The sequence below is a fragment of the Mus musculus genome, chromosome 15, assembly GCF_000001635.26.
Source record: "Mus musculus strain C57BL/6J chromosome 15, GRCm38.p6 C57BL/6J".
In the NCBI taxonomy this organism is placed as follows: Eukaryota; Metazoa; Chordata; class Mammalia; order Rodentia; family Muridae; genus Mus; species Mus musculus.
The window spans coordinates 46,219,418-46,434,291 of NC_000081.6; the positions used below are offsets into that span (position 1 = coordinate 46,219,418).

At 36.0% G+C, this 214,874-nt stretch overlaps 2 long non-coding RNA genes across 2 annotated transcripts; one reads left to right on the forward strand and one right to left on the reverse strand.

Moving 5' to 3' along the window:
• Window positions 1-7,481: 7,481 nt before the first annotated feature.
• Window positions 7,482-105,101, reverse strand: Gm41317. Its single transcript, XR_875331.3, has 3 exons — window positions 104,859-105,101; window positions 89,154-89,386; window positions 7,482-7,699 (listed from the first exon to the last, which is right to left on the reverse strand). It is a non-coding gene; the product is annotated as a predicted gene, 41317 (long non-coding RNA).
• Window positions 105,102-105,167: 66 nt separating this feature from the next.
• Window positions 105,168-154,482, forward strand: 1700022A22Rik (RIKEN cDNA 1700022A22 gene). The gene is made up of 4 exons (NR_045509.1): window positions 105,168-105,702; window positions 119,107-119,201; window positions 134,488-134,589; window positions 154,360-154,482. It is a non-coding gene; the product is annotated as an RIKEN cDNA 1700022A22 gene (long non-coding RNA).
• The last annotated feature ends 60,392 nt before the right edge of the window (window positions 154,483-214,874 follow it).

Consider the following 214,874-nt stretch of genomic DNA (forward strand, 5'->3'; position numbering starts at 1 on the left):
TTTCTATTCCTGCACAAACATTATGACCAAGAAACAAGTTGGGGAGGAAAGGGTTTGTTCAGTTTACACTTCCATACTGCTCCATACTGTTCATCACCAGGGAAGTCAGGACTGGAACTCAAGCTGATCAGGAAGCAGGAGCTGATGCAGAGGCCATGGAGGGATGTTCACTACTGGCTTGCCTCCCCTGGCTTGCTCAGCCTGCTCTCTTATAGAACCAAGACGACCAGCCCAGAGATGGTCCCACCCACAAGGGTCCTTTCCCCCTTGATCACTAATTGAGAAAATGCCTTACAGTTGGATCTCATGGAGGCATTTCCCCAACTGAAGCTCCTTTCTCTGTGATAACACCAGCTGTGTCAAGTTGACACACAAAACCAGCCAGTACAGATGTCAACATAGCTTCAATGACTATTGTGGCAATATTGTGCTGGGAGAAGATCTGTATATGTGAGAGAGGAAAATATAAGAAAAACCTGTTCTTGTTGTTGTTGTTGTTGTTGTTGTTGTTGGTGTTGTTGTTGTTGTTTTACTTTTAATTTGGTTGAGGCTAAAAACTGTCTAAAAATAAAAATAAAATGGTTAAATATGTAAAATTGAAATTGTGCTTTTAGTTTGTTGTTTCCCAAGGTATGAAACCAATATAGAAGACAGTAACTATTTTCATAATAAATCAAAACCAAATTTCAATAAAAACCATTATTTAGGTATGGGATAGTCCATTTATCTCAGCCTAAAATATATTAGAATACCTGTAGAGAGCTTTTGGGTCATATTCTAGGTATTTGGCAGGAATTCGATGTTAGACTAGGACAAGAAGTAGGCTCAGGCAGGAATTTGACACTGGTCTAAGACTCTAAGAAGGCTCAAGATGAATAGAGTTAAGGAATGTACTCTTTGTATTTTGATGGGTCTTGTTAAGACTCTAAATACAGTAACCGAGGGACCTTTGCCTATGCTTTGTTTGTTCCTTAACTACTCTTTTTATGCCTATTATTTATGTGGTTATTGAAGATCAGCCTTAGTCTGCGGTGATCTGATGGAATGCATGGAATAATTTCAATATTTTTGTATCTGTTGAGGCCTTTTTTGTGACCAATTATATGGTCAGTTTTGGAGAAGGTGCCATGAGGTGCTGAGAAGAATTATATCCTGTTGTTTTAGGATAAATGTTCTGTAGATATCTATTAAATCCATTTTTTTTAATTAGGTATTTTCCTCATTTACATTTTCAATGCTATCCCAAAGGTCCCCCATACCCACACCCCCAATCCCCTACCCACCCACTCCCCCTTTTTGGCCCTGGCGTTCCCCTGTACTGGGGCATATAAAGTTTGCAAGTCCAATTAACTTCTGTTATTTTCACTGTGCCTCTGTTTAGTTTCTGTTTCCAGGATCTGTCCATTGATGACAGTTGGGTGTTGAAGTCTCCCACTATTATTGTGTGAGGTACAATGTGTGCTTTGAGCTTTATTATAGTTTCTTTAATGAATGTGGATGCCCTTGCATTTGGAGCATAGATATTCAGAATTGAGAGTGCATCTTGGCAGATGTTGCCTTTGAGGATTATGAAGTGTCCCTCCTTGTCTTTTTTGATAACTTTGGGGTGGAAGTAACTGCAGCTTGTTTCTTCGGACCATTTGCTTGGAAAATTGTTTCTATCTTTTTACTCTGTGTTACTTTCTGTCTTTTTCCCTGAGGTGGGTTTCCTCTAAGCAGCAAAAAGTTGGTTCCTGTTTATGTAGCCAGTCTGTTAGTCTATGTCTTTTTATTTGGGAACTGAATCTTTTGATATTAAGAGATATTAATGAAAAGTAATTTTTGCTTCCTGTTATTTTGGTTGTTTGAGTTGGGATACTGTTCTTGCAGCTGTCTTTTTTTAGGTTTGTTGAAGGATTACTTTCTTGCTTTTTCTAGGGCATAATTTCTGTCCTTGTGTTGGTGTTTTCCCTTTATTATCCTTTGAAGGGCTGGATTCATGGAGAGATGTTGTGTAAATTTTGCTTTTTCATGGAATTCTTTGGTTTCTCCATCAAAGGCAATTGAGAGTTTTGCTGGATATAGTAGCCTGGGCTGGCATTTGTGTTCTCTTAGGGTCTGTATAACATCTGTCCAGGATCTTCTGGCTTTCATAGTGTGGGGTAATTCTAATAGGTGTGCCTTTATATATTACTTGACCTTTCTCCTTTACTGCTTTAATATTCTATCTTCATTTAGTGCATTTATTGTTCTGATTATTATGTGTTGGGTTCAATTTCTTTTCTGGTCCAGTTTATTTGGAGCCTTGTAGACTTCTTGAATGTTCATGATCATCTCTTTAGGTTAAAGAAGTTTTCTTCTATAATTTTATTGAAGATATTACTGGCCCTTTAAGATGAAAATGTTCATTCTCATCTATAACCATTATCCTTATGTTTGGTCTTCTCATTGTGTCCTGGATTTCCTGTATGCTTTGGGTTAGGACCTTTTCGCATTTTGCATTTTCTTTGATTGTCCTCTCCATGTTTTCTATGAAATCTTCTGCACCTGAGATTCTCTCTTCCATCTCTTTTATTCTGTTGTTCATGCTCTTATCTATGGTTCCCTAGGGTTTCTATCTCCAGAGATGTCTTTCTTTGGGTTTTCTTCATTGTTTCTACTTCCCTTTTTAGATCTTGGATGGTTTTGTTCAATTCCATCACCGGTTTGGTTGTGTTTTCCTATAATTCTTTAAGGGATTTTTGTGTTTCCTCGTTAAGGACTTCTACCTGTTTAGCAGTGTTCTCCTGTATTTCTTTGAGTTATTAATGCCCTCTTTGAAATCCTCTACCAGCATCATGAGATATGATTTTAAATCCAAATCTTGCTTTTTGGGTGTGTTGGGGTATCCAGGACTCGCTGTGGTGGGTGTACCGAGTTCTGATTATGCTGAGTGGTCTTGGTTTCTGTTAGTAAGATTCTTACAATTTCCTTTCGCCATCTCATAATCTCTGATGTTAGATGTTCTAGCTGTCTCTGGCTAGAGTTTGTTCCTTCTGTGATTCTGTTAACCTCTGTCAGCACTCCTGGGAGTCCAACTCTCTCCTGAGTCCCAGTGGTCAGAGCACTCTCTGCAGGCAAGCTCTCCTCTTGTAGGGAAGGTGCACAGAAGTCTGGATCTCAGATCCACCTCCTCAGTCCTGGGATCAGAGCCCTCCCTGGAGGCTGACTCTCCTCTGGTATGGAAGGTGCCCAGGGGTCTGGGTCTCATCTCTGCCTCCTGGCTGAGGATGAAGACTTGAAGAGACCCTGTCCAAGAAGCTCTGTTGTTTCTGTCACTCAAATATATATATATATATATTTGAAACTGTATTATTTTTATAACAAATATACATTCTTATTTATGTAAGTATTAGCTTTCAAGACTTCCTCAAGTGCTTTTGTTCCTTGTAGACTGTATCACAGGTAATGCAGTTTGATCTCACTAGTATTTCTTTCACATTATTAAAAATAATCTAAGAATGTTTTAATTAGTTGGCAAATATCAATTCCTAATAATCCTGGTTGGTGAGACTATCTTCAAGTATATTTGACTCAGGAGTATTATCATCGTTGATATTATATTAGCAACTTAATTTATTTAGAAATATTAGAAAGCAACCATTTAAAGGGTGAGAGGACACTCTTTAACTGAAAAGTACATTAAGGATTATTTTTACAGAAAAAAAAAATGGGATGTAGAAACAGTAATAAAATTAATGTTACCTAACCGTAGCTAAAATTTCTTAATAAAGAAATTAATTTAATCTAAAACTTTTTAGCTAAATCATTACACCAAATCACATTTCATTGAAGAATAGTTGTTGTGTTAGATGAACATTATCACTGTCAAATATAAGAAAATGAACACAGGAGAATATTTCATGCTTTTAATATGTTTCTCTTATTTAACAAGAAGAATAAGTAATGATGAAAATTGCCTTCAAGATTTCAAACCAAAGCACCATCTTTTGTCATACTTTTTTTTTCTACATCAATTCAAATTACATAAAGAGAACAAACTGAAAATTTACTAATCTTCTATGCCACTACATCCATGAGAGTGTTTTTATGGTCTAGAATATAATTGTAAGAAGGGTTATTTTTGTATCTGGAAGATACAAAATGATTTGAATAAACACAAGTGCACAATAACAAATAGATAATTAACAACGTAAAATAAACACATAAAATAATACAGCATATTTCTCCTAGAGATTCCTTTATAGTTTAATTCCTTTATGGTTATTCAAATGTTTGCAATTCCAAACTAAATATAAGGTTGTTACTAAAAATTTTGAAGAAGCTTATCCATTACCATAAACAATTTAAATGCTTAACATAAGCAGGAAAATTTTTTAATATTCTATCCACCTCAGATGACAGTAGAAAATGAACCCATGCATATGACTGAGATATTATGTTTGATAAAAGTTACACAACTTTACATCAGACATAATGAACAGCAATTCTGGTCTATATTTGATCATCACATAATATATTATGTAATTAGAAGGCAATTCCAAAATGAATTTAAAACAAAAACCAAAAATGTTTAAAACTTAAGTATAATGTTCACAATTAAATTACACAAGCAAAATAAGAACATTAAAGTAAAATCTATCCTGATCAATAATGCGGTTATCTGATTTTGACAAAAATGCACACTAACCAAAAATTAAAGGGCCCCAAGGCCTGACACTATTAATGAGGCTATGGAGCACTCACAAAAATGGACTTAGAATGACCATATTCTAGAAGACCCAACAAGCAGCTGAAAGAGTCAGATGCAGACATTTGCATCCAACTCCTGTCCATTGATTAGTGGACAGAAGCAGCTGACCACTGTTGTTGAATTAGGGAAGGCTGAAAGAAGCTGAGGAGGTGGGCGACCCTGTAGGAGGGCCCGCAGTCTCAATTAATATGGAACCCCAAGATCTCTCAAACACTGGAGCACCAAATAGACAGAATACAACAGCAGATATGAGGTCCCCAACACACATACAGCAGAGGACTGCAGGGTCTGTGTTCAGTCAGAAATGATGTACCTAAACCTCAGGAGACTGGAGGTTCCAGGGAATTTAGAGTTCAGGTGGGTGAGGGTGTGTGGACATGAAGACAGTAGGGTGGGTAAGAGGTATGGAATGTGGAGCAGTAGGCGGGTGGATGGAGGGAATAAAATGTGGAGTGTAAAATAAATAATAAATAACTAAATTAATTAATTAATTAAACACACATGCACACACACAAAGTCATTAGCAATTAAAAACTGAGTAGCCATACATTAGCATATGTATCTAGTAAATGCATGCATTTGCCAAGGCAGTTAGTAAAAGGAAGTATTTATGTAGAATTCATAAAAACAGAAGAGAGGTAGCAGGAGACAGGCTCATGTCATAAAAACTAAGAAGTCACTTCTCAAACCAAAATTGGAAGCAGAGGAAAAAAAAAAAAAAAAAAAAAAAAGAGATCCTGAGAGGCTTTTGGAAACCTCAAATTTACCCTTAGTGAAACACCACTCCCACAATATCATTCCTACTCATCCTTCTTAAACATTTCCATCTACTTGGGATCAAGTATTCAAATGCCCAATATTCTTGACAAATATCTCATTGTAAACAACATTGTTGGTTCAGATGGAAGCACACTTGAAATTTTTCAAAAAAATTAAAATAGAAAAAATAAAACTTAGAGTAGAAAACATTTTATTGAAAAAGGAAAGAAAAGAAAATATTTTATTATACAAGCAATCTATATCAATATAGAGCAAAACATCTTAAGATTAAAATATGCTAAATATTCACTAAATGTTTCATTTTAATGTCTATTAAGTTGTTTCTTCTCTCAAGGTCCATTGACGAAGTGTGAGGAAAATTCCTTTTATTTTTTAATTTTTTAAATCTGGAATATATTACAACCTTATTACAGTTATGCCTCCCTCCACTTTTCTCAGTTCCACTGCTCCCAGCTCTATCCCAAAATTCCACCCCTTCTCAGTTTACCTTCAGGAAAGAGTGGGCCAACTGAGTTATCATATGGACCTGACATAACAGTAAAATAAGACTAGGCACAAATCCTCATTTAAAAGTTAGATGAGGAAAACCGGTAGGAAGAAAGGGATCTCAAAAGCATACAAAAATCATGCACAAACACATTATCTCTGTGAGGAGTCCCTTAAGGATACCAAGTTGACAAACATAATATTTATGCAGATGAACTAACTGAGACAAAAACTGGCTTCATGAGTATTTCTTTAGGCAATGGGACCTTTTATGTGTCCTGATTAATTAATTCTGTGGGATGAGTTCTCATGGTGTCCATTGCTGCAGATGGACCTCTGTCGGGTCCTCGATCCACAGGAAAACTCAGAGTTCCAGTTACAGGCAAGCAAGGAGTTGGTGCAAACAGACAGGGACACAAAGAAAGTGTGTATCTGAATGTAATTTCTCAAATTGAGCATCGGATTTACTCACTGTGAGGAGATACTTGCTAAGGGATCTTAACCTGTATAAGAGGAAAGAAATTCACTGGAGCATAAGCAAGATGAAAATAAACATATTTGCATTTCCCCCTCTCATCGATACTGTTGATGTCATGTGACCAGCTCTCTTATGATCCTTCTGTTGTAACTTCCTTCCCAGACTGTACAATAATCTGACATTGTGAACTAAAATAAAATAAGTCTAATCTCCTTGTAGTGATTTTTTTCACAGTGTCTTATCACAGAAACAGAAATGAAAATACATATACACATCATTTACATGTAAGTTAACATTGAAATGTCAGCAGGTCATGGCTTTGATTGGAAACCCCTTTTCTCAGTCAATTGTGATAAAGGACCTAAGGAGCCTAGCATTGTACCAATGTAGCAGACAGCATTTAAATTATGTTTAATAAGCTAAACCTTCTAACATTTATATTCTTGTAAAATTCTCATTCCTTGGGTAGAGGATTAGCTATAATAATTAAAATAAATCCAAACAACTTAAAGCTAAAAAATAAATATTTTCAAATACGAATTGTCCTTGTGACTTGAACACTAGAACTCATATGATGATTGATAATGTTATCTTTCTTAATTCTCAACATATAAATCATCTGTTGCTATTAATAAAGTTAGATCTTGCATGAGATGTTAGTCTCCTCACTTTTAGGCTCCACTCTCCGAAATTCACACACCCAGCTTTAGAGGTAACACGTCACTTTTAGCTATACCAGGAAGAAGGCTTTGCTCTTTGTACTGCAGTATTCTTTTCATTTTCTTTCAGAATATTTTTCCATTTTGGCCCTTCCTGGTTAATTTAGTATGTTGGCTTTCATTTACAGTTTTCCATTGCTGCAGTAAAGATATTCAGAAAAAAGGATATAAATCTATACTCTTATAGACTCCCAGAAGTGGGAAACATAGTTACAACAATTAAAATACAATGCAGCTTGTTGAAAGAGTCCTTTGATTTTAATGAAGGCAAAGGAAAATGGTGCAACAAATTTTACAATGAAATGCATTTACATCTAACAAAGGGTTTTTGGCTTCAGTATCTTCTGACATGCTCATCGGGTATTTCTCCTGATGACATTATGACAGTGTTTTACAGGACAGTTCTTTTATATCAAGTCATGAGGTTTTATCTTCACTGTTATTACTTGCCTGGTGTCTTTCATTGTGGATGAGATTCATTCAGTAGAAGAATATATAAGCACACTTAAATATGGAAAAATAAGAGGAAAGGAAAAGACAATTATGTAGGTGTCACATGAAGTTTTCTCTATGCCATTAGAAAGATCAGTATATGAAACTATACAGACTTAAATTACGAATGGCTTTATTTGCTCTCAAATCAATTGGGATTTTCTTTGATATTATTATTACATATACATATTTGTGTGCACAATTATATATAAATCTCACCCACTGGCTTAATTTTTGTTATTGACATGTGTATGGTATTACAGGTGAATATTCTTTACTTAAAAATCCATAAGAGAGTTCATTCTTGGAAGAGACTAATTCCCCTTTTCTCCATAGTACTCAATAGCCTGTGTTTCTTTTTCTAGAAATAGGAACACTTGAATTATTTTCCCATCTACTATGAATTGATATTCCATTGTTCCAATATTGTTTATTAAGCCATTTGTAGGAAATACTTCCAAAGCATACTTCCTGTTATTCCCAGTGCTACAATCTTTCTACCTACTCTTCCATGATGTTCTTGAGCCATGGGTTAAAGATCTGTGATACGGTGATGAGATGAGAACTACACACAAGCTGAGGGAATATGTGGCTTGGGCTGAGTCCAGAACACTTCCTTCTCTAACTATACCTAGTCCTGGAAGCTTTTAGCCTTCATACTGCTAATCTTTGAAGCTGACTGATTCAGTCTGGCTTGTTTTATCTCTGACTAAATTGTTCTGTCTGGCTTCATAGTAACTTTTACAATATATTCTAATCTTCTCTTTCACTGGTTCATATTATAATTACCGGTGTTTGGAATATTCTCTTTGTAAACTGTTCAACTGTCCCTTTGAAACTGCCATACACAAACACCACATACCACACACCACAAATCACACCACTCATTATTTCTTTATCTTTCTTATCTCTTAAATAGCTTCTTTTCCTCTTCTGTAATCCTTTGAGTTGGATATATCCTATGCCTGACTCATTACGTCAAATGCTTCTTTGTTTCATGTCTTTGATTACCCGTCAATTAGATGTCACTTTCAAACATGGATGCTTCCTTATACAAACCAGTCTTACATGCTTGCATGCACATGCATACTCAAATAAGTCTCATGTGACAGCTACAAATTCAGTCTTAGTGATGTGGTGACAGTACCAGGAGATATAAAATGATACACATTTAATAAAAATTCACCATGATGTGCAGACCATTTTATTCATCTTTTGGAAATGTAGAAACATTTTAGCTGTTACAATCTTAAATAATTTTCAACCATTTACCTTTCTTGGTTACATAAATCTTCTTGTGCTAAAGTGGTTGGTTAGGATTAGAGACTTATCCTATGACTAACAATCAAAGCAAAAAAAATGACAAGAATGAAGTGACCCTATGTTTTCTGAGGTCTTTGATCCAATTGGACTTGAGTTTTGTGTAAGGTGTGCAGACATCCAGTTAGACTACCACCATTTTTGAAGGTGTTTTTATTTTTTCCATTATATAGTTTTTATGTCTTTGCCAAACATCAAGTGTCCATAAAGTATGAGATTTACTTCTGTTTTTTTAAATACTATTTCATTTAACAACCTGTCTGTTTTTATTACAATGCCATGCAGTTTTAATTAAAGTTGCTCTGTAGTCTAGCTTGATCACAAGAATGATGATACCTCAAGAAGTCCTTTTATTGTACACAGTTGGGTTAGAAGTCCTGGGAGTTTTTTGCGTTTGCTTTTGATTTTTGTTGTCATTGTTTTGGTTTTTTGTTTGTTTGTTTGTTTGTTTTGTGGTTTTTTTTTGTATATGAATTTGGAAGTTGTTCTTTCATATATATATATATATATATATATATATATATATATATATATATATATATATATATTGTTCTTTGTGAGATAGACATATTTACTATGTTAATCCTATCAATACATTAGCGCATTGGAGACTTTCCCATCTTTTTATATATTCTTCAATATTTTTCTTCAGAGACTTGAAGTTCTTGCCATACAGATCTTTTACTTTCTTGATTAGAGTTACTCTAAGACATTTTTATATTATTTGTGGTTGTTGTAAATGGTGTTGTCCCCTTAATTTTAGGGTTCCTTATTTTTTAGTTAATGTTGTAACCAGCCACTGTGCTGAAGATGTTGATCAGCTTAAGGGTCCGCATTTAGAGTTTTTTTGTGTCACTAATGTATATTATCACATCTTTTTTAATATTGATACTTTGCCTGGGAGAAAGAACAAAAATCCCTGGTACATGGGAGGCACTGAGTACCCTATGTAGTTGACCTTAGCTGAGTTAGTGAAGATTCCTATCAGTGGAGAATACAGAAACTGAAGTGGCTACCTCCTATAGCCAGGTGGAACTTGCAGTGGAGAGGGGGAGCATAAACACCCCCTCAAAACCGTCAACTCAATATGTGTCCTTGCCTACAAGATGCATAGACATAAAGATGAGGCAGATATTGAAGGAAGAGCCAAACAATGAGACCCATCCCATATGACATAATGATCTCAGCTATGCTAGCAGACAGAAACTTAGCATAACTGTCTCCAGAGAGGCTTCATCCAGCAGCATAACCAAATATCAGGGAATGTTATGGGGTGGGCGACAGAAGTTCGTCAACTGGAGGGGGTCAAATACATCACAAGAAGACTTTTAGATTCAATGAACCTGAACCCATGATGGCTCACAGAGATTGAACTTCTAACCAAAGAGCATGCAAGGGATGAGCCTACACCCCAAACAAGCATATGTGTAGTTTGGCCTTCGTGCGAATCCCCTAGAAATTGAAGAGGGGGCCTCTGACACCACCTATTTGGACCTCAGTGGGAGAGGTTGTACTTATACCTGCTAGAAATAAATGGCTCAGGATTTCTTAGGACCAAGGTGGAGCTTTCCCTTCCCTAAGGAGAAGGGAAAGGTATAATGGGGGATGGATTTGTAAGAGTTTGACTAAGAGGATAGGAGTGAGAGGGACTGTGATGGGAATGTAAATTAAAAATAAATTGTTGAAAAAAGTGATTTAGGTGAATCCTAAATATTTAAACCAGTATGTTAAATGGAAAGCAAGAAATTAATAGTCTGATTCATTATAAAACCTTTTTTTTTCAGCTTTGATAAATTTTACAGTACAAGTTAGCAATCTCGTTGGACTGATCAGGGCAATTTTTTGACAAGAAGAAAGTAATTTGCATTTTAAATATTTTAACTATGTCCCCAAATTCTTTATATATGGATGTTTCTCAATAAATATGCAATATTTTAATCTAGGCCTATACTTCCTATTTTATATTCACAGTGACAATAAGAAAGTATAAAGATTACTTTATGTAAACAAATGCTATTGAAAACAATTGACTCAAATGAAGCACAGATGAAGCTGGTGTATGTAGAAAGCACAAATGTTAATTTTGCAAACAGTAGAGTATAGATATCTGAGTTTCTAGGAAGTTGAAAATGGAAATTTGAAATTTTAATAGAGGGTTTATTAAAACTTGGCTTGAAGATGCTAAAGCATCAAAACATTTATAAACTGCATACATTTTTTAACTTTATAGCAACAATTGTTACATTTCTGATTTGCTGTGATGCCACAATTATAATTTCATCCTTTATATGTGCAAAACAATATTTAAAATGCAAATTTCAGAGTCAGAAATTTAAGCAATGTCATTAGTTTTGTAAGAAATGACCTTTAAAATCCTAGAACTCCAATGGGCAATGAAAAAGGGAGGGTAGGATTCATCTGTTTCTCCTTTGTAAAATGTGAATGCTAAGTGATCCTGTAACATTTAGTTGTGGCCAATTTGTAGGCAGTGTGTTTCTGATATTACATTGAGTTGAAATCAATTCAGTAATGATTATGCAAATTATGACAGTCATTTTAGCAATAAGATTACAGCCACAATCCATAAATTAACAGAATGATATTACTCAATTTCGTACCCCATTTTCACTACTGAGCTCTCGGTTTTGTAATCTGGATTATAAGAGAAGCAGGGTGTAGACTGCTTCACGTTTCTCAGAACCCTGGCTCGTCATTCTGTTAAAATCAACAAAAACTGTGTGTTACAAGGTTACTATAACAGTCATTACATTCAGCTCATTATCAAACTCTGAAAACAGGGAATGATTAGGCAATCTCATTTCAGTCCAATAGATTTGCCTGCCAACCTTTATGATCATATCCTCTGATAGGTTTCAGCAACATTTTGTACATTATGGTAAATAAGTATTTTCCTTTTCTTGCTTAAATTGATCCTTATTTAAATGTTTTGAATGCTATAATAAATGAAATAATTTCTCAATAATTTCTTGTTATTCACATTTTCTACAAACACAACTGCTGTGTTTACTCATTTTGTAGTATGCAACTGTGATAATTATATATGTTAGACTTCTACTAAAATGATATTGTGTTTTTAATTATTTGGAATATATTAATGAATGTAGTCAATTATATATGTTTAAATTTCAGTTACCATGAATATAATACAATATCATTAGAAATCATTTCATTGGTTTTGATTATTTTATGTTCTTTTATTTGCCTAGCTTTTGGTTCTATCCTAGGTCTCTGAGATCTCCAGTCTCCAGATCCTGATCATCCAGGCAGTGTAAAGTATAGGTTCTCTCTTGGCATAGGCCTCATTTGAGATCAGTCATTGGCTGATCACTCCTACAATTTCAGTACCATCACTAACCAAGTATATTTTTCAGGCAAAAAAAATTGTAGCTAGAAGTCCAACACTGAAAGCCTTTCGTGGTTATAGACAATAGTTTATTCAGGATCCTCAACGGAAGAATGACTAAAGAAAATATGTTTTTTCCCCCAATGGAGGAGCCAGAGAAAGAGCTGAAAGAGCTTGCAACTCCATAGGAGGAATGACGATATGAACCAACCAGTACCCCCAGAGCCCCCTGGGACAAAACCACAAACCAAAGTGTACACATGGAGGGACCATGGCTCTAGCTGCATATATCGCAGAGGATGGCCTTGTTGAACATCAATGGGAGGAGAGGCCCTTGGTCCTGAGAAGATTCAATGCCCCAGTGCAGGGGAATGTCAGGACCGGGAAGCAGAGTGGGTGGGTTGGTGAGCAGGGGTGAAGGGGGATGGGATAGGGGGTTTTTGAGGGGAAAACAGGAAAGGGAATAACATTTGAAATGTGAATAAGGAAAATACCTAATAAACAAAAAGAAAAAAGAAAATATGGTTTTAGCTCCTTTGTCAAAGATCAAGTGACAATAGGTGTGTTGGATCATTTCTGGGTCTTCAATGCCATTTCATTAATCTTCCCGCCTGTCTTTGTACCAATACCATAGAGTTTTTAATCACTATTGTTCTGTAATACAGCTTGAGGTCAGGGATGGTGATTATTCCAGAAGTTCTTTTCGTGTTGAGAATAGTTTGCGGTATCCTGGGTTTTTGGTTATTCCATATGAATTTGCAAATTCCTCTTTCTAACTCTATGAAGAATTGAGTGGAAATTTCTTTTTTCTTTTCTTTTTCCATTTTTATTAGGTATTTAGCTCATTTACATTTCCAATGCTATACCAAAAGTCCCCAATACCCACCCACCCCTACTCCCCTACCCACCCACTCCCCCTTTTTGGCCCTGGCGTTCCCCTGTACTGGGGCATATAAAGTTTGCATGTCCAATGGGCCTCTCTTTCCAGTGATGGCCGACTAGGCCATCTTTTGATACATATGCAGCTAGAGTCAAGAGCTCCGGGGTACTGGTTAGTTCATAATGTTGTTCCACCTATAGGGTTGCAGATCCCTTTAGCTCCTTGGGTACTTTCTCTAGCTCCTCCATTGGGAGCCCTGTGATCCATCCATTAGCTGACTGTGAGCATCCACTTCTGTGTTTGCTAGGCCCCGGCATAGTCTCACAAGAGACAGCTACATCTGGGTCCTTTCGATAAAATCTTGCTAGTATATGCAATGGTGTCAGCGTTTGGATGCTGATTATGGGGTGGATCCCTGGGGATTGAATTGAATCTGTGGATTGTTTTCTGCAACATGGCCATTTTTTTCCTATATTACTTCTGCCAATCCATGAGCGTGGAAGATCTTACATCTTATGAGATCTTCTATTTCTTTCTTCAGAGACTTGAAGATCTTGTTATAGATCTTTCACTTGCTTGGTTAGAGTCACAACAAGGTATTTTATATTACTTGTGACTATTGTGAAATTTGTCACTTCCCTAGTTTATTTTTTCAGCCTGTTTATCCTTTGAATAGAGGAAGACTAATGATTTGTTTAATTTTATATTGACTAGGAGTACTTCAGTGGAATTTTTCATGTCACATAAATATACTATCATATCATGTGCATATAGTAATATTTTGACTACTCCCTTTCCAGTTTGTATCCCTTTGACCTCCTTTTGTTGTCTAATTGCTCTGGATAGGAATTTGAGTAATATACTGAATAGGTAGGGAAAGAATGGGCAGCCTTGTCTAGTCCCTGGTTTTAGTGGTATTGCTTTAAGCTTCTCTACACTTAGTTTGATATTGACTACTGGTGTGCTGTGCACTGCATTTACTCCATTTGGTTATAATTACCGATTTTACAATAATTTTCAATTAGATTAACTGGCAACCTTTTTTTGCAAAGACCAACCAGTATGTCTAGCTTTGTTTCCTGAAGACTGTCAATTATTATCAGTAAATTTGAAACCTCCATTAGTCCTCACCCAAGGTCATGGTGAACTTGGGAACATACAGATATCAAATGGTAGGCGTAACCACTGAAAATGAAAGATGATACTCAAATGGCTAGCACTTTACCTCTACATCAAGTACACTCTTTCAAGATGCATACTAGGATTGAATTTTAATTACTCTGTATGTCAATTAGATCAACTACAGCATAATTGAGGATTTGTTTCTAATTTATCCATTTGTAATATCCTAGATTGCTTGTCATTTGCAGGAGGGGGTTATTTTCTTAACATAATCATTTCAAGAGACATCTTGGCCTTAGAATGTGTTTTTGAAATAAAAACACCCAAGGCAAGACAAGGTCGTACAACATGATATACTAAATCAATACCTACCAACTGGAAAGAAAATATGTTTTTACGTATGGATTACAGGAAATGCTCTACAGCAAAGGATAAAACAGAAATGCAACTACAAACTGGGTTTTCATAAAACATCTTTCACAAGTGCAATAAATAAGATAATCAATCATAGTTTTCCAAATGCATTAAAGGCACATGTTAAAAAGAAGAAAAACAACACTATACCAATATAGAAAATCAGGGAAATGTACATTTTCTCCCAGAACTTTAAGGGTGGTAAAGTCTTTTAAATTGTGCTTCAAAGCAAATAAACAAAATAGTGGATTAGATAACTATGGCAGAAAAAAAAAGTTAATAAAAATAAAAACAAGTACTGTGAAATCAAAACATTTTTTTTTTTTACAAATTTGTGTCTCCTCCCCAACTGAAAGGACTATATTTTTCTCTTAATAGTTCTACAAAGGACTTTGAAAGGAATATTTAAGACTTCTGAGTAAAACAAATACCCAGAAGGCCAAGGGGATACATAAATATAGAATTAATAAAATTACTGGAATTAATACATATCCTTTATATTACTGAATGTTAGTTCTCTCAAGTACCCAACAAGAAGAAGGAATGTAGCTGTTTGGATTAGAAAGCAGGATCCTTCTTTTTGTTGTCTCAAAAAATATACCTTTTATTGAAAATACTCTCTGCCATGGGGTAAAAAAATAAGGAATGGATATTTCAAGCATAGCATCTAAGAAATAAGAATGTATATATACTTCAATTTTTCCAATAATTTATTTTTTATTCTCTTTATATCCCTACCACAGCCCACTTCCTTCCTCTATTTCCAGTCCCACCCTTACAAATCCCTCCCTCTTTGCATACTCCCCTTCTCCTGAAAGAAAGAGGAGCCCTTCTTAAGTATCAACCCATCCTGGGACATCTAGTCCCAGCAGAGCTATGTACATCCTGTTCCACTCAGGCCTAGCTAGGTATTCCAGGTAAGGGAACAGAATCCAATGTCAGGGAATAGAGGCTGATACAGCCCCTTATACACTTGTTAGCGGACCCATATGAAGACCGAACTACACATTTTCTATAAATATATGTACTTTATTATCTATTGAAATAGATATTAAGGTAAAGCTAGTCAGAAAAAAGTCACTTCATAGTAATCTACATAACAATACATTAAAAGGATATTATGATTCTAAATGTATGTTCACTAAACATGAATATACTTTGTATCATAAAAACAAAACAATAATTGTAGGTGATATCAATACCCTGATATTACCATTAAACAGGTTATCCGGATAAAAACTAAAGGGACAAACTTTGGAATTAAATGACAGTAAATAAAATAACTTTATTTAGGCTTTGAAAAGGAAGCAAAGAGTTGATAATTATTTGATCACGGTATTTACATTACTTTTTGAGAAAATAAATGTATATTAAAATGTTTCTTTGGGAAACATTAGTTTCAGTAATTTATCAAAGCTGCTTATTTAGGCTTCTGGGATCACTGTTTGTTCTACTTAACAAAGTGGTCAATGCTTAGATAAGGGATATTAGAAACACATTAGTAATTAAAGAAACAGTCAACTTTTATCTACTAAAAGAGAAAATAACACTATGGTAAAATTATGTGGCACTGCATGAGAGCTCATAATTGATATTAGTATGGGTATAGAAACTTGTAGATTAATATTATGTATATGTTAATTGAAATAATGTTGTCTGTATTTGTTTATATAGAGGTTTCTATTGACCAAGAATAATTTATTTAAAAAATAAATTAAAATTTTTAGAAAACAACCATTTTCTACAAGTATTCTCCATGTTTTGGTAGGAACTGCTTGCCCTTTGATTGATATTCAATTGATTTTGATTTGTGATTATAATTTAGACATGTGTAATTTTAAATCACAAGTAATGTGCTGCTATCTCCCAGAGTTTTTCATGCATTGCTAGAGAAGAATAAAACTATGTACTTGAAAACTATTGAAAATATGGTTTAATCTATGTTGAAGTGTTCTGTGTAAAAAAAAAGTTTGCCAAAATAAATATAAAAATGTGTATCTTGTTTTAATTAAAATATACACTTACCATTGGCTGCATATTTCTTGTTTAGAAAGTTAATATATTCTTTGAATTGTGTTGGCTTTATTCTTTTAAACACAAATCTACCTCACAAATGTAACAAGTTTTGTCTTACTCATACTGCCTTCAACTTTTCTTGTATAATATAAAATTATCCAATTTCATTCCACTTCCTAGCTTTTCAATAAGGATCACACTTTTTATACATATTTGAAAAGCACTTATTTAGATGGTGAAACACTGCAAGTCTAAACATTGTTAGGTTTTCCATTTGACTACATTAAGCAGAAAATTTCTAATGTATTTTCATAAGAAATTAAATTTCCCATTAGACTTGAAAATATTTAACCCTGTATCGTTCATGCATTAAATAATAGTAGTTGGGAAACCAATGAAGGAAGATTGCACACTCATTATCACTTCAAATCCAGGATGTGATACAGAAAAATACCATAACTGACATAAAACCTACGTCATTATTTGAGATGCATTTAAACTTTGTGTCAGAAAATCCTTTGTATTTTAACAATAAACCTTTAAAATTCTCTGAGTATATCTTTCTTGCATATTTTCTCTGAAAAATTAACTCCTACATGATATACTTTTGTAGGTTTGTTCAGAAGGTCAGTCCATTTCATAAAAGAAATAGCCTATTATCTTGCTCTAATGTCGTTATCTATTTTATATCCAATTCTATTCTTATTGAGTGACTAATAATATAATTTTGTATTTAATATATTTATTATTGATTAAATTAGTTTAATTGTTATATAGATTACTAGGGTTATATATTTGAGAGCTCTACTATTTATGTATTTAAAAATTCTGTTTAATTTACCTTTTCATAATAAATGTATCTAGATTACATTTTCATTAAATGCTAACAATCTAAGGTTTACATTTTATTTATCATTAACATTTAAGTATATCTGAATATTTGCATTTTGGTGATAGCACTAAAGATGAGTAATACGAAATACATATTAACCTAACATATTTCTTATTCTACAAAAAGACTCAAAGCCTCTTATTTAATCTCACCAAATTGTAATTTTAATTTTTTTGACTTGAATTCAATTCAAATTTTGTTGTAGTACACATAATAGCATTCTTCTTTAATATTTAAATAGCTATTTATTTTGATTAATTTTTATGACTTTGATTGACTATATCAACTTTGATTGATATATACATTTTATACATGTACACTTAAAATGATAAGATAATGACTTTGATTTCTGATTATATTTAATTGGCTAAGACTGGAAATTCTTTTTTTTTTTTTAAGACATTTTACTATTTTGTTTATGTGTATGTTCGTGTCCAAATAGGTGCCACCAGAGGCCAGAACCAAGGGTTTTGACCTCCAGGCTGCTGTGAGCCCCCTGACGTGGTTCTAGGACCCAAACTCAGGCACTTTTAAACCACCGAGTCATCACTCCAGGCCCTCGAGGCTGCTGTGATGAACATGGCCCCCAACAACACTCCAATCTTTTTTTTTTTCATTTTTTCTTTTTTATTAGGTATTTTCCTCATTTACATTTCCCATGCTATCCCAAAAGTCCCCCATACCCTCCCCCCCACTCCCCTAACCACCCATTCCCAATTTTTGGCCCTGGTGTTCCCCTGTACTGGGGCATATAAAGTTTGCAAGTCCAATGGGCCTCTCTTTCCAGTGACGGCCAACTAGGCCATCTTTTGATACATATGCAGCTAGAGTCAAGAGCTCACTCCAATCTGTTGAGTGAGGTGCTAGTTTTCAACAGCTGTGAAAAATGCTTGAGGAAACAACTTAAAAGGAGGAAAGATTTCTTCGACTCGTGGACTCAGAGATGACAGTTCAGGAGGCTGGCTCCATTGTTTCTGGGCCTTCAATGAGGCAAGCATCAATCAGCATTGAAGGGTATAATGGGACAGCCACTGTCCTTGCTGCACCTATAGGTCCTTTGTTGAGTGAAGGATAAACAGTGAGCTTCTTCATAAAACACCCGTGTCTCCAGGAACAGAAATTCATTTTTAATTAATCATTTTAATCATATACATTTCAAATGATATTCCCTTCACAACCCCCCCCATCCCATTTCACCTCTTCCCCCTCCTTTGCCTCTATGAGGATGCCCCTCCACCCACTTACCCACTCCCACCTCATAGCTCTAGCATTCAGCTATGCTGGGGCAACAAGCCTACAGGACCAAGGAACTCCCCTCCCATTTATCCTCTTGTACATATGTATCTGGAGCCATAGATCAATCTATATATACACGCTTTGGTTTATGGTTTACTCCCTGGGAGCTCTAGGTGATCCAGTTAGTTGATATTGTTCTTCTATGTGCTTGCAGTCCTCTTTAATTCCTTTAGTCCTTGCCCTAGCTCTTCTATTGGAGTCCCTGAGCTCAGTCCTATGGTTGTCACTGAGTATCTGCATATGTATGGGTCAGGTGCTGGTAGAACCTATCAGGAAACAGTCATTCCAGGATCCTGTTAGCAAGCACTTCTTGGTATCAGCAATAGTGCTGGGGGTTTGATGTCTGCAAATAGGATGGATCCCTCGTTAGGACGGGTCTCTAGATGGCCTTTCCTTCAGTATTTGTTCCATTTTTGGCCCCTGTCTTTACTTTGGACAGGAAAATTTCTTGGTCAAATATTTTGAGATGCATGGATGGCCTCATTCCTCGACTGGGGATTGGGGGGCATGCCTAGCTACTGGAGGTGCACTCTACAGGTTCTATCTCCCCTTTGTTGGGTATTTCAGCTAAAGTCATCACCTCTCGTTCCTGGGAGCCTCTTGCTTTCCTAGCATCTGCGATTTTCTAATGGCTACCCCAAGACCCCAATCCGTCACTACTACATATTTCTATTCAATTTCCTGAACCTCTGTGCTTCTTTCCTGTCCCTTCCAAAACCTGATCCGGCTCTTCTTTTTCCCTCCTCCTCCTCTTTCCCTCCCAGATCACTCCCTACCTATAATTATTTTTGCCCCTTCTATGTAGGATTGAGGTATTTAGACTCCAGAGAACCAAATAACCCTATTAAAAATGGGGTACAGAGCTAAACAAAGAATTCTCAACTGAGGAATCATGAATAGCTGAGAAGAACTTAAAGAAATGTTTAACATCCTTAGTCATCAGGTAAATGCCAATCAAGATGACCCTGAGATTCCACCCCACACTAATCAGAATGGTTATGATCTTAGGTGACAGTAGATGCTGGTGAAGATGTGGAGAAAGAGGAACATCCCTCTATTGCTGGTGAGACTGCAAGCTACTAAAACCACTTCGGGAAATAATCTGGCAGTTCCTCAGAAAATTGTAATTAGGTCTACCTAAAGACCCAGCTATACCACTCTTGTATATATCCCCCAAAGATGCTCCAACATATAATTCAGACACATGTTCCACTATGTTTAGAGCACCATTATTTATAATAGGCAGAAGCTGAAAAGAACATAGATACCCTTCATTGAAGTAATGGATACAGAAAATAAATAAATATGGTTCCTTTACACAATGGAGTACTACTCAGTTATTAAAATCAATGACATTCATGAAATTTGCAGGCAAATGGATGGAACTAGAAATTATCATCCTGAGTGATTTAACCAAGACAAAAAGAACACATGTTGTATGTACTCACTAATAAGTGGATATTAGCCCAAAAGCTCAGAATACTTGTGATAAAACCCACAAACCATATGGAGCTTAAGAAGAATAGTAATTCTTAACATGAGCTTTGATTTGGTATAAATTTAAAGCTATATAAATAGTTTATAATACATCATAATTCAGATTTTTAAAGTGTTAAATGACATGATTGATTTTATACAATAAGCACTGAACATTAAAACTGTAGAGAAATTGATGCTAATTCGTTTAGAATAGCTCAGCTACAAAGAGCCATATTTTAAGAACCATATTCCAAATGTAACTGACAGTCATAGTAACAATAGAAACAATTGTATGAAATATTATATAAAATAATTGTATAAAATAGTCTTTTAACTTTGATATTTTATTGCTAAATATATTCATATTTATCAATATGGTCATTTTAATTATTTCATGTTTTACTTTTTATTAAATTTTCCTGATGTCTCTAAATTACACATGCCTATATTCAAGTCTTAATATTCTATTTCTTTCATTTCTTCACTGGTAAAATGAGAGGTTAGATGCTCACTTTCTTGAATTAAAAACTAGTTTTTTAATATATCAAATAGTGAATACAATTTTAAAATAACAGATAACACACCCTATTGTTGTTAATCCCAGAGAATTGAAAAGGGCAGGTAAACCAATATTTCAGCAATATCAACCAGTGTACCGTTTCTGTAGTTGTGTGGTCAAGGAATTCTGAGCTGAATTATCTGAATACTAAATATACCTTATAATATGAATTTAGTGTTTTTGGAAAATAATGTGCTATTCGGAGGAAATAAAGACAAAGCTATATGCTTCTCACATGCTGAGAATATACTCAATGCCTAATAAAAATATTTTTAAACATTTTCTAGAGTATCATTGCTAAATATTTAGAATTTCTGGTTGATAATATATTCATTTTACATATCAGACTTCAAGGAAACAAACCCTTATCTTCTGTTAATTTGTTGCCTCAGAAGGTAGAAAATCATATAGAATGGGATCCATATATAGCCCAATGATTAGCCATATGTCTAGATTAAAGAGTTGATTTAGGGAACAATGCTCCCCTTGGCTTTTGTTTGTGCATATTTTACATGGGAATTATTTTCCCTGGTAGATGAGAAATGCATTGAAAAATTGATAGAGTAAAAAGGAGTTAAATGCAGATGACAAAATCAAAGTGAGAAGGAGGTTTTCAAGTGAATAGAAAAATTTTATTGACAAGATCTAAATCTGAGAGAACATATGCTTATCTTCTAATCTTCTATTGAATGGAGGAAACTAAATGTTTAACTTTATGGTGTTTTCAGACTCTTGAGTTTACAACCAATAATTAAGATGCTGGCAATTATTGTATATAATTTTTATTTTTTAAGTGCATAATATCTGGTCTGTGTATGGCCAGCCAAGTGAGACAGTGATAGTTTAGTGATAACTACTTATTTGTATTATTCCTAATCATAAAATGAGTTTAAGTTCAGTAAATATCAGAAAATTTTGCAAAGGAACATTTAATTGCCAGTGTTATATTTTGAAGCTATATTCCTTATTCTCACATTTCATATAGTAACAATTCTTCGAATATAGTTAAGATCTATATTTTCTGAACTTAATCCTCTGCACCACTCATGTTTAAATACTGTGTCTCTTACTATGTGTGGCTAACAACTTTATGTTGTATTTTTAAATAAACTGTTCATATATTACAACTATCACATCTTTACAAACATAAAAAATTCAAACATCTCAAAATGAAAATATAGGTATTTTTATAAATAATGTGTATCATATCTTCAGTTATGACATTAAATACTATGTGCCGTTTATAATTTGTTCTTGTCATTGGAAATTAGGTTCATTGCAATTTTAGTGAAACGAGAGTGTAACTTTGTAATTATCAGAGAACTTACACAATTCGTGTATAATCATTTATAAAATTAAATTTTAATAAAATCATTCTAAATGGTATACATCTTTTACTGAAGATATTCCACAGTGCTTGAGTCTCCTTCATGTATGAACGTTGCTTTAAAAACATGAAGAACTATGTAATTACAATGTATTTTTTCTGTTTATTTAAAGATTCAATAACCTTTAAAATGGCAGTTCTCCACAAATGTCTTTGCTGAGTTAAAAAAACATGCTCTCAAAATGCCAGCAGAAGCTTCTATATAAATTGACAAGGTTTTAATTTAAAATGTCATGTATATGCAAAGAAACAAAAATGACCAAAACATTTTATAAGAATAAGAAATTAAAAAGAACACATATGTAAAACATTTTCTGTGATTCCATTGCAGCTATGAAATTACTGTTTATGGGTAGAGTTAAATTCACGAAATGGTGGGCTTCTATTAATTTTCCAAATAAATCCTTACAATTACAATTGGGTAATTTTTAGCTATGATGCCTTGTCATTTCAAGTGCGAGATTTATATATTATATATTATAATTATATATTTTATTATTTATATTATAAATTATATTTTATAAATATGTATGTTTGTAGTTATGTCTACTCCTATTGAATGTAATAACAATTATTTAAATAAGGGACCATGAATTTGAAGGAGAGTGGGTGTGGAGTATAATAGTGTTGAAGGAGGGAGAGGAAACATGTTTTAATTATTTTCCAAACTCAGAAATAATATAAAAATATACGTACAAAAATTCTTAAAGGAAAAAATGTTAGAATATTTTCATTTATTCTGTAATTGAAATTCATTCATAGAAAACATGAAAAGTAGACAATACTATATAAAATACATTAAAACATCTTCATTTTAAGAAAATACTACATAAAAATATAGAAAAGTAAGCCTCAGAATGAGTTTCTGCTAAATGTACGCCATATCTGCCAAAACATTTTTTCTGGAGGTTAAAAATAAAAATTTTTCTCTAATGGTGGCCATCATATACTGTGAAGAGAAATTTCTTTGATCAGTGGTGAGACTCATGCTGATCTGTAAGTATTAGGATGACATTAGAATGTATTTATGAATTATAGTAACAACATGGTAACAGTAAGCACTCCTCCAACATCTATGACTTCATTAGTTCTGCGTAGTAGGCCAGATTTCTAACATCAAGCATAATTTTTCCCCTACTAAGATAGTCTTAAGTTCAATTAGAGAACTTCTGGTTACCACAAAGTTACATAGAAGTAACATTGTGTGTGTGTGTGTGTGTGTGTGTGTGTGTGTGTGTGTGTGTGTGTGAAGCATACTTTTTAAAGATTGTTTAGTTCTGAAATCACATTTGATGCCTTCAATAATGATAAATTTTTAATTATCAATTTGTTCTACTTCCAGTAATTCCTCTCTTAAATGGTAATCTAAGAATGAAAATGTAGCTTTAAAAAACTTGAATACAGATTTTCATCTTCGTAATTTTTTATTAGATATTTTTTTCATTTACATTTCGAATGCTATCCTGAAAGTCCTCTATACCCTCCCTCTGCCCTGCTCCCCAACCCACTTACTCCCTCTTCCTGGCCCTGGCATTCCCCTCTACTGGGGCATATAATCTTCGCAAGACCAAGGGCCTCTCCTCCCAATGATGGCCAGCTAGGCCATCTTCTGCCACATATGCACCTAGAGACATGGGCTCTGGGGGTACTGGTTAGTTAATTTTGTTGTTCCTCCCATAGGGTTGCAGACACCTTCAGCTCCTTGGGTACTTTCTCTAGCTCCTCTATTGGAGGCCAGGTGTTCCACCCAATAGATGATTATGAATATCCACTTCTATATTTGTCAGGCACTAACATAGGCTCACAATTATAATTGGTGCAAAAAATTCTCACTAATAATTATGACTAACTATAAAAGTCTATTCTGTCTATAAAGTGGAATACAACATGTAGCAAGTAATTTAATATATGCACATTGGGCAGTGCAAAGGAAATAAATATTCTACAACAAGAAACATCTTGATATCATGTAGGATAAGTCAAATATGAACACAGTCAGACTTCAGGTGAATATTTTCTTAGGTATGTGCATGGATCTGAGGCAACTCCAAATGAGCAGGAAGAATCTTATTGGGATGATAAAAATCTAAAATTAAATTGTAGTAATTATTCCACATTTATGTGAATTTCCAAACCTCACTGAATGTTATTACCTAAGCAAGTAAAGTTTATGTGATACAAAATGTATGTCAGGAAAAGCCATGTAAAATTCATAATTTTCATTTTACATAGAAGAATTTCACTCTTTTTATATGGTGAGGCCATGAGACTTGGGCATACTAGGAAATGATCTGCCAAGGACATATGTCAACAGTCTTATAACTAAAATAATTCTGTACTCATATATACATATGCAGTGTTATCCACATATATGTATATGCACACATAAAATTAAGTTAACTATTATGTTAATTTTTAAAGAAAGAGTCACAGGGGTAAATGTCACTTTTATTTCCTCAGGTACAGTGAAGATATGAGTTATACCCAAGCTGTGCAAAACATACAACTTGGGCTGAACCCAGAGCATTTCTCTCTCTGTTCTAACTACCCCTAGGCATAGGCCTGGAAACTTCATACAATCTAATCTTCCTAGCTGACTGATTCACTCTGGCATCTTTTTGCTTCTGCCTGAATTTCTCTGCTTGCCTCCATATTAACTTTGGCAATATGTTCTAAACTTCTGACTGCTCTGTCTTCACTTGTATATAGCTTGTTCTCTATGAAAACTGTTTCTGTAAAACAGCCATACATACACACTACACTACACAAAACACATACTTTTCTCTCTCTCCTGCTTTTAAGTAGCCTCTCTTTCTTGGGCTGCTCTTGTGCAAGTTGAATATATCCTATTTCTGACATATTCTGTCAAATCATTCTGATTCATTACTTTGTATACCCCTCAATTAGATGTCACATTTAAACATTGCTGCTTCCTTCTATAATCTAAGCTTGCCTTTATTGTTAGGGATTAAATGTCTGTACTAAAAACATGTCTGTATTTCAACCATATTATACTGTAACCCAGGGAATGTCTGCATTATGGACAGATCATATAGAGTGAGAAGGTCTTCGGATGTAATCACTTGCCAGAGCAGCCATGTTGCTAGATTAAAACCCCTATGCACACAGAATATTAAGATTATGCTTACATGTGTTTTTGAGTTTTTTTTTTTTTAGTTTGGCAAATATTTATAATGGAAAAAAAACTATTTTGTAAAATATTTTAAAACCTGGTTGAACTAGGGAAAGGCTGGAAGAAGCTGAGGAGGTGGGTGACCCTATAGGAAGAACAGCACCCTCAAAAAACCCGGACCCTCTAGATCTCTGAGACACTGAGCCACCAACCAGGCAGCATACACTAGCTGGTATGAGGCTCTGACCCATATACATAACTCTTGAGAAACTTGGAGCCCCAGTGAATGGGGAGGTCTTGTGGAGTGTGGGAGTGTGGGGGTGTGGGGAAACCCTCTTGGAGACAGGAGAGGAGGATGGGACTGGACTGTAAAAAAAGATTAAAGTTAATAAAACAAATTTTAAAAAACATACACAAATGATTGGATGAAAATTCATCAAGCTTTTAGTACATTGTTCTGCCTATGCTTTTCAAGTAGAATAGAATTTAATGGGTAGGTATATTTTAGTTTTTCCTACACAATGTAAATGATGAAAATGTGAAACTACATAAAATCTGCAATTTATTGGAGCCATATGTTCTGCAATATAGTAATTTATTCATGAAATTAAAAAGTTAATATTTGACAACACATTGTCAATGAGGGCAACCACTATATATATTTTTTTCAGGGAGATTGAATGTGAAAATTTTGATATTAATGATATGTTAAAATTTCTAGTTCCATTACAGATTAATTAACACTGTGTATTCAAAATGATCATGTTATAAGCTGATGGTGATCACTAATTGAAACAGAATGGAGCATGTATGTGTTACAATCCTGATCCATTCTTTTATTATCTATGTAGCATGCAACACTTTGGTATTAAAGGAAAAAAATTCTGCCTTAGAAGAGAGGTCCTTCTTAAAATAGGATGGTATTTGTCACTGTGAATCAAAGTAATTCTTAGTTCACATCTGTGATGGTTTGTATATGCTTGGCCCAGGGAATGATACTAGTAAGAGGTGTGGCCAGTTTGGAGTAGGTGTATCAAAGTTGGTATGGACTTTGAGAATCTTATCCTAGATGTCCGGATATCAGTATTCTGCTAGCAGTCTTCAGATGAAGAGGTTAATCTCTCAGTTCCTTCTACACCATGCCTGCCAGCATGCTGCCACGCTCCTGCCTTGATGATAATGGACTAAACATCTGAACCTGTAAGCCAGCTCCTCAAAGACAGCCTATGAGAAGCTATTGGTAAAGCCTCGTTGCAGCAGAAGATCCAAGTGTTTTGGAGATGCCAGTACCATGGCATGATCACCAAATACAGCAGCATCAGTGAAGTGGATCAACCTGAACTTAGAGTGCTAAAGAGGGCAGAGCTAGAGACGTGACAGAAGCCCTTTGGAGGATACCAGAAGATCATGTGTGGGATCCCAGACATTGAAACAAGAAATTTTAATATTGAAATTACTTTGGAGACCCCAAGATTTTCAAGATGCCAGAGCCATAGGATATCTGCTGAGAAATGCTGGCAATAAGGAGTGAAACCACTCCAGGAATAAAGAGTTTGTTGCAGTTAACAAAGATGAAAAGGAAGTTCTGAAGATTGCTTTGACATCAAATATGGAGATGCAGAGTTTTCCCAGCTGGTTTCTTGTCTTGATTTAGAGATTAAAGTTAAGTGATTGGATGGCTCTCAGAGGAGATTTTGAACATTTGACTTTTAACATTGTTGATAATACTGTAGGCTATGGTAATTTTGGATGTTGGAGTAAATGTACTTTTTTATTATACTCTGGATAGATATGGCTCTCATGGACTCATGTGTTTGAATAAGCCTACATGAGACAGGTAGTAGGATGTAATGGTTTGTATATTCTTGTCCCACCAGTGGGACTTTTAGGAGGTGTGGCCCTGTTGAAATAGGTGTGTTCCTGGTTTTTGTGGACCTTAAGACCCTCATCCTAGCTGTCTGGAAGCCACAAGCCTTCAGATGACGATGGAGAGAGAATTCTCAGCAACTCCTGTATCATGCCTGCCTGGATGCTGATTCCTGCATTGATGATAATGGACTGAACCTCTGAACCTATAAGCCAGACCCTAATTAAATGCTGTCCTTGTAAGAGTTGCCTTGTTCATGGTATCAGTTCACAGCAGTAAAATCCTAACTAAGACAACATCTTTTATATTCTTATAAAATTAACAAATACTAAGAAGTTGACATCACAAAGGAAGTGTTTGTTATAAGATCTTTAGAATTTGCAGAACAAAAGATGTAGAGAGTGTCTGGAATGAATTGGAGGATGGGACTATCATAATATATCAAAATATATTGTACTGAAAAAATTCTTTTAATAACACAAAATTATATAACAAAACAATGAGAGACAAGAAAATTAGTAGGGATCCAATACAAAGTATTTGGAAATAACTGATTCAAAGTCTCAAGAATAAAAATTAAACTTACAGATTAAATATATGTAGCAAAGTTTAAGAAAAGTAGAAATTCTGTGATTTTTGTTTCATTTTTGAAAGTGTGTCTGTTTCAGGCTGTATATAAGAAACATTTCTTCATTGTATGAGAATATTAATAGTAGGAATAATAATACCAGAAAGGTAAGAGCAATGAAATCTAAGCTTTAACTAACTTTGTGTATTAATATTTAACTGGTTTTTAATATAAAACCATTAATCTATTTAATATATTTGAGAATGACTGAAAGGCAGAGATCAATCATCAATCTTGTTGTCTGAGATTAATCCCGCAATCTTTTATATTGTGAATTGAGTCAAATCAGTTTTGGTTTGGAGATGTATTAACTTTAGAAAACAAGTATAAAAGTTTCTTTAAAGCTTTGGCAGCCTTGTGGTGATCAGTAGTCATTGTTAAAGTAAATAACTGAGAGCAATAATTTAAAAGGAGAGGAATTTTTCTTTTGCTGCCTGGTTTCAGAGATGTCAGTCCATTTTCAGAGAGACTTATAAATTTGAGCCCTAATTGAAGCAGAAAATATGGCACCAGAATATTTTGAAGGGGAATTTCTCCACTTAAACTTAGTCTAGATGTAAGTAGAGTGAGAAAAGTTGGGACTCAGAGCAGTATTGTACTCCTAGCACACACTCAAGGACCCACATGAACAGTTTAAGCTCACTTTCTGTATTCTCAATACTCACAAAAATATATCAATCTGTTAACTAAGTCAAGATCTGTACTATCCAATTACTACTGTATTGTGGGAAATACCAGCTGGGAAACAAATTTTAAAGACAACAGTCTTCAGGGGATGATTCATATCCAAAGGACAAGTACATACTTACTATAAAACCACTAGAATTCTTTGTTATAACACCTAGACTGAACTTTTACAACAACACATGAACACAATCACTTCTTTTTGTATTATCCCTTTGTAGGTAGAGACAAACAAAAACAAGTAGGAACACCTTTATTAAACAATATGTAATAAATATTTTTCCAATTTACTCAAAATTCAAATTTCAAAGATTTAAAATATAATCACGAATGAAAAGACAATAAGTTAAATATATCATCTCATCTTAGGTTTCTATATAAGGTAACACACTTTCATATGATTAAAAATTTGTTCATTGTTTTAATATATTTGTGTCATTTTGTTAAGTATTTGGAAGACATCTATTGGGAAAGCAAAATGACTTAGTGAGTAAATATGTATGCCATGAAATCTCATTTTCTGATTTCATTCTCTAGAGCACACAAGGAGTAAGGACTGTCCTGCTGAGTTTATTACCGTTAAAAAGGAACTATAGATACATGCTTGCACATGAACACATGCATACATGCCCATAACCAAGTACACAGAAACACACACATACAAACTAAATAAATAAGTAAATAAGTAAGAAAGAAACAAAGAAAGGAAGAAAAATTTACTGTGTTATCCAATTTGTCCTTGAAATAAATTGCTGAGTAGAAATAAAATTATATTTTAGCTGCCTCTCTGGAAACTGAGAGGGAAACATAAACTTATCATTATGAAATGAGAAAAGTATGAGAGCTGGGATTTACTGAGAACTTGAGGACAGTTGAAGATCACTCTGAATCAAAAATTTAGAAAATAATTAGATGACACTTATGGAATCCTTTCTCCAACAGAATGCACAAGAGAAATCTAAGACCAAAACCTAAGGTCATGTCAATAGAAAATGGACATATTAAATGAAAAACATGGAATATTGTCATTGAACTATAAAACAAAGGACTGAAATGTGTGGAGTAGATTTAATTCTTATAGTGCCACTGTATTTACCCACGGACTAGTAGATTACTGATGGGTCATAGATGGTTATAAAAATAACCACAACACTCATTTTAAATCAAATATACATATTTTTTCCAGGCCCGATTTCTGATAATTAGATAAAACCTGGCTTTCTTCTGAAACTTTTGTAGGCAGTTCCCCTATGCTAAAGGAGCTAGTTATAACCAAAAGAAGGGAAAATAAATAAAACTTTTTAGTGCATAATAGCACATCAACATGTATGATGGAGTTCAGGTTTTTTGAGTACTACAAGTACCTGTTACACTTTTCAAACTCTTGTAAGAAATTTTAATCCAGCAACCCGGATCTTCTGGCAAGGGATTACATCGAAAGACCTAGGTCTGTGTGATTCAGTTGCAATGAAGATATTGCACAAATGATTATTCTTTGTGGCTGGAATACACACATATCCTAGTACACACCTTGAATCATAAACAATGTAGGTATGACTAGCTTGTAGAAGGAAGTAGCCATGTTCCAAGAGGTGATTTCTAATTGAGTGGCAGACAAAGTGATAAATCAGAGAATGATTTGACAGACTGAACCACAGCTAGTATATGACCAACACTTATCAGAATGATGCAGAAAAGACAATAAGACAGAAGTACTGAAAAAAGAGAGGGAATAGAGATCAGTTTGTTGAGTACAGGTAAGTTGAGTTCAGGCAATGCAGTGGAGTTCAATTTAGGAAAGTTCAGTTCTATGCAGAGTAATGGAGTTCAGAAGAAGGGCAGTTTTCTTTTTCTTTTCTTTCTTTCTTTCTTTCTTTCTTTCTTTCTTTCTTTCTTTCTTTCTTTTTTTTTTTTTCTGGGACAGGTTTACAGAGAGAGTTTGCAGGTAAAGACCTAATGAGTTAGAAAGTAAGAATGAACCAAAAGATTAGAACACATGGCCAGAGTTAGTTTGAACCCAAGCAGAACAGTTTGATGAGGAGACAAGAGAAGCTTGTTTGAATCAGTTAGCTGGAAAAGAGTTTCAGCAAGAATAGTTGAAGTGAACCAGCCATGAAGAGTTCAGAAATAACTAGAAAGGGTGAACTTATTCAGCAGTATGGGTATTTAGGGGGGCAATATCCACACTCAATCAGGCACAGGCTTGGTGGCAGCTTCTGCTCCAGTTGTTGGGAGATACTCATGAAGAATAAGCTGCCTATCTACTTTATATGTCCAGGGTGCCTAAGTCTAGTCCATGCTTTCTCATTGATTGGTGGTTCAGTCTTTAGGAACCCTCAAATGTACATGTTAGTTGACTCTGCTAGTCTTCCTATAGATTTCCTGTCCTCTATGTGTCCTTCAGTCCCACTGAGGATTTACTTTCTCTATTCACTGATTCCCCTATATCTGATCCCCCAACTCCTCTTTTCTCCTTATCTCCTTTCCCACGCAGTTCTCTTCCTCCACTCACCTACAGTATGTATTTTATTTCCTGTTCTGAGAATAAATCAACTATCCTTCATTAGGCCTTCTTTGTTATTTGGTTTCTTTGGGTCTCTGAATTACAGTGTAGTTATCCTGTAATATCAACTCATCAGTGAGTTCATACCAAGCATGCCCTTTGCAGTCTGGGTTACCTCACTCAGGATGATATTTTCTTGTTCTGTTCATTTGCCTGCATAATGCATGATGTAATTGCTTTTAGTACCTGAGTAGTATTCCATTGTGTAAATGAACTACAGTTTCTTTATCCATTCTTCAGTTGAGGGACACTTAAGCAATTTACAGTTTCAATGCTATTCCCATCAAAATCCACCTCTCTAATTTTTATTAACATTTCCTGATATAACTAGTAATTAATTCACCCATAAGATATGTTTAGAGTTCCTCAAATATTTAAAAAACCTGCAATGAGAAGGAAAGAAAAATGGTCATTGGGCTCATTTATGCAAGACAAGAATAACTGTCTTCATTTCAGTTTGTATATGCCCAGATGCTCATTTTAGAATATAATACTGAGTTAAAAAGGCAGTATTATTATTCCTGACTTAATAAAGTATGCTGCCTACTACAGCAGGAAATAAAATTAACACATACATATACTATGTTGTTATCATCAATTTAAATGTAATTTTATTATCTTTCTCGTTGTTTTTCAAGTTCACTATCATATAAGTTTATTCTATTTCTATATTTTAATCATTAATGTCTAAGACTATAATTTATCATGTGGCTGTAACAATTTTAGTGCTGGGCTGGAGAGTTGGATCAATGCCTAAGAACATTTGTTGCTCTTGTAAAGGATAATGGCTCTGATCCCAACACCCACATGGTGATTCATAATGATCTAAAACTCTAGTTCCAGAAGATATGACGCCCACTTCTGACCTCCAAGAGCACAAGCCATGTACTACTGCAAATGTATATGTGAAAGTAATCGCTCACATACATAGAATTTAAAAATAGAAGAATGTGAATTTATTTTGTATCTCAATCTTTTTCTTTTTATAAACATTATAGGAAGGAAATTAGTTTAATAAGTTTAAACCTCAACAATTCTTTTGGTGTCATTTGAGTGTGTTTTAATGAATACTTGAAATATCTTTTATCATCTTAGTATTATAAAACATTTTCTAGTTTAAAATTATGGGTAAAACAAATCATGTGGTTTACAAAGAGCTGCCTTGAAAATGTGCATGTGTATATTGAAAAATAAAGGTAAACCAATAAATAGCTTAAACAGGTGATTTACTGCAAAATATGAATTTAAAGGTTATATCATTAGTTTTATATTATTTTAAGGTTAAATGCATTACCATATTCCATGTGAAAATAGAAATATATTTTGAATGAGAAGGTATATATTCCTAATCTCAGAACTGTGAAGGCAGAGGAAAGACAGTCACATCACTATCTCTATCTCAACCTGGGCTCACAGTGAGATATTTAGAAAAAAACAAAGATAAATTCAGATACTGTGCTGTGAGCTAACAATTCTAATATTCAGAAGAATAAGTAATCCAAGGTCAGTCTTAGCTGTCTAATAAACTTGAGTTTATTTCATTTACACATATTAATACTTTTCTTATATAGAAACTAAAGCAGGTATACTGAAAATAGCCTCTACAGTATTTTGAAAATTTCAAGAATAAATGTGTTTTGCTAAAATCTATAAAATTAATAATTTGTAAAATATTAAATCACTATTTCATATAATACCACCTAACATTTACCATCATGTTTATCTGTTATATTCCCATAATAATTTTAAATTTTCTAAATACTGAAAAAGAGATTTATGAAGATATGCATGCAGTAGTTGAAGTGGCAGAGACAAATGCCCATATTGTCACCCTAATTTTTAGTGATATCAGCTCTAGCCAAGCTGCTATTCCTGACTTCAATGCACAGAATATTTTTATTCCAGCAAGCAGTGAGAGTATGAGTTCCTTAAGGGCAGTCACAAATCAATGTTTTAGCCATACAGTTTTGATGACTCATAAGCTACATCTTCAAAGGATACCTTTGTTCCCGCTTTCTCTTTCTTTTATAAATCAGATTATAGTAAAAGCAGCCTTGGATTGAATTATAATCTAACAAAATGAAATCAGGAGACGTAATGGTTCCAGAAAGGTATATTAAATCTCTTCTCGCAATATGGTTTCTAGGGAGATTTTTGGAATATTGAATGTTTATAGCTGAAAGTGGGAAGAGCCATCAACAGTTGACTGTGATGGAATTTTTGCTTTTATTTAGCAAGAGGCTTATAATATATTTCTAAGCTAGAGGATATTCCCACTTTTAAAAGCCCAAATGAATGCTTTTATTTTATCATGACTCATGATATGCATTATCCTATTTATTTGTGCCCTTCATTCTGCTGTTTAGTAAAACTTGTAACTACACAAGAACACTTTGAAGCTCTTTATTTTAATGACACAGTTAATGCGTTTTTTTTCTGTTAATTTAATATAGCGATTTTAATGCCTTTATGGGCTCTCCAATATCCTAATTAGTGACAGAACTAGATATGATATGTTTTCGGTAACAAGTAAGAACATTAAATAGATAACTATCATACTAGTCTTTTTTCTTTCTCTTTTTTTAATTAGATATTTTCTTTATTTACATTTCAAATGTTATCCCCTTTCCTAGTTTCCTCTCCAAAAAATCCCCTATCCCTTCTCTCCTCGCTCTGCTCCCCAACCTACCCACTCCCACTTCCTGGCCTTGGCATTCCCCTGTACTGGGGCACAGAACCTTCACAAGACCAAAGACCTCTCCTCCCATTGATATACTCATCTTAAACATGAACCCAGATCAATTCCAAATCAGAGCAGGAAAAACAGGAGACAGTATTGCCCCAAACAGCTTTTTGATAAACTCAAAGCAGAAGTGGAAGGCATGATCTCAGAACCAGCTCTGGAGTTGTAGTCATTGTAGTGCATCCTTGAAGCATTTAACATGTGAAACACTGCCATGCAGACATTAAAGAATACTTAAAGATAGTTGTTTTTCTAATTTCAACTATGTTATAGAATCTTATTTTCCTTTTAATAAGCTTATAACTGTGTGATGGTGAAAATGGAAAACTACAAGTGAAATTTCAAAAGCTTCAGAATTCCTATCTATCTCTATAGCAGTTTAGAGAAATGAATAGAGATCAGGACTATGGAAGTGTTTGTTTGAACTACTACATTAATCTTGCCCTTAAAAAAAAACATATGTACTAATTACAATGCAAATATTTCATAGAAAATAAAAAATCAATTATGAAAACTCATTAAAATTAAATTAAAAGAACTCTTTCATGACATTTCTCTACTGTAGTTAGAAATTTCCCATTGTGAACTAGAATCACTATGTAATAATTAATATAGTTTTGACTTCAGTGAGACAGACAGATGAATATAACAGTAGATTAGTTTACTAGGTACATATTAAGTAGCAGGTGACAAGAGAAGTCTGAAATTCACTGTGTTCCATACCTGGCAGCTTAGAAAATTTTTAATGTAATTTCCCAAATGACTAGTATTTTAGCACAGTGTCTGCATTTAGTCAAGTAGAAATTAATTATTAAAAGTACTAATTTTCTGTAAGAGAACAATGTTTTGGCAGAAATAAATTATAAACTCTAAATGTTATTTTGAAGTAGACAATTTGATAAAGGAATAATATAAGAAATTGTCTTTAATGGTTCTACTCAATTACTGATGCCGTTTCTCAGTCAGCTCTGATATTACTGTTAGTACCACTCTAAGAAAAGCCAGTGTCCTCTGAATATCTTGGTGTCCCAATGGGCTCCTGGAATAATTCCCTTTAGCTGTTCATTCCTCAATTTTAGCCTCCTCTATGCTGTACCCCTGCAGTTAATAAACAATTCACATTATTTGAACATGTATTTACACTTAAAGCAGGAAAAATAGCAACTGCCTATTCTTCCCTTCCTAAATTGTAATATCTAATTAGTTTGCAACTCCACCATAGGGAAGTCACAAATCAAATAGGGCAAAGATGAATAAAACATTTTTTCTTAGTGACAGTGAGAACTGGTGAAAGAAATTGTTTTCCATAAAACAACTTCAGAGTTACAGTTACTTAAGCCAAGTACTAGTCACTATTCAATGACAAAAGGTTCTGATGTATTGCATGTAAAACTGGGAAGTTGGAGGGCTAATCTTTGAACCCTAATTTAATACTCACCATCACTGGAGGTTAGCTGAAATAAATTTAAAGTTTATACTTTAATGCTATGTAATTTAAAGGCTGTTAATATGTTGTAGTTATTTTAATAATTTTAGAATTCTCTTTGACATTATGTGAAAAACATTAAAATTTAAGAAAAATAATGGTAATAGCAGAATTGAACTGTTAAAATCAAAGTCCCTCATTTAAATTCTAAAAATAAGGACAAATTTTCATGAATTAACATGTTATAGAAATTATTAAAATAATGTAACCTTTTACACAGTAATTGCGTTTGAAATTTAGTCATGAAAGACAAAGTAGTCACCCTTTTAAAATGTTTGTACAAGCTGGAAAGAACCCAGATGCCCCTCAACAGAGGAATGGATACAGAAAATGTGGTACATTTACACAATGGAGTACTACACAGCTATTAAAAAGAATGAATTTATGAAATTCCCAGGCAAATGGATGGACCTGGAGGGTATCATCCTGAGGGAGGTAACCCAATCACAAAAGAACTCACACAATATGTACTCACTGATAAGTGGATATTGGCCCACAAACTTAGAATACCCAAGATATAAGATACAATTTGCAAAACACATGAAACTGAAGAAGAACGAAGACCAAAGTGTGGGCACTTTGTCCCTTCTTAGAATTGGGAACAAAGCACCCATGGAAGGAGTTACAGAGACAAAGTTTGGAGCTGAGACGAAAGGATGGACCATCTAGACACTACCATATCTGGGGATCCATCCCATAATCAGCTTCCAAACGCTGACACCATTGCATACACTAATACGATTTTGCTGAAAGGACCCAGATATAGCTGTCTCTTGTGAGACTATGCAGGGGCCTAGCAAACACAGAAGTGAATGCTCACAGTCAGCTATTGGATGGATCACAGGGCCCCCAATGGAGGAACTAGAGAAAGTACCCAAGGAGCTAAAGGGATCTGCAGTCCTATAGGTAGAACAACATTATGAACTAACCAGTACCTCCTGAAGCTGGTGACTCTAGCTGCATATGTATCAGAAGATGGCTGTATTGGCTAGTTTTGTGTCAACTTGACACAGCTGGAGTTATCACAGAGAAAGGAGCTTCAGTTGAGGAAATGCCTCCATGAGATCCAACTGTAAGGCATTTTCTCAATTAGTGATCAAGGGGGCAAGGCCCCTTGTGGGTGGGACCATCTCTGGGCTGGTTGTCTTGGGTTCTATAAGAGAGCAGGCTGAGCAAGCCAGGGGAGGCAAGCCAGTAAAGAACATCCCTCCATGGCCTCTGCATCAGCTCCTGCTTTCTGACCTGCTTGAGTTCCAGTCCTGCATCCTTTGGTGATCAACAGCAGTATGGAAATGTAAGCCGAATAAACCCTTTCTTCCCCAACTTGCTTCTTGGTCATGATGTTTGTGCAGGAATAGAAACCCTGACTAAGACAAATTGGTACCAGCAGAGTGGGGTATTCCTGTGACAACCTGACCATGTTTTGGGGAGGACTGTGGAAGGACTTTGGAACTTAGGCTTGAAGATCCATCCATTGTTAAGAGCTCTGTTGGAGGTTGTGCAGGAGCTTGGAAGATAATGTTGAGAACACTGTAGAAGATGGAGGTCTGGTTTGTGAAATTTCAGAGGGAAAATTAAAGACTCTTTTCAGGGCCATTGCTGTTTTGATTGTGAAGATTCTGTAGTTCTGGTTAGCTGGGGCTGAAGAATCAGCTGTGATTAACAAGATACCAGAACTACTAAAGCAAAAACTTTGCATTACTGGGACTATTGATGCTGGTTAGCTGGAGCTAAGAAATTAGCGGTGATTAAGAAGAGACCAGCATCATTGAGGTGACATCTTCTGGGAAGTGTTTTCTGAAAGCACAAAGAGGCTGTGTTCCAGAGATAGCCAAGGTTGCACTCCTGCTGCAGCGGGACTTGGTAATATGTAAGGGTCACCCAGGTGGTACTGGTTTTGAAGGCATGAAGGAGTTGAGCAGAGCAGCTGAGGCTTGGCACTGTGAGAGGCCATGGAAGGCCATTGGTGAAAGTGCAGCCTCAGTTGCAATTGATGGCCCAGGACTGAAGGGGTCATGCAGTGTTTTGGAGATGCCAGTACCATGAGATGACCACCAAGAGCAGCAGCAGCAGTGGAGTAGAGGCATCTGGAGCCTAGAGGATGACGCGTGTGCTACAAAGGGCATGGCTGGAAAAGTGACCCAAGCCCTTGGAGGAGCCCAGAAGATCGTGAGTTGGATCCCAGACATTGAACGGTTGGAGATTGATTTTTGCTTTTGATTGTGACTGTGCCCTGATATTTTCCCTCTTGAAGGAAGAAACTGTTTTAGTGATGCCCACAGTTAAGAGACTTTTATTTTAAAAAGACTTTGGATTTTTAAAAGAGATGGATATTTTAAAGAGATTGAAATTTTAAGAATATGTAAAGACTGTGGGACATTTAAAGTTATTTAGACCTTGGGGATGAATAAGAATGTAAGGGTTGAGGCTTACTAGTGATGTGTTTGTGTGTCAAGTTGACAAGGGGTCAGTTGTATTGGCTAGTTTTGTGTCAACTTGACACAGCTGGAGTTATCACAGAGAAAGGAGCTTCAGTTGAGGAAATGCCTCCATGAGATCCAACTGTAAGGCATTTTCTCAATTAGTGATCAAGGGGGCAAGGCCCCTTGTGGGTGGGACCATCTCTGGGCTGGTTGTCTTGGGTTCTATAAGAGAGCAGGCTGAGCAAGCCAGTAAAGAACATCCCTCCATGGCCTCTGCATCAGCTCCTGCTTTCTGACCTGCTTGAGTTCCAGTCCTGCATCCTTTGGTGATCAACAGCAGTATGGAAATGTAAGCCGAATAAACCCTTTCTTCCCCAACTTGCTTCTTGGTCATGATGTTTGTGCAGGAATAGAAACCCTGACTAAGACAATGGCCTAGTCAGCCATCAGTGGAAAGAGAGGCCCATTGGTTGTGCAAACTTATTATGCCTCAGTACAGGGGAACGCCAGGGCCAAGAAGTGGGAGTGGGTGGGTGGGGGAGTGGGTGGGGGAGGGTGTGGGGGACTTTTGGGATAGCATTGGAAATGTAAATGAAATAAATACCTAATAAAAATGTTTATACCAGCTATTGTTTGTATTTGCCTACGCTATATTTCAGAGTAGTGACATTGGGCTAGTGAACCTTCTGAGAAAGAATGTCTGGGGTTGACTTCTAGCCTAACTGATGGTAGGCCAGTGTTCTACCTGAAAAATTGCTCAATCTCTGACTTTAATCAGACCATTCATCATTTGTTTGCTTCCTTCAGTGTCATATTAAAGCAGTTAAATTTTATTTGGAAAAGAAGTCCAAACCAATTGGAAGGTAGAAAGAAGGAAGCAAGGAAGACAGTAAATTGACGCTACAAAGGATAAATCATGAGCAATAGAATGTTTAGGCCATCTTTGGCTAGAAACACTGTCAGTAAATTATGAAGATGAGGGTGTGGATGATGATGATGAAAAAGAATAAAATAATACTAATCATAGCAGTAGTAATAGCAGTAGTAGTAACAATAATAGTAATGAATCCAGTTGTGATGGGATAGACCTGTAATCACATCACTTGGAAAACAAAGGAAGACAGAACTCTGTCCTTAAAACCACCGTGGTCTACAAAACAAGTTTCAATCTAATCAGGGAAACCTAGGGTGATCCTACCTCAAAAACAAAACCAGAAAAGAAGAAATAAACAATAATCCTTTTTCCCAAGTGGAAAAGAAAGTAAGACAATCTAGGTGTTTGAAGGAAGCAAGCTCTCTGGAATAAGTTCACAATCTGTAAAATAAAAAAACAAATATTTACTAGGCACATGAATTTGCATATACTTAACATTATCTGCATTATTGTCTACACCTGTGATATGGGGATAACAGAAAACTAATAGGAACGTTTGAGGATTAATATGTAAGAAACCTCAGGTAAATTTCCTGAATACCTTGTTTCTTTGTGTTTTTCCTATTTAATACTGGCAAAACAAGAACATATCTAAGAAGACAGAAATTGTGCTGTAACAGTGATAGTGCAATCTAAACTAGAAATAATAATTTCCCTGATAGCTAAATATGTGAAATGAAGTGCAAGGTATAAATCTGGATGTGTTTAAAATATAGAGCCATTAGCATCTCTTGAAAATATGTACATCAAAACAAAAATAATGTACAAAAAACATTATACAAAAACAACAGCAATGAAAAATAAAAACATAAGAAATATAGAAAGATCATTTTGTAACGCAGGACTTAATCTGAGTAACTGTAGCAGGTGTACAGGGGAGCTCTTGTCTCAACATGAAAGAAGGAGCAAAATTGACACCCCAACTCTGTCCTCTGTCTGCCACATACATAATGTGACATACACATTCATGTGCACATGCACACACTAATAATAAATTACACTACAACATTAAAATTAAAGCATCTTAAGGTTTATTTTCTTCTACTAGCCTTATGGTAAGATTTGACTTGTAATAATCATATAGATTATCATACTATCATTTGAACACCATGATAAAGAAGAGTACATTACTTTGGCATCATGTTTCAGGCTTTAACTTGCACAGCACTGACAGTCCATCTGTAGTAAGTAGAAAGGTGCTGGGCAACTGATGATTATCTTAAACTGTTGCTTACAGGTCCAGTGCCAAACACAAAATGGCACTGTTGGAACACATCCTATGAATGAAGTCTCAGGCAGTATATTCCATATGAGAAATTGGTTTTGTATTTTAGAATTAAATTTTACATGATGAATCTGAACTATAAAAACAGACTGCATGGATTATCTGGGGTATTGATCCCTACATTAGTAAAGCTATGAAGCATAGAGTGTGGAAGAGACATAGATACATTAGTTCTTCTATGTGTTATATCTACTTTTATTTGTATTTAATAGTTAGTTACATACATTACATTATCGAAATAGCATCTCTAGAGAGATGAATTTCTGAGACTCTTCAGGACTTCTTCAATAAAATTATCTTATAATAGATTGTTTTCCACAGAAATTAAACTTCAGAAAACATGAAATGTTAAAAATGCACTTTTAAGTTGTCAAAAATTGAACAGCTGAGTTTGAAAAGCTCATCTTTACCCATTAAGCCAATTTTCTTAGCAAAATATAGTACTTTAACAAATGGCATGATAAATTGCTCCAGTAACAACTCGTTATTTTATTTAAGGAAGGGTAATAGACCATCACAGTCGGCTTCCTTCACTCAACATAAGGAAACCGAAGAGGATGTGTTAGTTAAAACTATTTTTACTCCATGGATATCTCTCCCAGTTCCAAATATTCATTTCTCCCTTTGTGCATATTGTACTAATTAACACAAGATATTCCTCTATTTTTCTCTTTATACAGACTTCCAGTTTATATATAATTTCTTGAGTGACCACTCAATGCTCTTTATAATGTTTTTTCCTCTCCATAAGCCAGAAGAGAAAGAAAAATGATTTGATCATAAAATGGAGCTAGCATTATGATTTTCACCCCTAGTACATCTGACAGATTCCAGATTACCTTGGACAAGAGCTAACTGGGTTAGTTTGAAATCTTAATACATGTCCAGCATTATCACAATCCAAGTTTGTTATTGTACTACTGACTTAATGTTTATAACTTTCTAGAACATTGCCTAGGGAGAGCCTTAACAGAAATAGAAAATGCTGGCTCTATAAGACAGTAAAAATAGGTTTTTCATTATAATCACTACAAAAGTACATTTTCTCTACCTCATGACAATGTCACAGAGGCGCAGCATGGAATTTGTGGCCATTCTAAATTAATTTGAAGGTGATATTGTTTTCTCTGGACTCATTTTAATACCAACATTTTTTACTACAAGGACATGCATTTGGCTAATATTTATAGCAAGTCTTCTAAATACTACCGAATGGAAAATGTGAAGTTCTATTACAAGATAGCCTCTCCTAAATAACATGTTCAATATGTTTCATTAAGAAATGGGTGAGCCAATATAAGCAAAAAGTGAATGGGATATCAGGTTATCATGTTATAAATGCTTTTATATTGAAAAAGTAATGGAGAAAATGTGGGACATTTACATACAGGGGATACTTCTACCCCATGAGGAAAGCAAGAATTGGTCATACACATATTCAGAGTTCAACGGAGTTAAACTTATGAATATGATTTTCTTGTGTCGTATACTTTTGATATGGAAGAGTATGGAAGAGTTCGAGGAAGCCATATTTAATAAGAAAGTCACAAAGAAAGATAGGAAATAGAATTGTTATCACCAACTCAGTCAGTGCAGATGGCAAACATCAATGCACACGCAAGTAGAATAATAATCCAATGAGATGGTAATCATTTGGAGGACTATGATAGTTTTCTATTACTTTACACCAAAGAAAATATGCATAGATATGGACGTCACAGAATGTTTTATGGTTCTATTCCTGCACAAAGCAACATGACCAAGAAGCAAGTTGGGCAGGAAAGGGTTTATTCAGCTTATATTTCTACATTGCTCTTCATTATCAAAGGAAGTCAGAACAGGAACTCAAACAGGGAAACTTGGAGGCAGGAGTGGATGCAGAAGCCATGGAAGAATATGCTCTTTACTCGCTTGCTCCCCTGGCTTGCTCAGCTTTCTTTCTTTCTTTTTTTCCATGTGCATAAATTTATTTTAAACTCTATTGTGTCACATTATACAAGCAATTAAACATGGCTTCATGTTGGTGAGTCTTTTTTTTTTAGGTATTTTCCTCATTTACATTTCCCAATGCTATCCCAAAAATCCCCCATACACACCCCCCCCCACTCCTCTACCCACCCACTCCCCCTTTTTGGCCCTGGCGTTCCCCTGTACTGGGGCATATAAAGTTTGCAAGTCCAATGGGCCTCTCTTTCCAGTTATGGCCAACTAGGCCATCTTTTGATACATATGCAGCCAGAGACAAGAGTACTAGCCCAGGGATGGCATCACCCACAATGGGTTAGGCCCTCCCTCTGCCTTTGATCACTAATTGAGAAAATGCCTTAGAGCTGTATCTCATGGAGTCATTTCCTCAGGGAGGCTCCTTTCTCTGTGATAACTCCAGCTTGTGTCAAGTTGACACACAAAACTGGACAGTACAACTGACCCCTTGTCAACTTCATACACAAACACATCCCTATTAAGACTCAATCCTTTTTTTATTAATCCCCAAGATCTAAATAACTTTAAAAGTCCCACAGTCTTTACACATTCTTAAATATTAAAATGTTGACGTATTTTTAAAGATGTATAAAGTAATGTTGAAGTATTTTTAAAGATGTATAATGTGATTTCTGCAGATTAAGCAGAGCCAGTATCTCCTTTGTACACTTATTTATTGAAAATACCAGTGACGGTGGTATTTAAAATTTGGGTACTTAATGATTTACAAAGGTTGTTTCAGTTTGGTTTTGAGGTAATAAAATAATTTTTACTTTAACTCATATTTTTTTTAAAACTAGCTTTTATTTAAAGATGGAAGCTAAGCAATGAAAACATTACTATTTTTTTTTTTTACATTAAGTGGTACCAATAAAGTATTTTGTTACCAAAAGCTAAAATAAATAAATAAATAAATAAATTAAATACCTTTAAAATATTCAATCTCTTTTGAAACTCAGTCTTTTTACACTTCAAAGTCTCTTCACTGTGGGCTCCACTAAAATACTTTCTTTAGTTCAAGAGGGGAAAATATCAGGGTTCAGTCACTATCAAAAGACAAATCAACTCTGTCAATGTCTGGGATCCACTCACAATCTTCTGGGCTCCTCAAGGGTTTGGGTAAATTATCCAGTTCTGCCGTTTGTAGCACACAATTAATCTTTTAGTTTCCAGATGCCTGTACTCCACTGCAGCTGCTGATGTTGGTAGTCATCTTATGGTACTGGCATCTCCAAAACTGTCTTCAGCTGCAACTAGGCTTCACCAATAGCCTAGAATAGGCTCTTTTCATGGTGACATGCCTCACCTCTTTTGCATTACCCCTTCAGTCCTGGGACATCAATTGCAGTTGAGGTCACAACTTCACCAATGGCCTTCCATGGCCTCTTACAGTGCTGAACTTCAGATGTTCTTTCTGAGCCCTTCATGGCTTGAAAATCAGTACATGCAACCTTGGTTATCTCTGAAACAGCTTCTTTGAGCTCTCAGAAAACACTTCCCAGAAGACTTCACCTCAGTGATGCTGGTCTCTTCTTAATTACCATTAATTTCTTAGTCCCAGCTAACCTGCATCAACAGTTCTAGTAATGCATGGGTTTCACTGTAGTAGTTCTAGTATCTTGTTAATCAAAGCTGATTCTTCAGTATTAGATAACCCAAACTAGAGAATCTTAACAGCAAAAAGAGCAAGAGCCCTGATAAAAGCCTAATCTTCCCTCTGAAATTTCACAAGCCAAGCGTCCATCTTCTGCACTCTTGTCAACATTATCCTCAAAGATTCTACAAAACACCCCACAGTACTCTTCACACCCAATGGCTCTTCTACCCCAAATTTTCAAAGCCCTTCAACAGTTCTCCACAAAATATGGTCAGGCTGTCACAGGAATACCTCACTCCTGGAACCAATTCATCTTATTCAGGGTTTCTATTCCCTTGCAACACATCAAGGACAAGAAGCAAGTCGGGGAGGAAACTGTTTATTCAGTTTACACTTCCATATTGCTGTTTATTACCAAAGGAATTAATAATTATAATAATTCCTAAAATTATACTGGTAAATATTAAGCTTTTTTAAAAAATGGTACCATTTCTTAAAAGATAGAATTTGAAGCTTTGTGCATTCTAGCACAGCATTTCAACTTCAACATTGATGACATAGCTTTGGATATACTTTATGATGTGGGATTCTAATAACACTTATTAAAAGAGAATCTATAAAGATAAAAGACAATGAATTGTGAGAAATACCTGCCCATATAAAAGATCATTTATCATGACACAATACTTTTCTTCAACAATCAAGGAAATTCTGTACACAATAAATGCAAATTCAAAATAGTGTGGAGGGTGATATTAGTCAATCATGCAAGCAGAGATAATACCATAAAACCAAGAGGCACATTAACTAGCCTGACATATTTTTTCCATTTCACTTCCAATTCTTGAAGTCCATATAATAATAAAATCTGACTGAACTGGCTGATTTCAGTATTGATTCTTATGAAATATTTTGAAATTTGTGTAACTTATATAATATGTATATAAACTATAATATGTGGTGACATCTTTAATATTACAAATTCATGCATATGTTTTATACATCATAAATTCATTTTTATTACAAAATTAAGAAACATTAACTTGTAATAATATTAATGTAGTCCATATTTATTTAATATTTGCCTTCTATCCTTTTCATATATAAAACTTTTGGTCTGGAAATTATACTGTATTTTTATTTATGAAACCCACCTTATAATTTCATACATATATTTTGTATTTACTTCATTTCCTCCTCTTTTTCATACCTCTAACACCTCTTCGCAACACCATGGATTTCTTCAATCTTTACATAGAAATTTATAAATACAATATTGTTACATATAGACTAATATATAGTATATAATGTATAATGATGTATAATGTATAATTTATAATGTTATATAATGATCTATATTACAAAATATGTAATATGTAAACTGTGAAATGTGATAAGTAATACATGATATATGATATGTAATATATAACCTTCAAGACAAAACACAAAACATAAATATATCATACATTAATTCATCATATAGCATATAATATGTAAAATAATATATAGCATTTAATATGTAACATATGTTATATATAACATTGAATATAAAATGTACAATACAGAATGCAGAGTACAGAACTTATAAAATATAACATATATATAACATATAATATATGACAGATAATATGTGATTCATGACATATGACATACTATATATACATCATATGTATTGTTTTTGGAGCTGAGCTCTTTACTTTGATAACCAGTTATGAAACTCACCTCTGAGGAACTTTGCCTCTCTGGCTTTCAGCATTATTAATTGGCTAAAGCACTTAGTTCAGAGCTAGAACAGTGTGGAATTCTCCTTGTCCCATATTGGCAAATCAAATAGTGTTGACATTTATCAGGCAGGCATACTGCTTATGGTTTCATGAGTGTTGCCTTCCTGTGATATATAGAAGCAAAAATCTCCCTACATATATTCTGTCCTTTGAATATCATAATCCTTTCTTCTTTTTTCCATGATAACTGATAAATCTGCGTGTAAGTGATGATGATACTACACATAAGGAATATTTTCCCAATACTTAGTGTATTTTAAATAATGTCTGAATAGTTGTTTAAAATATTGTCTTTTACATTACAGCTTTTGCAACAAAGACATTCTAATAAATGTTTTGTTGTATTTGATATTCACTCATACTAACTAAGATGCTACATCTTTCTCACTGTAAAATTGTAATACCCTTTTCTTCATTTTAAGAACATAAAAAGATACATTTGTTTCTAAATATGTTCTAAAAATTAATTTCTCTTTAATTTTTTCTTAATGCTATCTTTAAATTTTTTATTTTAATATATAGGGCAGAATAATGTAAATTTTCGATCCAAAGACTTAAATTTTGAAATGCTTACTAAGTTAAACATGATTGTTGTCTGATATTGAATATGTCAGAAATTTTTATTTTATTTTAATTTTCATGATGTCAAATTATTTATATTTAAATATATACATTTGTTTCCTTTCCTTTTCTCCGTTAAATTTGAAAGGCTATCTATTAAAATTGTATTTGTGAATATACATTATACTTTAATATTTGCAGTTGAATTTGAAATTAAAGTTCCTTTAAACTGTGTGATATATTTTTTGCCTGATATGCACCCACAAAGACTGATAAATTAAAGTTTGAATGCTATTACAATAAGTTCCAAAGTGAAGGTTTGGATGATAATCATCACTAAGTCTTTAAATAGTGATCATTGATAATTCCATATTACATTGTGTTATCATAGAAACTAGGGTGTGGGTCCTGCTATGCAAATCTTTCTTAGGATTTCCCATGTTGCTGAATACATGTTACTATGTGATGAGAAAATGTATTCCATTACATCTTTCTGTCATGATCATTGATCTCAACACTGTCAAGAAACAATGACACCAATATCTATGAACAAAGGCATCAGAATCCATGACACAATATAAATCTTTCTTCACCATTAAATAGGTTCTCTCAAGAGTTTGTGAGTTATTAATAACTGACAGGGTATATTGTTTCATCCATAAATTAAAAACACAAGTTCATGGCAAAATATTTTATACAGCTTAATTTTGTGTTGGGATATTTAATATTTACTGTTCATATATTGTATATGCTCATTATATATTTCTATGTGACTATAAAGTTATCTAGAGCTTTAAATATGTGATTAAAGTTATTGCTTTATTTTTAATAAAATAAAACAAATTAATAAAAGTAACATATGAAAAAATAAAACTAAATGTATGACATCCGAATTGAACAAAAGAAACTAATACAAGGAAAAGAGCCCAAGAATAAAAGAGTATAAAACCTACTGTTTTGCATACCCAGGAACCCCCAAAACACTAAACTGAAAGATATACTATATACATAGACAATCTGGTCGCAGACCTGTGCAGGGCATGTGTATGCTTTATGCTTTTATGAGATCATATGTGCTGTATCATGTTGATATAGAGGATTTTACTTTCTTAGTGCCCTTCATCCTTCTGCTTTTAGACTCGTACAGCCTCTTCTTGATAAGAAATTAATAAACTCTGAGAAGAGCATTTTGATGGCAGCATCCTGTAGAGGGCTGAGTGTTTCAATGTTTCTCACTCTTTTCATATTACCTGGCTGTGGATTTCTGCATTTGTTGCCATCTGCTGTATAATGAAGCCTGTCTGATGATGACTAAACAAGGCACTAATTGTCTTTGTACACATTATTGTTTTAATTTTATGATTAAACAGTTATCATTTTAATTAAGAACTTTGTAATATTAAACTTAAATTGGTTTGGGGGTGTTTTGGACTATTTCAGGTTCTTAAAATTTTCAAACAAATTTTATTGTTTATGTTGTTTTATGTATTTTGGGAATAGAACAAAGTTATTCTGTTCTGCCAGAATACGCACACATGTTCTGAGTCAAATATAGGCAATTTACAGTGATTTACATTTAAACAGCACATAAATCTCCTCAGCAAGCTTCTAGTGAAATAGTTGGACAAGGCAGATCCATTAGGTGAATCCACAAAGAAAGAGTAGGAAATAACATGGAACTTTGATATGACATGTGAGATGAAGTTGGTGGCCCATATTATATTTCTCTATGAGAAACTATTTTTGCCTTTTAAGGTAGGTGTTAAATGTTCTCTGCCATTCTACCTTTCCTTCAACCCAATGCTATTTGGACAATACCTTCATATTTGCTGCTGTACAAAACCACACATTGTGTCAACATTCCCACTGATATTAGAAGTGATCAATATTGAGTGATCTCTACTACTAACATTTTGACAGTTCTATTACACATTTCACATGTCTTCAGAGATCCATCACAGCTATAGAGGTACCATGATCTCACTGGGATGTGCCAGTACCAGAGCAATTTAGAAATCAGTTCCAAACAACAAACTAATCTTGGCCCCATCTCTATGTCTTATTGATGTCCTAAGACAAGTCCTGAGAGATCAAACCACTAACTTTAGTGACTGAGTGCCCAGTGATCAGTCATTATAGTATTGTCAGAAATTACAGAAAAAGTCACACCGGCACTATTTATACAATAGTGCCTATAATATATATATATATATATATATATATATATTCTTCCTGCTCACAATCACTTCATTAATAATGTCTATAAATTCTAGTGAGAAAAAATGTTAACCTATGAAATTAAAATTATATCTGCACTTTGATTATACATTACACTTAAATTTATGTTTTCATTTGTACTAATTTTTGCCTGAGAGATTTCGATAATTACATATAGGCTTTCTGTGGGACGTAGAAAGGGGATATTTTGTTTAACATTTGTCCTCAATATTTGTTCAGTCTGCTATGAAGATCACAACAAATAATAGATGAACTTTGACTACGAATGTGGAATCATATGTGTTTATCTCCTTCTGTGGGTTTTGTGAGAATTTTTAAATTAAAATCTTGCATGGTGTTTTAAGTTACTCAATTAAATACTTTGAAAGTCACCTGACTCAAGACTTGGACTAGTTTAACATTATTGTCCCAGAACAGACATACTATGTATGAAATGTTTCTCCAATCAAAATAAATGAATTTTACATTATGAAATAGATTATTTTTCCTTTGCTATTCATATTTTTCATTAACTACATTAATGCTTTTTAAAAAAAAATCAATATTAGTCTTCTCAGCAAAGTTAGTTAGTTGGGTATGTCTATCTTGTTTGTCTTACATGAAGAAGTTTAATTTATGAGACTGAAAGCTGGCTCAGATGATAAATGCCACTTAACAATATTGATGAATTGAATTAAAACACCAGCATACTTGTAAAGGAGGTATGCTGTATACTTATGTGCCTCAGCGATTTATGTAGACAAGTGCATCTCTGGAGCTCACTGGCCAGGTAGTGTAGACAAAAAGATAAATCCCAAGTTCAATTGAATGAATTTGTCTCTAAAACAAAGAAAATATGGACAAATGATGTTTCAGTCCTACTTAAAAGAAGGAACAAAATAATCACAGGAGATAGAGGGTGGGAGGGACTTGGGACGAATTGGGGGTCAGGATCAGGTATGGGAGGAGATGAGGCAGATGGACAGCGGGTCAGGAATATAATCAGTGTTGTTTAGGAATGGGGGATGTGGAACTGAGGCTAGCCATCATAAAGTCTCAGACTCCAGGAAAACATGAGGCTCCCAGGACCCACTGGGACTGACATTAGCTGAAATACCCAACAAAGGGGAGAGAGAATCTGCAAAGACCATGTTTAGAGGTTAGGCATGGCCCAAAGGGGCTACACACCCATTTCTAAAAATTTAACCCGTAATTGCTCCTGTCTAAAGGAAATACAGAGACAAAGAGTGGAGCAGAGACTGAAGGAAAGGTCATGCAGTGACTGCCCCACCTGGGGATCCATCCCATATGCAGACACCAAACTCAGACACTATTGCTGATGCCAAGAAGTACTTGCTGACAAGAACCTGATATAGATGTCTCCTGAGAGACCCTGCCAGAGCCTTACCAATACAGAGGTGGATGCTTGCAGCCAACCATTATACTGAACACAGGGGCCTTAATGGAGGAGTTAGGGGAAGGAATAAAGAAGCTGGAGGAGTTTGCAACCCCATAGGAAGAACAGCAATATCAACCAACCAGAACCCCCCATCCCCCAGAGATTCCAGAGACTAAACCACTAAGCAAAGGGCACACATGGAAGGACTGATGGATCTGGCTGCATATGTAGCAGAGGATGCCCTTGTTGGACATCAATGAGAGAAGTGGCCCTTGGTCCTGAGAAGGCTCAAAGCCCCAGTGTAGGGGATGCCAGCACAGGGAATCAGGACTCGGTGGGTTGGTGAGCATGGGGAAAGGAGATGGGATAGGGGTTTTTCAGAGGGGAAACCAGGAAAGGGAATACAATTTGAAATGAGGTGGGGAGGAGGTATGGGATGTGGAGCAGTAGGAGAGTGGATGGGGGGGGGTGAAGAGAATAGAATATAGAGTGTAAGAAATAAATTAAAAATAAAATACAATTTAAAAATTGAAATGTATATAAAGAAAATATCTTATAAAAAAGAAAAAGACTTCTGATGTAGCTATCTGACCTCTACACATAGAAGAATACACTCATTCTCAAATGTTCACACATATCACAGGTTCATACACTACACCGAGAGATCTGTAATTTATTTTACCTCTTATTTTTCCCTTTAAACAGTATTTAAATAAAATATATGAAACATTATATAAATCTATAATTATTCTTAATTGTCACAATCTATATTCGTGTTTCTACTGGGCATCTAAACAATAATCTGTGGAGTAAGTTAAGTAATGTTCTAATTCCCTAGCATTTATTAGTAGATTCCCATATTTTCAGCATTTAGAAAAACCTTGTTATTTTTTTCTAATTTGCAGAGGGTCGCTTGTCTTATGCATAATTATTTAGGCTGGTAGGAACTGGGAAATTTTCTTCAATTACCATTTTCCTCTCATAAAAATGATGGATGACATGTATTTGCTAATTTGGAACATTCATTTAATTTGTTTATAGAAAATGTGAACAAAGTAAAGAAGGGATTTGTGGTATTTGTCTTCCAGTTGCTATACACATTAGAGCAGGGATGTGTACTCATTGCTGCTAAATAAAAAGTCACATATGTGCTGTTCTTGTTCATGCACACATTAGAGTATTTTCTGAATGTTTAGTGTTGGCAGGTGGAGGGGCCCTTCTCTTCTTCCCATAGCCTGCTATCTTCACAATGTACATTTATTTCTCCTTACACTATTTTTGTGTGTTATTTCCTTACACTATTATTTGTCTTTGCAGTATTAATTATCCCCTAAAAGTGATACAATCTTCCTCTTTTGTGTTCATAATAACTGCATTGCAGTATTGATTTGTCCAGTAGGAATTAGTTCCATTAGAGCACATACAGCCCACTTGACCCCAGCTATGGTGTGTCTCTGTGTTATACCTGGAATAAATTATATATATATATATATATATATATATATATATGTATATATATGTATATATATATATATGCATGTATATATGCTTGTATGCACATATTTATGTGTATATATATGTGTGTGTATGTGTATATGTATACATTTATATGTATATATTTCAGTCATATATATATATATATATATATATATATATATATATATATATATATATATATATAGGTTCATTCCAGGAGACTATTTTTTCACTTTTGCCTCCTAAAATGTTTCAGTATCTTCTACATTAAAGTGTGTTTTTGTTGTTGTTTTGATTGTAGGACAAAGAGAAATATGCAACTGAGAAAACATATACATATTTTCATTTTTTTCCAGATCAAACAGCAGGGATTTCTTATTCATAACTCAAAGCTTCTCTCTTTCACAGATTATGTATTTAATTTTCTTTTTACTTTGCCCAGTAATGAATTTACTGAGTACAAACTGACTTCACATTCAGAAGGTGTTTCCTAAAAGCTGCAGTTGAAAGCAATCATCTGTTATTTTATGTCAGCTTTTCCTCTCTGACTCTCAGAGGATTCTCTGCATCATTAGGATATAATCAGGTTTTGTTTTGAATTAAATATCAACAAAATAACAGAGTCAAAGTGAAATATGGTTTTGTCCCTCGTCTCTAAAAAAGACTTATGGAAATAGTATGTTTCAAGTTATGGTACACCAAAAAAATGAATTTATTGAATATTTTCATATACAACACAGTAATACCCTATTGACTTGCTAGCAATTTCTCTGTTAGTTTTTTTTTTTTCCTATTGCTCAGATAAAAACCACCATAATCAAAAGTATTTTGGGAAGGAAAGAATATGTTAACTTTCACGTTACAATAAATCATCAAATGAATTTAGGACAGAAAATATAGCAGTTCAGAAACTTGGTGACATAAACTGAAGCAGAGAACATAGAGAAATGCTGCCTTCTGCATATTGCTCAGCCTGCTTTCTTATGCATTGCAGGACCCCCTGAGCAGGGTGGTATTACTCAAAATAGGTTCCACCCATCTGTATCTGTCTTCACACAAGAAATAGCAACCACATACTTGTAGAGCATCCAATGTATTCACAGCATTTTTTGCCCAGATTTTTCTAGCTTGTGTCAAGTTGAAAGAAAAAAAAATCACAATATTTATCTCCCTGAGATTAATAAACTTTATATATGTTTTCCCTTAATATCGACGTATTAGCCACAATTTAAGTCTCAGAGAGGACTAGCAACATCAAAATATAATCTATTAATATAAACAAAACTACTTAGAAAAGCATTTAAGAGCATTTAGCAATACAACTAAACAACTTCTCCCACTGGGCATATGATTTACCCAGTCATGTGTTTTAACTCTGTTAATCATAACAAGTATATATTAGCTTCCATGAATCAGTGGATACTGGTAGATAGTGGTTACTTTTTAGTTACTTTGTAGAACATGGTGACAAAGGCAACTTAAGAAGAAAATGTTTGAATAGGCCTTAAGTTTCCAAAGGCTGATTCCATGAACAACATTTTGGGGAAGATGACAGCAAGCAGCCAGTCATGCTGTTGAAACTCTGATTGCGAGTTTAAGTCTTTATCCAGATGCATAGGGCAGTGAGAAATAATTGGGATTGGGCGTTGGAAATTTCAAAGCTTAAATCCAGTGGTTCATCACCTCCAATAAAATTTTACCCCTCAAATCCTTCACAAACAGAATTTTCAATTTGGGACAAATATTCAAATATTTACTTGTATGAGGGCTATTCTTATTCAAATCACCAAAGAGTTGTTAGCTAGTGACATTCCATAGATACCCAACTATTGCAGGGTTTTTGTTTGTTTGTTCGTTTTGTTTTGTTTTGTTTTGTTTTGTTTTTCGTTGCCATTCATTTTCCTACAGATATGTATGTTCCAAAGTTTGTGCATTCCTAAGAAATTGATTATTGCAGCTAATTCTTGTGGGGATTCAAGAACAAAGTCCGGAAGTTTAACTGCTTTGTGAAGGTTGGAATTACCTGACTCACAACCCATAGGAAAGTAGTCCACATCTGGCCAAGGGATTTTAACTTGAGAAAACTATGACTTTTGAGAGCAGCATTAACTATCCATGGAGAGTACTCCCCCTACACTGGGATATTGAACCTTTACAGGACTAAGTGCATCTCCTCCCATTGATGACAAGGCCATCCTTTGCTACATATGCAAAACTACCCACTAAAAAGAAAAACAGTGTATTCCCTTCCAAGAATCCGTGTTTGCATTATATTTTCAGTTAGCTTATAAAGTGGTTTTTGTATAATAATTTCATGGTTCCTTAATTTTAGACAACTATTTCCCATATTCACACATTTCTCTGATGTAATTTCTTTTAAATCATATGTGCATATATAATTTGCATATATATGCAAATAACTTTGAAAATACCACCAAAACTAAAGTAATAGTTGAAGTTCACGAATTGTAAGAAAGTATTTCAGTAAGCTTGTTTTTGTTTTTGTTTGTTTTGTATTGGGTTTTTTGTTTGTTTTGGGTTTTGTTTGTTTGTTTGTTTGTTTGTTTGTTTGAGACAGGGTTTCTCTGTATAGCCCTGGCTGTCCTGGAACTCACTCTGTAGACCAGGCTGGCCCCGAACTCAAAAATCCACTTGCCTCTGCCTCCCAAGTGCTGGGATTAAAGGTGTGTGCCACCAGTGCCTGTTAAGTAAGCTTGTTAAAGTGAACATAAATTTATTTAGCTAATGTGTCCATCTAAAACTTGACGTATTAATTGAAGTTAAATCATAGTTATACCTGATATATTACTAAAGATTTTATTATTAAAGATTCTATTATTAACGATAGTTTAGTAACTATTTATAGATTTTCTTAATTAGTAGTTCTGTAAATATTTTGAATAAGTATAAAACTCTAATTGCATACCTGCTAGTTTCTATCAGCATATATTATATTTCAGACCTGACAACAGTGCTTTGGAGAGATTTATTCAAGACCTTGGAACTCTGATGTAGCTTTCACTGAATGTTTAGAACTGAAAAGTCTATAGTGTAGAATCTTGAAAGATAATAACTAAGAAATTCACACATGTTGGTTTGGCTCGTGACTTTTCAGAAAGAAAGGCAGACTCTATCAGGAAATGTCACATGATAGTTTGACTTGATAATATTTGAGTTTTGGTGAGCTGCGGCTGAGGAATGAGCTATGATTAAAAAGACAACAGTATCACTGAAGTAAAGAGTAGCTATAACTCGAACAACTGAAGCTGGTTATCAGATGCTGCGGAACCAAAAACAATTAATAGAAGATCAGTATTACTGAAATGGAATATTCTGAAAAGGAGTTCTTAGGGTCAGTTCATAGTTGTCAGAGAGGGTCTTAAGGATATATCTCAATTTGACAGCCAAACTCAGACACTATGTAAAATTCCTCACATGTTATTGCTTTGAGGAGCAAGAGACACTGAAGGATTTAGGGGATAAGGAAGAGAAACTGGGGATTTAAATTGTAGAAGAAAAGGAGAAGTCCTTGGTGAAAGTGCAGATTCAGCTGTGGTGAATACTCCAGAATTGGACGGATCGTGGAGATAAGAAGAGGCTTAGCATCATATGACAGGGTTAGAGACACACAGATATCAGAAAGCCCCTAGGGAATGGAAACCTCAACTGCAATGGAGACCTCAGCATATTAGATATGCCTGAGCCACAGCAAAGTCACCAATTTAATTAGTAGTACTGGACTAGTACTAGCCTGAGACCGTGAGAAAAGCCGCATGCATACTGTAGAGAGCAGAGACAGGAAAGTAGAACTACCCAAGCTGTTTTGTACCCAGAAAATCATGTGGTCCAGATGTCATATACTAAATCACTTTAATTTTTGAACTTGGATTTTGTCTTACTTTGATCATGATTGTGTCCTGTTTCTTCCCTCTTGTAGTAAAACACATTTAATTGGATTTTGAGCTGATATGTGTTCACATATGATTAGATTTTTTAAAAAAGAACTTGATGTAGTTGAATGAATAAAGATTGCCTCCTTAGGCTCATGTATTTAAATACTTGTTCCCCTTGTTTATGACACTGTTTGGGAGGGATTTGCTGATATGGTCTATGGTTTGTGTAGATGTGATCCAGAGGATATGATTTGAGAGTGCAGGAGTGCACCTTTTTAAGTATCACTCTCTGCTTCATGACTGTGCAGATATGAGTGCTCAGCTATAACTATAGCATCATACCTGAATACCTACTACCATGCTTCCTGCCATAGTGATTAAGGACTCTAACTCTTGGAAACTATAAGCCACACATAAACATCTTTTTTATAGTAGAAATGTTCCTACGACTCATGGATTTTCAGTTTTTCAAATTTTATTTTTAGGTGTTAAAGCATTTACCATGAAGTTCTTTTGTGCACCCTTTGGGTACCATGGCTTCAGAGGCAAGAAGAGGATAAATGAGATTCCTTCTGACTTCTTATAGGAGTTACAGATGATTTAAAGCTGTCCCCTGGATAATGGAAGAACACCCAATATTTTCAATGACTAACCATGCATCTAGCATTGAGAACTTGGACTTTTAAAGTGTTGATGTTTTCTGTTGTTGCTGTAGTTGTTGTAGTTCTTGTTCTACTTCTAAAGTTGTACTGCATCTTATATTGTGACACTAATATTAATATAGTGTGGGAGACAAGCAGAAAGAGATATGGTTTAAAGCAATCTATTTGTGTATTAAGTCGACAAAGGGTCAGTTGTGTTGTTTAGGGATTTTCTCAAATTGACATAAACACAGAGTCATGTGTGAATAGGTAAACTAGGTGAGAAATATGCTTTCTTCTAGTTGGCCTATTGGTCAGTATTCTTGATCAATGACAGACATGAGATGAACCAGTTGCCTATGGTTGGTACCATCAGGTGTGCCAGTCTTATATATAAAGCAGGCTGCAAAAACCATGAAGAACAAATCAGTAAGCATAAATTATTGAATCCTCTGCTTCAGTTACTGGATCCAAATTCCAGTCTTGCCTTTGAGTTCCTCTATGATTTCCTCTGTGATATGCATTCTTAAAGAAAAATAAATCCTTTACTTCCTATATTTCTTGTGGTCAAGTTGTTTATTGCATCTATAAAAGAGTAAAGCATACATATGCAAACATGAATACAAGCACGTGCATGCATATGTATACACAAACATACATGGACAACACATAAATATACATACAAACTATACATGCATATGTCGAATATCTGATGAGTATTTAACAAACAAATATTATAGTCTACACCCCATGTAAAAATAATTTACAAGCTAATCTGAATTTGTGCATACTACATCATTTCATCTTTTTATTTTGTAAAAGAAAATGCCAAGGTCAATGGCTGGGAAAAAATTTGAACAAATAAAGTATCAATAAGCAGATCATGGAAACATTTCTAAACTTTATGTGGCTATCATTTCAGAAACAAGATATTGCATATCTTTCAAAACCCAGAGTAGGTACAACACTGAAAGCTAACTTTAGTGAGCTCTGGACATAATGATGTGTCAATTATTACAAATATTTGCATCTTAATAAGAGTACAAACAGTAAGAAATGCTGTGTATTTGTTGCCAGACAGGAGTGTAGGAACATCAGTGACATATATCCTAGTTTTTCAGATTAAACTTTTTTATTGCTCTTAGTGAAAATATCAATATGAAATTCTACTCAAATATCCTAAGTGAATGACAAACTAAAATTTTAAATCCTTGGCAATCTGAATAGAATTTAGTGTATCTTCAAAATATTTAAAGGATAAAAATAATAAGAACACACATAAAGCTCTAAATATGTAGATACAAGATCTTCATAAAATAATGGATCTGAGCCTGGCATGGTGGCGCATGCCTGTAATCCCAGCGCCCAGGCGGCAGAGGCAGGCGGATTTCTGAGTTCGAGGCCAGCCTGGTCTACAGAGTGAGTTCCAGGACAGCGAGGGCTATACAGAGAAATCCTGTCTCGAAAAACCAAAAGAAAAAAAAAAAAGATCTGATAAAATGATCCACAATAGTAAAATGGGTCACAATATAAACTTTATTTTATCTTTTCCTTCACAGTGTCCTCAAATAAGAATATATTTTCTTATTATTATTTGATATGTAAGCATAGAGAAACAGTCTACAATATACAGTATAGATAATTCTGAAATAGCATTTGTATATTTGTACTGCTTGATGTTTATAACCACGTTATATTTGTTAAACTATTGTAGGTTTTTCAGTGTTTTTAAAAATCACCAGGAGTGAATTATAATCCAGAAATTATTTATTTAAAATCTTATTTTATTTAAGAAAAACCACTATATTTCACGCATGTTTTTGTGTGCATGTGTATGAATTTGTGTGTATGCATGTGTGTACAGAAGCACATAATTTATGACTAAGAAATTCAGTATTAATTTCAGGTTCTCCCCATATCCAACATGACAATGTCCTATTTTGCATTGGTATCTTTACTTAAATAGAGAACATTAGAGTAAAAGAGTTTGACAAAATGTTGAGACAATAACAGAACAATTCATTTTGAGTTCTATTTTATTTTTATCATATGTCTTTCTGCAAGATCATTGTCTCATTCTTATATACCTTAACATTTTAAATATGCAGTCTTTCATCGACATTTTACATATCAAAGAACAAGTCTACCTACATTGTTAGAGATAAATTTCTAACTTTGATTTTAAGTATCTAAAACTCTGATAAATACACACACTGTACCAAGTCACAAAAGCACATAAACTGATGTGATGTTAAAACTGAAGAGTATGTCTGTTTAAAAGTAAGAGACAGCTTTCTAATGGATCCTAGAACATTCTAGAGAAGGAGAATGGTTACACAGGCCATCTTGCTGTATCATCACTTATGATCTCTGCATATCTATACTTTTCCTGTCCCTTACTATGAACATCTAAGGGATTGTGTTGACTAGTTTGGAATTTTGAGGTCAGTAGTCCTTGCATATTGTCAGGATGTCAGCCCTGGAATAAAGTGCTTTCTCTCCTACCAATGCTTATCTTTTTTTGGGGGGATGGGGGCGAGACAGGGTTTTTCTGTGTGGCTGTCCTGGAACTCACTTTGTATACCAGGCTGGCCTCAAATTCAGAAATCTGCCTGCCTCTGCCTCCCAAGTGCTGGGATTAAAGGCATGTGCCACGGCCGCCTGGTGCTTATCTTTTTAAAATGATATTTTAGGCAGTGAGTATATTAAAAATTAATTTAGAAGAAAACAAAGTGAAAGGGAATGCATAAATGAGGATGACGATGAAGTAGTGAGAAGATAGGAAAAAATTAAGGAAAATATTAATCCATTATACTAAGTATGTAAATGCCTACTGCATTGTAAGATGTTTAAATTCTACATCTACATACAAAACTTAATTACCATCTTTCTAGTAACCAAGAGTAATGTGAGAACATCATAAAGTTTTTTCTTCTAGAATGTAAGTTTTGCAGTGACTTATGAGAAAGGAAAGTGGATACTTTCAAAGAAAGGGATCATAGACATATGTGCTTCTGATTAACTTTTATATCCAGATGCAAAGTAAACAGTTTGGTTCTTTAAAATTATGATCTGTAACAATTAAACTGAAAATTTCTTTTATCAGATAATGCATCAACAGAAAAATATTTTCTTGTTTCTGCTTAAAATGAGGGCACAAAACATTGAATATTTATTATATTTAATAGTTCCCCAATATATTCTTTTAATTTCCTTTGAAAGGCCAGTCAGATAATGTAATACCTGTAAATTTTGAGTGTGTGTGTTCATATCTAACTTTATTCTTTATTATACAAGCTTATATATAGATTTTTAGCCAATTAAGGTATGCTTATGTACTTAAGGACAAATTGAGGTGCAACCTGTATTGTTTAACAGTATCTGACTAGCCTGTCCAGGGTCCTATAGTAGAGAGGCCAATCTCCCTATACAGTTTCTGTGAAGACAGGTAAAGCAGTTACTGCCCTGGCCGGGTCTTTTTGTATTGTCTCAACCATCATGCAGGGAACCATATCAGCTCATACACTGTGTACAGTAGACCAGGACTCTTCAAGGAGCCACAAGAGTTCATGATGTCTCATATTCTGTCCCACTTCTTCCACCAGATTTATCTCCACATCCCCCACAATGACTTGTGAAATGAATGAAATTTTTTTATGAAACTCCAATAGTTTCAACAATTGTAATGTTCTTTGCGTTTTTTGTTTGTTTTTGGTTTTGTTTTTGTTTTTCCAGACAGGGTTTCTCTGTGTAGCCCTGGCTGTCGTAGAACTCACTCTGTAGACCAGGCTGGCCTCAAACTCAGAAATCTGCCTGTCTCTGCCACCCAAGTGCTGGGATTAAAGGCGTGCACCACCACGGCCCAGATCAACAATTATAGTGTTAACGGCAAACAGGATACATGTTGAACTGCTATTTCAGAATTGTCTTTGTTGGTAATCCATTGATTACATAATAAAATCTCTCTGCCTGTATACATATTAATATTTTTGATAGGTTGTTAAAAATAGTATATTAATTGTCTTTTACTTTAATTGAAATAGTTTATAAATACTAACATAAATACTTTGAGTCTATGAAAATAGAGATTTTAACTTTATGAAAATATTAATCCCATAGAATAATTTACTGATTATGTAAACTAACTGATCACAGATTTGACTTCTGTGATTTTGAAAATTCACAGAGCACCAAATAAATTTACAGTCACAAGTAGTATTGCTAAAATAATTGCTAAAATAGGTCATATATGGATAGTGTGTTCTAGCCATTCCTACTACATAAGAGACAAACAAAATAAAAGGAATGATATTAATATACATATATTTAAGGATTGTCACATGTAAGAAATGTAAGTGTCTGTGTATGATGAAGTTTAAATGAAAAAAAGCAATTGGAAGAACTTATTAAAGTGTGATTATCATGAGATTGTGACAACCCGTAATTTATTTTATCCAAGTAGATCCACTACATTCTTTTGACAGATGTCCAACAGTGCCATTATTTCCCCAAATAGGAGTTATCCATTTGGCTGATAATGAAAATTAACACATTATCAGCTGGGGAAGGATCACCACACACATACCCAGAGAAATGCTTTACTGGTTATTTGGTGTTTTTAATCTAGTCAAATCAAGACTGAAATTTGACTACTAGAAATCAACTACTTGCTAACTTGATAGAAAAAATGCATCTCTAAATAGAACACGATTGTTTTTTATCAAATCTCAAAGGCTCAAACATTTTATAAATTAAAAGTACAAGCACTCTATCTCTATAATTTCCCACAGTCTTAACGGATTAGATTTGTGCATAATTCTCTCTCATCTAAGACATTGGGACAGTATTTTCCCGGGTGCCTTTAATATAAAAAACAGATTCATGCACTGTCTCAATTCCATCCATTTGCCTAAGAATTTCATAAATTCATTGGCTTTTTAAAATTAATATATTTTTGCACTCTATATTCCATTTCTTACCCCTGCCCCATCCACCCTCTGACTGCTCCACTGACTGCTCCCTTCTCCCCAACACCCTTATTTCCACTTCAATGCCCCCACCCCCACCCCACCTGACCTCTAATTTCCTCTTGAGGGTTAGGTGCATCATCTCTGAATGAACATAGACCTCAACTCTATGTGTGTTAGGGGCCTCATATCAGCTGGTGTATGTTGTCTGCTTAGTCCAGATCTTGGGGGTCCAGATTAACTGAGACTGCTGCTCCTCCTACAGAATCACCCCTCTCCTCAGCTTCTTTCTGCCTTCCCTAATTCAACAACAGAGGTCAGCTGCTTCTGTCTGCTGGTTGGGTGCAAATATCTGCATCTGACTTTTTCAGCTGCTTGTTGGGTATTTTCAAAAGATAGTCATGATAGCTCCCTTTTTGTCAGTACTCCATAGCCTCATTAATAGTGTGAGGCTTTTGGAACTCCCCTTGAGCTGGATTCAACTTTGGGCCTGTCGCTGTAACATCTTTTCCTTAGGCTCCTCTCTATTTCCATCCCTCATAGAAGCAGGTGGAAGGGGGATAGGATAGGAGGGTTCCAGGAGGTGGGAAAAACCAGGAAAAGGGATAGCACTTGAAATGTAAATAAAGAAAATATCTATCTATCTTCCCCCTGGACCTTGAGAAGGGGGTTTTTGTTGTTTGTTTGTTTGTTTGTTTTAAGACATCCCTTTTATGGCTTAGTGTTACAAGACTCAACATAGTGACCATACATATTAGCCACAGATATAAAGTAGAAAGTAAGCTGTTATGTAGGAGGGTTAGATACCAGTAGAAAGGGGAAAGAATACACATATTAATGGATGGAGAGTGAAGTGAGATTTAAATGGGAGAATAAAACAGGGAAGGGGTGAGATGAGAGGGGCAAGGGAGGTCATATAGGGAGGAGCAGTTAAAACTAAGGACTATTTAAAATCCATTCTTTTGATATATAATTATATAGACTATGTATGCATATTCTAAATAAGTAGAAGGAATCATATAATAGTAAGTAAAGACTAGGTTAAAGAAAAGGATGAAACCCAGAAAAGAAAACAATACAAAGGAATACATCCTGTAGCTCATGCCTGAGCATCTGTGGTATTCGGTAGCACAATGTACATTCCAACGGTTAGGTATCCCATTCCTGTTGTTTAAAGTAAGAAGAACCTCTCTGTTGTGCTGGCTTCATATATGAACTACATTTTTTCTTTGACCAGAATTCTACTTTCTGAGATCTTAAGTATTATGTGTTCTCCATTCTGCTTAGAATTTACCAACTTGATTTTATGCATTTCCTTCTCTGAAATTACAAGGATCTTGGCTCTATCATAGTGTGTGACCTCCTAGACCCACTGAACATAGACCATTCCTTGGCATTCGTGTTCTACTCTCTTGAAAAGCACATTATACAATCAATGACAACATACTTTGCACCCAAAGTTATTACTTCTTTCTTTTGTTAATGCTTCAAATTCTTTTGATGCCCCGTGTTATGATCCTGAGAAAATAGATTTCTTGTTTCCTCTCAATAACAGAGTCCACAAGTGTCTCTTACTTTTGAAAGACATTTCATTCAATGATTTTACAAATTTTCATACTACTATATGAAATCAGAATTGTCTTCCCCAAAATTCAACTCTCCCTCCAACTATCACCAGACTAGGCAGCCTGCCAACTAGTGTACTCCCCTGAAAACACCACAGCCTGCGGTCATTCCAGAAGATGACTGCACGCAGGACAACTTGTAAGAACCCCCTCGAAGTTTCACAGTTGCTGCTGTAATTCTCTATGTGTCATTCTTACTCTCCTTTGGAAAATTGAAGGGAATATTGTTTTCCTTCTTTTTTCTTTTTTCTGTTCACACTGGACATTTTTTCCAAATCTGTTTCTTCCTAAATTTAGTCGTTGATTCGAACTGCATTAAAAGCAGCCAATAATCACAGACATACCCTGAATACTGTGCTACCTTTGAGCGTCCACCATCCAAAGATTGTTTTGTCATCTTTAAGCTTAGCCATTCACAGAGATTTAAGATATGGACAGACAACAGGCGACTTCATCAAATGCAAAAACAAATGTCTTTCACTAATTTTCAATATAAAGTTTATATCAATCAATTCTACATGAGCACACTCATTACTGTTCACTCTTCTACTAGAATTCCCATCTTCTGAAGATATTATAAAAGTCACCTATTAAATAGCATAGAATTCTAGTGAGCTTTTGGTCTGCATCTCAAAACTCTTCTGTTCTGGTTTATGTTCACAATCTAACTCTAAAGTTTAGAAACACCATGATCAAATTTGTTCACAACACCAAAAACAATTCTAGCAACATTTATCTGCATTACTATGTATTTCCATTACTGTCACCAAAATACCTGACTTGCACAATTTTAATAGAATTAATATTTGTTTGGTTCATAATCCAGAAGTGTCATTTCCTTATTCTATGATACTATGGCAGGAATCAGAGAATAAAACATAGATATATGACAAAAATGCATATCTCTGAAACATGTTAAGCTAGTGGCCTAATTATTGGAGGAAGATGCCATTCCTCATGCTCTAACTACGTCCATATACCATTATCTCAATAAAAAATATAAATATAGAGATATATTCACTGGGTCAGAGCTCTAATGATTTGATAATATCTAGTCATCATCAGTTTTGAAATATACATCATCATTGGAAATGAATTTGTAGTATATAAATTTGCTATGTTCTATTTGAATTGTGTATAATTTTATGGGATGATGCAAGCATAAAGGAAGGTGAATTTAACTTTGTGAATGGTCTGCTCTATGCTCAAAGATTTATGTCAAATATTTATAAAGTATTCATTTTCATTTTAGATTAGCCCCTATATGATAACATAAATAGCATATTTTTAGTTTAAAGTCTATATGATAGCACAGGTAACCCAATTATTAGATAACATTGTTATAATATATATTCTAACCACTCTCTACAAAAACTCTCATATCATATTTCATGTACTCTTTCCTCAGATTTAATCTCATCTTGAAATAATGTACTTAAGTAGTGTTTCTTTTTTTTCCAATTTTTATTAGGTATTTAGCTCATTTACATTTCCAATTCTATACCAAAAGTCCCCCATACCCCCCACTCCCCCTTCCAACCCACTCCCCGTTTTTGGTCCTGGCATTCCCCTGTACTGGGGCATATAAAGTTTGCAAGTCCAATGGGCCTCTCTTTGCAGTGATGGCCGACTAGGCCATCTTTTGATACATATGCAGCTAGAGACAAGAGCTTCGGGGTACTGCTTAGTTCATATTGTTGTTCCACCTATAGGGTTGCAGTTCCCTTTAGTTCCTTGGGTAATTTCTCTAGCTCCTCCATTGGGGGCCGTGTGACCCATCCAATAGCTGACTGTGATTATTCACTTCTGTGTTTGTTGGCCCCGGCATAGTCTCACAAGAGACAGCTATATCTGGGTCCTTTCAGCAAAATCTTGCTAGTGTATGCAATGGTTTCAGCGTTTGGAAGCTGATCATGGGAAGGATCTCTGGATATGGCAGTCTCTACATGGTCCATCCTTTCGTCACTCTTCCAAATTTTGTCTCTGTAACTCCTTCCATGGGTGTTTTGTTTCCTATTCTAAGAAGGGGCAAAGTGTCCACACTTTGGTCTTCGTTCTCTTGAGTTTCCTGACTTAATCAGTAGTGCAGTGTTGTTTTCTTTTAGACTACTAATAAAATGCCTGTGGCTTTCTATTTTTACTTATATCTTCTTCTCCAATATGAAGTACAACATCTCTAAGAATTCTGAATTTACTCAAAAAGATATATATTTACTTTGTGTTCTCCTTTTGCTTCTTTGTCTTTCTCACTGTCTAATATTCTGTCTATAGTTGTTTTGCTAAGTTATATTCAGTGCATCTAATTTTTCCTCAAATATTTCCAATAATAAATCAGCTAAACTTCACCTTTTTAACTGTTTTTGTTTGCTATATCATGTGCATACTCCCATACCACGAATGACTGAGGGAACACTAACATGGATCCCTGCTTCTTTCTCCACATGCACCTTAGCTACACACTGTTCTTTAAAATACAGGAACACAGTTATATTATTGCTCTCTGCTATATTTGCATGTAATGTATGGCTAGCATGCCTGTCCATTTGTTCCTTCTCATTCATATTTCTTGACTTTTTTTCTATTTTTACCCACTCAGTTTTTATTCAGTGCAGATTCTGCTTCCAAGTCAATACAAGGTTCACATTTGAGAGCTAACTTTCTTGGAGGAAATCTGGCAGCAGCATCTCTCTAATATGTGGCACAAAAATCTGTTCTAACCACCCTCTACAGAAACTATCATATCATAGTTCACTCACTGTTCCTTTAGATTTAATCTCCTCTATGGAATGTTGAAAAGTGACATGAAATGAAATGCAATAAGTATATAGTGTTTAGTCAGACAGGTCAGATAATTTGTTCTTGAACACATTTCACAAGTAGAAAGGCAATATAAATGTAAGTATTAACTCATTAACACAGAATAAAAATGTTTATAATTTAAGAACTAGGAACTACAGTAATAGGAATCCCAATTGAGAATTTGTATGGATTAATGGAAATTAATTTCTCATAATCAGTCCTCAAATTTTTCAAACCTGGTTATAATTAGCAAACCTTTAACTGACTCCTCCAATGGCTCTTATTACCCATAAATGCTCTTTCTACTTCTGAGTGTTTAGTGTTCTATTTCTGTCTGTCTATCATCTGTAGATCTTTCTGAAATCTGCATACATATATTCATATACTATATATTCAATCACAAATATGTAATGTTTACATTAGAACATTTTTCCAAGGACATTCCTTTTTCTTGTGCTCACTTTTCTTCAATGGTCTGAGAGATTTGCTCTCTCATTCCTTTTCTGTACTAACTTCATATTAACTGTTGTATCATTTTGTCTATCTGCTAGTTATTCTAACAATCACTATCACTAAAGAGAGCTTATTTTTCTTATTTTTTCTTTCATCTTATCTATAACATAAATTCTATATAAACAGGGACTTTGTCTAAGCCATTAAATATAAGACTTACATATTTCCCAAGACATTGGTAGATATGCAAGTTGCATGATTTAATGTAAAATTTGAATATTTAAAGGGTAGATGTATTGGTATGTGTAATGAAGTTAAGAGACAAAAATATTTCCAAATGTAGAGAGCAAATTTATAATAAATATCTGTGTTGCTCAATATTGCTATGGCTGGATGAGAAAAATGACGTAGAAGAGCAGGACTCTCCATGAAAAGTCCTACAGCCTGACATATCTTGTTTAGACCCACATGGTGTAAGAGATAGGGCAATAACTTCCTAAATTCACACATTTTTTTCTTCTACAGTGTCTGACAGCTGGATTTTAGTTGAGGAAGTAGTTCTTCTCAATGTAGATTTTTTTCCTCCTTATATTTACAGAGTTGAGTGAGAATCTAATCTAGGTTTATTGCAGCAAAGGAGCCATAATGACGCCTAGTTGGAGAGTCAGTGCTTTTATTAAACTCAGCCTTTAGGTCTTGCTATACAACTGGGATTCTTTAGTATATTAAGTTAAATTTTATAGCTAATTATATGTTAATTATTTTAGTATGCCAAATGCCCTACAAACTTTGTTGATGGCAGTATTACTTTAATTCACATATCTGTCACTAAAATAACTTGAAAAAATGCTTATTGAATTTTGGCTGTAGTTCAATCTGCTCTTGTCTTTTGAAATTAATATACTTAACACATCTCCATGATTTTCAAACATTTATTATATTCACACTTTGTATGGATTTCATAAGACAAGCATGTGAACATATCCATCAAAATCTTTTTTTTTCTATCTCATTTTTGTCTAATTTTCACTTTCTTCTTTTAGTTTGTACAATACATCAGGTGATGTGATGAGAATTAAGATTTATTATTAATTATAATGTAAAGTAAAGCAGCAAGGATAAGTCAAATATCTTGCCACTGAAAGACCTAGATAAAAATGGCATTTCTAACTAGTAAGATTCAATATTTCACTTTTAAGTATAAATGAAACCTGCTCTTCTTATTTCCCTTCTTCCTATATCTTTGCCTTCTTTATTTTTCTTTTCTAATCTATATGATGTATGATGGGACTTCAAGTTCTTTGTTCTAATTCACTAATTTCGAAAAACTTTATAGATAGCTAAAAATGTAGAACCTTGTTAAATACATAGAGATGAAAATGACTACAGAAATGTCACTATCAGATTGGGAATTTAAGTAAATTCTTAAACATGGAAAATATTAATATTTCATTCAGGAAAAGGGGGCAGATAATAGAGAAGCTGTCAGGGAAATAAAAAGAATAATTACAAATATATGTAAGGCCTAAAGCAGAGTAACTAGCAGTCCCCATGGGTGAAGGTTTGAGTGAGGTTGGAGTGTGTAGTAAGTGGGAGGAATATGGTTGTATTCTACTATATAATCAATTACCTGAGGCTAATTCACCAATTTCTTTTGTCTTGTTTATTTTCAGAGACAGGAGATATCCTCTTTATTTATGAGAAATATCCCAATGAACTATATTAAAATATAATTTTAGTTTAGTATAGCATCCAAATAAATAAACACAGTAGCAGTATAAGACTTCCCTTGTGAAGTATATTCAAAAAACTTTGGAAAAGCTTGGTTGTATTTTTGCTATTCTAAACCAGGCATTATATCTTACTTTCTGTGTACTATGTCTCCACTCATGACATGTTTATTTCTTTTTCTTTAAGTAATTACGTCAAAATAATGTTTCCATGTATAGATTCAGGAAATAATATTGTCTTCCTTTGGCAGGAACATTTCTTAAATGGCAACTATGTTGTAATTTTTTTCTAGTGTGATACACAAAATGTCTACAAGATTCTCCTTACTTCTCTAACCTACTCTAATTTTGTATTAAATCAGAATACAATAGCTCTACTCATTGTGCTGGACCATCCAAACAATTTAGTAAATATATATTATAATCACAAAGTAAAAATCCCTAAATGGTATACTTAAATTAATTTTTAACAGAAATTTATTTTAATATTGGGAAATATTAATATACATTCAACTCTCTTAATAGTTTAGATAGATATATTATTATTACATATATTTATATATATTTCAGAAAAGATAGGACAGGAAGTTAGTTGATTTGCCTTTCAGTTTGAAACAATTTTAGACTTAAAAGGATAAGAATAAGAAAAACAAGGCTTTTCTTAACTATTTGCATTTATAATATTTTGTCAATGCCGCTTTGTTACAAAGTTGAATGATACAGATATGAGTGTGTATATAGGTGAATGTATATAAGAAAATATAACAGTTGATACTATCATATTTCATAAATTTTCCCCCAAAGATAGGTTTTAGTTAGGAAATCATAATGCCTTCCTACTGTTACATGATTCAGTTAATGCATGGCTCAGTTTCTTTCAATCTCACCATGATAGATATGCTTTAAATAGATGGCTCAGATATCACTAACAAATTTTATATTCTTTTTAAGTATTACACGTATAGTCCCTTCATTGGAAGTAATGAATTACTTATACTTCGTAATTCTAGTATCCTCTTATTTAAGAAATATAACAGTACAGAGAGGGCATTCATGAATTCAGGAAGCTGTTTTTTAAAAAATGGTCATGAGTTCTTCCTTTCTTACATGAAGAATGCTGTCAATAAGTCTTCCTGGGAATCTTCACTATTTTATTTTATCTAGAATTTATTTCCATCTTTATAGTTAATTTTCAAGGCTCTGTACCAAAATTGATATCATTTATATTTCTCCACTTCCTGATTTTTTCAATCACATGAGAATCAATCTTCACAACAACCCGAGCCTATAAAACTATAAAAAATATTTCATAATTTTAAGATTTCAATTTGGTTTCTTCCCTCAATTCTTGAGTTTTGTATCATTTGTTACAGATTAATATGTAGCCATAATACTGACATGTGTATGGTATAAGTTGGAAAATCAGATATTAATATTCTAGCTGAAAGAAAAAAACCTCATTTGTAAACTTTAGTTGAATTTACCTTATTCTCATAAAAGAATTTGTACATGATCTTACTATTTATTTGTCTTGTCTTCTCACCCACATTCAGATACTTCAAGAAGCTAATATTTGTTAAAATACTAGAATACAAATTTCTAAGTATCTTTAGTTTGCCTAGCACCTTTACCTTACTTCTTCTTGCTATGTCTCGTAAATATAAACTTTTTGAGTGGAAAATGAGAAAAGTGATATTATGCAACTTCATTGTACAGTGTATGGTTTTGAATTTGACCATTAATAGTAACACTATTACAGATGTTTTAAGATAGCAATTGATAAATTTCTATATATCATGTTAAAAGGGGCATCTTTTACTATTAATGATATTTTCATGAAAGATTATTAGACATTTAATAAGATACCAATGACTCTAATCCTACCTTGTTTTACACATTTTATTAACAGGAAATGAACTGTGACAAAGAATATTCTATCACATTTAATACCACAAGAATTTGTATAATTATTTACTAATAATCTCATGTTCAATAAGTTATAATATCATGTTGCATTTTGATTGTTGATATTGAATTAGTCACATATTTGACAACTACATCTTGGGAAGGTTTGCTTTTCTCTTTCTTTAGTATATGCTCATCCTTCATCAGTTATTTTTACCTAGGGGCACAAATATCCATTTTATGTAAACACACACAAATGCACACATGCATACACGTACGCGCACACACACACACACACACACACACACACACACACACCTCTTCTCAATTTCAATAGTTTCTATATTTTTCTTATTCTTCATATCCAAGTATAAATTTTTTAAAACCTAGAAAACAGCTTCTTTCTAAGTGTGTTTGCTTGTTGGTTTATCACAGACAAATTCCTGGTGCCTGGCTTGCTTCAGCCACTTAAACCAAAACTGATGTAGTGGCTTAGCTGAAGAGTCTTTCCAGAAGCAGAGAAGAGAAAAGTGCTGGTTCTATATCCATCCTATTTTTGTCCTCACTCTTAATGCTGAATCCTACTACCAGTAGTGTGGAGAGACCAGTGAAGAGAAAATGACATCGACGCTAGCACTTAAAACGATATACTATGTCCCACATGATTTTCTCTTCCATTCTGCTGAGAAGAATACATATTAATATCTAGCTGGTAGATGTACCTTATAATTTTTTAAGTTTATTTTGCTTTCAAGTAATATAACTATACAAAAACAGTTGAACATATCAATACTCACCTAAAGATTTATAAACACGACTATTTTACAGCTCTGCTTCCAGCTCAAACTCAATAAGCTGAAGTTGTCAAAAATATTCCTTTTCATCTTTGAGCAAGATTGAGATATCAGGGATGAGAAAGAACATAGATCACCAGGGATTTTTAGATTTAGAAACAGGCATTGGTATGTCAGTCACACAGAACAGATAAAGCCTGTGGCGGTATCTAAGGATTTAGGAGCCATTCTCTTTTGGAGGGCACACATGAAGCTGTTCAAACTCAATGTTTAATAAGAAACACTTTTGCTGCTTCTAACAAGATTCTTCATTGACCAAATTAAAAAGTCGTACTTATAGCAGTACAGATAAGAAAAAAAACATTAAAATAATATTCTAGAACAGCAAAAATTATTCAAAGTTTTTCAAATTTAGCTCTAAATTTAAACTTTCATAGTATATAGTTACTTTAATTATATATAATTGAAGATAATTGTAGATTACATACTTATTAAATCTAAAATTTGAAATCAATACAATATTTTCACTGAACTTAAATTTCTTTAACATATATATTTACACTATATCAAAAATTCTGTATCATGTTTTTCAATGTTTTTATATTTTCAAAGTGTTACTATAAACATTAAAGAGTGTATGTAGAAATATGTAAATGTAGTCCTAATTAGATAAAGTAATATTAAAATGACTGAACTATTGTGTCCTTTTCTGTGCTCAATCATAAAAATATCTTGTGAAGAAAAATAGAACTATTTGACAACATATACTTAAAGAATCCCATAATTAAAATGAGTAGGTCCAGAAATGCTTCAGGTTTTAGATTTTTTTCATATTCATATTTTTCATCTATGTATTCTATAGAAAACATTTTTGATGTGACTTCTAGTCTCCTCTCTTGAAAGAGATTGTAAGCATTATTTTTATTGTACTGCTCTTGAGTCCCCTACTTCAAAGCTATAAGATTTCATATTTTTTGGTGTCTAGGATACAACAAATGATTAAAATTTGAAATATTTTCTATTTCTGATTAATAATGTTAGAATACATTGTCACAAGAAGAAAATGTCTGTCATAATACATTCACATGCATTTTAAGTTTTTAGTTTTAAACTTTGTTCATTTTGAATATTTACAAAATGAAACCTGTCCTTATTGAATTTGCCACCCAACCCCCTCCAGACCCCCCTAGATACCCTCCCATTTCAGATTGACTTCGTCCTTCCCCTTTTAACCCTTTAAGTCCAGTGACAGTTGTCCATTATGCTTGGTTGTATAGAAAATGGCAGACTGTGGGTTGGTGTACATACCAGTGGATACCAAGTAAAAGTCATATCTAGTTCAAATATTGGTGGGTCATATTAAGAGAGAAAATATTCCCTTTGGTACACAAGTCTTAACTTTCTCATGAACCAGTTATATTTTTAAACTACAGAAAGGTGAACTTTTATCAGTTTTATCACTTGTGTTTTCAATATAGCAAAACAAGAATGTCAACAATTTTCTTCATTTGTCAGGTAACACTTTTGTAATGCTGTTTTCCCACTTTCTTCACATAGTTCATTCTATGTTTAGCATTCAGAAATCAATAAGCTCTGAACTGTTAAGGTATTCATGACATTAAACAATGCACCTTAATTAGCTTAGAAAGCAGAGCTAACCCATGTATGCCTCCTTTATCTGACTCATGTCTATCTTTACTGTATCTAACATTTTATAAGCTAAGTTTTTTAGATGCATGCCTCAAAACCTTGACATTTTGTATATTTTATGTCAGCTTTCAAGAATAGCTCTCTGTGCACTATGGCAGTATGTACTTTCTGACTTTACAGAATTGTGACTGTCAGCATCTGTCTGCACATCAGTAACAGGACACTGCTTATATTACAACTGCAATTTTTTATTATACGTTTCTATAACCAAAGGTAAGATTCTTTCTCTAATTGAACATCTTTTTCTAATTTGAATAATACTTGATATTTTTTCATATGAGTTATATAATTGTTGAAAGGGAAGTTTAAAGGCAGGAATTTCTATTGTATATCAAGTTTATCATTATTCCCACTTGCATCCACACCAAACTAGGACTTGTGTTTTCAGGTATCATTTTTCTTTTTTTTTCAATTTTTTATTAGATAATTTCTTCATTTACATTTCAAATGCTATCCCGAAAGTCTCCTCTACCCTCTCCCCACCCTGCTCCCCTACCCTCACACTCCTACTTCTTGGCCCTGGCATTCCCCTATACTGGGGGATATAAAGTTTGAAAGACCAAGGGGCCTTTCGTCCCAGTGATGGCCGACTAGGCCATCTTCTGCTACATATGCAGCTAGAGACACGAGCTCTGGGAGTACTTGTTAGTTCATATTGTTGTTCCACATATACAGTTGCAGACCCCTTCAACTCCTTGGGTGTTCCATCCAATAGATGACTTTGAGCATCCACTTCTGTATTTGCCAGGCACTGGCATAGCCTCACAAGAGACAGCTATATCAGGGTCCTGTCAGCAAAATCTCGCTGGCATATGCAATAGTGTCTGAGTTTGATGGTTGTTTAAGGGATGGATCCCCGGGTGTGGCAGTCTCTGGATGGTCTTTCCTTCAGTCTCAGCTCTGAACTTTGTCTCTGTAACTCCTTCCATGGGTATTTTGTTCTCCATTCTAAGGAGGAACAAAGTATTCACACTTCAGTCTTACCTTTTTCTTGGGTTTCATGTGTTTTTCAAATTGTACCTTGGGTATTCTAAGTTTCTGGGCTAGTATCCACTTATCAGTGAGGACATATCATGTGTGTACTTTTGTGATTGGGTTCCCTCACTCAGGATGATATCTTCCAGATTCATCCATTTGGCTAGGAATTTCATAAATTCATTGTTTTTAATAGCTGAGTAGTACTCCATTGTGTAAATGTATCACATTTCTGTATCCATTTCTCTGTTGAGGGACATCTGTGTTCTTTCCAACTTCTGGTTATTATAAATAAGGCTGCTATGAACATAGTGGAGCATGTGTCCTTATTACAAGTTAAAACATCTTCTGGGTATATGCCCAGGAGAGGTATTGCTGGATCTTCAGGTAGTATTATGTCCAATTTTCTGAGGAACCGCCAGACTGATTTCCAGAGTGGTTGTACCAGCTTGCAATAAATGTATGCACTATTAACAACAACTACCTGTGTCTCAAGGTTCTTGCTATCATGGTCCAGAGTTTCCAGCCAAGCTAAATGAGTTCTACAATGCTAGGCCACTGGAGCAGATGTTTTAGAATATACCCACTTTGCAAGCTGACTAAGCTTTAAGTGATAAATATTCTGTTTCTTTTTTTTAAATGGGTATTTATTTCATTTACAGCTCCAATGCTATCCCAAAAGTCCCCCACATGCTCCCCCACCCAATCCCCTACCCACCCACTCCCACTTCTTGGCCCTGGTGTTCCCCTGTACTGAGGCATATGAAGTTTAGATATAAGATATAATTTGCTAAATGCATGAATCTCAAGAAGCACGAAGACCAAAGTGTGGATACTTTACCCGTTCTTAGGATTGGGAACAAAACACCCATGGAAGGAGTTACAGAGACAAAGTTTGGAGCTGAGATGAAAGGATGGACCCTCTAGAGACTGCCATATCCAGGGATCCATCCGATAATCAGCTTCCAAACGCTGACACCATTGCATACACTAGCAGGATTTTGCTGAAAGGACCCAGATATGGCTGTCTCTTGTGAGACTATGCCGGGGCCTGGCAAACACAGAAGTGGATGCTTACAGTCAGCTATTGGATGGATCACAGGGCCCCCAAAGGAGGAGCTAGAGAAAGTTCCCAAGGAGCTGAAGGGATCTGCAATCCTGTAGGTGGAACAACAATATGTGCTAACCAATACCCCCCGGAGCTTGTGTCTCTATCTGCATATGAATCAGAAGATGGCCTAGTAGGCCATCAGTGGAAAGAGAGGCCCATTGGTCCTGCAAACTTTATATGCCTCAGTACAGGGGAATGCCAGGGCCATATTCTGATTCTTTTTTTTTTTTCCTTTTCCATTTTCTATTAGGTATTTAGCTCATTTACCTTTCCAATGCTATACCAAAAGTCCCCCATACCCACCCACCCCCATTCCCCTACCCACCCACTCCCCCTTTTTGGCCCTGGCGTTCCCCTGTACTGGGGCATATAAAGTTTGCTTGTCCAATGGGCCTCTCTTTCCAGTGATGGCCGACTAGGCCATCTTTTGATACATATGCAGCTAGAGTCAAGAGCTCCGGGGTACTGGTTAGTTCATAATGTTGTTCCACCTATAGGGTTGCAGATCCCTTTAGCTCCTTGGGTACTTTCTCTAGCTCCTCCATTGGGAGCCCTGTGATCCATCCATTAGCTGACTGTGAGCATCCACTTCTGTGTTTGCTAGGCCCCGGCATAGTCTCACAAGAGACAGCTACATCTGGGTCCTTTCGATAAAATCTTGCTAGTGTATGCAATGGTGTCAGCGTTTGGATGCTGATTATGGGGTGGATCCCTGGATATGGCAGTCTCTAGATGGTCCATCCTTTCATCTCAGCTCCACACTTTGTCTCTGTAACTCCTTCCAAGGGTGTTTTGTTCCCACTTCTAAGGAGGGGCATAGTGTCCACACTTCAGTCTTCATTTTTCTTGAGTTTCATGTGTTTAGCAAATTGTATCTTATATCTTGGGTATCCTAAGTTTTGGGCTATATTCTGATTCTTAATTACACTGAGATAACACAATATAAAATATAAATTCCTTAGTTGTTTCTGGAATATCTAGAATTGATTTTTAAATATGAATAGATTTAAAGACACGGAAGATTATTTTTTTAATGTTAAAGATAATCTTAGTGGCTTTGGAGATGCTATGAAAATAATGGTGTACAGAATTTTGCCAGTAGATAGATACTCCTTATTAAATAGTTACAGGAGGTAAGTAATGCATGGCCTTAATTTTAAGCCCACAGAACATTTTCTTTAAATTACTGGTGCTGTCTCCATGCTTTGATGCTTGTGGAAATAATAGTAAAACGAATAAGCTCTAGATTTCAACAATGCTGTTAAAGCTCTGTATTAATGACCTTAAAATACCTCTACCTATTCTATCTACTATTATGAATCTTCAAGATCAAGGCTTTTCAAAAGAAATCTAGAGTATCTTTATGTTTATACTTTAATTGTATACGTATTGAATTCCTAATATGACAGTTCATCTTTAATAAAGGAAAAATTCTGAACAGGATAGAATGGGATTCTGAAAATTAAAATATGTAGTCAATTTTATTTAGATAGTAACTTTTAAAATCATAATGCTCCTGTGTTTTCTTTGCCAATAAAAGCAGCTATTGTTTCCACTTGCCTACATGTTCTCAGAAACTTGTGGTGATACACTTTGAGACAGTTGGCTTGTCACCCATTGATGGCTCTTCTAAGGTCTTCAACACAACTTTCAGTTGTAAATCAAGGGCTACATTCACATCTCCGTAGAATGTGGAAAGTAATATTACCTAGAAGAGATGCTTTACATATATAAGTAGATGACTTTTAATTTTAATTTGTATGTGATAAAAAGAAGAATTTGCAGGAATTTAAAGACAAAACTAGCTACTGAATATTTTTCTCATCTTCTTTTCTACTTAGTAAGCAAAGTCAGTCAAGATTATAAGCCACATTGCTGTTTAGAGCATTTGTTACTCTTAGTTCCCATCAACCAAATGTTGATTTACAAAGATCTGTAACTTCTGTTCTAGGAAATGTGATGACTTTGCTTCTAGTCTCCACAAACCCTACACACAAGCATGGTGACTATACAAATTGAGGCAAATACTCATGAAATAGAAATGTAATTAATTTAAATAAGATCAGGATACCCTCTTCCCTGCCCCTCTGTCTACTTTACCTCCCAGGTCGTCCCTCCCTCCCTCCCTCCCTCCCGACTTGTGATTGCTTTCTTCTCCCTCCCAAAAGGTACTGAGGCAGCTTCCCTTGAGCCCTTCAGCTTGTTGACCTTTTTGAGCTCTGTGGACTGTATCTTGAGTATTCTGTATGTTTTGTTTGTTTGTTGGCTAATATTAACTTATTAGTGAGTACATAGCATGCATGTCCTTTTGTGTCTGAATTACCTCATATATGATGATATTTTCTCATTTCATCCATTTGCCTGCAAAACTCAGGCTGCCCTCATTCTTAATAGCTGAATAGTATTTCATTGTGTGGATGAACCACATTTTCTGTGTCCATTCTTCTGTCATGAGACATCTGGGTTGTTTCTGACTTCTGGCTATCACATAAAAAGGCTGCAATGAACATAATGCAACACATGCCCCTTTGGCATGGCAAGGCATCTTTTGTGTATAGTGGTATTGCTGAATCTTCAGATAGATCTATTTCCAGTTTTCTGAGGAACCTCCAAATAGATTTAGAGAGTGGTTGTACCAGTTTGCAATCCCACCAGCAATGGAGGAGTGTTCCTCTTTTTCCATATCCTTGCAAAAATGTGTTGTCACCTGAGTGTTTGATCTTAACCATTCTGCTTGGTGTAAGGTAGGATCTCAGGATCATTTTGATTTGCATTTCTTTGATCACTAAAGAATTTGAAAATTTCTTTAGGTGCTTCTGAGCCATTGAGATTCCTCAACTGTGAATCCTCACTTTAGATTTATACCTCATTTTGATTGGATTGGATTTTTTCTTTTTTGGGGGGGGGGGGTGTTACTGATTTGTCTTATTGAAATTTGTTTTGCCTTACAGAAGTTTTCTGTTTTCATGAGATCCCATTCATCAATTCTTGATCTTAGTGCCTGAGCCATTGCTTTTTTGTTTAGGAAATTTCCACTCTGTGCCAATGAGTTTGAAACTCTTTCCCACTTTCTCTTCTATTAGATTCAGTGTATCTGGTTTTGTGTTGGGATCCTTGATTCATTTAGGCTTGAACATTGTGCAAGGTGAAAAATATCTATTTTCATTTTTCTACATACAGCTTACCAGTTAGACCAGCACCATTTATTGGAGATATTTTCATTTTTCTATTGTATACTTTTGGCTTCTTTGTCAAGGATCAAGTGCTCATATGTGTATGGTTTTATTTCTTGGTCTTCTATTCTATTCCATTGATCAACATGTTTTTCTCTGTAATAAAATATGTAGTGCTTATCACTATTGCTCTGTAGGTCAGGGATGGTGATTCCCCCAGCTGTTCTTTTATTGTTAAGAATTGTTTTCACTATTCTGGGTGTTTTGCCTTTCGAGATGAATTTTAGAAATGCTCCTTCCATGTCTTTGAAGAATTGTGTTGGAATTGTGATGGGAATTGCATTGAATTTATAGATTGCCTTTGGTAGAATGGCAATGTCTACTATATTAATTCTGCCAATCCAATTCCAGAGATGGAAGATCTCTGCATATTCTGAGAACTTCTTTGATTTCTTTCTCAAGAGATTTGAAGTTATTGTCGTACAGGTCTTTCACTAGTTTGGTTAGAGTTACCCCAAGATATTTTATATTATTTGTGGCTATTGTGAAGGGAGTTGTTTCCTTAATTTCTTTCTCAGCCTGTTAAGTGCTTGTATAAAAGACTACTGATTTATTTGAGTTAGTTTCTAGCTGGCCACTTTGCTGCAGTTGTTTATCAATTGGAGAAGTTCTATGGTAAAAGTTTTGGGGTCACTTTTGTTATTGTTTTTGTTTTTTTCTTGTTGTTTATTTGTTTGTTTTTTTGGTTTTTAGAGACAGGGGTCACTTTTGTATACTATCATATCATCTGCACATAGTGATATCTTTATTTCTTCCTTGCCAATTGTACCCCCTTGATCTCTTGGCATTCAAGACCCATATCTAAACATAATTAAAGCTATTTATAGCAGACCAACAGCCAATATCAAATTAAATGTAGGCATACTTGAAACAATCCCACTGAAATCGGGGACAGGACAAGGATGCCCACTTTCCCAATATCTATCCAATATAGTACTTGAAGTGCTAGCTAGAACAATAAGAGAACATTTTGAGAGAGAACTTCTGGAGAAAAAGAACGAAGAAATTAGGTTAAAATCATTTTTCAAAGTGTCCCTTTTACATCCTGCGGCTTCAACTAGCAGGCTGGGAGTTAGAGCTTTCATATACTTGGTGACTCCTGGCATTCATTCTGAAATGCAGTCTCTCTAAAATTATACTGGAGCATTCAAGGCATAGTTGACAGTATATAGCTGTTAACTAATATACACTAGTTCAGATGGATCATCCTGCAGAAGAGATAGTGATGCCTATTCTCTAGTATAAAACAAAATATTTTAAAACTTATCATTACTATCTAGGAACATGCTTATCTTAGTTCTCTGACTTGCAAAATAGAGGTTACTTTATTTGCTATTACAAATTTTGTGTCATTTTTTTGAGCACATTCACACATCTCATGCTTACTACTTGAGGCTAAACACTTGAAAAATTCAATTTTGTATCTACTAGTGACACTTGATTTATAAAAGAATTTGCAAAACACAAGAAAGGCAAGAAGAAGAGAGCCCAATGTGTGAATACTTCATTCCTCCCTAGAATAGGGAACAAAGTATCCATGGGAGGAGTTACAGAGACAACGTTTGGAGCTAAGAGGAAAGGATGGACAATCCAGAGACTGCCCCACCCGCGGGGTGGTCCATCCCATAATGAGCAACCAAATGTAGACACTATTGCATATGCCAGCAAGATTATGCTGAAAGGACCCTGATATAGCTGTCTCTTGTGAGGCTATGCCAGTGCCTGGAAAATACAGAAGTGGATGCTCACAGTCATCTATAGGATGGAACACAGGACCCCTAATGGAGGAGCTGGAGAAAGTATCCAAGGAGCTGAAGGGGTCTGCAACCCTATACGTGGAACAACAATATGTATTAATCAGTACCCCCAGAGCTAGTGTCTCTAGCTGCATATGTATCAGAAGATGGCCTAGTCAGCCATCAGTGGAAAGAGGGGCCCATTGGTCTTGCAAACTTTCTATGCCCCAGTACAGGGAAATGTCAGGGCCAAGAAGTGGGAGTTGGTGGGTAGGGGAGCAGGGTGGAGGGAGGGTATAAGGGACTTTTGGGATATCATTTGAAATGTAAATGAAGAAAATATCTAATAATTGGTTTTTTAAGAGCAATTCCTTCCTTTAGTGGAAGCAAGAAAAGCACCTTCATATTTAAAGGACACATTTATTAACTCTCCAGAGCTAGATCAGCTGAAAGATTGATAACATTATATTTCTATAAGGACTCATTACATTGGCCTATTATTTTGAAGTTATATATATTCGGTCTAGGTATCAGGAGGCATAAACTACTATAGAGATAACAGTGTTAATGTTTAGTTTGAGGTTGAAAAATAAAACAGAAATTTCAGAGACCTCTCATCTCAGAGAAATTTCTAGTATTCTAAGGTTTGAACATTTTAAGTTATTAAGTAATAACCATTTTCCCTGGAACAGCAAAAAAAAAAAAAAAGCCAGAAATTTGGTATGTTTGAGAAAACATACACTTTATTTGAGTCTGCTATTTTGGCCCTTTTACTAATTGACATCCTCTATAATCAACCACTTTTTAAAGACCCTCAGAATAAAAGTGTCTGTATATGGTACCATTTACCTCATCGACAGAGATATTCTGAAGTGCCTCAAGATAGTAGAATAGAGAAAGAGAAAGCACAGACATATCTTTCTGTCTGTGAAGTTCAGTTTTGTTTGGCTCCTGCCTCTGAAGCTCACCATTCTGTGTTAGTCATTCTATTATGTTGGTTGAGCATGAAAATCCACCAATGGGGAAAAAAATCTTCAGGTCTTCTCAAGACATTTTCAAGTACCTGTCTCACTTGAGGAAAATGTGTTGCTGTAAATACCCCTGCTGTACATTTTGAAATAAGCAGAAGAGATTGTCAAGGACTTATTTGTACCAGTAACTTCTTGTTTCAAACCTTTCTCCCAGGATTCCATGTTGTGTATCTCACTTCATCCCTGCCTGAGTTGGTAGAAGTGCTGTTCATCTTTCTTCAAGGACTTTCACAAACTGCTCTCTCCTGTTCCTAGCAGAGAGTTCAAGTTTAGCTAAAACAGACCAAAGCAGTTTGCACTAACACCCCAGGTAGAAGGTAGTCAGGTTCAAGGAGACCCTCTCTGAAGAGGTTTATACGGTTCAGTACAGAGTCAACGGGAAGGGTCGCACACTGGGAACAGCCTGTCATCTTTATGACTGCTGAGGAGTTCGGAAGAGGAAGTAGAAGGACAAAAAAAGGCTCTAAAGTTACATGACAGCTTTCATGGTGACTTGTCCTTGATTTCCCATTCTCTTGGCTCCCTGCAAACCTCAGACTGTTTCCTAGAGTCCAGAGAACTTGATTCTGACACATTATGCTAAATTTCATTAGTTTTCTAGAGAGATCTGAAGAGCTACCTGGTCTGTCGATTTCTAGTCTTTCTTTTTTATATTAATATTTGAAATAAGGCGAAAACATTATCTGACTTGTTTTTTAAAAAAAATAATAATAAAGTTCTTTTAGTTTTCATTTACTTTTGCCCAGGATATCTTGTATATATTTTGAAATAGCTTTTCATTTGTAGGGTAAAATATCTACTTCAACTTTCAATGACATTACCTTATACTTACAACTGAGAAATTATTACATTAAAGATAACACATTTTAAAGTTCATATATGTACTGTATATTCTGAAAATTAAATCTTTTAAATGCTTCTTCCATAAGGCTTTCTATGTAAATATTCTATCAAGTTAACTCATTTGGGTTCTGGTTATATATCCTTCACTATTACTGGAAGATTTGTTTATTTATTTATTTATTTACTTATTTATTTATGCTTATGAATAGTGTATCTGTGTGTATACCTGCATGCGAACAAAGGGCATCAGAACTCATTACAGATGTTTGTAAGCTACCATGTAGTTGCTGAGACTTGAACTCAGAACCTCTGGAAGAAAAGGCAGTGCCCGTATCCATTGAGCCATCTTTAATTTAGCTCCCTTCATTACTTTTTAAGGTTTTAAAACATATTTAATGTGTGTGTGCATATTTCCCCCCTCTCTCTGTCTCTCTGTCTCTGTCTCTGTTTCTGTCTCTGTCTCTCTCTCTCTCTCTCTGTGTGTGTGTGTGTGTGTGTGTGTGTGTGTGTGTGTGTGAGTTTAAGTCCATCATATGTGTGTAGGTGATTACAGAGGTTAAAATTATTGACTTCCCACATGCAGAGGTCACAGATATTTGTGAGTTGACTGATAGAGATTCCCAGAAAAAAAAATTGAGTCCTCTGGAAGATTAGCACTAGGTATTAAACACTGAGTTATCTCTTCAGCTCTTCAGTGACACACACACACACACTTATTTAAATATTTCATTGTTGGATTATTCATAGACATATTTGATTTCAAAATATTGATTTTTATTCTGTCCTTGATGATCTACATAATATCTTCTTTTAAGCCCTTATAATGTTGTAAATACAGGTTCCTGGTGCCTGTCAAAATACAGTTTTTTTTTCCTGAGGAATTCATATGTTTCAAAATCATTTTATTATTCATATTTTATTCACTTTGCTTTATGCTCACAGCCCCCTTGCAATCAGCCACCCCCACAATCCTTCTACTACAATCCTTCTACTGTAATCCTTCTACTACCACCTCTTCTCCTGTGAAATTGTAGGGGCCCCATGGTTATTCCTTCACTCTGGCATATCAAGTCTCTGCGGGGTTTAGGCACTTCCTTTCCACTGAATCCGGACAAATCAATCTAGCTAGAAGAACATATCCCACTCACAAGTAACCCCCCAAATCACTTGTTCACAATACACAACAGGACAAAGACACACATCTGCTATACATGTTCAGGAAGGCATATATCACAATATAAAAATTCATAAATATTAAATAAAATGTTGAATAATATATTGAACTTCCTTAATACTAAACACATCCTTATATCCCTTCATATTTACAGTGACTCAGTAGGTTATCTATATTAAACTTGATTTATGAATATGCAAATTAACTTTTTAAAAATTAATTCTTTTTTAAAATACTCTTTAAGGATTACATTAGATATATTTTTAGTGTATCACTTTCCTTCTCTCACCTCCATTCAGATCCTGTTTTTCATCCCTACTGAATTATATTTCATTCTCCTTTTCTTATAAAAAAATGGAATCCAGTTTGTTTTGCCTTACTGCTGTCCTGTGCCTGTCAGCCCTAAAGAGTGATGGAAATACTTAATGTCATGTCATTGAAGAAATACTATTTCCTACGCCCCAAAGCAATTAAAATGTCAATGGATCCTTGGCTAAGAGTGAAATATTGTGCCTACACTCACATTCCATGTTTTGCTTCTGTATGGTTTGAGCTTCAGCTGTTATGGTTTCTGTGAATTCATTTTCCCATCTTCCCAGTTTGTCTGGAAAACATTGTTTCCTTGAAATCATTCATGACCTCTGGTTCATAAGTGCAGCTCATCCTCTGCCTAGAAGTCCAGCCCTTGGAGAAGGGTTCTTTGATTTAGCCATTCTATTTGGTATTGAATATTCTGAAGCTTATTATTCTAAAAACATTGACCAGTTATGAGTTTCTATATTGATTTCCATGGAATTATGGGCTCTAGGAAAAACCTGTTTGATCTTTTTTTGTAAAATTCTTCTCCCACCTGCTAATACCATCCAACCACATTTGGGCACATAATTTATTTAAAGAATTTTAAAATCTAAATTATTCTGAGTTCCTGGAGGAACCATTCACACTTTATTTAATACAAAGTCACATGTATTATTGATACCTAGGAAACATTTTAACATTAAATACTGAAGTTACTATGAAGCTCTGTTGCTCAAATGGTCGGTAGTGTGTCCATGAAACTCTTGTTATCTTTTCAATCAAATGCAGTAATTGACAGTGTACAAATTGGAGGCTGTGAGTTGTCAAACTAGCTATAATTCCATCTGGAGACGTCATAGACTCAATGATCAATTCCATGAAGAGTCATGAATTTTATATATGATGATACAAACAACTTGCAAACATTCTAATAAGAAGCTTCATTGTCTACTAGGATTTACAGGTATGCGTATGTTTTGCTGAATCATTTACAAATACAGATTATGCTATAGGACATATACTGCTGAATTTATAAATCATGATCAGATAATATTGTTTTTTCTTCCCAAAGAGAAATATATATGGTGTAGTACCTAAGTTAGAAGCATTTTCACTTGCTTTTATTAGAGTATTACAAAAGTGTTTAGCATACTTCAAAATCTGTTATAGTAACATACAATAAGAAGTTCATTGGAAGAATTGTCATGTACTTAAATAGGGTTTATAGTTTTGTGTATTAACTCTTAGAACTAATAATTTACATTATATTAGGGGAACCTAATCAAAATAGAAAATGTGCATATTTTGTTTATTAAATAGTTATATGAAAATTATGATTAAAAAATATATTAGAAGGATAGAGATGATCTTCCTTAACCTAGGAGGCATAAAACTACCAACATTATGTTTACTTATTTCCTCAGCTACATAGGATAACATAAATTAAATAAAATATTTTATTCTGAAACTAAATAAAAATATTAATATTAGTGAAAACATGAGCACTCGTGGACATGAAGTTTTATTTTTATTAAAGTCATATTAGTTAAGAAAATTGAGGTTTTTTTTTTTACAAAGTACAGCTATGATTGTTAGAAAAATGGTCATTGATATGTCACATAAATTTTAAAGAAGGTTTGCTGTGGGTCAGTGCTAGTGCTGGATCACTTTTGGCCAGAACTCAGTGGACAGTCCCACGGTCTCCAGAGAACTCACCACCCCACAGACGCCCTAGCATGCCCAGGGTCTTAGGATCACTGGTGAGTAGAAGACAACATTTGTTCTAACAGAACTGGGGGTGCCTGGGGCCAGCTGGAGCACAGACTCAGGCACCCCACTCTACCAGTGGTTCAGGTTCCTTCCAATCAGAGTTGGTCTACCTTGGTTTAGAACTCAGCAGATAGCCTCAGAGGAAGTGCCACTTCCAGGTGATCTAACACTCCCAGGATCCCAGGATCCCAGGATCTCATGATCCCATGATCCAAGGATTCAAGGATCCAAGGATCCAAGGATCCAAGGAACTTGGTCTCACTAGAATCTCAGGGGCCCATAAGAAGCATGACTGCCAAAAACTCTGACACACCCAGAATCTAAGCATTACAGGATGCCAGAATCACAGGATCACAAAGAAAGCTGGACTCTGAGAAGTTCTGACTCAACTGGATTTACAGAAAGGACAGGTTCCAATCTGATAAACCTAGGGCAGGGAGCACTTAAGATAATCAGATAGTGGAAGGAAAGCATAAGAACAGAAGCAACTGAAACCAAGGTTACTTGGCATCATCAGAACCCAAATCTCCCACAATAGCAAGTCCTGGATATACCATCACACTAGAAAAGCAAGATATGGATCTAAAGTCACTTCTCATGATGATGATGTAGGACTATAAGAGTGGAACAACATTATGAACTAACCAGTACCCCAGAGCTCTTGACTCTAGCTGCATATGTATCAAAAGATGACTTAGTTGGCCATCACTGGAAAGAGAGCCCCATTGGACAGGCAAACTTTATATGCCCCAGTACAGGGGAACGCCAGGGCCAAAAAATGGGAATGGGTGGGTAGGGGAGTGGGGGGGGGGTGTGGGGGACTTTTGGGATAGCATTGGAAAGGTAATTGAAGAAAATACGTAATAAAAAAAAAAAGAAAAAAAAAGGACATAAATAACACCCTTAAATAAATACAGGAGAACACATCCAAACAGGTGAAAGAATTGAACAAAACCATCCAAGATCTAAAATTGTGAGTAGAAACAATAAGAAAATCACAAAGGGAGACAACTCTAGACATAGAAAGCCTAGGAAAGAGATCATGAGTCATAGATGCAAGAATCACCAACAGAATACAAGACATAGAAGAGACTCTCAGGTGCAGAAGATACCATAGAAAATATTGACACAACAATCAAAGAAAATGCAAAAAAAAAAAAAAAAATCCTAACGCCAAACATCCAGGAAATCCAGGACACAATGAGAAGGCTAAACCTAAGGATAATATGTATAGACTAGAAGGAATGTAATATGTATAGACTGAACCAGAAATAAATTTCTCCCTGCACATAACAATCAAAACACCGAATGCACAAAACAAAGAAAGAATATTAAAAGCAGTAAGGAAAAAGGGTAAAGAAACAAATAAAGGCAGACCAGTTAGATTTACACCTGACTTCTCCCCAGAGACTATGAAAGTCAAAAGATCCTGGGCAGTTGTCATGCAGACCCTAAGAGAGAACAATGCCAGCCCAGGCTACTCTACCCAGCAAAACACTCAATTACCATAGATGGAAAAACTAAAGCATTCCATAACAAAACCAAATTTACAGAATATCTTTCCACAAATCCAGCCCTTCAAAGGATAATAAAGGAAAAACTCCAACATAAGGAGGGAAACTATGATCTAGAAAAAGCAAGAAAGTAATCTTTCAACAAACCTAAAAGAAGATAGCCACAGGTCTGACATAGTTCTACTGGAAGATCCAGCAATATGACACCTGGGCATATACCCAGAAGATGTAATAAGGACACATGCTCAACCACGCTCATAGCACCTTTATTTATAATAGCAAGAAGGTAGAAAGAACCCACATGTCCCTAAACAGAGGAATTGGTATAGAAAATGTGGTACATTTACACAATGGAGTATTGCACAGCTATTAAAAACAATGAATTCATGAAATTCTTAGACAAACGGATGGATTTGGAGGTATCATCCTAAATGAGGTAACCAAATTACAAAAGAACACACATGATATGCTTTCACTGATAAGTGGATACTAGCTGAAAAGCTCAGAATACCCACGATACAATTTGCAAAACACATGAAATTCTAGAAGAAGGAAGACCAAAGTGTCAATACTTCTATCCTTCTTATACAGGACAACAAAATACCCATGAAAAGTATTCCAGAGGCAAAGTTTGGAGCAGAGACTGAAGGAATGACCATATGGAAACTGCCCCACCTGGGGGTCCATCCCATAAACACCCACCAAACCCAGAAAATCTGGCAGATGCAGACAAGAGCTTACTTACAGGAATCTGATATAGCAGCCCCAACCTGTGGGAAAGTCTAACACGTGCACGTGAAAGAGAATGGGGGACAAGAAACTCAAAGAATGGGCAGCAAGTCCAGGAGCCTGATCAAGCTGACAAATATCTATTTTTCTCAGGTAGGCTATATACTCATAGGAGCAGGAAGAGGGAAGGAGGGGGTTGCTTTGTCTTTGGGTAATGCACCTGTTCCCAGGAACAGGATATTTACTTGGTAAAAAGTTCAGTAGGAAGATCAGAACAGAATGGGGTTTTAGGGATGTATCCACAAGATTTGTAGCTATTTGTTTTCTGCTGATTTCAAGATCTGTGTCTATTTGTACTCAGCTGGACTAGGACTTTCCCACTTTTGCCAGTAAGCACTTAAAATCAGTTAATGTTTAAACAAGTTCACACCCAACATGTCCCCCATTTTCTTAGTATAGAAGGACTGGAGATTTTAGTTTTTGCTAAGGTGGGGATAGAGTCCTGACCCCCAGTGACTACAGAGGATCTTGTAATGGCTCCGGTCCTCCTGGTGTTGTCTAGTGATGTATCAGGGCCATACCCATCCTAATGTCTTTTTCAAGGAGAGGGGATAGTTTGGACATCAACCCCTCTGCAGTCAGGTTTGTCCCTCAGGGAACCCAGAAAGATACTTTAATTTTTGCTTTATAATCACTTGCAGTACTCTGCCTTGCAGCCCAAGCAAGAACTTAGTTCGTCAGTCAGAAGGGATTCTGGGTGGCCCCTCTCTACTTTGTCCTGGGGTTGTAGTCCTCCTTTATTAGGTTGGGTGGAGAAGGGTTTTGGGAACACCCTGGAGGGAATATCAACGTCTCAAATCTCTTGGTCCTCCATTGCTAATTTATGATAATGTACCTGGATAGGTTTTGCTGCCAAATCATCTATCTGAAGTTTCACAAAGTTGGTACGTCTATTAAGGGACCAGGGACCAAAAGAAATAAACAAAACCAATCCAACTATTGGTCCCAAAATGGAAGGAAGTAGGGTTGACAACCATGGAGAGGTTGAAAGCCAATTTTTATACCAGCTCTCCTCCTCCTCCTCCTCCTCCTCCTCCTCCTCCTCCTCCTTCTTCCTCTCTCTCTCTCTCTCTCTCTCTCTCTTCTGTAGTTCTTCTCTGAATTTCCTCATGCTTTCTTTGACCATCCCTGTCTTGTCTACATAAAAGCAGCATTCTTCTTTAAGAGCAGCACACAGCACTCCCTGCTGTCAAAAGAGTAGATCAAATCTTCTGTGATTTTAAGGACAACTTCAGCTAAGGAGGAGAGGGAATCAGAGCAGTTGTAAATGCCTTGTCATAGATGCTGAGTGTCTTTATCAATGGTGACACTGAGTTCTTGATACCTAGACTTGGAGAGAACGTATAAGGAAATTTCATTCCCCACACCCACAGCACCAAAGTCTAGGGTGTCTGAAATGGTGATGGCAGTTAGGGGCTCTCTTCACCGGTGGACTAGTGAAGAGATGAGTCAGCAGACTGGTCCCACAAATGAAAAAAACTCTTCTAAATGATAATAAATCAGTCAAGGGATCAATTGTACAAGAATGCCAAAATCAGAATTGTTTTGCAGAAAATGCACTGGCTGAAAGGCAGGGGATAAGGCCATCAATGGCAAACTCAACAAGTATCATTTGAAGGAACTAAATACTGGTTACTAATATCAGGATCTTTGCCAAAATATTGTGTGAATGTTTTTCTTCCTTTAACAATTAAGACTGCAGACAAGGCATAATAGGTTGCCAAAACCTTACTTGGACTTGAGAGGAGACATACCTATAACAAAGGACATTCCTTTTTGGTGGTAGTTTGGGGCTACTGCCAAATCAACGTGGGGCTTGAACCCCACTGAGCTATCCAGTCTGTTTGTAATTAAAGCAAGTCTTTTGAGAGTTACTTAAGCCTACCCTCTGAAGTACAGCACCGTTTGCCAAGCCAATGGCATGGCTTCCTTTGGTGCCTGTTCAAAGGTGGACATACTCTGCCAGTGACTTAGAACAGTGGTGTTTAAGAATATCTTGGCAAAAAGGACTGGCATTTTCAAAAGCAAGCTGTTTCATAAAGGGGGTTTCAGGCTCTTGGACCCCAACAAGCACTCAGCCATCTCTCCTAAGGCGGCTAATGAAAGAATTGTAAGGCTCGTCCGGTCCCTGCAGCACCTTAAAGAGTACAGTGAAGGAGCCTGATTTTGGGGGCAGCTTTTTCCAGGCAGTTAAGCATGCCTGACTGACCTGAGCCAGGAGGCAGGGGTGGGGGTAGGGGAGCATTTGGGCCTTCAAGGTGTTAGAAGGTGATTCGCCCAAAATATTCCTCATGGTCCATAACTTAATGTCTGATTGTGTGTGGTTTTTAAATTCAAATTCTTTTGCCATCTCTGCAACTTCTGATTTCCATAATAGAAAGTCGCTGCCAGTGAGTGCAACTTGAGCAGGCTATGAAAATTCTTTTGACATAAGCCATCCCTTTGTAGAGGATTCAAGGAATGCCAAAGTAAAGGTGGCAATGGGGCCATAGTTGGGCATTGCCGCTTTAAGATTTTCCAGAATCTTAAAATTTAGCTGTTGATTGTGATAGCAGGGGTGAACAAAGGTTCCTGTCTTAAAGCAGAGAGGCAGCATATGAATTGCCTGGTTAGCGGAAGGAGGACAGGAGATGGATTCTTTAAGAGACTGATCTCCCTCAGACACGAAGCATTGGAGATCTGGCCATTCAGGGGTGGTTCTAAGAATGTCACTAATGAGGGGTCAGGAGTTAAAGGCTGTAACAGGTATTTTTGTTGGTCCAAATTCTTCATAATAACCTTTTAAGCAATGCCAATTCTGTGCTACCTTTTCTCATCAATTGGGGGGACCATGGACAAATATCTCCCACAAAATCTAAATTTTTCTTTAAATCTTTTTTCTTAACCCTAGTTCCTCTCGTCTTGAGGGACGCTTTAAGCCCTGACACAGAAAGTGACTGTTAAGAAAATGCCTGTCCCATATCTCACATTATTTAAGATCTTACCTTAAATACCTTAAGATCTGCAGCACGCTATGAACTCCAAGACTGTCTCATGGCGGGTTGGACTGTGGGGTTATGTAGAACCAAAGCTGCTCACAGGTGCTTCTGTAAATGAGCGGGCAGGCCTATGCTCTAATGATGAGCAGCGTTCTCTCCTCTGTGATACGCTGGGTTCCCTGTTCAGGTGCCAGTTTTTCCCGGCCCACATGACAATCGATCAGGGACTTGAATGGCACCTGTATAGAATGGGGGACAAGAAATGTGAAGAATGAACAGCGAGTCCAGAAGCCTGATCAAGCTGACATATTTTTATTTTTTTCCCTACACAGGTTATAAACTCATAGGAGCAGGAATTAGGTTGGAGGGGGGTCTCTTTGTCTCTGAGTAATGCACCTGTTCCCAGGAACAGGATATTGACTGGGTAAACAGTTCAGCAGGAAGACCAGAACAGAATGAGTTATTAGGCACCCATCCAGAAGATTTATAGCTATTTGCTCTCCTCTGACTTCAAGTGGAGAGAAAATAGACTATTTGTACTCAGCTGGGCTAGGAATTTTCCATAAAGGCGAAGACTTCCTGCCAGCCAGACTTAAGGCAGTTCATGTTCAAACAAGGTCACTTCCAACATATAGCTGTCTCCTGAGAGGCTCTGGCAGTGTCTGACAAATACAGAAGTGGATGTTCACAGCCATACATTAGATGGAGCACATGGTCCCCAGTAAAGGAGCTAGAGATGGTACCCAATGAACTGAAGGGGTTTGCAGCCCCCTATGAGGAACAACAATATGAACTAACCAGTAACCCCAGAGCTCTCTGGGACTAAACCACCAATTCAAGAAAACACATTGAGGGACTCATGGCTCTAGTTGCATATATAGCAGTGGATGGCTTAGTCACTTATCAATGGGAGGAGCGGCCCAGTATAGGTGAATGCCTAGGCCAGGAAGCAAGAGTGGGGGAGTTGGGGAGCAGGATGGGGGAGAGGATAGGGGATTTTTGAAGGGGAAGCTAGGAAAGGGGATAACATTTGAAATGTGAATAAAGAAAATATCTAATAAAAATAAAAAATAAATAAATATCTGTCTCAAAAGAAATAGCCAAAACATTATTTGGAACAGAATTTTGAGACAGAGGTTTGTTTTTCTTTGTATTTGCTTAACTTTTTATTCTCAATTGATTTTAGGATAGTAGAAGAACTTTTTATTCTGAATTGATTTAATACAGTAGAAGAATTATAAAAATAGCAGCATGTTCTTATGTTTGCTTAAGTTCCTATCTTGTAACCATAGGACAATAATCAAAATCAAGCTACAAGCATGATCATTATATCATTATTAATAAAGTTGTATATCCCTTTCAGATTTAAAAAGATAAAAAAAAGAAGTTTTACTGTACAGGCTATATTCAAAATCAGTTTTTATCGCTATTAGCGTAGAAGGTCAGTGTCCCAGTTTGCACACAGAAATATTTTGTTGATTATGGGTTTCAAAGACCTTCAGAAGTGATAACTCTGTTGTTTATATTTCTAGTGATATAGTGTTATGATTTTTTTTTTTTTACCTTTTCTGGGTTTTATCTTAAGGTGATCACATTCTGTCATTCATCTAACTCACATTCTTCTCTAAATAGTTGGTAGAAAATGTTCCACCTCCGCTACAAAGTTCAGTTTTGTCACAGTTTTACAAACAAAACAAAAAAAATCAATCTGTATATTAATTCATAATCCATGTGACTAAACATGCAGCCTAGAAAATGATCCAGTTCACAAAGTGCCTTAACTGATCTCTAGTGGCCTACTAGAAAATCGGAAACTTGCATGTTATAAATTTAATTGTATAGGAAAATAAAAAAAGGATAATATAATCTTGTTTTAAATTACTTTAATTTTAATGATACAATATCAGACATACATATAGATAAACATATACATCTCTGATATGTTTTCATAAAAGTTTATATGATAGACTGATATATATAGATATAGATTAGATAGATAGATATAAAGATATGGACATAGACATAGATTGATATAGATGATATAGATGATAAAGATGATATAGATTATATAGATGATATAGATGATATAGATGATATAGATGGTAAAGGTATAGGTATAGGTATAGGTATAGGTATAGGTATAGGTATAGGTATAGGTATAGGTATAGGTATACCACTGATGACCTAGAGACGAAATGATGTTTCTCTTTTTTTGGGTTGGACATTGTTTTAAATTACAAAATAGTGATGCATTGGTTTCTTAATAAATTATATTTCCTTTGGAAGAAACACGTAGATTAAAAATCAAAAATGTTGGATATCCTGCTGTAGAAATCATTGTATAGTATTTCTATAATCATTCCATAATCATCCATTGTATAAAGGCCTTGGAAGTTGAAGTGGAACTTATTAAAATATATAAGAAAAATGTTAGAGATAAAACTCAGCTATCATTAGTTTATGCTAACAAAGGAGATTCAGTTAAAGAATCATTCTACCATCTCTAATCTAATAAAGCTATAGAACTATGACCTAAATATATACTCTAAATTTAGGAATTAGCTGTTCAAGAACATTGAAGCTTAGTAGATTATTCATTGGAAGTGAAGTGTTGCTTTTTTGTCAAACAAAATATAAATGGTAACATTTAAAATTTCATATTATCTACTTCTGCACAACAAAAATTGTTCTCAACTAGTTAAAAAGAGAATTTTCATATCAACTAACTAGTCCACTTATGGGCCAATAGTCTATAGACTGTAAACCCTTCCACCTGTTCATTGACACACCATTTACAATTGTAAAGGAATGAAAATAACCTCAATGATTATCAGTAGATGAATATATAAAGATGTGGTTCATAATCAGAGGAATTTCATCCAGCCATGAGTATATACTAAATGATGTTTAGAGGAAAACTGATGCAACTACAAATTTTTATGTAAAATATTGTAAGCCATATATAAAAATTACATATACATGTATGCATTTGTATGCATGTGTGTGTATTTCTATACATCATGAAACTAGAAATGAGATCATGAAAGGAGAAATAAGAGGTCTTCATGTAAGCAGAGCAAAAATGAGAGCTAATACATACAAGTAACATAGTGGGAAAATGAGAATAGATTAGTATCATGAAAAACAATCAGCAAAATGACAGAGGTGGTGCAGAGGTTTGGAGATGAGTGTGTAAAGAAAAACAGCTTATATTAAACAACCATTATGAAATTCACCACCTTGCTTGTTGATTAATCATATTGTTCATACTGCTAGAGAGTCATGATATAGATGGATAAATCTTGTGTTTATATTATGTAATATATTTGGACAGAGCTATACATTTATTTTTGTGTGAGGTTAGATGATTACGCTGATTCCAAGAAGAATCTGTATTTAGTAAGTGACCTGAAATACTAATGGCTTGATAACCTGATAAATGAAAAAAGCTGTAAGATTATACCATGGGTCTTTCCAGGTTAGTGTACCCCTACACCTGACAAGACTGTATAATGACTCTAATTGATCCATGAGGATAATAGATGAAGATTTATTCTTCCAAGGTTTGTGGATGTTCAAATTGTCCATATCCTTTCAGATGAGCTAACCATCCTGATATACTTGATACACTAACCATCTTGATAAACTAAAATCTTGCCTTCACAGAATGTCCAGATAGCTTATTTTGTGGTTCCTGGAAATATCTTTCTTGATGGATTTAGTAGTATCTAATCCGAGGAAATGAGACTGATTCCTTCTCTGAATCCTTCTAGGGAAGACAATCTCTTTTAATGTCAGATATTGTTCTATCGAAATGCTTAGGCTGACACAGTGTTATAGCCTTCTGCAGCTATAGGCTCTCCGATATCATTTCTCATTGATCATCACATAAACAAAATTTTTTTCCATTTTTATTAGGTATTTAGCTCATTTACATTTCCAATGCTATACCAAAAGTCCCACATGCCCACCCCCCCACTCCCCTACCCACTCACTCCCCCTTTTTGGCCCTGGCGTTCCCCTGTACTGGGGCATATAAAGTTTGCAAGTCCAATGGGCCTCTCTTTGCAGTGATGGCCGACTAGGCCATCTTTTCATACATATGCAGCTAGAGACACGAGCTCCAGAGAACTGCTTAATTCATATTGTTGTTCCACCTATAGGGTTGCAGTTCCCTTTAGTTCCTTGGGTGCTTTCTCTAGTTCCTCCATTGGGGGGCCCTGTGGTCCATTCAATAGCTGACTGTGAGCATCCACTTCTGTGTTTGCTAGGCCCTGGCATACTCTCACAAGAGACAGCTATATCTGGATCCTTTCAGCAAAATCTTGCTAGTGTATGCAATGGTGTCAGCGTCTCATTGATCATCACATAAACCAAAATCATGGGATGGATCTCTGGATATGGAAATCACTAGATGGTCCATCCTTTCATCACACTTCCAAATTTTGTCTTTGTAACTCCTTCCATGGGCGTTTTGTTTCCTATTCTAAGAAGGGGCAAAGTGTCCACACTTTGGCCTTCATTCTTGAGTTTCATGCATTTAGCAAATTGTATCTTATATCTTGGGTATCCTAAGTTTCTGGGCTTATATCCACTTATCAGTGAGTACATATTGTGAGAGTTCCTTTGTGATTGGGTTACCTCACTCAGGATGATGCCCTCCAGGTCCATCCATTTGGCTAGGAATTTCATAAATTCATTCTTTTTAATAGCTGAGTAGTACTCCATTGTGTAAATGTACATCATTTTCAGTATCCATTCCTCTGTTGAGGGGCATCTGGGTTCTTTCCAGCTTCTGGCTATTATAAATAAGGCTGCTATGAACATAGTGGAGCATGTGTCCTTCTTACCGGTTGGGGCATCTTCTGGATATATGCCAAGAAGAGGTATTGCTGGATCTTCTGGTAGTACTATGTCCAATTTTCTGAGGAACCACCAGACTGATTTCCAGAGTGGTTGTACAAGCTTGCAATCCCACCAACAATGGAGGAGTGTTCCTCTTTCTCCACATCCACGCCAGGATCTGCTGTCACCTGAATTTTTCATCTTAGCCATTTTGACTGGTGTGAGGTGGAATCTCAGGGTTGTTTTGAGTTGCATTTCCCTGATGATTAAGGATGTTGAACATTTTTTCAGGTGTTTCTCTCCCATTCAGTATTCCTCAGGTGAGAAATCTTTGTTCAGTTCTGAGCCCCATTTTTAATGGGGTTATTTGATTTTATGGAGTCTACCTTCTTGAGTTCTTTATATATATTGGATCATAGTCCCCTGTCAGATTTGGGATAGGTAAAGATCCTTTCCCAATCTGTTGGTGGTCTTTTTGTCTTATTGACGGTGTCTTTTGCCTTGCAGAAGCTTTGCAATTTTATGAGGTCCCATTTATCGATTCTTGATCTTACAGGACAAGCCATTGCTGTTCTATTCAGGAAATTTTCCCCTGTACCCATATCTTCGAGGCTTTTCCCTACTTTCTCCTCTATAAGTTTCAGTGTCTCTGGTTTTATGTGGAGTTCCTTAATCCACTTAGATTTGACCTTAGTACAAGGAGATAGTAATGGATCAATTCACAATCTTCTACATGATAACAGCCAGTTGTGCCAGCACCATTTGTTGAAAATGCTGTCTTTTTTTCCACTGGATTGTTCTAGATCCCTTGTCAAATATCAATTGACCATAGGTGTGTGGGTTAATCTCTGGGTCTTCAATTCTGTTCCATTGGTCTACTTGTCTGTCACTATACCAGTACCATGCAGTTTTTATCACAATTGCTTTGTAGTACAGCTTTAGGTTGGGCATGGTGATTCCACCAGAGGTTCTTTTATCCTTGAGAAGAGTTTTTGCTATCCTAGGTTTTTTGTTATTCCAGATGAATCTGCCGATTGCCCGTTCTAATTCGTTGAAGAATTGAGTTGGAATTTTGATGGGGATTGCTTTGAATCTGTAGATTGCTTTTGGCAAGATAGCCATTTTTACTATATTGATCCTGCCTATCTATGAGCATTGGAGATCTTTCCATCTTCTGAGATCTTCTTTAATTTCTTTCTTCAGAGACATGAAGTTCTTGTCATACAGATCTTTCACTTCCTTAGTTAGAGTCACGCCTAGGTATTTTATATTATTTGTGGCTATTGAGAAGGGTGTTGTTTCCCTAATTTCTTTCTCAGCCTGTTTGTCCTGTGTGTAGAGAAAGGCCATTGACTTGTTTGAGTTAATTTTATATCCAGCTACTTCACTGAAGCTGTTTATCAGGCTTAGGAGTTCTCTGGTGGAATTTTTAGGGTCACGTATATATACTATCATATCATCTGCAAAAAGATATTTTCACTTCTTCCTTTCCAATTTGTATCCCCTTGATCTCCTTTTGTTGTCTAATTGCTCTGGCTAGGACTTCAAGTACTATGTTGAATAGGTAGGGAGAGAGTGGACAGCCTAGTCTAGTCCCTGATTTTAGTGGGATTGCTTCAAGCTTCTCCCCGTTTACTTTGAAGCTGGCTACTGGTTTGCTGTAAATTGCTTTTATCATGTTTTGGTATGGGCCTTGAATTCCTGATCTTTCCAAGACTTTTATCATGAATGGGTGTTCGATTTTGTCAAATGCTTTCTCAGCATCTAACGAGATGATCATGTGTTTTTTTTCTTTGAGTTTGTTGATATACTGGATTTTGTTGATGGATTTTTGTATATTGAAACATCCCTGCAACCCTGGGATGAAACCTACTTGGTCAGGATGGATGATTGTTTTGATGCGTTCTTGGATTCGGTTATCAAGAACTTTATTGAGGATTTTTGCATCAATATTTATAAGGGATATTGTTCTGAAGTTCTCTATCTTTTTGGGGTCTTTTTGTGGTTTAGGTATCAGAGTAATTGTGGCTTCATAGAATGAGTTGGGTAGAATACCTTCTGTTTCTATTTTGTGGAATAGTTTGTGAAGAACTGGGATTAGATCAGAACCCAGCACTCCCACCTCGCCCAGTCCGGGGCACCCCAACACAACCAAAAATCTAGACCCGGTTTTAAAAGCATATCTCATGATGATGGTAGAGGACATCAAGAAGGACTTTAATAAGTCACTTAAACAAATACAGGAGGACACTGTTAAACAGGTAGAAGACTTTAAAGAGGAAGCACAAAAATCCCTTAAAGAATTGCAGGAAAACACAACCAAACAGCTGATGGAATTGAATGAAACCATCCAAGACCTAAAAAGGGAAGTAGACACAATAAAGAAAACCCAAAGTGAGGCAACGCTGGAGATAAAAACCCTAGGAAAGAAATCTGGAACCATAGATTCGAGCATCAGCAACAGAATACAAGAGATGGAAGAGAGAATCTCAGGTGCAGAAGATTCCATAGAGAACATCGGCACAACAATCAAAGAAAATGGAAAATTCAAAAAGATCCTAACTCAAAACATCCAGGAAATCCAGGACACAATGAGAAGACCAAACCTACAGATAATAGGAGTAGATGAGAATGAAGATTTTCAACTCAAATTATCAGCAAATATCTTCAACAAAATTATAGAAGAACACTTCCCAAACCTAAAGAAATATTTGCCCATGAACATACAAGAAGCCTACAGAACTCCAATTAGACTGGAACAGAAAAGAAATTCCTCCCGACACATAATAATCAGAACAACAAATGCACTAAATAAAGAGAGAATATTAACAGCAGTAAGGGAAAAAGGTCAAGTAACATATAACAGCAAGCCTATCAGAATTACACCAGATTTTTCACTAGAGATTATGAAAGCCAGAAGATCCGGGACAGATGTTATACAGACACTAAGAGAACACAAATGCCAGCCCAGGCTACTATACCCAGCCAAACTCTCAATTACCATAGATGGAGAAACCAAAGTATTCCACGACAAAACCAAATTCACACATTATCTTTCCATAAATCCAGCCTTTCAAAGGATAATAACAGAAAAAAAAAATACAAGGACGGAAACCACGTCCTAGAAAAAGCAAGAAGTTAATCCCTTAACAAACCTAAAAGAAGACAGCCACAAGAACAGAATGCCAACTTTAACAACAAAAATAATAGGAAGCAAAAATTACTTTTCTTTAATATCTCTTTATATCAATGGATTTAACTCCCCAATAAAAAGACATAGACTAACAGACTGGCTACAAAAACAGAACCCAACATTTTGCTGCTTACAGGAACCTCATCTCAGAGAAAAATATAGACACTACCTCAGAATGAAAGGTTGAAAAATTTTTTTCTAAGCCAATGGTCTGAAGAAACAAGCTGGAGTAGCCATTCTAATATCTAATAAAATAGACTTCCAACCCAAAGTCATCAAAAAAGACAAGGAGGGGCATTTCATACTCATCAAAGGTAAAATCCTCCAAGAAGAACTATCAATTCTGAAGATCTATGCTCCAAATAAAAGGGCAGCCACATTCATTAAAGAAACTTTCGTAAAGCTCAAAGCACACATTGTACCTCACACAATAATAGTGGGAGACTTCAACACACCATTTTCACCAATAGACATATCATGGAAACAGAAACTAAACAGGGACACAGTGAAACTAACAGAAGTTATGAAACAAATGGATCTGACAGATATCTACAGAACATCTTATCCTAAAACAAAAGGATATACCTTCTTCTCAGCACCTCATGGTACCTTCTCCAAAGTTGAGCACATAATTGGTCACAAAACAAGCCTCAACATATACAAAATTATTGAAATTGTCCCATGTGTCATATCAGATAGCCATGGACTAAGGCTGATCTTCAATAACAACATAAATAATAGAAAGCCAACATTCACGTGGAAACTGAACAACAATCTTCTCAAGGTAAGTTTATTTAGCAGTTAACCTCTGAGTCAAAAACTACATATGGGGAATAAAAGATACTTTGACAAGTCCCTCTTATTATTTCAGTGGTATCAATGCAAACACTATAAGTCGTTTGTACTTTAACATATGTAGTACATATTTTGATATAAGTAGCATTTTAAAAAATATCAGTTATGGCAACATTATAAAGAATACAATATGCTCTCAAACTTAAAACTTAAATCCTGCTAAACTTCCATTTACTAGAAAATACAGATACATTTGCAGATAATTTGTCACTATTTCAATTTTTAAACATAAACATTTGACGTAAAGCTGTATTCCTTATGAGTCCTAGGACTGTAAATAAATTGTATTCTGTGTTGTCCCTAAATCAGTGTTCTGTTACTTGAGTCATAAATAAAATAATTAAAGTGTGATAAAATAAGTAATCCTCCAAACGTACTACTACATTATATGTGAGATATTTTGCAATAAAATGTGCCTTCAGAACTGACTGAGATAAAAACCATTTTCTTCTATTACTGATCATATAACCTTAGTAGTTTGTTTGAATAACCTTTATTTTTTTTCCACATTTGTAAAGCAATAACAACAGTACTAATGTTTACTACTGTGGGCCATTTGAGATGTTAGTTATTGAATCATATAAAGGGTCAGAAGAGCCCTTAGCATTTGTTAAATAGTATAAATTTGAACACCATTGCTCCTTGAAGTTTAAAACCTATATCAAGGAAGGATGTTACATGGAGTTATTATAATGCAATAAGGATGTTGATCTTCAGAACTTTCACAGATGACTATAAAATAACTGTAAATATAAATGCCAATTGAACTAGAGAAAGCCTTTCCTGTGTGTGGATGAACATAAATAAAAAGAAGTAGTGTGGATACTTTCAATTTTATGTTTTAGAATTTAGTAGATATTTTAAATGAATAAAATCATTTCTAACTCTGAACAATAATATTGAAATATGGTTTCTGTTACAAAATCACTATCAGTTTTTATTTAATCAGAAACTGAAGCAAATTTATCTACACTGTATTGTAAACAGAATGAATTAGATAAATGTTTCTACATATGATGTTGATTTAATTATGAAATGGTGGAAGAAATAACCCCATAAAATCACATTTTGAAAAAAAACCTTTTGCCATATTTTAGAAAATAATTTTATAACTATTAAAATAATAATGATAATAAAACTAATAATAATAACAGTAGTTTTTCCTAAACTCCTAAAACAAAGAAGCAACATAATAACACATATTAAAATAACTATTATGTCTTTATTAAGGACCTGTTAAGTTAAAAACAAAAGCAAATACTGTCTACACAATTTCTCCAAATTCTTATGCTTTAGTAGCTAGGCATTTCATTTTGAAGGTTCTTTAAGTATTGTGAAATACTTAGTCATATGTGATTTCAAGTGCCCTTGTGTGCCTATAAATAGAGAGGACTGTTGGTGGTGTAAGATATCTTCCTCAAATGGTACCTACAACCTTTTTTATTTATTTACCTTATATTTGGATCGCTGCTCCTCATCCCCTGCCACAATACTCCCCCCTCCATTTCTACTCTGAGAGTATGGGAGACCTCTGTTATCTCCCTGCCATAGCATATAAGTCTGCAGGATTATCCCAATCTTTCCCCACTGTGTCCAGACAAGGTCCCCTAGATAGAAGAACATCCACAGACAGGCAACAGCTTTTGGGATAGTACATCCTCTGGTTGTTTAGGACTCACATGAATACAAAGCTTCACATCTGCTACATATGTGCAGAGGTTTATATTCAGCTTCTGTATGCTCTTTGGTTGGTGGTTCAGTCTTTAAGAGCCCAACAGTCCAGGTTAACTAAGTCTGTCCATCTTCCTCTGGAGTTCCTATCCCCTTTGGGTCAAAATTCTTTCCTCTTATTCTTCCATAAGAATCCCCAAGCTCCAGCCACTGTTTGGCTATGGGTCTCCTCATCCTTCTGAGTCAACTGCTCTGTGAAACCTCTCAGAGGACAGCTTTGATAGAGTCATGTATGCAAACATAAAAGGGTATCATTAATAATGTCAGGGATTAGTTCTTGCCCTAGAGATTGGTCCCTGGTAGGGCTTGTTACTGCTTGGCCATTTTCTCAGTCTCTGCTCCAGTATTGTTGTTAAGGTGGTGGCCCCATTGCACCATTGAAGTTCCTAGAAAGAAACTTAAAGCAATTCCATTAAAATCAGGGAAAATACAAGGTTGCTGTTATCTCCCAATCTATTTAATATAGTATTTGAAGTTCTAGCCACAGCAATAAGACAATTAAACGAGACCAAGGGGATACAAATTAGAAAAATAGGTCAAAGAATTGCTGTTTGTGGATGATATGATAGTACACATAAATGTCCCCAAAATTCAACCAGAGAACTCCAACAGCTGAGAAACAACTTTAGCAGAGTGACTGGAACTAAAAAAATCAGTATCCCTCCTCAATACAAATAATAAATAGGTTGAGAAAGAAATTAGGGAGATAACATTTTTATAATAGCCACAAATGATATAAAGTACTTTGGTATTACTCTAATCAAGCAAGTGAAAGATCTCTATGGCAAGAACTTCAAATCAATGATGAAAGAAATTGAGGAAGATATCAGAAAATCGCCCATGTTCATGGATAGGTAGTATTAATAGAATGAAAATGACCATCACAATTTACAGATTCAATGCAACCCCCATCAAAATTCCAAAATAACTTTTTTTTAAATACCTTAAAAGATTAACTCTCGACTGGTAAGCAATAATCCTAAAGAATAAAAGAACTTTCAGAAATATTGCAATCTCTAACCTCAAGCTATACCACAGACAAATAGTAGTAAATACTGCATGATATTGGTATAGGAACCGACAGATTAATTAATGGAATAGAATCAAAGAGCTTGAAATAAACCCACATACCTAAAGACACTTGATTTTTGACAAGAAAAAAAACTATACAATAGAAAAAAGATACACCTTCAATAAATGGTGGTGTTCTAACTGAATGTCTTCATGTAGAAGAATGCAAATAGACTCATATCTATCACCCTACACAAAATTAAGTCGAATGGATCAAAGACCTCCAGATAAAACCTGATAAAAAAGTAAATCTAATAGAACAACAAGCAGGGAATAGCCTTTAACACCTTGTTACAAGAGACAACTTCCTGAACAGAACATCAATAGCTCAGACTCTAAGATTAGCACTTGATAAATGGGAACTCATGAAACTGAAAAGCTAATAAAAGGAAAAGGACACTGTTAATAGGATGAAATGGCAACCTACAGATTCGGAAAAGGACTTTACCAACCCTACATCTGATAGAGGGTTAGTTTCCAAAGTTTTTAAAGGAATCAAGGAGTTAGAGACCAAAAATCCAAATAATCTACTTTATAATGAGATATTGAGATATTCAGAGAATTATCAACAGAGGGATCTTGAATGGCCTAGAAGCACTTAAAGAAATAAAGTAAGTCCTTAGTTATCAGACAAATGCAAGTCAGATTTCTGAAATTCCATCTTATACCTGTCAGAATAGCTAAAATCAAAAACTCAAGCAATAACACCTGCTGGTGAGAATATGTTTCAATTTGAGCATTCTTCCATTGCTGGTGGGATTGCAAACTAGTACAATTCAGCTATTTGCAAAAACTGGAAATAGTTCTACTTCAAGACCCAGCTATTTGACCTTATGTTTGGGCCAACATTCCTATTTGCTCTGGAACTGCCAGTTTGTTCACACTATGAGATTAATTTCCTTTCTCCATGCCCTCATTAATAGGATGACAGATCTATACTATCAAGGAATAGTTTCTATGGATGTTGTATATCTGAACAGAAATACTCATGGTTGCCATGCTTGCTCTTTACTGACTGAATATTCTATTTTGATCTTACTAATCTAGGCACCGTAGTCATGGGGACCTTCTCAGTTTCTGCATGTAAAAAGAGTCAAGATTGGGCTCTAGTTTAAATTCAATATACAGTGCTTCATTATTATACACAAAGCCCTAATTTTGACACAATTATTTCAAAACTGAAGTACCTGTTATTTTATTAAAATTTTAAAGTAAATTAATGCAATTGCTGCTTCTGGTTCTCAGTTGAATATACCTGAATAGTGGAGAATTAAGATATATTTTCTCTCATCATAAACTTTTGATACAAGTTCAAAAGTGAAAATGTTTATGTATCTTTAAATTCATCTGTTACAAAACCTGTTTTATTTTAACCTGTGACTTTTACTCCTAGTATAAATTATTCATATTTTCATTTTTTTCAAAGTTCTGCATTACATCTGTCTCTAAGGTAAGTAAAAAACCAGGCAACAAACACATTTTGCACTCCCAATGTGTATTTAGGAAATTATTAAAGCTATGATTACAAATAGGAATGTAATTTACATGTCTAAATGGATAAACAAAATTTTATTTAATAAAAATAGTTACACATAATCAGAATTTTTAGGTGAAAAAAAATCTGCTTTTCATGCTATAATATTTAAATAGCAATCCAAGATACACACACACACACTACAGTATGCTTAAAAACAGTATTAGCATGAATATTAGAGTTTTTCCAGATGGGTGCTTCTGACAAATTGTAACCATTACATTTGAAAGCATATTTTTCTTTAATCTCCTCCAAATAGGCTAGCAATATTAATGAAAGTTTCTGTTTTATCTGCAAGAGTTTCTTAAAAATGTTAATGTGTTTCAGGTACATTGTCTCAAGAAATACAATTTTCATTTTTCTTTCTTCATTTTTTCTTTTTGAAAGATATTTGTTTCAGCAATCAACAGTTATTTTTCACAGCCACTATGAGGAAAAATATTCTTCATATATAAGATATTATTCAGTCTCTACTTTTTAATATAATTTAAAATGATTGATAAAATGTATAACTGTCCACTGCTTATTTTATTAATTTTAATTTTTGCTAAACAGGTAGGAGCATAGAGAATTAATCATAATCATAACGAACATTTTAAAAATTGGTTATTTACAGGGGCTTGTCACAGATCAGACTTACTAGTTGGGAATCAAATTACACAAGGCCTGGGCAATCATTGTTTAAGAGAAAGATGCCCAGTAAGTGGTCTGGACTCCTAGGAAACCTCAAATTTCCTTACTAAGTGTGGCTTCAGTGAATGAATATGTTAGTCAGGAAACTTTGAAGAACTGTAGAAAAGTGAAAATTCTTGTTTAAGGTTAAAAAAGAGACAAAAATGTGAGACTCCCAAGATCATTCTTGTCTCTAAGCCTTCTTATATTCTACCCCAGCTCTCTGCTCAGCTCACATAAAAATAGGAAACATAATCTTAAAGGATCATAGGGATCCTTTCTTCCTCAAGCAGACACAGTCTGAACTTTTCTAAATTACCTGTGCCTTATTAGCATGCAGATATACCCACTACTAATTAAACATAATGAGGTTTTGTTAAAGTACACTGTCAATTGTTTTTTTTTCTAAAGAGAGTTCTGAAGTATATTACACTTAGTGAAACAGTGCAAACTTAGGTGCAACTTTGTCTTTTTGTTTTTTTTTTTTTTTTTTTTTTTTTTTTTTTTTAGTTTTCCTAGACAGGGTTTTTCTGTAAAGCTCTGGCTGTCCTGGAACTCACTTTGTAGCCCAGGCTGGCCTGGAACTCAGAAATCTGTCTGCCTCTGCCTGCCGAGTGCTGGGATTAAAGGCATGCACTACTACGCCTGGCTCAACTTTGTTTTTCTGTATAGCAACTTCTACTTTGAGTGTATAAAACATATAGCCAAAATCATTATCTAAAAATATTTTTCAAGTTAAAAGAAACTATTGAAATCTGGCTTGATATCTCTTCACTTTTAGTCTTTTTCCAGTAATGATTCATGAATATAAAGGGGAACATCCGTATGTTCTTAAGCTCAAAATGAAAAATCTTGGGATGAATATTGTCAGTAAATAAGCACTGATTCTTGGTATTGTAATTCCAAAGTGTTCCTACCCCCTGTTGAGGAGAGACCTACTCACTATGATAGGGACACAGATCCATTTCCTCCCTGAGGAACCACAGGTCAGGGGCTGGCAGGGGGAGCCTATCCAGGTATTGACTATGAAGTTGGAAGGGGAATATCAATTATTTGAAGGCAGGTTCTAAAACTTAGAGATATGGAGTGGTGGTTGCAGAATTACCCACAGATATGGGCAGAAACTGCAGGGATGGGGAAAGCCACAAATCAACCCCCTGTCCATGTAGACCTGAAAGCCCAATCCAGCCCGATAACAGTCTGCCAGTATCCTATGTCTAAGGAGGCTCGAGATGGGATCTGGTCCCACATTTTATGCCTCCTCCAGCTGGGGATTTTAAGGAAGTGTCAGTCTGCCAGAAAGATGCCATTCCTCCCAGTGCCAAAACCTGGAACTAATGACTATTGTCATGTTCAGGACCACAGGATAACAAATAAACAAGCAGATGACTGATCTTCACCTGACTGAGCCCAGCCCTTATAACCTGTTGAATTCTTTGCCTCCCTTCAGAACATGATATACAGTTCTGGACCCAAAGGATGCCTTCTTCTGCCTGCCTCTAGCCGCCAAAAGTCAGGAGTACATAGCCTTTGAATGGAATGACCCAGATTCGGGCATAATAGGCCAAGTCACCTGGACTTGCCTGCCCAAGGGCTTCAAAAACTCCCCCACAATCTTGGATGAGGCCCTACATCAAAATCTAGCCATGTTCTGGGCAGCCAACCCTCAGGTAACTCTGTAACGACCTCCTTTTAGCTGCTTGAGGCAAAGAACTGTACTTAAAACGAAGAAAACACCTTCTCACTGAACTAGTAGGACTGGGATACCTCACGCAAGAAGGCCCACATCTGCACCCAGCAGGTTAGTTACCTGGAGTATCTGCTTAAAAAGGGAAAGAGGTGTCTGTAGGAGGCTAGAAAAGAAACTGTTCCATATTCTGCAGTCAACCAACCAAAAACAAGTAAGAGTGTGTTTGGGCACCGCAGGTTTCTGTCGCCTATGGATATCTCAATTCACTGAGATGGCGGCTCCATTAAAAGGGCAGTAGCTTATCTGTCCAAAAAAATGGACCCTGTGGTGGCAGAGTGGCCTGCCTGCCTGCGGATCATGGCCACGGTTGCTATGCTGATTATGACGCAGACAAATTAACTTTGGGGCATGACTTGGTGGTATCTGCTCCACATGCCCTACAGAACATGGTTTGCTGGCCACCTGACTGGTAGCTTACCAGTGTTCATATGACCCACTATCTGACTCTGTTGACACTGTCCAGGCCACCAGGAAGCCAGGGCAGTGGCCTTGAGAGTTGCCCCAGTGATGGTGGTCCAAGGCCTAAGATCACCAGGACCCAAGCTCTTGTACTCTGTTGAAGATCTGGCATTCATCTCAAGAGACCCCAACAACCGCTTTGAACCAGAAAAAGAACTCTGGTATGTACCATCAGGAAAGATGATTCTACCACAAGAACAAGTGTTGACAATGATAAGACAAATGCATCAATGGCCCTACCTAAGGATATCAAGTTAACTCAAACTGCCTTAAGACCTAAGTATTATGTTCCAGGACTGAAACAACCTGGTGGAACAAATAGTTTACAGTTGTGTTCCCTGCCAAAAAGTAAATGCTTGCAGAAGCAAAGCTGACCCCAGTAAGAGACCTCAGGGAGATAAGCCAGGAGCCTATTGGGAAGTGGATTTCACCGAGATAAAACCAGGCAAGTATGGTTGCATATATCTTCTAGCTTTCATAGACACTTTCTCAGGATGGGTAGAAGCCTTCTCTACCAAGCAAGAAACCGCAATGGTGGTAGTTAAAAAGATACTGGGAGAAATTTCCGCTCATTTGGAGTACCCAAGGTAATCAGATCTGATAATGGCCCTGCCTTCCTTGCCAAGGTAAGCCAGGGAGTGCCCAGGTACCCAGAGGTCGACTGCAAACTTCATTGTATTTACAGACGTCAAAACTCAGGGCAGGTAGAGAGGATGAATAGAACTTTAAAAGATGCCAGGTCAAACTTTAAATTGATCATGGAGACTGGCACTGACTGGGTGGTGCTTCTTCCTTTGGCCCTGTTAAGAGTCAGAAACACCCCCACCCATTTTAGCATGACTCCTTTTGAAATCTTGTATGGGATTCCTGCTCCCCTGACTTTTCTGGGGGATTTTCTCGAACCCACTTGCCATAGTAACAATGATTTGTATGCCAGGTTAATGGGCCTGCAGGTGGTACAAAAAGAAGTGTGGTCACAGCTGACAGCTTCCTATGAACCTGGTAGCCCTAAGACATCACATCAGTTCCAGATTGGAGATTCAGTATATGTGAGGTAACACCATGCCTAGATGTTTGAGCCCCGTTGGAAAGGACACTATCTAGTACTGCTAACTACTCAAACGGCTATAAAGGGAGACAGAATCACCACAGGGATACATGCCTTGCTCCCCCAACTAAAACTGGAATTCCAGAAGACCACCCCACTTGGAGAGTCCAGAATACAAAGAACCCACTGAAGCTGAAGATCATCAAAGGGCTCAAAGATGTGGGTCCTTACCCTGGTACTGTATCTTAGCATCTTTCCCTTGTGTTCTAATATCCCTGGCCCTCATCAGCCATGCAACCTAAACTGGCAGATGATAAAGTGGGAGGGAGAGAATGTTTGTGAAAGACTCCGAAAGGAGCCCCTCGCTCAGGCCTCAGGACAATAGCAGATACCCAAGAACTCAGGACAGACCGAGCTTGTTGCAAACCACATGAGGCTTTATTCAGGGAAAGCCAGAGCTCTGGGGACGACTCAAATCCCATGCAGGGGTAGAGGAGTCGACCTCGAGGGGAAAGAGGTCCCAGTTTTTATAGGCCCTCAGGGGGGAAAGGAGAAGAGGGAGAGTAGGGGATTTCCAGATCTAAACAATGTCTATTCTCAAGAAATGGGTATGGGAGGGGTACAAGGAAAGAGTCTAATGAAGGTGCAGCAATGGGCACACACCTGGTCAGAACATTGGCAGACACACAGGTTCGAGGAGTGGCCAGAGCATTGTGCACCTCTATTTTTCTAAATCAGTGAAGCTAGTTCTGCTAACACTGATGTCTATCTTGCCAATTTCAAGGCTTCTGTGTCCTTTTACATTCTGCCAGGATCTTTCATTTGGAGTCTATGGAAGATCACCACCCCACCCACCTGGTGACCTGACCTTTTTCCAGATGTTTGTAAACTGGCTTTAGGAGCCCCAGCTAACTGGGACCTGGAGGGGTATTTTAATACTCAGACCACTCCTTTATCGCCTTCCCCACCTGGGTGATATGGATTAGACCCATGGGGAGGTTGCAGACATGTCAGCCAGAGAAGCATGCTTGTAACCCTGCCCTTCTATGTCTGTCCCCGGATCCACCTACAATGGTCCCTCAATACAAAATGTGGAGGTAAGGCTGACTTCTTCTGCAAGAGCTGGGTCTGTGAGACCACAGGTGATGATGCCCTGTGGAAGCCTACCTCGTGTTGGGACTATGTTAAGGTAATAGCCAACTATAGCCACCATGAGTCAGGGGGCCCAGGATAGACACACCGACCTGAGTGTGAGAGCTGGAGTCACCTACTCTGTGTCACCTTTACTGAACTAGGGAAACAGGCATTGGATTGGACAAGGGGATACACTTGGGCCCTCAGGTTTTAAAAAAAAAATTATATGATGACCAGTTAGTGTTTATTATCAAGCTAAAAATTGAGATACCATATACCCCCTTTAGGGACCAACAAGGTTTTGGCTCTGGATAGGCCCTCTATGGCCTACCCCAGACCATCAAACTCCAAGTGCCCATAGTACCACAACTCCTCCAGTAGACACAACCAAAGCTGTTTTCCTTGAACAGCCTGAACAATCCTGCTTGACCCAACTATCTCAAGAGGCTTTCAGAGTTATGGATGATACCAACTCCCGGGCCACAAAATCATATGGTCTTTGTTATTATGTGGCTCCCCTTATTATGAAGGCATAGCTTTTATAGAAACATTCAATCACTCTGATGATGCCACATTGTGCTGGTGTCAAGAGCAGAGTGCCAGATTTACCTTGTCTGTTATCACTGGTCAAGGGCTGTACATAGGATGAATTCCTCCCACATATAACCACCTGTGTAACTGCACCCCGCCCAGTAATCAACTGGCTACCCTCTACCCCTGCCAGATGGGTGATGGGTGTATGCTTCAGGGCTCAGGCTGTGTGTTAATTCTCAAGTACTTAATAGTACCCAAGATTTTTGTGTGTTAGTGCAGCTAGTTCCCCAGTTAATATACCATCCTTATGAAGAACTGTTATCTCACTGGGGTGAGGGCCAGATCAGAGCCAAAAGAACCTATAGGAATAACCATTTCAATCCTGCTGGGGCTAGGACTAGGAGAGGCAGGGCCTGCCACGAGATCATCTGCAACAGCTTTACAGGACCCGACCTATCAGAGCCTTAGGGACACTACAGATGCTGATATAGTGGAAATGGAAAACTCCATTTCCAAGATCTAGGAGTCCTTGACTTCATTATCTGAGGTAGTCCTCCAAAACAGGAGAGGCTTAGACCTCCTCTTTGTCCAGCAAAGAGGTCTGTGTGCAGACCTATAAGAAGAATGCTGCTTCTACTTAGACCACTCTGGAGTTGTAAAGGGCTCAGTGGCCAAGGCTAAGGAGGGATTGTTCAAAAGGAAAAGAGGAGAGCCGAGCCTGGGGTCGTTAAAATCTTGGTTTAACTCTTCCCATTGGCTCACTACTTTGATTTCTACCCTCTTGGGACCATTAATAATCATGATGTTGCTTTTTTTTAACTTTTGGCACCTGCATTTTGAATCACTTGCTATCCTTTATCAGAGAATGTATAAGTACAGTTCAGATTATGATGTTAAGACAACAGTATCAAGAGTTATACCAGAATGAGTTATGATTTCATGATTGAAATACTCACAGGAAAAAAGGGGGGAACGTGGGAATGTGTGACCTTAGAAAACATAAGACAACCACTCAAAGACCTTGCTAGAATAGCATGCTTGGGACCTTCCGCTAGAAAGTTGTGACAAACACTCTCTTCCCAGCAAAACAAGCTTTACAAAAAAGCCCCAACTTCAAAGCAGGTGCAGATAATAACCACGAATGTTTCAGTTCCCTCTTTTGGTGCCTAAGACCCCACCTCACCCAGGAACAACTGCTTAGGGACAGTCATGAAAAGACAGTTGCCTCTGTAGAGGGGAGAGGCTAATAATTACCATTTCTAAAGGGAGCATAAAAAGGTCAGATTGGTCCAACAATGGATTTAAACCAACTCATGTTGATACCAAGGCCTACCCTCAAATAGTGTAAAAAGTGTGTGCTTAGGAGATTAGGGGTCACCTCTGCCCCAATTGCAGGATGGCGCCAGCACACCAGATCAATAAACCTTATGCTTATTGCATAAATCTCATCTCTGTGTTTCTGTGAGTGGGACATCTTGGATGTAAGGCTCTTTGGGTCTTACAAGTTGAGCTTCTAAGTATTTACTGTAGCCCTGATCTATACATAATGGCTTGATTACAATAAACTTTTGCCTTCTGAATTATACATCAATTATGTAGGATTTATGTTGGATCGAAGTGGACCCTACAGCATGCATAAGGAGAAATATTTTCAATGTACTTAAAGTTTATGCTGATTTAGTGGTGATTTAGTGATGTAATGGTTGTATTGTTTGTGATACACATATATAAACACATATATAACTTTTAAAGAATAACCTTTTACTGTATATTCTTATAGAATATTTAAAAGGTTTACTTGAAGTATTTTTAATTGTTTTATAATATAAAAGAAAGAGGTGTATTGACCTGTTCATAACACATTAGATTTAGATGTTCAGAATATAATATATAAAAAGTTGTAGTAATAATGAAAATATTCTATAGCATATTAATGTGGCAAATGGTATACTTTTCCTCATCATACAGCCCTTCTTAGAAGTAATCAAGCAGCTTCCTTTGTCTCCAAGCATTACAAAAGATATTAAGTCAAATAGAATACCAAAAGTGGCATATTACTAATCATAGCTCTAACAGCAGTACAAATGAATTTCCTTGTCAAGGTTTAAGTAGGGTTTTGCTTAATTGATTTTTATATTAGCAATGGTCTGAATCACATTAAAACTCAAGGTTCTTACTAATTTTTGAAACTGTTGCTTGATTTTGAATTAAAGTTTAAAATACCATATCAATCTACATCAAAAGCAACATACATTTAATTAATCTGAAGGGATTTCTATGAGACTGTTCATAATACTTCTCCTTAGAGTGATATATGCTTCATGAAATCAATACGGTTGAAACGAAAAGGAGCCATTTGCTTTTAAACAGAACAAGTATTTCAAACACTTAATTACATTATTCTTTGACATGCAGTAGCTCAAAACTGCGAGCCAGACTGCTGTGATGATAATCAGTTCTTGGGGTCTGTAAATGTATTATAATACTGATGTTACCACCACTCTTTAAAGTACCTCATTTTAAAAATCTTCCCTAATTATTGCCTATGAGAAGATGAGAGAGAGTCAGTATCTTCATAAATTTAATTTGGCAAAATATTTTGATTCAATTAATGGTATCAAGCATTTCCTCTAAATCAGAAATAAATTAATTTTTACCAGAGTAGGCTGGCATCTAATTACAATAACCTATTCTTGACCAAATAACATTAATTCTAAATATTAAATACTATAAATAAATATATTTGTGAGTAGCACATATTTAGCATGAGATTGTATAATGAATGCCCTTTAATTTTCACCCCAAACAGCTTAATTCTGCATAACTCCATCCACTTAGGGGTTGTCTAAAAATATTTCAGCATTTCTACTAAAATACATTTCTTTCCTCTGTTTCAAATATAAAGTTAGGTTTGGTTGCAACATTCATAATATAATATAATATAATATAATATATATTTAATTCTGGTAGCATGGTTATAAAAATATATGTTTTTAATTTTAATTTTAATTATTTTTCATGTATTTTACCTTCAAATTTGTATAAATACCATCCCAGTGTTCATTGCTGGTAGAAAAGAAGACGATAGTTTTTATATTGTTAAAATATGAATTAAATTGATAGCTTAATGGAGAAGGCTACGAAGTTTCTCTGGAACATAAATCTAGCTAATGAAATGAAAATGAAATGAGAGATAAAATTATTTGTCTATGGTCTCATGTTAAATACCCACACAATGAAATAGACCATGTTGCATTTTTTTATATTTGCTTTGTTCTAAGTTACTTTACCCCAGATAATTTTTATGTCAATGTGTCATATTTGGTGAGGTATTTTTCTCCCCTCTAGCCTTTGTAACATGGATTTCCTACTGCCACTACAGACAACACTTAATTCCTATTGTGTTACTGTCTGACTGAATTGCTTTGATCTCATTATCTAATAACTAATTAAAATAAATTCAACATATATTCCATATATGTTATAATTTTGTACAGCTGATTTTTAAATGTAAAACTATGAAATCAAATTAGTATGTAAAACTGTTAAACTTTACTTCTCTGTAAATTAAATCTCCTTTTCATACCTTCAACAACTCTTGTCAATTTTATGCCTTTTACTGGTAATACACTATAATTTGTGCAGCTTATATGTCATACAGGGAAAGTGATATATATCCAAGTATGTCCATCTAGACATGACCATATCCTTAAGAAAGAATGATTCCCCTTCTTCATGAAACTATCAATTATCAATAGCTCCTCAATAAGTAAACCTAGAGACTATCTACACCATCTATAAGATGGTTTGGGATGGCATGATTTTGTGTATGTATTATGTTGGTTAACAGCTGTTTTGAGGGTCAAATCCTTATTAAATCTGGAAGATAGTCCATAGCAAGGAACAATTCTATATTCTGGCTCCTATACTCTTTTTCATCACATTTTTCTCAAATTTCCCTGAACCTGAGCGGTAAGAAGTTGGTTTACCTGTCCAAATGAAAGGCTCTGTTTCGTATTCTCTACCCTTTGTCCAGTTACTCAATTCTTTGTTGACTGCTTATTTGTAACAGAAGATTCTCTGAACCAAAATGAGAACATCCAAGACCTATCAGTCTAACAAAAAATGTTTAGAAGGTGCTTTGACAGTAGGTATATTTAACAAAACAAAACAAAACAAAAAGCAACAACAACAACAACAACAACAACAACAAACAATAGCAATGACCCATGAACCCATAAACCATTGATTAGGATGCTAAGTATGAAATGACCTTTTCTAGAGCAAGTCTTAATTTTAATCAGAAACTGGTTGATTCAGATTAGTCAGTATTTCACAATCCAGTATCCAGCACTGGGTAAAGTCATTGTAAATGGCAATAGCATATTTTCTTTAGGAGACCTGTAAGTCTGTCCAGAAAAGAATCTCCTATGGAGTATCTGATCCCTTACATTAAAGCAATATGGAGGCCCACTGTCTGAGTAAGTTATTGCTGTTTTAAAATTATTGATGTTTTCAACAAGTAAAATAAAATAAGTGAAATATACTTGAACTATTCTATTCGTATTATTTTACTATTATGTAATGTAATTTGTGTAAGTATATGTACTGTATTTCATATATTACATATAATTATGTATGAATCATTACTGAAACAAGTAGAGTAAATTATCTTGTAAAGGTAGCCAGCATCAGAGTGAGGATTAAATCTTTCAGGTGAGTATAGTCCTAAAATAAAAACTATGAAATAAATTATTATCTCATGGTTAAGTGTTTATGAACTAAAATTAAAAATAAGAGCAATTAGAATAATTTTATCACAGGTTACTGTTTTAAAAATTTATTGAAAGTAGATGTTTTTCATACAATTTATGAGTAAAATTTTCCCTCATCCTATTCCTCAAATGACTCCATATCCCATCTGTATTTACACCCTTTGTAACTTTTATTAGAATATAGCAACCTAAGAAATAAAAATAAGTACAATTAGTAAAATTAACAAGCAAACCAATGTGGAAAAAAGCAAATAACAGAAGAAAATGTGCCAAAGAACAAGTACAAGAACCCAATAAAGACACATATATTCACAGACACAGGAATCCCTAAAAATAAAAATCAGAAGCCATACTATACACAAATGTCCTGTAAGAAAAGAAAAGTCAAGATTATGAAACAAAGAGCCTCCAAATGTACCCTTGAGTTTGTTTTGTGTTGATCCTCTACTGCTAGGTATTGAGCTTACATTTTAGAGTGGTTTGATTCCCCAGTGAGACTCATTTATAGAAAACAAATTCTCCATTTGAAAGTAAATAGCACAAATGGATAGTAATTGGAGGCATATGCTATTTCTTTAAAATTTCAACATTTAATTTATAAACTTGTCTGTGTAATATAATTAAAATTTTAGTTCTCTATAATGAAAGTTCAAAGTATGTATAGGTTTTCTCTGGTTCACTGATAATCCATGCGAAAACTATACCAGTTAACACATTTTATCTCAATGAGCTGTAAACATTCTTTGTCAAAATTTGATACTCCAAAAGACATGGTAAACTTTACTCAGATGTTACAGCTGGATCTCCTCTGAAAACTGCTTCATTGTAGATATGATTAGTTAATTGAAGGACTTGCATTGGTAGAGAAGGCTCAAGCCTTAGTCCAACATGAAAGTGTTATCATGATAAGGCAAGGGAGGTACAGGAAAACATGAGAACACAAAGAAAGTTGTAGTGAATAATCACTGGACATATAATATTCCCAGGAAATAGAATATAGAAGAGACATTCATGAAACCCTCAAAGGGCTTTGACTTTGAAATTTCAAGATCTAGGGATAATATATTTTTATTATATTAAGCACTGCTGTTTTGGATATTTATGACAAAATAGGTAAAATTACAAATATTAGTTCTTTATGAAACATACACCTAAAATTGCCTTTCATGAGAGTACTTCCTCACTAAAGAGTTTCAGGTTGACACAATGAAATTGAAAGCCTATCGTCAGATTCAGAGTCAAACTATCTACAGCTAGTTGTTATGCTTTATATAATTATCAGTACTAAAACTCCAGTGGCTTTCTTACTGTTAAAGTGACTCATGCATTCATACAAAGTGAGTAACCTGCAAGTTTGTCAGTGCTACTACGTTTGATAAGTGGAACATTCTGTGACAATATTTTAAGTCACATTTTCGAATATCATCCAATTATTTCCTTCGTGCTGAAAATCATATAGGTTATGTTTAGAAAATAAGAAGTCACAGGCAGAATAGTGGGGGAGGGAACTGAGTGGGAGCAGGGACAGGGAGGGGAAGTTTGAACATGGTCAGGTATTGGAGGGGACAGGACTGAAGCCCTGAGGACCAGCAGAAAGAATGGAAACAGGTAACCTTGGGGGGTAAGAGGTAGAGGCATCCTCTGCATTGGGGAGGTGGAACTTGTAGTGTTCACCTCCAGTGGAGGGACAGGTCATCAAGTACAGGGATGGAGTTGCCATCCCACAGTCAAAAATTCTGACCCAGAATTGTTCCTGTCTGAAGGACCTGCAGGGAAAATAATGGATAAGAGCATGAGAAAATGGAGATCCAGTAACAGGTGCAAATTGGAATCCAGCCCAAGGGGAGACCCAGGGTCCTGACACTGTTACTGGGGCTATGGTGTGCTTGCAGACAGGAGCCTAGCATGGCTGCCTACTGAGAGTCTCAACAAGCAGATAGTATCTCCAATAGTACCAGAGTCCTATGGAGATACTATTACCCAACCAATAGACTGAATCCAGAACCCATTGTTGAAACTGGATGAAGCCGATGCAACTCCTTGGAAAGACCAGCTGTCTCAACTGACCTGGTCTCTGAGATCTCTCAAAAATTGACCCATTAACCCGGTAACATATACCAGCTGATATGAAGCCCTGACACATATACAGCAGAGGACTGCCTTGTCGGGCCTCAATGAGAGAAAATGCACCTAACACTAGAGAGACTCGAGGACCCAGAAAAGGGGGACACCTGGTGGGATGGGGGTAGAGCAGGGTAGGAGTTGGGGTGGGTCATGCTCTTGAAGACTAGGGTTTGGGGTGAAATAGGAGGTATGGGTTAGTGAGCAGGACTGGTGGCACATGGGGAAGAGATGAAGTATGAACTTTAAAAAATGATTAAAGAATAAAAATGAATAAATTGTTTTAAAAACTATAATTTATAACTCAAATAATTGAATAACTAAGTAAAACATTTGAAATTCTAAAATCAGAAGCACTTTTCACATACTATTTTTAGAAATAGAGAGTAAAATTAATACATTATTTAACATTTCTAAGATTTATATTTTGTGAGAAAAAAATTAATACTGTTGTCTTGTATGTTTTGTTCCTGAAAATGTATGTTTCATTTGTTTTCAAAATCTATTTTAAATATACTTTTATAAAAGTTTACTTATCCAAAGGCAATTAAAATTGTCCTCTATTATATGTTCTTCTAATTGTCTCTGAATAGTCTTATATAATTCCCAGTCCAAGAGAAAGAAAGAAAGAAAGAAAAAAAAAAGAAAGAAAGAGAGAGAGAGAGAGAGAGAGAGAGAGAGAAAGAAAGAAAGAAAGAAAGAAAGAAAGAAAGAAAAAACGAAAGAAAGAAAGAAAAGGAAGAGAGAGAGAGAGAGGGAGGGAGGGAGGGAGGGAGAAAGGAAGGAAGGAAGGAAGGAAGGAAGGAAGGAAGGAAGGAAGGAAGGAAGGAAGGAAAGAAGGAAAGAAGGAGAGGAAGGAAGAAGGAAAGGAGGAAAGGAGGGAAGAAAGAAAAGGAACAAAGAAGGAAGAAAACAGAACGGAAAAATTCGCAGTGGGCTGCCAATTACTGAGGTCAAGAAAGAATCTGTGGTATGCTAATTTCATACTTAGCCTTGAATTCAGAGCTGAGTGACCTGAGATCAACAATTAAAATATTTTCTAAATTGTAAACATAGGAATCATGACAGGCAGATATATTTCTATATCTAGAAAGGTTTGTATGATTTCTGATACAAATTCTTCAAGTAGAAGGCCATATTATTCTGCAATAAATAAATAAATAAATAAATAAATAAATTTATTATGCTGAGAGGGGGTACCATTGATAGCATGAGGCAAGATGCAGCCCGAGAAATCATGCCATGCATCAGATATGATATAAAGGGGGCTTATTTGGGCTAAGGGAGAGGAGTTAGGACCGGGGCAGAGGTAGAGTCTAAGAGAGAGCTATGAGGATAGTAGGACGAGGAACAAAGAAGGAAAATACTCAGGGAAGAGGGGGTGGAGGGTGGAAGGGAGAGACAGAGAGAGATGGAGCTGGGGGAGGGAGAATGAAGGGAGAGAAGTGAGCTGGGGTAGTGGTTCTGTTCCTTTTATTTGCCTTATACAGCTAGTGCACCTGAAAGTGGTTGTGAATAATGGCATAAATAGCTGCTAGGTCCCTGAGGTTAGGACAGTAGAATTGCCTGTACTCTAACACCCTTCTTTTTCCATCACTCGCTCATTAGTTGTTTAACCTTAGCCAATGTCCCCATTGTTTTGAACTTCAATTTTCTCATCTGTGTAATGGAAATAATATTATTTAATTACCTGAATATAGTGGTGCTTGGCATTTATTTTATCTACTCCAATTCTCATTCTAGAGAAACTAGAAGGTAAAATGAGCAGTTCTGCACAATAATATACTGTTTCTGCCTCCAGGTTTTTAAATTTTCCAACTTCAACACTGTATGATTTTTTTCCTAACTGTGGCTACTTGCCATGCTGATCAGAGGTTCAGAAATGAACTCAGGAGAAAAGTTCGATGGTTCCATACTCTATTGTCTTCTTTCAGAGGTCCACATAGTGTTATAGTGTTATTTTGGCTAGATTCCTTTCCTCCTGATGCAGCCAACTCTCAGTAGGTATGGATAATATACCTGTAGCCTTCTAATATCACTGTCCATGCATTTGAAGAAGGCTCATGTATCAACAAAACGTGCCATTCAAAGTTTCAACATTATAACTTGAATTACTAGTAGAGTTTATTCAGGAGAGAATTGGGTTGTTCTTTGTGTCTCTTTTAGAATAATTTCTTCAGAAGAGAAGTTGATTTTTCTTAGCATTGCCCACTATTAAAACATGATTTAACTTCTCAGTAAGGCAAGACTTATTTATTTTATTTTTTATAGTTGTCAGTTGATTTCCTGTTACCAAACTAGGCTGGCTTGAAAGTTAGCAGTATCCTTCTGCTGGGATTCCAGGTATATATCAACATGCATTACTTGAAATCATTTGACTCAGCCATCTCCTTTCTTTTTGAAGGGGTAGTTTGAAAGTTAAATGTTTGCTTAGGCAACTATGGCTGGAGCACATAGTCAAATATATTCTCTTGAATAACAAATTTTAAATATACTGTCTCTTAAGATATTTGATTTAAACTGTTGTTCACAACTGTCTTCCTCATATGCCTCATTTTTATTCTTTGTTGCAATGTACAAAGTACTTAATATTTTATTCTAATTTCTGATTTATTGGAATATATAATTTTATCATTCAAATATATAATTTTCATAATTAATTTAATATATTTATGACTAACAAATTTTCATGTAAGATCTCCATCTTTTTGTCTTCTGAGCATCCTATCAAGGCAGTTTCATTATCCATTTTTAATATTAATTTTCTTCTCTTCAGTAACTTTTATTATATTTTTTTATGCTTGGTTTAAAATTTTCTCAAACTCTTCTTTTATATTTTGAAAAGTATGGCCATTGCTTTAATTCAGTTCAAGGTTCATGCTTGCTTAACTTTAATGTTAAATCATACGTTTTCTTCCTAATTATGAGTTCCTGCCAACTCACTTTAGATAATTTCTCATTTGTGTTGTATCAGTCAAGAATTTTAATCTGAAATATTCACAGAAGTGTGCCATGAAATTGAAAATATTTCATCACTGAGTGACATATTTCTCCAATGGAAGGTAAGATACTTTTCCTATGTCCTTAATGAATTGCAGTCAACACATGGAATTTTAAAACATACTACCACATTACTTCAAGCAGCTGGTATAAACTGTATATACCACATACATGTGTGCTTAAACTTGGATGTCATCAATTAGCGGTATATACTAAATTATATTTGTAAAATTTTGAAAGGTCTAAAATTTTTCTAACTACAGGTATTTCTTGTACAACACTTTCATTCTTCTATCCTCTGTTTTTTTATTATTATTGGGTATTTATTTTATTTACATTTCCAATGCTATCCCAAAAGTCCCCCCTCCCCCACCCACTCCCACCTCTTGGCCCTGGCGTTCTGTTCCCCTGGACTGAGGCAGATAAAGTCTGCACCACCAATGGGCCTCTCTTTCCACTGATGGCGGACCAGGCCATCTTCTGATACATATGCAGCTAGAGACACGAGCTCTGGGGGATACTGGTTAGTTCATATTGTTGTTCCACCTATAGGGTTGCAGACCCCTTTAGCTCCTTGGGTACTTCCTCTAGCTCCTCCATTGGGGGCCCTGTAATCCATCAAATAGCTGACTGTGAGCATCCACTTCTATGTTTACTAGGCCCCGGCCTAGTCTCACAAGAGACAGCTATATCAGGGTCCTTTCAGCAAAATCTTGCTAGTGTATGCAATGGTGTCAGCGTTTGGAAGCTGATTATGGGATGGATCCCCAGAAATGGCAGCCTCTAGGTGGTCCAACCTTTCGTCTCAGGTCCAAACTCTGTCTCTGTAGCTCCTTCCATGGGTGCCTTGCTCCCAATTCCAAGAAGGGGCAAAGTATCCACACCTTGGTCTTCTTTCTTCTTGAGCTTCATGTGTTTCGCAAATTGTAGCTTATATCTTGGGTATTCTAAGTTTCTGGGATAATATGCATCTGAATGCCACAGTTTATGTTGCAATTATGATACCTTCAGATTTTCACATATAAATGATATACATGTAATGCATTTCTAATTCTTACTTTTCACAATTGTTTTAGTTACACTAAAATTAGCACCATATAATATTTTATGGGTTGTGTTTACATGTTTATAAGTGTGTATTTGATTAAATGCTCTAATTTTGGGGAAAAACTTGTTTGAATTAAAAGTTTCTTTTTGCTCTTGTGCTAATAATAGATAATTTTCTTGTATCTTTTAGGCTATACAAGCCAGAGGAGTTGACAGGAACAGAAGCAAATTACAAATAAAATTACTGAGAACATAGTACCTAGAAGCCACAACTGTTGTCATTTGGTGAGGAAGGCCTGTAGCGTTATAGAAAAAAAAAAAATGTCTTCACTTCATGTTGGAAAGCTGAAAGAAACTGTGTTCTCATGTCAGTAAACAATACTTGCCCTTAGTAACAGCGAATCTGATTTCAGACAGACAGGCAGGTGGGCAAAACCAGCAGGTTTTACTCAGAAATCTTTATATCTTCAGAGATTCTAAAAGAAGTTCCACGGGCTAGAGGTGTGTGTATACATATGTGTATGTACATGTGTGTATGTGTGACAATGAGAGTAGGGTATGTTAGTGTCACTTCACTTCAGCTACTTTCAGAAAATACTTTCAACCATCACAGACTATCTCAGGCACAGGTCACTTAGAAGATCCCTAAGTTAATAATACTGTGATTCAAGATATATTATCACCTCAAGTAAATATTGTACTTGAAATCTCAAGTTTAAATGAGTTATAAACTGGGTGCACAAGTGAAAGAATTGTTTTCTAACTTTGAACACTAAAACTAGAATAAGAAAATGGTTTTTGTCTGTCATATGACTCTCCCCATAAATCTTGGTGGCGTGTTTTTATCCATTTAAACAGATCCATACCAACCTGGAGTATAGCAGGACAAACCCAGACTCTCTTAGTTCTGCAACACTGGAAGAGGATTGTGGAGAAGATAAAGTGATGTAGAAATACCTATATAGAAGCTTGTGGAAGATTATGTTTGAACTCTTACCAAAGATTGTCTGGAGACTAACAGAAGTCTTTGTGAATTACAGCAGTCAGTGATTGTAATTAATAGTCTCTGGACTTGTGGGAAAAAAAACAAAGAGTTGATCAAGTGTGAACAAAGGCTATCAGGTCATTCAGATTAATCCTAACAGGGCTATATTTGGAGATGAGGACTAATCACTATTGAGGTTTATGAATGAGAACCAAAAATAGGGGCAATACTTTAAAAAGCTTAATAAATTCCATACAGATCTTGAAGTATCCACCTATAATTTAATTGCCTGTTGGTCATGGAACATCTTCAATGTGTTAAGCAGGAAAATGAACATAGTATGTTCATCCCCCTTCATGTGATTGCTTTCCTCTCCCTACAAGAGAGATTGAGGCATTCTCACTGGAACCCTTGATCTATTTGGAAATAAGTTTTATTTGAAGTGAAAAATATACATCTATTTTCATTTTTCTACATACAGACAGCCACTTAGACTGGAACAATTTAATGAAGATGCATTCTTTTTCCATTGTATATTTTTGGCTTCTTTGTCAAAGATCAAGTGTCCTTAAGTGTGTGGTTTTATTTCTGGGTCTTCAATTCTATTCCATTGATCTACAAGTCTGTCTCTGTGATAACAACATGCAATTTTTATCTCTATTATTATGTAGTAGAGCTTGAGGTCAGGGATGGTGATTCTCCCAGAAGTTCTATGAGCTTTCTTTCTATCTTTCTTTCTTTCTTTCTTTCTTTCTTTCTTTCTTTCTTTCTTTCTTTCTTTCTTTCTTTTTTCCGATTCTGGATTTTTTGCCTTTCCAGATGAATTTGAGAACTATTCTTTCCATGTCTTTGAAGAATTGTGTTGGAATTTTGATGGGGATTAAATTGAATTTGTAAATTGCCTTTGGTAGGATGGCCATTTTTACTATGTTAATTCTGCCAATCCATAAGCATGGAACATCTCTTCATTTTCTGAGTCCTTCTTTGATTTCTTTTTTGAGAGACTTGAAGTTTTTGTCATATAGATCTTTCTCTTGTTTGGTTTGAGTTACCACAAGATATTTTATATTATTTGTGGCTATTGTGAAGAGAATTCTTTCCTAATTTCTTTCTGAGCCTGATTATCATGTATATAAATGAAATGTACTGATTTATTTGAGCTAGTTTTATATTCAGCACTCTGCTGAAGTTGTTTACCAGCTGGAGAAATCTTCTGGTAGAACTTTTGGGGTTGATTTTGTATACTATATTTTGTATATCATCTGCTTGGTTATAAAACAACCCTCAACCGATACAAGAAGACTGAACATCCTATCATATCACCATGGCCTAAGTTTGTTTTTCAGTAACAGCAAAAACAATAGAAAACCCACATATACATGGAAACCAAACAGCTCTGTACTCAATGAGAACTTGGTCAAAGATGAAATAAAGAAAAAAATTAAAGACTTCCTGGAATTTAATAACAAATCTGACAAACCATCCCAAACTTTTGGGTTAAAATGAAATCATTGCTAAGAGGAAAAATTATGGCACTTAGTACCCTGATAAAGAAACTAGAGAGATCTTACATTAGCAAATTAATAGAAGCAAATTCACCCAATATGACTAGACAGCAAGAAATACTCAGGGCCAAAATCAACCAAATAAAAACAAAGAGAACAATACAAAGAATCAACAAAACCAAAAATTGGCACTTTGAGAAAATCAACAAGATAGATAAATCCTTAGCCAAACTATCGAAATGGCTCAGAGGTATTAACAAAATCAGAAAAGAAAAGGGAGACATAACATCAGAAACTGAGGAAATTTGAAAGATCATCAGATTCTACTACAAAAGCCTATACTCAAAAAAAAAAAAAAAAAAAAAAACCAAAAACCAAAAACCAAAAACCAAAAAAACAAAAACAAAAAAATGGAAAATTTAGAAGACAGGGATGGTTTTCTAGACAGATATCACATACCAATGCTAAATCAGGAGCAGGTAAACTATCTAAACAGGCCCATATCTCATAAGGAAATAAAAGAAGTCATTAAAAACCTCCTGACAAAAACAAAAAACAAACAAACAAACAAACAAACAAACAAAAAAAAAAAAAAAAAAAAAAAAAAAAACACCTGTGGCCAGATGGATTTAGTGCAGAGTTCTACCAGACCTTTAAAGAAGACCTGATACCAATATTTCACAAACTATTCCATAGAATAGAAACAGAAGGGATACTATTTAATTAATTCAATGAAGCCACAACTACTCTGATAACTAAACTACACAAGAACTCAACAAAAATAACTTCAAACTAATCTTGCTTATGAATATTGATGCAAAAATACTTAATAAAACATTTGTAAACTGGATCCAAGAACATGTCAAAACCATCATTCACCCCAATCAAGTAGGCTTCATCCCAGGGATGCAACATTGGTCCAATATACAAAAATCCATCAATGTAATCCACTATATAAACAAACACAAAGGGAAAAATCATATGTTCATCTCCTTAGATGCAGAAAAAGCATTTGACAAAATACAACAACCCTTCACATTAAAAGCACTGGAGAGGTCAGTGATTCAAGACCCAACTCTAAACATAATGAAAGCAATTTACAGTAAATCAACAGCCAATATCAAGTTAAATGGAGAAATACTGGAAGCAATTCCACTAAAATAGGGGACAAGGATTCCCACTCTCCCTATATCTATTCAATATAGTACTCAAAGTGATAGCTAAAACAATAAGACAATATAAAGAAATCAAGGGGATACAAATTGGCAAGAAGAAACAAAGATGTCTTCATTCTTAATAGCTGAGTAGTAAACCATTTTGTATATGAACCAAATATTCTATATCCATTTTGCATTGTGGCACATTTAGGTTGTTTCTAGCTTATGCCTATCACAAATGAGGCCAATGTGAAATAGGGAAACATGTGCCCCGGTGGCACAGAAGGGCATCTTCTTGGTGTATACCCAAGAGTGGTATAGCTGGATCTTCAGGTAGATCTATTTTAGATTTCCTGAGGAACCTCCAGATTGATTTCCAGAGTGGGAGTTCCAGTTTGGAATCACATAGCCAATGCAGGAATGCTCCTCTTTCTTCATATCCTCAACAACATGTCCTGTCACCTGAACTTTTTATCTTTTTTTTTTATTAGATATTTTCATCATTTACATTTCAAATACTATCCCCTCTCCTAGTTTCCTCTCTGAAAGTTACCTATACCCTCCTGCCCACCCTGCTCCATAACCCACCCACTCCTGTTTCCTAGCCCTGGCATTCCCCTGTACTGGGGCATATAATCTTCCCAAGACCAAGGGCCTCTCCTCATTGATGGCCTACTAGGCCATCCTCTGCTACATATGCAAATAGAGACACAAGCTCTGAGGGGGTACTGGTTAGTTCATATTGCTGTTCCTCCTATAGGATAGCAGACCACTTTAGCTCCTTAAGTAATTTCTCTAGCTCCTTCATTGGGAGCCCTGTGTTCCATCAAATAGATGATGGGAGCATCCACTTCTGTATTTGCCAAGCACTGGAATAGCCTCACAAGAGACAGCTATATCTGGATCCTGTCAGAAAAATTGGACATGCAAACTTTATATGCCCCAGTACAGGGGAACGCCAGGGCCAAAAAGGTGGAGTGGGTGGGTAGGGGAGTGGGGGTGGGTGGGTATGGGGGACTTTTGGTATAGCATTGGAAATGTAAATGAGCTAAATACCTAATAAAAATGGAAAAAAAAAGAAAAAAAAATCTTGCTAGCATATGCAATAGTGTCTGGGTTTTGTGGTTGTTTATAGGATGGATCCCCAAGGTGAGGCAGTCTTCGGATGGTCCTTCCTTCAGTCTCAGCTCTAAACTTTGTCTCTGTACCTCCTTCCATGGGTATTTTGTTTCCCATTCTAAGAAGTAACAAAGTATCCACTCTTTGGTCTTCCTTCTTGAGTTTCATGTGTTTTGCAAATTGTATCTTGCGTAGTCTAAGTTTCTGGGCTAATATCCTCTTATCCGTAAGTGCATATCAAGTGTGTTCTTTTGTGATTGGGTTACCTGACTTAGGATGATATCCTCCAGATCCATCCATTTGCCTAAGAATTTCATAAATTTATTTTTAATAGCTGAGTAGTATTCCATTGTGTAAATGTGCCACATTTTCTGTATCCACTCAACTGTTGAGGGACATCTGGGTTCTTTCTGGGTTCTGGCTATTATAAATAAGGCTGCTATGAACATAGTAGAGTATGTGTCCTTATAACAAGTTGGAAATTCTTCTGGGTCTATGCCCAGAAGAGGTATTTCTGGATCTTCCAGTAGTACTATATCCAATTTTCTGAGGAACTGCCAAACTCATTTTCAGAGTGGTTGTACCATCTTGCAGACCCACCAGCAATGGATGGAGAAATGTTCCTCTTTCTCCACATCCTCTCCAGCATCTGCTGTCATCTGAATTTTTGAACTTAGCCATTCTGACTGGTGTCAGCTGGAATCTCAGGGTTATTTTGATTTACATTTCCCTGATGACTAAGGATGTTGAACATTTTATGAGGTGCTTCTCAGCCATTCAGTATTCATCAGTTGAGAATTTGTTGTTTAGCTCTGTACCCCATTTGTAATAGGGTTATGTGATTTTCTGAAGTCCTTTATATATATTGCATATTAGTCCCCTATCTGATTTAGCATTGATAAAGATCCCTTCTCAATCTGTTGGTGACCTTTGTGTCTTACTGACTGTGTCTTTTGCTTTACAGAAGCTTTTCAATTTAAAAAAAAATTATGAGGTATTTTCCTTATTTACATTTCCAATGCTATCCCAAAAGTCCCCTATACCCTGTCCCCCACTCCCCTACCCACCTACTCCCACTTCTTGGCCCTGGTATTCCCCTGTACTGAGGCATATAAAGTTTGCACGACCAATGGGCCTCTCTTTCCACTGATGGCCGACTATGCCATCTTCTGATATATATGCAGCTAGAGACACGAGCTCCAGGGGCTACTAGTTAGTTCATATTGTTGTTCCACCTATAGGGTTGCAGATCCCTTTAGCTCCTTGGGTACTTTCTCTAGCTCCTCCATTGGGGTGAAGCTTTTCATTTTTATGAGATCCCATTTGTTGGTTCTCTATCTTACAGCAGATGCAATTGCTGTTCTTTTCAGGAATTTTTCCCCTCTGCACATATTTTTGAGGCTTTTCCCCACTTTCTCCTCTATAAGTTTCAGTGTCTCTAGTTATATGTGTGGTTTCTTGATCTACGTAGACTTCAGCTTTGTAAAAGGAGAAAAGAATGGAAAAGAGTGGACCAATTCCCATTCTTTTACATGATAACTGTCAGTTGTGCCAGCACCATTTGTTGAAAATGCTGTCTTTTTTCCACTGGCTGGTTTTAGCTCCTTAGTCAAAGATCAAGTGACCATAGGTGTGTGGGTTAATTTCTAGATCTTCAATTCTATTCCATTGAACTACCTGTCTGTCACTATACCAGTCCCATGAAGTTTTCATCACAATTGCTCTGTAGTACAGCTTGAGGTCAGGCACGGTGATCCCACCAGAGGTTCTTTAATTATTGAGAATAGTTTTTGTTATCCTAGGTTTTTTGTTATTCCAGATAAATTTGCAAATTTCTCTTTCTAACTCACTGTAGAATTGAGTTGGAATTTTGATGAGGATTGAACTGTATCTGTGGTTTGCTTTAGGCAAGATAGCCATTTTGACTATATTAATCTTGACAATCCATGAGCATGGGAGATCCTTCCATCTTCTGAGAAATTTTTCAATTATTTTCTTCAGAGACTTGAAGTTCTGGTCATACAGATTCTTTCACTTCCTTATTTAGAGTCACACCAAGGTAATTTATATTATTTGTGACTATTGTGAAGCATGTTGATTAATTAATTGCTTCTCAGCCCGTTTATCCTTTGTATAGAGAAAGGCCAATGATTTGGTTGAGTTAATTGTATATCCAGCTAGTGGACTGAAGATTTTTATCGGGTTTCTGGTGAAATTTTTAGGGTTACCTACATATACCATCATATCATCAGAAAAGAGTAATATTTTTACCTCTTCCTTTCCAATTTGTATCCCCTTGATCTCCTTGTGTTGTTTAATTGCTCTGGCTAAGACTTCAAGTAATATATTGAATATGTAGGGAGAACATGGGTAGCCTTGTCTAGTCCCTGATTTTAGTGGGAATGATTCAATTTTCCATTTAGTTGGCTACTGGTTTGCCATATATTGCTTTCATTATGTTTAGGTATGGGCCTTGAATTCCTGATTTTTCTGAGACTTTTATCATGAATGGGAGTTGGATTTAGTCACATCATTTCTCAGCACTTAAGGAGATGATCATGTAGTTTTTTTTTCCTTTAAGTTTATTTATATAGTGGATTATGTTGATGGGTTTCTGTATATTAAACCATTGCTGCACCCCTGGGATGAAGCCTACTTGATCATGTTGGATGAGTTTTTTGATGTGTTCTTGAATTTGGTTTGGGAGAACTTTATTGAATATTTTTTGCATCGATATTCATGAGGGAAATTGGTCTGAAGTTCTCTTTTTTGTTGGGTCTTTATGTGTTTTATGTATCAGAGTAATTGTGGCTTCATAGAATGTAGTAGAGTACCTTCTGTTTCTATTTTGTGGAATAGTTTTCCAGCCTTTCATTCTGAGGTAGTGTCTATCTTTTTCTCTGAGATGAGTTTCCTGTATGAAGCAAATTGTTGGGTCTTGTTTATGTAACCAGTCTGTTAGTCTGTGTCTTTTTATTGGGGAATTGAGTCCATTGATATTAGAAGATATTAAGGAAAAGTAATTGTTGCTTCCTCTTATTTTTGTTGTTAGAGTAGGGATTCTGTTCTTGCAGCTGTCTTCTTTTAGGTTTGTTGAAGGATTACTTTCTTGCTTTTTCTAGGGTGTAGTTTCCGTCCTTGTGTTGGTGTTGTCCCATTATTATCCTCTGAAGGGCTGGATTAATTGAAAGGTATTGTGTGAATTTGTTTTTGTCATGGTATAGTTTGGCTTCTGCATCTATTGTAATTGAGAGTTTTGCTGGGTATAGTAGCCTGGGCTGGCATTTGTGTTCTCTTAGGGTCTGTATAACATCTCTCCAGGATCTTCTGGCTTTCATAGTCTCTGGTGAAAAGTCTGGTATAATTCTAATAGGTCTGCCTTTATGTTACTTGACCTTTTTCCCTTACTACTTTTAATATTCTGTTTTTATTTAGTGCATTTGTTGTTCTGATTATTATGTGCCAGGATGAATTTCTTTTCTGGTCCAGTCTATTTGGAGTTCTGTAGGTTTTTTTGTATGTTCATGGGCATCTCTTTCTTTATGTTAGGGACGATTTCTTTTATAATTTTGTTGAAGATATTTACTGGCCCTTTAAGTTGAAAACCTTCATTTTCATCTATACCTATTATCCTAAGGTTTGGTCTTCTTGTTGTATCCTGGATTTCCTGGGTGTTTTTAGCTAGGATCTTTTTGCATTTTGCATTTTCTTTGATTGCTGTGTCCATGTTTTCTATGGAATCTTCTGCACCTGAGATTCTTTCTTCCATCTCTTGTATTCTGTTGCTGATGCTCACATCTATGGTTCCTGATTTCTTTCCTAGGATTTCTATCTCCAGAGTTGTTTCTCTTTGTGTTTCTTTATTATTTCTACTTCCATTTTTAGTTCTTAGATGGTTTTGTTCAATTCAATCACCTGTTTGGTTGTTTTTTTCCTGTAATTCTTTAAGGGATTTTTTTGTTTCCTCTTTAAGGACTTCTACCTGTTCAGCAGTGTTTTCCTGTAATTCTTTGAGGGATTTTTGTGCTTCTTCTTTAAGGTCTTCTAACTGTTTACTAGTGTTCTCCTGTATTTCTTTAAGTGAGTTATTAGTGCCCTTCTTTAAATCCTCTACCAACATCATGAGATATGATTTGAAATCCGAATCTTGCCTTTTGGGTGTGTTTGGGTATCCAGGAATTCGCTGTGGTTGGAGTGCTGGGTTCTGAAGATGCTGAGTTGTCTTGATTTCTATTAATAAGATTCTTTTTTTTTTTTTTTTTTTTTTTGTCTTTTGAGACAGGGTTTCTCTGTATAGCCCTGGCTTTCCTGTAACTCACTTTGTAGACCAGGCTGGCCTCAATCTCAGAAATCTCCCTGCCTTTGCCTCCCGAGTGCTGGGACTAAAGGTGTATCCACTATGCCTGGTTCCTATTAGTAAGATTCTTACATTTGCCTTTGCCATCTGATAATCCTTGGTGATAGATGATCTAACTGTCTCTGTCTAGATCTTACCTCCTGTAATTTTGTTTGCTTCTCTCATCACTCCTGGGATTCCAACTCTCTCTTGAGTCCCAGTGGTCAGAGCACTCTCTGCAGACAAGTTCTCCTCTTGCAGGGAAGGTGCGCAGAGTTCTGGAGCTCAGCTCTGCCACCTGGCTAAAGATGAAGGCCTGAAGGTACCCTGTCCAAGAAGCTCTGTTACTTCTGTGGCCTGCGTGCTCTCCTGTGCAGACTGGTCTCTGAGAGACCTGAGATACAAGATGACTCTCTCACCTGCATCCTGGTGTCCTAAATTTTTTGTCTTATGCATTCTAATTTGTGTAAGGTGGAATCACATGGTCAATCTGATTTTCATTTCCCTGATGTCTAAGGACTTTAAATGAATTTTTAAGTGATTCTCAGCCATTAAAGATTCCTTGGTTGTGAATTCTCTGTTTAGTTCTGTACCCCGTTTTTGATTGGGTTGTTTGGTATTTTGGAGGTTAGCTTGAATTCTTTATATATATTGGATATTAACTCACTATCAGACATGGGATTAATGAATACTTTTCCCAATCTAGGTTGCCAATTTGTCCTATTGTCCACATCCTTTGCCATACAGAAGCTTTAGAATTTCATTAGGTCTGGTTTATTGTAAGGAAGAAGACAAAGAAACAATACCATGGAAATCAAGCCTAGAGTGTGTGTGAGTGAGTATGATGAAGTTGAACTAAGGTAAATGCTTGATGAAATAATGTGTGAACGTATAAATTATGATTGACTAAGAGTAAATTAAAAACCCTGGTCTGGCACTGTGACTGACTCATTCCTGGAGTCTCACAGAGATGCCCTCATGACAAGATATCCAGTCCACTGACCCAGCAACCTGTCACTGCACGAAAAACCCACACCTCTGATCGAGTTCCATATGGACTGGAAGCAGAAGGAAACTTACCTGATGTGCTGCCACCAAGCCTGGCTGTGACATTGGGCCAGACTGAAGGTTAGTGGTGTGTGTGTGTGTGTGTGTGTGTGTGTGTGTGTGTGTGTTTGAACATATGCGATCCCATTTCGCTACTTATTGCTACTCATGAATAAACAAGTTTGTAACCTGACCTCCAAGTACAAGGCTTCCTTCTAGCCTCTGTCCCCAATCCCGATCCTTTACAATTATCAATGATTGTAGTGTTTTCTTTATAAATATAGATGCCCTTCCGTTTGGAGCATAGATGTTAAAAATTGAGAATTCATCTTGGTAGAGTTTACTTTTATGAGTATGAAATGTCCCTCCATATCTTTTTTGATAACTTTAGGTTGAATGTCTATTTTAATTCTATGTTAGAATGGTTATTCCACTTAGATTTTACCTTAGTACAAAGAGATAGGAATGGCATCAGGAAAATGCAAATCAAAACAACCCTGAGATTCCACCTCACACCAGTCAGAATGGCTAAGATCAAAAATTTCCTCAGGTGAGAATTCTTTGTTCAGTTCTGAACCCCATTTGTTAATGGGGTCTAGAGAGAGTAACACTCCTCCATTGTTGGTGGGATTGCAAGCTTGTACAACCTCTCTGGAAATCAATCTGGCGGTTCTGGAGAAAATTGGACATAGTACTACTGGAGGATCCCGCAATACTTCTCCTGGGCATATATCCAGAAGATGTTCCAACTGTTAAGAAGGACACATGCTCCACTATGTTCATAGCAGCCTTATTTATAATAGCCAGAAGCTGGAAAGAACCCAGATGCCCCTCAACACAGGAATGGATACAGAAAATGTGGTACATTTACACAATGGAGTTCTACTCAGCTATTAAAAAGAATGAATTTATGAAATTCCTAGGCAAATGGATGGACCTGGAGGGCATTATCTTGAGTGAGGTAACCCAATCACAAAAGAACTTCCATGATATGTACTCACTGATAAGTGGATATTATCCCAGAAACTTAGAATAACCAAGATACAAGATACAATTTGCAAAACACATGACTCAAGAACAACAAAGACCAAAGTGTAGACACTTTGCCCCTTCTTAGAATTGGGAACAAAACACCCATGGAAAGAGTTACAGAGACAAAGTTTGGAGCTGAGACGAAAGGAGAGACCATCTAGAGACTGCCATACCCGGGGATCCATCCCATAATCAGCCTCCAAATGCTGACACCATTGCATACACTATCAAGAATTTGCTGAAAGGACCCTGATATAGCTGTCTCTTGTGAGGCTATGCTGGTGCCTAGCAAACACAGAAGTGGATGCTCACAGTCAGCTATTGGATGGATCACAGGGCCCTCAATGGAGGAGCTAGAGAAATTACCCAAGGAGCTAAAAGGGTCTGCAACCCTATAGGTGGAACAATAGTATGAACTAACCAGTACCCCCGGAGCTCGTGTCTCTAGCTTCATATATATCAGAAGATGGCCTAGTTGGCCATCATTTGGTCTTGCAAACTTTATATGCTTCAGTATGTGGGAATGCCAGGGCCAAGAAGTGGGAGTGGGTGGGTAGGGGAATGGGAGGTGGTATGGGGGACTTTTGGGATAGCATTGGAAATTTAAATGAAGAAAACACCTAAAAAAAAAAAAAGAATGGTTACTCCAGTTTTTTTCTTGGGACTATTTGCTTAGACATTTTTCCCCTGTCTTTTACTATGAGGCAATGTTTGTCTTTGTCAATGAAGTGTGTTTCTTGTATTCAGCAAAATTTTGGTCCTGTTTACATAACCACTTTGTTAGTCTATTTTTATTGGGGCATTGAGTCCATTGATATTAAGAAATATTAAGTAAAGGTAATTGTTGCTTCCTGTTACTTTTGTTGTTAGAGTTCTAATTCTGTTCATGTGGCTATCTTCTTTTATGTTTATTGAAAGATTACTTTCTTGCTCTTTCTAGGGCATAGTTTTACTATGAAGGAGTAGTATATTTTATCAAATGCTTTTTAGCATCTAATGTGATGATCATATGATTTTTTTTTTCTTTGAGTTAGTTCTTATAATGAATTTACTTTAAGGACTTTTGTATAATGAACCAACTTTGCATCTCTGTGATGAAGCCTACTTGATCATAGGGAATGCTGGATTTAATGTGTTCTTTGATCTGGTTTGTTAGAATTTTTTAGATTTTGCATATATATACATATATATATATACATATATATATATGTATATATATATATATATATATATATATATATATATATAGAGAGAGAGAGAGAGAGAGAGAGAGAGAGAGAGATTCATAAACAAAATTGGTCTGAAGTTATTTTTTGTTGCACCCTTTTGTGGTTTAGATATCAAAGTAACTGTGGCTTCTAGAATGAATTCAGTAGTGGTTCTTCTATCTCTATTTATGGAATAGTTTGAGAATTGTTGCTATTAGTTCTTTTTTGAAGGTGTTGTAGATTTCTGCAATAAAGTCATCTGGATGTGGGCTTTTTGGGGGGTAGGGTGAGGTTAATGAATTCTTGTATTTCACTAGGACATATAGGCCAGGTTAGATGCATTACCTGCTTTTTACTAGCTTGGAACATGGTATCTGTCTAGAGAATCATTGCTTTCAACTTGATTTTACCATTTTGTTGAGTATAGACTTTAGTAGTAGAATATGAAGACTTGTTTTTTAATTTCCTCAGTTTCATTTGTTGTGTTTCCCTTTTCAATTCTGATTTTATTAATTTGGATATTGTTTCTGTGCCCTTTAGTTAGTTTCTCCAGGGGTTTATTTATCTTATTTATTTTCTCAAAAAAAAACCCCAAAACAAAACAAAAACAAACAAACCAATTTTTGGTTTTATTGATTGTTTTTGTATAGTTCTGTGTTTCGATGTGGCTGATTTCAGCCCTGAGTTTAACTGTTTCCTGCAGTCTACTCCTCTTTGGTGTATCTGCTTCTTTTTGTTCTAGAGCTCTCAGGTGTGCTGTTAAGTTGCTATTGTAGGATCTCTCCAACTTCTTTACCATGTCAATTAGTGCTATGAATTTTCCTTTTATCACTGCTTTCACTGTGTCACATAAATTTGGGAATACTGTATCATCATCTTCTTTGAATTCCAGGAAGTCTTTATTTTCTTCCTTTATGTCTTCCCTGTCAAGTTATCATTGAGTAGAGGTTATTCAGTTTCCATGTATATGTGTCTGTTTTTCTGTGTTTATTTTGTTTGTTTGTTTGTTTGTTTGTCTGTTTTTCCTTAATCCATGGTGATCTGATAGGATGTATGGGATTATTTCAACCATCTTGAGTCAATTGAGGTTTTTTTGTACCCAATCATATGCTCAATTTTGAGAAGGTACCATGAGGTGATGAGAAGAAGGTCTATTTGCTTTTTTTAGGGTGAAATGTTCTATATATATATCTGTTAAATCCATATGGTTCATAACCTCTATTAGTTTCATCTGTGTCTCTGTTTAGTTTCTGTTTCAATAACCTGTCCATCAGTAAGAGTGGGGTGTCTAAGCCTCCCAATATTATTGGTTGGCATTCAATGTCTATTTTGAGCTTTAGTAAAGTTTCTTTTATGAATATGGGTGCCTTTGCATTTGGGGCATAGATGCTAAGAAATGAGACTTTCTCTTGGTAGATCTTTCTTTGATGAGTATTACATGTCCTTCCTCATCTCAATGGATAACTTTTGGTTGAAAGTCCATTTAATGAATAATAGGATGATTTGTTTCTTGGGACCATTTGCTTCTGTCTTTGTTATTTAGGTGTGTTTCTTATATGCAGTAAAATCCTGGATTATGTTTGAATATCCAGTCTTTTAGTGTATATCTTTTTATTGGGGAATTATCATTGATATTGAGAGATACTAAAGGCTAATGATTGTTTGTTACTGTTATGTTTGTTTTTGTAGATAGCATTATATGTATATAATTCTGTCCTTTTGGTTCTTGTTGTGAGATTATTAATATCTTATTTTTTCTTTGTTATAGGTATTCTTCTTTTATAGAGCTTTCCTTCTAGAATACTCAATAGGCTTGGATTGGTAGATAGATATTGTTTGAATTTGGTTTTGTTCTGGAATATTTTGATTTTTTATCTAAGTTGACTGAGAGTTTTGCTGATTATAGTAGCCTGGGCTGGCATTTTTGTCCCCTTAGGGTCTTCATGATCTCTGTCCAGGCTATTCTGGCTTTTAGTGTGTCTGGTGTAATTCTGGTAGATCTGCCTTTATATGTTACTTGGTATTTTTCACTTATACCTCTTAATATTATTTCTTTGTTTTGTGCATTTAGTGTTTTGATTATTATATGACCAGAGGATTTTCTTTTCTAGTCAAATCTATTTGGTTTTCTATAGGCTTCTTGTACATTGTGTCAATCTCTTCCTTTAGTTTAGAGAAGTTTTATTCTATGATTTTTCTAGAAGAGGTTTTTCAGGTCCTTTGAAATGGGAATCTTCATTCTTCTCTGTTCCCATTATTCTTAAGTTTGGTCTTTACATTGTGTCCTGGATTTCTTGGATGTTTTGGGTTAGGGTTTTTTTTTTTTTTTTTTTTATTACGTATTTTCCTCAATTACATTTCCAATGCTATCCCAAAAGTCCCCCACACCCTCCCCACCCACTCCCCTACCCACCCATTCCCATTTTTGGTCCTGGCGTTCCCTTGTACTGGGGCATATAAAGTTTGCGTGTCCAATTGGCCTCTCTTTCCAGTGATGGCCGACTAGGCCATCTTTTGATACATATGCAGCTAGAGTCAAGAGCTCCAGGGTACTGGTTAGTTCATAATTTTGCACCTACAGGGTTGCAGATCTCTTTAGCTCCTTGGATACTTTCTCTAGCTCCTCCATTGGGGGCCCTGGGTTAGGGGTTTTTAATGCTTTAAATTTTAACAGTTTTGTCAATATCATGTAACATATCTATACACCTGAGATTCTCTCTTCTGTCTCTTGAATTCTGTTGGTGATGCTTACATCTGTAATTCCTGACCCCTTTCCTAGGTTTTCCAATGTAATTGTTGCCTCCTTTTGTGTTTTCTTTAGGACTTGGGCCTCTTTGTTCAATTCCTTTACCTGTATGATTGTCTTTTCTTATATTTCTGTAAGATATTTATTTTTTTCCCTTTTAAGGGCTTCTACCTGTTTACCCATGTTCTGTATTTCTTTCAGTGAGTTATTTATATCCTCCTTAAAGGACTATATTGTCTTCAAGGGATAGGATTTTATGTCAGAGTCATTGTTTTCAGGTCTACTGGGGTATCCAGGCCTTGCTGTGGTGAAAGAATTGAGTTCTGATGATGCCAAACTATATTGGCTTCTGTTGCTTATGGTCTTGTATTTGTTTTCCTCTTGTCATCTCATTATCTATGGTGCTACTACCTTCTTTATCCTTGTGTTATTTCAGGTTTCCTGTGATGCCTGTGGCCATGGCTATCGCAGACCTCCTGTAAGGCCTTCAGACTCTAGTGTCTTCAGAGGGACAGACAAGCTGCTGTTTTGCTGCCCTGTGAGTAACAGCTCTCCTGGGAGATCTTCAGTTTGTAGCGTCTTCAGTGGAGCAGATAAACTGGTGATCTGTTTCCCAGTGTTTATCAGACCTCTTGGGAGGCTTTCAGACTGTTGGTTCTTCAGAACAGCAGTCAAGTTGTGTCCCTGTGTATACCTGTTCTCTTGGTAGGCCTTCAGCCCGTGGGGACTGTTGCCATGCATGCACCAAAACTCCTGGAGGCCTTCAGACAGTTGGGTCTTCAGAGGAGCAGACAAGCTGGTAATCTGCCCTGGCAGAAGTTGCAGGCCAGAAGGAGAGTAGAGATTGGGGGCGTGGCTTGGAGGAGGTGTTCAGTCCCGAGTCTACTGTGCTGCTCAGGGTTTCCAGCTCTTGCCGTTGTTTGGGAATTTCCTTTACCCATTGCCCTGCACACAGCAGAACTTCTGTAAGATCCTTAGACTGTGGAAACACACAAGTTGGTATTCTGCCCCAGTAGAAGGCTGATACAGTATATTTAAGTAACAAGGAGAGTGGGAAAATCTATGAAGTTGACATTTATCTATGTTTACAATAAAATATAGTTAATAAAAATACAAATATTGTGATTGGTACAATTCAGTTATTTTCACATTAACACCTTCATATTTTCAAATATGTCTCTATAAACTACATAACATCTTTTGTATCTCTTTCAATTTTCTCCAATCACAGAGCACTGACGAATAATAGCAATTTATATAGAATAGCTTGAGGTTATATTACATTCATTTTCAGAATTTGCACATTACTTTCTATGATATTCTAATTCACTGCTTTAATAAATACAAAAATGAAGGGAACATACACTGTTAAAAATCTCACTTATTATCCAAAGGTTTCTAATAAAAGCTAATGAAGTCTTGCTTCCAAAGGCAATTTTACTGTTTAAATATTCATTTCCTAGCAACACATAGGCAAAATAAACATAATTTCTAAGGCTGTTGGGTAAGGATCACTATTGCAACTGCAAATTGATGTGGCTATATATTAATAAATTCAAATTCTTTCAATAGCAATACACAGATATCAAATTGTTATTGCAAATTATGGTACTCTTAATATCCAAGGTCAAAACTAATAATCAATTGAGTCAGTATGTATTCCTTTATCAATGCAAATTAAACTAATATATGTAATATCCTTATCTGGTAAAAGAAACAAATTAATCTCTTCAATTTATGTATAATGAGTATAGGTATTAATCTATGGTTATTTATTGTTGAGAAATTTTCTTCCAATTTATAAAGAAACTGAATTTCTTACCATTTTGATAATAATCTCATCTTTTTAGCTAATATATTAAGTGAGAACTTTTTGTACTTTTCTGATTTCAAGGACTACTTACTCAATGGTTTATACTCACATTTGAAGTTTTAGAAGTGGGAACAGCAAATTAAAGATAACATGGTATTTGTCTTTGTAAGTCTATGCTATATAATGTAGTATAATCTCTTCTGGGTTACTCCATTTCCCTCAAATATATTATTATTCCAATTTCATCACAGCAGAATAGAATCCCATTGTATGTATTCCATTTTCATTATTCATACATTTGTGGAAAGATATTTGTAGTTTCCACTATAGCTATTTTGTATAGGGCAATAGGAACACTACTGAGCAAATATCTGAGGAGTAGGGGGTTGAGTATATGCTAAAGAATGATATAGCTGGATAATATGTGTCTTAGTCAGGGTTTCTATTCCTGCACAAACATCATGACCAAGAAGCAAGTTGGGGAGGAAAGGGTTTATTCGGCTTACACTTCCATGCTGCTGTTCATCACCAAAGGAAGTCAGGACTGGAACTCAAGCAGGTCAGGGAGCAGGAGCTGATGCAGAGGCCATGGAGGGATGTTCTTTACTGGCTTGCCTCTCCTGGCTTGCTCAGCCTGCTTTCTTATAGAACCAAGACTACCAGCCCTGAGATGGTCCCACCCACAAGGGGCCTTTCCCCCTTGATCACTAACTGAGAAAATGCCTTACAGTTGGATCTCATGGAGGCATTTCCTCAACTGAAGCTCCTTTCTCTGTGATAACCCCAGCTGTGTCAAGTTGACACAAAACTAGCCAGTACAATTGACCCCTTGTCAACTTGACACACAAAAACATCACTAGTAAGCCTCAACCCTTACAATCTTATTCATCCCCATTCTAAATAACTTTAAAAGTCCCACAGTCTTAACATATTCTTAAAATTTCAATCTCTTTAAAATATCCATCTCTTTTAAAATTCAAAGTCTTTTTACAATTAAAAGTCTCTTAACTGTGGGCTCCACTAAAACAGTTTCTTCCTTCAAGAGGGAAAATATCAGGGCATAGTCACAATCAAAAGCAAAAGTCAATCTCCAACCGTCCAATGTCTGGGATCCAACTCACGATCTTCTGGGCTCCTCCAAGGGCTTGGGTCACTTCTCCAGCCAGGCCCTTTGTAGCACACACATCATCCTCTAGGCTCCAGATGCCTGTACTCCACTGCTGCTGCTGCTCTTGGTGGTCATCTCATGGTACTGGCATCTCTAAAACACTGCATGACCCCTTCAGTCCTGGGCCTTCAATTGCAACTGAGGCTGCACCTTCACCAATGGCCTTCCATGGCCTCTCACAGTGCCGAGCCTCAGCTGCTTTGCGTGACCCCTTCATGCCTTCAAAACCAGTACCACCTGGGTGACCCTTACATATTACCAAGTCCCACTGCAGCAGGAGTACAACCTTGGCCATCTCTGGAACACAGCCTCTTTGTGCTTTCAGAAAACACTTCCAGAAGATGTCACCTCAATGATGCTGGTCTCTTCTTAATCACCGCTAATTTCTTAGCTCCAGCTAACCAGCATCAATAGTCCCAGTAATGCAAAGGTTTTGCTTTAGTAGTTCTGGTATCTTGTTAATCACAACTGATTCTTCAGTCCCAGCTAACCAGAACCACAGAATAATCAAACTCCAAAATAGCAATGTCCCTGAAAAGAGTCTTTAATTTTCCCTCTGAAACTTCACAAGCCAGGCCTCCATCTTCTGCACTGTTCTCAACATTATCTTCCAAGCTCCTACACAACATCCGACAGAGCTCTTAACAACGAATGGATCTTCAAGCCCAAAGTTCCAAAGTCCTTCCACAGTCCTCCCCAAAACATGGTCAGGTTGTCACAGGAATACCCCACTCTGCTGGTACCAATTTGTCTTAGTCAGGGTTTCTATTCCTGCACAAACATCATGACCAAGAAGCAAGTTGGGGAGGAAAGGGTTTATTCGGCTTACACTTCCATGCTGCTGTTCATCACCAAAGGAAGTCAGGACTGGAACTCAAGCAGGTCAGGGAGCAGGAGCTGATGCAGAGGCCATGGAGGGATGTTCTTTACTGGCTTGCCTCTCCTGGCTTGCTCAGCCTGCTTTCTTATAGAACCAAGACTACCAGCCCTGAGATGGTCCCACCCACAAGGGGCCTTTCCCCCTTGATCACTAACTGAGAAAATGCCTTACAGTTGGATCTCATGGAGGCATTTCCTCAACTGAAGCTCCTTTCTCTGTGATAACCCCAGCTGTGTCAAGTTGACACAAAACTAGCCAGTACAATATGGAAGATTTGTTTTTAGATTCTGAGATTTTTCTATACTAATTTTAGAGTGGCTGGGCCAATTTTCATTCCTTCCAAAAGTCACAGAGGCTACATATTTTACCCTCAATCATCCTCAAATTTGCTATTGGTTGTTTTATTGATTTTTTTTAAACTTCTTTTTTTTTTAATTAGGTATTTTCAATGCTATCCCAAAGGTCCCCCATACCCACCCCCCCAATCCCCTACCCACCCACTGCCCATTTTTGGCCCTGGTGTTCCCCTGTACTGGGGCATATAAAGTTTGCAAGTCCAATGGGCCTCTCTTTGCAGTGATGACCGACTAGGCCATCTTTTGATACATATGCAGCTAAAGACAAGAGCTCCCGGGTACTGGTTAGTTCATATTGTTGTTCCACCTATAGGGTTGCAGTTCCCTTTAGCTCCTTGGGTAATTTCTCTAGCTCCTCCATTAGGGGCTGTGTGACCCATCCAATAGCTGACTCTGATCATCCACTTCTGTGTTTGCTAGGCCCCAGCATAGTCTCACAAGAGAGAGCTATATCAGGGTTCTTTCAGCAAAATCTTGCTAGTGTATGCAATGGTGTCAGCATTTGGAAGCTGATTATGGGATGGATCCCTGCATATGGCAATCACTAGATGGTCCATCCTTTCGTCACAGCTCCAAATTTTGTCTCTGTAACTCCTTCTATGGGTGTTTTGTTCCCATTTCTAAGAAAGGGTAAAGTGTCCACACTTTGGTCTTCCTTCTTCTTGAATTCCATGCGTTTGGCAAGTTGTATCTTATATCTTGGGTATCCTAAGTTTCTGGGCTAATATCCACTTATCAGTGAGTACATATTGTGCGAGTTCCTTTGTGATTGGGTTTTATTGATTTTAAGGTATAATAAAAACTTAGACTTGTTTAAATTTAATTTCCTTAATTACTAAAGAAGATGAACATTTTTTGAGTTACTTAAAATGTACTTTTATGTCTTCTCAAAAGAACATTTGTTTAGAAGCCAAGCCCAATTTTAATTGGACCACTTGTTTCCTTGACAAATTATTTGTTCTTTGTACATCTTGACTATTAGTACAATTTCACATGTATAGCTCTATAATATTCTCATTTACTCTTTTTATTTATTTTCACACAGTTGATTAAAAAATGTTTGTTATATAAAAGGTTTCTATTTTGTTGCTGTTGTTTCCAATCATCAGTTGGCCTTAATCCCTTGAAAACTGAAAACTGATTACTGTTTTAAAACTTTTTCCCTACACTTTCCTTTTCTTTAAATTCTCTCTCTCTCTCTCTCTCTCTCTCTCTCTCTCTCTCTCTCACACACACACACACACACACACACACACACACACACACCCTTAAATATATAAATATAAATTGCTCAATAGATAAATTACTTATATGGTTTCAGAGTATATTATTAAGAAACTTCCTTGGGCTCTTGATTAGGGAAGATCGTTTCTCTTGCTTTAAGCTGTTCATGAATGCCAGTACATCTTTCTCTAAACTTGAGGTTCTGAGAGTTTTCTGCTTTCCAGGCTAGCATTTCTATTTGTGTTGTCTTTACTCCATTCTTGTTTGGGTACCCATGTTCATGAAAATTCTAAATGGGTCTAGCATATATGCTGGGTGATGCGAAATTTGAAAACATATTACAAACAAGATTGAAAGATGCACACATTATATATGAGTGAGAAATTCACCAGGCCTCATCTTCCACAGACATTTTCCCAGTGCACTCCATCAGTTCAAGTTTAATTTTTGTAATGGTGTGAATAAATTTTTCCATTAGAGGAATGGAGTGGTGGTTTCTGTGTACATATAATATTTTAGAATGGTATTAAACTATCTTTTTTGTTGTTTTGTTTTGTTTTGTTTTGAGACAGGGTTTCTTTGTGTAACCCTGGCTGCCCTGGAACTCACTCTGTAGACCAGGCTGACCTCAAACTCAGAAATCTGCCTGCCTTTGCCTCCCAAGTGCTGGGATTAAAGGCATGCACCACCACTGCCCAGCTATTAAACTGTATCTTAACATTCTTTTTGTTTGATAATTTGATTGAGTCTCTCTCTCTCTCTCTCTCTCTCTCTCTCTCTCTCTCCCTCCAAACCTTAGGTCAGTGATCCTGACTCTGAACGAGGGCAGGAAGGAGAAAGAAAGAAACAAGGAGGGTGAGAAAGAATTGAGAAGGGAGAAGCAATACAGAGAGACTACTTGGGCTTTCTGGACCTAAATTAAATGATATTTGAAGACAAAAACCTGAGGCATATGCATGGAATGGTTACACAGAACTGTTCTGGTGAGCATGACATATGGAGAGGCAAGCTTGCTACTACTGTTGCCAACAACAACCAACATGCCATCAAGAAAGAATAATGATCAACACACTCAACATGTCACTATTCTTTTTGTTTTTTAGTTTTATTTATTTTTATTTCATTTTTTTCTTTTATTGGATATTTTCTTTATGTACATTTTAAATGTTATCCCATTCCTGGTTTCCCCTCCAGAAATCCCCTATCCCTTCCTTCCTCCCCCTGCTTCTATGAGGGTGTTCCCTCACCCACCCATCCACTCCCTCCTCTCCACCCTGAGATTCCCCTATACTGGGACACCAAGCCTTCACAGAACTAAGGCGTCGCCTTCCATTGATGCCTGACAAGGCATCCTCTGCTACATGTGGGGCCGTAGGAGTGGGGGAATAAAGGAAGTGAAAGAAAACCCTTATCCTACAAGATTTCTGGTTCTCTGGGAAGGCGAACATGAGAGACTGAGTCAGCATGCTTTCCATGGTGGCTCAGGTGGGTGTCTGGCTCTGGAAAGCTATGGACAACCCCTGCAGGGTGTAGTAGACAAGGAGCAGTCCTAGGGGAAGCCCAGAGATAACAAATTCTCAGTCTTGGCCACCCCAGACACAGCTGGACACCACAGAAGAGCTGAGAACAAATGGGGGCCCCGGGGAGAGCTCGGTCATTCCCAGGGACAAAGGGAGGAGAAGTCAGTGAGAGAGGGGGTGCTGGATGGTTCCCACGTGGAGAATCCTTAGTCCAGTCAGTGGCTGGAGCATATGAAGGCCTTCCAGTGGGAGGTTGGACATGGCTCTTTAGAGGAAAGCCTATCCCATCATTCAAGTACTGTCGGCCTTGATGAACAGAGATAGTCTATGGTTTTAGAGCTTTATTGTAGAAAGGTATAGAAAGAGAGAAGGTAGAAAGAGAGAGAGGCTGGCCATGGCCGAGTGGAGAGATGGGAAATGGAGAGAGAGGAGGGCTAGAAATGAGAATAAGAAAGATGAAATCTTAAAGAGAGCGGGGAGGGGCCAAACAGCCCCTTTTGTAGTGGGCTGGGCTATCGCCAGATAACTTTGGGAAGGAACATACCCCACTATAGTCAGGTAACTGTGGGGGTGGAGTCTAACCAGAATATGAGGAGCTTGGGACATTGTCTGTGTGACTTACAGAGACAGAATTATGGAGTTGAGGGCTCTGTGGTGCCAGGCACCTGTCTCTGGTAATTTGGTTCACTGTTCCATCCCTTGTAGAATTTTCTACTGGGTCACTGGAGCAAGCCTCATTCAACCAAAATAGGCTGCCTTTCATGACCCCACAGCTACATATTCAGCTAAAGCCATGGGTCACTACATGTATACTTGGTTGGTGTTTTAGTCCCTGGGAGATATTGGGGGGCTGGGGCTGGTTGGTTGATATTGTTGTTCTTCCTATGGTGTTGCAACCCCCTTCAGCTTCTTCGGTCCTTTCTCTAACTCCTTCATTGGGGACCCCATGCTCAGTCCAAAGATTGGATGTGACTGTCCTCCTCTGTATTTGTCAGGCTCTGACAGAGACTCTCAGGAGACAGCTATATCAAGCTCCTGTCAGAAAACACTTCTTGGCATTTGCAATAGTATCTGGGTTTAGTGACTGTATATGGAATGGATCCCAAGGTGGAACAGTCTCTTGATGGTCATTCTTTCAGTCTCTGCTCCACACTGCTCTCTGAATTTCCTCCCATGAGTATTTTGTTCCCCTTTCAAAGAAGGACTGAAGCATCCACACTTTAGTCTTTCTTCTTCTCGAGCTTCATGTGGTCTCTGAATTGTATCTTGAGTATTCTGAACTTTTGGGCTAATATCCACTTATCAGTGAGTGCATACCATGTGTGTTTTGTGACTGGGTTACCTCACTCAGGATAAGATTTTCTAGTCCCATTCATTTGTGTAACGATTTCATGAAGTCGTGGTTTTTAATAGGTGAGAAGTAATCAATTTTGTAAATGTACCATATTTTCTGTATCCATTCCTCCATTGAAGGGCATCTGGGTTCTTCCATGTTCTGGCTTTTACAAATAGTGCTGCTCTGAACATAATAGAGCATGTGTCCTTATTTAATGTTTTAGCATCTTTTGGTTATATGCTCGGAATTGTATAGCTGGGTCCTCAGGTAGTACTATGTCCAATTTTCTGAGGAACTGCCAGACTGATTTCCAGACTGGTTGTACTAGTTTGCAGTCCCACCAACAATGCAGGAGTGTTCCTCTTTCTATACATCCTCACAAGCATCTGCTCCCACCTGAGTTTTGATCTATGTCATTCTGACTGATGTGAGGTGGAATCTCAATGTCTTTGATTTGCATTTCCCTGATGACTAAAGATGTTGAACATTTCTTTAGGTGTTTCCTGGCCTATTTATATTCTTTATTTAGCTCTGTACCCCATTTTTTACAAACATATTTATTTATTTATTTTACACTCCTTATTTTATTCCCTTCTCTGTCTACCCTCCTACACCTCCACATCCCATACCTCCTCCCTACTCCACTGTCTCCAGGAGGATGTCCCTACCCCCCACTCCACATGACCTCTATACTCCCTATGGCCTCCAGTCTCTTGAGGGTTAGGTGCATCAACTCTGAATCAACACAGTCCTGGAAGTCCTCTGTTGTATGTGTGTTGGGGGTATCATATCAGCTGGTATATGCTGCCTGTTTGGTGATCCAGTGTTTGAGAGATCTTGGAGTCCACATTAATTGAAACTCCTAGCTCTTCTATAGGGTCACCCTCTTCCTCCTCAGCCTCTTTCAGTCTCTCCCTAATTAAAAAAGAAGGGTCACTTGCTTTTTTCCATTGGTTGGGTACAAATATCTGCCTCTGACTTTATCAGCTGCTTGTTGGGCTTCTGGAGTGTGGTCATGCTAGGTCCCTTTTTGTGAGTGCTCCTTAGCCTCAGTAATAGTGTCAGTCCTTGGGACTTCCTCCCTGAGAGCTGGATCTCTCATTTGGCCTCTTGCTGGGCCTTCTTTTCCTCAGGCTCCTCTCCATTTCCATCCCTGTAATTCTTTCAGACAGGAACAATTATGGGCCAGAACTGTGGAATGGCACTTCTCCCTCATATATGCCCTGGCTTCCTGCTGGAGGTGGGCTCTGTAAGTTCCTTCTCCCTACTGTCTGGCATTTTATATAAGGTCCCACCCTTTGAGTCCTGAGATTCTCTCACCTGCCAGGTCTCTGGTGCATTCTGGAGAGTCCCACCAATTTCCTACCTCTTGAGGTTGCCAGTTTCCATTCTTTCTTCTGGACCTCAGGGCTTCATTTGGTCATTTTCCCTCACCCAATACCAGATCAAGTTCTCTCCCCACCCCCAGCCCCATCCCTGTCCACTTTTGATCCGAGGTGCCTCCATCCCTCCCTACTTGTGATTGCTTTCTTCTCCCTCCCAGTGTATCAGGTTATATATTAATGTCCTTGATCCACTTGCACTTGAGCTTTGTAAAATGAGGTAAATATGGATCAATTTTCATTCTTCTATCTGCTGACTGACCGACCAATTGAACCAGCACCTTTTGTTGAATATGCTGTCATTTTTCCACTGTACAGATTTAGCTCATCTGTCAAAAATCAAGTGACCAGGTTCCAGGACTCAGCAGAACTTAGGAAATTAGTCTGAACAGGTTAGAGGGTGCGCCAGAGAACCGGACAGCTTCTGGGACAGGCGGAAGCACAGAGCCGCTGAGGCAGCACCCTTGGCGGGCTGCAGACAGCCGGCCACCGTCCGGACCAGAGGACAGGTGTCCGCCTGGCTTGGGAGGCGGCCTCAGCCTCAGCAGCAGCGGTCGCCATCTTGGTTCCAGGACTCCCTGGAGCTTAGGAATTTAGTCTGCACAGGTGAGAGTCTGCAACACAGAAGCTGACAGCTTCTGGGAACTGCCAAAACAACACAGCTTCTGAGAAAGGCCCTGTTTTGGGCCTTCTTCTTCGACCAGGAGGAGGTCCAAAAACAAGATATCTGCGCACCTTCCCTGTAAGAGAGCTTGCCAGCAGAGAGTGCTCTGAGCACTGAAACTCAGAGGAGAGAATCTGTCTCCCAGGTCTGCTGAGAGACGGTAACAGAATCACCAGAAGAACAATCTCTAAACAGAGTCAACAATAACTACTAACTCCAGAGATTACCAGATGGCGAAAGGTAAACGTAGGAAGCCTACTAACAGGAACCAAGACCACTCACCATCATCAGAACCCAGCACTCCCACATCGCCCAGTCCAGGGCACCCCAACACACCCGAAAACCTAGACCTAGATTTAAAAGCATATCTCATGATGATGGTAGAAGACATCAAGAAGGACTTTAATAAATCACTTAAAGAAATACAGGAGAACACTGCTAAAGAGTTACAAGTCCTTAAAGAAAAACAGGAAAACACAATCAAACAGGTAGAAGTCCTTACAGAAAAAGAGGAAAAAACATACAAACAGGTGATGGAAATGAACAAAACCATACTAGACCTAAAAAGGGAAGTAGACACAATAAAGAAAACTCAAAGTGAGGCAACACTGGAGATAGAAACCCTAGGAAAGAAATCTGGAACCATAGATTTGAGCATCAGCAACAGAATATAAGAGATGGAAGAGAGAATCTCAGGTGCAGAAGATTCCATAGAGAACATCGGCACAACAATCAAAGAAAATGGAAAATGCAAAAAGATCCTAACTCAAAATATCCAGGAAATCCAGGACACAATGAGAAGACCAAACCTACGGATAATAGGAGTGGATGAGAATGAAGATTTTCAACTCAAAGGACCAGCAAACATCTTCAACAAAATTATTGAAGAAAACTTCCCAAATCTAAAGAAAGAGATACCTATGAACATACAAGAAGCCTACAGAACTCCAAATAGACTGGACCAGAAAAGAAATTCCTCCCGACACATAATAATCAGAACAACAAATGCACTAAATAAAGATAGAATACTAAAAGCAGTAAGGGAAAAAGGTCAAGTAACATACAAAGGCAAGCCTATCAGAATTACACCAGATTTTTCACCAGAGACTATGAAAGCCAGAAGAGCCTGGACAGATGTTATACAGACACTAAGAGAACACAAATTCCAGCCCAGGCTACTATACCCAGCCAAACTCTCAATTACCATAGATGGAGAAACCAAAGTATTCCATGACAAAACCAAATTCACACATTATCTCTCCACGAATCCAGCCCTTCAAAGAATAATAACAGAAAAAAACCAATACAAGAACGGGAACAATGCCCTAGAAAAAACAAGAAGGTAATCCTTCAACAAACCTGAAAGAAGACAGCCACAAGAACAGAATGCCAACTTTAACAACAAAAATAACAGGAAGCAACAATTACTTTTCCTTAATATCTCTTAACATCAATGGTCTCAACTCCCCAATAAAAAGACATAGACTAACAAACTGGCTACACAAACAAGACCCAACATTTTGCTGTTTACAGGAGACACATCTCAGAGAAAAAGATAGACACTGCCTCAGAATAAAAGGCTGGAAAACAATTTTCCAAGCAAATGGTATGAAGAAACAAGCTGGAGTAGCCATCCTAATATCTGATAAGATTGACTTCCAACCCAAAGTCATCAAAAAAGACAAGGAGGGGCACTTCGTTCTCATCAAAGGTAAAATCCTCCAAGAGGAACTCTCAATTCTGAATATTTATGCTCCAAATACAAGGGCAGCCACATTCATTAAAGAAACTTTAGTAAAGCTCAAAGCACACATTGCACCTCACACAATAATAGTGGGAGACTTCAACACACCACTTTCACCAATGGACAGATCATGGAAACAGAAACTAAACAGGGACACACTGAAACTAACAGAAGTGATGAAACAAATGGATCTGACAGATATCTACAGAACATTTTATCCTAAAACAAAAGGATACACCTTCTTCTCAGCACCTCATGGTACCTTCTCCAAAATTGACCACATAATAGGTCACAAAACAGGCCTCAACAGATTCAAAAATATTGAAATTGTCCCATGTATCCTATCAGATCACCATGCACTAAGGCTGATCTTCAATAACAAAAAAAATAACAGAAAGCCAACACTCACATGGAAACTGAACAACACGCTTCTCAATGATACCTTGGTCAAGGAAGGAATAAAGAAAGAAATTAAAGACTTTTTAGAGTTTAATGAAAATGAAGCCACAACGTACCCAAACCTATGGGACACAATGAAAGCATTTCTAAGAGGGAAACTCATAGCTCTGAGTGTCTCCAAGAAGAAACGGGAGAGAGCACATACTAGCAGCCTGACAACACATCTAAAAGCTCTAGAAAAAAAGGAAGCAAATTCACCCAAGAGGAGTAGACGGCAGGAAATAATCAAACTCAGGGGTGAAATCAACCAAGTGGAAACAAGAAGAACTATTCAAAGAATTAACCAAACGAAGAGTTGGTTCTTTGAGAAAATCAACAAGATAGATAAACCCTTAGCTAGACTCACTAAAGGGCACAGGGACAAAATCCTAATTAACAAAATCAGAAATGAAAAGGGAGACATAACAATAGATCCTGAAGAAATCCAAAACACCATCAGATCCTTCTACAAAAGGCTATACTCAACAAAACTGGAAAACCTGGACGAAATGGACAAATTTCTGGACAGATACCAGGTACCAAAGTTGAATCAGGATCAAGTTGACCTTCTAAACAGTCCCATATCCCCTAAAGAAATAGAAGCAGTTATAAATAGTCTCCCAGCCAAAAAAAGCCCAGGACCAGACGGGTTTAGTGCAGAGTTCTATCAGACCTTCAAAGAAGATCTAATTCCAGTTCTGCACAAACTTTTTCACAAGATAGAAGTAGAAGGTACTCTCCCCAACTCATTTTATGAAGCCACTATTACTCTGATACCTAAACCACAGAAAGATCCAACAAAGATAGAGAACTTCAGACCAATTTCTCTTATGAATATTGATGCAAAATCCTCAATAAAATTCTCGCTAACCGAATCCAAGAACACATTAAAGCAATCATCCATCCTGACCAAGTAGGTTTTATTCCAGGGATGCAGGGATGGTTTAATATACGAAAATCCATCCATGTAATCCATTATATAAACAAAATCAAAGACAAAAACCACATGATCATCTCGTTAGATGCAGAAAAAGCATTTGACAAGATCCAACACCCATTCATGATAAAAGTTCTGGAAAGATCAGGAATTCAAGGCCCATACCTAAACATGATAAAAGCAATCTACAGCAAACCAGTAGCCAACATCAAAGTAAATGGAGAGAAGCTGGAAGCAATCCCACTAAAATCAGGGACTAGACAAGGCTGCCCACTTTCTCCCTACCTTTTCAACATAGTACTTGAAGTATTAGCCAGAGCAATTCGACAACAAAAGGAGATCAAGGGGATACAAATTGGAAAAGAGGAAGTCAAAATATCACTTTTTGCAGATGATATGATAGTATATATAAGTGACCCTAAAAATTCCACCAGAGAACTCCTAAACCTGATAAACAGCTTCGGTGAAGTAGCTGGATATAAAATTAACTCAAACAAGTCAATGGCCTTTCTCTACACAAAGAATAAACAGGCTGAGAAAGAAATTAGGGAAACAACACCCTTCTCAATAGTCACAAATAATATAAAATATCACGGCGTGACTCTAACTAAGGAAGTGAAAGATCTGTATGATAAAAACTTCATGTCTCTGAAGAAAGAAATTAAAGAAGATCTCAGAAGATGGAAAGATCTCCCATGCTCATGGATTGGCAGGATCAACATTGTAAAAATGGCTATCTTGCCAAAAGCAATCTACAGATTCAATGCAATCCCCATCAAAATTCCAACTCAATTCTTCAACGAATTAGAAGGAGCAATTTGCAAATTCATCTGGAATAACAAAAAACCTAGGATTGCAAAAAGTCTTCTCAAGGATAAAAGAACCTCTGGTGGAATCACCATGCCAGACTTAAAGCTTTACTACAGAGCAATTGTGATAAAAACTGCATGGTACTGGTATAGAGACAGACAAGTAGACCAATGGAATAGAATTGGAGACCCAGAAATGAACCCACACACCTATGGTCACTTGATCTTCGACAAGGGAGCTAAAACCATCCAGTGGAAGAAAGACAGCATTTTCAACAATTGGTGCTGGCACAACTGGTTGTTATCATGTAGAAGAATGCGAATCGATCCATACTTATCTCCTTGTACTAAGGTCAAATCTAAATGGATCAAAGAACTTCACATAAAACCAGAGACACTCAAACTTATAGAGGAGAAAGTGGGGAAAAGCCTTGAAGATATGGGCACAGGGGAAAAATTCCTGAACAGAACAGCAATGGCTTGTGCTGTAAGATCGAGAATTGACAAATGGGACCTAATGAAACTCCAAAGTTTCTGCAAGGCAAAAGACACCGTCAATAAGACAAAAAGACCACCAACAGATTGGGAAAGGATCTTTACCTATCCTAAATCAGATAGGGGACTAATATCCAACATATACAAAGAAATCAAGAAGGTGGACTTCAGAAAAGCAAATAACCCCATTAAAAATGGGGCTCAGAACTGAAAAAAGAATTCTCACCTGAGGAATACCGAATGGCAGAGAAGCACCTGAAAAAATGTTCAACATCCTTAATCATCAGGGAAATGCAAATCAAAACAACCCTGAGATTCCACCTCACACCAGTCAGAATGGCTAAGATCAAAAATTCAGGTGACAGCAGATGCTGGCGAGGATGTGGAGAAAGAGGAACACTCCTCCATTGTTGGTGGGATTGCAGGCTTGTACAACCACTCTGGAAATCCGTCTGGTGGTTCCTCAGAAAATTGGACATAGTACTACCGGAGGATCCAGCAATACTTCTCCTGGGCATATATCCAGAAGATGCCCCAACTGGTAAGAAGGACACATGCTCCACTATGTTCATAGCAGCCTTATTTATAATAGCCAGAAACTGGAAAGAACCCAGATGCCCCTCAACAGAGGAATGGATACAGAAAATGTGGTACATCTACACAATGGAGTACTACTCAGCTATTAAAAAGAATGAATTTATGAAATTCCTAGCCAAATGGATGGACCTGGAGGGCATCATCCTGAGTGAGGTTACACATTCACAAAGGAACTCACACAATATGTACTCACTGATAAGTGGATATTAGCCCAAAACCTAGGATACCCAAGATATAAGATACAATTTCCTAAACACATGAAACTCAAGAAAAATTAAGACTGAAGTGTGGACACTATGCCCCTCCTTAAAAGTGGGAACAAAACACCCTTGGAAGGAGTTACAGAGACAAAGTTTGGAGCTGAGATGAAAGGATGGACCATCTAGAGACTGCCATATCCAGGGATCCACCCCATAATCAGCATCCAAACGCTGACACCATTGCATACACTAGCAAGATTTTATCGAAAGGACCCAGATGTAGCTGTCTCTTGTGAGACTATGCCGGGGCCTAGCAAACACAGAAGTGGATGCTCACAGTCAGCTAATGGATGGATCACAGGGCTCCCAATGGAGGAGCTAGAGAATGTACCCAAGGAGCTAAAGGGATCTGCAACCCTATAGGTGGATCAACATTATGAACTAACCAGTACCCCGGAGCTCTTGACTCTAGCTGCATATGTATCAATAGATGGCCTAGTTGGTCATCACTGGAAAGAGAGGCCCATTGGACACGCAAACTTTATATGCCCCAGAACAGGGGAACGCCAGGGCCACAAAGGGGGAGTGGGCGGGTAGGGGAGTGGGGGTGGGTGGGTATGGGGGACTTTTGGTATAGCATTGGAAATGTAAATGAGCTAAATACCTAATTTAAAAAAAAAATCTTTTATCCAAAAAAAAAAAAATCAAGTGACCATATGTGTGTGAATTCACTTCTGGGTCTTCAATTCTATTCCATTGATCCACCTGCTTGTCTCTGTACCAATACATTGCAGGTATTTTTGTTTGTTTGTTTTTGTTTTGTTTGTTTTGTTTTTATTTTTAAAAATTAGCAAGAAAACTTTATTTGAGTGAACCGATAATGCAAACCTGAAGGGAAAATACTGTCTTGAATCAGTGAGTCACCCAAGTGAGTATGTTGAAAGTTTCCAATTACTTCTCTTTCTGGAGTTCAACAAAAGGAAGAACTGCATACTAAGGGGTGAAGTTTAACTGATTCTCATGTTTGGTTGATAGATTAGACCACACATTAATTTTTCTACTTTGATTATCCTTCCCATAATATACTGGATCTTTATCCCCCCCTTTTTTTCTCGGATATTTTCTTTATTTACATTTCAAGTGTTTTCCCCTTCTCAGGTCTCCTCTTTAGAAACTTCCTATACCACCCCCCTTCCCCTGCCTCCATTAGGGTGCCCCCTCATCGACTCCCATTCATCTGCACTGGAATTCCCCTACACTGGGCATTGAATACCGTTAGGCCTGAGAGCATCTCCACTGTGAACCTTTTAATTACAATTGCTCTGTAATACAGCTTGAAGTCACGGATGGTGATTCCCTCAGAAGTTCTTTTATGGTAGAAAATAGTTTTGGATAGCCTGTTTTTTGTTATTCCAAAAGAATTTGCAAATTACTCTAACTCTATGAAAAACTGAGCTTAAATTTTGATGGGGATTGCATTGAATCTGTACACTGCTTTAGGCAAAATACCCATTTTTACTATATTAGTCCTTCTATTCCATGAACATGGGAGAACTTTCCATCTTCTGAGAGCTTTGATTTCAGATACTTGAAGTTTGTCATACAGATTTTTCATTTGCTTGATTAGAGTCACACCAAGGTATTTTATATTATTTGTGACTATTGTGAAGGGTGTCGTTTCATTAATTTACCACCTGGTTTATCCTTTGAGTCAAGGAAAGCTACTGATTTGTTTTAGTTAATTTTATATCCAATGACTGCTGAAGTTGTTTTTTGATGTTGGAGTTCTCTGGTGGAATTTTGGGGGTCTGTGAACTATACTACCATATCATCTACAAATAGTGATATCTTGATTTCTTCCTTCCTTTTGTTGTCTAATTTCTCTGGCTAGGACTTCAAGTACTATATTTAATAGGTAGGGAGAGAGTAGGCAGCTTTGTCTCATGCCTGATTTTAGTGGAATTGTTTCAAGTTTCTCTCCATTTAGTTTGATGTTGGCTACTGGTTTGCTATATATTGCCTTTACTATGTTAATGTATGGGCCTTTAATTCCTGATATTTCCAAGACATTTACCATGAAGGGGTGTTGAATTTTGTCAAATGTTTTCTCAGCATCTAATGAGTTGATCATTTGGGTTTGCTTTCTTTGAGTTTGTTGATATAGTGGGTTATGTTGATAGTTTATATATATTGAAACATCCCTGCATCCCTGGGGTAAAGCCTACATGATTATGATGGATGATTGTTTGGATGTGTTCTCGGTTTTGGTTTGTGAGAATTTTATTGCATATTTTGCATCTATTTAAGGGAAAGTTTTCTGAAGTTCTCTTTCTTTTTTGGGTCTTTGTGTGACTTAGGTTTAATCGTAATTGTGGATTCCTAGAAAAAAAAATGAGTAGTGTTCTTTTTGTTTCTATTTTGTGGAATAGTTTGAAGAGTATTTGTATCAATCAATTTTGATACTATCATAATTGATTCAAGTATCAATTTTCTTGTTAAAATTTATATTACATGAATTAAGATATAAAGTTATAATATCAGATACTAGTTGTGTTAGGGTTTTACTGCTGTTAACAGACACCATGCCAAAGTCAACTTTTATAACATTTAATTGAGGCTGGCTTACATGTTCAAAGGTTTAGTCCATTTATCATTAAGGCGGGAATATGGCATCATGCAGGTGGACATAGCTCAGGAGGAACTGGGAGTTCTACATCTTCATCTGAAGACTGATAGAATAGTAACTTCTAGGCAGTTAAGATGAGGGTTTTAAAGCCCACACCCACAGTGATACACCTACTTCAATAAAGCCCCCCTACTCCCACAGGTCCACACCCTCTAGTCCCACAAGTGCCACTCTCTGGACTCAGCATATACAAACCATAACACTGGTCCAGAGAGTACACAGAAAATACTAATAATAAAGCAAAGGAACTACAGTTATATAATTCTGGAGGTAGACGTAGAAGACTCAGGAATACAAGTTCATTTTCAGATTTATAAAAACTTGGACACTTTGCCCCTTCTTAGAATAGGAAACAAAACACCCATGGAAGGAGTTACAGAGACAAAATTTGGAACTGTGACGAAAGGATGGACCATCTAGTGATTGCTGTATCCAGAGATCCATCCCATGATCAGCTTCCAAACGCTGACACCATTGCATACACTAGCAAGATTTTGCTGAAAGGACCCAGATATAGCTGTCTCTTGTGAGACTATGCCAGGGCCTAGCAAACACAGAAGTGGATGCTCACAGTCAGCTATTGAATGGACCACAGGGCCCCCAATGGAGGAACTAGAGAAAGCACCCAAGGAACTAAAGGGAACTGCAACCCTATAGGTGGAACAACAATATGAACTAAGCAGTACCCAGGAGCTCTTGTCTCTAGCTGCATATGTATCAAAAGATGGCCTAATCGGCCATCACTGGAAAGAGAGGCCCATTGGACTTGCAAACTTTATATGCCCCAATACAGGGGAACGCCAGGGCCAAAAAAGGGGAGTGGGTGGGTAGGGGAGTCGGGGGTGGGTATGGGGGACTTTTGGTTTAGCATTGGAAATGTAAATGAGCTAAATACCTAATTAAAAATGGAAAAAAAAACTTGGAGGCCAATATAGGTTTACCTGAGACCCTGTCTCAATAACATGATCACCAATATGGGAAAAAAAATAAACAAAAGTAAACAAATGGCAGGTTGAACTCATAGCTAATACCATTTAAATATAATATTCTTGCATATAAACACAGGAATTGTTTTTTTTCTTTCCTTTTTATATTTTTTTCCTTTCTTTTTTCCTCTTTTTTTCTTTTCTTCTTCTTCTTCTTCTTCTTCTTCTTCTTCTTCTTCTTCTTCTTCTTCTTCTTCTTCTTCTCCTTCTTCTTCTTCTTTTTTAGATTACAAATGTTTATCTTTAAACTACACTTTTGCTCCTACATATTTCATTCCAAAAAATTAGGCAAAGTGTCAATCTCCTGTTAGGGATATTTAGTATTGCTTTTCAAGAGAAAGTAAAACTAATACTACATTCCTAAAATCTCAAAATGACATCCTATGTACAGTGTTCATGTGTGCAGTTGTAGTACTTCATGGAAAATTTCTGCAATTATGATCTAAGTGCTTCCTAATAGAAGGCAGGTACAACCTTGATATAATATTTTTAGTGAACTGTTGGTATTTATCTTAATCTTGCTGAACTGTCAATCAAGTATAATGGAAATATATATTTGGCAGTAGAATATTGTACAAGTACAAATGTATATTTTCTGGAACATCGCATCAATAAGTGGTAGCCCTTAAGAATTTGCTTTATTACTGTAAACATCAGCTTAGGGAAGACCTAGGAAAATATTCTGTAGAGGCTTTTAGAAATGATATTATCTTAACCATTTGTCTAAATAAGTTATAATAATAAGCAACAGGAATGGCTACATTGAATGTTCTAGAAATATCCTGTAGGTAAACAACTTCTAAAAAATATTATTTTAACCTATGTTTTAGGAGTATAGAAGCTGAAATATATTAAGTAATTGTCTCTTTAGTCACTTCTATCTCAAGAAAATTTTATTTTCAAAATTTACACTTATTCAAGAATCCATCATTAATCTATGGACAGGTATAGTATAATTAAGATTTTCTCTAGTATATGTTAATTAGAAGGATCTTCCTCACCCAAATCATTGAGATTTGTTAGCCGAATTCTTACTCTAAGTGAATGACATTTCAACTTTGTATGTTTTGCAGGTTATACTTCCTTTACTTCATATAATGTATACCAAAAGCAAGCACACAAAAAAGAAAATACTCAAGTTTACAAACTAACAAGAACTTTTGTATCATAGAAACCATAATAATAAAGGCAAATTCAAAACACATACCATGTGAGGTGTATCTGTATTCATAGATAGCACAACCTTTGTGTGTATGTGTGTGTGTGTGAATGATGTCCAGATTAGTTTCAAGATATCATCTACAGAGTATCCAATAAGATATAGGAGTTTAGGTCTCCCATATTTCTCTGAAAAAAAAACTTTTTGAAATTGTTCAATATTATTATTAGGAACTCTTGTATTCAATATTATTTTTTGAAGATTGCACTTTTGCTAAAAATTAATGCTGACATGTCATTTTGGAATATTCAATTAGTAATGGCCTGTACTTTATGTCTTCTGATTTGTCATGATTGGTCATTTATTGCAAAATCCACATAAATTAACACACAATTGTCAGTCAACAATATAGCAACCTGGTATTGATATTCTTTTATTTTATCAAAAATAGTAGTTTTTCATTGGCAATTACATAATGTGAGGAGCCGCCCTCACAGTCGCCGTTACAAGATGGCGCTGACATCCATTGCTCGTAGTAAAACGTGCACAGGCGTCAGGGTATCTTTCTGCAGTAAAGCTTTATTACATATCGAGAGATACATGATCAGCTTCAGGAGAAGAGACCCAGAGAGCAGAAAACCCCTCCCTTATATAGGTTGCAAAGTACAGTTAGAAGTACGGTTGGAGACGTGCACCACCGGGATTGGCTGCCCACCATCAGCCAGATGACACCATGGGAGAGGCAGGGCTCAGGTAATGGAAAGATACCCTGACACCTGTGCACATTTTACTATGAGCAACGGATGTCAGCGCCATCTTGTAACGGCGACTGTGAGGGCGGCTCCTCACAACATAATATGCAGCATTTCTTTACATGAACTTACTAAATTGTAACATAAAACTTACAATTTCTACAGGTATTTCTTTGTATAATGAATAAAATGGCAAGGATTAAGGCTTGCTATCCTTATACTTAATAGATCTGCTCCCTCTGCCTTTATGATTTGAAGGAAATTTTCCTTATGTTTAGGAGAGGGAGATGGGTAAAGTGGTCCTGTAGAGACAGAAAGAACATCATTCTAAAGATTTACAGCTATTTATCTTGGTGTGATCTCTCTTGGCTCTTATCCCAGAATTCTTACTGTGGATATTAATAGTCTGTCAGGACTTTTGACCTGGATATAGTTGCTTCTAAAACTTTAACACTTTCTGAAATTCAATCTTTTTTTTTTACATTTTATTAATTGCTACTGCAGATTTTATGGACTTGAGGAATTGGTTTTCAAAAGAAAAAGACTATGAGCAGGGTATTTGTCTCTGTCTAGACTATGTAATGCATCACAAAGAGAGTAAAAGAATTGGCTACACAAAATCTGTCTCATTAGTCATTTGTCTCAAGATTTCTATCACATTAACTCTGTGTTAAAACCTGGTTTAGATAGAGAATATAGATCTCATGAAACAGATTCAAGATATCAATTTCTTCACAACACAAGAAATTACTCAAGCAGTATAGATCAGTCTTGGAATAATTTCAGTTACTGATTAAGGTATTGTGTTGTCATTTATTAGTTTGCAATTCAATACTTCATAATTAGCTATAGATAACCATAATTCTCCTTATTATAGAATGATATTCTTTACAATTTTTGTAGGTAAGTTAAAAATAAAGAAAAGAAAAAAATAAGAGGGTATAGATTTTGCATTCATTTATGAATATAAGTATAATGCTACGCTAGGGAGATCTTTTTTCCAGTGTCCTGAGATCTAGTTCCATGTCAAGGATGATAATATTATGGGATATTCATTTGTTCACAATAGAGTTAAAAAATGGTAGAAACATTTTAAAGATAATCTGAGTTTAAATACTTCCACCAATACTAAACATATATCTTTGTTTAAGTCCAGAAATAATACTCCGTTATTAACCTTAGTTAGTTGAATATATTTATGTACACAAAAACCTACATGTAGATGTTGTCAAAAGATTTATTCATTATTAATAAATATGTCAGCCACCAACATACCATTCTGAATGTCTGCAGAGAAAATAAACTAGTACATAGAAAGAACAGAGTATTATTTCGTGCTAAAAATGATACAGTATTAGGCCATGGAAAGATATGAGGTATCTCAAATACACAACAAAGAGCAAGGAAAAAATCTGGAAAATATTCATATTGAATGAATTTGCTGACAATGTAGAACTATGGAGATAGGGAAAAATATTAGTTGGTACCTAGCTTTGTAGACAAGAAAGACTATTAGGGTTTGTATAATCAGTGTTATCTAAATGAAATTGCATGACTGTGTACAGAATATACATCAGTGAGAGAATAAGTCATATGTATTGTGAAATTTGAATGATTACATAATGTCAATAAGGAGGACCAATCTTACCTGTGAAAACATGTTTTAAATAGATTGCTATAAAGGGCTAACAATTCTAGAGATTATTTTGAGTTTTCTCATTGTTTTTAGGCAGGTTGTCTTACGACTCTTGTATGTGAACCATAGTTCCCATAAAGTCACCTTAATGAAGTTATCATGAAAAGCAACCAACATTATGGGAAATTGATTTTCCAAAAAGAGAGAACAGTTAATCATTACCTAATTCCATCACCTAAAAGGGTTTTCAGCAGCAGCAAAATATTGTTATCCAGCATTCTAAGCAATAAGAATTATTTTCAAATTCTACCATTCTTAAACAAGCTAACAACAGTAGTATTTGTAGATATAAGAATACATCATATATTTATTTGATGAGGTTTGCAATGAAAAATTGTAAACAGAGTTATATTTGTGACATTTTATGTTTTGCTTTTCTAGAAAATACTGGTGGAAATCATGATAAAATCTATGATTCATAATCTAGGACAGAAAAAAATATCATACTAATAAATCACATAAAATACATGCATATAAGAACATGTGTAATCTGGAAATAAATAACATGATTAAATGTGATTAAATCTCCTCTATATTATTATTGTTGTTATTCTTTTATTTTATCTCAATCTTCCACAAGATGTATCATTCCCTAATAAATTATTGCTGACCGAGTTAAATAATTTGTTTTTTTTTTCATATTTTTATGACCCATGAGAACTACAAAATAAATTGATATACCATACAATGGAGGACATCTTTGGGGAATTAAATATAAAAGCTATATGCCATAGTGTAGAATCCTTAAATATATATATATATATATATATATATATATATATATTAATTATTATCATTGAAGTAATTAATTTTCATTTTATAGAAAGGACTTGAAATTTGTTGACTTGAGAAAAGTTATAGGATTTGAAGCAATAAATGTTGTGAAGTAAAACTTAGAGATGAACAAGTAATTGAACAAGTCAAGTAACTGATTCCTTAGTCCATTCTATAGCTGTAACACATATATTAAATTGAAATTCTTAAAATCAAATTAATGTGATTCTAGGAGATAAAAAAATATATGTATACTTAACAAACATCATCTCTATCTCTGCCTCTGTCTCTCAACATGTATATTTTTTTGTATGTATGTATGTATGTATGTATGTATGTATGTATATTTATAAACAAGTAGATGTCAAAGCCTGAGTGAGAAGAGAATAAATTTTCTAAGTCAATTCTTTTTTTACACCCTATCTGCCCTAAGGTCAATGTAATTAATTATAAGTTGTAAACAACAATAAAAATTTATTCATACAATGATGATTACAACAACAAAACAAAAGACAAGTTCACTCATCAGTTATATCAATAATTAAAAAGTAATGAACATTAATATTTTTCAAACTTTTCTATTAAAACAGAAAGGAAATAATGGCATCTCAGTTCATTCTATAAAGGTTGTATATCTGTGAAGTAATACCCAAATTAGGACACAATAGTATAGCAAAACTTTTGATTAAAATCCTGATGTAAATAAATGCAAACAAAAGAAATAAGCTACTAAGTCAATTACATAGTAAACCTGATTTCATTCTAAAGAGACAACATTGGGTTAACTTATACAAACTTATTAATATAGTTGCACATAAATAGAAAAATGAGATAGATATGAATATCATAACTACAGACTCAGAAAACTGTTTGGCAATATTTATTATCCTCTATGATGAAGCTCTGGAAAACACGACTAATAGAAATATCAGACATCAGATAATTATAAACTATAAATGCTGAGCCCATAGAAAGTATTGAAAAATTGAAAAAGGTGAAAGAATATCCTTAGAATTTGGGTTTGAAACATGCTAGCCCACCATTGTTATTTTTAGTAATTATAGTATGCCCACTTTTAACCACAGCAGCCATCACAAGATAATGAAATAATGGAATCCAAGTTATCTGAACACATGAAAAATGGCATATTAGCACAACAAAATAATCATAAGCAATTACTAAGAAAATCTTGTCTAATACAAAATAGAATTAGAGCACCACATTTTATCGACATATATCAGAATCTGAGAAACATACTGAACACATGCATAATATACAACAGACAGGAAACAATTATTGGGTATTTAGGAAGCTGGTCTCATTTATTATATATTTAAAAAGCACAGTAATAAAGCATTATGGTCATCTCTCATTTTCCTTTCTACTCAGTTCATAGTCCTAGTAACAAACTGATGCCATCCTCAGTTAAGACAGATCTTCTTACCTCAATTAACCTAATGTAAATACATGTAGAGGACAGCCTCATTTATAGCATATAAGTGTGTATAGAAGCTTGTCTCCTAGATATTCAAGTGTACAATAATAATCATCATTGTAGTCTCTCCTCCCCCAGCCTGAAACCTGCTTGCTCAGGAGTGGAGCTTCCTGCTCATTCGTTCTGCCACGCCCACTGCTGGAACCTGCGGAGCCACACACGTGCTCACCTTTCTACTGGACCAGAGATTATTCGGCAGGAATCGAGTCCCCTCCCCCTTCCTTCATAACTAGTGTCGCAACAATAAAATTTGAGCTTTGATCAGAATAAATTTGTCTTAGCTCCGTTTCTTCTTTCGCCCCGTCTAGATTCCTCTCTTACAGCTCGAGTAGCCATATCAGCCAAACCGTTCACATTGAGAGCTGCTGGCGGCCGCAACACATCATGGTACTAAAAATTCATAACTTTAATCTTTTTGTACAACTAATACACATTAATACAATAGTTAGTTATAATATGATTAAAAATATTGTTTTTGATTTGGAAGATGAGAATTCAAGATACATTTTTAGGAATGAGTCACATTTAGTCTATACTGGATTCATAGTCAAGAATGACCTTGAAGTTATTATCCTCCTTTTTTCATTTCCAGCTACTAAGCCCATACTTTTTATTTTTCCTGCTGAAGATACAACCCAGGGCTTCACGCATGCTAGACCCTCTTTGCCCTTCTGGAGTAACAAAATTAAGGAGCAGTTTCTAAGCCCAATATTTTTCCAGAGTATCGTATATCACATGCAATAATTTATTTTTGGGTCCACTATAAGCAACTAGATTAATTTGGATACCTTATAACAAACATTTTGATAATACATGCTATAAAGAGTTATCAGGTAAAATGAGAGGTATCTGGCCATTTGCCTCCCATGTCTATAGGGAAGAAGTTATGAATTATACTTTTTTCACAACTTGTCCTCACTAAGTAATTTTTACCAAAGTATTTGAGTGTTGAAAAAACAACAATTTTGTTTAGGTTATTATCCAGAATATCCTTTCCAGGCTTTTAGAAAGAATGGAACAAAACATCAATTGACTGAGTCAGAATAATCCATTTTTGTAGAGTAACTGTGAGAATAAAGAATTCAAAGATCTGCTTTAAACATATTTTAATGTTTCCCAAGTTATGTATTTTACCATTGTTTTATGTTATTATTTCAAAATACTGACACTACTGCTTTTTCTAGCTTAATATCTCTGTCAGGTTTTTTTTCATCATAGCCAAATCATTTGTTGTAATATGAAATGTTTCTACATTATTAATCAGAATTATGTGTTGTGAACGTAGTAATTCTCACTGTCAACATTCACTACATATGTACATAACAGATAATGATAACTAATCAATCACACTGTCTATTGCTTGTATTGTGACACTGAGCAACCTGTAATCATTTATTTCAATGCCCCAAAAACTTGAATGATAAGACATAATGTTCCAAAAAACAGAATATATAAAATATAATTGGTGTGACAAGGCTGAAAGAACCTGTAAGTCATCTACAAGGAGATTGCTAAAGAATGTTTCCAAAGGAAACAAGAAAACATATTTCAATAAAAGCACAATGTATGCAAAATTGATCTTATTTGATTTCATTTTAGAGAAATATAATATAAACCTTTCTTTAGGAAAACATGAGTTTACATAGTGTACTGGCTAGTTTTGTGTCAACTTGACACAGCTGGAGTTATCACAGAGAAAGGAGCTTCAGTTGAGGAAATGCCTCCATGAGATCCAACTGTAAGGCATTTTCTCAATTAGTATCAAGGGGGAAAGGCCCCTTGTGGGTGGGACCATCTCAGGGCTGGTAGTCTTGGTTCTATAAGAAAGCAGGCTGAGCAAGCCAGGTAAAGCAAGCCAGTAAATTACATCCCTCCATGACCTCTGCATCAGCTCCTGCTTACTGACCTGCTTGAGTTCCGGTCCTGCATCCTTTGGTGATCAACAGCAGTATGGAAATGTAAGCCGAATAAACCCTTTCCTCCCCAACTTGCTTCTTGGTCATGATGTTTGTGCAGGAATAGAAACCCTGACTAAGACACATAGATTTATCTAAATTAATGCAAAAAAACAAGAAAAAACAATATATGAAGAGATGGTATTTTTAATTGTGGTGAGTGAAGAAATGATAAAGCAGGTCTGACTTCTTATTTCAGATACTAGCATATGAAAGAACATTGAAGGAGCTAGGAAGGGGTGGTATTATAAAGTTTATTGTATAAATATTTAAAATTGAAAGCGGGAGACTTTAAATTATAGTGAGTTATTAATTTAATGTCTAATTGAATGAAAGATATTCTTTAAATATATCTACTGTTACTTAGGGGGGTCTGGACAATTGGTTTTGTTATGTAAAGCATTTTAATAACATCCTTGAATATTTCAAAGTAAGAAAATCAGCCCATATGGTTTAACCACCTATAGTTTCAACATAATATTTTTATAAAGACAACCACTTCAAAGAATGGCATTAGAGTCAGCAATCCGCAAATTTATATTCTTTTTAAATATGCATAAAAATATTGCCCAGGGGAGAATCACTGTAGAGTTCAAGTTGGAAAGAACAATAAAAACAATACATTTAAGCTGAAGAGCCACATTTTTAGACTTAGTTGAAATTCTGCCATCCACTAAATTGCAAGTATAGTGTGGTAAATGCTGCTTAGTGACCTGACAAAGTGAATTATCTTGTAAAAGTGCTTAACTTGTTCCTATTGTGCAGCTTGCTGTAAGAGCCTTGCTGATTATGTAGTAGAGCATAAATATATTACTATTAATAATATTATTATTAATAAAAGTAATTATGTGATAATTATTTCATGATTTGACATTAGCTTGTGTGTTCTAAATATATAACATGATAAATTAATTCTTCCTGAGCAGCGGGCTGACATTTAGAGCCTCAAAGTTATAATTTAGTGCCTAATACCTCCTGCTTTAAGACATCTGCATTTTGTGAGGATAAACATTTTATTCCTTGAATATTTGCTCTCAGAATCATTTATCGCAGAATTATGGCAGGTATTATAGAATGAGAAATATAATTATAACTTTACACTTAACACCATTATTCCTTTATTTCTGTTCATTCTTTGCTATTATACTTCACTTGAAAATCTCAGGTTTTAATTAGTGTGTGATATTTTGTGTTGTTACACAAAGCTAGGATTTCTTATAAATTTCCAAGCATAAATTATTCCTTTGTTACTTCAATGAGCATAAAATACTAGACAAATGAACGTCATCTAAAGTGTCACTCTGCTTTCTCTTAGTATTTGGTACCATATGATTTAACAAAGATTTACAGAGTCAATGAACCTTGACTGTCCCATTCATGATTTAGAATAACTAGTCTATGTTTTCTTTTCTGGTTTGTTTTTCTTTTCTGGTTTTGTTTGTTTGTTTGTTTGTTTTGTTTTTGGTTTCGGTTTTGGTTTTGGTTTTGGTTTTGGTTTTGGTTTTGGTTTTTGGTTTTTGGTTTTTAGTTTTTCAAGACAGGGTTTCTCTGCATAGTCCTGGCTGTCCTGGAACTCACTCTGTAGACCAGCCTGGCCTCGAACTCAGAAATCTGCCTGCCTCTGCCTCCCAAGTGCTGGGATTAAAGACATGCACCACCACTGCCCAGCTGTCTATGTTTTCTTAATTTTGTATATTTAGCACATTTCCAACTGAAATACTATCCCATAAATAATTTTAAAAACACAATTTAATTATTTTTTTCATATTAGCATAGTGTTCTACTTTCAATGTGAAATATTTCCAGTGGGTATATACTTTTGTACAGTAGGTCTTTAGTTATTTGGTGAAAATTTTTACAGATTTTGGTTTTCTTAGAAAATAGTCACTGGGGTGGGTCTTAAGATTGTAGATTCCCAACATCACTCCCTCACCTGCCCGACTTCCTGGATACCAAGGCAATTAATTAATCTAGCTTCTCCCTGCTGCTCTTTTTGTGCCTTCTGCACTATTTTTGGACCAATTTATATATAAAAAAAAAAAACAAACAAACAAGGTAAACCCTTCCATTATTAAGATGCTTTTGTTGGGTATGTTTTCATTTTAATGATAAAAAATGTTACAGTAATCGATTCCATTTTGGCTATATGAAATCAAGAATGGGTATCAGATCTTCCATGTCTGATTTAGTGGTCATTTCCTTTTTTATTATTATTATGAGAATATTTATTCAGGGTAGGGAATAATCAATGTTTATGCCCTCTTTCTAAGTTCTCAATGGCACCACCTTTCAAAATTATCATAGTTCTACCAAAGAAGCCAGTGAAATTATTGGGTTACTTACAAAAAAATGACAAGGTGTTTCTTGTGAGAGTGTGGATATATTATAATCAATCACATTAAAAATGCCTTACTCAGGATGTATGGAGAAAATTTCACATACATAAATGGTTGTCTCCCATACACCTTTTAAAAGTATTGGCCAGCTATATGCTGTTTTAGTTGTTCTTGTTCTTTGTGTGTGTGTGTGTTTGTTTTGTTTTGTTTTTTCCATTTTTTGAGAGCAAAGAGTTTATTTCATCTTATATCTTACAGTATATTATGAATGGTAGTCAGGACAGGAAATCAAACATGAACTTGGAGACAGGTACTGAAGAAGAGGTCATGAAGGAATAGAATTACTATCTTGTGCAGACTGATTTCTTTTTTTTTTTAGAAATTGAATAATTTCTTTATTTACATTTCAAATGTGATCCTCTTTCCAGGTTTTCCTGCCTCCCAGAAACACCCTATCAAATCCTCCCTCCCTCTGCTACTATGAGGGTGTTCTTCCATCCACACACCCACTTCCACCTCCCCACACTCAATTCCCCTATACTGGGGCATTTGTAAACCTTCATATGACCAAGGAACTCTCCTCCCATTGATTTATGACAAGTATCCTCTACTACATAAGAACCTGGGCCCATGTGTATTCCTCTGTTAATGGCTTAGTCCCTGAGAGTTCTGGGGGTTCTTGTTGGTTGATATTGTAGTTCTTCCTTGGGTTGCAAACCCTTTCAACACTCTCAGTCTTTACTCTAACAACTCTATTGGAGACCCGACACTCAGTCCAATGGGTGGCTGCTAACATCTGCCTCTGTATTTGTAAGGCACCTGCAGGGCCTCCCAAGAGACAGCCATATCAGGGTCCTTTCAGCATGCACTTCTTGACATCAACAATAGTGTCTTGGTTTGGTAATTGTAAATGGGATGCATCCCAAGGTGGGACAGTCTCTGGATGGCCTTTCCTTCAGTCTCTGCTCAACACTATCTCCATATTTGCTCCTAGTATTATTTTCTCCTTCTAAGAAGGACTGAAGCACCTACACTTCTTATTCTAGCTGTTCAGGAATGTCACTCACAGTAGTAAATCATCAGTCAAAAAATACTCAATGATCTTTTGCCTATTAGACAATCTGACAGGGACATTTTCTCAACTGAAGTTTCCTTTTTCAGTTTGACTCCTGTTAGACTATATTTGATTAAAAACCAAAGAAAGAACAGAGAGAGAGAGAGAGAGAGAGAAGGAGACAGAGACAGAGACAGAGACACAGAGACAGAGACAGAGACAGAGACAGAGACAGAGACACAGAGAGAAAACAAAAGAAAGAACGAAAGAACGAAAGAATGAAAGAACGAAAGAACAAAAGAAAGAAAGAAAGAAAGAAAGAAAGAAAGAGAGAGAGAGAGAGAGAGAGAGAGAAAGAAAGAGAGAGAGAGAGAGAGAGAGAGAGAGAGAGAAAGAAAGAAAGAAAGAAAGAAAGAAAGAAAGAAAGAAAGAAAGAAAGATTTTTCCCAAAGAACCAGCTCGTTTTTTTTATTTATTTTTTATTTTTTTATTACGTATTTTCCTCAATTACATTTCCAATGCTATCCCAAAAGTCCCCCATACCCTCCCCCCCACTCCCCTACCCACCCATTCCCACTTTTTGGCCCTGGCGTTCCCCTGTACTGGGGCATATAAAGTTTGCCTGTCCAATGGGCCTCTTTTTCCAGTGATGGCTACTAGGTCATCTTTTGATACATATGCAGCTAGAGTCAAGAGCTCCGGGGTACTGGTTAGTTCATAATGTTGTTCCACCTACAGGGTTGCAGATCTCTTTAGCTCCTTGGATACTTTCTCTAGCTCCTCCATTATAGTTCTTTTTGTTTCTACTTGGTTGATTTCAACCCTGAGTTTATTTCCTGCTGTTAACTCTTCTTGAATGTATTTGCTTCTTTTTGTTCTAGAGCTTTCAGGTGTGCTGTTAAGTTGCTATTGTATGCTCTCTATGTTTCTTTTTGGAGGCACTCAGAGCTATGAGCTTTCCTTTTAGGACTGCTTTCATATTGTCCCATAAGTTTGGGAATATTGTGGTTTCATTTTCGTTAAATTCTAAAAGTCTTTAATTTCTCTCTGTATGTCTTCCTTGACCAAGTTATCATTGAGTAGGGGAGTTGTTCACCTCCTATGTGTATGTGGGCTTACTCTTGTTTCTGTTGTCATTGAAGACTAGCCTTAGTCCATATGATATGATAGGATTAATGGAATTATTTTAGTCTTCTTGTATCTGTTGAGGCCTTTTTTGTGACCGATTATATTGTCAGTTTTGGTAAGGTACCATGAGGTGCTGAGAAGAAGGTATATTTCTTTAGTTTAGGATGAAATGTTCTAGAGATACCTGTTAAATCCACTTAGTCCATCACATCTGTTGGCTTTACTGTGTCTTTGTTTAGTTTCTGTTTCAATGATTTGGACACTGATGAGAGTGAGGTGATGAAGTTGCCCACTACTGTTGTGTGAGGTACAATGTGTGCTTTCAGATTTAGTAAAGTTGCTTTTATGAATGTGACTGCCATTGCATTTGGAACATAGATGTTCAGAACTGAGAGCTCTTGGTAGATTTTTCCTTTGAGGAGTATGAAGTGTCCTTCCTTATCTTCTTTGTTAACTTATGGTTGAAAGCCAATTTTATTCGATATTAGAATGGCTACTCCAGATTGTTTCTTGGGACCATTTTCTTGGAAAATTGCTCTCCAGCCCTTTACTCTGAGGTAGTATTTGTCTTTGTCAATGAGGTATATTTCTTTTTTACAATAACATGCTGGGTTTACATATCCAGTCTGCTAGGCTATGTCTTTTTATTGGGAATTGAGTCCATTGATGTTAAGAGATAATAAGGAAAAGTGATTATTGCTTCCTGTTATTTTTGTTATTAGAGGTGGAATTATGCTTGTGTGACTATCTTCTTTTACATTTGTTGAAAGAAGATTACTTCTTTGCTTTTTCTAGAGTGTACTTTCCCTCCTTTTGTTGGAGTTTCCCATCTACTATTCTTTGAAGGGAAAAATATTGTGTAAATTTGGTTTTGTCGTGGAATATCTTGGTTTCTTCTTCTCTGTTAATGGAGAGTTTTGCTGGGAATAGTAGCCTGAGCTGGCATTTGTGTTCTTTTAGGGTCTTTATATTTGTCATAAGCCTTCTAGGTTTTGTAGTCTCTGCTGAGAAGTCTGACATAATTTTGATAGGTGTGCCTTTATATGTTACTTGACGTTTTCTACTTATTGATTTGGATATTCTTTCTTTGTTTTGTTCATGAAGTGTTTTGACTATTATGTCTTGAGAGGAAATTATTTTCTGTTCCAGTCTATTTGGAGTTCTGTAGGCTTTTGTATGTTTATGGACATTTTCTTTAAGTTAGGGAAGTTTTTGCCTATAATTTTGTTGAAGATATTTACTGACCCTTTAATATTTTTTAATATTTTATTAGGTATTTTCCTCATTTACATTTCCAATGCTATCCCAAAAGTCCCCCAAACCCTCCCCTCAATCCCCTACCCATCCCACTTTTTGACCCTGGCGTTCCCCTGTACTGGGGCATATCAAATTTACAAGTCCAAAGGGCCTCTCTGCCAACTTTTGATACATATGCAGCTAGAGACAAGAGCTCCAGGGTACTGGTTAGTTCATAATGTTGTTCCACCTATAGGGTTGCAGATCCCTTTAGCTCCTTTCTCTAGCTCCCTGATTGGGGGCCCTGTGATTAATACAATAGCTGACTGTGAGCATCCACTTCTGTGTTTGCTAGGCCCGGGCATAGTCTCACAAGAGACAGCCCTATCTGGATCATTTCAGCAAAATCTTGCTAGTATATGCAATGGTGTCAGCGTTTGGAAGCTGATTATGGGATGGATCCCCAGATATGGCAGTCTCTAGATGGTCCATCCTTTTGTCACAGATCCAAACTTTGTCTCTGTAACTTCTTCCATGGGTGTTTTGTTCCCAATTCTAAGAAGGGGCAAAGAGTCCCCACTTTGGTCTTCATTCTTTTTGAGTTTCATGAGTTTAGCAAATTGTATCTTATATATTGGGTATCCTAAGTTTCTGGGCTAATATCCACTTAACAGTGAGTACGTATTGTGTGAGTTATTTTGTGATTGTGTTACCTCAATCAGGATGATGCCCTCCAGGTCCATCCATTTGCCTAGGAATTTCATAAATTCATTCTTTTTAAAAGCTGAGTAGTACTCCATTGTGTAAATGTACCACATTTTCTGTATCCATTCCTCTGTTGAGGGACATCTGGGTTCTTTCTAGCTTCTGGCTATTATAAATAAGGCTGATATGAACATAGTGGAGCATGTGTCCTTCTTACCGGTTGGAACATCTTCTGGATATATGCACAGGAGTGGTATTGTGGGATCCTCCGGTAGTACTATGTCCAGTTTTCTGAGGATTTGCCAGACTGATTTCCAGAGTGGTTGTACAAGCTTGCAATCCCACCAACAATGGAGGAGTGTTCCTCTTTCTCCACATCCTTGCCAGCATCTGCTGTCACCTGAATTTTTGATCTTAACCATTCTAACTGGTGTGAGGTGGAATCTCAGGGTTGTTTTGATTTGCATTTCCCTGATGATTAAGGATGTTGAACATTTTTTCAGGTGCTTCTCTGCCATTCGTTATTCCTCAGGTGAAAATACTTTGTTCAGCTCAGCGCCCCATTTTTTAATGCGGTTATTTGATTTTCTGGAGTCTGCCTTCTTGAGTTCTTTATATATATTGGATATTAGTCCCCTATCTGATTAGGATAAGTAAAGATTCTTTCCCAAACTGTTGATGGTCTTTTTGTCTTATTGAAGGTGTCTTTTGCCTTGCAGAAGCTTTGCAACTTTATGAGGTCCCATTTATTGATTCTCAATCTTACAGACAAGCCATTGCTGTTCTACTCAGGAATTTTTCCCCTGTACCCATATCTTTGAGGCTTTTCCCTACTTTCTCCTCTATATGTTTCAGTGTCTCTGGTTTTATGTGGAGTTCCTTAATCCACTTAGATTTGACCTTAGTACAAGGAGGTAGGAATGGATCAATTCGCATTCTTCTACATAATAACCGCCAGTTGTGCCAGCACCATTTGTTGAAAATGCTGTCTTTTTTCCACTGGATGGTTTTAGCTCCCTTGTCAAAGATCAAGTGACCATAGTTGTGTGGGTTCATCTCTGGGTCTTCAATTCTGTTCTATTGGTCTACTTTTCTGTCACTATACCAGTTCCTTGCAGTTTGTTATCACCATTGCCCTGTAGTACAGCTTTAGGTCAGGCATGGTGATTCCACCAGAGGTTCTTTTATCCTTGAGAAGAGTTTTTGCTATCCTAGGTTTTTTGTTATTCCAGATGAATTTGCAGATTGCTCTTTCTAATTCGCTGAAGAATTGAGTTGGAATTTTGATGGGGCTTTCATTGAATCTGTAGATTGCCTTTGGCAAGATAGCCATTTTTACAATGTTGATCCTGCCAATCCATGAGCATGGGAGATCTTTCCATCTTCTGAGATCTTCTTTAAATTCTTTCTTCAGAGACTTGAAGTTCTTATCATACAGATCTTTCACTTCCTTAGTTAGAGTCATGCCAAGGTATTTATATAATTTGTAACTATTGAGAAGGGTGTTGCTTCCCCCATTTCTTTCTCATCCTGTTTATCCTTTGTGTACAGAAAGGCCATTTACTTGTTTGAGTTAATTTTATATCCAGTTACTTCATTGAAGCTGTTTATCAAGCTTAGGAGTTCTATGGTGGAATTTTTAGGGTCACTTATATATACTATCATATTTCAATTTGTATCCCCTTGATATCTTTTTTTTTTTTCTAATTGCTGTGGCTAGGACTTCAAGTACAATGTTGAATAGTGGACAGCCTTGTCTAATGCCTGATTTTAGTGGGATTTCTTTCAGCTTCTCACCATTTACTTTGATGTTGGCTCCTGGTTTGCTGTAGATTGCTTTTAACATGTTTAGGTATGGGCCTTGAATTCCTGATCTTTCCAAGACTTTTATCATGAAAGGGTGTTGGATTTTGTCAAATGCTTTCTCCACATCTAATGAGATGCTTACAGAACTCCCAATAGACCGACCCTTTAAATTGGTAATCTTTCCTCTCTTCTATATCTATTATCCTTAGGTTTGTTCTTCTCATTGTGTCCTGAATATCCTGGACGTTTTAGTTTAGGAGCTTTTTGAATTTTGCATTTCCTTTGACTGTTGGTCAATGTTTTCTATGGTATCTTCTGTACCTGAGATTCTCTCTTCTATCTCTTTTATTCTGTTGGTGAAGCTTGTGTCTACAACTCCATTTGAGTTCTGGGAGTCTGTCACCTCCCAGGTCTCTTGAGAATTCTGAGGATCACTCCAACCTCCTATTTCTTGAGGTTGCCTGTTTACATTCTTTCTGCTGACCTTCTGGGCTTCAGTCCTTTTCCCTCACCCAATACCATATCAGGTCATCATCTCCTTTTCACTGCTCCCCCTCCCCCTGCCCTGCAGTCTACTTTCCCTCCCAGGTCCCTCCCTCCCTCCCCACTTGTGATTTCTTTCTTCTCACTCCCAAATGGAACTGAGGCATCCTTACTTGGGCACTTCAGCTTGTTAAACTTTTTGAGCCCTTTGGACAGTATTTTGGTTATTCAGTACTTTTTTTCTTTTTTGGCTAATATCCAATTTTTAGTGAGTACATATTATGGATGTGCTTTTGGGTCTGAGTTATGTCACTCAGGAAAATATTTTCTAATTCCATCATTGGTCTGCAAAACTCAGGATGTCCTCATTCTTAATAGCTGAGTAACATACGAAAGTGCAGATGAACCACATTTTCTGTATCCATTCTTCTGTTGTAGGACATGTAGGTTGTTCCCAGCTTCTGCATATCACAAAAAGACTCCTATGACATAGTGGTACAAATGCTGCTGTGTCACATTGGGGCATTTTTTTGGTTATATTCAAAAGAGTGGTATAGTTGGGTCTTCAGGTAGGTATATTTTTAATTTTCTGAGTAATCTCCAGATTAATTTCCAAAGTGGTTGTACCAGTTTGCACTCCCATCAACAATGGAGGAGCCTTCTTTCTCCACATCCTTTCTAGCATGTGTTGTCACCTGAGGTTTTGATCTTAGCCATTCTGACTGGTGTAAGGTGGAATCTCAAGGTCATTTTGATTTGCATTTCTTTGATCACTAAGGACTCTGAACATTTTTAGGTGCTTCTCAGACATTAGAGATTGTTCAGTTGTGAATCCTAGGTTTAGTTCTATACTGCGTTTTTGATTGGGTTGTTTGGTATTTTGATGATTAACTTCTTGACTCCTTTATATATATTGAATATTAGCCCTCTATTGGACATGGGGTTAGTGAAGTTTATTTTTTTTTTTTTTTACAATTTGTAGGTTGCTAATTTGTCTTATCAATTATATCCTTTGCCTTACAAAAGCTTTTCCAGTTTCATGAGCCCCCATTTATCAATATTTGACCTTAGAACATGAGCCATTGGAGTTCTCTTTAGGAAATTTCCCCCTGTGCCAATGAGTTCAAGGCTCTTTCCCAGTTTCTCTTCTATTAGGTTCAGTGTATCTGGTTTTATTTTGAGGTCCTTGATCCATTTGGACTTGAGCTTTGTACAAGGTGACAAATATGGGTCTATTTTCATTCTTCTACATACAGACAGCCAGTTAGACTAGCACCATTTATTGAAGATGCTTACTTTTTTCCATTGTTTATTTTTGGCATCTTTGTCAAAGATCAAGTGACTGTAAGTGTGTTGTTTTATTTCTAGATTTTCAATTCTATTCCATTGATCAACATGTCTGTCTCAATCCTCAATACTCTGCAGGTTTTATCACTACTGCTCTGTAGTAAAGCCTGAGGTCAGGGATGGTGATCCCCCCAGCTGTTCTTTTATTGTTAAGAATTGTTTTTGCTATTATGGGGTTTTGCCTTTCCAGATGAATTTGAAAATTGTTTTTTCCATGTCGTTGATAAATTGTTTTGGAATTTTAATGGGGATTGCATTAATTTTGTAGATTGCCTTTGGTAAGATGGCCATTTTTACTATGTTAATTCTGCTAATCTATGAGCATGGGCGATCTCTTGATTTTCTGAGATCTTCTTCAGTTTCTTTCTTGAGAGACTTGAAGTTATTGTCATACAGGTCTTTCACCCTATTGGCTAGAGTTATCCCAAGATATTTCATACTATTTGTGTCTATTGTGAAGGGAATTGTTTCCCTAATTTCTTTCTCAGCCTGTTTATCCCTTGTATAAAGAAAGGCTACTGATCTATTTGAGTTAATTTTATATCCTGTCATTTTGCTGAAGTTGGTCATCAGGTGGAGAAATTCTCTGTTAGAATTTTTTGGGTTTCTTATGTATACAATCATATCATCTGCAAATGGTGATGCCTTTATTTCTTCTTTACCAATTTGTAATCCCTTGATCTCTTTTTGTTGTCTTATTGTTCTCACTAACACTTCCAGTACTATATTGAATAGATATGGGGAGAGTGGACATTTTTTCTTGTCACTGATTTCAGTGTGATTGCTTCAAGTATATCTCCTTTTAATTTGATAATGGCTGTCTGCTTGCAGTAAATTGATTTTATTATGTTTAAGCATGAGCCTTGAATTCCTGATCTCTCCAATACATTTATTATGAAGGGTTGTTGTATTTTGTTAAATGCTATTTCTGCATCTAAGGAGATGATCATGTGATATTTTTCTTTGAGTTTGTTTATATAGTGGATTATGTTAACAGATTTTCATATGTTAAACCAACCCTGCATCTCTGGGATGAGGCCTACTTGATTGTGGTGAATGACAGTTTTAATGTGTTCTTGGATTTGGTTTATAAGAATTTTATTGAGTACTTTTCTATCGATATTCATAAGTGAGATTGTCCTGAAGTTCTCTTTTTTGTTTGGGTCCTTGTGTGGTTTAGGTGTCAGAGTAATTGTGGCTTCATAGAATGAGTTAGGTTGTGTTACTTCTGTTTCTATTTTAGGGAATTAACTGAGGAAAATTGGTATTAGGTCTTCTTTGAAGGTCTAGTAGAATTCTGCACTAAATCCATCTGACCATGGGCTTTCTTTGTTTGGGAGGTTTTTAATGACTTCTATTTCCTTGTGTGATATGGGCCTCTTTAGATAATTTGCCTGCTCTTGATTATCTTTGGTATATGGCATATATCTAGAAAACCACTCATTTCATGAATATTTTCCAGTTGTTTTGAGTACAGGCTTTTATAGTAGGATCTGATGATTTTTTAAAATTTCCTCAGTATCTGTTGTTATGTCCCCCCTTTTATTTCTGATTGTATTAATTTGGATACTGCCTCTTGGCCCTTTGGTTAGTTTGGCTAGGAGTTTATCTATCTTGTTGATTCTTTCAAAGAACCAGCTTTTGGTTTTGCTGATTCTTTTTTATTATTTTCTTTGTTTCTTTTTGGTTCATTTTGGCCCTGAGTTTGACTATTTCTTGCCTTTTATGTCTCTTGGGTGAGTTTGCTTCTTTTTGTTCTAGAGCTTTCAGGTGTGCTGTTAAGTTGTCAGTGTAAGATCTGTCCAATTTCATTACCAGGGCACTTAGTGCTATGAACTTTACTCATAGCACTGCTTTTATTGTGTCCCATAAGTTTGGGTGTGATGTTGTAGAAAATAAAAGGGGGGCAGGAGAAAAGGGAGGAAGTGAGGATAGCCCATGTCTGTCCAGAGTTCCTCCTATGCTCTGGGCAGACAGACCTGGGAGAGCTGCCAGTGGGCATCTAAGCCACTGACACCACTCCACTGGGAGTTGGGGAGGTGGACAAGGGGCAGCCCCCGAAACAAAGGGACCCAGGGGTGACATTCTGTGCCCCAGGGTTATGGGAGAGAAGGTTTAGGGATAGAGTTTCCCACATAGATAAGAATGCACAGTGGACCTTGATGAACAGAGAGTCTATGATTTTAGAGCTTTATTATAGAAAGGCAGGGGGAAAGAGGAAAGGTAAAAGACAGAGAGAGAGAGAGAGAGAGAGAGAGAGAGAGAGAGAGAGAGAGAGAGAGAGAGACTGGCCATGGACAAGAGGAGAGAAAGGGGAAAGAGGAGAGAGAGAAGAAAGGCTAGAAATTAAAAGGGAGAGAGAGGAGAGAAGAGAGGAGAGGAGAGTAAGGGGAGTGAGAGAGCAAGGAGGGGCCAAACAGCCTCTCTTAAAGTGTGCTGCTATCTTTTCTGTTGCTAGGTAACTGGGGAGGAAGCTAGCCTGAAGGTCAAAAGCTTGGGGTGACTACTCACCATGCTTCTCTTGTGAGGCTGAGGGGGCCATAATTTCAACAGGAGCCAGGGTTCCAGGAGACATGAGAGAACTCCTTCTGTCCCATGTAGGTGAATTATCACCACTGGGTCCAGGGGCTCCATATGCCCCACATGGTGTCTCAACATTTTCATTAAATTCCAGGAAGTCTTTAATTTCTTTATTTAGTTCCTCCCTGACCAAGTTACCAATGAGTAATGATTTGTTCAGTTTTCAAATATAGGTGGGTTTTCTGTAGCTTTTACTGTTATTGAAGACCAGCCTTAGGCCATGGTGATCTGATATAATGAATGGTAAGAGTTCAATCTTCTTGTATCTGTTCAGGGCTGTTTTGTGGCCAATTATATGTTTGATTTAGGAGAAGATTCATTGAGATGCTGAGAAGAAAGTGGATTCTTTTGTTTTAGAGTGAAATGTTCTGTAGATATCTGTTAAATCCATTTGGTTCATAACCTCTTTTTGTTTCACTGTGTCTCTGATTAGTTTCTGTGTCAATGACCTGTCCATTGTTTAGAATGGGGTGTTGAAAACTTCCACTATTATAGTGTGGGGTTAAATGTGTGTTTTGAGTTGTAGTAAAGTTTCTTTTATTAATTTGAGTTTCTTGCATTTGGGACATAGATTGAGACTTTTTCTTGGTGGATTATTTCCTGTGATGAATATCAAGTGTCCTTCTTCATCACCCTTGATAACTTTTGGTTGAAAGTCCATTTTATTGGATATTAGTATGGCAAGTCCTACTTGTTTCCTGGGACCATTTATTTGGAAGATCTTTTTCCATCCTTTTACACTGAGATTTACTTTCCTTCTTATCTTTGTTGTTGAGGTATGTTTCTCTTATGTAGCAAAATGATGGATCTTGTTTGTGTATCCAGTCTGTTAGCTTATGTCTTTTTATAGGTGATTTTAGTCCATTAATATTGAGATATTAAAGAGTAGTGATTTTTGCTTCCTGATATGTTTGTTTTGTAGGTGGATTTATGTGCTTGTGTTTCTGTTCTTTTGGCTTTGTTCTGAGATGCTTAATATCTTGTCCTTCCTTTGGTGCAGGGATCTTCCTTGTGTTGGAATATCCTTCCAAGATCCTCTGTAGGTAGGGCTGCATTGTTATGGGTACTGTTTAAATTTGGTTTTTGTCCTGAAATATTTTGGTTTCTCCATCTATGTTGATTGTGTGCTTGGCTAGGTATAGCCAGAAGCTGGAAAGAACTCAGATGCCCCTCAACTGAGGAATGGATACAGAAAATGTGGTACATTTACACAATGGAGTACTACTCAGCTATTAAAATGAATGAATTTATGAAATTCCTAGCCAAATGGATGGACCTGGAGGGCATCATCCTGAGTGAGGTAACACAATCACAAAGGAACTCACACAATATGTACTCACTGATAAGTGGATATTAGCCCAGAAACTTAGGATACCCAAGATATAAGATACAATTTGCTAAACGCATGAAACTCAAGAAGAACGAAGACCAAAGTGTAGACACTTTGCCCCTTCTTAGAATTGGGAACAAAACACCCATGGAAGAAGTTACAGAGACAAAGTTTGGATCTGTGACAAAAGGTTTGACCATCTAGAGACTGCCGTATCAGTGGATCCATCCCATAATCAGCTTCCAAACGCTGGCACCATTGCATACACTAGCAAGATTTTGCTGAAAGGACCCAGATATAGCTGTCTCTTGTGAGACTAGGCCGGGGCCTAGTAAACATAGAAGTGGATGCTCACAGTCAGCTATTGGATGGATCACAGTGCCCCCAATGGAGGAGCTAGAGAAAGTACCCAAGGAGCTAAAGGGATCTGCAAACCTATAGGTGGAGCAACAATATGAACTAACCAGTACCCCGCCGGAGCTCGTGTCTCTAGCTGCATATGAATCAGAAAATGGCCTAGTTGGCCATCAGTGGAAAGAGAGGCCCATTGGTCGTGCAAACTTTATATGCCTCAGTACAAGGGAATGACAGGGCCAAGAAGTGGGAGTGGGTGGGTAGGGGAGTGGGTGGGGGAACGTGTGGGGGACTTTCGGGATATCATTGGAAATGTAAATGAAATAAATACCCGCCCCTCCCAAAAAAGTTTTGTGCTATCCTTTGTTATTAGGTTCCAATCATGTGTGGTAAGTTTAAATGCAGTATGAACAGGATGGTAGATCAGAATATAGTAAGCACGACCTCTGCCAATTTTACTCCCAATAGCAATAGAACTAAACTGAGCCATGTGTTTGCTTTTATATAATATCATTGTCATGATAGTATTTATACTCCCAAAATATATAAATAAATGAGTGGATAAAAATTGTTTGAAATAGGTCAAATACTACCTTATCTCTTATTTTGAAATGATAGATAATAGTGTACTACAAAACATATTTATTCCCTTAGAAGAGAAACATAGTTCCCGAGATAAATGTTAACTTGATTCATAATGAATCAACTCAGGACATTCCTCCCTCAAAACACAAACAACAGGATAAAAATCTATGTTGCTTCTTTGTGTGATCCTTATACACAGGTAAAGGGGAGCTGATCCTACTGAACATAGTGTTATGTCCATAAGATATAGCACATCTGCTTATATGTTCTCAGATACAAATAATTCTTCTGCTATTTTCTGTCTATAGAAACTGGGGTAAAATATATTTCTCCAAATCCCAATTTAATATAAAAAGTCTAACACAGAGTTAGTGGGTACAATAAAGTATTTTGTGGGATCAAATACAGAATCTAGCAGGTGTTCAGTTTATATTACTTTATTGATTGGTTGACTGCTGGTATTTACTAAAACCTGAAAGTGATATACTGAAGGTAACTGAAGACATATTCACTGTCTTTGTTTCATGTGAAACATGGTGTTAATACCTCAAATAGAAAAACAAATATTACATTTTATTTTAGAATAGTGTTGTTCTAGGAAGAACATATTCCGATGATGTAATCTGCAATATACATGTTATTAGTAATAAAAAACATCTTTAATTCAAATTGAAATGATATTCAATTATGTAGTGAAGAACACCTTTATATTACAATCTGGTAGTTATCTGAACATATTTGTATAATAGATACAATGTGTACATTATTTTATGTGTGTCAGAAAGAGGAATGTAGCTTATCATAGTACCTTCATGTCAGGGATTTTAAGAATGCTTTGATGAAGATGTTTCTCAGGCTTCCCAAATATCAAGGCTCAACTTGAGCTCCCTTCTGACTCACATAACTAATATAGGAACCTCAGATACTCACTGTTTCATGCCTAGAGACATAGATTCTTGTAAGAGGTTACCTCTACAAGCAAGTTTAGAAAATGTCACTTGAATTTCTCCATAATAAGTAAGCAAAGAGTCACATAGAGACCTACTTCTGTGACCTTGTCTCAAAGGAACATCACATAGCTTACTAAATTACAAGAGATGGATAAGCCTTGGGGACTTTTCAGAAGATATGGTGACAAGACTATGCATTTCAGAGGTACTAGGAGCAGGTTCGGAGGCCACTTTCCATAGCATTAATATTTGCATTCAACGCCAATGCCCACCCCCATTCTATTCTCGTTTCTATCAGTGTTAACAATCATTTTCCAGGATTTTCAATGATTATATATGGTAATGAAATCTATTTTTAAAAGAATTACTGTGAACATGCTGAGAGGGGAGTGAGAGGAGGATACTTGGTAAAAAATATATGTACAGACCTTCAAACCTCACTGAACATGAGTCATGAAAAAGAATATCTACTAATTTGCTCATCACTCACCACCATACTCCTTTGAAACAAATTCATTCACTCAACTTAGAGCCTGTTGTGCTTTTATAAACTTTTGAGAAAAGGCTCATATCTCTCACATTCTTCTTATTATTGCCATAATAACTATGTAATGTGTCTTGAAAATTGCAGCATGCTTCATTTATTGTTCTATCCACATAGTTGTCAACATGACTTTTTACAAATCCTATTGTCTAAGCTCTAACTAAGAATTGACCTATTTTCACAACACCAAGAATATTAGAGTCACTTACTGTTTCACTCCCTAGAGACCTCCAATAAAGTATTCTTAATGGAATCTCCAACTTAGCATTATAGCTAACAACAAAAATTTCAGTAGAAATTATATAGACAGATTAAATAGATGAATGTATAGATGTTTTAATTTAAATATAAAATCTGGTTAATGGAATTTTACATAGATTTTCTTCAGTAAGATGTAATTAACTCTTCTGAGACCATGTGAACATGTAGAAGTTTAAATTTCATTTTTATGCACAGAAATATCAACTTCATTTGTTGCTAATAATATATTATCTGAGTTTATATTTTTTCCTTTTTTTTCTCCCTTTATAAATGACAATTCAACACCTTTCTAATCTAAATCTTTCTCAGTGCAAATCAATATATGAAACAATTCTAGATGAATAACTTTCCTAACTATTAAAATTTTTCTGCATATAATAATATTTTCTGGAAAACTCTTGAATTTCCACGTTAATTCAATGTAATATTTCATTATCAAATTCAACTGAAATAAATTAAGTACATCAAATGATTAAATGATAGTACTATGGTGTTATTTTATGTAACATTATTATTGCATTGTACAATGGATGGTCTTTGAATCTGGTCTAAAGTGCTCCACAAATGATCCAAGTATATATTCACTTAGTCAAAGACTTGTTTTAATTCTAATTGATGATAGCAAATTTGAAAACATTCACAGTTTTTATATTCTTCTGAACTTGATTGTCATGACTCTTATGCCTAGATCATAGATTTCCCACAAACTACTGGAGACCAACAGGAATTCACCTCATATGCAAAAGCAGAGTATTTTTCAAGGTCATGCTCTGACCCTCATACCTCTCCAACATAGTGGATGGTGTGGAAAGTACTAGTCTTGACTTTTTATCTGGTGTTAAATCTGAGTATAGGTACTTTCCACCTTGGCAGTTACATGGTTTGATGTTTGCTTGGTGCATTTCTTTTTTAATTGGTTGTTTTATTTATTTACATTTTAAATGCTGTGCCCCTTCCCAGTTTCACCTCTACAAACACCTAATCCTATCAACCCTCCCCCTTCCTCTATAAGGTTGCTTTCCAAGCACCCACTCACATCTCACTGACCTATAACCCCCCTATGCTGGGACATCAAGACTCCACGGGACCAATTGCCTTCCCTCCCATTGATGCCAGATAAAGCAATCCTTGCTACATTTGCAGAGGGAGCTCTCAGTCCCATCATTTGTACTCTTTGGTTGGTGGTTTAGTCTCTGGGAGTTCTGAGGTGTCTGGTTTGTTGATATTGTTGTTCTTCTTACGGGGTTTCAATCGCCTTTGGCTCCTTTAGTCCTTCCCCTAACTCATCTATTGGGGATCCCATGCTCAGTTGACTATGAACATCTGCATCTGTATTGGTCAGGCTCTGGCAGAGCCTCTTAGGGGACAGCTATACCAGGCTCCTGTCAGCAAGCACTTCTTGGCATCAGCAATAGTAACTGGGTTTTTTTTATCTGGAGATGGTTTGGATCTCTAGGTGGGACAGTCTCTAGATGGTTATTCCGTCAGTCTCTGGTCTACTCTTTGTCCTTGCATGTCTTAGATACAGGAACAACTCTGGTTAAAATTTTTGAGATGGGTATGTGGCCCAATCTCTAAAATGTGTGCCATATGGTCTCTGAAGGTTTTATCTCTTCTTTGTTGGGTATTTTGACTAATGACATCCCTCTTTGTTCCCAGGAAACTCTTGCTTGCATCTGGAACATTCTAATGGCTACACCCATTTCTCCATCTCCTACTGCTAAACACCTCTGTTCAATTTTCTGAACCCCTGTATTTCTCTCCTGTCACCTCCCACTTGTGATTCTCTTCCCCCTCCTCTCTCCCTCTCAGGCCATTTCCTCACTCTACCTCCCATAATTATTTTGGTCCCCCTTCTAAGTAGGGTGGAATCACCCATACTTTGGTCTTCCACCGTGTTCTTCATAAGATCTGTGAGTTGTATGTGGGTATTCTGAGCTTTGGGGTAATATCCACTCTTCAGTGAGTACATACCATATGTGTTCTTTTATGGCTAGGTTACCTCACACAGAATAATATTTTCTAGTTCCATCCATTTGCCTTGAATTTCATGAAGTCATTGTTTTATTAGCTGAATAGTCCTCCATTGTATAAGTCTACCACTTTTTCTGTATCCACTCCTCCTTTGAGGGGCATCTGCATTCTTTCTAGCTTCTGGCAATTATAAATAAGGCTTCTATGAACATGGTGGAGCATGTGTCCTTACTACATGTTGGAGCATCTTTTTGGCATATGCCCAAAAGTAGTATAGCTGGGTCCTCAAGTAGAACTATTTCCAATTTTCTGAGGAATTGCCTGTATGATTTCTAAACTGACTACTAGCTTGCAGTCCTAACACCAATGTAGGAATGTTGCAATTTTTCCACATTTGCAGCCGTATCTGTTGTTACCTGAGTTTTTGATCTTAGCCATTTTGACTTGTATGAACTATAATTTCAGGGTCATTTTGATTTGATTTATCTGATGACTATGGTTGTTATACATTTATTTAGGTGCTTTTTGAACAATCAAGATTCCTCAAATGAAAACTCTTTCTTTAGCTCTGTACCCCATATTTAGTAGGGTTATTTGATTTTCTAGTGTCTAACTCCTTGAGTTCTTTAAATATATTGGATATTAGGCCTCTATTGGATATAGGGTTGGGAAAGATCTTTTACAAATTTGTAGATTGCCGTATTGTCTTATTGACGGTGTCCTTTGCTTTACATAGGCTTTTCAGTTCTATGAGATACCATTTGTTAATAATTAATTTTAGAGCCTGATTGATTGATGATATGTTTAGTAAATTTTACCCTCTGCTGCTGTGTTCAAGGCTATTTCCCACTTTTCTTCTATTAGATACAGTGTATCTGGTTTTATCTGGAGGATTTTGATCCAGTTGGACATGATCTTTGTACAAGTAGACAAGAAAGGATCAATTTTCTTTCTTCTATAAGATTATCACTACTTGAACTAGCACCATTTGTTGAATATGCTTCCTTTTTCCACTGGATGATTTTAGCTACTTTGTCAAAGATCAGGTGATCATAGGTGTGTGGAATAATTTATGGGTCTTCAATTATAGTTCATTGATCTAACTTTCTGTCTCTGTACCAATATCATGCTGTTTTTTATCATCATTACTTTGTTGTACAGCTTGGGATAGGACATGGTGATTCCCCCAAAGTTCTCTTATTGTTAAGCCTAGTTTTTGCTATCTTTCATTTTTTGTTATACCAGATGAATTTGAGACTTAAGTCCCCAGGTACTGGAGAGGTCTGGTGGGGGAAGAGGTGGGAATACACTCTTAGAGATTGAGGTGGGAGAATGAGATGTAGAGCTGTTAGAGAGTGAACAGTGAGGGGGAAAACGACTAGACTGTCTGAACATATTAAAGAATAATAACAATAAAATATCTCAATGATAAAGCCATTTGATTGTCTCATTAGAGGCTGGAAAATCCTTTGACAAAATATAACACCCGTTCATGTTAAACATCTTGGAAAGGTCAGCAATTCAAGGCCCATACCTAAACATCATAAAAGCAATATACAGCAAATCAATAGCCAACATCAAACTAAATTGAGAGAAACTTGGAATAATTCCACTAAAATCAGGGACTAGACAGTGGGCCCACTCTCTCCATACCTATTCAATATTCAATATTGTACTCAATGTTCTAGCCAGAGCAATTGGTCAACAAAAGGAGGCCAAAGGCATACAAATTGGAAAGTAAGAAGCAAGATATCACTATATGCAAATGATAAGATAGTATACTTAAGTGATCCAAAAACTCTTACCAGAGAAATCCCACAGCTGATAAACAACTTCAGCAAAGTGGCTGGATATAAAATTAACTCAAACAAATCAGCAGCCTTCCTCTACTAAAAGGATAAACATGCTGAGAAAAAATTAAGGAATAGTCACAAATAATATAGACTATCTTGGTGTGGTTCTAACCAAGCAGGTAAAAGATCTGTATGACAAGAATGTCAAGTCTCTAAAGTAAGAAATCTATGAAGACCTCAGTAAATGGAAATATCTCCCATGTTCATGGATCAGCAGAATTAACATAGTAAAAATGGCCATCATACCAACAGCAATCTACAAATTCAATGCAATTCCCATCAAAAAGCTTGGCACAATTCTATTGACTAGTAGTGATTCCAGCTTGGTATGAACAATGGTTGCTATTACATTCAATCTACGTTGAGACAAGAGGTTCTTTTCTGTCAACTGATTGGCTCTTGCTAGGTATGGAGTGGCTGGTTTGTTTAGGGGTTTTGTTGTTGTTGTCATGTTGACCTGGTTCCTGGAACAACTTAAGGTTGTTCTAGGAGCTGAGTTCATTCTATGATCAAAATAATCATGAAATGCAGCCTGAAAATTAAATGGGGGTTGTAATGCTATCTTGGGAAATTTCATGATCTTTGTATATAAAAATAATAGAATGGAATAGAGCATGGACTACCAACTCTTTGGGAGGGAGGTAATAAATTTTTGACATACTGTAATTTTATATATATATATATATATACATATATATATACACATAGATATAGTATAGATATAGGTATAGATATAGATAGTCAGATAGATAGAGAGATAGATAGAGAGATAGATAGAGAGATAGATAGAGAGATAGATAGATAGATAGATAGATAGATGATAGAGAGATAGACAGAGAGAGAGAGAGAGAGAGAGAGAGAGAGAGAGAGAGACAGCCAATGGCTACTAAAAGAAGGGAAGTTACTATATTTTGGGAATGTGGTTACTGCTAGTTTGTTCATGACACAGCAGATGATCACATACCAATATGCATATGAAAAAACACCAATCTCACTTGATGATAGATATCAATATCAAAATGAATTAATTAATTAATGGATGAATAAATAAATAGATAAATAAATGTCATAATAACAGAAGAGCTAGCTGATATTTTAAGAGTGTTTTCTCACCTTCCAGAATATTTCCAAGGGATCTCATGCCTTCTTCTGTACACTGCAATCTCATGGTATCCAAAAACACATAACCATATATACACATTTATATAAAAATGATAAATAAATAAGAAAAACTTTAAAAATTTAAAGCTGTGATTGAGATGAGGTTGGTTCTGCTTATAAGAGTCGGGAACGTATTGTTCTACAGATGTTTTCAATATTTGTAATATATACCATAAATACATTGGATGTTCAAACAATATTATTAAAATAAAGAAAACAAAATTATAGTTAATATTTTTGAATATGTGTTGACTAGATGGTGAATACAAAATTGAATTTAAAACAATAAGTGCAAGGTCAATGGCTTTGGACACTTGTATACAAATAATGATGGTGCTCTGAAAGGAATAACCTATATTCCATAAACCCTCCCAGACAATAGAAAACATATCTAAATACTCTAAATTAAAAGATACCTGTGGTTTCCATCACAAATATTGCAAATATTTGCCTTAATGGAATTTCATACAAAACTGCACACAACTTTGTCTCTTCCTTTACTTCTCAGTTGGGACAGTTATTTTAAAGAGGAAGCTTCACATGGGAGTTTCAGACTATGGAACACAGAGAATAATTACTTTAACAGGTCTCTGAACACTGCACATTCTCTCATGGGGAGGGAAATGGTACCTCCTTAGTGTTTTTTGTTTGTTTGTTTGTTTGTTTGTTTTTGTTTGTTTGTTTACTTTTAAAAATCTGTTCAAGAGTAATGGTTTACCAATTCAGTAAAGACAGGTTCATATGCAAAGAGGCAGTATTTTTACTTCCTCTTGTTACAGTACCGGGATGAAAGAGAAGAAAAGTCCTGCCTAGTGAGCAGCTTCCTGAGTATGGCTTGATCTGTCAATCCTTCTTTAGGAGAGATTGTTTAATAAGCCCTAGGCTTCCAAAAGGAGCTACAATTGATTAGCTTGGCAAGAAAGTCTTAACTCCTAGGGCAAAAAAAGAATGCAGCCACAATCATCTCATCTTGTAAATTCAAAGTGTACTCATAAAAATGTGACAAATGTTAAGGAAGAATATCTCAAAATCACTGATATTCCATCATTAATCAGAATAAATGGATAAACATATCTATTATTTATGATAATGTTCTCTTATCAGCAGATCCCATTTAAATCCCCTCATTACTGTAACTTCATGGTTATTATCACAAGTTATTTAATGGCTGAGCAGAGTTACTGTTTTTATTTTGATTCCTATAGAAATAATTTTAAAATAATGAATTAAATTTACTAGCACTATATTAGAGCATGATATTCTAAGACTGTTGTACATCAAATATGAGTGCATAGAAGTTTCATTTAGAAAATGTCAATAAATATTCTGCTTATTATTTGAATCAGAAATATACCCATGTGTTTACATTCTAAGTACTTGCAATCAGTTTAAGGTTCTGTCTTGAAGAATGACCTCCTATGACCCTCCTAGGAGTCTTGACCATACGGAGGAAGAAGGCTAAAAATTTGAGGTTTTAGAGGGCATCCCTCAACCCTTTTAGTGCTAATGATTCCTGTTTTGTAACACAAAAAGATAAATCAAACATAAATCAATGCCTCACTCTGAGACCACCCACCTAGAGTTATACAATCATAATGAATTCAGATATTCTGAGAGTACAAGGAAAAATACAGTTTGTTTTTCAAATTGCTATCATTAAGTATTTTGTCACTGTAAGAAGAAAGTAATTAAGATCATCATTTTCTGCTCCCTAAATTTCAAGATATGCATAAACATACTATCCTAATATTTTATCAAGATTTTCAGTAACGAATATATGGAAAATTATTTTGAATAATCTTTGTTGAAAGTCATGCTATGAAGCTTTACTTTGGTCTTGAGGGCAATAGCACTCAGATAGTCAAGTGGATCTCCAACTCCTATAAATTTATTAAAATGAGTGTAATTAATGTTACATGTTTTAGTATGTGAATCATTTATTTAGAAAATATTACTGAATCGTTTTTTTCTGAGGCCGGACATGAAATTTGGAAGTACTCTGTTACCTATTTTATATAGCCAAAATCATGAAAGAGTAACCCAACTCTATGAAATAAGTTTACATTATTCTTTCTTCAATTTTTGACCATATCTTTAAATATATCTAATCTATTAAAGTAGACAAATGAAATGAAAGGAATGGTTTTTCCCAGAGGTACCAAATATGTACATAATTCCCTTGCTTCTTCTCTAATGCTATTATTTCATTGGTAGCAAATGCACTATTGTCTTCACAATAGGTAGCCAATATTGTGCCAGCTAAAACTAGAAATATTTTTTTTAAAAAGTTTAAGAAATAAACTGCATATGCCAGCAAGAGTTTGCTGAAGAGACCCTGATATAGCTGTCTCGTATGAGGCTACGCCAGTGCCTGGCAAATACAGAAGTGGATGCTCACAGTCATCTATAGGATGGAACACAGGGCCCCTAATGGAAAAGCTAGAGAAAATACCCAAGAATCTGAAGGGGTCTTCAACCCTATAAGAGGAACAAGAATATGAACTAACCAGAACCCCCAGAGCTTCTGTCTTTAGCTGCATATGTAGCAAAAGATGGCCCAGTCAGCCATCATTGGGAAGAGAGACCCCTTAGTATTGCAAACTTTATATTCTCCAATACAGGAAGTGGGAGTGGGTGGGTAAGGGAGTAGGGTGGGGGACAGTATAGGAAACTTTCGGGATAGCATTTGAAATGTAAATTAAGAAAATATCTAATAAAAATTAAAAAAAAGAAATTAACAACATATATCTGACAGCTAAAATAATGCCTCTCAATTCTCCAAAATTCTTATCATTAGCACTCTCAGTTATTGTAGCTTTATGACTACTTGTTAGACAAGTGAGTATTTAATGGCACAATGGGGTTTGAAGTTATAATTCATTTCCTGAAAAAAAAAAAAAACATATGTGGTCTTTGACATGACATTGAAGTGAGTTCCTTGTAAAATCAGAAGTAAATTGGAAAGACTCCTTAGTATGGAATATACAATTTAGCCAGTGTTTAAAAAGCCTGCACAATATGAATCCCTATGTCAATTAGTTGTGTGGAATCTGGCTTCTCTCCTTTTCTTTTCATTTGCTGCCTGTCTACCTTCATGGGCTTTCCTGCTGACTGACTTAGTACTGTCAAGATGTGAGAAATAGCTGCTTTCACTTAGAGAATTTCTCCTGCCCTCTAAATCCCCAATCTGTACAGCAGTGTCTGATTCTAGGCTCAGGGCTTCACGGAATAGTTTGTCAGCACCGTTCAGCTTAGCTGAACAAGGAGACAGGTTTGCCATTTCCAAATTTATGAACATGTACAACTTCATATATTTTCAGCACATTCTTTTCTGTTTGTTCAGTCCTCTCACCCTTTTATTTGTCCCTTTATATGTATATTTCTCAAATGTGATTAATGTTTGTATTACAGTACTTGAGAGAAACTTTTCCTTTTGTCAATATTGTGACTCAGCAGTGTGTCTTGTTTTTATGGGAGTAGCAGTGTTTTGCCCAGCATAAGGATAAATAAGAATATAGAACATTTTCATTCCCTGATTTATCTAACTGAAGAACACACATAGTTACATCTCTATATTATAATAAGTAAAGTTTGAAGATAAAATTCTCTAGAAATTTTACAGAAAGTATTAGTGTATAGCCATTACTAATCTTTGCTTTTCACTATACTTTGATAAAAAAAAATCTGAGAATTTGATATTTATATAGTGGAAATTTCACCTTGGTCAAATCAAATAAATTTCGTGAACATATTTTCTAATTCAATACTTCTGTGTTTTATTTACCGTATATAAAACACTGATTTCTTCTTTAATTCTAACACACACTTCACCAGTAAAATTTAAGATCTTAGATTTTCAATAACTGACTAGAATATAATGTAGCCAATTAATGTTTCCCTGTATCTAGAGATTTTTTTCTAATTGATTGATGAGAGAAATTTTATTTATTATAAACTTAATTTATATTCTCTTTTCATGAGTTATGTATGTTCATATATGTGTACCTTCCTGTATGTGGGGTTCTGGGGTGAGGGTTATACCTATAAGGCAAGGTATTGTCAGGTTCCTTCTTCCTAAGCTCTCCTAGTTTATCAACTGAAGAAATGTCTCTCATTTCAAAACACAGCTCAGTTATATTGCTACTCCCAGCAGTAAATTTGCTCCTGTCACCTACTGTCTCTGGCTTCTGAAGAATAGCAGGCTCCATCTACACCAGGATTCTGGCTATCTAAATAGACAACCTCTTGCTTGTGACTCAAATATTTTTGTTTGTTTGTTTCTTTGGTTGGTTTATGTTTTGTTTGTTTGGTTTTATATTTACAACTCAGCAATCTTCTCAATCCCAATGATTTCTTTTGTATCAAAGATACATAAGATTGATTTTAATAGCTTGACTTGTTATAATCTCTGCCTTGGTATCCGGCTTAGGGAATATTTTAATGGTATTTATGGTAATTTAAAAAAATAACATATTTGGCTTATTATACATTAACTACTATTTTATATATAAAGAGATAATTTTTGGCTTGTAGTTGACTCACAACAGGTTTTATGCATTTAACTAACATAAATTTACTAATGTAATAAATGCTATTTAGTTTATGCTCAAGAGAATACTTCTCTAAACATATGACAAATAGATTTATGTTCTTCAAAAGCCATTTAGTAATTTCAACCATGGTCATATCTGCTATTCCTTCATTTTTTTCCTTAATTATAAAAAGGCCTCTTTGAATTTTCTAAGTGCTTACTTTAGTCTGTTTAGGAAAATAATAATTCAAACAAATGCATGATTTATTTTTAATGCAATGAAAACGTTTGTATGACTTTACCACCTGATTTAGTCAGTAATAATCTTTCTCAGCTTATATGGAGTTCTACTAATATTGTTTTAAAATAATTGACAATTTGCTTTAAGTCAGTGTTTCCTAGGCAGCAAAGGAATACTTCTACCCGGGAGAAGAAAAATCAAGTGAAAATGATGAATATGAGCTGAAAGTATTGATGATTAAGATTTCTGACACATCATTTTGTGTGCCTTTTATATAAATACTCTTCTTTTGGAACCATCTGGTTCCATTACCTCTTTAAGATTTTTGGCAATCATATGAAGAAAAGTTATTTTTAAAGAATATAGTTGATATATTTCAGAAGAAAATTCACACATTTTTGAAAGAAAGTATAATGGCAATAATCTTGTAATTGATATATTTTAATGTGTGACTAATAAGATTAAAATTAAGTTTATAATATAACAAAAATTGAACAGTCCTTTCTCTATAATTTAAAACTACATTTTTGTTTTACAAACTGTGTTAATGAAGAGTCCATTCAAGAGCTACATTTCAAAATAATTGTAACAAATAGATTTGTAATCAGCTTTCCAAATAACTGAGTTTTCTATCTCACTGGTATGAAAAACATGATTCAAAGCAAATTATTATCATGGGCCTACTATTTAGTGTCTTCTGAATCACTGTTGGTCTTCTGGGGTTCATTTTTACTCTCTCATGTCTGCAATGAGCATTTTGCCATTATCAGTTATAGCTTACACACCAAGATTCCTCTACCATTTCAAACCTCTGAGGTAACAGGGTGAGATCACTGCCATTTGTTGTCCCCTGAACACTGGATAATTTCTGTTATTTTATTATGCTGTAAACTTAAACTGTTTTAGTTGCTCTAGAGACAACCTATGTCATGATTCCTTTACCCTGGGTCTAAACAATCAATAAATCTCCAATCTGTTTTCTATATATAAATGAGCTTTGAAGGTACAGTTGGGATTAGAATCATTTTTGTTTACTTTTGTCCACTAGCATTATATGTTCGAACTGACATTAAATACTTATCACTTCCTACATTTTATAATTAGCATGTATTGACACATTTTAGATGTATACCTAAACAAAACCCTTAGGGCAGCAAACACATATGTATCCCATACTGAACTTTTGGACCCATTTTAAAATATTATTGATTAAATGATTTTCTTTGTCTTTTATTACTCCTTTGGGCATGCAAATATTTTTCTAAAAGTAGAAACTAATTTTAAAGGACCAATATAATAGCTAGGGGATCTGTCACAGATACAGAAATTTAGGTCATCTTTAAAGTATTTGTATCCTAAGAATATTTTTAGGGCATCTGCCCTAGAATCATGAAAGTGATATTTCTAATGAAATTATATTTAAATCTTCAAAGTCATAAGACATTTTTGTGCTTGAAAAGAGGGAAATATTCCACATAAATAACAATTTTTGCTGAAATATTGATTTAAATAGTATAAATTATGTATAATGTAAGAATAAGGTCTTTGTTTTTCCATTACTTAGTATGTACACAAATATAAGAGAAAATAGGAGATAGAAATTCTAACCAAACATAGGAAACACATCTGAGAATAGTATACTGAGAAAGAGCAAGTGCCTAGATTCTTTCTTTGGCCTTTCAGTTCTCCAACCTCAAAAACAGTTGGACCAAAACACACAGCTTCTTGACACTGTTCAATTCAGCTTTCCTCATTAGAGCCTTGAAGTACAGAGCTAATGTCCTTCCTTCTATCAAACCTGAAATTATATCAATTAAAGCAAAAGATTATACATGCATCTTTTATGCTGCTGAGAAAATTTTGAAAATTTGAAGGAATAGAAGAAAGCACAAATATTCTCTCACAGTTTCTGTATCCTGTGTATAGTATAGATCCTATCAGGGTCAGGCCAACTCACCTCACAGAGAAACACTATGGCAGGGAAGCAATAGCCCTGCACCTGACACTAATCTTTAGTCATACAATTCTTTTGATAATTTTCCATAAGTTCAAGCAAGTCAAATCCCTAAGTATGGAGGAATATCATATCACTCTAGATATGAGACATTCATATTAGTGTGCTTCAAGGGAATGTGACACTGTCTTGTAGTCCCTCTTCTCAAAACAAAAGAAAACAAAACAAAAACAGAACAATAAACAAACAAACAAAAAAAAGTTAAGTTTAAAGTACCTGACTTACTGGTAACCTAACAAAATGTTATTGCAAATTGTTAGGCCTCTTTCCCCACAATTGTATTTTCTGTTACCTAACTGTTATATTAGAGATTTTATGCATTGGATTGAAGTGATGGGTCTTTCTGAGAGATTTCAGTGTTGTTAGGCTTCAGTTTTACTCTTCAGTTTCTAGATTTCAAGGCACCAACAGAATCAGAATTGCAGAATATGGGAAATTAAGTTACTATATTCACAATTGAGTCCTAACTAACTTATCACAGATTTTTCTATATGTAGAAAGTGATGTTTCTTGTCCTAGAACTCTATGGTTTATTGGCTACTACCATGGATGATGGCCTAATGTGTCAAATACAATTATACTCCCAGCTCATTCATCACAAAAGATTTTTACCAAAGCCACCAGGCATCTGTGTGCATTTATTTTGAACACTAACTATGGGACCTCAGAATGCTACTGTTTACTCTGCTTTTCCTAATCAAGGTTTCATATTACTGGAACTCGATAACTCTCATTGCAACCGAAATAAATGAACAAAACCAAGATAAAGTACATGTCACTGTGAACAATTCAACTCTTTTTTAATTATAAAGGAAATTTCTCTGTCCACAAAGAAACAAAAGTAAAAATTATATATATATATGTAGTTAAATTTCCTTTCTTTTATGTATTTTCCTTACAGATTATATTTTGATTTTTTGTATACTTCAGTTTGATTTTCTTTGAAATAAGATACTTTTCTGCAGTTTAAACTCAAAAATCTTTGTTATTCTTTTTGCCAGTGATGATGTTACTGATATTTAATACTACATGTGGCAAAAGTTCGTAATTAATGCACATATATGATGAAATCAAGTTTCTCTGAATCTTTTCTCTCAGAATTCATAAGTCACAGTAACTCACTTGTCTAGTAAAAAAGTCATTCTAATCCATTAGTTTAGCAAATAAATATTTTATTTTTAAATATGTTTTATTGAAATATAATTATATCATTTTTATCTCTCATCACACTCATGCCTCTTTCTTTGCAGTTGATTGTATATTTTCTTTAATATTGTTATATACACACATGTATATTTATTTGCAGAAATGTATAAATACAAACTGTTGAGTCTGACCTTTTTATTTGTTTGTTTATTCATTTATTTAGTCTGCTTCTGGTGTCTATTAGAGGAGATCCTCCAATCAATATAGGGTAATCCTCTTTAAACTTTATCATGTGTCTGTGTATAGCATCATATTTTCTGTAGGTACTGCTTATATACTTTAAGAAGATTCTTCATAAGTAGGTTTCACATGACTTTCAATTTATTTTAATTTCTCATTACTGTGCATGAGAGGATATGCCACAGCATGCCTGTGGAAGTAATATTTATTTATTTATTTATTTATTTATTTATTTATTGGATCTGGTTCTTTCCTTCTACTGTTAGTTCTGGGTGTTGAAACCAAGAATGTCAGATTTGTATGGAAAGTACTTTTTCTGCTGAGTCATCTTGTCCACAGCTATGCTCTTCACTTTCAAAAAGAACCAGAATCAAAGTTCTTTGTATGCTTGTATCAGTAATGGCATAAAGAATACTGGAACATTATAAAGCAAATGAAATATGTTTCAGGGAATAGAACACAGAATAAGTAGCAATAAGGCCTAGTTTGGGGCTTCAGAAGAATCCATTATCAACGCTGAAACTATTCGTTAAACCCATCAAAATATTCAATCACCTTGAATAATAGTGACTATAAAAGCTAAATTGCAAGAGTTTTATAACAATATTTTGCGTGTGTAATGTGCAAATGAAAAAAACTACATATTTGGTACATATAAGCTTTGGTAGATAAGTTCTGTATATGTGCATGTGTGTGTGTGTCTATGTGTGTGTGTCTATGTGTGTAGGTGTGTCTGCCTGTGTATGTTTCTGTCTGTCTGTCTACATATTTCTGCAGTTTAACACTGAATTTCAATTGTAGCTCTGAGACTAAATAAATTATGTTTAACTGTGGTATGACTTTTGTTAAAATAGATAAGTTTATAAATTATGTCAAATGACTAATATTTGAAGAAAATAAACTATAATTTGGTGTAAAACAGTACCATTAAGCATCATGGAAAATATTATATAGACTTAATATTTATTTACATAGTCTTTCAGTAATTAAAAATTTATAAGTAGGACTGTAGAGACTTTTCAGTAGTAAAGAGCACTGGATATTCATGGAGATTTTAGGTTTGCATCCCAGGATAAAGAGAGTGGCTTAATACCATTTATTAGTACAGCTCAGTGGGATATAGTGCCTTTGGCTAGACTCTGTGACTACCAAGGATACATATAGTAAACATATATACATTTGGTTAAAATACTCATAAAGATAAATTTAAAAATGAGTTTATGTGTAAAAGAATAAGGCAAATCATTTTAGATTTAATACTTAAATGAACATTTTAGGTGCCTTTGAATTTTAGAAGAGAAAATGTTGTCAGCAAGTACTTAAGCCTTTGCTTTATTGGCTCAATGATATATCATTACTTTTGTTTGATTCAACTGCATATACTAAATATACTAGAAGCAAACTATACTTAAATATGTACTATTAGATCATCTAAAATAAGAACAATTGCTAAAAGAAATACTAAAGATATAATCTATCTTTTTGTCCATGAATTCTTAATGAAATTTGCTTGAGGCCATAAGAGACAAACTTTTTTTAAACTTAAGAATTTTTGCATAGGTGCATATGCATTTTCTATTATTATGAAAAAGTAGGATTATAATTACTTATAGGCACTGGAATTACAGAAAATCGTTTTGGAACCCAGAAATTAGCTAAATTCATTCAGTCAGTTATAACAATGATAACATTAATGCCTCCATTACTTTTGTCATGAATGAGTTAAACTTTTGCTCAGAATAGTATCCTATTTAAAACCTTAGCAAGCATTGAGAAGAATTTCTGTCAAAATTTGGGTATCGTGAGATACTTGTTCTCCAATTGTATTCCTGAGTTTTATTTTGCTTTTTCTTGTTTTTGGCTTTGCTGCTTTTAATGATGTTGTTAAATAGGCTCTGGCTTCTGAAGTTCAGACTTTTCCTGTCTATTATTCATAAAACTGTGCATAGTTAAATTCCATACATAGTCTCCACCTTAACGTCCAGGCCTCAGAAGTTCATTGTTTTTGTAGAGGGAGTATTATCACAAGGATTTGTGAACACTCATATATACTATATAACGTTTACTTCCAATTCAGTAATTCTGGATGTAGGTCACTAAACTAGATTTTAAATTGTTACAGAAAGTAACAATAAAACACAATTCACCCAAATTAGCAAAGTAAAGGTCCATTTCTAAATTATGTAAGGCTGGGCTCCATATACACATGGCATAGAGGAAATCTCAGTAATATTCTTATAATATTAGGCAAGTGCTATATGATGTTTATGGTGTGAGCACTGCAGAGACAGCCTATAACAAAATTAAGGATATCTTATACTACATGGTTCTCTAACTGGATATTTCTCCCCATACATTTTTGCTATGGTGGTAACAACAATAATTGTAACATGCCTGTACTATAGAGTGTGGCAGCAAATTGTCTCTCACTGTTCTATGCCTCTAGCACCTCATGGGTATTGCTATTTAGAAGAACATTGCTTTTTTCATATCTAATTTCCTTCTTAATATTTTCTCACTATTGTATGATACTTACAAAATTATATTGCAGTTCTATTATTTATTTCTACCATACATACTCAATAGAAATTTTCTATCGTTCATGACTTTGGCCTATGAAATATTACAGATCACTGATTTATAAGTTATAATCAAGAGTCTTTTGTTCAAATTACCTTTTAAAATATATTACTGAAATATGCATATTTGTGTTTTTAAGTGAATGCTGGTGTCTCTAGAATCCAGGAGAAATCACCGGATCCCCTAGCACTAGACTTACAGCTACTTCTGAGCTATCCAAAATGGTTAGAAGCCATTTGTAGTCCTAGAGAAGCAGTAAGGAATTTAAGCAACTGAACTATCTCTCTAGCACCAGTTAATGTATCTTAATGTACATATTACTGGAATTGTACTATTTAAATAGAAAATATGTTCTCAATAGTATAGGAAGCAAAGAACTCTTACTTTGATTAAAGCCAGAATGTTCACTTCAAAATTAATGCTGAAACACGATCCTTAATATCTTAAGAATTAAAGGTTACAGACACCCATAGCTAAGCATATGCACAGTTCTGCATAGAAAAGGGATGGGAAGGGTTCTGGGAGTCATAATACTCAAGGACACCAGGGCAACATGAACCACCAAGTCAACTAAGGAATTCTAGAGAGTGCTGCAGCAATCAGAGAGCTTTCATTGGTGTGTACTAAGTATGCTACATAAGTTGTATTTATTAAGTTTGGTGTTTGTATCTGACTCCTGACACTGGGAAAGGGAGAGTCTATGCTTCTTTGTCCTGCTCATGGAATCCATTTCCTCTTACTATTGGATTACCTTGTCTATCTTTATGAGGTATAAGCCTAGTCATATTGTATCTTGATTTGCAAAGTTCAGATATCTCTGAAAGGCCTGCTCTTTTCTGAAGAGAAACAAAGGAGGAGTGGATCTGGGGAAGTAGAGTGGGGTAATGGGAGAGAGAGGGGAGGTTGTTTTGGGATGTGTTGTATGAGAAAGAAATAATTAGTAAACTAATGCATTAGTATAAAAAGTTTAACCAAGGAAGATTATTTAGTTATGAGGGCTTTACCCTCTTAATTGTGGTTAGAGAACTACTAGCAGGAACAACAGTGACATATCTTTATTTATTTCATGTCTTCCTCATGCAAAGACATAGTGCTTAGTCCCTTTAAATAATGCTGCAGGAGTTGCTATTCTTGTGCAAACAGAGTGCTTCATTAAGACAATGAACATACTACCACCTTAATTTAGAATCTGAGCCACTAACCGTGAGAAATAAGTTTGTATACCTTATAAACTTCTAAATCTGAGGTGTTTTGATATAGTGCCATTAAATGAGAATTATATCTATTAACATAGCCTCTAAGAATATTAGTAATATCTTAGGACATATTAACTAATAGTTTAACCATAATAGTTTATATGCATTATTTGTATATTTGAAATCTCTCAACATTTTTATGACTTTAAAGTGGTCAGTCAGTATTTTAAAGTTATAGTGTGGGTTTTTATAACATGATAAACTATTATTTATATGTAAAACATTTTTTACTATATGTATATTTTATTTTAATAATGATCAGAACAATTGTTTAGGATTTTTTAATTACTTGACAAACAATCATTTTATCCTTAAAGATATATTAAAAGCAAATGATAGTAAATTAAGCTCTAAACAAAAAAGTAATGAAAATTATTAAGGGACTTAATATTGCTAGGGAAATCTCTTCCTTAGTAAACAGAATAAAATAGGGCTGACACTTTGCACATCTCAAAGCCAATCTGTCAGGTTTCATTTGACATGTTTAGAGGTGTCTCTGCAGGCTTGGACTGAAATATAGCCTCCTAAATTCCTCTATGAGGTTCTAATCTCAAGTGAACCATTACTTAGTTAAAAGGTACATCAGCAGGTAATTAAGGATAAAAGATATTGAAAAAGTATTTTTCCAATAGGATGCTTATCCTTATAAGACAGGACACAAGAGTACTGGACATGAGCATTGTTTGACTTCAGACACTTAGCTTCCAGAGCTTTGCAAAAATAAATGTCTGTGTTGAGATCCACGCATTATGGTTACTATGTTGGAGCAGTTTGAATTTGCTAAGACAGACAGATGCTTTTCACCTCACCTATTCATAGCATAATTGCCATATATTTAGGGAAATATATTTGGACCTTTGTTTTAGCCTTTAGATTTCATATTGTATTGCAGTGGTGTAAATAATGTTTTTAAACAAAAGAGTTTTTATTATCATGAAAAATTTATAACTCACAGCAATACAAAAAGAAAATGAAGTGTTTATGAGTATAGAATACAGGTGCATTTTCTGCTAATGGCTTTTAGGCTTTTTACTCACATATGTGTCAGGAGCCATCGTAGGACAAGATACTTCCTAGCATGTGAACTTCCCGAGATGGGTCTGCTTTGGATTTGTAAATAATCCATGACAAATTTGCTCCCATTGGAAAGGCTCTGGAGAAAATCATTTTAGGAAAGATTCCTGCTATTAATACGCTACTCCTGTTATTAAACATATATAACAATTACTAGCTATTGCCCCACTCTTTTGCACAGACTATGAATATGTACTGTTTCTCAGTGATTACATATATATATAGATGTTGATATATATATGTATATAGAGAGAGATATATAGATAGAGTTATAGACATAGATACAAGATAGCTTCTTAATTCTTAATAATGATCCCACAATAATTCCTATATTTATAATAATTATTTAGCTCTTTTAATGACATTGCTATTAAATCCTTTCTGACAGTCAAATCTGCAATGAGAACACTGCTACATCTCCAAGTGTCACCAGTTAATTGCTTCACAGTAAATGGACATTCTAGTACTCAGAGCACATTCCAAAAGGTTGTAAAACCACTAACTAAAGGTCATAAAAAGGGAACAGTGATTTATTATAGGTCCTAGGGAAGAAGACAAAATATTGACTGGGGATATCTATACAAACTTCATTATGGTTTTTAACTCTCCTTAAATCTATGGAGCTATGACCAGTGATGAATGTTTTGCCATATATTTACTACTAATGGATAGGCATGTAAACTTTTTCTGTTGTAAATTTCTTTTTTTTAATTAGGTATTTTCTTCATTTATATTTCCAATGATATCCCAGAAGTCCCCCATACACACACCCCAACCACCCCCCACTCCCACTTAAACTTATAATTTGAATTTATGTGTAAACTTGTGATAAACCTTTTACCATGTAATCATCTACTTTCAAAGTTGTGTAAGTGCTGAGGAAAAAGAGAAGATCTCTCTCTCTCTCTCTCTCTCTCTCTCTCTCTCTCTCTCTTTCTTATACCCACTTTACTTAGCATTATTAGTCTCATTATCTCCCTCTTCTTAGCTCTCCTTATTCTGCTTTTCTGATCATTCTGATTTTCCCCCATTTCTTAGAAAGCTTTCCCTGACCTAAAGCTGTACTAAAGAGCAATTGTGATAAAAAAAAAAAAATGCCTGGTACTGGTATAGTGACAGACAAGTAGACCAACGGAATAGAATTGAAGAGCCAGAAATGAACCCACACACCTATGGTCACTTGATATTTGACAAGGGACCTAAAACCATACAGTGTACAGCATTTTCAACACATGGTGCTGGCACAACTGGCAGTTATCATGGAGAAGAATGCGAATTGATCCATTCCTATCTCCTTGCACTAAGGTCAAATCTAAGTGGATTAAGGAACTCCACATAAAACCAGAGACACTGAAACTTATAGAGGAGAAAGTGGGGAAAGGCCTCGAAGATATGGGCACAGGAGAAAAATTCCAGAATAGAACAGCAAAGGCTTGTGGTGTAAGATTGAGAATCGACAAATGGGACCTCATAAAATTGCAAAGCTTCTGTAAGGCAAAAGACAACATCAATAAGACAAAAAGGACACCAACAGATTGGGAAAGGGTCTTTACCTATCCTAAATCAGATAGGGGACTAATATCCAATATATATAAAGAACTGAAGAAGGTAGACTCCAGAAAATCAAATAATGCAATTAAAAAATGGGGGTCAGTGCTAAATAAAGAATTTTCACCTGAGGAATACCAATTGGCTAAGAAGCACCTGAAAAAAATGTTCAGCATCCTTAATCATCAGGGAAATGCAAATCAAAACAACACTGAAATTCCACCTCACACCAGTCAGAATGACTAAGATCAAAAATTCAGGTGACAGCAGATGCTGGCAAGGATGTGGAGAAAGAAGAACACTCCTCCATTGTTGGTGGGATTGCAAGCTTGTTAAACAAATCTGGATATTCAGTCTGGCAGTTCCTCAGAAAATTGGATATAGTACTACTGGAGGATCCTGCAATACCTCTCCTGGGCATATATCCAGAAGATGTCCCAACCAGTAAGAAGGACACAGGCTCCACTATGTTCTTAGCACCTTATTTATAATAGCCAGAAGCTGGAAAGAACCCAGATGCCCCTCAACAGAGGAATGGATACAGAAAATGTAGTACATTTACACAATGGAGTACTACTCAGCTATTAAAAAGAATGAATTTATGAAATTCCTAGGCAAATGGATGGACCTGGAGGGCATCATCCTGAGTGAGGTAACCCAATCACAAAAGAACTCACATGAAATGTACTCACTGATAAGTGGATATTAGCCCAGAAACTTAGAATACCCAAGATACAGGATTCAATTTGTGAAAAACATGAAACTCAAGAAGAATGAAAACCAAAGTGTGGATACTTTGCCCCTTCTTAGAATTGGGAACAAAACACCCATGGAAGGAGTTACAGAGACACAATTTGGAGCTGAGGCGAAAGGATGGACCATCTAGAGACTGCCATACCCGGGGATCCATCTCATAATCAGCCTCCAAACACTGACACCATTGCATACAATAGCAAGATTTTGCTGAAAGGACACTGATATAGCTGTCTCTTGTGAAACTATGCTGGGGCCTAACAAACACAGAAGTGGATGCTCACAGTCAGCTATTGGATGGATGACAGGGCCCCCAATGGAGGAGCTAGAGAAAGTACCCAAGGAGCTGAGGGATCTCCAACCCTATAGGTGGAACAACAATATGAACTAACCAATACCCTCCCTCCTCCCCAGAGCTCGTGTCTCTAGCTGTATATGTATCAGAAGATGGCCTAATCGGCCATCAGGGGAAAGAGAGGCCCATTGGTCATGCAAACTTTATATGCCTCACTACAGGGGAACGCCAGGGCCAAGAAGTGGGAGTGGGTAGGTGGGGGAGTTGGTGGGAAGGGTGTGGGGGACTTTTGCTATAGCATTGGAAATGTAAATGAAATAAATACCTAATTAAAAACAAAAGAAAGCTTTCATAGGAAGCACTTTACAACTTAGAAATTAATGCTCAAATCAACTTTCAAAGTATCCCTTTTTCTCCCTGGACAGCAGGCTGAATTTAGAGGTACATAATTCCCACAGAGATAGAACAAAAGCTACATTACTTAATCTCCTGCTGTTTTAGGATGAGATGTTAAATAACAAAGATGGCTGTTTTCTTGTGTCAGGGGAGCACAGAAGACAGGTCAGCTAAAGTAGCATATGGTAACTTGGACTTAGAAAAGTAAACATTTTATTATTATACAGCAACCCTAAATATCTCATAAGACAGAGACTTACCCTCCACTGATACTCTTCCCTCTTTTCTGCCTCAAGGGAAACCAAGAACAGAAAGAAGACACTGCTGGTGCTTGACCCAGGCACATCTGAGTTAAAAAATGCATCAAATTTAAAATACAGAATAAGAGTAAAATATATATTTATATGTGTTTGTGAAAATAGCAAATACCATTTGATATGCTATGTTATAGTAACATAAAAATAATGTAATGTTAATGTGCTTCCATGTGAACTTATATAGCCCGTGTTTTCTAAAGTACACGTATTACTATAGTTTTTAATATTACATTAGATAAAATACTTTTTGAAAATGTTAGTCTAAAATTTTATGACATAAATTAAAGACATTGAGATTTTATATGTTTCAAGGAACAACTTATTTATAAAACACTAACGATACACAGAATTAATGTTGAATTGCTTAGTTTTCCCAAATAACATTGGGAGAAAGTGTGTAATTATATTTAACTTAATATGTGAGGATTAAACTTTTCCAATTACAAAAGGAGAAAAATCTCTTACAAGCACAAATTCTTATCAGAACTTTACAGAAAGGAATGTTTTCCTCCCTTTGTTCATTATAATTTGTTAGACTTTTATAATACATTGTCTGATGAAATTGTATTTTTATGACAGAAATATTCATTTATTAAATAGAGGTCAAAGATGTATAAACTCATTATTTCAAATTGCTATTATAAGTTTGGATGTTTCTGGGAAACTCAAAAAAGTATAAGAAGAATTAGAATAAAAACATGTTTAAAATAACCACAGGGAACTACCTTGTCAGTTGTGTCACATGTTTTTTTTTTTTTTTTTCTGGAAGCTGCCCTGTGAGAAAATATTCGATGAAACAGACATATGAGAGGATGCTTTGTTGAAGTAGACACATGAGAGGGTATATGGTGTTTTGTTGCAGTGGACTCTTGAGAGAGCATGTGATGTTTGGAAAGAGTATACTGGAAGTCCACAAACAGTGAACGGATGTTAATGCACTGCAATGGAGTGCAACACTTCATGGGCCTTTGCTAGTCTTTCCTGGCTCTGCAAAGCTTTTCTGGTCTTAGATTATTTTTGGATTTAACCTTCCATAGTCTTTCAGATTTCCTCTGTATTTGCGACAGAGTTTTAGGTTTAAATTTATTTGACAGGGTTCATTTCTCCTACTATGTCTTCAAAGTTTGAGATTATTGCTTACATCCCTGTATTCATTTGATGATCCTTGCCTCTAAGATTTCTGTTCAAGTTTCTATTTCTTTATTTCCAGATTTTTCTGTTTGAGTATTGAATAAAGATTAAATAAGAAATAAAATCAATAATATTTCAATTCTACTTTCAGGTCTTGAGCCTTTTCATTCATTTTCTTCCAGTGTTTTCATAGATTTTAGTAAGGGATATGTTAATTAGTCCTTTAAGGGCTTGTGTTACATTCATAAAGGCCATTTTAAGGTCTTTCCTTTGTGACACAGCTATGTTGAAATCTCAGGGCATATATGGTAGGGCTTACAGGATTTATTGGAAATGTATTTTCTTGGTTGTTATTTATTTTGGTTTTACACAGGCATCTAACCATTTGAGATTTGGACAGGTACAATAATAGGTGCTGTTAAATGATCATATATTTGGTACTTGGTAGTTTTATTCCTTTCTTTTTGTTACATTCTTTGGTTTTTAGGAAAGTATATTGGCTGTGTGTTGTCTGATAGGTAAATCTGAGATCTTACATGTTTTGGTCTTTGAAAGTTCTTAGGAAAATGTGATCTCACATATTGAGAGATTATGTAATAGGAATGGGAATGAGCAAGGAGGTGGTGTCGAAGTTGGTCCACAGAGGGTGGAAAACAGGTTGTTCCATAAAGATTTCTTTAGTTCCCTGGAAATGAAGTTAGAGAATGAAGAGAAATTACAACAAGAGGTCTACTAAAGAGCTAAGAAAATAACTTAGGTATTGGGTATGGAGCATGGAGTGGAAAATGAATCTGAAATCCTTTGCCTGCTTAGCTGGTCATTTATTTCTCTGTGAGACTGGGCTTGTGAATATACAGAGAAAATGTTGTGTAGTTGGGGGCTGGATAATAGAACTTGGAGGGAAGAATGTTCAAGGAGATTTGATTGATCCACTGTGTATGAAGACAGAGAGAAGGGATTTGGGGGATAAGACTAGGACTTGGGTTTGGAGAAGAAGTAGTTGTGAAGAACTTTGGTTAGTCTACCTGTTTCCCTAACCACAGTGGCATGGGTTCCTATGGAACATCTACTGAGGTTTGCAACTGGGATATAGAGATGAATGGGAGAGAAAAGGTTAGAGAGTTCAAGAAAAGATTTGTTTTCATCCCCCTGGAGATGGGGCCAGAATGAAGGTAATGCTGCTAAAGATACTCTCCTAAAGAATTAGAAGTGCTGGAAAAGGGAGGTGGATTTGGGGGAAATGAGGGAGGGGTGAAGATCTGCAGATAGCTTTCCTATTTCTACCCATCCTCCCATTGATGCCCAATTAGGCCATCCCCCATGTGCATTCTTCGGTTGGTGGTTTAGCCCCTGGAAGCTCAGGTGTCTGGTTGGTTGATATTTTTGATATTGTTGTCCTTTTATGGGGTTGCAAACCCCTTCAGATCCCTCAGTACTTTCCCTAACTCCTCCATTAGCGATGCCATGCTCAGTCCAATGGTTGGCTGCAAGCATCTGCTTCTGTATTTGTCAGGCTCTGGCAAAGCCTCTCAGAAGATATATCAGGATCCTGTCAACAAGCACTTCTTGTCTTCCACAATAGTGTCTGGGATTGGTGACTGCATATGGGATAATTCCCAGGTGGAACAGTCTCTGAATGACTTTTCCTCCAGTCTCTGCTCTACAATTTGTCTCCATATTTCCTCCCTAGAGTATTTTGTTCCATTATCTAAGAATGATTAGAATATTCCACATTTTGGTCTTCTTTTTGAGCTTCATGTGATCTCTGCATTGTATCTTGAGTATTCTGAGCTTTTAGGCTAATATCCACTTATCAATGAGTGCATACCATGTGTGTTCTTTTGTGATTGGGTTTCCTCACTCAGGATGATATTTTCTAGTTCCATCCATTTGCCTAAGAATTTTAAAAAGTCATTGTTTTTAGTAGCTGAGTAATATAATTGTGTAAATGTACCACATTTTCTGTATTCTATTCTGCTGTTGAAGGACATTTGGGTTCTTTCCAGCTTCTGACTGCTCATAAGCCTGCTATAAACATAGAGAGCATGTGTCCTTGTGATATGTTGGAACACTTTTTGGGTATATGTGCAGGAGTGGTATAGGTGGGTCCTCAGGTAGTACTATGTTCAATTTTCTGAGGAACCACAAGACTGATATCCAGAGTGGTAGTACCAGCTTGCAATCCCACCAACAATAGGGGAGTGTTCCTCTTTCTTTACATTCTTACCAGCATCTACTGTTACTTGAGTTTTGATTTTAGCCATTTTGAATCATGTGACATAAAATCTTAGGGTTGTTTTGATTTTCAATTTCCTGATGTCTACGAATGTTGAACATTTTCTTTTTTAGGTGCTTCTTGTCCACTCAAGATTTTTCAGTTGAGAATTCTTTGTTTAGCTCTGTTGGTTGCCATTTTGTGCTATTGACAGTGTCCTTTATCTTATAGAAGTTTTGCAATTTTATAAGACCCCATTTGAGAATTGTTAGTTTTAGAGCATAAGCCATTGATTTTCTGTCCAGGAAATTATCCTCTGTATCCATGTGTTCAAAGCACTTCCCCACTTTCTCTTCTATTAGTTTCAGTGCATCTGGTTTGATGTGGAGATCTTTGATCCACTTGGACTTGAGCTTTATACAAGGAGATAAAAATGGATCAATTTACATTGTTCTACATGGTGACCACCAGTGGAACCAGTACCATTTTTTGGAAATTGTTTCTTATTGCACTGTATACTTTTAGCTCCTTTATCAAAGTTCAAGTGACCATATATGTGTGGGTTCATTTCTGGGTATGCAATTCTTTTCCCTTGATCTACCTGCCTGTATCTATACCAATATCAGACAGTTTTGTTTTGTTTTGTTTTGATCACTATTGCTCTGTAATAGAGCTTGAGGTCAGAAATGGTGATTTCCCCCAGAAGTTCTGTTATTCTTGAGAATAGATTTTGCTATCCTGGTTTTTGTTTGTTTGTTTGTCTGTTTTTTCATTTTTGTTTTATGTTATTCCAAATACATTTGCAAATTGCCCTTTGTAACTCTGTGAAGAATTGAGTTGGAATTTTGATGGGGATTTCATTGGATCTATAGACTGCTTTTGGAAAGATGGCCATTTTTATTATATTAATCCTGCCAGTCCATGAACATGCAAGATATTTCCATCTCCTGAGATATTTGATTTCCTTCTTCAGAGACATGAAGTTCTTGTCATACAGAGCTTTCAATTGCCTGGTTAGATTTATACCAAGTTATTTTATATTATTTGTGACTATTGTGAAGGGTGTTGTTTTCCTAATTTCTTTCTCAGTCTTTTTATCCTTTGAGTAGAGTAAGACTATTGATCTGTTTGGGTAGACAATATATTACGCCTCTTTGGTGAAGCTGTTTATCATGTATGACCAGGCATACTAAAAAGGGGGGAGGGGAGACAGAAGGAGAGAGACAGAGAGAGGGGGAGGGAGGGAGAGAGAATAAGAGAGATTTTCTGTTTTAAGGAAATAACTAGGTGAAACTAGGATAGTAATATTAGGATTTTCAGCAAACGAAAGTTTTTGGTGTTTATGTTTATAGATATGATTGGATGTAATTAGGAATGAGTTTCTGTCTTGAATTTTACACTAAATATTCTCTGTATTGAAATCACAGACTGAACTCTTTAAAAGTTAAGTCCCTTCAAAGGCAGAGAAGCACCTGAAAAAATGTTCAACATCCTTAATCATCAGGGAATTGCAAATCAAAACAACCCTGAAATTCCACCTCACACCAGTCAGAATGACTAAGATCAAAAATTCAGGTGACAGCAGATGCTGGCGAGGATGTGGAGAAAGAGGAACACTCCTTCATTGTTGGTGGGATTGCAAGCTTGTACAACCACTCTGGAAATCAGTCTGGCGATTCCTCAGAAAATTGGACATAGTACTACCAGAGGATCCAGCAATACCTCTCCTGGGCATATATCCAGAAGATGTCCCAACCGGTAAGAAGGACACATGCTCCACTATGTTCATATCAGCCTTATTTATAATAGCCAGAAGCTGGAAAGAACCCAGATGGCCCTCAACAGAGGAATGGATACAAAAAATGTGGTACATTTACACAATGGAGTACTACTCAGCTATTAAAAACAATGAATTTATGAAATTCCTAGGCAAATGGATCAACCTGGAGGGCATCATCCTGAGTGAGGTAACCCAATCACAAAGGAACTCACACAATATGTACTCACTGATAAGTGGATATTAGCCCAGAAACTTAGGATACCCAAGATATAAGATACAATTTGCTAAACGCATGAAACTCTAGAAGAACGAAGACCAAACTGTGGACACTTTGCCTCTTCTTAGAATTAGGAACAAAACATCCATGGAAGGAGTTACAGAGACAAAATTTGGAACTGTGAGGAAAGGATGGACCATCTAGTGATTGCCATATCCAGGGATCCATTCCATAATCAGCTTCCGAATGCTGACACCATTGCATATACTAGTAAGATTTTGCTGAAAGGACCCAGATATAACTTTCTCTTGTGAGACTATGGCAGGGCCTTGCAAAAACAGAAATGAATGCTCACAGTCAGCTATTGGATGGATCACAGGGCCCCCAATGGAAGAGCTAGAGAAAGTACCCAAGAAGCTAAAGGGATCTGCAACCCTATAGGTGGAACAAAATTATGAACTAACCAGTACCCCGGAGCTCTTGACTCTAGATGCTATGTATCAAAAGATGGCCTAGTCGACCATCACTGGAAAGAGAGGCCCATTGGACTTGAATACTTAACATGCCCCAATACAGGGGAACGCCAGGGCCAAAAAGTGGGAGTGGGTGGGTAGGGGAGTGGGGGGGGAGGGTATGGGGGACTTTTGGGATACAATTGGAAATGTAAATGAGGAAAATACCCAATATTTTTTTAAAAATGTCACAATGCATAATAAAAAACAGACACTGGATACATGAGGGTGGACTTTATGTCTATGTGTGAAACAGCTTATAATATTATTGTGTCATTCTGACGTAACTGAAATATTCATCAATAAAGAAGAGGAAAAGCACTTTAGAACAATTCAAGCAACATGGAAAAAAAGAACACTGTGTTTTCATGTTTCGGTAAGCATTTAGAATCTGTCTCTCTCTCAATTATGTGTGTGTGTGTGTGTAGAGAGAAAGAGAGAGAGAGAGAGAGAGAGAGAGAGAGAGAGAGAGAGAATGAGTGGATGAGTTATCTTTTCATTAAAAAACAGCACATAAGCTGGGTGGTGATGGCGCACACCTTCCATCCCAGCACTTGGGAGGCAAAGGCAGGCAGATTTCTGAGTTTGAGGCTAGCCTGGTTTACAAAGTGAGTTCCAGGACAGCCAGGGCTATACAGAAAAACCCTGTTTTGAAAAAACAAAAAACAAAACAAAACAAAAAACTAACAACACATAATTTCACAGATTATTTTATTTTCATTTTTCTATCTTATAGAAAATTTAGGACATGAACTGACTCTAAATACAGAGACAATATAACACAGATGAAAAATACTACAATGTGATCTTTGATATCTTGTACAAATTCAGGTACTGATAGAATTTAAGTTTCTAGAAAGTACTGCAGTTTAAATTTTATCTGTAGTACACCTGGATATTAGGATGGAATGAGGGAAAGGGAATGTGAAGCAAGATGGTGATAAGAAGAGAAATAGGAAAGAGAAGACAGACATACAGGAAGAGAAGTGAGCAAAGAGAAGCAAAGAGAACTGAAGTGAAGCAAAGAGAAGAGGAGAGAAGGCAGGAGAGGGGAGAGGAGGTAAGAAGAGGAAATAAAAATTCTCCCTGATTCTTTAGTGAGTAGTAGTAAGAATGGAGTTAAATATGCATTGGGAATATCTTTTGTTTGAGGTGTAAATTGAAAACAGATTAGTCAATAAACTGTTATAAAGCCGGGCAGGAGTGGTGCACACCTTTAATCCCAGCACTTGGGTGGCAGAGGCAGACAAGTTTTCTGAGTTCGAGGCCAGCCTGGTCTATAGAATGAGTTCCAGGACAGCCAGGGCTATACAGAGAAACCCTGTCTCAAAAAAGCCAACGAAAGAAGGAAGGAAGGAAGGAAAGAAAGAAAGAAAGAAAGAAAGAAAGAAAGAAAGAAAGAAAGAAAGAAAGAAAGAAAGAAACTGTTATAAATTATGAAAAAAAAAATCTGGAACCTGAAAGTAAACTTATATGTGGATATAAGGAAAAACAAAGCTATGGAATAAGACAGAAAGGAGTTTCACGTATTTCAGACACAGAAAAACACAGAAATGTGTTTGGCAACATGTATTGTATACTCAATAATATAAATTTCCAATAATATACTAACATTTGTGAACCTTAAGACACATCCCTTGTATTTTATACCAAAGTGTATTTGGTAAGGAGTGGGCTTGTAGCTTGTTGCTAGGATGAGTGTCTTGAAGATTAATCAGGAAGAAGACCTTCTGTAAGAAATACTGCAAAAAAAGTTTTATGGACTCTGAAATGAGGAAATACATAATGTGAAATGATGCAGAGTGTTTAGAGAAATGAATGGTAGAGACATTCCTTTTAGCTACTCTATAAGAAGTGAGTTTCTGTGACAATGTAAGGAAAGCAATGTTTCACAATTTATGAGTAAGAGTACTATGATAGTTTAATGTTTGGATTCTGGTAGCACCCAACTTTTGGGGGGATAATAAAGGTGTAGAATTATCTGTCAGTCAATGTAGGACTGGAACACAAGAGTGACATAGTGGTGTTGTGTGTTCACTCCAGGCAACAACCTGAGAAATAATCTAGAACATATATATTATTTAGTCAAAGTGAAAGGAAATTTGAATACAAATATTTGCAATATCCTTTGAGTTATTAACTACTGACTCTAACAACATTCTGTCACCTTCACTTGAGAGAGCCCTCAGGCAAGTGTAGATATCGTGGCAGCTAGAATTTATCCAGAATGCCTCAAATATTAATGCCTAATGGATATGACTACAGCATTATCTAAGTCAAAAATAGGTGTCAGACAACCAAGACTTATAAGATATAGGTTAAAATACAAACTGGCACTTTAGATTTAGCTATGGGGTGGCATAGAATATATTAAATAACCTTTGTCTTGCTTCTTGTTACAATTACCTGATATAGAGGCTGCAAATTACAAAAACTAAAACAAAAAAAAAAAAACTTTTAGCAAAGATTAAAATTCACTAATATAAACTTCCACATGTTTTTCAAAAGAGTTTGAAGAAACTATAAGTTTTGCCAGTCTCTGTGGTCTGAAAAGTAGATTTGGGAAACTCATCTGATGATTTGAAGCCAAGTAAGAATATCAATGGATTTGCTCAGTGTAAATCAATCAACAATGAAAGTGACTTCAGTATATTAATTCCTTCTTTAAACTCTTCTATCACAACCACAGCTGGCACTTGAGGGTTTCTACAAGCCATGATGTTATCTGCTTAGCAAACTCCAGAGCTTTACAGATGTTGTACAATAGTGATTTTCCAATGTTCTTCAGATAAGCATAAAATTTCACTCCAATAGTTATCTAGAAACTCTGACACTTCTATAGTCTTATAAATAAATATGACAACTCTTTTCTCTTCTGAAAATCAGAAGATATAATGTAGTAAAATATCACTGTTGTATAGAAAACCCTAAACATTGCAAATGCCCACAAATTGCAAATTAGTTTTAAATTAGCATTAATTATTAATAATAATTTTTTACTAAGACTTAGTTTATTAAAATCTCTAGTATGGCTTGTAGTACTATCTGAAAATAGACATTGGAGAAAGGTCTTACCCTTTGAAAATTCAATTTTGTATATATAACTTCTATTATAATAAGTATTGTTCAAGGTTTTTTATTACTTTGATGAAAAATATATTGGTGCTTTTGAAGCATGTGGTCATGAAAAATTTCATTAATCTACTGCATAGAAAATCAGAAGAATATGGATATCATTATATCCATTTATAGGTGTGAGAAGATACCTGTCATTTGAACACAGACATGATAAATTCAAAGACTGAATGATGGTGAGGAAAGGGGTCAGGGAATCAAAATATAGACAATTCCTTTTTATTATAATCTCAAACATAGGAACTATAAAAAAGAAAGGGTAAAAGGACTGAAAATAGACAAAAGAAATCTTTATTGTGAATCAAGCTTTACTGAGTGGTCACTTGTACATGTGTAGCATGTAGAAGTTACACTCAGAATGATCTTGAGACTACTGAATGTGTCACTACCACAGAGACAGGAAAAGGTACACCTAGGGAGAAGGTAAAAGAGATGGAACATGAATGTCTAGTGTGAGCTTTATGGTGCAGAGGAATTTTAACTCAGAAACATGGCTGCTCTCTCTGGAATCACATCCAAAGACCTTCTAGGTATGGGTGATCTAGTTGGAATACAGACATGGCATTAGTACACTCTTTTAATTCTTTGTCTGGAATGACACTCCCTAAGTACATATCTTTAATCCTAAACAATATAGGTAAGGTTTGTTTGTAGAAGAAAGCAGGCATGTTTGAAACTGACTTCTAATTAAGGGACAGACAAACTGAGAAATCAGAGAAAGATTTAAGAAAATGTTTCAGAGATAGGATATGCTCAATTCTCATAAAAAGATGATAACAAAGAGAGGCAACTAAAGCGAGCATCTGAGATAGCTGAGAGAAAGAGTGAGACAGAGAGACAGAGAGACAAAGAGACAGAGATGCTACATCCACTCCAGTGAAGTCTGTGTGACAGGTTTAGAAAACTGGAAACAGTCTAGAGGCAAAGAATTTCACGGAAACTTAGCCTCCTGGAACCTTAGCATTCCCAGAGCACTTACACTCAAACCCTGTTCCAGCGTTAGTCTGGTGTATGGATCCATGTGCTCTCTTTCAGTATTATTTCATTATAAGTGCCTTTAAGGATTGATTTTGACATGTAGCTAAGCCTTTGCCAGTGTTCCAATGTCCTAGAAAGTCCTTGAAGCCAACCTTGAGCTTGTAATTCAGTAAAAATGGTACTTATTCAGTGACAATCAAATTCACTTCTAATAGAGTTAGTGAAAATAATCAGGCATTACAATTTACTTGAATAGAGCTAGAAAAGCTCAGGGCTAGTAATTACTTAGAACAATAGCTGAGTCACATACAAACACAGGAATACACAATGGCCTAGGAAATAGGTGAGTTGTCACATGAAAGGGTTAGTGGAAGGGAATTCCCTTCGTTCAGGTTTTTCACTAGGCCCAGAGGAATAGCATAACCAGGTATTTACTAACGGACCCTAGGTGGTGGGTTTAACAATAGATTAGCATTGCATCAGAGCATTCACCTGGCTCCTGTGTTTAGCTGATCTTAATTAAGGGTTGCTCCTATTCTCAGTTGTAAACATGGCCTGGCCCTTGCCATCTTTGTTTTTTGTTTTTGTTTTTCGTTTTTGACCCAGGGTTTCTCTGTGTAGTCCAGGCTTTCCTCAAACTCACTCTTGTAGAACAGGCTGGCCTTGAACTCAGGAATCTTCCTGCCTCTGCCTCCCAAGTGCTGGGATTAAAGGCATGTGCCACCACCCCAGGCTCCAGCTATCTTTTTTATGTATGCATTTTCTTTGTTTTGTGTTAAGAACCAGTGTACCTTGACAGGTGTATTCGCCTAGCTTTCTTGTTTTTCTTCTGTATTATAAGACTGGTGCTCGCTTTGAGAAAATACATCCAGATTCAGCACTGCCTTGTGTGCCTGTCTGTTACCTTTTTCGTAGCCAACTCCATGCTCACCTGTCTGGAACTCTAATTTCCCATGGATTGAGAGAGTCCTACTGGGGCGGGTCCATGGCACAGAGAGACAGAGAATATAGCAACACAGTTTTACAGAGACAGGTTGCAAGTGAAGACAGAATAAGCCAGAGATTGAGAAAATGTCAGAAGATTAGAATATATTGACAGAATTAAATTCACGCCAACTCAGAAGCTGAGAGAAAACAGTTTGAATCAATCTGACTGGAGAGGAGACTGGGCAAGCACAACTCAGTTGAACCCCAACCAGAGGTCAGAAAAAACTAGAAAGTGTGAACTCGATTGAGAAATAAGTCTCTGAGACTACAATTACATCTGTTAAATAAAAGCAACACATACACTATAGAGCAGCAGAAGCTTAGAGTTTTACATTTGTATAGAAGCCATCATAACTCACTTATTTTGCATATTTATTAGTTTTTAAATAAATTGTACATATGTTACATATATTAAATATATACCTGATAGTGAGTATTAAAGCATTTGGATTAGCTCTATATGGATATGGAATTATGTCTGTGTTAAGCCTTATTTACTTGGGGTAAACACTAGTTTTGAATAAACAATATTCCACATGTTCTCAGGTATTTGAATTTGTTGCCAGTTGACATCATGCTAAGTGGAGGTAATGGGGTGACTCTTCCTATCTGGAAGAGTCATCTCACTGAACACCTGCTATCAACATTTAAAGTCTCACCCAACTCCCATCTTACTATTTGCTTCATGGTTAGATCTGATACTGGATGTTCCTACTTGTGCTACCTGCCCCTATGCTTCCACTGCCCTAATGACTACCCCTCTGGAAATATGGGTCAAAATAATATTTTTTTCAAGGGTTCCTTTTCTTTCTCAGGCATTTCGTTAGAGAAACAAACAAATAACTAAAAAAGCTATATACATGTAACTATTCTAAAAATATTTTAAGGTAATTTTTTATGTTTAGAAATGTCCTTCCTAATGATATCTATATTAATAGGTTGCATTCCCAACAGCTTCATATAAATGTTCTACATTTTCCTCATCTTCATCTGAATTGTTTGGCATTTGTTTCTCTAATGATGGACATTCTGACTAGTGTGATATGCAAGTGAAAGGACTTTTAGTTTGCATTTTAATGAATCTTAATATTTTCCTTATTGTTTTGTGTGAGGACAAAAGGGAGCCCGGGGAAGAAGGTGGGGAGAATAGCCCATGTCCTGCCAGAGTTCCTCCTATGCTCTGGGCAGGCAGATGCACGAGGGCTGCCAGATGCTTTCTACTCCAAGCCTCTGTCCAACTCGATGAGGGGTGGACAAGAGGCAGCCTCTGCCTGGGGGCCCCAGGGTCATACCCTGTAGCCCCAGGGTTATGGGAGAGAGGGATAAGGGAAGAGAGGTTCCTAACACCTGCGAGAGTGTGCACAGCCTTGGTGGAACATAGACTCTCTATGGTTTAAGAGCTTTATTAAAGAAATGCAAGGCAGGGGGAGAGAAGGGGGAGAGAGAAAGAGAGAGTGGGTGGAAGGGAGAGGAAGGGAGAGGAGAGAGGAGAGGAGAGGAGAGGAGAGGAGAGGAGAGGAGAGGAGAGGAGAGAGGAGAGGAGAGGAGACAAAAAGAGGGGAGAGAGGGTGAGAGTGAGGGGCAAGAAGTAACAGCATAAGAGAACAAGATGGGGCTGAACAGCCCTTTTTATGGTCTTTACTGTTGCTAGGTAACTAGGGAGGAGTTTAGCCTGAAGGTCAGAAGCTTGGGCCATTGTCTTACATGACTACTGACCATGCTTCTCTTCTGGGGGCCGTGGTGGGGCAGTAATTTAGGCAGGGGCCAGAGTTCCAGGAGCATGAGGGAACACCTACAGCATCATGAAGGTGAATAATCACCTCCGGAGTTCAGCCCTCAGCTCAACTGGATACCAGCCTGTCTGTGCAGAGCCCAATGCCCCACAGTTTTGAATTTTTCCATGAATTGAAAGAAGAGCTTTTGTTCACATAATATATCTTGATTATTGTTTCCACTCCCTTAATGCCTCCCAGTTTCTCTGCATCTGTCCTCCTATTCAGATATACTCCCTTCTGTCTCTAAGAAAACAATCAGGCTTGTAAGGGAAATAATAAAATATAATAATATAAAACAAAAATTATCCCATCAGATTTGGGCAAGAAAAAGAAACAAATGGATTAGAGCCAAAGAAAAAACAAAAGAACCATGGAGCCACTCATTCACACACACACACACACACACACAAACAGCATAATAAAATTAATCTGGAAGTCCATAATGTGTATGAAGAGAAACTGTTGCAATACCTGTGAGTTCATAAGTACTTTGATGTGTTTTACATAGTTGTGCTGGCTACTCTTATGTCAAGTTGACATACAACTATAGTTATCTGAAAGGAGGGAACCTCAGTTGGGTAGATGCCCCTATAAGATCTAGCTTTAAGGCATTTTCTTGATTAAGGATTGAAGGCAGTGCCCCAGACTAGCTCATTGTGGGTGGTTCCATTCATCTTCTTCTTGTCCTGTGTTCTAAACGGAAGTGAGTTGAGCTAGCCAGGAAATGCAAGTGAGTGAGCACTACCCCTCTGTTGCATCTTCATCAGTTGTGCCCTGTTTGAGTATCTATCCTGGCTTCCTTCAATAATGAACACCAATATAAAAGTGTAAGCCAAACTGGGCTGTGGTGGCATATGCCTTTAATCCCAGCACTTGGGAGGCAGAGGCAGACCAATTTCTGAGTGAGGCCAGCCTGGTCTACAAAGTGAGTTCCAGGACAGCAAGGGCTACACAGAGAAATCCTGTCTTGAAAAAAAAAAGTGTAAGTCAAATAATCCCTTTTCTCTCCAACTTGCTTTTATTGCACATGCTGTTTTGTCTAATCAATTGAAATTCTACAACAAAGAAGGGCTCTGGCTCTTACACTCTTTCTGCCTCCATTTCTGAAAGGTTACTTGAACCTTGAGTAGAGGGGTTTGATGGAGATATCTCATTTAAGACTGGGTGTTCCAAGGTCCATCACTTTCTACAAAATGTTGAGATATGTGGCTGTGCATTTGTTTCCACTGTTGCACAACAAAGCTTCTTTAATGCTAGATGGGCAAAGCAGTGATCTATGCATATCACATACTGCCCGTGGTATTACTTTTATTGCTACTTTTTTTTTTAACCAGTAGTATTTGCAATGTTTCCCCTCTATCATTGTGTTATCTTGCTTCTGGTACTTAGTTACATAACCAGTCTTGGGTATGGGTTCTATCCCTAGGACCCCAGTCAAAGAAAATATTGGTTGGTTACTTCTACAAAATTTATGTTATTTCCCTAGTATATCTTATAGGATAGATGTCAGCCCTTATGTACGTTAAAGGTTTTATGTCTGGTTTGACGTTTACATTTATCTTTTGGTAACAGGCATACCACAGGCACTAGTATTTAGGGGTGGAGACTCTATGTAGGCACCAGGTTGATTTCCCTATGTTGAATGTGTCCTGTAGGTATTGTTTTCAGTTCAGTAACAGGGCTTTACTGATAGTTTGAGGAGAACAAACCATAGTCTTGTCAATAGTCTTCATTATCTGTGGTTTCCTATGTTATCCCTTGGGCCAGCAACTCCAATACTGATATTGGTGGCTTCGTTTGGTGAAAAGTGATGGCCAGTTTGGACTCTTCTCCCCATTATTTTTCAATTTTATTCAGGGCGTATTCACATATGTATTATTTTAGGAAGCTTGTCCTCTATTAGGTTTCCTTACTACCCCCAAATATGACCCTTAATTTTAGCTGTCTCTTCCTGTATTCTCTCCCTTATCCCTTTTTCCTACCCTACCTCCAGTTCCAACTCTCCAACTATATCCATTCATTAAAAAAAAAACAAAAACAATTTTATTTCCTTTTCCTAACAATATCCTATCTCTGTTCCTTAGTCCCGTACTTTACACCTGACATCTGTGGTTCAATGGATTGTTTCCTGTTTATAATTAAATATAGTTAATATGCACATATAAGTAAATACATACCATGTTTGCTTTTCCTGGATCAGGGATATGTCACTCAACATGATTTTTTTTTTTTTTTAGTTTTGTGTATTTACTTATTTCATGATTTTACTTATTTTAACAGCTAAGTAATGCTCCTTTGAGTGAATGTACAACATTTGCTTTATCTGATCTTCTGTTGAGAGACAATTAGTTCATTTATAAGTTTGGCTTTTATAAAAGAACAGAAATGAATACGGTTGAAGAAAGATCAATGGGTTAAGATGCAGTATCTTTTGAGTGTATTTCTAAGAGTAATAATGCTGGATTTTAAGATATATTAATTCCTATCTTCCTGAGGAACAACCACATTGATTTTTCAGAGTGGCTGTACAACTTTCCAGTCCCACCCTAACTATACATCCTCACTATAATAGGCTGTCATTTCCATGAATTTAAATATTTTTCAAAAGATAATAAAAGTATAATTTCAATGAATCTGTAGTTCATTCAGTAAATATAGCTTTTTCAAATTATTAATTCTTTGATTCCATGATAATCAAGATATATCTTGTGGAGTTGTTTTCACTATGTTCTTTGTCTGTATGGTTATTTTTTAAAGATTAATGTATATTTCTTTCATTATTAATTAAAGTTATTTTCAGCATTTAAAGTCTTTTTAATAGCATATATTTTAAAATTATTATTTTTCAGTGAGGTCAGTTTTAGTATACTGCAAAGCATGGTAAGTTTGCATCATACTTCTTCTCTAAGATGTTCATCAGATCTAAGAGTCTTATATCAGAATCTTTAG